We start from the raw sequence: 277,838 nt of genomic DNA, 5'->3' as shown, positions 1-277,838 counted from the left end.
GCCAGCCTGGTCTACAAAGTGAGTCTAGGACAGCCAAGGCTACACAGAGAAACCCTGTCTTGAAAAAAAACCAAAAAATACAAAATAAAAAACTAAACGAGAGAGAGGAGGGGGGCGGAATATGAGAATGAATCAAGCCAGGATCAATACCAATTCACTTAGGCCTTAATTTTGATCCAGAAAAGTGACTTCCAGTTTCATGGGTCTAGCTCGAAAAATGGGAATTCCAAGTGGTCCATACCACAAGATTTTTTTCTTGGGGCGCTAACTCCTGATAATATCTCATCTTAAAGTTGCACAGACAGAAGAAAATTCATGTCTTTCTTCACTAAGACCCACTCCTCAGCTACATCCATTATACAATTTTGAAGAGATACTCTGAAACTCTCCCTCTACACTGCTTTCCAAGTGTATACTCAGAAGCTTGCCCTCAGTGGTTGCTGTGAGGGGAAAAAGTAGACTTTCTCTCCCTGCTCCACACACCACCTTAAGCCCAACAAGAGAAGTTACTTTTGGTTGGTTGGTTGTTTGGTTGGGGTTTTTTGTTTTGTTTTATTTTGTTTCGTTTTGTTTTGTTTTTGAGACAGGGTTTCTCTGTGTAGCCTTGGCTGGCCTGGACTCACTTTATAGACCAGGCTGGCCTCGAACTCACAGTGACCCTCCTGCCTCTGCCTCCTGAGTGCTGGGATTAAAGGCGTGCGCCACCACACCTGGCTTTCCTTCTTTTTTCAGGACAGGATTTCTCTGTGTAATCCTGGCTGTCCCGAACTCCCTTTGTAGACATCAATCTACCTGCCTCTGCCTCCCAAGTGCTGGAATTAAAGGCATGCACAACCACTGCTGGGTACAGCCAGGGCTCTTAATTGCTGAGCTGCTCCTCCATTACCACCACCACCTCCTCCATCTTTTGATATAAAAATTTACTATTAAGTAAACAATATAGTTGGATAGCATTGCAATTATCAAAGTTGTTTTCCTGGCCTCTGCTGAATCAGTAACCCAAACAACACCAAAGATTGAGCCCACACATAAGGACTGAGTTGAGTCCAAAAAAAAACATACAGGTCAACAATTTTGTTTTGTTTTGGATTTCTGGTTTTTCAAGACAGGGTTTCTCTGTGTAGTCTTGGCTGTCCTGGACTTGCTTTGTAGACCAAGCTGGCCTCAACTCACAGTGACCTGCCTGCCTCTGCCTCCTGAGTGCTGGGATTAAAGGTGTGCGCCACCATGCCTGGCTAAGGTCAGCGATTTATATTACAACAATTTGTTTACCCATTTGTGCTAGCAGGTCCTGAACGGCCAACATTTTTACAATACAATTACATTTTCATGAGTCAAATGAGATATCCCATGAGTCATAACCCTTGAGCACACAGGTATTAACTCTCTGTAAAGGTATGGCTCCCTGCAAGAACCGCTTAAGCCTTTAAAACAAACCAGGATTTGTCTCATCTGCTTCTGTGGGTAGAGATTTGTTGGTTGTGTTAAATGGGTTCACGGGCTGTCTCCCAGGGTTTGTAGCGTCTGTCAAGGTGGCAATTAGCATGAACCATCACACTGCAGAAGCAAGGGAACGTCAGTGCAAGCCTCAGGAGCCCCAGAAACAAACCAGTAAAACAGCTGGGTGTGGTGGCGTGTGCTCACAAACCCAGCATCCTGAGCCTCACCTAGTTTCAAGCTCCAGGCCAGTGGGAGACCGTGCCTCAAAGACAAGGCGGGTAGCATCTAAGGAGCAGTGCCTGAAATGGTCCTCTGGCCTCCATATGTCCTTACATACATGTACATAAGCCTGCACACATATGTACACCCACATGGAAATGCCCACACATGAAGTTTCAAGTAATGGATGGAAATTTTCCCTAATGTTCCACAGAAGCTTTTCTCCAGTGCAGAGGAAATAGACCATAGCAACAGCCATCAAATAATTTCTGATAGAAGAAACAACAACAACAAAAAGGCTTTTATTTGCGCAAAGTAACCAGAACTAGGCTACAGAACAAAAATATAATAAATAAATCCCTCAATACTTTCAAAACCAGCATATCAAATTTCATTTTCTTTTCCTTCTTTCTTTCTTTTTTTCTTTCTTTCTTTCTTCCTTTCTTTCTTTTTGAAACAGGATTTCCCTGTGTAGCCTTGGCTGTCCTGGAACTCACTGTGTAGACAAGGTTGGCCTCAGAGATCTTCTTGCCTCTGCCTCCCACGTGCTGGGATTAAAGCTGTTCACCACCTCCACCTGGTTCATTAGAACATTTTTTATTCTAATAATTTAACCTAGTAATTTACAAATCAAGAACCACAGTCTTTCAGGATGGCTCAGTGGGCAATGACATTTGCAAGCAAGCTTAGGGATCTGAATTTGATACCCAAGATCCGTGGTGGAAAGAACCAGCCCCCACAAGCTGTCCTCTGATTTCCACAGTATGTCTGTTTCCCTACACACACATAATCTATGAATAAGTAAGTAAAGGTAGTAATTAAAAAATAAAAACATGGGCTGGAGAGATGGCTCAGAGGTTAAGAGCACGGCCACCTCTTCCAAAGATCTTGAGTTCAATTCCCAGCAACCGCATGGTGGCTGACAACCATCTATAATGAGATCTGGTGCCCTCTTCTGGCTTGCAGGTGTGCATGCAAGCAAAACACGGTATACTTAAATAAATAAATCTTTAAAAAATAAAAATATGATGGTGCTAGAGAGATGGCTCAGCAGTCAAGCATGCAGGAGATCCCAGTTTGGTCCCATCACCCATGTCAGGCAGCTTCCAACACCTGTAAATCCAGCTCTAGGATGATTCAACACCTCTGGCTTCTGAAGGCACCTACACTCCCATGCACATAGCCACATACACATCATTAAAAAATAAAATAATCGCTGGACATGGTGGCCCATGCCTTTAATCCCAGCACTCAGGAGGCAGAGGTAGGTGGATTGCTGTGAGTTCAAGGCCAGCCTGGCCTGGTCTACAAGGTGAGTCTAGGACAGCCAAGGCTACACACAGAAACCCTATCTCTGAAAACCAATAAATAAATAAAATAAATAAATGTAAAACAATCATTTTTAAGGTCAGGAACTAGGCTGCAAGGGTAGCCCACACCTACATTCTCAGTACTTGGGCGGAAGCAGGAGGATTAGGAGTTCAGGGTCAGCCTGGGCTACATGAGACCCAATTTCTTTTTGTTGTTGTTCTTATTGTTGTTTTTTGAGATAGGGTTTCTGTGTGTAGCCTTGGCTCTCCTAGACTCATTTTGTAGACCAGGCTGGCCTTGAGCTCACAGTGATCTGCCAACCTCTGCCTCCCGAGTGCTGGGACACTAAAGGCATGTGCCACCATGCCTGGCCTAGACCCAGTTTCAAAAACAAAAATCATTGGGCGTGGTAGCACATGTCTTTAATCTTGGCACCTGGGTGGCAGAGGCGGGTGGATCTCTATTGAGTTTGAGGCCATCCTGGTCTACGTAGTGAGCTCCAAGCCAGCCAGAGGTACATAGTGAGACCATATCTGTAAACAAACAAACAGCTCAGTGTGATGCACACTTGTAATCCCAGCACTTGTAGGCAGAGGCAGGAAAAGCACACGTTCCAGTCCAGCTAGGGCTATGTTTGGTGACAAAGTAAGGTCAGGAGGCACAGTTTATAAACTTGTGTAACCGTGAATCTTAGTGTCCGGGAAGGGCTTCCCAGTGGTTGCTCCACTAGCACAGTGTGGACTTTGCCCTAGAAAACACAAAACATACAACTCTAGTTAAATTTTCTCATCAGTGTGAACAAGGGTTATGTGGCTCTGGCATCAGACCAGGGAAGGTTTCCTCACATGGCTAAGCAAATTTGGTAGTTTCTTTCTTTCTTTGTTTTGTTTTGTTTTGTTTTTTGAGACAGGGTTTCTCTGTGTAGCCTTGGCTGTCCTAGACTCACTTTGTAGACCAGGCTGGCCTCGAACTCACAGCAATCCACCTGCCTCTGCCTCCCCGAGTGCCGGGATTAAAGGTGTGCACCACCACACCGGGCTCAAATTTGGTAGTTTCAGTCTGTCCTCTAAGGTGTGCTCTGCGTGTCAGAATGCCTGGACGATCGGGGTCACCACTCAGGAAGCCTGACCTGAGACGCTGGCTTCATCCAAAGCTCTTTGGTAGTTACACCTCAGAGAGGAACAGGCGGACCCCCTTGTAAGTGCTGTTCACACGGGGGGGGGGGGGGGAGGGGAGCTTGTAACTGGCTATGACAGTGAAGGCCTTTAACCCTAGCACTAGGGGCCTTGTGATCTCTGCGAGCTCTAGTTCAGTCTGGTCTACATAGTGAGTTCTAAGCCAGCCAGAGCTACATCGTGAGGCGACCCTGTCATAAAAATAAAAGGACCAAGGGACTCAGAGCTCAGTAGTGAAGAACACTTCCTATTTCCGGTTTCTAGCGCCTACATGATTCACAGCTACCCCTGACTCCCATTCCAGGGCCCCTGACGCCCCTCTTCTGACCTCTGTGGACACCAGGCTCACATAGAGTGCACATACATACACACACAGGCAGAACACCTGTGTGTTATATGTTATATGTGTGTGTTACCTGTTATATATGTGTGTGTGTGTTATATGTTACCTGTGTGTTATATGTTATATGTGTGTGTTACCTGTTATATATGTGTGTGTGTGTGTTATATGTTACCTGTGTGTTATATGTTATATGTGTGTGTTACCTGTTATATATATGTGTGTGTGTGTGTGTTATATGTTACCTGTGTGTTATATGTGTGTGTTACCTGTTATATATGTGTGTGTGTGTTATATGTTACCTGTGTGTTACCTGTTATATATATATGTGTGTGTGTTATATGTTACCTGTGTGTTATATGTTATATGTGTGTGTTACCTGTTATATATGTGTGTGTGTGTGTTATATGTTACCTGTGTGTTATATGTTATATGTGTGTGTTACCTGTTATATATATGTGTGTGTGTGTGTTATATGTTACCTGTGTGTTATATGTTACATGTGTGTGTTACCTGTTATATGTGTGTGTGTTATATGTTACCTGTGTGTTATATGTTATATGTGTGTGTTACCTGTTATATGTGTGTGTGTTATATGTTACCTGTGTGTTATATGTTATATGTGTGTGTTACCTGTTATATATGTGTGTGTGTTATATGTTACCTGTGTGTTATATGTTATATGTGTGTGTTACCTGTTATATATATGTGTGTGTGTGTTATATGTTACCTGTGTGTTATATGTTACCTGTGTGTGTTACCTGTTATATATGTGTATGTTACCTGTGTGTTATATGTTACATGTGTGTGTTACCTGTTATGTGTGTGTGTGTTATATGTTACCTGTGTGTTATATGTTATATGTGTGTGTTACCTGTTATATATGTGTGTGTGTTATATGTTACCTGTGTGTTATATGTTATATGTGTGTGTTACCTGTTATATGTGTGTGTGTGTTATATGTTACCTGTGTGTTATATGTTACATGTGTGTGTTACCTGTTATATGTGTGTGTGTTATGTTACCTGTGTGTTATATGTTACATGTGTGTGTTACCTGTTATATGTGTGTGTGTTATGTTACCTGTGTGTTATATGTTACATGTGTGTGTTACCTGTTATATATGTGTGTGTGTGTGTGTTATATGTTACCTGTGTGTTATATGTTATATGTGTGTGTTACCTGTTATATATATGTGTGTGTGTGTGTTATATGTTACCTGTGTGTTATATGTTATATGTGTGTGTTACCTGTTATATATATGTGTGTGTGTGTGTGTTATATGTTACCTGTGTGTTATATGTTATATGTGTGTGTTACCTGTTATATATATATGTGTGTGTGTGTTATATGTTACCTGTGTGTTATATGTTATATGTGTGTGTTACCTGTTATATATATGTGTGTGTGTGTGTGTTATATGTTACCTGTGTGTTATATGTTATATGTGTGTGTTACCTGTTATATATATATATGTGTGTGTGTGTTATATGTACCTGTGTGTTATATGTTATATGTGTGTGTTACCTGTATATATATGTGTGTGTGTATGTTATATGTTACCTGTGTGTTATATGTTATATGTGTGTGTTACCTGTTATATATATGTGTGTGTGTGTGTTATATGTACCTGTGTGTTATATGTTATATGTGTGTGTTACCTGTTATATATATGCGTGTGTGTGTTATATGTTACCTGTGTGTTATATGTTATATGTGTGTGTTACCTGTTATATGTGTGTGTGTGTGGTTATATGTTACCTGTGTGTTATATGTTATATGGGTGTTACCTGTTATATATATGTGTGTGTGTGTGTTATATGTTACCTGTGTGTTATATGTTATATGTGTGTGTTACCTGTTATATATATGTGTGTGTGTGTGTGTTATATGTTACCTGTGTGTTATATGTTATATGTGTGTGTTACCTGTTATATATATGTGTGTGTGTGTGTGTTATATGTTACCTGTGTGTTATATGTTATATGTGTGTGTTACCTGTTATATATATATATGTGTGTGTGTGTTATATGTTACCTGTGTGTTATATGTTATATGTGTGTGTTACCTGTTATATATATGTGTGTGTGTATGTTATATGTTACCTGTGTGTTATATGTTATATGTGTGTGTTACCTGTTATATATATGTGTGTGTGTGTGTTATATGTTACCTGTGTGTTATATGTTATATGTGTGTGTTACCTGTTATATATATGCGTGTGTGTGTTATATGTTACCTGTGTGTTATATGTTATATGTGTGTGTTACCTGTTATATGTGTGTGTGTGTGTTATATGTTACCTGTGTGTTATATGTTATATGTGTGTGTTACCTGTTATATATATGTGTGTGTGTGTGTTATATGTTACCTGTGTGTTATATGTTATATGTGTGTGTTACCTGTTATATATGTGTGTGTGTGTGTTATATGTTACCTGTGTGTTATATGCTATACACATATAACACCAATGGGTGTCATGTTTAAAATAACATCAGTGTTGGGTGCTGAACGTACCCACCATTCTTCAGGAACTGTTTAGCTGTTTGACAAAGCTGTGTGTTCCATTCAGTCTCCTATACTCCCTGATTGGATACTCACAGGTCGGGGCAGGTCCCTGCTCCAGGACGGCTGAGTAGCTGTGAGATGGAGCAGAGCGTGGGGTCTGCACAGAGAGGAATGCGGTCCCGGAGGCATGTTATGACTTCTCTGTCACTCGGCACTGCACAGACAACCTCTGGTCCCACCAGGTCGTCCTCTCAAGTTTTTGATTCTGACCCACAGGGCCATTTGCAACTTCTCCTGTGGTAAAAATGGATTTTCTAGCAGATTATGGGCAGGAAATATCATTGGTCACATTTTATCAACTCCCTGAAGCAAAGTACTTCTACATTACACCTGCTTTCGCTCTTTTCTAACAGGTTAATGATGCTTAAAAAGAGAGTCAAGTGCAGTTTCCCAGCTGAAATCATTTTAAGGAGCTGCTGAGTCCTTAGCTTGAGTTATTTATCTTCCGTGAGCTACACAGCTGAAGGGACATGGCTTCGTTCATCTTCTTCCTGCAAAAAAAAAATGAGTTTTTTTCTTTTATCTCCCAGCATTGTGAATATTGTGAGTTGCTGTGAAAAATATTGTATAGATTAGAGTCAGCAAATCACTCAATCCTAACCTTGAGTTTTATCAGATTAGAAAATGGGTAATGGTGTGTCGCCAAGCTTGACCACGGAGCTCAAACTGCAGAGCCCACACAGTGGAAGGAGGGAGCAAGTGTTGCCCTGAAAAGTGTGCTCTGGCTTCCACATCACACTATTGTGTGACACACACACACACACACACACACACACACACACACACACACACACACAATCATATGGTGATTCAGAAAGAGACATAGAAGAGAGTCCAAATCTTCTGGTTTAAAAACTGTATTGCTGGGGCTGGAGAGATGGCTCAGAGGTTAAGAGCACTGGCTGCCCTTCCAGAGGTCCTGAATTCAATTCCCAGCAACCACATGGCGGCTCATGACCATCTGTAATGAGATCCGATGCCCTCTTCTGGCCTGCAGGCACACATGAAGACAGAATATTGTATAGATAATGAATAAATCTTTTTTTTAATAAATAAATCTTTAAAAAACAAACAAACTGGGGGCTGGAGAGATGGCTCAGCAGTAAAAGCACTATCTGCTCTTCCAGAGGTCCTAAATTCAATTCCTAGCAACCACATGGTAGCTCACAACCATTTATAATGTGATCTGATGCCCTCTTCTGGCCTGCAGGTGTACATGCAGGCATAAATCTTAAAAACAAAAACCAACTGTATTGCTTGGAGCAAGTGAGATGGCTCAGTGCAAAAGGCACTTGCACCTGAGTTCAGTCCCTGGGACCCACATTGCAGAAGGTGAGAACTGTCTCCCAAAAGATGTGCTCTGGGGCTGGAGAGATGGCTCAGCGGTTAAGAGTACTGACTACTCTTCCAAACGGCCCGGGTTCAATTCCCAGCAACCACATGGCAGCTCATAACTGTAACACTGAGATTGGACACCCTCACATAGACACACATGCAGGCAAAATGCCAATGTACATAAAATAAAACTAAGTTATTAAAGAAAAAAGGTGTGCTCTGACCTCCATACATCCCACTGCATAGAAATATTGTTTTTAAATTTTACCCTCTCTTTCACCAGGAATTCTAGTGCTGTCTCTTAGAGAGGTAATGCAGTCTTACAGTTACTGTTGTTGTGATGAAACACCATGACCAAAGAAAAGTTGGGGAGGAAAGGGTTTATTTGGTTTCTGCTTCCACATTGTAGTCCACCATTGACGGAAGCCAGGACAGGAACCTGCCCAGAGGCAGGAGGTGAGACAGAGGCCATGGAGGAGTGCTGCTTGCTGCCTTGCTCCTCAGGCTTGCTCAGCCTGCTTTATTTTTGGGTTTTTTGTTTTGTTTTGTTTTTTTGGATATTTCGATACAGGGTCTCTCTGGGTAGCCGTGGCTGTCCTGGGCTTGCTTTGTAGAACAGGCTGGCCCTGGACTCAGAGATCCACCTGCCTCTGCCTCCCAGATGCTGGGATTAAAGGCATGCACCCACCATGCCCGGCTCAGCCTGCTTTATTATAGAACCCAGGACCATCAGCCCAGGGCTGGCCCCACCCACAATGAGCTAGTCTCTCTCCCAATCAATCATTAAGAAAATGCCCTACAGGCTTGCCTACAGCACAATATTATGGAGGCATTTTCTTGGTTTCCCCCCCTCTCAGAAGACTTTAGCTTGTGTCAAGCTGATATAAAACTGTTCAGCACACATGCTCACTGTTATCTTTTAAATAAGGACATTTTTAGTATGTGTGTATGGGGAGTATGTGTTGTGTATCACACACACACACACACACACACACACAGAGAGAGAGAGAGAGAGAGAGAGAGAGAGAGAGAGAGAGGCCAGAAGTAAATATTGCGTGTCTTTATTACTCTCCATATTCTCTTGAGATGGCCTCTGTCATTGAGCCTGGTAGCTAGGCTCATGGCCTATGGATCCTTCTGTCTCTAGCCTCCCCCATCTCCCAGCACTGGGGTTACAGGCACAGAAGCCACACCAGGTTTTTATATTAAACTGGTTATACTGAGCCATCTCCACAGAGCAAAATTGCTATCTAAGCGAACCTCCAGGTTCAATTAGAGCTCTTATCACAAAGAGTAAGGCGGGAGAGTGTGGAAGACATCTAAAATCAGCCTTTGGCCTTCACAAACACAACAGTGTGCACGGATGTATTCATGTGTTGGAACTTGTGAATACATATCATGCATATCTTGCCACTTGTGAACATATATACACAAAGATAAGGATTTGTACCTGCAGGTGATGTGAGCCACCATCATACACAACTTCACAATTCTAAAAACTTGTACAGCAGTTGAGATGTAATATGAATAAATTAATAAATATATTTTTAAAAACTTGTACAGCCAGGCGCAGTGGCACCTGCCTGTAATCATCAAAGCAGTTGGGAGACTGAAGTGGAAATACTGCCACCGCTTGGAAGCCAGCCTGGGCTACATACTGGGTTCAGGCTAGCCTGGGCTATCAGTGAGACTATGTCTTGGGAAAACAAGTGAGGGCTACAGAGGTAGCTCAGCAGTTAAAGCCGGCTGGCCAGACTAGCCCTATCAAAAAGCTCTGGGTTCAAAGAAGCAGCCCTGCCTCAATGAATAAAGCAAAAAGCAACTGTGGAAACCTCCTGATTTCAACTTGGGGTCTCTACATGTGTGTCTACACCTACATAAATACGCATACATAGGCATAACACAACACACACACATACACACACACAGAGAAATGTGTAAAAAGGAAGTGTTTTCACATCTATATTTTAATTTAATCCTCACAACAGTCTGGGAGGTGTTGCAACTGGCAGCTCTTGGGTTTACTTGACTGGCCCAAGCTAACTGAACCATGACTCAAACCTGAGTCTCCCATATGAATTCCCCATTCCTTCCCTATTTCCTCCTTCAAACGATAGAGAGGTTCTAGGGTTTGCAGGATCTCCACCCCTTACCCAGAATTACATCACTTCAGGGATTAAAACTCCACTGTTTCAGGTTGGAGAGATGGCTCAGAGGTTAAGAGCACTGTCTGCTCTTCCAGAGATCCTGAGTTCGATTCCCAGCAACCTCATGGTGGCTCACAACCATCTATAATGAGATCTGGTGCCCTCTTCTGGATGCAAGTGCAAATGCAGATAGAGCACTCATACATAAAATAAATAAAATATTTAAAAAAAAAAAAACTTTACTGCTTCACTAAGACAGTGACCTACCATTTTTTATTCTCAAAAAAAAAAAAAAAAAAAAAAATTACCCCTGTAGGGTTCTGCTCAAACTACTGCACCAACCAAGGACAATACATGCAGTAAACGTCGAACGCTTACTCAGATCTAGCCAATGGACAGGACATTCTCCACAGTTGAGTGGAGAGTGGGGACTGACCCTGACATGAACTCTGGTGCCCCATATTTGACCACTTCCCTTTGGTGGGGAGCCCTGGTGGCACTCAGAGAAAGGATAAGCAGGCTACCATGATGAGACTTGATAGGCTGTGACCATATAATGGGGGAGGAGATCCCCTTCTGTCACAGACATAGGTGAGAGGAATAGGGTGAAAGCGGGAGGGAGGGAGGAACAGTGAGGATACAAGGGATGAGATAACAATTGAGATGTAATCTGAATATTCCTGTGGGAATAATTCAGTGATTAATTCCTGTTATTTCAGAAGACCGGAGTTCAGTTCCCAGTACCCAGTCAGTCAGCTTGCAGCTGCCTATTATAAGTTCAGCTCAAGGGGGTCAGACACCCTCTTCTGACCTCTGAAGACACCTATACACATTTGGAATACAGTTACACACACACACACACACACACACACACACACACCTGTAATCCTGCCACGGGGTGGGGGTGGGGGCTGCGAGCATATAGGCAAAGGACTGAAAGTCCAAGGTCAGCCAAGATTACATAGCAAGACCCTCTGTCGAAGAGAAGTGTGAAGTGTTGGCTTAAATACACCTAAGTCTCTGCCCCAACGTGTGTTGATAAAATATTCTGGAACAAGACTCATGAATGATTTTGAGACAGGGTTCCAGGTAGCACAAACTGGTCTCAAATTCCCTGTAAAGTGGGGCATGGCCTTGAACTCTACCTGGCTTCACCTCCCAAGTGCTGAAATTACAGGCAGTGGCTACTGTGTCTGGTTCACTTGGTGATGGGAATCCAACCAAGGGCTTTATGCATGCCAGGCAAGCACACTACCAACTGAGCTACATTCCCAGCTCAGGAATCTATTGTCTAAGTTTTGGGGGTTTTGGTTGTTTGTTTTGTTTTGTTGGCTTTTTGAGACAGGGTTTTTTGGTGTAGCCCTAGCTGTCCTGGAACTCGCTCTGTAGGCCATGCTGGCCTCAACTCACAGAGATCCACCTGCCTCTGCCTTCCAAGTACTGGGAATAGAGGCAGGCACTCCCCCGCCCCTTTTTAGTTTATTTTTTATTAAATATTTTTTAGTTTTTACATATACATTTACATTATTATACATATATGCAATAAACTACCTACAGCAAGAACAACCATGAAACAAGAATTATATGTTACCTTCTTAGTGTGTTTATTTTTATTATATATACATTAGTGTTTTGCCTGCGTGTGTGTTGATATGATGGTGTCAGATCCCCTGGAACAGAAGTCCAGAAAGTTGTGAGCTGCCATATGGGTGCTAGGAATTGTACCTGGGTCCTCTAGAGGAGCAGTTAGTGCTCTTAACTGCTGAGCCATCGCTCCAGCCCCAAGAATCTATTTTCTATTGCCAGAATTGTAGGATGCTAAGACTTATTTGCAGTAAGGTGTGTCCCCATTTTGGTGATACAAGCTTGTTTCCCAAAGTCTCTCACGCCTTTTCCCATGAGGGTCGTTGTTCATCCTTTGTGTTGTGAGGACATGCGGGAGACCACGGGGAAGCATGCCCCATTCTGCAGTGTCAGTGCTTTGGGCTGCAGATAGAACATCAGAATGCAAGGCAAGGGCACCATCCATCATCCTGCTGTTTTTTAGAGACGGCCAGCAGATGGCACTAACGTACCACATTTCTCTTGGACTCTGAGCAAGGACGTGGTTCTGGAAGCTAACTCAGTGGAAGTCCAGGGTCACAAATCTTGAAGACTGTGCCAGGAAGCACTTGTTTGATTTGTTTGTTTTTTGAGTTTTTGAGACAGGGTCTCTCTGTGTAGCCTTGGCTGTCCTGGTCTCACTTTGTAAATCAGGCTGGCCTCGAACTCACAGCGATCCACCTGCCTCTGCCTCCCGAGTGCTGGGATTAAAGGCCTGCGCCACCACGCCTGGCTTTTTTGTTTGTTGTTATTGCATTTTGGTTTTCAAGACAGTTTTTCTCTGTGTATCTCTGGCTGTCCTGGAACTAGCTCTCTAGAGCAGGCTGGCCTCAAACTCACAAAGATCTGCCTGCCTCTGCCTTCAGAGTTATGGGATTAAAGGCCTATGGCACCACTGCCCAGCTTTGCTTGAAAATTTTTAAAGGGCACAGATATTAGGTGGACATATTTTCAAGCATGCAGACAAAAATGAAGCAGTCCAAATAACTGAAAATAAAGTTGGAGGATTCACACTTCCTGCTTTCAAAACTGCAGCCACAAAGGGGGAAGAAAAAAAAAAAAGCATCCACCAGGAAGGCCAGCAGTATTGCTGCAATAGACAGATAAAGCAAAGGAACAGACTGGTGATTCATAGATAAGGTCACTTACAGCCAACTGACTTTCATCAGGGCTCTCAGGACCGCTCAATGAAGTTTTTCACCAAATGGTGCTGGGTTAACAAGATAGCCACACGCAGAAGAATGGAATGGAATCTGTACCACAGATGAGAACTGAGTCAAAGTGGCTCAGAGACAAGGGCTGCGATGTAGCTCTGAAGGTTGGTGCCTAGCATGCAGGAAGCCCGGGGTCCGATCTCCAGCGCTGCACATTACCGGAGTGCTGCCTCCAACTTTGCTTAAGACTGGACAACTCAGGAGCCTTGCTCTAGCACCTCAGCTGCTGGGATCTCCAAACTTCCTGTTTGAGCAGAGCAGCAGGATTGGCCTCTCTAAAATAGCTTCCTGCCTGTGCCTTTTCCTATTGCTATGCCATATGTCTCCTGGTAAACATTGACTTTTCGGGACTGAGTGGTCAGCCGCACTGGCTGAGAATGAAAACTCAGGGCTTTCCTGAAATGAACATTTGAACTGGAAATGTTCTGGTTTTGGCTGCTCTGTGTTTGCTTGTTTGTTTTGTTGTGCTGGGGAAGGAATCCTGTGTATGCCAGAGACATTTCTAGTTTATTATAAACTGCACTCTCAGGAGCTAGGCAGATGCTGATCTGAGAGGGAGCATCCAACACAGCACAGTGGTGGCCAAAGGAGCTCAGACTGACCAGGGAACTGTGGGACGTTTTCTCTTGTTATTCTGATAATAGTCTCTTATCTTCCTCCATCCTTTCCTGACAGTTTTGGAGTAGAGAGAAAGAGCTAGGAAATTCATCCCATCCAAATTTTGCTGCGCCCCCTCCCCCCCACCTCCTGATGGGTTGGTTGATTGGTTTTGATTTTTTCCCAGCAGGTGCTTTTGTGGCCCATGCTAGCCTCGAACTTACATTTGAAGCTTCAGCTGTCCTTGAACTCCTGATTTTCAGGCCCCCACCTCCCAAATGCTGAGATACAATATAGGCTTGTGTGCCCCCCCCTCCTGTTCCTGCAAACTGTTAATGTTCCAGGATTGCTCTGGCCCCTGATTTACTTTTTTTTTTTTTTTTTTTTTTTTTTTTTTTTTTGAGACAGGGTTTCTCTGTGTAACAGCACTGGTTGCCCTGGACTCGCTTTGTAGACCAGGCTGGCCTCGAACTCACAGAGATTTACCTACTTCTGCCTCCCAAGTGTTGATTTGCAATTTTAAACCCTTTACACCAAAACGAAAGCCTGTTCCTGTAGACCAGTTGTTTCTCTCCAGGCATCACCCACACAGAGGCCTGCACTCTAGAAAAGCAGAGTATCTGTAGCAGAGCTTGAAAACAGAGAAAGCAAAAACTCATCATTTGGAGCGAGGCCAGCCAGACCAGCTGGAGGAGACAACAGACTTGGGAGAAGTCAAAGGACCAGCTGGCCAGAATGCTAGAGGCTAGGCCAGCTATTGTATAATCTTCATGCTGGAAGAAAGACACACAAATTGGGACATATTTTAAGTCTTGCTCAGGAGCCCAGAACAAGCTCACAACTCCAGGAATCTCTGCTCTTCTTTGAAAATGGAAAATATGAGCTAAGGGAACAAATGTGACTGTTGAAGGTGCCCAGCCCTGTATCTTAGGGACACTGGGTCTTGCACCACCTGTCCCTGCTTTCCAGAGGCCCTGTGCCCTGAGCATCTGGTGTCATGTAAAGGTTGAAGGACACCATGGTGACCTCGGAGTCAAAGCACAGAATGTGCATGTGGGGATAGCTGCCCTAGTTCTGCTCTGCTGCTAGCAACAACAAAAGCAAATAGACAGGAACGCACGCCCAGGACTGTGAAGGTAGCTCAGTTTGTAGAGGGCTTGCCCAGCATGAATTAGGTCCTGGGTTTGACCCCCCAGCACTGCACAGAACTTAGAGCAGTGGTGCACGTCCGTGATTCCAGCACGTGGGAGATGAAGGCAGAAATGCAAGGAGTTGAAGGTCACCTTAAGCTTTAGAGTAAGCTTGAGACCAAACTGCACTACCAGAAACCCTATCTCAAATGAGAAATAAACACAAGTAAGAACCCAATATAGGGGCTGGAGAGATGGCTCAGTGTTTAAGAGCACTGCCTACTCTTCCAAAGGACCCAGGTTCAATTCCCAGCACCCGCATGGCAGCTGACAACTGTCTTTGACTCCAAAATCTGACACCCTCACACCAGCACACATAAATTAAATAAAATATTTTTTAAAAAAGAACCCAATATAACTGTGGGTACTACGAAATAGTCTTCCCAGAGTTGGCAGAGAAACGATGATTACCCTCTATTCAATACCTTCGGAGGCTGGAGAGATGGCTCAGCAATTAAGAGTGTGTATTGCCCTTGCAGAGGAGCCTGGTTCTGCTCCCAGAACTCACATGAGGTGGCTTAACACTTCTAACTCTAGTCCCAGGGGATCTGATGCCGTCTGGCCTCCTTGAGCACCTGCAACGCATGTGGTGAAAATAAATTCACACACTGGGCTAGAGAGATGGAGAGCAGTTAAAAGCACTGGCAGCATTTCCAGAGGTCCTGAGTTCAATTCCCAGGAACCGCATGGTGGCTCACAACCATCCGTAATGGAATCTGAATCCTTCTTCTAGTGTGCATGAAGAAGAGCACTCATATACATAAAAAGAAAATAAATCTTTAAAATAAATTCACACACACACACACACACACACACACACACACACACACACACATACACACACACACACACACACACACATACACACACACTAAAAAACAAAGAGCCCAATGCAGTGGCCCACACCTGAAATCCCAGCACTCAGACACAGAGGCGAGAGGATATCTGTGAGTTCAAGCCTTCTCTATGGAGTGAGCTCTAGGACAGCCAGCCAGGACTAAAACTCTGTCTTGAAAAACCAAAAAAAAAAAAAAAGGGGGGGGGGGAGACTCTTCAGTCATCTATGTTTGCATGATTTACAAATTCCCCAAAGAAATAAATGTTAAGCCAGGTGTGGTGGCACATGCCTTTAATCCCAGCACTCAGGAGGCAGAGGCAGGTGGATCGCTGTGAGTTCGAGGCCAGCCTGGTCTACAAAGTGAGTCTAAGACAGCCAAGGCTACACAGAGAAACCCTGTCTTGGAAGAGAGAGAGAGAGAGAGAGAGAGAGAGAGAGAGAAATGTTAATCATACTTCAAGTAAAAATACTGTTTATTTCCTTATTCACCACCATTTATATGTATGAACCCCAACAGAGCCTTTGCTTACATTGTGTGGGACATGGCCAAGAAACATGCTTCCTATTTTTTGTTTGCTCCTCAGTGTTAGATTATCATTAGTGTAGAGGTTGGGCAAAACCGTGCAAAAAGAAGTGCATTTTCAGTCATAGCAAAATGAGCAGCCAAAGCTGCAGAAGTTAGCCAATTTTTAATTCCTTTTTGTTTCTTTTTAAAAGAGGATCTTTATTTTGTCATCTTGGGGGCCATGTGCCAATCAGTGTCACAAGACAGAGACAGCAATTAAAGGCACAAAGAAGCAAATTTCACCAAAACAGATGTGTTTAAATTAACAAGTGACAGTTTGTGCATCAGACTCACGTCAGCTGTCACATGAAGTGGACAGAGGGGACTATGAAGAACCACAAGACTTAGTTGTTCAGAGGTTGCTGAGCAACACCAGAAAATCTCAGGGAGGCCAGGCCTCCACGGCGCAGGCCGCCCCTGCTTGCCCGTTGTTGTCTCATGGAGGACGCTCTCCCTTGGACAGTGCCTGTGGCTGGGGCCCGGATTGGTGTGCTTTGAAGGTACTGGAAGGCACTCTGGCGGCCGACCTGTCTCTCAGCACAGTTAAAGGTCAGGGCAACTCCAACATTGCTCTTCATGATTCTGGAGGAGCCATCGGAAGTGCCGTCAAAGCACCGGCCAAGGGCGATCTCCTTAGCTGTACGAGGGTCCTGGTCAGTGACAGTGTAGATACCATAATTGTGGCCCAGAGGGTCCAAGGGTGCCAGCATGGTATACTCACTGGTGTCATTGTTGACCGCCAGTGGAAGGTGGTTGACCAGGTATTCATGCAGCATAGAGTTAACGCTAGCTCGACGGCAGCTGCCCTGGGGAACGACCTTTACTAACGTGCGGTCTACACGGTCTTGGTCATACAGCATTCCGCTGCACTTGAACTCCAGACAGGCAGATGAGACATTAGGCTGGTCTCTGTCCCGAGTGCTCTTCACATCCCGGATCCCATATAGCTTCCCCACGGTCTGCCGATGCGTGCCCCCCATGTTGCGGGACCGTACATTAACCTCCAGTGGCCCCACAATCTTTACCTTGATGTAGCAGGCCCTAAACTCCATTGGCTTGGGCCACCATGCAAGGTAGTCTTCAGTCCAGCTCATGGGGTCATCTTCATTGAAGGGAACTGTGTTGTAGTCATAGCGATCCCCCTCAATCTGATAGAACCGGAAGTGAGCCGCACTGGGCGGGGCCTCCTCGCATGCCCGAAGGTTCTCAAAGGCATAGATGGGACCATTGCTTTCCTCAGCTGAGTTGGGCCTCGGCTTGGCCATACTGATTTGGAAAGCCGTCTTTTTAACCCGTGGATCCTCATGGTCTGTCCGACGGTATTTGAGTTTGTTGAGGTAGGGCTGAGGGACGCCGATTGCATTTGGGTTGAATTTAGGAGAAGACTGGACTGCTTCTAGTTCTTCTCCAGAAAGGCTTGCCAAGACATAGACAGAGTAAGCATCAGGAGACTGGTCGTCACAGAAGGCAGGCAGGCAGGCCCCATTGGGACCTGTGATGACACTGTCAAATCGGCCCCAGGCCCTGGGGTTAGATGAGTAACCTGTTCTGGGTTCCAGATTGATCGCTGAGACTACAACCCCCTGGATTTGCTCACTGGGCAGGAACCTCTCACTCCGGTAAGTCCTGACCTTGATGAAGCACCTTCGGCTTTCAGGGACGTCCAGGTTAAAGAGCCTTCTCTCCCGGATCTCCATGTTACCCACTAGGAAGGTTCTCTCTTCCCTCTTGCTCCTCCTTTGGCTTTCAAATTTGAAGTCGCCTTCCTCTTCCCACAGTCCTGTGTCTGGGTTCAGCGACCAGAGTCTCATGGCTGGCACGTGCTCCGGCATCTTGACCTGGGATGAGTCAAGGTGGACCTTCACCTTGCCAGCATTAAGCGACTCAGAAGTGGCCTCGTCCCTGAAGTCCACCGAGAACATACCGTATGTCCGAAGGGGAAAGGTGTCTCCTTCGTCACTGATGAAATTCAGGTCACTCTGGGCAGCTGTGGCCGTAGACATATTCCGGGGATCCAGGAAGGTCACGCTGGCCTTCACCTTCCCTGTGAAGGGCTCCCCATTTTGCCGATAGAAACTTCGGGTTGGAATCTCGAGTTCAGCCACAGGATCCTCACCGACCACCTCCCCCAGGGGGATAACGTTGGTTTCCATGGCTTCCAACGTGATGGGCTCCTTCCGCCGGAGCACCTTGACCTCATGGAACACGGCGCTTCCCTTCCTGTTGAAGGGCAGCACTTTGGTGGTGTTGACAAATTTCTGCAGCCTGTCCACAAAGGTGAGCACTAGCCTCTCCATGTCCTGGGGGATGTGGAGGGTGAATGTACCCTTGTAGCCTGTCATGCTCACACGGCTGTTCCCCATGTACACGTGGCCAAAGCGCATGGGCTCGCCATTGTCAGCAGCACTGACTCGGCCGCGCACGATGCTTCGTGTCTCTGCGCACCGCTGGCAGCTGCACTCCACGGCCACCTTGGTGGGCAGCGTGTATCCACTGCACTGGATCTCCTTCTCTTCTGTTCTGGAAATGCCACAGCAGTTCTCCACAGCATCCCGGCACCGGATCCCACTGTCTTGTTGCCCTGCACAGGTCTTGATCGGGCAGCGGCCTACATCATAGTAGAAGGAGTTGGTGGCATTCTGGAAGCAATCGTGGGGCAGCCGGATAAGGTAGCTCTCTGGAGTTGGGTTGCAAGGAGCCTCATCATGTGCTAAAGAAGAAATGGTGTGGATGCTAAGTATAAGTCCATGCCTCACACAAAGTGCCTCAACTCAATGGACTCTCTCTTTTTCTTTCTCCCTCCCTCCCCGGCTCTCTCTATTTTGATTTTGTTTTATTGAGACAGGTCTCACATAGCCCAGGCTGACTTCAAACTCGTGTTAATAGCCTAGGATGACCTTGAATTCATGATCCTCTTGCATCAACCTCCCAAGTGCTAGGTTTATAAGTTTGTGCCTCCAAGCCATCTTGAGGTGTGTGTGTGTATGCTTATGTGTGTGTGTTTGTGTATTTGTGTGTGTGTGTGTGTGTGTGTAGTGCTGCTGCTATTGCTGCTGCTGGCTAAATCAGGTCCTTGTGTACGCGAGATAATTGTTCTATCACTGAGCCACATTTCCACCTCTCTATAGTTTTGTTTTTTGGGGGGGTTATTTTTGTTGTTGTTGTTGTTTTTGGTTTTTTTGAGACAAGGTTTCACTATGTAGCTTTGGCTGTCTTGGACTCACTTTGTAGACCAGGCTGGCCTCGAACTCACAGCGAGCCACCTGCCTCTGCCTCCCAAGTGCTGAGATTAAAGGCGTGCACTACCGTAGCCCGGCCTTCTACAGTTTTTAAAGGACTTCTATATCTGCAACCCTGAGTCTCACAGAACTTGAAGGGACAGAACAGTTATTACTAATCCTATTTTATATGTACAGAGCAAAGCAATAGTTGCTGAGGTCCATAGAGTAGCAGTTCTCAACGGATGGATCTTGAAAATGTGTGAGGGTCTTTTGAGATTATCAGCAAAACTGGAAGTGTTGTTGCATATACTAGAAAGGTGCTGTGTGTCCTTCAGAACCTGGCATTTCTCTGCATTCAGTGATCTGCACACATCCCAGGAAATGTAGATAGAAACTCCGTTTTTATTTTACATATACGGGTGTTTTGCCTATATGTATGTCTGTGTACCATGTGCGTGTCTGGTACCTACAGAGGCCGGAAGACTACCCACAGAGACCAGAGGATGGCATTGGATCCCCTGGAACTGGAGTTACATAGGCTGGGAGAATAGCCAGTACTCCTAACCACTGAGCCATCTCTCTAGCCCCAGAAAAACCCTATTTTAACAAGGCATGGTGACACACACGTATAATGCTTGTACTTGGGAGGTGGAGTCAGAAGGATCATACATTAAAGGTCATTCTTGGCCACATAGTGGTCTGAGGCCAGCCTGGGCTACAGAAAACAAAAAACAAAAACAAACGAACAAAAAACTTGTCTCAGAAGCAAACAAACAAACAAGCCTTCTTTAAGTAATGGGAGCCTGGCGTTCTCTCCATGGCCTCTGCCACACACTGTAGTTCTCAAGACTCCAACACCTTCATTAGTCAAAGACTCAGATTTGATGCTGAACTTGGAACAAAGCCCAGAATTGTTTCTCAGCTGAGAAGAACCATCTTTCCAGTAGCAGCATCCAGGGACTAAACCATTGGGATGTGCCTTCTGTACCTGCCAGCCCTTACGGGTCCCATTCATCGTCACTCTTGAAGAAGCACAGATGTCAGATCTTTCTATCTTCTTCGGTTACTATGCCAAAGCTTTTAGCTATTGACATAACTTTATTTTGTACTAACACTATTTCCTCTTTAGTTCTCCTTTATGTTAAACTTAAAGCAATGTACACATATATTTGGAAAGACTATACAGTTCTATCTATATAAACTGAACTTCCAAATAGGAAAGTGTCGTGAAAAGATTACTGTGCCAACAGAGCGTACTGGAGTGCCTGCCGGCCACTCCAGGCACCTGCTGGCCACTCCAGGCACCTGCCGGCCACTCCAGGCACCTGCCGGCCACTCCAGGCAGGCCTCTTCTGATAAGGCCCTTTGCCTTCTCTGATCTGAGGCCTGTTGTTCAATTTTCTTGGACTCTGTGAAATACTCCATAATTTGTCCAATGAATTTTCATAGGACACCCTCTTCCCTCACTGTCCAGGGACAGGTTTGAGAGGCCTTTGTGGCTTGAAGGCTTTTTCCTCCTCCAGTTTTCTTCTAGAAGCCAGCTTTAATCAGGTTACCCCTTTATATAACCCGTGGCACTTCTACCTCCACGTGCCCTACTCCTGCCCATCCTCTAGTGTCAGGGTTTCTCAACCTTCACTGCAAACGAAACAAGGAGCGTTGAAACCATGTGTGCCCCGGGCCACATCTCACTCAGAAAACCCTGAGAGTCACTGCAGAATATCAGTTTTTTTTTGGGAGGGGCTGGCTTTTTTGAGATTGGGTCTCATATAGTTAAGGCTAGCCTTGAACTCTCTATGTTAGAGAAGATGACCTTGAATTCCTGATCCTCTCTCTACCTCCCAAATGCTGGGATTACAGGCATGTGCTACCATGCCTTAGCCACCTGGGAGGTATCTATTTCTTGTCCATGGGGCTTTTCTGTCTTTGGAGACAAGGTCACATGATCTCATGTAGCCAAAACTAGTATCAATCAAACTTACTATATCGCTACTGCTAAGCTTGACCTTCTGACCCCTATACTTTCATCTTCTGAAGCTGGGTTTTTGCAGTGCTGGGGACTGAACTTAGGGCCTTCATTCATGCTAGACAAGTACTCTACCAACTGAGGCTTATCCAAAGGCCCTGCATGTTTCCATCTTGTTTGAACTTTATTTGCATTTCTACACACACACACACACACACACACACACACACACACACACACACACACACGCACGCACCTCATACAATGATGCTGTGACAGCAAGACTTAGCTCTGCACTGTATCCCAGAGCCTGGCACTATGAGCATCATAGAAAATATCAAACTCTTCCTGACCGGCGATGCAGCCAGCCCTGTTGCAGACCCAGGACCCAAACAGGCTTACCAATGACAGTGAGCTGGGCGACTTTGGACTTCACAGCCCCAGCATCACTCTGCGCCTTACAGAAGTACTCCCCTGCCTGGTCCTGCTGCAGGTTCCTCAGCACCAGCTTGCTCTCATGCTTGTAGAGGGAGGGATCCAGCAACGTGTTATTGTGGTACCTGTAATGATGCAGAGGTGAAGGCTAAGTGGGCCATGGAAGAGAAGGCAGACCTGAAGATATGCCTGGAAGCAAGGGATGGGGGGGCGGTGATGGTTCACTTACATTTGGCTTGCTCAAGAGCACCCAATGGCTGGGAGTTGGATATTTGCTTCTAAGTCCCAAGCCCAACTCTTAATTGATGGGGGATGTGGGGGTGGGGTGCAGGGTCATGGGTTGTTTTTAAAGAAATTCGCTCATGGGCTGGAGAGATGGCTCAATGGTTAAGAGCACTGTATGCCCTTCCAGAAGTCCTGAGTTCAGTTCCCAGCACCCACATGGTGGCTCACAACATCTATACTAGAATCTAATGTCCTCTTCTGGTGTGCAAGTTAGAGCACTCATACATAAAATAAATAAAAACATTTTAAAATTATTTTTTAAAAAGAAAAAGAAAATAAAGAAATCTGCTCACCTCTCTGAATTACAGCTTCCTGCTCTGTAAAACAAGAGCAATGCTCTCCAGCTGACTCCCAGAACTGTTGGCATTCTAAGCAAACCTAGTGGCCATAACTGCTTATTGAAGGGTAAAGAACTCACTCCTAGCATTAGGGATTCTGATCTTGCTGTGGGAAACAAGGCTGAGGAATCTTGGAACACGCATGTTAGGGCTCTCAAGTCAAGAGACTTTGGGGAGAAGGAGCTGAGCTTTGAGGTGTAAGAGGGCTGGTTGGTTGTCTAAGCAACCTCAGCCCTGCAGGCCCCTACTTGTAAACGTCACCATTCAGGCTTTGCACCAGTAGCCTGCATATGTCTTTATTCTATCAGCCAATGTTACTGTTTAGACAGGAGGCAAGCAAGCTCTGATTGCTAAGAGAACTAGGCAGGGTAGCTAGCAGAATACGTACCACAAGTATTTGTCTGGACTGGGTTTCCCTGTGGCCTTGCAGCACAGAGACACACTCTGCCCAGCCCGCCTTGCTTTCAGCTCCGGGTTCATTACAATGTATGGGGTCTCTGGGAGAGAAGATGAGAAACAGTGTTTGGTTTTCTTACTTTGTGACAGGCTCCAGAGAGCCCTGATTCCTCAGGGTCTTTGATGGTATTTAAATTGTATGACTTTATCCCATTGCCTGCCCATCTCCAGCAGCCCCCTAATATCCACTGGATTCCCCTCCTCCACCCTCTCCACCTGAGACCTGCTCCCATAAACTTCTCTGGTACCATCTGGATGGGACAATGGAGAACGCAGGGGACCTTGTGCCAGCCATACTCTAAGTGCTACAAAGGACAGAACGAATAGCCTCACTAGTGCATTAGTCATGACCTTCTGCCCCCGGCAGAATCTTTGTATAACTATTCTACACCATTTCTGAGCTTTCTAGGCTCCTCTACAACCGACAAACCTTTGTGATAATTGACTATTTTAGACAATAGGTCAGGGAAATCCTTATGCCGTAGGGTGCTGGGCCTACCAATATCTACAAGGGCACTTGCAACTGAATACATACATACATATATACATACACACACACACACACACACACACACACACACATATATATATATATATCTCAAGTGCAAAAGCCCTGAGGCAGGGATGTGTCTACACTGAGAAACAGACAAAGAAGCCATTGATTCTGCATAGAAGGACTAAGGAAGAGAAATTAGGGAAAGCCAGGGGATATAGGGCCTGTGGGTTATAGTAAAGATTTTGGTTTTACAATGGAGTTTTACACACTAGCCAGGAAAGGCTCTCTCAGTGCAACCCATCCTGCCACAGGGCGCTTAATCACCTGCCCTCACAAACTCTGCGTTGACGGTGGCTGACTTCAGGCTAGTCTTGGGCACTGTGAGCATAATTGGGGCAAACTTGGTCTTGGTGATTTTCAGGACGCTTTTGCCATTAGGACACACGCCAGGAACTTGGAACCTCCCGCTGCTGTCTGTCTGGGTGAGCATCTTCGGTGCCTTGGCCAGCAGGTAGACAATGGCTCCTGGAGCTGGGGCACCTCCAGGGAGGGAGATGGCCCCATGAAGCGTGAAGTCCTGGCACATGCAGGCATCACAGTCAGCATTCACCTGACCCATAGGGCAAGTCATGTCACAAGCTATGGAACAAAGAGCCACATCAGCAGGGCTTTCCGGGTTCCTACCCATCTCCACCCTACCCTAGCCTGGATGCTCTTACATGTTTCCTGTCCTCTGTCTTTCTTAAGCCTTCCTACGTGCCTACACAACTGACTCCTAGTCACCCTTCAGATTTAGCCCAGAAAACTTACTCTGAGCAGCCTCCTGATCTTTTTATTTCTTTTTTTTTGGGGGGGGGTTGTGCTTCAAGACAGGGTTTCCCTGTGTAGCCCTGGCTGTCCTGGAACTCACTCTGTAGACCAGGCCTTGAACTCAAGGAAACTCACCTGCCTCTGCCTCCCAGATTGCTGGGATTACAGGCATGAGCCACCGTGCCCAGCTGCCAACTGATTTCTCAAGCTGTGATAATTGACAGCGCACTGCGTTCCTAGCTGTCCTATATGTCTCCCATCCGAGCAAACGGCATGCTTAGTGGGGGCTCGGCAAACAACTCTGCCTCACACTCACCCTCTAGCCCATCCTTCAGGATGTTTCAATCTCACCTACCACAGAGACCCACGCCACAAGGGAGGTACCTGTGCATGCTGAGCTCACGCAGAGCTGGCCTTCCTCTGTGGCCTCACTGCACAGGGACACTGTCTGTGCCAAGCAGGTGCGGGTACGGATCTGGACCCCAGTGTGACCACAGGCGCCCGAGCACTTGCTCCAGGGAGACCAGGGACTCCAGATGTGCTGCTCTGTATCTCGTCGCAAGGACCCTATAAGAAGAGATCAGCAGAAGTCACTCTCTTCCCCAGGGGATGGGGTCAGGTTCTTCTCTTGTGAGGGAGACAAGGTCCCTATTGAAGTCATAAATCTCACTGATAATTTATATTCATTGCAATGAATTAAAGATAGTTTCCAAGATTGTTTCATTAACCGAGGCTGGCCTCCAATGTCTGATCCTCCTGCCTCTACCTTCTGAGTGCTCTAACTATACGGAGGCTTCCATGTGTCCATTTTAGGTGTTGCTGGAAATAAAACCTATTGCTTTGTGGATGCTAAGCTAGCACTTGACAAACTGAGCTTGCAAAGATTTTTTTTCCCTCACAAAGGAAGTCAAAAGTCTTTTTTTTTTTTTTTTTAAAGTCAAAAGTCTTGAGGACACAGTGGCTCTAACCTGCCCAGGGTGTTTTTTGGCCCAGCACTGCTGCCTTAGGACCTGTGTGTCAGCAGCCCATCATCTCCCACTAATGTGAAAACAACCACATGCTCCCTGCAGAGAGGCTTTCTGGTAATTCAAGGCCCGTAGTTTACAATGACATGTATAACCAGACACCTTCTGCCTACCTCTTCGCCTCACACCTGCACCCTGTGTATAAAAAGGAGGCTCAGCCCTTGTTGTAGAGTCCACCTGGGCACTGGGTCTGCAGCATCGGCCTGTGTGGACAGGTAGAGCCCCGGGGCACGGTGCCCACCAAGAGTGCAGGCTTGCAGCTGGTCTCTTAATACCTACACTATCCAGGGCACGGATGGAGCGGGATAAAAGAAACATAGATTCTGCAAACATGGACATGGTTCAAATCCCTGTGCAGCATTAGCTGTGTAGCTAGGGGACTAACTTGACTTCTCTAAGCCTCCAGTACCCTGTGAAGCAGGCAATGCCTCAAAGGTCAATTGTCAGGGCTGAATGATGAGGGGAGCCAGCATCCTGCACATAAATTGTAGCAGCCATTGGCATTTAGCCAACCTGGGCTCAACCGCTTCCTTCATTATCTCAAGGTATCTTCATCAAAACCCCTGTGATTGAGGGACACACTGTAATCCCAGCGCTTCCAGACCTGAGACAGAGGACTATAGGGAATAGCTTGAGCTACAGAGCAAGTTTGAGGCCAGCCTAAACCACACCATTGTGAGACTTTGTATCAAAAATTTGTAAACAAATAAAAAATAAAAGGCAGGCAGGATCCGGGTGTGGTGGCCCACGCCTTTAATCCCAGCACTCAGGAAGCAGAGGCAGGCGGATCGCTGTGAGTTCGAGGCCAGCCTGGTCTACAAAGTGAGTCCAGGATGGCCAAGGCTACACAGAGAAACCCTGTCTTGAAAAAAAAAAAAAAAAAAAAAAAAAAAAAAAAGACACACACACACACAACAACAACAACAACAAAAAAAATTAAGAGGTCTAGAAGTATAGCTCTAAGAGAAAGCACTTACCTAGTACGTGAGGGACCTACTCCAACTCCATAACACTGAAAAGCATGTGAACACATAAGACTAAGGAGCATCAAAAGTCTTCTTAAACAGTTGCTGGGCTGGAGAGATGGCTCATCGGTTAAGAGCACTGACTACTCTTCCAGAGGTCCTGAGTCCAGTTCCCAGCAACTACATGGTGGCTCACAACCATCTATAATAGAATCTGATACCCTCTTCTGGCCTGCAGGCATACATTCAAATAAAGCACTCATATAAACAAACAAACAATGCGGTTACAGCTGGGCGTGCAGGAGGCAGATGGCTGTAATCCCAGCATTCTAGAGAGAGGCAGGAGGGTTAGCAGTTCAAGAATAGCCTGAGCTACATAATGATTTCCAGCCCAGCCAGGGCTACATAGTAAAGTCCAAGGCTAGCCTGGGCTATGTGAGTACAGTTGCACCGAGTTTGGCTTCACATATTTCAATACTAGCTCCTTGGAGCAGAAGCAGGGAAATCACAAATTTAAGACCTTCTTGGCAACTTAGTAAAATAATAACTTAAAAATGGTAGAAGGTGGGTTGGAGAGATGGCTCAGTGGTTAAGAACACTGCCTGCTCTTCCACAAGTCCTCAGTTCAATTCCCAGCAACCACATGGTGGCGCATAGCCATCTATAAGGAGGTCTGGAGCCTCTTCTGATCTGCAGGCATACATGTATATGTAATAAATAATTTTTAAAAAAATGGTAGAAAGCTGGAGATGTAGCTCAGTGGTCGAGGACTTGCCTAGCATAAGGCTCTGGGTTCAATGCCCAGTACCACAATAATAATAATAATAATAATAATAATAATAATAATAATAATAATAATAACAACAACAACAACAACAACAACAACAACAATAATAATAATGAATAAATAAACAACACAGCTGCACAAGGTAAGCTAGAGATTCAAAGCCCAGACTCCAAGTGCTGTCTTCCCCAGTGAGTCACTGTGAACTCAGGTTGACTGGAGCAGCCCTGGGGATCTTATCACACTAAAGATACTTGGTGGCCGTTAAGAGACTAGCCATGTATTGTGCTGTTCAGATCCTGGCCTCTCCTGGGAGGCAAGGGCTGGGGGCCATTCAGACTCACCTGGTGGGCAGAGGAAGCGCACTGTATAATTGGAGCAGTTCTGGCCTGGTCTCTGCTCCCTGTTGAGGCACCAGAAGCCCTCACGGGGATTGCCATGGACTACCTGGCCAGTGCTGCCCGCAGGCATCCAGTCAGTGGTCCGAGCCTCTAGCCGCAGGGGACGAGCGCACACACGCTCCCCATAGTAGAAGCGAATGGCATCCAGACGCTCATAGTCACCCTGCCCACCTGGGTGGTCGATGTTAAACCAGGTTGTCCACTCACCGGGACCTGAGGGACAGAGGCGGGTTGAGGAGGAGCTGTCCCTGAATAGCAGGTGAGCTCCAGCTATGCTTCCTTGGGAGTCCCCCCTGCTGCTGTCTGGTCCCCACTTCCCACACCCACTCCACCCCCGATTTCTCCAGCAACTCTTCAGTCCCTCCTCTGCCTCACAATGCGGAGCCTTCCACTCCAGTGCTCATCAGCCTGAGGGACCAGGGACTTTCCAACTGATCTCTCCTCCCAAGACTCTCTTTCTTCCCACTCTAGCCCTTGCTAACACTGTGGTTGGGGTAAGTTGTTTCCATGTGGCTTGGTCCACCACACGCTCTGGCACGAAAAGCTCTTGGAAAGGCAATCCAGGTGTGGGCGAGACGCCCGCGTTACTCTTCAAACCTCGTGTTCCCCTTTCTTTCCCATCAGCTCTAGCACGTAAGCACCCCGTTTCTGGAACGCATCAGGCAGCTTCCTGATTCTGAGCTTTCTTACACCCCACCTGGAGAGAACGGCCTCGAGTCTTGATAAAGGGAAGTTTCCAGGAAATCCTAACATCCCATCCAGGCTTCCGAGACTCACCAAGCACGCTCAGTAAAGACCCCTTCCCAGCCTTCCCCGCTCCAATGGAGACTCACTGTCCTGGGAGTCAGCAGGCTTGGCAAAGGCCTTAGGGGTCCTCTTCACGGGCTGGACTCTTCTCATCGACTGACTAAGCATTGTCTGCCTCCCTGAAGGACAGAAAAAGAAAAGTTAGGGTTCACAGGGCTCGAAGATGCAGAGAGCTGTCAGGGGAAGCAGATACAGCACGGACCCTCAGCACGGGTTCAAATCCCCACTCTGCCATGCACTGCTGCGACACCCCTCAAAGGCTTTATTTCTCAGACTGCTTCCCATAAAATACACACTGAGGCTGGCATGGAGGGAACGCTTGACAAAAGGCAGTTCCCTTTTCAGTTTTGTTCTAGAAATGGATGAGCAGCTAGACTTGAGTGGTACATGCATATAATCTCAACACCTAGGAGATAGTGGCAGGAGGGTCAGAGGTTCAAGGACAGCCTTGGGTACATGTAAGTTCCAGACCAGCCTGAGCTACATGAGACCCTGTTTAAAAAAAGAAAGAACGAAAGAAAAAGAAAAAGAGCCAGGAGAGGTGGTGCACACCTGTAATCCCAGCACTCAGGAGGCAGAGGCAGGCAGATCAACTGTAAGAGGCCAGCCTGATCTACAAAGCAAGTCCAGGACATTCAAGGCTACACAGTGAAACCTTGTCTCAAAAGCCAAAGGCAGTTAAAAAAAAGAAAGAAGAAAGAGACAAAGACAAAGAGAGATCAGACATAGTGATACACGCCTTTAATCCCAACACTTGGGAGGCAGAGCAAGGTAAATCTCTCAAGGCTAGACTGGTCAACCAGACTATATAGTGAGATGCTGTCTCAAAAAAGAAGCCAGGCATGGTGGTGTACACCTTTAATCCCAGCACTCAGGAGGCAGAGACAGGCAAGTCGCTGTGAGTTTGAGGCCAGCCTGGTCTACAAAGTGAGTCCAGGACAGCCAAGGCTACATAGAGAAACCCAGTCTTGAAAAACCAAAAAAGAAGAAGGAGGAGGAAGAAGAGGAGGAGGAGGAACAAGAAGAAAAGAAGAAGAAGAAGAAGTAGAAGAAGAAGAAGAAGAAGAAGAAATGTAAATGCGGGGGGATCAGCAGGAGAAGAGGGACCAGAGAGGGCAATGGAAATTAATTTTATCAAAATACACCACACACATGTGTGAATATGACATAACAAACACTATTAAATACGTATTTTAAATTTTTAAATTTATTCATTTTTTTGTTTTTTCAAGACAGAGTTTTACTGTGTAGCATTGGCTGTCTTGGACTTGCTTTGTAGACCAGGCTGGCCTCGAACTCACAGTGATCCACCTGCCTCTGCCTCCCGAGTGCTGAGATTAAAGGCCTGTGCCACCAGGCCCGGTTTAAATACATAATTTTAAATGGGGTCATCAGACACTTCAGGCAGCTAGTAGGTTGAGATTCCTGCTAGAGAGTCTAGATCTGTCCTTGGCAAGATGGAGCCTTATTTTCCTTTCCTAAAAAGTGGAGACACTGATTTCCCTTTCATAGGGTGTTGCTGGCCTGAGGGTCGCATGAATGAGATGCCAACATCTCTGGAGACAGCTGCAGGCTGCCATTTTCTAACTAACCTTGGGCAGGTTGGTTAGCCCACCTGGCCCTGTCTCATTCAGTGAGGACAGGAAGAGTTCATTGATCAAAAAAAAAAAAACAAAACAAAACAAAACAAAACAAAACAAAAAACCCTTAGAACAGTAGTTCTCAAAACCCCTTGGGCTTTTGCATACCCAATATCCTGCATATCTGACATTTACCTTGTAATTCATAACAGCAAAATTACAGTTATGAGACAGTAATGAAAATACTTCTATGCTTTGGGGGTCACCATGAGGAACTTGTATTAAAGGGTCACAGCATTGGGGAGGCTGAGAACCACCGCCTCAGAATAATTTCTAGCATAAATCATATGCTGAGTAAATGTTAGCAGGCTATGCTAGCTCAGCACCTGGCCCAAGGGCTGGGAGCCCCTGTCCCTTGACTGGTGGGCAGCGAGCTTCACCATCCCATAAAGAACTCACTGAACTAACTGGGCACTGTCCTGAGGAGGAGCGGAGGGTCCTCAGGACAGTTACATAAAGCTGGGTTGAGGGTTCCTGATGGTTCCAGAAGCAATAGGAGAAAGAGCAAAGGCCCACAAAATCCTGGAAAGGCAATTAACGCCCAGGCAAGGAGCCAAGTCAGAATGTTCTGTGCTGCTTAATTGGGGTGATGGCAGCTCTTTTAATCAACCTAATCTCATTTCCCCTCAGATGGCTGAATGTCAATCATCATAACAAACAGCAGCTGCCAAGGTGGCGAGGGCGAGGCGGGAGGCAGGGACATGGGGACACACACACACACACACACACACACACACACACACACACACACACACACAAACGGTGGGGCGGGGGCGGCTGAAGCTGCTCAGGGGCAGCCTTTGTTCCTGCAGCTGCCATCATAGCCTGCCATGCAGGGCATGCAGCTTTAAAAGAGGGTTGCCTGCACTCTTTACATTAGTGAAGTCTGATTAGGAAGGGGGGGGGGGCGGGTGAGATGGGAGAGTGAGTTCTTTTCTCTGACCTTTGGGTCACCAGAGTATGGGAGCAGAGAACAAGAGCACAGTTTCTGGTACATCCACCAAACTTGGCTTCAGGGGTATAAAGGAAACAGTGTTTAGGGGCAGAAAATTTGTTACGCGACTGAAAGCAGACCAACCCCGAACCTGCTTCTGAGAGCTCATGGTTCCCCTGTGAATCCCTTTTGCTCTGGCTACCAGGATGCTCAGAGCTAAACGCAGCACACGGGGCAGGGCCTTCCCTATCTTTTTTCCTCCTCCCCCACGAGTGACTATTCACCCTGCTTGTTTGATTCCGCTCTGCGAATTTCAATACTAAGAACGACCTCAGAGCTGAAGTGGAAACAGGGTATGGAGCTACCGAACAGCCTCACGCCTGGTGGACGCATAAATGGGTCCCAGAACAGAAATGCCTTCACCGTGGCAAGCAGGAGCTATGGGAGCATGCAGAGACTTGGTGCATACCCAGCACAGTGGTGACCTCCAGGACCAGGAAAGAGAGTACCCAGGCCTTGGTTGCCGCCATCTCTCCCTCAGGCCTGCTGGAACTGTCACAGATAGGTGACAACGCTGCTTCACAAAGTTGGCCCTGTGGTTCCCCAAGAATGTTTCCTAGAGCCAATGATCTGCAAAGAAGCAAAGGGCATCGTATCCCACACTTCTGAATCCCTCCCCCTCCCCGCCTTTTTTTCCCCCCAGACATGGTCTTCTGTAGCCTAGGCTAGCCTCAGATTCACTGTGTACACAAGGATAACCTTGACCTTCTGATTCTCCGGCCTCCATCTTCTGAGTGTTGAAACTACAGGCTTGTACACGGGCTTTACATGGGTCCTAGGGATGGAGCCCAGGGTTTCCCTCAAGCTAGGCAAGCAGACTACCAACAGAGCTGCATCCCAAGCCCCAGCTATGTCTCCTAATGGCTCCAGCAGAAATAGCACTTGACCTGCCAGGATGACAGGAAGGTAGAATAGTCTCACAGAAGCGGCATCTGCTTGAAGTGCCAAACTGAGCCATTTGGGACTTGTCGAAAGTGAGGATCTGACTTCAAATAGCCGAGACCCAGGTTCTAGACTTGCCAGGTTCCACAGCAGACAGGCCACAGGGGAGGAAAGAAATAAGGAAGCTCCTTGACAGTAAGAGGTGCCTGACTTACTTCCAGCAGCTGCTGGGTAACCTTCTGATCACAAGCCTCAGGCTTTTTTTTCCCCCCAAACTTTGATGAGGCTCCCGGTTCTGTACAAATGACTGTGTATTAAGACCATGCAGTCCTGGCCCCAGTGACAATGGGCCCTCCTAGGGTGAGTAGGCAGGCTGAAAGCCACTGAGGCCTCAGTCGCACCACCACTTCCAACAATGCATTCCCAGATGTGCACGGGCCACAGCTGCAACCCATTCTGGCCTGTTTGTTTGCAACCTGGCTAGGAGCACCATAGCCGGGAGCCAGCTAAAGAGAACTAAAGAGGCGTGTAGTAAGAACCCAGGGTTCCCAGTAAGTGGGAATGTGGGGTTAGGGCTGCAGAGTAGGGATGGAGGAAGGCCCAGAAGTAATGTTAAGGGACCATGAGGTGGGTATGGGTGGCCCAAGCTCCTTCTCAGCTGAATTTTTTTTTTCTTCCCCAGAGTTAGGCCCAACCCAGAATCGGATCTAAAAAACTACTCCCTCCAGCTGAGCACAATGACTCATACCTACAACCCCAGCACTTGGGAGACTGAGGCTGTGAGCTGGAGGCCAGCCTGGGCTATTACAGTGAGTTCCAGGACAGCCTTGGATATGGAGCAAGAGTCTATCTTAAAAAAAAAAAAAAAAAAAAAAGTTACCTTCAATCACTAAGTCTGGTGTGCACTGGTATGCAAAGGGAAGAAGATGTCTCCTTTCTGGAAGAGAAAGATCCCTTGAATTTTCCGATGTCTCAGGAAACGAGCAAATCCACAGCGCAGACTGCCTAGCTCTGAAACCGCTGTACCAGTGGGTTCAGGCTGCTCCAAGCTCCTGGGCTCTGAGCAGACCTGCACAGCCAGAGGCAACTTCAGATCTGCGGAAGAGGCCAGGGTGGCCTGAGGCACCTTTTGGAAAAGCCATTTCCCATCTGGCAGCCAGCAGAGAGGCTCTCTACAGTCCACCATTTCCTCCGAGTAGGCCTGACACTCAGGCTCCACAGCGCACGTTCCCTGGAGCTCCCGGACAGTGCCCAGTGGGCACAGGAGGAAGGGTATAGAGACCAAGATGGGGCCATTTGCAGGGGTGGGGGGGGGGGCAGGGTACTGTGACCAGGTAGGCAGGGCTGAGGGAAGACTTTGGATAATGAGGTGCAAAGGAGAAGAGTGGAGCAAAAGGGCGCATCTTTTTTTGTGGGAGATGCAGTTAGACAGCTAAGGAAGAAAGGCAGCTAGGCAGCTAGGGATGGGGGTAGGAGCAGAGCCAGGCAATGAAACACAGGGATGGGGTGAGAGACTGGGGTTGGAGCTCACCGTGTTCTGAACAAGACTCTTAGCTGGGGGGGTCCAAGACGTCTTCACCTCTCCAGCGGTCCGGCTGTGGGCCTCTTATATAGCACAGCTGGTGGCTCAGCCCATGGCAGCGAGCCACGGGAAACAGCAGAAACCAGATCTGAGCATGAGGCTCCCTCCCTCCCTTCCCCACATCCCCAGCAGCTCACAGGGGCAAGAATTTAACATGAAGATCCTTAGGGGTGGGGGGTGGGGAATGCCACAGAGCAGGGATGACCCAGGTGGGCGCCACAGTCTGTATCATAGGGACAGGGGTTAGGAGGAAGGCTAGACACAGGGCTCGGTCCTGGGAAAGTGCCAAGGGGAATTCTCCATCTGGGAAGCATTTCAGAGCTTGGGATGGTGTGTGCTGGCCTAAGCTTTGCCTGCTGATCCCCCACGACATTCCCCATGCACAACAAGGTCTTAGCACTTACTCTGAAAAATCTCTTTGGCACACAGGTCACCTCGGCCTCTATGGATGGGTGTGCCTGGTCTCAGCCAGGCAATGACTCAGGCTCTCTGGCCTTTGAAGGAGCACTTAGGGACCCTCAGAAGGGATGAGGGACAGACTATGGGGTATGGGGTGTCATCTGGTAAGAACAGTTCATCCGTAACCCCCCAACACACACACTTTTACTTGTGTGGTTCCATGAAGCCACTGAGACCAGAAAGATTCAGATTGTGAACTGCTTTGAGACCTTGCCAGACATCCAGATGTGTATGTGTGTGTGTGTGTGTGTGTGTGTGTGTGTGTGTGTGTGTGTGTGTGTCTGCTTGGATGGATGTCTACCAGCAAGCCATACCGCCATACCCGCAGGTAACTAAGCAGCTGCCTGTACTTTAAGGCTTCTCCCAGCTCCCTCTTCTGGCACCAGCCTGAAGCTGCCAGTTACCTTGGGCTATGGCTATCTGACTTTAGCACCATCAGAACCAGCTCTGAAGGGAATGGGGACATTGTTCCATTGGTAAAGCATTTGCCTAACATGAGCAAAGCCCTGAGTTCCAACTGCATAAACCAGATGTGGTGGTACATACCTGAAATCACAGAACTTGGGAGATGGAGGAAAGAGACTCAAGAGTCCAAGATCCAGGCTGGAGAGATGGCTCAGAGGTTAAGAGCACTGGCTATTCATCCAGAGGTTCAGAGTTCAATTCCCAGCAACCACATGGGGCTCACAACCATCTATAATGTGATTGAATGCCTTCTTCTCGCCTGCAGGTGTACATTCAGACAGAGCACTGTATATATAATGATAAATATTAAAAAAAAAAAAAAGAGAGAGAGAGAGAGAGAGAGAGGCCAGGCGTGGTGGCACATGCCTTTAATCCCAGCACTTTGGAGGCAGAGGCAGGCAGATCGCTGTGAGTTCCAGGCCAATCTGGTCTACAAAGATAGTCCAGGACAGCCAAGGCCACACAGAGAAACCCTGTCTCAAAAAAATAATAAATAAATAAATCACACTCAGGAGCCTGGTGGTGATAGCAAACACCTTTAAATCCCACGACTCAAGAAACAAAGACAGATCTCTGTGAGTTCAAGACCAGCCTGGAGCACAAAGTGAGTCCAGGACAGCCAGGGCTCTGTTACACAGAGGGATCCTAGGGGGTGTGGGGGGGTGGAAAGGAAGTACTTACTGCTTTTCCAGTGGACCTATCAGTTCTCAGCATCCAAATTAGGCAGTTCCCAATCACCTGAAACTCAGTTCCAGGGAACCAACACCCTCTGGCTTCCATGAACAGCAGACACACACACAGTGCACATATACTCCTGCAGGTACATACACACACACACATGAAGAAGGAGAAGGGGGAGGAGGAGGTTTGTCTCCACCCCCAGACCATGTTTTGAGAATAATTGAATAATTGATTGAAAAGATAGAAACCCAGCTGGAAGTAGAAAATAAAAAGGGAGTCACCTGAACCATGCCTCATGTCAGAGCCTCATCCAACTGGCCTGGGCTTCCTGTCCCATGACAACACTTGGATGTGAACGCCTGTAGCGACAGCTCTCAAATCCTGTCTGAGCTCTTCTTCATAGGAGGTGGCTAGCTAGCCACACGAAGGATGTTTATTAGTTACATTTCTCATTGTTGGACCAATATAAGAACAACTTAAGAGAGTCCAGCATGTAGCACACAAGCACACACCTTTAATCCCAGTACTTGGGCGCCAGAGGCAGGTGGATCTCTGAGTTGGAGGCCGCCACTACCCAACTAGGCTTGTTTTTAATTTTGCTGTTGTTTTTTAAAAGGGTCTGTCTCATTATAACCCCAGACTGGCCTCAAACTTGATATGTGTAGCCCAGGATAACCTTGCATTGCTGATCTTCCTGCCTCACCTCCGAGTGCCACAATTATAGGTGTTTGCAGTGCTGGGTTTATGCAGCGCTAGGAATCAAAGCCAGCAGCTGGTGTTTCTTTGTCAAGCATTCAACCAACTGAGCCACATCCGCAGTCCTTTGATAGCAGGTTTATGAAATGAATGAATAGGCTGAGGGAAAGACAGATAGATGGAGACTCAACTAAAATTATTAGAATAAAAGGCAGGAGAAAAATAAGAACCAAGGATTCAGAAGTGTGACCTTGGACTTGCAGCATCCCAAGTAACCCTGGGCCTCTGTGTCTCCAACTGTGCAGTAAGAGTTTTAGGCTGAGTGAGTACCTGGCCCCACCAGCTCTAGGATAGCAAGGGTTGTTAAAAGATGGAGAGCAAACACAGCAGGCAGGAGAGAGGGGGAGAAATGGCTCTTCAAGGAACCATGCTGTGGAGCTGGAAGCTTGCCAGACAGCATGACTACTGAGGTTGGATTTTTAACAAGGTGAGATAAAGGCATAGAATCCCTGGGGTCGCCTTGCTCCTGCCCTACCCCTCTCCCATGCTCCCATCAGTTTTTTTCTCAAGTGAAACTGAACTGTGTACTATACAAAACTAGACTTGGGGATGGGGGGTCGGGGGCGGCTGGAGAGATGGCTCAGAGGTTAAGAGCACGGACTGCTTTTCTGAAGGTACTGAGTTCAATTCCCAGCAACCACACGGTGGCTCATAACCATCTATAATGAGATCTGGTGCCCTCTTCTGAGATGCAGGCCTATATGTAGGCAAAACATTGTATTCATAATAAACAGATCTTTCTTTAAAAAAACAAAACTAAACCAGGTGGTAGTGGTGCATGCCTTTAATCCCAGCACTCAGGAGGCAGAGGCAGGCAGATCTCTCTGAGTTTGAGGCCAGCAAGTCTAGGACAGCCAAGGCTACACAGGGAAACCCTGTCTCAAAAAACAAAAACAAAACAAAACAAAATCAAGTTTTAAAAAACTAGCTGGGTGTGTTCCTGTACACCTCCCATCCCAGCACTGGGAGGCAGAGGCAGGCAGGATCGCTGTGAGTTCCAGGCCAGCCTGGTCTACACAGGGAGTCCAGGACAGCCAAGGCTACACAGGGAAACCCTGTCTCGGGGAAAAAAAAAAAAAAAAAAAAAGCAAAAAAACACACAAAACTAGACTTGAGGAATCTGAGCCTTCCCAACACTTTCCTCCAACATCCCCTCCTAGGAAGAGGCTGCTGCTCTCTCAGCCAGGACCCCAGGACAGACAGGGCTTGGGAGGCAGCCATAGTCCTGTTACTATCCAAGGCCTGGCCGGGACGGGTCAGCCATCTGGGACTTCTGCAGGCCAAGGTTCTCTGAAATCCCCTGCTTGGAAGCTTGGAACACACTAGAAATTCATTCATCACCCTTACTCCTGAGCAGGCAGTAGAAGGGTTTGGGGCCCAGCTTAGCTGGCCCTCTGGGGCCAAAGCCTATGGTCAAGGATCTCTGCTCTGCTGTTGGGAAAGAAGCTTGGCAGGGAAGGTGGGGGTGAGCAGACCCTGATGATGCCAGAGGAAGGTGTCACTCTGTCTCTAACACTCTTTGATCCAACACCCCACCACCACCACCATGGTTGCCTTTCTGTGGCCTGGGGAGACTTTATGGACCTGGGCAGGCGATCATGTACGCCAAGGCTGGTTTCAAACTCACCGTACGACCAAAAGTGACCTTGAAGGCCTGTTCCTCCAGGTGCTGGGAGGACAGACATGCTCCACCACACCCCGTTTTGTCAGCTTCATGCACACAAAGCAAGCACTGTATGAACTGAAATGTCCCCAGCCCTTGCTTTATTGTTCAAGAGCTTCCTTTAACTCAGGGTGGCTTTGAACTGGTATCCCTTTCCTTGACTCTGTCTCCAAAGTGCTGGGACTGCAGACAGAAACCATGATGCTTGCATAACTAGATCCAGGTAGGTAGACAATGTCTTCAGAACTGTTTTCTCCCTGTGCCCTCCCCCAACCCACCTACCCACCGAGACAAGGTTTCTCTGTGTAGCCCTGGCTGTCCTGGAACTCATTCTGTAGTCCAGGCTAGCCTCAAACTCACAGCGATCCACCTGCCTCTGCTTCCCAAGGCTGGGATTAAAGGTGTGTCCACACCCACCCCCCTACCCTGGCTCTCTCTGTGTGTCCTAACTGCTTCTTTTTTGATGGCTTTGTGTTCAAGGAGGTGTCGGTCTACATTACCCGTTCTTTTTTATTTTCTTCCCCCATGACAGGGTTTCTCTGTGTAGCCCTGGCTGTCCTGGAACTCACTCTGTAGCACAGCCTGGCCTCAAACTCACAGAGATCCACCTGCCTCTGCCTCCAGAGTGCTAGGATTAAAGGCATGTGAGTGACTACACTGCTCTACATCAAGATGCAGGATTGAGTTCCTCACACTTTGAGTCTCAGGTGGCCTCATGACTTCCATGCCATACAGTGTCCACTGTTGGGTCATTTACTCTATGCAGTGGTCCTCAACCCTCCTAATACTGTGGTCCTTTAATACAGTTCTTCATGTTGTGGTGACCGCCCCCCCCAACCATAAAATTGTTGCAAAAAAATTATTTTGTTGCTACTTCATAATTGTAATTTTGCTACTGTTATAAATTTTAAATATGAATTGTTATTAATATAAATGTCTGTGTTTTCTGATGGTCGTAGGTAACCCCTGTGAAAGAGTTGTTTGACCCCCCAAAAAGGGTCTCAACCCACAGGTTGAGGACCACTGCTCTTGGGAGACCCAGCTGCTATGTAAGAAGTCAAGTCTAATTACCATGAGACCATTGTACTAAAGAAGCCTAGTTCCGGCTGGAGAAATGGCTCAGAGGTTAAGAGCACTGGCAGCTCTTCCAAAGGTCCTGAGTTCAATTCCCAGCAACCATATGGTGGCTGACAACTGTCTATAATGAGATCTTGTGCCCTCTTCTGGCCTGCAGCCATCACCACCCAGGCTGCAGACGTATGACTGATGTTGTCCTGGATCTTCTATACCAGCTCATCCACCAGCAGAGTATCATTAAGTGACCTTAGTTATTACCTCAATGAGCACAATTGGAACTGGTCCCAGTACCCATATTGAGCAGCTCTGCAAAAACCTGCACCCACGTGCACATAGTCACTTGAAGATATATATGCACATACATATAGTTACAAATAAAAATGAGTGTTTATACATTTAAAGGGCTGGAGAGCTGGCTCAGCAGTTAAGACCCAGTTTTGGGGGGGGGGGGGGAAGGAGGTCAGGCATGGTGGTGCACGCCTTCAATCCCAGGCAGAGGCAAGTGGATCACTGTGAGATCGAGGCCAGCCTGGCCTACAAAGTGAGCCCAGGACAGCCACGGCTACACAGAGAAACCCTGTCTCAAAAGACAAAAACAAAACAAAACAAGACCCAGTTTTGATTCACAGCTCCCAAATGGTGGCTTACAACCATCTGTAACTCCAGTCCCAGGGATCTGATGCCCCTTTTGTTCTCTGAGGGCAGCAAGAATGCATATGGCACACAAACATACATGCAGGCAAAACATTCATACATAAAATAAAAAATTTTAAAGTCTCAAAACTGTAAGAATACAATTGAATACAATTGGGGCTGGAGAGATGGCTCAGTGGCTCAGAGTGCTTGCTGCTCTTGCCGAGGTCCCAAGTTCAGTTCCCAGCACCCCATCACATGGTTCATAACTGCCTCTAACTCCAGCTCCAGGGAATCTAGTCCCCTCTTCTGGCCTCTGAGGGCACCTGTACACATATAGCATACACTCACATAGGCATATTAAATTAGTAATATATATACACACATATATATTCAAAACGGAGGAAGTAAAGAGAAAAGAGCACAGCAGCCAAGTCCCGCATGGAACCTTGAACTACTGAGTCTGTGGGACACAATAAAATGATTATCTTTTTTTTTTTTTTTTTTTTGCGACAGGGTTTCTCTGTGTAGCCTTGGCTGTCCTGTAGACCAGGCTGGCCTTGAACTCAGCGTTCCACCTGCCTCTGCCTCTGCTGGGATTAAAGGCGTGCGCCACCACCCACAGCCCTAAAACGGTTATCATTTAAGGCAGTGAAACTGGAGTCCTTTGTTCCCTAGTGACAGGGCCTGGAGCAGAGGGTGACTCCATGTTATCTCTCCCAGTAGTTTCAAGGCCTCTTTAGCATATCTCAGAACCCTTCAGCAATTGTTCCATTAAAACACCTGCGTCTGTCAGCAAATCCTTCCTCAGAGACACTTCTAAGAATATAGACTCAGACTCTAGATTCATGAGATTTCCCTCCATTTCTATTGATAATAAGGCTTGCCGGATACCCACTGTGCCTCTGGGAGCCCTTCCCTCACAGCCCCGGACTAAATCAATGGTCCCTCTTTTGCCCCACAATTCCTGAGTTGCTTGCCCCTCTGTGGAGAAAGGCTCTACAAAATAAAGCATCTCAGCATTCCAGTACCCAGAAAGCTCAGAATATGTGTGGAGTGGGCTAGCCTGGCCTCTCACACTCTGACTGAGAGAGCCCATGCTCTCTGCCCTCTCCAGAGTAAGGAATAAACCCTGACAGACCCACAGGTTTCCCTCAAGTCATCATGCCAGGGCCTTCCTCTGGCCCAAAAAAAGGCTTGTTCTAGAAGATCAAGACAGCCTGGGATACAATGGTTGACCCCCCTGCAGACCCCAGGGTCCTCACTAACAAGGATGTTCCCTCCTTTTCTCTGTACTTTCTGGCTCTGACATGGGCCTTGTTGGCGCCATTGGATTTTTAATATTTTCCATTCCTGGAAGTTAGACAGCACTTTACCTCAAAAATGCTTCCTCCCCCTCACCAAGGGTGTGCCTTTCCAGTGAGAGGAGCCCAGGACTGAACCCACACTCTAGGCCTTGGGAGCAGTCACAGCCTAGTCCTAGAACATGAGGTACCAGGAATGTCTTCCCAGCCAATGGAGTGAGTTCCCAGGCTGCCCGAGGCTTACGGCTCACAAGAAGCCTAGGTTATGTGACTCTGTTTCATCTGAGGCCCCAGCCGCCCCATCCTGTCGATTATCTTACCTTGACCCTGAGGTTCTGCCACTGTGCTTGTTTTCCCAGGCACTTGGGAGACCCTCAGACTTCAAGCTTGGGTCACCGAGGAGCTGGGACCAGACCTTGATTCCCAACACCCCCATGAAAAGTCGAGTGTAGTGCTGCGTGCTTATTTTTCCAGCCCTGCGGAAGACAGATCCTGGAGCTCCCTTGCCAGCCTTACTGGCAATAATAGGCCCCAAAGACCCTGCACAAAATATAAAGTGGATGGCTCCTACAGAACAATACCCAGGGTTGACCTCTGGTTACCACATGCATGCTCACATAGGTGTGTCTGCACACACACGTGTGCTCATGAACACACACACACACACACACACACACACACACACACACACACACACACACACACTAACCTAGTCCCAGGCTAGAAAAGCCCTTTTCCAAGATGACTCTCTACTTCTGCTTTGATGATCAAAGATACCATACTACCCAATTTACGCCCCACTGTAGTGAGGGAAGAGAAAGCACTTGAAAAAGAGAGAGGAAGCCAGGTGGTGGTGGCGCACACCTTTAATCCCAGCTGTTGGGAGGCAGAGGCAGGAGGATCTCTGTGAGTTGGAGGCCAGCCTGGTCTACAAAGTGAGTTTAGGACAGCCAAGGCTACACAGAGAAACTCTGTCTCAAAAAGCCAAAAAAGAAAAAAAAAAGGGAAGAAAAGAAAAGAAAAAGAGAGGACCTCTATGGGTAAGTCCAGAATTCCCAAACCAGCCTTACCCCAGCTGACACCTGGGAGCCACTAGCTCTGTTCCAGACCAGGACCCAACAAACCAGCCTGGAGATCTCCTTCACCCAGGTCCTCTCCAGATAGCACCCAGCCATCTGTGCAGCTGACCGATGGATTCTTTTCCCCAGGCACAGATGACAGTCAGCCATGAGCATGGGAACAGGCTGCATTCTCTGGAGGATTAAAGCTTGTTGCCTGGGCTGTGCGGGTAAGGATGACCCATGGCCCGGTAGGGAGAGTTGGCATCTGCTTTTTTTCCCCTGAGAAGGGGGGATTTGCAAGGGGCTTCGGGGGCCCAGAGGAAAGAATGGAGGAGAAGGACCAGCCTCTGCCTGGCCCTGGGAGAGACCGACCAGAGCCCTCAATCTCTTAGCCACTTTCTTCACTGATGGGAACCGAGCCTAGTGCTAGAGACCCGGCAAGAGGTTTGAGCCATAGGAAGACATTACTGTCTTCTTCAGAGGAGCTTGCAGGAAAGGCCCACACAGAGGGTTGCATGCAGCCTTCCTTCCCGAGCTCCTGGGCAATGATGGATGTTAGGTGGTTCTAAGTTTGGCCCACAGTACACAGACAGTCCTGGCTCAGCTCAGGCTAGACTCTGAGGGAGTAAAAAGGACTGCTGGTGGATAAGCAGAAGCTTACAGTCAGCATTTCCTCACAAACTTGTGAATTGGTTCTGTGGGGGCGGAAGAGCCACTGCCTCCCTCTTCTCCCACGATAGGCAAAGGGGCATCTAGTTCCCTGTTGCATTGAACACATACTAAAGTCTCCAGGCTAGCCCTCAGGCTCTTCGGGCCACAAACCTCCCTACCACTGTTCTTTTGTTTGTTTGTTTGTTTGTTTTTTGAGACAGGGTCTCTCAGTGTTAGCCTTGGCTGTCCTGGACTCACTTTGTAGACCAGGCTGGCCTTGAACTCATAGCGATCTGCTTGCCTCTGCCTCCCGAGTGCTGGGATTAAGAGTGTGTGCCACCTACCACTAGGCTGTCCCAGTTTACATACTCCCTCCCTAGAAGCACTTCCAGACTGGCAAGGCTTTCCCCATCTTTTGCTAGTCTCTCTGGCCCCCTTCCCTGAAGACATGTGGTACCTCCAGGTTTGCTTTTCCTACTGAGGACACATTGGCAGGACAGCCCATTGACAAGTGGGAGCACCAGGAAAGCTCCAGGCTTTAGAACTAGAAGTGTCAGCGGGTGGGGAGGAACAGCTCAGTTGGCAAAGTGCTGCCTCATAAGCCTGGGAACCTGAGTTTGACCCCCAGAACCCACATAAAAAGCCAGGCATGTCAGGGCATGCTTGTAAGCCCAGAGATGGAAAAATGGGAGGTGGAGACAGGCAGATGCCAGAAGCTTGCTGGCCAGCTAGCCTGGCCTACTTTGTGACATTCCAGGACAATGTGAGACCTTGTCTCAAATAAAAAGTGGAAGGCACTTAAGCCAGGTGTGGTGGCTCACACTTTTGATCCCAGTACTTGGGAGGCAGAAGCAGCTTGGTCTCTATGAGTTCAAGGCCAGGCTGATCTTCAAAGCGAATGCCCGTCTCAAAGAACTAAAGAAGCAAGAGAAGGAAGCAGAGGCTGCCGTGGTGGCCGCACTTGAGTGACAACTGAATCTGTCTTCTGACCTCCTCAGACACATGTGCACACACGTGCTCAAATGCACCTGCTCACATACATTCACCCACTGAAGACCACACACACAGAAGGAAAACAAAGATTGATGGGTTGATTAATAAATTAATTCCTTTACTGAGAAGGACCTTGAGCATGCTAGCCAAGGGCTCTACCACCAAGGTACATGCCTGGCCCTCAGCCTTTGACTTTAGAAACAGGGTCTCATACTCTCGATCCGGCTGGCCTTGAACTCACAATCTTCCTACCTCAGCTTCCCAGGCGCTGGGATTACAGGTGTGCATCACCACTTCCAACACTTAATTATTTCCTGTCTTTTTTGTAAATTAGATGTCTTTTAAAATTTTAATTTTAGTGTGTTTGTGTGAATTCCAGGACAGCCAGTGAGACCCTGTTTCAAAAAGCAAACAAAACATTGAAGATCTGGTAGCTTTTTTTTGGGGGGGGGATCTGTTTCTTTCTTTCTGTCTTGATTGATTGATTGATTCTATAGCTCAGGCTAAGCTGAAACTTGTGGGAATGTTCCTGCCTCAGCCTCCTAAGAGCTGTGGTTATGTGTATAACCACTACACCAGCAGATCTCATGGGAAGATTTGGTTTTGGTTTTGGTTTTGGTTTTTGAGACAGGGTTTCTCTGCGTAGCCCTGGCTGTCCTGGAACTCACTCTTTAGACTAGACCGGCCTCAAACTCACAGCGATCCACCTGCCTCTGCCTCCTTAGTGGTTAGATTAAAGGCATGCGCCACTACCACTCTCCCAGATTTCATGTTTTTTTTAACCATAGTAAAAAGTAAAATTATGGAAATAAACAAATATGTCCTTAAGGCAAAAGACAGTTTCATACTTGGATTGTCATGAGATTATAAATGGTTTTGGCCTGACTATTTCTTGCTTCCTCGCCAGTTCATAGGCCTATGTTTTAGTTTTTTTTCTTTTACCCAGAATTATTTCCAGAAGGAAGCAGGATCTGTTTCTTGACCTAAAAACTGAGATAATTGGACTAGAAAATAGTTCTTACAGGTCCTTTCGATAATCTAATAAAAGATGGAGCCTGGAAATGTCTCCTTGGAAAAGAGCACTTCGGACAAGTAGACGACTGCGGCTGTTCTCCTGGACTATCTGTGGGCCCAGCAGTACACGCACACATGAGGGACACAGAGAGGGAGCCTTGTCTGTTTTGAACGCCATGTATAGGTGAGGATGACCTTGAACTCCTGATCTTCCTGTTTCTACCTCCCTCAGGCTAGGATCACAGAGCAGCACCAGGTTTACACAGTGTTGGGGATCAAAACCAAGGGCTTCGAACTCAGAGCCTCATGCGGAAGGTTAGCATTTGTCCTGAGCCTCAGTGGCTTTTGATGACAACCATGACTTCTGTGTTTAGCAGAGTTCTTCCTGCCCCGCCCCCACCAAGGGTGGCTTTGAAGAACACTGACTGACCTTTCAGTTACTGAACTGGACTTCCCAAACCTCTGGGTCTCTTGGGGAAGGAAAAAAAAAAAAAAAAACAGAACCAACAGCTAAAACTACAGAGAGCTCAAACACGGTTCACCAGACTGTTTCACTTCTGTTCACTCCAAGCATTTACTGGAGCTAGGCATTGGAGTGTAGACCTGTCATGCCAGTTTTTGGGTGGCTAAGGCAAGAGGATTGGGAGTTCAAGGCCAACCTAGGTTAACTAGACCCTGTTTCAAACAAAACAACAAAGTAGTCACTAAACTCTATTCTCACTGTCTACCCCTACTGAACATATCGTCCCCAAACTTAGTGACTCACGATAATCATTTGCCTCTTGTGGTTCCAGGAGAAACTGGGCTCAGCGGGCAGCCCCTGCTCAGTCTCATATGGCTGTAATCATGTGATATCACGGTTTATAAGTGGTCTGATCATGCTTATGTGCTAGAAGCTTAGCGAACAGTGTGAAGATGTTTCTAATAGAGCTGTTAGAAGGCGGGGCCTAATCAGAAGGCATGGGATGGCTGGAAGGAAGCACTGTCCCTGAAGGGTTTAGCCTAGTTCCTGTAGAACTTGAAAAGTCTTAGATTATTAGGCCCCAAAACTGTGAGCTTAATAAACATCTTGTAGGAAGTGGCCTAAGACCCAGAAGGATAGTAAAGGCTCTGTAGTTCATGTCTAGCAGTCAGTGCTGACCTTAGGCCAAGTTCTCAGTGGAGTTTTCTTTCATGGGACCCTGTGACCCTGGTGTCCTTACAGCATTGGCAACTATCCTTTGATTTTGCCTTCTGGGGGAAAGTTAATCTTTTCTTTTCTTTTAAAGATGTATTTATTTATTGTGTGTTCAGTGCTCTGCAGGCATGTACACCTGCAGGACAGAAGAAAGCATCAGATTAGGTTGTAGATGGTTGTGAGTCACCTGTGGTTGCTGGGAATTGGACTCAGCACCTCTGGAAGAGCAGTCTGTTGCTCTTAACCTCTGAGCCATCTCTCCAGCCCAGTTGTTGATCTTTTCTGTTTGTTTGTTTTTGTTTTTGTGACAGTCTTGCTATGTAGTCCAGGCTGGCCCTGAATTTATGGCAAGTTTCCTTCCTGAGCCCTCTTAGTGCCACCAGACCCTACTGGCAATTGTTTTTTACTTTCTCTCTTGCTCTCGCTCTTTCTTTTTCTTGGTTTTTCTTTCCTCAAGACAGGGTTTCTATGTAGTCCTGGCTGTCCTAGACTTACTCTGTAGACCTGGCTGGCCTCGAACTCACAGAGATCCGCCTGCCTCTGCCTCACTTGCACTGGGATTAAAGGCGTGTACCACCACGCCCATACGGCAACTGTCTTTTGAACACCCACAAAGGAAGCCACCAGGAAGCCAAGGTGTCTCTCTGGCTTGCCTCAGGGGTTACACCTCACTGTTTCTGCCACATTTGGCTAAATAGATACAAATCATTAGACCATCTGAGACTGATAGCTAGACAGACAGAGAGACAGACAGACAGACAGACAGACAGACAGACAGACAGATGTGCAGCCCACGCAGACCTCAAACACCTAAAAGCAAGTATTCTCTGCTGTAGCCTCTTGGAAGCAAAACCATGACTCTTTAAATTTTGTTTTTCATTATTATTACGTGTGTATATCCATGATGTAGGGGACACACATGCCATGATGCATGTGTGGAAGTTACATGACAATTTTATGGAATGTGTTCTCGCTTCTGTTTTTGGTTGTGAGCCTAGCCTTTAACCGCTGAGCCATCTCTCCAGCCTGAGTGTGCTCTCTCATTCTATTATTGTAGGGTTCTTTTGGGACTCGAACTCAGGTCACCAAGTTTGTGCAACAAGTACTGAGCCACGTTACGGGCCTTTACTTAAATTTTTGAAAAATAATATAAATATGAACTTTTTGATAGTATTATGCAAGATGAGGCAAGAAGCCGTGAGAGTTTGCATCACACATCTGTATGGCCTGAAACGGAGGGAGAACTCCTACAGAAGAGAAATCTGAGTTGAGATCTGAGGCATCAAAGTGAAGGGCGTCAAAGAGCCTTCCAGAATGAGGGAACACCAGGCCAAGGCCCCCCAAGCCAGGAGGGACGCCAGCCTAAGAAGTGGTGAGTGTCTGGAGACAGCAGCTAAAAGACCACATAGGGGGGTGGGTGGGGGGGGCGGGAGGCAGGACACTGGGAAGCTTCGAGGGTCACATGGCTGAAGAGTGACGGGTACAGATTTACAATTTCAAGATCACTTTGGCTGCTGTGTGGATGGCCTGCCGCCAGACGTTGACTCAGGACTGGGAGGAATGAGAGACTCCTGTCTGCAGCTACCTCCTGGCCCCATGAGGCTCTCCCACACATCCTCAGGCCAGCTGCAGCCTCAGCCCTATATGTCTGGTCTGGCACACCAGGCCAGGCCCTGTCTTCTTTTTTAGACAAGGCCTTGAGTAATATAGGCTAGCCTCAAACTCTTGATGTAGCTGAGGATGTCCTTGAACTTCTGACTCTCTTGTCTCTCTGAGTGCTCTGATTACAGGTGTGCACTATCAAGCTCAGTTTTATGGGGTGCTGGGAATCGAACCCAAGGCCTCATACACACTAGACAAGTACTGTACTGACTGAGCTGCGTCCTCATCCCTCCCTCCTGGTTTGGAAGCAGCTTTTTATTTTATGGTGATATAGTTAGCATTAATTAATATTTCACATTGCACAGTCTGTTACGTGTTGACATATATATCCATTATGTCATCACCAATAGAACAAAGAAACAGCATGTATCAAGAGGTAAATAAGTGCTGGGTGGAGTGGTGTGAGTTCGAGGCCAGCCTGGTCTACAAAGTGAGTCTACAGGACAGCCAGGGCTACACAGAGAAACACTGTCTTGAAAAAAACCAAACAAAATAAAGAAGGAAGGAAGGAAGGACAGAAAGAAGAAAGGAGGAAAGAAGTAAACAGGTGGGGCAATGGATCAGTGGAAAAGTGTTCGCCATACCAGCCTGAGTTCAGGATGCAACTCCTACAGAAAAGCTGAGTGCAGCGGCACACACCTGTAATCCCAGCACTGAGGAGGCAGAGGCAGGTGGATCTCTGAGTTTAAGGCCAGCCTGGTCTACAGAGACAGTTCCAGAACAGCCAGGGCTACATAACAGAGAGACCTTGTCTCAAAGTATTAAATTAAATTAAAAAAAAAAAGTGACAAGCAATTGAGGAAGACACTTGATGTTGACATCTGCATATTCATACACACAAAAGAAGCAAACAACTCCTTAAAGTTTCCTCATGCTCATCTGTGCATGCGTGTGTGCATGCATGTGTGCATGCGTGTGTGCAGGAGTGTGTGCAGGAGTGTGTGCATGCGTGTGTGCAGGAATGGGTAACACTGACTTTACTGGAGTTACATACAGAAGACCTCGCGCTCTTACCCAACTCACTTCCTATCCCCAAGCATGTGATGATCCACTTTATGTCACTATAGATAGTTATAAACTTACTCATTTTTATGAGGCTTAATTGTTGAGAGACTTGGCCATGTTGTTCACTCTGCTCATGGCTCGTCCCTTTTTGTGCTGAGGGATGGACTTCAATTTTTTTTCTTTTTTCTTTTCTTTTTTTCTTGTTTTGTTTTGTTTTTCCAAGACAGGGTTTCTCTGTGTAGCCCTGGCTGTCCTGGACTCCCTTTTGTAGACCAGGCTAGCCTCAAACTCACAGAGATCCACCTGCCTCTGCCTCCCGAGTGCTGGGATTAAAAGCATGCGCCATTGAGTGGACCTTAATTTTTTTATGCACGTTTCTCATGATGCACATTTGGGGTTCTGGAAACACTCATGTACCCACAAGTCTTTGTGTGGGTTTTTGCCATCAGTCGGTGTGTGTTTAACTTTCTGAATGATTGTGTCAGGCTGTTTTCCACAACATTTACACTCCTTACACTTCTCCCACCAGTCTCATCACTGAGTTGCTCCAGGACCCAGGCAGCACTTGACGTGGTCCTGCTTTGGCTTCAGGAATAGCTGCACACTGACCACTCAAACATCAGACTCAGAATGATGGAAGTTTATTGAATGCTGAACAAAAACTGACCGGTCAGAGCCATAATCTGGGCTTGGGAGCCAGATCATGACGCTGGTCTGTTTCTAAGGCAAGTTTGTTTTTGTTGTTGTTGTTGTTTTAATATGAAAAACGGTAACCAGGTGTCAGAAGCAAGAAGAGGGCAGCATTACATCATTTTGACTAGCTAAACACAATTGATTTTGTTCCAAATGTTTTGTATCTAGATAGCTAGACAAAGCATTTTCAGCTGATTGGCTAGGTTTGGGGACTTTCCAGTTCCCCACTGTTCTGGGAGAAAGGAACATAGGATGACGTGGTCTTAGTTCTAATAGAACATACATTTTTTAAAAGAACATACATTTCTTTTTAGCCCAAGCAGACATGCATTTATTTATCTATTTTTTATTCTAAGCAGCAAGTATTGAACTATCCTGGTCTCGATCATGTAGGGCCTGAGAACTTGAACTTAATTTCACCTTATGATCAAAATGGAGATTTGGAGGCAAAATGGCTTCTGATATGCTAAAAGTGACAGCAGGCGTTAACAGAGGAGCTATGGTTATGCTAGGAACTAAAATGGGTCTCAATAGAGGGGCTATGGAGTTTAAGCAGGTTATAACAGCCCCACTGTTTGCTGTAGCTGTCCTAGTGACTGTTCAGCAGTACTCACTGAGGTTTATTCTACACTTTCCTAATAAACAAGGGCCATCTTTGTGTGTGTGTGGGGGGGGGTATGAGTGTGTAGCAAGAGGCCAACTTCAGCTGTCACTCTTTAGGAGCTATGATCTCACATACCCCAGGCTTGCCTCACATTTGCTATGTAGCTAAGGATAGCCTTGAACTCCGATCCCTCTGTCTCTACTCCATGCTCACCACACCCAGCTGCTTCTAAAAGACTGTTCCAAGCCTGACAAGATGGCTCAGCTGGAAAAAGCCCTCACTGCTCAAGCCTGATGGTCTGAGTTCAACCCCAAGAACCCACAGAAGTGTACAAAGAGAACTGGCTCCATAGAGTCAACCCAACATATATAATAAATAATAAATAAATGATTTTAAAAACCTGTGTTCTACATTGAAGTGTTTGTCAGTTATATTCTCTCTCTCCCTCCTTCTCTCTTTCTCCCGCCCTCTGTCTCTGAGACCAGTGTTCATACTGGGACTCACTACGTGGCCCTGGCTGGCCTAGAACTCTCAGCAATCCTCCTGCCTCAGCCTCTCAAGCGCTGGGCCATTGAGTCTGGCTGACCTGTGGTTTTTATTTTCTAGGGTATTTTTTTAATCTGATATCGGAATGATGCTGTTTTGTGGAATCGGTGGGGAAATATGGCCTCCTTGGTGTTCTCTCTTGCTCAGATGTTTGACGTGCACCCCGTTATCTCTGTGTTCTTGGATGTGACACACTTTTGCTGGAATCTCCAAGCTCTTCCCCTAACACCCAAGTCCTCCCCTGGGCTCATGAGGCAGCCCCCACCCTGCTTTCCCACTCACCTCTCCTGCTTTCCCCTCCTCCCGCCCCAGGCACACAGCTCTTTGTTCTAAGATCAGGCTGGGTCTTGTCTTGTTCTAACGTTAGGCGCTCCACATCTCAGCGTTGCTTTGTCCTCTATCTGGCATCTCTTCCACATGCTCCTTCCTGTGTGGTCCTTCCTGATTCTCCCATCCCACATTGTAATCAGGGTAGGGTCTATATAGAGAGCTGTCTTCCACGGACCCTCATCTGATCCCCTCAGGACCAAAAAAAAAAAACAAAAAACAAACAAACAAACAAAAATATAGCCTACATCCTTTGCTTCTCTTTCAGCTCCCACAAAGCAGGAATCTTGTCTGCCATCTTTCTGACTTTATCTTTTAAACTCAGCAAAGATTTGGCCCAAGGTAGGGGAGGCAGTGAGTGAGGATCTGTTCATTAGGTAGATGAACAGTTGACTGGCCATGCGGTGAGACACGCTGTACATCAAAAGCAGCTGTCAAGCCTGTCAGCCAACCCGAGGTCTTGGGTCAGGACCAGGTCAGGCAGCCCTTGAGTTGGGTGGGTTGCTCTGTGGGGTTGGGTCTGTTGACTGATGAGACCACATTAAGTCCTGGGGTGACAACAAAGCAAAAGACCCAGGCTTTCTTCCAAGAAGTTCCTGGCCCACTCTCTACTCGGTTTCACTGCTCAGGACTCTCCCGCCAGGAAGTGAAGTCTTGTGGTGCGGGGGAGTAGGGAGACTGGTAAACCTGTCCCCACCCCTGGCAGCTGCTGCTGAGAGTCTGCTGTAGGGCTATTGGACCCCATAAAAGCCTCACTTGGGGTGGCAGTACTCAGGAAGAGCCTATGGGACCACAGAGAGGGCTTTGTGGCATCCCTGCTCCCCACCCTAGTCCCCCTGCAGGCCTGGGATCTCTGCTCATGGAAACTCCCCAGCTGGACTTGGCTGCCTGGCCCCAGGAGACGAGCTGTGTTGCACGTTGCCACTCTCCAAGCTCTGGGGGGTTGCGGGGCAGAATGGGGGAACAGGACATGACCCTGTGCCTCTAAGGACCATGTTTTATATGTGAACCCACCCTTAGTGACCCCCCCTTAGGCCAAGGGAGGTCTTGCTCCTAGAAGAAGACAAAGTCTTGCATGGAAAGTAAGAGCTGGGACAGTTAATCCCAGGCATCCCCAAACACCTCTGCTCCAGAGCCATGGACGTGGCTCGAGTCCCATCCTAGAAGATGCGTAGGAGGGCATCCTAGCAGCTTCTACGGGAAGCGGCTGTCCCCAATGACCGATAGTGGCACCGGCCACCAGCACCAAGTAGCCTCCATCCTGCTCACTGACCAACTCCTTGACCAGAAGGCCATCCCCCCATGATAACATCATTCCCCAGCTCACACTGTTGAGGGAAATGAGCTCAGGGTGGCCATCGGAGGCGGGCTGTTTACTTACAGAGACCCTGGCCGTCACCGGCTCTTCGACCAGACATTCACCGCCCCTGGCCAGCATGAAGTAGAAATTTCCTTAAGCACATTATTTTGGCTAATCCAGTTGCTCCCTTCCTTTCAATATTTTTTTTTTCAGTAGGAAAATTCCAAGTTCTGATCCCAAACAGAGACGCCTAGATGTCACTATCACAAAGGCCCCACCCCCACCCCACCACCCCAGGGACTAGGTTTGGTGGTGTGTGCCTGTAATCCTAGCCTTCGGGAAGCTGAGGCAAGAGAATCCGGGCAAGGCTGAGGCCTGTCTGCACTACATGGTAAGGTTAAATCTAGCCCGGGCTACCTGAGACCTGATAGCAAATCGACCTGATAGCAAATCAAACCCGAGACTCCACAGGGTCTTTCGTAGCTTAGATCTCTCCAACCTGGGAAACGCTGAACTCTGGAGTTGTGAAACCACCAAACTGGCTTTCAGTCCCCATGGGGGAAGGTAAGGTGTCACATCATGGCGTCATGAGCTGCAGGGCAGACCCCGTCCTGCCTACCCTAGGCCCTGGGCCACCCTGGGCTCCATTTCAGAGCATTTCCCAGCCTGCAACCCTGGCCACACCTTAGGCCCCTCCTTCATTCTCTCCAGGTCAGGGATATTTCAGGAGAGCACAAGAGCCACCAGATTTAACAAGTTCCAGGGGATTCCCGAGATGGGCATCCCACCAGGCCGAGCTGCCTCCTGCCACACCCCACAATTCCTGTGTATTATCCCTCCTGGTACTCAGCCATTCTAGGAGGCCTTGGGGGGACAGGAGTCATGGAGGTCTCCTGTCTTTCCAATGTTCCAAGATCTCAAGGCCACCCACACCAGGAGCAGAGAGACCCCCACCTAGGAGTTATCACCCATGCGACAGCTGCCTGAGCTGAGCTGGGGCTGGGTGAGCAGGTGCAGACATGTCAAGGAGCTGAGGCCTGACTTGACCCAGCCCAGCCCTGTGCCTGATCCTGCTGAGCTCAGCATGCCGCACCCATGGGATAGGCTGGAGACAGTCCAGGAGGAAGAAGGCATTGAACTTCACAGTACCTGTGTGTACGTGAGACTGTGAGGTGTCAAAGCTCCACGTTAGCATAGGGTGGGAGGGTGAACGGGTGGAGGCAACTGCTTCTCCTGCGTCATCCCCAAATCACAAAAGACCAGAACTACCTTTGATACGTGGCTTAAATGAATTCAATTAGTCAGTACATCTGCTGGACCCAGGAGTGGTGGGGTATGACAGCCAAAAACTCCAGAGTATTTACTGATCACCTACTTACCAGATGCCATGATCCCTAACACTTCACATCCTGTGATTGGACAGCAGCCCTTGTGTGGCAGATCTGAGATTCAGACTCGGTTCTGTCTGAACCCAAAGATTCTAGATTTGAGCATCTCCTAATTTGACTTCTAAAACTACTTAAGACTACTTAACTCAGGGCTTGCCACCAAGCCTGATGACCCAAGTTCAAGCCCTGTGACTCACATGGTGGAAAGAGAACTGCCTCTCTCACAAGTGGTCCTCTGACCTTCACATGTTTCCTCTCTTCTCTCTCTCTCTCTCTCTCTCTCTCTCTCTCTCTCTCTCTCTCTCTCTCTCTCTCATCTCTCTCATCTCTCTCTCTCTCTCTCTCTCTCTCTCTCTCTCTCACACACACACACACACACACACACACTAGAGAAATGTAAAAAAAAAAAAAAAAGGATTAAACAAATTCCTTCTATAAACTAACCTTCACGCTATAGTTTTTTGGTAAAAACTATTCCACAGGTGAGATCCAAACTGGGTGTAAGAACAGGATCTTGAACACTTTGGTGCGTGCGGGGGGGGGGGTGTGCATGGGAGGGGGGGTGAGACAGGCTTTCTCTGTGTAACCTTGCCTATCCTGGACTCACTTTTATAGACCAGGCTGGCCTTGAACTCACAGAGATCCTCTTGCCTCTGCCTCCCCAAGTGTGCACCACCATGCCCGGCTGCAGATCTTGAACCCTTGACAAGTGATCTATCTTTCTAGGACCCCAGTGGCTCTCACGGTCCTACATCAACCCCCGCTGGGAAAAGCTGTGGGCTGTGCCCTCTAGGAAATCAGACGTACATGTAGCTAACATGGAGGCAGACACCCAGACCTGTCTCCGGGCAAAGGTATACACTAGGCATCTGGACTGATGTATGCAATTGCTCTTACCTCTCTTCCTGTCAGAGTTCCATCCCATAAGAAATAAATAGGCAAGAAGGGTCCCAGAAAGCCACGCCATGGCTCTACTTGGGTCACCAATCCTGTTCTAGGTTTTCAGTGCCGAGTACAGGACATCACCAAGCAAACACTTCAGAAATGTCTCCTAAGTAAATGAGCCTATAGCTTTATGAATGAATGCATCAACACTTCTGCATAAAAATAAAGAGGCACACAACTCAGTGACCTACTACAGGCAAACACACATGTTTCCACAGACATATGCCTAAGCTTAACATCCTCAAGGACAAGCTCACACTTACCCCAAAGTGAGTGGAGCAGCTCCACTCACTGCTGTGAAGACACAGAAGCTTGTGGTTTATCCTCCACGACACCCACGTGCAAATGCTTATTCAGAGTGTGCACACTTATACCCAGGCCTAAGTACACATAAGCACACTTTCTACCAAAGAAACTATGTCCCACCAGAAGCTCAGCTGCCCACACAGGCAAACCCAGAGGATCACACAAACCTACACAGATGTCCACAGCTGGACAACCGCACAGCCTGAGGCCCAAGACAGGCCAGGATTGAGACACCTGTCCACAGAGACCCCCTGAGCTACCCTAGCCCTCCCACGCTGTCTGCTTCCTACCCTCCTGTCTACAGCTGGACTGGGAAAGAAGAGGAATGAAAATCCTGAAGGAATTCCAGCTGCAGATGGATGAGGAAGCCACCCCCTCCCCCAGTAATCTAAGGCCAGGACCCTAGGGCACAGAAGCAGATGGGGTAGGTGTGTTGGGGGAGGGGGCTCCTTTTCCTGAGGACTCTGCCTTTAGTCCCTGGCTTCTCTCATGCCCTGGCCAAGCTTAGACAGGGCGCTGGACTCCTCGGACAGGCAGCAGAGACACTGCTACACCAGCTCCTGACAAGATGACAAATCAGAGCCTGGTGACCAGTGCTTTTCCAGGGGCTGTCATCCTTTTCAGGAAACAGCCCAGCCATGAGCTTGATCTCCAAAACAGGCCTAGGATGAGAACACCCCGCTCCCCTCATGGACAGCCCATCGTGTCATCACAGCCGTAACCACGGCGTTTCCAAGGCCGTAGGGATCCAATGCCAGGGTTCTTGTCCCATTCTGCCTCATCTCTCTTTCTACTTCTGTGAAACAAGCCAATGGGATGTGACGGCTGCAGGTCAAGCTAGGGAGACGGTGCATTTCAAGTACCTCAGGTACCCCATAGGCACCAGGTAAAAGGCCAAGCCCGGGACAGTGACCTAGTAGAGGTCTCTCTTTGAGCTGACAGAGTTGAAATACAGGTTGAGATTTACAACAGCTCAGTTGATAGCGTTTGCCCAGCATGCATGAAGCCCTGGGCTTTGTCCTCAACACCGCATATACCTCACCAAACTTGGTGGCACCTACTTGTGATCCCAGCACTCAGAAGGTGGAGGCAGGAAGATTAGCAGTTTACCGTCATCCTCAGAACAAGTTTGTAGCTGGGCGTGATGGCGCATGCCTTTAATCCCAGCACTCGGGAAGCAGAGGCAGGTGGATCGCTGTGAGTTCGAGGCCAGCCTGTTCTACAAAGCTAGCCTAGGACAGCCAAGGCTAACACAGAGAGACTCTGTCTCAAAAAACAAAAAAAACAAACAAAAAAAGAACAAGTTTGTGTGCAGCCTAGGTTATATGAAACCCTGTCACAAACAAAACCAAACAAAAACAAAAGCCAAAACCAGGACTTGAGGCTGACAGACTCAGAAAGAGTATCCTCTCTCACCTGCAGACAGACACACATAGGCCCCTCCCCTCATCCTCCTACCACTGCCAGGTCCCCCAGGCCTCAGCTGGAGGCAGACACAGAGCTGTAGCCCCACCAGCCAGAGGACAGAAATACTGCTCAGCACAGCTGGCTAGACAGTGGAGACTGTTTATTCTCTGATGTCCGGAACTGCTCAGACAATCAGAGAAGGATTTGGCTGCCAGCAGGCCCTGGATTTGTGGTCTCGAAGAAATCGTCAGGCTTGGAGGCTTGAGTTCTGAGCAGCAGCCAGGACAGGAGGGAAGGAGACCCCAGCTCTTCATTCAGTGTCCTGTGGGTCTCACAGGCCTGGCCCTGCAGGAGCACTGGGCTAGATGGGGGACAAGGGTTGAGTGCAGGGCTCTGGTTAAGGAAAGAACATTGGGGGAGACTCCATGGGATCTAATTCTTGCACCCCATGTCCCCCCCTTTAACTAGGCAGAACTAAGGAGAGAGTATTTTTGGCCCACTAGGACTCTAGTCCTAGCACCACAGCCTTCCTTCGCCATCCGCCTGGGTCTTTTTCACAGTTGGATCCTGCTTCTGTTATTATTCCACCTGAGTCCACACTTTCTGGGATCCGTCTCTCATTTTGTGTACATTTGAGTGCATTGTGGGATTACCCGTGGGTTGTAGCATTAATCAAACCTCAGTGGTCCAGACTCACCAGCTTAAAAGCCACACATTTCTCATAATTCACAGATTTATACCTAAAGAGAATCCAGGACAACTGAGGGCATCAGTTAAGAAACCCTTGCCAGAGCCAGGCACGGTGGTGTGCACCTATAATCCCACCACTCAGGGAGGCAGAGGCAGGTGGGTCTCTGTGAGTTCGAGGCCAGCCTGGTCTACAAAGTAAGTCCAGGACAGCCAAAGCTATACAAAGACGCCTCATCTTTAAATAAATAAATTAAAAAAATTTTAAAAACCCATAACCACCCTCCCCCTAAAAAACCCAAAACAAACAAAAAAGAACCTCTTTCCTTATACACACACCTTTATTTCTCACTAGACCCAATTTAACTTTGTTAAATCACAAAGAATATATCGATCACCAAGTGAAAACCCTGGTTTTAAGTACCTGTTTCATTGTCAACCGGCATCACAGGTTCTGTGCCTCCCACTGTGTTGGTACCAGCCTGAGGCATCACATGGAAACAAGGTAGCAATGGGTGGCAACAGGGCCCAGCAGGATAGCACATGCCTCTAACTCCAGTACCCAGGAGGCAGAGGCAGCAGGACTGAGTTCTGTGCTAAGCCAGGCTGCACAGGCAGATCCTGTCTCAAAAACGCAGAAAGGCCAGCCTTTCTCAGTCAGGACCAGAGGAAACACAAATCTCTTTCCCAGGAGCGTCCACAACTGGACTTCATCTTGAGATTTTATTATCCGGTTGGGTCTCGCACCCTCTTCTGAAGCCAACTACTGTTGTTTCGAGTGGTGGATGGAAAGCCTGTCGGCCGGCTTTACCAGGACCAAGGGAAGAGAGGAAATGAGCCTGATGCTCCAGAGGAGAAGTGCAGAACCAGCGGGTAAATGGACCCTGGATGACCCCATCAGAACCGGTGGCCTGATGCTGAGGAAATAAGAGAATCAAAGAGCTAAAAGAATAAGACTTTTTAAAAAACGATTTTTAAAATTTTTTATATAGTATTCTGCCCACGTGTGTGCCTGCCCACCACAAGAAGGCACCAGATCTCAGTATAGATGGTTATTAGCCATAAGTGGTTGTTGGGAATTGAACTAGAGACCTTTGGAAAAGCAGACTGTGCTCTTAACCTCTGAGCCATCTCTCCAGCCCCAAGAATGAGACTTTCTAAGCACCTCTTGCCAAACTACACTTGGTAGTGGGGGATTCAGCTCAGCTTTTAAGAACATGTACTTTGGGGGCTGGAGAGATGGCTCAGAGGTTAAGAGCACTAGCTGCTTTTCCAAAGGACTCAAGTTCAAATCCCAGCACCCATGTGGCAGTTAAAAATTGTCTATAATGACAGTTCCAGGGATTCTGGCACCCTCACACAGACATACATGGAGGAAGAATACATATGTAAATAAAATAATAACAAAGAGGGGCTGGAGAGATGGCTCAGTGGTTAAGAGCACTGACTGTTCTGACTGCTCTTCCAGAGGTCATGAGTTCAATTCCCAGCAACCACATGATGGCTTACAACCATCTATAATGTGATCTGATGCCCTCTTCTGGCATAAAGGTATACAAGCAGGAAGAGCACTGTATACATAATAATAAATAATTTAGAATTGTTTTTTTTAAATAAAAACAAAACAAAAAGTTGGGCATGGTGGTGTATGCCTTTAATCCCAGCACTTGGGAGGCAGAGGCAGGTGGATTACTGTGAGCTTGAGGCCACTGGTCTACAAAGACAGCCAAGGCTACACAGAGAAACCCTGTCTCGAAAAACCAAAACCAAACCAAAACAAAACAAAAAAAGCTGGGCGTGGTGGTACATGTATCCCACTACTCAGAGGCAGAAGCAGGTAGATCTCTGTGAGTTTGAAGCCAGCCTGGTCTACAGAGCGAGTCCAGGACAGCCAGGGCTATGCAGAGAAACCCTGTCTTCAAACAAACAAACAAACAGTATATACTGCAAGCAGAGTGGTGGCAATCTGTACTTTTAATCCCAGCACTTGAGAGGCAAAGGCAGGCAGATCTCTGAATTTGAGGCCAGCTTGGTCTACAGAGAAAGTTCCAGGACAGCCAAGGCTACACAGAGAAACTCTGACTCAAAAAACAAGGCGAAGAAAAAAAAAAGAGTACCTATGTACGGCTCTTCCAGAAGACCTGAGTATGGTTCCTAGTACTCATTGGGTGGGAAGACCCAGGTACTGCTCCCCCCAATCTCCTGCACTCAGCTTCAGAAGGATCAACTATTCCTGGCCTCCAAGGGCACCTACATACACACACACACACACACACACACACATACACACACACATTTAAAAACAAATAAGCAAATACTATAGTTGAAATCCAGCAGACTTCTAGAAACTGTACATATGGACATACTTGTGCCAGTGCTTGCCCAAGACCAGTGAAATCTTTAAGCTAGTTTGCAATCTACAAGTCCAGTCGTTCAGGTCAGTTTGACTGACCTGACCCATGTGACCAAGGCTGGCTGGAAAAGGCTTGGAAGAATAGATGCTGTTTTCAACGGGGTCCTCCTTTGGCCACAATTGACTCCGGTGTCCCCACTAATGACGCTCCTTTTGCTGGCGGGTCTCCAGCTATTTCTTTGCTCATCACCTCCCAACTCATCACTAAAGCCTATCCTTAGAAAAGCTTTGCTTTGAGTTTTGCTATCTTGAGTGTTTTGGGTTTTTGTTTTGAAATGGTCTCACACCATAGCCCAGGTTAGTCTGGAACTCACAAAATAATACAGGTGGCTAGATGGATATGAGATAATCTGTGGCGCAGGCTGGCCTCAAACTTATGACAATCCTCCTGCCTCAGCGTAGTGGGTACTTTTGTTTGTTTTGTTGGTTTCTCCGAGGCAAGGCTTCTCTGTGTAGCCCAGGCTATCCTGGACTTGCTCTATAGACCAGGTTGGATTAAGGTGAATGAATGCACAGTGCCCAGCTAAAATGGCTTTGAGATCAGTCATTAACCCATGTGTAAATAAGCTTCAAAATCAACAGTTTTCCACATTCCAGGACTATTTGCATTTTAACGTGAAACAGAAGGCTCCACGCTCCCCAACGCTGCCCACAGCACAGAGACTATGAGGTGCTTCTAGGGATACAGCAAGCAAGGATTCCTGAAGCCAAGCAACAGCCTCCTGAGGAGCCCTCATCCACCGCCCCCCAACTCTTTTTCCCCTTCTCCGAGGTGCAATTCCAACCCTCTTTAGTTGCTATTCAACCATCATTCTTTGCTTTGGGGTTGGGAGGTGTGGCATCGATTCCATAAACCTTTTCATCTCTTTACTCAACAGAGTGCTCTTGAGCACACTGATGGAGACAAACGTATACACATTTGTCCTGAGAACCCCGCCCTCAGGAAGCTTTCAGTAAAAAGTCTTTTTTTTTTTTTTTTTTTTTTGAGACAGGGTTTCTCTGTGTAGCCTTATTTGTCCTGGACTTGCTTTGTAGACTAGGCTGGCCTCGAACTCACAGCAATCCGCCTGCCTCTGCCCCCCAAGTGCTGGCATTAAAGGCGTGAGCCACCACCGTCCGGGAGTAAAAAGTCTTTAAAAGACTTATTTATTTTACGCGTATGAGTGCTCTGTCTTCATGAACACAAGAAAGCATTGGATCACATTACAGATGGTCATGAGCCACCACGTGGTTGCAAAGGACTTGAACTCAGGACCTCTGGAAGAGTAGCTAGTGCTCTTAACCGCTGAGCCATCTCTCCAGCCCCAGTAGAATCTTAATGTAGAAAACATCAACTTCACCCAAAGCTGCAGCTCACTGGGTCTAAAGTACTCAGTAGACACCGCTTTCCCTACAACACATGGACACTGCTGCGGAACACTGGAAACTTTCAAAAACCCCTTTCCAGGTGGACCAGGGCGCCAGCAGAGTGGGTGGGGATGGCGGTTTCTATCTCACTTTGGAATGTTGGGGATTTGTTTTGGATGTTCTGAACATCAGGTTGGAGATACACGCAAAGCGGAGGGGCTCCTAACCAGACTAGGGTTAGAGGCAGCCCAGGACACCGTCTCCATGGTGCGCAGCCCCAGACAGTTAAGAAACAAACAAAAAAACCCATGGTAGGGAGTGGACAAAGGCAAAAAACAAACAAAGGCCAAAAGACAGAAAACCCTGGGGAGCAGAGCCCGTGGAGAGAGGGGTAGCGGAGTGTTAAAGGGGCTTGGGAGGGTGTGGTCGCGTTCGTGTGTGTGTGTGTGTGTGTGTGTGTGTGTGTGTGTGTGTGTGTGTGTGTGTGTGTGTGTGTGTACTGAACCCAACCCCAGGGGGGGGGGGCCTCAGAATCACCATGGCAACGGGAAGGGTGAGCTGGCAGATTGCATGCCAACACAAACCTCCTGGGTTTACCAGTGGATGGGCGCAGATGTGATGCAGGATGTTATAAAGGAAAACACCTGAACTGAGCTCTTTAAATCAACTCCCCATCCCGGGCCTGGCTTGGGAAGCAATCACTATTTAATGGAATGAATTAATCATAACCAACCCCGAATCACATCTGCTTCTCTTTCATCTATTCAGGCATACACTAGTAGTTCACGGGACTCTGGGCCCTTCAAAGCCAGCTTCTTAACCTGCGAGAGGCCCACTTGACACCCGCCCCCCGAAAGCCCCCGAGAGCCAAAGACAATGACTTGTAATTGACAGAGTTGGGAGAAGTGTGCTTCTCACGAGGCCAAGGTAGCAGGGGCCTCAAAGTGAGGTGGTGGTGACAGGCTCCTCCTGAGCCTCGCCCGGGAGCTCTTAGCTTGCCTTCTCTGTAGTCACTGTTCTAACGGCATCTGCCTTGGGCTTAGGGAGGGGGCTGAGTGGAGCTGAGTCTTTTAGAGCTTGTGTCCTTCCTGCCTGATCATTCCCAGGTACCAAGAGGCCGCATACCACCTCCGATGACCCTCCAGCAGGGCTGGGGCGTTCACTGTACAGGATAAGCACAGCCAGGGCTTCAGAGCCATCGTTGGGAAACGGTTTAATTTCTTTTAAAGCCCGAAGAGGAGAGCTTCAGATAGAGCTCCATGGTAGATGCTTGCCTAGCACGAACAAGGACTTGGGTTCAAAACACATGGAAAAACTTAAAAACTGGCCAGGGCTGGAGAGGTGGCTCAGCGATGAAGAACACTGGCTGCTCTTCCAGAGCCTGAAATTCGATTCCCAGCAGCCACAGGGTGGCTTAAAAAGTCTGTAACTCCTGCCTCAGGGGATCGGGCGCCCTCTTCTGGTCTTCGTGAGTACTGCATATACATGATACAGACATACATGCTGGCAAAACACCCAGATGCATAACAATACAAGATTTAAAACAAACAAACAAACAAAAAACAAAACAAAAATAAAATGAAATAAAACCAGACCTGGTGTCCCGAGGCTGTTTTCTCAGCACTCAGGAGGTAGAGGCAGAAGCCCCGGAAATTCGAGGCCAAGCTAGAGTACATGAAACCCAATCCTCCTTTAGCTTTGCCCTGTCCACTTTCCAGCTCATCTCCTCATCTCCTTCCTCCTCTCTGCTCCTCTGAGAACTCTAGCTCTTCGCATGGTCCCGCTGTCTGAGACACTCCTCCTTCCCCTCACCTACACTGACTCTTCTCTTAGGCCTCAGCTGAGTGCAGCCTCTGTGATCTGTGGGGAGGGAAGGCAATGAAGCTGTCTTTAGCTATGAAATGTTCCCCACAGGCTTGTGCATTCAGTTCTTGGTCCCCAGGCAATAGTGCTGGAAAACCGTGGGGGGAGAGGGAAGCTGGGAATGTGGTATAGGCTTCTGTCTTGTCCCAGCCTCCCCTCACAACGTGTGTGGGGGGGTATATGTGTGTATGTGTGTGTGTGTGTAGTGTGTGGTGTGTGTGTATGTATGTGTATGTGTGTAGTGTGTGTGGTGTGTGTGTGGTGTGTGTAGTGTGTGTATGTGTGTGTGTGGTGCGGTATGTGTGTGTGGTGTGTGTGTGGGTGTGGTGTGTGTGTATGTGTGTGTGTGGTGTGGTGTGGTGTGTGTGTGTGGTGTGGTGTGTGTGTGTGGTGTGTGTGGTGGTGTGTGGTGTTGTGTGGTGTGTGGTGTGTGTGTGTGTGGTATGTGTGTGATGTGTGTGGTGTGTGTGTGTGTGTGGTGTGTGTGTGTGTGTGTGTGTGTGTGTGTGGTGTGTGTGTGTGGTGTGTGTGTGTGTGTGTGTGGTGTGTGTGTGATGTGTGTGTGTGTGGTATGTGTGTGATGTGTGTGGTATGTGTGTGGTGTGTGTGTGGTGTGGTGGTGGTGTGTGTGTGTGTGTGGTGTGGGTGTGTGTGTGGTGTGTGTGTGGTGTGTGTGTTGTGGTCTGTGGTGTGTGTGTGGTGGTGTGTGTGTGGTGTGTTGTGGTGTGTGGGGGTGTGTGTGTGTGTGTGTGTGTCGTGTGTGGGGTGGTGTGGGGTGTGTGGTGTGGTGGTGTGTGGTCTGTGGTGTGTGTGTGGTATGTGTGTGTGTGGTGTGTGTGTGGTGTGTGTGTATGTGTGTGTGGTGTAGTGTGTGTGGTGTGGGTGTGTGTGGTGTGGTGTGTGTGTTGTGGGTGTGTGTGGTGTGGTGTGTGTGTTGTGGGTGTGTGTTGTGGGTGTGTGTGGTGTGTGTGTGTGTGGTGTGTGTGTGTGGTGTGTGGTGTGTGTGTGTGGTGTGTGGTGTGGTGCCGTCCCTGTGTGGGGCCCCTGCCTGCACTCCCACTTCCTCGCTCCCCTGGTGGCCCTCACCGCTCCTCTCCACCATGCCGGACGGCCCCGGTGTTTCCCCCCGGCCAGCTGCCTTGCGCTGCGGCTGCAGCCCCAGCGACCCTGGGTCTTTAGGCATATCTTTATTGTTTTTTTCCCTGTCGCCCTCTTGATTTCCCTCATGGGCTTTTTCCCACTTTCAAATTGTGTGTGGATGCTTTTTTCCTTCTCTTTGGAAATCTCATTCCCAATAGACAGGGTTCTCTCCCGGTTGAAGCCTGGCAGGAAGGAGGGAGCGAACACCACAGCAAGGGGCTGGGGCTCTCGGCTCACAGCTAAAGCTCAGGCTCCTCAGCCCGCATAGAGGTGTGGCCCACTGAGGCAGGCCTCTGATTTGAAAGGCCACTGGGCCCCTAAAAGCCTAGAGTGTGGTCTATCAAGGCAGCTTTGTGGGAACGAGGACCCTAGTGAGCCCATGGCTTGAACCTCCCTTCTCTTGGCCAGGGAAGAGGCTCCAGATTTAGGCATCTCTCCTTTGACTCAGCTCATAGAGGCTAATTTGTCAAACAGCTAATTAAAAACAAACAACAATAAAAACAGAAAACAAGCGTTTGGTTCTGTTTCGGCTGTAATCAGCAGATGGCCATTTTTAGAAAAAGATGACAGAGTCGCTGGTTGTTAAGTCTGCACTTTGTTATCCTGCCCATGGCTCCTTCTCTACTGTGGTTAAGAAGGGAGGGAGGGTACAGAGAGCCGAGAGCGTTTGTTGATCTGAGAGAGCCGTTAAAATGTTTTGCACCCGCAGACTAAAGCTGACGGAATCCCCAGATGATCCCACTGATTTTTATGAGAAACACGACTGTCCCTCTTGGGTGTCTCGAGTCAAAACAAGGCAACCGCCTGATGATTTATCACTCCCATTGCACATGTTCTCTCTTCCAGAAGGGTTAGAGCGGGGGCCAGTCTCCACCGAGTGATTGTAAACACGCCGCCGCCGACAGCTTGGACACTTTGCTTTTAAATGCGGCAGGACTTTTTCCTTTGGCCCTGGCTGAAAAGCCACCTCCCTAAACTATTTAGGAAGAAGCAGATGGGAGGACACCCCTGAAATCAACATGTGAGGGGATGGGGGGCCTCACTGACTGGACTGTGACTGGGCACATCGACAAAGGCAATCAGTATGTTTATGGCATATAAGAACTGTCCTGTCACATCCCCCGCAACTGGTCCCCACACTCGACCTGGCTGGATGTGAGATGCGGGAGGCAGAGGGCAAGGTTCCATAAGGCACACGGTGAGTGGCCCCCATTCCAAGCACCTGGGATCATCTCTTCGCACGGTTCCAGAAGTGTTGGAAGGCAGAAGAGTTGGTGATGCTCACAACGAGCAGCAGCAGCAGATACAGGGCCATCATGACCATGAACCAGTGGCTGGACAACCAGGAGAGCTGGCTCGAGGCCCTGCCCAGAGGGAAAGAGTGTTGGCAACTCAGGAAAAACAGTTTTAAGTGTGTGCAAGAAGTTCTGGCTCAGAGAACACGACTTGATGGATTTCGTCCTCTGTGTGAGCCACTAAGTGAAGCTTCGTGCGGCTCTAGAGCTCTGGGGCTGTTTGCCCTGGCACCGCCAACACACCTTTCAACAGAACATTTTCTAAATGCACAAAGACAGCTATGCAATGAGCTCACCCCATTTTCCCCCTTTTAGCTCCTCTATTACCTTTTATAACTCATTTTTTTCCTTAAGCAAGACTTTGGGGGTCCAGGGGGCCCTGGAGAGATGACTCAGAGGTTTAGAGCACCAGTTGCTCTTCTAGAAGACCCTAGTTCAATTCCCAGCACTCACATGGCAGCTTACAACTGTTCCAGAGGATCTGGCACTTTCACACAGACACACATACATGCAGGCAAAACCTTAGTGCACATAAAAATAAATTAATCTTCAAATTAAAAAAAACAATTTTAGCATCTAAAAGGATGTCCCAGCTCAGAGTGTCTGCCCAGATGGTGCCAAGTTACTCAGCAAAGGTCTTTTACATAGGAACAGATACAAATCTGAGCTGAAGAAATCTTTGCTTTAAGTAATTTCTCTCTCTCTCTGTGTGTGTGTGTGTGTGTGTGTGTGTGTGTGTGTGTGTGTAGCCAGAGGACAGCTGTGGGAGTCAGTTCTCTTTCCACCATGTGGGTCACAAGGGATTGCACTCGGGTTGTCAGGTTTGAGGGCAAATGCTCTCGCCAGCCTGGGCAATCTTTTCGTTACACTGGGAGGTGTTCTAAGCCATCCAAACATGCACTGAAAATACTCACTAGGGAGAATTGGTTAAGAATAGAGTTTTCCAACTAAATAGCATGTAACTCTAGCTCCATGGGATCTGGCATGCACTTACACACACACACACACACACTTACACACACACACACACACACACACACACAAATAAACCTTTAAAAAAAAAAAGACAGAATATTCAATGCAACCCCTTTTCTGTGGGTTTGGCGGAAGCTACACCACAGACTCCAACAATGCAGTATAAAGGCACAATGACAGTCCACGCTAAGAGCCCTGAACATGCTCCCATCACCACACTACTAGAACGGAGGGCGCCTTCTCTACAGTCCTCCAGAGCCCAAGGCCCTCATCTGCTACCGGGATCAACATCCTTCTTCTATTCATTCATTTTGTTTATATCTTTCGCAGTGCTGGGGACTGAACCCAGGGCCCTTTTTGCGCATGCGAGGCAAGCACTCTACCACTGAGCGACATCCTTGACATCAACTCATTAGAGAGATGAAGATGCATCATCTGGGGCCCACAGAGGGTCTCTGTGGGGAGCGACTGAGCTGCACATTCTCAGGCACCGTCTGGGTCCCATCCTGCCTCTAGGCTCAATGTCTGGAACGGTGTTCAGGCAGAACACGGGCCCAGAGAGCCCCAGTCTGACTTCATGCAGCCCCTCAAATGGCCTGGTTTGGTCCCCTTGGAGTCAGAGCCACATAGATCTTCTCTGACTTCCCTAGGCCTTCCCTCACATGGCCAGCATTATGAGGAACCTGCTTCACATACATCGGAGGCCTGGGGCTGGGGGAAGGCAATGCTAAAGACTGCACAACGACACTCCGAACACAACCGCAAGCCATCTCCTACCCTTCATACAGGGACCATCTTCTTACCTCTTGGGCTGCTTCTGGGAATACACCAGTAGATACTTCACCCGCAGAAGCTGGTTATTGGTGACCACAAAGTACTTAGGGGGCACATCTCCCCCTTCACTGTGCTTGATTCTTGCTCTGCTGCGGTCAATTTCCTTGGAATCTGAAAAGGGAGGGTAGAGCACACTTTGTCAGGCAGGGCGAGGGGAGTGGGGACCACAACAACAAAAGCAGCAAGTCAGGAATAGAAATGAGTCAAGGCTCATGGTTCTGAGGCACAGGAGGGAAGGTCAGCAGGCTGAGAGCTGCATCTGTGTTCATATGTGAGTTGGCACAGAGACCAGGAGGCTCTGGCAGGTGGAAAGATAAAACAGGAAAATATGAGAGAAGAAAATAAGACTGCTGATTGGAGAAAACAGAAGGCAGAAGCAAACGAAGGCTGAAATAGCAGATCGCCATCACACACTCTGAGAACAGGGCGAGAGGACGCACCAGGGAGCAAAGCTAGAGTAGGGCTGCTACATGGTCTGTCTGTCTGTCTGTCTACTCACAAGTCTCATGTACCTGAACTCAATACCCAGCTAAGGCTGACCTTGAACTCTGACCCTCCCGTATGCACCTTGCAGGCCTGGACCATCACACCAGGCTAATGCTGTGCTAAGGATGGAACTCAGGGCCTCACCTGCCAGGCGAATACTCCACTGTCCGAGTTACATCCCCAGGGCCTAGGAGGCTCTCTGAACAACCCACACCAGGACTGAGCTCTCAGAACATTTACTTCCACTGGGCCTCATGGCACACACCTTTGATCCCAGCACTTTTAAACTCAGCCCTTCAGAGGGAGGCAGAAACTGACCTATTTCCTGTGAGTTCCAGGACAGCCAGTGCCACTCCGTAGTGAGAGTCTGTCTGGAAAACCATAAAAAACAAAAACACTTCCACCATATTTGTACCTGCTCTGTAACTGAGGATAACCTTTAACTCCTGTCCCTCCAGTGTCCCAAGAATTACAGGTGTTTATCACTATGCCAACCAAGGATTGCTGGTTTGGGTTTTTGTGTGTGAGGTTTTGTTACGGTTGTTGTTTTGGTTTTGTTTTGTTGTTGTTTGTGATCTAGAACAATGCATTTTTATTTATTTATTATTTATACTGTCTTCTGCCTGCATGTATGCCTGCAGGCCAGTAGAGGACATCAGATTGCATTACAGATGGTTGTAAGCCACCATGTGGTTGCTGGGAATTGAACTCAGGACCTTTGGAAGAGCAGACAGTGCTCTTAAACTCTGAGCCATCTCTCTAGCCCCTGTTTTTTTTGAGTTTTTTTGGGGGGTGGGGCTGGGGTTGTCTTGTTTTTGAGACAGGATCTCACTGTGTGGCTTCATCTAGCCTGGAACTATATAGACCAGGCTAGCCTTGTACGTACAGAGATCAGTCTGCCTCTGTCTCTCAAGTACTGAGATTAAAGGTGTACACTACCATGCCTGGCTTTATTATTTTATTTCTTTATTTCTTTCTTTACTTATTAATTTATTTATTTATTAGGATTTTGTTTGAGCCTGGGTATCATATAGCCAAGGCTGACCTCAAACTCACTATGTAGCTAAGGCTAGCCTCAAGCCTCTGATCCCCCTGACTCTAATTCCTACAAACTGAGATTACAGGCTCTCGCCACCACACCCAGGAAATTTTTGGTTTGTTTTGCTTCTTCGTTGTGGATTTTATGTGTATGAGTGTAATGCTGACCCCAGGGCCTTGTATGTGCTAAGCGAGTACTTTGTCTCTGCTCTGAGAGAGAGAAGGAAGAGCGACAGCACCCGAGCTTTTCTTTAACAACATGGAAAGCTTTACAAGACACGGGTTGGGACTCTGCAGCAGCAGTTTTGTTTTGATGTTTAATGTCACTGTATGAAAACTTCCTAAGAACTCAAATGAGCAATTGTTCGTGCTGTCTGGTTTGGGAGGATGGTGTCAGACCTGGGCCTGTTCCTCGGCATCCAGTTGTTTCACATTAGAGGCCAGAACAGTCCGTGTCTTGAATTCTCTTCTTAGTAAAGCCAGCAGCCCAGTTTGGAGACTGGAATGACCTATGAGTCTTCTGCCATGGAGGAGGGTCGCCCAGAGTAGCCCAGGGTAGCCCAGGGCATCTGAGGGACACCTCAGGGCAGCAGAACTGAAGTGGCTCCTAGTTATCGGCTCTTGGGCAGTCCACGGCCTCAGATGCCCCTGTGCTCACCTGGCGATTCCAGCACACTTCAGGGTAGCTCAGAGGCTCTGGATCCACTATCCTTAGCTTTTATTGAGAAACATTTACTAAATGTTAAGTATATATCAGGCTCTCTGCTGATACCACGTGCCCGGCAATAAAACAGAATTCTGACTCCCAAGGAGCCATGCCCTCTCCTTACATACCAGCTCCCATTTGTCAAATCCTTTTTTAATTGTTTTTTTTTTTTTTTCCAAGATAGAGTTCCTCAGTGTAGCCCTGGCTGTCCTGGAACTCTCTTTGCAGACCAGGCTGGCCACAAACTGACAGAGATCTACCTTCCTCTGCCTCCCAAGTGCTAAGACTAAAGGTGTGCACCACCATGCCCGGCTCTTTTCTTAATTTTTATTTTATATGTACATGTGTTTTACGTGAGTGAATGCATGCATGTGCAGCACATGAACACCTGGTACCCTTGAAGGCAAAAAAAAAAAAAAAAAGTGTTAGATTCCCCGAAATTAGAGTTACATGCGAATCCCACAATGTGGGTCTGGGAACTGAGCTCGGGTCCTCTGGAAAAGCAGCAAACACTCTCACAACCGATCCACCTCTCCAGCCTCCATCTGCCTCCCGAGTGCTGGGATTAGGGGACTATATGATCCTTTTTTGTTTTTTGATTTTGTTTTTCGAGACAGGGTTTCTCTGAGTAGCCTTGACTGTCCTGGACTCATTTTGTAGACCAGGCTGGCCTCAAACTCACAGCAATCCACCTGCCTCTGCCTCCCGAGTGCCACCATGCCCCGGCCAGCTATGATCCTTTCTCTATCATGGGTCCAGTCCCTGAGAAGACATGCCCCTCCTTGAAGGCCAGCCTCTGTCCTCTGCTGCTTGGGCCAACCCATCTCTAAGCATGCAATGGCTCCCCACTGCACACTTAGGCTAGTAGCAAGGGCCTGCAGCCAGGCCTGGGTCAAGTGCTCACTCACCTTTCTTCTTGGTTTGGCACTTGACATCTGGATGATCGATGACCTCACACACAGCTACACAGCTGAGGACTGGGCCAAGGAGGCTACGCTGCCACCCACGGCCATGAGGGCTGTAGATGAGGGCCAGACTCAAGTCACTTGTGAGGTAGGTCCCCTCTCCAAACAAAGATGTCTGGAATAGCAGAGGTGAGCAGAAAAGAAACACACAAGAGTGAGTGGAGAGTTGGCGTCACGAGATGACACATGTCCTTCTTCCACAGAGCTGCAGCCATAAAAATGGTCACGCTCCCCTGGCCCCTTTAAGACAACAATATCAAATAACCTCTGATGTCATCATAGGGTTCATTACTAAACACATTGCCATATGAGAATGGTTCAACCGACTGTGGATTTGGCCACCGAGCCTGGCAAACGAGCTGTACCTTGTGGTCAAGGTTGAATAGGAAAAACAACAGTGATACCAGAGTTCAAACAGACCTCAGCTTCAATGTCCCAACAATTACATAAATTCTGTGTCTCAGTTTCTACTTCTACAAATGGTGATAAAAGTTCCTCCTCCGAGCTGGCCATGTCGGTGCACGCCTTTAATCCCAACACCTGGGAGGCAGAGGCAGGTGGATCTCTTGTGAGTTCGAGGCCAGCCTGGGCTACAAAGTGAGTCCAGGACAGCCAAGGCTACACAGAGAAACCCTGTCTCCAAACAACAACAACAAAAAGTTCCTCCTCCATGAGCTTATGAGAATGATTTAAAGACATAAGCTAGGCCTGGGGGTGTAGCTCAGTGGTAGAGCTCTTGCCTAAGTATACACACACACACACACACACACACACACACACAAAGCCAGATATAATGTACAAAAAAACAATGTGCCTGGCTCAGGCTATCCGGCATATAAGATGGTGGCAGTCACGGGTGGGCACACCATCACGGTGCTGCTGTTAAAATGGACAGAGTAACTCCCACTGTATCAATGCATTCAACAAAGCGACACCTAGGAGTTAGCAACAACAGAGCCGCACCCTATTACTTGACCGGAAACGAGGACTGAATGCGGGACCTGGCAAGAAAGGCAGGGTGAGTTTCATTCTATGTTGGTGTGGGGCTTAGAAAACATCCAAAAATCTAGGATGCAGCTGCCTGACCAGGGCTGTTAGCTGGTTCCTCCATAAGGAAGAACGGCAGGTGTGTACTGGCAAGCAGCTACAGCAAGCACAGGGAGCCCAAGTCTTCCTCGGCCATGACGCGACTGCAGGCACAGCAACGTCATTCAAGGTGCCTAGTCACACTGACTCAGAACATTTGTCATCACATTCTAGTAGCTTCTATCGATGGGTGAACTTTGATACTCAAGTTGAGTTGACGTACAACTGCTGTCTGTGGACCCCAGTCCCAGCAGCTTAAGATGACTCAAGGCCTTGCGCCAGGCTGCTTTGAGCAGAGAGTCCTAGGACGTTTCCACCCAAACCCCAAGATAACTTCACAGTCCCCCCCCTCCCCACTCCTCCACCTCTGGTACATGAGCTACTAAAAGGAAGAGGCCAGAGATTGAGGCCATGTACCAAAGGCCTCCCAGATTCACCTAAGCGGCAGGCACACTGCCTGGGCACTCAAATGAAAGTTTAGTGGAATAGACTATCAACTTCAGGCACGCTCCAGGGTGAAAAACGGAGACCCCTGGATTCCAGTAGTCCGGCCAATAGTAGGTCCAGGGCCGGCATAAACAAGCTGGTCGTCCTCAGCACAACCCACCCACACTAATCAGACGCAGCAGGGTTGGAAGCGGTTTCTTCTCCAGCCTCAGGGCTACATCAGCTGCAGCTGAGCCCAGGCTCCCGGAGCCAGCCCATCAAGACAAGACAGACGCGCCTCTGCCTGGCGGGGGCAGGGGGGTGGGGGGGTCATGGCACCCACTACCTCAGATGCCCTCTCCATTAGCCTACAACAGCAGCTGCTGCTTCTCCTGGTACTTGGGGCACAAAGAAGCCGCTCCGGTCCTCTCATGTGCTTAAAAGGGTAGCGAGCACCAGTCCCACAGGAGAGGGAGCTGTCCCTTTGTCCAGGAGGCCTGCATGGCTGCCATGCCTCTTTAGCTACAGGCCCTAGACTGCCATCTCCCTCCTACTCCTTCCTAGGGGGTAGAATAAGTGTCATAAGAAAAGAGGATGGTGACACGGTGTTGACTCATAAAAATGAGTTCTGGAGAAGAACCTCCTGTTGGTGAATCTTGGCACACCCTGAAATGTCTCGGGGCTGACAGGAGCTTAGCAATACTCATGGTCACCTGGGGATCCTCTTAAAGTGTGGGTTCTCACTGTGTCATCTAAGGCGGGCCTGAGGCTCCACATTTCCAACAAGGTGCTCTTGGACAGTGCTTTTATGCTGCTCCTCCAGGGTCCACACTGTGGCCAGGGCCAGTCACACATGGAGACCACTGGCGGGTTGCTGCCCATCCCTACAGTATCTCGATTACTTGGTCTGGAATGCAGTTGGCACTGGATTTTCATTTGCTTTTGTGTGAAAAGGTCTCATGTAGCCCAGGCTAACACCAACTCCCTATGTAGGTCAGGATAACCCTGAATTTCAGATCCTCCTGCCTCTACTTCCCTAGTGGTAGGACCATATCCAGCTTACATAGATGCTGGGGACTGAATTTGGAACCAGGTGCATGCCAAGTAAACATTCTACCAACTGGGCTACATCCCAAGCTCCCCGGTACTGGTCTTTTTGTTTTCTTTATTTTTAAAAATTTTTATTTATTTATTTTGTGGTTTTTCAAGACAAGGTTTCTCTGTGTAGCCTTGGCTGTCCTGGACTCACATTGTAGACCAGGCTGGCCTTGAACTCACAGAGATCCACCTGCCTCTGCTGGGATTAAAGGTGTGTGCCACCACGCCTGGCTATTTTAAAATTTTTTATTTGTTTGTATGTTTGTGTGTCTGCTTGTCTGTATTGGCACCTTGTGTGTGCAGTGCCCAAGGAGGCCAGAAGAGGGCGCTGAATTCTCTGGAACTAGAGCTACAGGCAGCTGTGAGCCACTCAGTGTTGATTGATGCTGGGAGTTGAACCCAGATCCTGGGCCAGAGTAGCAAGCACTCTTAGCTCCTGATATGTCTCCACTGCAGCACTGAGATTTTAAAAGGCCTCCCAAGCGGTCTAATGCAGAGCTAAGGCCGGAAACCACTGATGCTTCCCAGAGATAATAAGCCTGGAATCTCCCAGAGATCCTGTCAAAATACAGGCGGCCCCAGGTTTCAGAAGTTCAGCTCTGGCTAGAGATACAACTGCATTTACCCAGGTGGCCTAGTGACCCCTGCTGCTGGTCCGCAGGTCACTTTGAGTACTGCAGCCTCTATAAACCGCCTGCCTACCTACTCTCCATCAAGCAATCCCCCAGTCCAGACCCAGCACACCCCTCCCATGCCCCTCAGCAGGGCGCCCCAGCCCGGACCCAGCACACCCCTCCCATGCCCCTCAGCAGGGCGCCCCAGGTGCACCTTGTTCAGGTGACAGTGCAGGCCGTTGTGGATGATGGAGTGAAAGTTCTCTAGGCGGCTGCCATGGAAGGCATAGATCAGGTCTCGTTCTCCTTTGGTCTCATAAAACCTGGCGTTGGCTGGGTCAAAGTACTCGATCTCAAACAGGAAGTCCGGGGTGGGAACAGGTGTGTGAGGGGAACCCGTCAGCTGCTGGATCTTTTCGAACTTGAAAACATGAACGTGAAACATATGTAAGGACCAGACAAACTCCATTTCGTGTTATTCCAAGCCAAGAGCTGAACGCAGGTGCCAGGAAAACCGCACACTAGTCTAAACAGAAAAATATTCCAGGGCTGGAGAGATGGCTCAGAGGTTAAGAGCACTGTTTGCTCTTCCAAAGGTGCTGAGTTCAATCCCCAGCAACCACATGGTGGCTCACAACCATCTATAATGTGATATGATGTCCTCTTTGGGCCTGCAGGTGTACATGTAAGCAGAACACTGTATACATAATCAATATAAATAAATAAATTTAAAAAAAAAAAAAAAAAAAAAAAAAAAAAAAAGAAAAATATTCCCTAGCAACACAATCGGCTCACCTTGACAAAGTCCAAATACGCTCTCTGCTGGTCAAGCTGACTCGCAGGTGGTCTGGCACATAGCAACAAGCAATTAGAAGAAGCCAGGCCAGAGTCCCTAATGTCACCGTGACTGTTTCAATGAATCTTTTCTATAGGTCACCTTGTCCCTACACTATTACTCAATCATGAAACTCCAAGGCTTATAACTCCCTGCTTGCAGCTTTTCTGCCCAAATGCCATCCAATCGTATACTGTAACACCCATTTCTTTGTCTAAAAACCTATAAAAACCCCTCTCAATTGAGACTCAAGGCCACTTCCCTGCATCTGCTGTGTCAGTGCATGGGAGGGGTGGCCCAGGTTCAAACCTGCAATAAAGACTTCCTCGCCAGTGCATTTGGACTCAGCTCTTGTGTGGTCTCTTTGGGGAGTCTCTCAAAATTTGGGCATAACACATAAAGGGAGTCACAGTTTTATTTGGGAGGGTAATGAGTTCAAGGTCGCCCACTATCACGTCTGTTCTAGGCTACATATCGAGATTGTTTCTCAAAAACCAAAAGCAGAGGGCTGGAGAGATGACTCAGAAGATAAAGGCACTTGCAGCTCTTGAAGAGGACTAGGGTTCAGTTTCCCGCCTCTGTAACTCCACAGTATCTGTAACTCCAGTTCCACGGAATCTGACGCCCTCTTCTGGCCAGATACCTCAAGTACTACGGAATCTGACGCCCTCTTCTGGCCAGATACCTTAAGTACTAGGCATGGACCTGGTGTACACACATTCATGCAGGTTTACAGAGAGAGCTTCAGGGTAGCCAGGGCTACGCAGAAAAAACCCCTGTCTCAAAAGAACAACAAAAAAGAGGAAGAAGGAAGGGAAGCAGCAGGAGAAGAGGAGCAGAGGCGGCGGCAGCAGCAGCAGGAAGAGCAGGAGGCAGAGATCCTGCAAGAATCCCCGATGATGATCCCAGATTGCGAGTGCCAGTTAAAGGCTCCATATATCGATTTTCAACAGATGTTAGAACGTGAGAAAAGACTTGGAGGAAGCTGAGGGTATAAAGAAACACATAGACTACTGGATCCAGTGAAGTTGGGAGCCTTAAACTTTTCTGTACAGGGTGGGGGGGGGGTTGTATTAAATCCTGGGGTCCATTCTACAATTCATTATTTTGGGCCAGTGCTGTGTTTAGTAATATGAAAATGTGACTTTTATGCAGTTTCATATTTTTTTCTTTGCATAACTTAATGTGTCAAATGAATGAATTCATCTAATTTTTTGTTTTTTGGGTTTAGGTTTTTGTTGTTGTTGTTGTGTGTGTGTGGTTTTTTTTTGTTTTGTTTGGTTTGGTTGGTTTTTTTTTTTTTTTTTTTTTTTGGGTTTTTTGTTTTTGTTTTGTTTTGTTTTGTTTTGGGTTTTTTTGAGACAGTGTTTCTCTGTGTAGCCTTGGCCGTCCTGGACTCACTTTGTAGACCAGGCTGGCCTCGAACTCACAGAGATCCACCTGCTTCTGCCTCCCAAATGCTGGGATTAAAGGCGTGCACCACCACCCCTGGCTTCATCTAATTTTTTAAAAGATTTATTTATTTATTATTTATACAGTATTCTGGCTGCGTGCATGCCTGCACACCAGAAGAGGGCATCGGATCTCATTATAGATGGTTATGAGGCACCACGTGGTTGCTAGGAATCGAACTCAGGACCTTTGGAAGAGCAGCCAGTGTTCTTAACCTCTGAGCCATCTCTCTGCCCCTCATCTAATTTTTTATTTTTATTTTTTTAATTTAAAATTGATGGCCAACAAGATGGCTCAGTGGGGAAAAGATACTTGCCAACAGGCCGTGAGAACTTGAGTTCAACCCCCAGGAACTACATGGTAAAAGGACAAGTTTCCCCTGACCTCTACACACATACCACCCCCAATGCAAAAACACCTAGTGTAAAATTAAACACTTATCTGAATACTTAATTGATTAGCTTGGTAACAGCACAGATAACCATCCTACTGTTGCCACTTAGAGGACACACAGCAGATCAGGAGCCACATGTCACATGATACACTCTGGGCCATGTTGTCCCAGCCGTTCGCTGCCCCCCAGCAGGCAAGGAAAACTAAATTACAGGACAATTGGCTTCTGGCAGAAACCGTGCTGGGGTGACATTCCTTCTGTCACTGATCCTCTGGGAGATGACTCGGGAATGGACTGAATTAGGATTTGAACGTAAAACTGAAGCATCCCACTAGTGTGGGATACTTTCCAATTTGACAGCTGGGCTAAGCCAACTCCTCCCCCCTTCTGTTCTCCCTCCCTCCCTCCCCTCCAGCGCTCAGGATAGAACTCAAGACCTTATGCATGCTAGGCCACTGAGAGACATCCCTGAGGCACAGACAGGGCATTCACTCATCAGAAATACTTTTCTGAGCCCTCTGGATTGCCCCCAGATACTGCCCCAAGTGTGAAAACTCATTCCCATGGCTGGAGCTCATTTGCCCGGCTGAAATACACCATGGCTATCCGAATTTCCATGCGAGGAGAACCATGCTCAACTGTGTAAGTCTCCAGACATACACCAAGAACCTCTGAATCTGCATTTTCCAACCAGCTGCCCAGCGGGGCACAGGGAGGTCTCAGAGCCACAGGACTGGCACTGTCCCACAGCAGCCAGCCTTAGGAACCTGTGACCCTACACACCAAAGTCTCACCTCTGCCTTCTCTGCACTGTGAATTGTCAGGATCTTGGAGGATAAAATCCAGCTCACCAGGTCCCAGGCCTGCTCGTCTGTGTCTCTGGAGGACTGGAGAAGTTCCTTCAAGTTGGGTAGCCTGCCAGCGTCTGCAAGCTGAAAGGAGAAAGAACCTCCATAAGCTGCTGATCCCGGATAAAATACTGATCCCGGATAAAATGGTGACTGATCACCCTCTAGTGGTGAGGTGTAAAACTTCACTCCTAACCCAAGGAATTTTCCAAGTTAAAGCCTTCCTAAATAATACCAACCCCCCCCCAAAAAAAAACCAAACCCTGAAAATTTTCAATTGTTTTTTTAATTTTGCTTTTTTTTTTTTTTTTTTTTTTTTTTTTGCTTCTCAAGACAGTGTTTCTCTGTGTAACCTTGGCTGTCCTGGACTCACTTTGTAGACCAGGCAGGCCTCAAAGTCAGAGATCCTCCTGCCTCTGCCTCCTGAGTGCAAGGATTAAAGGCGTGTGCCACCACACCCAACTAATTTTCAATTCTAAAAAGCTTTGCTTTGTTTTATTCACTTGGTTCAAAACATGACCTGAGCTGATGCAGGTTTCAGCACTCCTATTCACGAATCTCATCCTGTGAGCCATGGCCGTATCCACCACCCAGATCTGGGCTCACAGAGCCCAACAAAAGGGCAGTAGTTAGACCTCTTTGAGGGGCTTCGGGCAAATGGGGAAGTCCCTTACCAGCTCCAGTTTGGACCGAGGCCCTGCCCAAGCTCTCTGTCGGAACAGCTGACTTCCAGGCCCTCCCAGTGCCACCTGCCCTGAGAGGGCCCCCTGCTGTGTCCTGCCTTCCTGGCCCTCCATCTGCCCACGCTCTCTGGCCCTCTTTCATAGCCTACTTCACTTTTCTCATTACTCTGCTCTAATAAGCTAAGAGTCTTCCCTGTCTACACTGTAGGCCCTCTAGAGCGAAGACACACGAGTTGCCAGACAGAATACAATATGCCCCGTTAAATGGGAATTTCAGATCAACAACAACAACAAAGGAGCTGGGTGTGGTGGCACAGACCTGCACTCAGGAGACAGGAAGACCACAGAATCAGGGCCAGCCTGGTCTATATCGGGAGTTCCATGACAACCAATGCTACACGGCAAGAACTCATCCCACTGAATAAATAACCTAAATGATATCTGAGGCACAGTGTCTCACTATGTAGTTCAGGCTGGCCTGGAAGCCATCATGTAGAGCAGGCTAGCCTCAAGCTCCACACTCTCCAGTGCAAAGACTACAGGGTGTGCCACCATACTGGGTTTATGTGGTGCAGGGGTGGAGCCCAGGGCTTCATGAAAGCCAGGCAAGCACTTACCAAGTGAGCTATGTCCCTATCTCAATAATAACTCATTTTAGCTGGGTAGAAGTGGTCCCCACCTTTAATCCCAGCACTCGGGAGACAGAGGCAGGCGGGGTCTCTGTGAGTTCAAGGCCAGTGTGGTCTACAGAGTAAGTCCAGGATAGCCAGGGCTACACAGAGAAACCCCAGCTGGAGAAAACAAAACAAACAGAATAAAATGTATTTTAAAGGCAAGGAAACTGAAGTTTGGAGTCCTAAGTGCCTTGCCCAGGGTCATGAAGCTAGCCATTCCATGGTGGGACAGGAGTACATGAAGCCAGGAGGCCAGACTGCAGGCTTCCTAGCCTCAACATCGCACTACTGGATGAACCGCAATGTTTAGGGACAGCCTAGGCAAAGGAAGAATTGGGCCAGACTTCGCTGCCTGGAATACTAATCAATCATGTCGTAATCCATGAACTGCTACTCCTCCTCCCCCCACCGCCTCCCCTTCAATACAATCCAGACAGCCACCAGCTCTGCCTGAGGCCTGTCAAAGGCAGAGAGAAAAAAGTATATTATGTGTAGAGTGGGATGGAGCAGGAGACAGAAAGCTTCCATGTGGGCAAAAGATCTACACCACAGCTCCTGACTGGATGTGTTTACCAATGCCTGGGTGGCAGAGACTAAGTGTTCAGAAGGTAACGAGTGGGAAGGGAGCTCACTTTGCCGAGAGGGTGCGCGGAAGAAGAGTAGGGGAACACTGTGAAAGGCAGAGCAACTGGACACCCAGAGGAGTGAGTAGTCAGGCACCCAAAAGGTACATCCTGGGCCCAAACACCCCCTGGGACAGAAAGATAGAACATGTGCAAGGGGTGGTCTGGGGGGAGCCTTAGCGGCTGTTGCACAGGAAATCCCAGCCTCACAAAAGGCCCATCTTCCACCCACCAGCTCCAGGTGGTTACTGCGCAATGACAAAAGCCACAAAGTCTGAGACTTCTCTGGTGTACAAAGAAATTAAAGGGCCAGGGAGACAGTTCATCAGTTAAGAGCACTTCCTGCCTCAAGCAATCCAGCTATATCACTGCTGGGCATATACCTGAAAGACACTGGACAAGGACAAGGACATCTGCTCAACTATGCGCATAGCAGCTTTATTGTAATAGCCAGAATCTGGAAACAACCTAGATGTCCCTCACCCGGATAAAGAAACTATGGCACATCTACACAATGGAATACTACTCAGCTGTTAAAAACAAGGAAATCTTGACATTTGCATGCAAATGGATGAAACTAGAAATGATCATGCTGAGTGAGGTTACCCAGACCCAGAAAGACACACATGGTATACACTCATTTATAAGTGGATATTAGCTCAACATAGGTGATCTCTGAGAGACGCCCCCCGGCGGGGGATGGGGGGACACCCCCGGGGGCGGGGGGAGGCCTGCACAAACTAATGTACCAAGCAAGGACAATGCATGCCGAGAACCCAGACCCCCTGTTCAGATGTAGGTGATAGCTCATTCTCCAAGTGTGCGTGGCGGGGGACAGGAAGAGGGGATGGGGACGGGGGAGACAGGGACGGGACCTGCCTCTGAACTTTGACATGCACTCTGGTGCCCATGATTTGATCACTGTCCCTGTCAGACGTCTAGGGGAGGGGAGGAGGGAGAAGATAATGATTGGGATGTAATGTGTGACTAAATTATCCTAAATAAAGATAAAAAACAATCGCCGGGCGTGGTGGCGCACGCCTTTAATCCCAGCACTTGGGAGGCAGAGGCAGGCGGATCGCTGTGAGTTCCAGGCCAGCCTGGTCTACAAAGTGGGTCCAGGACAGCCAAGGCTACACAGAGAAACCCTGTCTCGAAAAACCAAAAAAATAAAAAAATAAAAGGACAGAAAATCAGAGGGAAAAAAGCACTTCCTGCTCTTGCAGAGGACCTAGGTTCAGCACCCACATCAGGTGGCTTGAACTGCCTATAAATCCAGCGACAGGGGACCTAACACCCTTTCATTTTGGCACCTGTAGGAACATGGCGTACACGCATATACACATAGACACACAGACACACAGATACACACATATACATACACACACACAAATAAAAATAAATCATTTTTTAAAACTGAAGACAGGCCAGGCAGTAATGATACACACCTTTAATCCCAGCACTTGGGAGGCAAAAGCAGGCAGATCTCTGAGTTCGAGACCAGCCAGGTCTACAGAATAAGTTGCAGGACACCCAAGGCTACACAGAGAAACCCTGTCTAAAAAAAAAAAGACAAACTCCTTATCTGCTAACAGTCTACATTTGTGTTTGTCCAAGACAGTCTCAGTCTTCAGCAGAGGTGGAGATCTCCAACTTCCTGCCTCAGGCTCCTGCAAGCTAAGATTGCAGGTCCACCTCCACACACGCAAAAGGTGAGCGAAGCTGAGAGCTTGTGACCTGGAGACAGGAAGTGACTAGCAAAGAGCCAGAAGGAGGCAGCCCAGCCTCCTGGATCTCAAGGAAGCAACAAGGCAGCACAGGGAACGTTTATAAGCCCACAGATCGACAGCTCCTCAATCAGAGGCCCAGCAATCTGTCTGCCCACATGATCACAGGCGATGCTCATCGCTGGCAAAACTGGAGCTACCCAGAAACAGATGGCTGCTGCTGCTGCTGCCGCCGCTCCCCCTCCCCCCCCTCGAAAAAAGGTGCAGCAGACAAGAAAACACCTGGAAAAAGTAACTGTCTAGGAAAGTGCCAGAGGGGATGAGGGAATGTGGGGGACAGTGCTGAGAAAAGGATGAACCAAGGGGCATTGGCCTCTGGGACCAAACAATGACACAATGACGTCTGCATACTATGAGAGGCGGGACATGGAGGGCTGCCAGGTGAAGGCTGAGAGGTAAATGCTGCCAACTCCACACAGGTGTGCCAGGCCTAACGCACACCTAAACCATGAAAATCTAGATTTACTTAAAATGGGTTGTGGTAGAAAGCAAGTAGATGGGTGGGTGTGGTCGTGAGTGCCTGTCACCCCAGTATTTGGGAGGCTGAGGCAGGAAAACTGCCATGAATTTGAGGTCAGCCTTGCTTACAGAGTGAAATCCTGCCTCAAAGACAGTAAAATACAACAGAGTCTGGGGATGTAGTCCAGTTGGTAGCATTTCTGCCTAGCAAACTCTGGAGTTAACCCCCAGTACCAAATAAGGCATGCATGTGTACCACATGTGTACATGTAGTCCAAACACGCATAAGTAAAAAACAAAACCAAACCTCTCAGCCTCTGGGTTCAGATCGAGGGCCCATGGTATCCCTACTTAATCCCGCCATTCCTTCTAGCCCGTCTCTATTCATTGTGACTGCAAAAAAGCTCTCTACCAGAGACTCACAGCTACCACACTTGGCTAGGACTCACAGCAGTGCATCAGTCAGCTCTCATCAGAAAAGCTTCTTCTTGGCCTGGAGAGATGGCTCAGAGGTTAAGGGCACTGTCTCCTCTTCCTAAAGGTCCTGAGTTCAATTCCCAGCAAGCACATGGTGGCTCACAACCATCTATAATGAGATCGATGCCTTCTTCCAGCTGGCAGGCACACATGCAGGTAGAACATTGCATACTAAATAAGTAAATAAATTTTTTTTTTTAAAGAAAGAAAGAAAAGCTGCTTCTTGTAGGAGGCATGAGGTTTTGTGCGCACAGATAAACACTAGGGAAACCAGGGATGTTAAATACACAGGTTGTCTCTTCAAAGCAAGAGATGTGTTTAACCTGTTTTTCAGCTGGAAGTCTGGGACTTCGGGGGTGGTTTAACAGCCTGGTGACCTCTGCTCCACCTGTATGACCCAGACCACATCAGATCCTCCCCCACACCCTTAAGATGTCACATGTAGTCAATCTACAGAACCCATCTTTATGGAAGATATCACATGTACTTTACAATGAATTTTGATCTGTCTTAAGTTTTGTTTTACGGGGCTGGAGAGATGGCTCAGTGGTTAAGAGCATTGTCTGCTCTTCCAGAGGTCCTGAGTTCAATTCCCAGCACCCACATGGTGGCTCACAACCATCAATACTGGCATCTGATGCCCTCTTCTGTCATGCAGATAGAGCACTCATATATATAAAATAAATAAATATTAAAAAAGAAAAAACAAACAAAAAGATAAAAAAAAAAAAAAGTTTTGTTTTACACACAGGATTGAGTTAACATCGGGAAACTTTTCTCAATTGTGTTATGATTAAATATGCCTAAAATAAAACGCCCAGCATCAGACTTCGCGAAGTCTGAACCAACACCTGCTATTGAGTTGTATTGAACTAGACTTCTGTCTTGCCGCAGATGGATCAGATGGACACTCTCCTGGCCATGGTGTTTGCAGAGACCCCACCCAGTACATAGTAATTGGTACGGAGACACGCATCTGTACAATGTGAGGAAAGTGAGATTCTTTGAAGCACTCAGCCCTAAATGGAATGGGGTTTTGTTTTGTTCAATTTCATGTGCATTGGTGCTTTTCCTATATGCATGTCTATGAAGGTGTCAGATCCCCTGGAACTAGAGTTACAGGCAGCTGTGAGCTGCATTGGGAATGCTGGGAATGCTGGGGATTCTCAGAAAGAGCAGCCAGTGTTCTTGACCACTGAGCCCTCTCTCCAGGCCCTGGATGGAAGGTTTTCATAAAGCTTCTCCCCACAAGGCCCAGGGATCTAGGTGACGAAGCAGAAAGATTGTTAAAAATCAGAGGATGAGGACTCCAAGGAGCATCACCCACCCACAACAGGGCTGATGCACACGTCAACTGAGAGACTGTGACAAGACCCTGCATGGATTTAAACCAGGCAGAGTCTCAACACTGAAAGGAGGTGGACACCAAGGTCCCCTAACCAAGAAGCCTACCTGCTGGGAAAGGGAACCTCAGTTTCCCCCAGTGGAGCGTCACTGGGTAGGCTACACACCCCAGAGCTGGCCCCGTGCTTAGGTGCAGCTGGCCAGCACAAGATGAGCCCCATGTTTTTTGTCTGAATTTTTCCATTTTGTTTGGCTGTGGTATCTTTTTTTTTTTCTTACTTTGTTTTGAAAGTAAGAAAAAACATGAAGTAAGTTGGGAAGTAAGGGGAAGAGTATGATCAAACTATATTGTATGTAAAGAAATCCATGGGCTGGAGAGATGGCTCAGTGGTTAAGAGCACTGTCTGCTCTTCCAGAGGTCTTGAGTTCAATTCCCAACAACCACATGATGGCTCACAACTATCCATAATGTGATCTGGTGCCCTCTTCTGGCCTGCAGGTGTACATACAGGCGTAACACTATACATAATAATAAATGAATTTATTTAAAAACATCACCTTCATCACCAAGCAGTCTAGTGCACACCAGTGAACTTACTAGGATGGATGGGAGGAGGTGGTTGATACTGGAGCAGAGACCCCACCCCCACCCCTCCATTTCTCCACACTCCCTCCCACAGCTGAGGCATCTTTCCCAGCACTTATCCTCCAGCAGGTACCACCCAAGCCTTTTGGAACTGTGCCATTTTATTCTCCCTGCTTTTGATACACCGTCTTTGAGTGGAGCTGTTAAATATGGTGGTAATCAACGGTAGAACACTTGCCCGGCAAGCTGAATGCCCTCACTTTGGTCCCCAACACTGAAAGGTACAGTTAATCTGAAAGACTAAGAACCACATTTAAAAAACTACGTATTGATGGGCAGTGGTATAGGACACCTTTAATGCCAGCACTCGGGAGGCAGAGGCAGGAGGACCTCTACAAGTTCGAGGCCAGCCTGGTCTACAGAGTGAGTTCCAGGACAACCACAGCTACACAGAGAAACCTTGTGTTGCAGAAAATTGAAAAACAAGTCTATTAATGTTTATTATTAAAACCTATTATTATTATGGCGGTATTATCTAACCAGCTATCATAATCAATAAAGACAGAGACGCCTGTTGTATTTTAGAATACCCTCATTTTACCAGGGGCTGGGCAGATATTAACCTCCTAAACTACCTCCCATTATCTCCCAGCCCCCACCCCAGGCCATCTGCTTTAATTGCTTCTGTCTGGGCTACTTTCCATCCATAATCCCAAAATACTTGCTAATGTTGCTCATCCGGGATGCTGCTTCCCATGCGGAACTTCAGAGCTCCTCCTGCCCACCTGGTTCTTGCTTTCCCAACATCCTTCTGTCCCCAACGCCCTCGAGCCTTAGCCCATGCCTACCTCTTGTCCGCGCTGCCCAGCTGTAGGCCTTTTCATTAACCAAACAACTGTAAATAGGTAGAGCAAGGTTTCCAAGAACAGGTGTATTTGTGAATGTCCCCATCCGAGCAACAACTAGATCTTGGGGGCCAGTAATCACATACTCCAGACCAACCTCCAACACCCTGTCTCAAAAACCCAAAACAAACAAACCCATATATTTTCCTAAAGCATTCATTTTGGGTTTTTTTTTTTTTTTTTTTTGGGGGGGGGGTTGTTGTTGTTTGTTTGCTTTGTTTTGGGTTTTTTGTTTTGTTTTGTTTTGTTTTGTTTTTCAAGACAGGGTTTCTCTGTGTAGCCTTGGCTGTCCTGGACTCCCTCCGTAGACCAGGCTGGCCTCAAGCTCACAGCGATACACCTGCCTCTGCCTCCCCCTAAAGCATTCTTATTAGACAAGACCAAACCTAAGTGCTATAATTTCCTCCCTACCCAGCACCTACCTACTTGTGGAATCCCTCAAGGCAGTTCATAGGAAAATTAAAATGCTACAGATGACCTACACACAATAAGAAGAATCCCAGTGCTAGGGCTCTAGGGATTAATTAAACATATGCTGTACGGACGATACCCAGACATCAGGGGGTTCTGCTTGTTTTATAGCTTCCTGGGTGACTTCAATGTCAGACAAGGTTGAGAGCCTCTTAAGAGTGATCTATCCCTGTAAATGTCAATATCCAGGTTTGTTTGTTTGTTTTTTGTTTTCCTGGTTTTTCAAGACAGAGTTTCTCTGTGTAGCCTTGGCTGCCTAGACTCACTTTATAGACCAGGCTGACCTCGAACTCACAGGGATCCACCTGCCTCTGCCTCCCAAGTGCTGGGATTAAAGGCCTGCGCCATCACCGCCCGGCCAATATCCAGTTTTTAATCTGAGAATAATCAAAGGCCTTCCTCACAAAGCTTCATTAGAATTTGAACCAGCAACATCATGTCTCAAGAGTTTGTTTCAAGAAGACAATGAGAAATATGAACAACCGTTTACATAGAATATGGCTTTATTGTGGCATTATTTGTGAAAGCAGTTTTTATTTATTTTTATTTTTGAGACAGGGTTTCTCTGTGTAGCCTTGGCTGTCCTGGACTCACTTTGTAGACCAGGCTGGCCTCGAACTCACAGAGGTCCATCTGCCTCTGCCTCATGAGTGCTGGGATTAAATGTGCGTGCCTCTGTGCCCAGCTGTGAGAACCATTTTTTTTTAAGTTATGAAAGAAGCATAGTAGTGCACACCTGTGATCCCAGTAGTGTGTGTGTGTCTGTCTGTCTGTCTGCCTGTGTATTGTTGTGTGTGTGTCCATATGTGTGCCACAGTGACTATGGAGGTCACAGGACAACGTTTAGGAGTCAGTTCTCTCCTACCACTGTGAATTCCAGGGACAAACCCAAGCCCTTGGCCTGTGCAACAAACAAGTCCACCAGCTCCATTCTGCTATTCTAACAAGCCCCAAGGTATGCTGGCTGGGATGTGGATATTGATTTAGGTCCCCACAGGGAGCCATCACCGGCCACCTCCTGCCCCTAAAAAGGGTCTGCGGTCTAACAGAACACCAGGCCATAGGATGTTCTAAAGGAAAACAAGCAAGCAAAAGTCAACAGTTGTCACAGCCAGTGACAATGTGTTAAATGACAACATAGTTAAGTTTGGAGAAAAAAGGCAAAGGGCTGCAGATTCTCTGGCCGGATAAGGGCTTATGCAACCCTTGTGCCAGGAACAAGGTCAGAGGCTGCAGCCGGGGCAATCAGCACATACTCAGATGCCTCAAACCTGGGTAAGCACCTCCCGGGGGCAGGCCCAGAGAGCACAAAGAATTTTCAGCAGGGGGGAGGGGGGGCACAATCAAAGAACTGAGGGCTTTGGGGACAGTTGCAGGGTAAGGCCAGACTCTGCCTAAGGCCAGGGACTTGACTCATCAAAGGTGTTCTCTAGCAGGCAACAGTCAATAAAGTCATTCAAACCAGGGCACTAACTGTTCAAAGCTACAACACCTAGGAGTGTGGAGAAAGTAATTGTAACTGGCCTAAAGTGACAAATCCGCCCAGATGCTTTCAGTAAGAAAATGAGGGATGTTTTCAAAAAGCAGCTTCCTACGTTTCCTTTTTCGGCCACAAAATGATCCAGAAAGTGAAATCCAGACTGGGTTTGCTTTCTTTGAAAATTAGCCTTTGGGACGGGGCATGGTGGTGCATGCCTGTGATCCCAGCACTCAGGGAGGCACAGGCAGGTGGATCTCTGTGACTTTGAGTCCAGCCTGGTCTACAAAGTGAGTCCAGGACAGCCAAGGCTACACAGAGAAACCCTGTCTCGAAAAGCAAAAAAAAAAAAAAAAAATTAAAATTTAAAAATTTTAATTAGCTTTTGGAGTCACTTGACCTAAGAATAAATCTCTGTTGTCAAACTTACACATGTTTTGTGCTTGGTCCCTTACACCACAAACTCAGAAGAGTGAACACCAGAGCTCTACAGAACAAACCATGGTGGAAGTCAACTTGCCTGTTTCTTTGATTTCCCACCTCCTGTTCCCCGACCTGCCTCAGCAGTGTGGTCAAGACTTGGGGTAATCTCAAGCCACAGTGAGGACTCCAAGGGCCAGGTAGAGCCAGAAGGCTCGGCCTTTGTTGCAAAGAGGGAACCCAGTGCTCATGAACTCCATCAGTGATGGCAGGAGATTCAACTTAGTGTCCGTTCTGAGCAACTCCACGGTTTCCACGGTTCATTACATCAGTTGACTTCCTAACCCTGAAAGGCCTCCACCTGGTGGGTGATAAATTCTCTTTTTCTTTCTTTTTTTCAGTTTTTTGTTTTTGTTTTTCAAGACAGGGTTGTGGTTTGGAGAGATGGCTCAGAGGTTAAGAGCACTGACTACTCTTCCAGAGGCCCTGAGTTCAATTCCCAGCAACCACACAGTGGCTCACAACCATCTATAATGAGATCTGGTGCCCTCTTCTGGCCTGCAGGTGTACATGCAGGCAGAGTACTCGTGTACATAAAAATAGATATTTTTCTCTGTGTAGCCTTGGCTGTCCTGGAACTCACTCTGTAGACCAGGCTGGCCTCAAAGATCCGCCTGCCTCTACCTCCTGAGTGCTGAGATTAAAGGCGTGCACCACCACTACCTAGCTGAATTACCTTTTTTTACACATTGTGTTGGGGCCCTAATATTTTGTGGAGGACATTTGTATTTTTTACAAATTCATTTTTAATGAATGTGGGTGTTTTGGCTGGATGTATGTCTGTGTACAGTATGCATTCCTGGTGCTGGCAGAGGACGGAAGAGAGTCCGAGACCCCCTGGAAGTGGCATTAGATGGTTGTGAACCATGATGTTTGTGCCAGGAATTGAACCAGAGCCCTCCGGAAGGGCAGTCAGTGCTCCTAACGTCTATCTCTGCATTTCTATGAAACTGCAATTATTTATTAACTCTGTATGTGAGGCAGAACTCATCAATGAAGCTGTTAGGCTCAAAGATTTGTTTCCTTTTTTCTTTTTGTAGCCCAGGCTAGCCTCATCCTTCTCAGTGCCTAGATTGCGGGTGTACACTACCAGAGACCTTCTATTTTCTTCACTGAGTCGAGTTTGGCAAGTTATATCTTTCCAGATAATTCCAAATATTTGGATTACTGACTCTAACTCATCAAGAAAGTATATGCCGGGCCGGGCGTGGTGGCGCACGCCTTTAATCCCAGCACTCGGGAGGCAGAGGCAGGCGGATCGCTGTGAGTTCGAAGCCAGCCTGGTCTACAAAGTGAGTCCAGGACAGCCAAGGCTACACAGAGAAACCCTGTCTCGAAAAACAAACAAGAAAAAAAAGAAAGAAAGAAAGAAAAGAAAGTATATGCCTTACAGGCCATGCGCGGTACTGAAGCTTGTAATCCCAGCACTCAGAATTATAAATAATCAGAAAGTAACAACACACGTGCACCGCGTGTGACATTTTACACCAGAACTCTTTATGCGCAACTTCCTCTAAAGGGCCAAGTCTAGCTACTTGCACGGGGAGAGACAACTTCCTAGCAAGGCAGAGCAGCTGGCTCAGATCAACGCCCCTCAGGGGCCACAGCTGAGCGTTTTGTGGAGGACTAATTAAGCTATTCCTCCCGTCATCCCTCCTGACACGAGGAAGCGGCCACCAAATGACTTGGCAATGTGTCTGTCCACACGAGGGTGTTCAGGGAGTGTTCTTGCTGACAGGAACCTTCCCCAAGACCAGGCTGCGAATGGGGGAAGTCCAAAGGCGTGTTTTCTAACACGGGTGGAGCCGCCTCCTTTGCCTAACCATTCCACGGGGCCACTTGGCCCGGGATGCAGCGAAGAACGCTGGGTCAGGGCGCACTCACCAGGGCCTCGAAGTCCTTACAGTCGTGGCGGGCGTAGGAGGCGGGGAAGGGCCGCAGCACCGAGTCCCGCTTGTAGCTCTGCAGCGCCGAGGCGAAGAGGCTGCAGCGGAGGTCAGCGGCCAGCACGTCGCGGCTCGCCGCCTCCCTGGCTGCCGCCCTGTTGGAGAGCTGCATCCCGGGCTCGTGGCGCGTGGCCGGGGAGGAGACAACGCGGGCCAGCGCGGGACCTGGGCCCGGGGCACCGAGGACAGTCAACGGCCGGGTTCCCCAGCCCGGAGGGTGGAGCTAAGCAAAGGGGTGACAAGATGACAGTGGTGAGAATGCGCCGACGAGCGTCCTCTGCAGGACACTGGGCTCGATCGCCTCTCGGGCCTCGCCAGCCCGGGTGTCCCCGACCCGGAGGAGCGGCTATTGCACCCGGTGCCGGGCGGCACCGCGGGGACCTGGGCCGACCCGGCCTGACCGCCACACTGCCTGCAGCCACGGCCTACCTCCCCGCCCGCCGCTCTCACGCCGCTCCGCCCACCCGGCCCAGGCCCGCCCCTTCCCGCGCCCTAGCTCAGCTCGCTCCAGCCCACCGGTTCGGGAGGATCCCTGCTGCCCGGGGAGAAGGGTAAAGGTGCCCCAGCCGCTGCCAGTCATCCTCGCCACAGCCACAGGTGGAAACCGATTCCGGACCCGCCCCGGGGCGTTAGCCTTTGTCCTGGCTCTGCGGGTTGAGCCAGCCTCTCTCACCTTGGGAATGGGCACCTGTTGAATGGCTCGGTTCCCTCCGGAGCTGACTCGCTGCACAGAAGGAGGCACTGGGCGGACACTCAGGGAAACTGAGGCTCGGAGTGATGCAACACTTTTTTCAAGACACAGTAGCCGACCCAATGCCCTTCCTCTCTACCTTACAGCCTCCGGAATTCTCTGAGTAGCTCAAATGTTTGACCTCAGATTTCCCAAGATCCTCCTCCTTTGAAGGCTTTAACAGGAAGCCCGGGATAACAAGCACTTGAAGGCAGAGGGAACAATGACCTAACTAACCCTGAGGAAGGGAAAAGACCGACTCCAAGATGACTCAGCAACTAGACAGATAAAGGCATTTTCCGTCAGTACTGATGACCTGGGTTCGATTCCCGGATCCCACATGTTAGGAGGGCACTGACTCCAACAATTTGTCCCGTGACTTCCACACATGCCCCAAGGCTCGAGAATGCCCACACATGAACATATATACAAAATAAATAAATATAAGAACAGCCTCCCAACACCTTCCGTACTCAAGACTTCACAGGAAAACAAAACTGTTTGGCTTCCTGATCACATAGAAATCTAAGCATAAGCCAGAACCGAATTATTAGACTAAAACATCCCTTTAAAACCCCATACGTTATGGGTGGCAGTAGCACACGCCTTTTTTTCTTTTTTTTTGGGGGGGGAGGTGGGGGCCGTGGGTTGAGGCAGGGTTTCTCTGTGTATCCCCGGCTGTCCTGGACTCGATTTGTAGACTAGCCCTGGTCTCGAACTCACAGAGATCCGCCTGCCTCTGGCACATGCCTTTAATCCCGGCATTCAGGAGGCAAAGGAAAATGGATCTCTCGAATTCAAGGCCAGTCTACTCTACATATCGAATTACAGGACGGCCAGGGCTCTACAAAGAAACCCTGTCTCAAAAAAAAAAAAAAAAAAAAAAAAAAAAAATCAACAATAAAACTTAACCAAACATATTAATTAGATAAATAAACATACATATATACTCACCCTGCTTTCTCTGAGAGGTAAACCTCCTCCTTGGCCAGGCAGGAGGGGCGGGGGCCCTATGCTCTTTAGACTTTGAGAGGATGGCAGGCAGAGCTGCATCCCCACACCCGGGAGAGGTTCCCAGACCAGGCAATGGTGCAGGCTACCCCCAGGAGTCCTCATGTTAATGGTTGTTGTAAGATCTGGGCTGATCTGGAATCACCAAAGTGTCTGAAAGCCTCATGGCCTCAAATAAAACCCCTTAGGCCCCCAAAGTTCTGGGGCCCATGGGGCACCCATACCACTAAGGTAGCTGCTGCATAGCTGAAGGGATGGGCCTCCCCCTGGGAAGACCCTCTGACCGTCTCTCCTGCCAGGTAAGTATAATAAACGTAATTTTTACAAAATACAAATGAATGGCCAGAGAGATGACTCAGCGATTAAAAGAGCTTCCTGCTCTTGCAGAGGACCTGAATTCCGTTCCCAGCACCCACATCAGGAGGCTTGCAGCAGCTGGTAACTCCATTTCCAGAGGACCTAACACTTCCGTCCTCCATGGGCACTGCACTCACATGTAGCATGCACACGTTACTTATGTGGAGACACACATTATTAAAAACAAAGGGGCTGAGCCGGGCGTGGTGGCATATGCCTTTAATCCCAGCACTCGGGAGGCAGAGGCAGGTGGATCACTTTGAGTTTGGTCTACAAAGTGAGTCCAGGATGGCCAAGGCTACACAGAGAAACCCTGTCTCGAAAAACCAAAAAAAACAAAACAAAACAACAACAAAGGGGCTGGAGAGATAGATACCTGGGTGGTTAAGAGTGCTGGCTGCTCTCCCAGAGGCTGCAGGTTCAATTCCCAGCACCCACACAACAGCTCACAACCCTCTGTGACTACAGTCCCTGGCGATCTAATGCTGTTTTCTGGTCTCTTCGGGTACCAGGCATGTATGTGGCACACATACATACAGGCAAAGCACCCATACACATAAACAAATAAAAAAATCTTCACAATCTTAGCCGGGCGTGGTGGTGCACGCCTTTAATCCCAGCACTCGGGAGGCAGAGGCAGGCAGATCGCTGTGAGTTCAAGGCCAGCCTGGTCTACAAAGTGAGTCCAGGACGGCCAAGGCTAACACAGAGAGACCCTGTCTCGGGGAAAAAAAAAATCTTCACAATTCTTTTTATTTTTTTTTTTAAATAATTTATCTACTTTTATTGTATGTGCATTGGTGTTTTGCCTGCATGTATGTCTGTGTGAAGGTATCAGATCTTGCAGTTACAGACAGTTGTGAGCCGCCATGTGGGTGCTGGGAATAGAACCCGGGTCCTTTGAAAGAGCAGGTAGTGCTCTTAACCGCTGAGCCATCTCTCCAGCCCCCACAATTCTTTTTAAAAGAAAAGATACTAACGAATCAGAACAACAGTGACTATATACTTAGAGTTTTGTTATATCGATCTTACCATTTCTGGTTCCAATTTTTTTTTTTTTTTTGGTTTTTCGAGACAGGGTTTCTCTGTGAAGCCTTGGCCATCCTGGACTCTGCCTCTGCCTCACGAGTGCTGGGATTAAAGGCATGTGCCACCACGCCCGGCTCAATTTTTTTTTTTTTTTTTTTTTAAATGAACGTGAGCTTACCACCTGGAGACATTTCTGAGGCCCAGCGCAGAATTGCCCCGCACCATACCTTCGTGCTCGTGCTGCTGACGGCATTTCTACACTTCAGAGCTCAACACTGCTTTATTCATGCGCCCTGGGGATTGAGCCAGGGGCTCCTGCATCTGAAGTCTACCTCTAAGCCACATCCCAGCCCACTTAGGATTTCGTGGAAAGTGTACTGAGCTGTTGATCGTTTGGAAAGGCTTCCCCGTGTGCAGCTCCAGTAGCTGATTTCTTAGAGCTGTGCTTCACTGCTTCTGCTGAAAGGTCAGCAGTAAATTTTATTTGAGTTGCCTTGTGACAAGTTTGTTTTGCTCCTGTTTCACAGAGTTTCATCTTTGTGCTGGAGTGACAGCTCAGGTGGTTACAGGCGCTGGATGCTCTTACAGAGGCTCCAGGCCTCTCTAGCATAAGGTGGCGCTAACGACCTGTAACCACAAGTCCAGGGTATATGGCGCCCTCTTCTGGCCTCCAAGGGCTCCTGCACCACATGTGACCACATTAACACCCTCCCTCCCCATCCTCTGTCAGAGAAAAGTTATCTCTGAGTTTGAGGCCAGCCTGGACTACAGAGCAAATTCCAGGACAGCTAGGGCTACCCTGTCTTTAAAAAAAAAGAAAAGAAAAACAACAACAAAAGAAAAAGGGGCTGGAGAGATGGTCAGAAGAGGCTCTGCTCTTCCAGAGGTCCTGAGTTCAATTTCCAGCAACCACATGGTGACTCACAACCATCTAGAATGAGATCTGGTGCCCTCTTCTGGTGTACATGCAGGCAAAACACTGTGTATATAATAAATAAATCTTTTTTTAAAAACGAAAAAGAAAATTTAAAATATACTCCCTCCTTGTCTTTGGCTCTCAGTATTTTGCCATGTGTCTCTTTATAGATGTTTTACATTTATTCTACTTGAAGTTCATTGGGCTTCCTGGAAGGCTGCAGATTTTTGTTGTTGTTATTGTAGGTTTTTTGTTTGTTGCTTTTGTGCTGGGATTCAAGGCATGTGCCACCAAGCCCAGCAACAACAAAAATCTACACAATCTTGTTATTTTCTTTTTCTTCTTACTGTGTAACACAGGCTGGCGGAGAGCTTTATGGTCCATGCTGACCTCGGACCAGACAAAACTATCTCTCTATACAGTGATATACTCTAGCTGATGTGGCACTGTCCTTTGACATTGTCCTTCTTTCTTTCTTTTTTCTTTTTTCTTTTTTCTTTTCTTTCTTTCTTTCTTTTTTTGTTGTTTTTTTTTTGTTGTTGTTGTTGTTTTGTTTTGTTTTGGTTTTTCAAGACAGGGTTTCTCTGTGTAGCCCTGGCTGTCCTGAACTCACATTGTCCACCAGGCTGGCCTTGAACTCACAGAGCTCTGCCTGCCTCTGCTCCCTAAGTGCTGGGATTACAGGCGTGCGCCACCATGCCTGGCTCGTCCTTTCCTTCTTTAATCATCATTATTTGGCTCCTTGTTTATTTATTTCCTATTTACTTATTTATTTTAGTTTCTCTTTCTTTTTTTGTTTTTGTTTTATTTGGATTTGGTTTGTTTTTTGTTTTGTTTTGTTTTGTTTTTCAAGACAGGGTTTCTCTATGTTATCTTGGCCATCCTGGACTCACTTTGTAGACCAGGCTGGCCTCGAACTCACAGCGATCCACCTGCCTCTGCCTCCCAAGTACTGGGATTAAAGGCGTGCACCACCATACTCGGCCTTTTTTATTTTGTTTTTCGAGACAGGGTTTCTCTGTGTAGCCTTGGCTGTCCTGGAACTCTCTTTGTAGACCAGGCTAGCCTCGAGCTCACAGAGATCCACCTGCCTCGACCTCCTGAGTGCTGGGGTTACAGACATGAGCCACCATGCCTGGCTGGCTCCTTGTTTATAATAGTGACTTTGAAGGCTATGTCTGTCAAATATGACCTCTGCCCACTTATGCAACTTGTCCTGCTGCCTGTTTTTGTGCTGTTTGAGTCATATTTTCCAATTTCTTTGCATGCCTTGTGCTTTCTGTTGCTCTGGAGGAAGGGTGTTTTGGAGAATATGCTGTTTCTTGTTCTATTTCTGGAGCATGTGGTTATTGTCCGCTTGGTTATCTATTTAGTGATGTCAGTAGAGGGAAGCCAGTCCATCTCCCCCGTCAGCGCCTCTGAAGTTGCCACTCATAGCACACTCATGCCCTCGGTACAGTGGGTGTGCCCACAGCGACTGCAGCGGGTGTGTGGGTGTGCCCCCAGCGACTGCAGCGGGTGTGTGGGTGTGCCCACAGCGACTGCAGCGGGTGTGTGGGTGTGCTCCCAGCAACTGCAGCGGGTGTGTGGGTGTGCCCACAGCGACTGCAGCGGGTGTGTGGGTGTGCCCACAGCAACTGCAGTGGGTGTGTGGGTGTGCCCACAGCGACTGCAGTGGGTGTGTGGGTGTGCTCCCAGTGACTGCAGTGGGTGTGCCCACAGCGACTGCAGTGGGTGTGTGGGTGTGCTCCCAGCGACTGCAGTGGGTGTGCCCACAGCAACTGCAGTGGGTGTGTGGGTGTGCCCACAGCGACTGCAGTGGGTGTGTGGGTGTGCTCCCAGTGACTGCAGTGGGTGTGCCCACAGCGACTGCAGCGGGTGTGTGGGTGTGCTCCCAGCGACTGCAGCGGGTGTGTGGGTGTGCTCACAGCGACTGCAGTGGGTGTGTGGGTGTGCTCCTAGCGACTGCAGTGGGTGTGCCCACAGCGACTGCAGTGGGTGTGTGGGTGTGCTCCCAGCGACTGCAGCGGGTGTGTGGGTGTGCTCCCAGCGACTGCAGTGGGCGTGTGGGTGTGCTCACAGCGACTGCAGTGGGTGTGTGGGTGTGCTCCTAGCGACTGTAGTGGGTGTGCCCACAGTGACTGCAGTGTGTATGCTTTCAGCAACTTTGGCACAACACTGAGAGTTTTTGAAGGATTTTTGTTTGTTTGTTTGTTTGTTCACTTGGTTGGTTGGCTGTTTTTTGTTTTTCATTTATTTTATGTGTAAGTGCTCTGATGCATGTAGACCTGCAGGCCAGAAGAGGGCACTGGATCCCTTTATAGGTCATGAGCCACCATGTGGGTGCTGAGAATTGAACTCAGGACCTCTGAAAGAGCAGCCAGTGTCTTAACAGCTGAACCATCTCTCCAGCCCCACTTGATTGGTGTTATTTTGTTGTTGTTTAGACAAGTTTTCACTATATAGCTCTGACTGGGCTAGAACTTAACATGTAGACCAGGCTATCCTCAAACTCACATGGCTCTTCCTGCTAGCTGAGTACTGGGATTAAAAGCATATGACACCACACCTGGCTTGACTTTTGTTACATTGATTTGGTTCTATGGGTCTCATTCTACATAGGCTGGCCTGGAACTCTATGTTTAGCCAAGGCTGGCCTCAAATACACAGCAATCCCCTGCCTCTGCCTTGCAAGTGCTGAGAGGTTTTTTTTTTTTTTTTTTTTTTTTCAGTACTTTGGTCTTTGTCCCTGACCACGTCCAGCTGTGTCCAGCTGTTGAAATCCACTCAATACTGTATGATTGCTCAGTTGTCTGGACTCTTTGGAAGGAATGGTCCCCTGAGTTGATGTTGACATGTTGTTATACCAACTGTTTATTTTCCTAGAAACTCGTCCATTTTATAGATTAGCCCATAAAACCAGTGAGATTGTTAATCTCTCAATTACCCTTCAGCACAGCCCCCAGGGCTGCTCCACTTCCTTTCTCTATTTATTATCATCACTACTGTCACTGTTGTTTTATCATCATCGTATTTGCCGTGCTAAGGATTAAGCCCAGAGCCTCTCCCATGCTGGGAAAGTTCCCTACTACTGAGCCACACAACACCCCAATCTGTCTGCAGAAGGTTTCTCCGTGTTTTATTACAAATGAAGTTCATAGGCCAGGTGGCGGTGCACGCCTTTAATCCCAGCACTCGGGAGGCAGAGGTAGGCAGATCTCTGTCAGTTCCAGGCCAGCCTGGCCTACAGATGGAGTTCCGGGACAGCTAGGGCTAAACAGAGAAACCTTGTCTCGAAAACCCAACCAACCAACCAAACAAACAAGATGAAATTCATTCCTTTGTGAAACCATTAGTCTTTCTGTAGGTAAAGTCCCTGGCCTAGGACTACAGAGATGGGGTTGGGACAATAACCAGCTTCTGAGTGGCACTCTTGCTCTGTAAGAAATTTGCTAGTAGCAGAGTTGGAGGGATTGCCTAGTGGTTAGAGCACCTGATGTGTAATCATGAAGACAAGAATTCAGATCCCAGGGCTGGAGAGATGGCTCAGCGGTTAAGAGCACCGCCTTCTCTTCCAAAGGTCCTGAGTTCAATTCCCAGCAACCACATGGTGGCTCACAATCATCTAGGATGAGATCTTGTGCCCTCTTCTGGCCTGCAGGCACACATTCGAGCAGAACACACTGTATAAACTTAAATCTGGCTGGTGTTGGTGGCAGCACAAGCCTGTGGCAGAGGCAGGTGGATCGCTGTGAGTTCGAGGCCAGCCTGGTCTACAGAGCAAGTGCAAGACAGCCAAGGCTGCACAGAGAAACCATGCCTCGAAAAACCAAACCAAACGAACAAACAGAAACTCCTTTAATCTGGACATAAGTGCACCACCTGCAGGACCCAACAATGGAGACATGGAAGCCTGAGGACCAGGAAGAGTTTAATGTCATCCTTGTTCCCAGAAACAACAACTAAATAGTGCTAGATGCACATCTGTAATCCCAGCACATGGGAGGCAGAGGCAGGTGGATCTCTATGCACTCAAGGCCAGCCTGGTCTACATGGAGAATTCCAGGCCAGGAAGCTCCTGACTTTTAAAAAAAAAAAAAAAAAGTAAAAATAGAAAACCCTCAATCATCTTCAGATCCAGAAAATTAGAAATGTATGTATGTATACATATGTGTGTGTGTGTGTGTGTGTGTTTGTAGATATATATTATTTAATGTGTATGACTTGTTTCGCCTGTGTGATGACTGTTCTCGGTGATCAGCCTGACAACACCTGAAATGAACTCCACTCCAGAGGGCACCCCTGGGATCTGGATCTTGAGGACAGCGGGCATTTGACCCAGACAGACACTCACCTTTAACCTTGGCCACACCTCCTGCTGGAGGCCTATATACAGACAGTGGATGCAGGAAGGAAGGGTCGGCCTGCTCACACTCCGCCAGCACATCCCTTGGAGGCTACTTCTTCAGGATTCCAGCTTATACAGAAGAGCAGCTGAGATACTCAGCCTTGTGGGACTGAGCGGCCACTAGATTCTTGGACTTCCCATCCACAGCTGGCCATTGTTGGATTAGCTGGACTGCAGCCTGTAAGTCATTTCAGTAAATTCCATATGCATATACATATATGGAGAGAGAAAGAATGGAATTTGTTTAATTTCTGTGATTCTAGAGAACCCTGAATCATACATCCTGCTTGCATTCATGCATGCATACAACCACATGCATGCACACACACCACATGCATGCACACATACCGCACGCATGCACACATACCACATGCATGCACACACACCGTATGCATGCACACATAACCGCATGCATGCACACATACCACATGCGTGCACACACACCGCATGCGTGCACACATACCACATGCGTGCACACATCCTGCATGCATGCACACACACCGCATGCATGCACACATACCACATGCATGCACACACACCGCATGCATGCACACATGCCGCACGCATGCACACACACCACATGCATGCACACACACCGCACGCATGCACACATACCACATGCATGCACACACACCGTATGCATGCACACATAACCGCATGCATGCACACATACCACATGCGTGCACACACACCGCATGCATACCTTATGCCTTCTGAGGTCAGAAGAGAATGTTGGATGCCCTGGAACTGGAGTTACAAATGGTTGTGAGCCACCATGTGGGTGTGGGGAATCAAACCCAAGTCCTCTGCAAGAGCGACAAGTGCTCTTAAAACCACTGGGCCAACTCTTCAGTCCACAAGACAATGGGTCTTACAATATAATTATAAAACTACATTAAAAGAGATTTTATGGTAAGGTGTACGTTAGTTTAAACCACACACACACACACACACAGACCGAGAGAGACAGAGAGAGACAGAGACACAGACAGACAGAGACAGAGGGACAGAGACAGAGAGGAAGAAAAATGTAGAGTATTAAGTACTTAACAGAAATATGGTTTCCAGGACTTTATTTTTGACTTTGTGTTTTAACAGAACGTGCTGGATGTGTCTCTACAGTTTTGCTCACGCCTGCAGAACCCTGAAAAGCTGCTGTGGTTACTGATGCTGAGAGTGCTGGAATTATTGATCTTCTTCTACAAATAAAAAAAGTATGAAGAAAAAAAAAAGTATGGCGGGGCGCAGGAGTGCGCAACTGCAAACTCAGTACTCGGGGACACAAAGGCAGGCGGATCGTTGTGAGTTCTAGGCCAGCCTGCTCTACAAAGCGAGTCCAGGACAGCGAGGGCTACCCAGAGAAACCCTGTCTCGAAAAACAAAACAAAAACAACAAAAAAGTACACACACACACACACACACACACACACACACACACACACACACGTATACACGCACGCGCGCTACATATATCCACAGTGGAAAAAAATACCTCTGCTTACCACGTTGAATTAGCTCGGTACAGAAATGATTAGCCACATTAGTTTAGAAATGCTAGACTTCATTTTTCCCCCTTTTGTACAGAGGTAACTCACTGCATTGAATATATTGAATATGCAAGGTCTTATCTACGGTGGTTTCACTACAGGAACTACTGTTCTCAGTAAAAACAGAAAACACGTTGCCAACGCCTTTGAAACCCTCTGTGCTCCTGTCCCAATCCCACCCCTCAGATCCTGCTTCACAATTCCTCGCTGCCTAAACCATCGGGAAAATCCTTCATTTAAAAGAAACCAGGTTCAAATTCCAGAGTAAGGAAGTACAAACCCGCCGCTCCGTGGAACAGGAGGTGGAACCCTCCGCCCCGCCCTCTGTAGGAGGCCCCTGGGCCAGTCTCTGGGGCGATTACGCGGTCTCGTTTACATACCCATAACACACCGCGGCTAAAACAGATTTTTTTTTTTTTTAAAAGATGCTTTTTATTACTCAAAGTTTTTAAATGAACACTAAAATATCCTTTAAAAAGATCAGAAAGAAATTTCTGCAGATAATGGCGCTTTAGGTAAAAACTCACCATCATTACAGTAGGAGTTTGTGTTACTGTAGAAATGTGTTAAGTAGGTCTTCAGCATACTCTGGTTTCTCTTCAGATCGTATAAATCTTTCGCCTTTTACTAAAGATTTCCGTGGAGAGGAACAACTCTGAGTCTTAGACCAATTTTTTGAGGCCTTGTTCTTAACAAGGCTCCATTTCTTGGTTGAATAACAGAAGTGTTAGTAAGTCATTTTTCCTGGCAGCTCCGACTGGACTTCAAACAGAGTTATTTTCGCTTAAGAACGCTGTGTAGCACCTGGAGAAAAGGCTCGGACATTAAAAGTCTGGGGCTCAATAAACAGCAACCTCACGGTGGCTCACAACCATCTAGAATGAGGTCTGGCGCCCTCTTCTGGTGTGCAGGCGCACATGCAGCCAGAGCATTGTATACACAATAGGTAAATAAACTTTCAAAAAACAAGAAAATTACTGCCTTGGGGCTGAAGAAATGGCTCAGAGAACTCTGCTCCTACGGAAATCCTTGAGTTCAATTCCCAGCAACCACATGGTGCCTCACGACCATATATAATGTGATCCTAGTGCCTTTAATCCCAGCACTCAGGACGCAGAGGCAGGCATATCTCTGTGAGTTCAAGGTCAGCCTGGTCTACAAAATGAGTTCCAGGACAACCAGGGCTACACAGAGGAATCCTGTTTCAAAAAAACAAAACAAAACATACCATTACATGTACATATGGCATGCTGTCTGTATCAGGGTGTCAGATCCCTTAGAACTGGAGTTAGAAACCACTGTGAACTGCTATGTGGGTACTGGGAATTAAACCAAGGTCCTTCGGAAGAGCAACCAGCGCTCTTAACCGCTGACCCATACCTCCAGCCCCAGGAAGTTGTGTCTTAACAATACTATCAGGAGCTGCAAAATGACTCAGCAGGTAACGGTGCTGATGACCCGGGTTTGACCCCTTGATGGAAGGAAAGAAGGGTTCCCCCAAGCTGTCCTCTGACCTGTACATTCACCATGGTGCTTGAGCTGGCTTGCACATTCATGCACACTGTGAAACACAAACACACTAAGGGACTCCTCTCAGGGTTAACTGGCTTAGAAAGACCCCAACCTGAGAGTGGGTGTACTGGCTGGTTTTGTGTTAACCTGACAGAGTCATGAGAGAGGAAGGAGCCTCAGTTGAGGAAATACCTTCATGAGATCCAACTGTAAGGCATTGTCTCAATCCGTGATCAGTGGATGGGGCCATGCCTGGGCTGGTGGTCCTGGGTTCTATAAGAAAGCAGGCTGAGAAAGCCAGTGACAGCAACGGCCCCCCCCCCCGCACCCCTCCCTCCCCGCACCAGCTCCTTCCTCCAGGATCTTTCTCTGTCTCAGTTCCTGTCCTGATTTCCTTCAATAATGAATGGCAATATCAAAGCATAAGCCAAATAAACCATTTTTCTCCCCAACTTACTTTTTGGTCATGGCATTTCGTCACAGCAATAGAACCCCTAAGTAAGACAAGTGGGCAACACCTTTCCATGGGCTGGGTCTCAGACACAATGAAGGGGGGGGGACAAACCTCAGCAGCAGTATTTGTCTCTCTCCTCTTCCTTGGATTGCAATGTGACAGCTGTATCTCACTGCCGTTGCCATGACTACTGTACGTGATGGGCTGCACCATCTTGTAAGCCCATGTTTGCCTTCCCTCCCTCCCTCCCTCCCTCCCTCCCTCCCTCCCTCCCTTCCTTGTCAGGTATGACCTTACTGGCTGCTATTCACAGGCTGGTACGTATTGTGGCCTCCCATGTCTGTTTCCCAGCAGTACCTACACTGATCTGGTGGGGTGTATAATTTGACAGATGTCACCAGGGGCACCACCTGCCCCTCTGTTTCATACTTACAAACTGCGGAAAGCCACTCTGCTCTTGTCATCATGACCTGGAGCCTTCTGAATTGTAAAACAAACAAACAAACAAACAAAAAACCCAAAACCAAGCCAAACCAAACCAAACATCTGTAGGGGGAGGCCACAGCACTTGGGAGGCAGGAAGATCTCTGTGAGTTGAAGGCCAGCTTAGTCTACATAATGAGTTTAATAGTAAGCTTAAGTACAGCCAGGGCTAGGTAGAGAACATCCCATGCCACTCCCAAAAAGAAAAGGAGACCTATAAGGAGACTTGGGGGTGGGAAGTTGGTTTGGTTTTTCATCTTGGCACAGCCAGTGTTATCCAGAAAGAGGAACCTCACCTGAGGAAAAGCCTCCGTGAGACCAGTCTACATGGCAAGTCTGTGGGACATGTTCCTTGATCTGTGATGCCTGTGGGGTGCAGTTCACTGTGGGTGGTACCACTTCTGGGCAGGGAGTCCTGATTTGTATAACAAAGTAGACTGAGCAAGCCAGTGAGCAGCACCCCTCCATGGCGTCTGTCAGTCTCTGTTTCCAGGTTCCTGCCCTGAATTTCTTCCCTGACTTCCCTTCAAAGTGGACTGTGATGGGGGCTAGAGAGATGGCTTAGAGGTTAAGAGCACTGTCTGCTCTTCCTGAGGTCCTGAGTTCAATTCCCAGCAACCACATGGTGGCTCACAACCATCTAGAATGAGATCTGGTGCCCTCTTCTGACATGCAGGTGAAACACTGTATACAAAATAAATAAATAAATAAATAAATAAATAAATAAATAAATAAATAAATCTTTAAAAATAATCAACCAATCAGCCAGGCGTAGTGGCCCAATGCCTTTAATCCCAGCACTCAGGAGGCAGAGGCAGGTGGATCGCTGTGAGTTCGAGGCTAGCCTGGTCTACAAAGCGTACACAGAGAAATCCTGTCTCAAAAGCAAAAACAAAAACAAAAAAACCCACTCAATCAAAATATTTTAAAAAAATAATCCAGGAGCTGAGTGTGCACGAGGTGCCAACAACATCCAGTTCCCAGATGCACTAATGTTTAAAGAGCCCAGCAGTCACAGAATGACAGCGGCTGTAACTTTGTGCGTATCTTTTCTGTCGCAGCTATTCCAAACCCAGAGCTCCAATACCTTCCTTCCGCCCCAGACGGAGAACTGCTGGTCACCTCACTGCCAGTGAGGCTGGACTCACTCTCACTGTAAAGGAGAGGTGGTCAGCGCTGGCTGTGGTGGTGCATGCCTGTGTCCCAGCATTTGAGAGGATGAGGGGGTCACATTGCGAGACTGTCTCCAAATACATGAAAAGAGAGCTGGTTTCTATTCAGGACAAGGGGTCAAAGGTCCCGGGTGCCCCTGAACGCCACCTGGGAAAGGACAGGGAATCTTAAAAGTTTAGAGCTAGAGACCCACAAGATCTTATCTATAGCAGTATCGTGGCCTACTGCTATATTGGGTTTTTGTTGTTTTGTTTTTGTTTTTTTCAAGACAGGCTCTAAGTAGCTCTGGCTATCCTAGAACCCACTATGTAGACCAGACTGGCCTCGAACTCATAGAGATCTGCCTCCGGAGTGCTGGGAGTGCGTTACTACCAGGCTGCAAGCTCCAATTTTAAGGCAAGAGCCCTCAGAGATTCTCAGTGACAAACAAGAAAGCAGAGTATTACAAGTGAAGGGCCGAGTGCACGGCTCAATCAGCTACCACCACAAGCCACTCAGACGCCCGCCGTACATGGCAAGAAAAAGGAAAGTGGCACACTGTTTAAACCACCTCTCGCTCTCGCTAAAGCAGCGTTCTGAATTTAGCGTCCCCACAGTTGGTTGCTATTTTCTTGTTGGAATTTATTGCAGTCATTAGGGTTGGGAATATAGCTCGTTGGTAGAGCGCTTGCCTGATATGTGTGAGGCTCTACGTCCAACCCCCAGAACCACAAAATTTAAAAATAAAACAAGTACAGTGTAGGGTTTTTTGTTTGCTTGTTTGTTTGTTCGAGTCAGGGTTTCCTGTGCTATCTTGGCAGTCCTGGACTCACTTTGTAGACCAGGCTGGCCTTGAACTCACAGAGATCCACTCTGCCTCCCGAATTCTAGGATCAAAGGCGTGCGCCACCACCGCCCGGCTTCTAAAAACAGTTTTTTAAGTCAATAAAGTAGAAACATAAAACCTGAACTGAAAGCCTATCCGCTCCCAGCCGAGCCTCGGCGTCGCCCTCTGGTGGCCCGGCTCGGCACAGCGCGGAGTCGCCGCTTCCACTCTCGTCCACAGGGCGGGGCCCCCGCCACATATTTGCATACCCAAGGAACACTGCGCACAATACAACCATAAAACGAAAAATTAACGTGTGGATCTGAGAATGTCTTTATGAAGCTCAGTTTTAACTTATAAAACAAAAATAGTGGTTCTTTTTCGCTAGAGTAGTCTTGAATTAAGTAGATACCGTCACTGTGCTAGGAGCTGTTTTTACTCCAGCTGTGACTGACAGCTGCAGTAGGTATACTCTGGTTTCTCTTCAGATCGTATAAATCTTTCGCCTTTTACTAAAGATTTCCGTGGAGAGGAACAACTCTGAGTCTTAGACCAATTTTTTGAGGCCTTGCTTTAGCAAGGCTACATTTAAGTTGTCCAAAATCAGATCTCTATTGGGTTCTAGATCTCTATTGGGTTCTCTTAGATTTTTATGTTGTATGGCATATATTTGGAGATAATCCTCCTCGTACGTTCCGTCTGCCTTGGGTTCCTAAGTGCAGGCTTTACAGCCATGACCCCAGTTCCAGAAAGAAAGAATACTGTTTCTTTGCTAAAGCCCCATGGCACTGGTGCAAAACACAACTTGCGTTCTGGCTCCTGGGGACAGTATCTTTCCTGAGCCTTGGCCTCCCCACCTAGCTGTTCGGAAAGCCTGTCTTGCTCAGTTCTGAATTTCTCCATGGGATTGTAGGTTCCAAGCAATCAGCATAAACCTAAGAGGAGCCGATCTTCTGTGACAAAGAGATGGCTGCTGAGTGCAGGGAAGACACACACACACCACACACCTTGTGTGATGATGGAGAAAAGCCAGCCTTGGTCAGATTGCAATGGCTCCCACGGTGGAACCCCTTTTCCAGTCTAAAAACTAGAGCTGGAGGTCCCAAGAGAAGTCAGTTTGGCAGACTGCAGATTTTGTGGCTGACAAAAGACTCAAGGTTGTTTGTTGTGACAGGAGAGAGAAGAGACTGGGGAGATGCGGTTCTCAGCTGGCTTAGGGGAAATGTTGTGTAATCTCTCTGTAGTCCTGACTCAGGGACCTGTCTAGGGCCTGGTCTTCCCTTTATTTTTTTGTTTTATTTTTTATTGTTTTGTTTTGTTTTTGTTTCTCGAGAGAGGGTTTCTCTGTATAGCCTTGGCTGTCCTAGACTCACTTTGTAACCAGGCTGGCCTCGAACTCACAGAGATCCACCTGCCTCTGCCTCCCAAGTGCTGGGATTAAAGGCGTGCGCCACCACGAACGGCATCAACAAGTGCTCTTAACCATTGATCCATCTCTCCAAGCCAACATTTATTTTTCAATGCTTTTTATAAACTGACCATAAAAAAGACTTGGGCTGGAGAGATGGCTCAGAGGTTAAGAGCGTCGCCTGCTCTTCCAAAGATCCTGAGTTCAATTCCCAGCAACCACATGGTGGCTCACAACCATCTATAATGTGATCTGATGCTGTCTTCTGGTGTGCAGGTGTACATGCAGGCAGAACACTGTATACATAATAATAAACAAATCTTTAAAAAAAGAAAGAAAGAAAAAGACTTAATTCAATCATGACAAAAGACTATCAAACACATCTACACAGCAGGGCGTAATCCCAACATTCAGGAAGGCAGAGGCATGGTGGCGCACGCCTTTAATCCCAGCACTTAGGAGGCAGAGGCAGGTAGATCGCTATGAGTTCGAGGCCAGCCTGGTCTACAAAGTGAGTCCAGGATGGCCAAGGCTACACAGAGAAACCCTGTCTCGAAAAACCAAAAAAAAACAAAAACAAAAACAAAAACAAAAACAAAACAAACCAAAAAAACAAAAAACAAAAAACAGGAAGGCAGAGGCAGGTGGATCTCTGTAACTTTGAAGCCAGCCTGATCTACAAAACAAGTCGAAGACAGCCAAGGCTACACTGGGAAACCCTGTCTCAAAAAAGGCACAAACAAACAAACAAGATTTAAAAACTTCTTCAGTGTGAAACAGGGGTGGTAGGAAGTACTGTGGTGCACGCCTTTAATCTCAGCACTGGGAGGCAGAGGCAGACAGCTCTCTGTGAATTCAAGGCCAGCCTGGTTTACATAGTGACCTCCAGGGCAGCCTGGAGGACCTACAATATGAGAACCTGTCTACAAAATACAAAATTACACTGGCACCAGGAATCATACATTTTGGAAAAACAAGGAGGGCAGAGGAATTTCCCCCCTTGGAGGTCTTTAAAACGGGCTTCCGTGAGTTTCACTTAAAAATAGGCAAGTAGTTTATGATAACTTATAGCAACTTTTTTTGTTTTTGAGAGTTTTTCTCTGTGTAGCCTTGGCTGTCCTGGATTTGCTTTGTAGACTAGGCTGGCCTCGAACTCAGTGATCCACCTACCTCTGCCTCCTGAGTGCTGGGATTACAGGCATGTGCCACCATACCCGGCTCACCTACAGCAACTTTTAGGTGAACAGCTTTAGACTTTCCTTTCTTTTGAGAGTTGGTCTTACTATGTATTAAGTCTGACCTGGATTCAGGCTCCGGTCTTCAGTTCCTCTAATAAGGAAGCTTTCTTTTTGCCATGAGATTCTTCACACTGCTGCTCCTCCCCGCCACCCCACCCCAGGATGCCAGCAGTGAGGACGGTCTTCAAGTTCTTCCCCGCCCCCACCCACCCCCATCCAGGAAAGGGTCCCCTTATTCATCCTCGAAGACACTGTTAATGGTCCCATGTATCTGGACTTTTTGCACCTGACTCAGTTTCCCAAGGAAGCCACGGAGGAGACAGACAGCACAGTATGTCTGTGGCAGGGTGGCCTGGGATGAGTGGACAATCTGCCACCATCTCCTGGAATCTGTATCCCTTACCCAGAACCCACCTGGGCCTCCATCCCCAGGGGCTGACACCTTGGCCACGGTAGATGTGGCCTTGGTGATGCAGGCCACTGCAGGGCTTAGTGGGGCTCCAGAGGGGCCATGTAAGGTGCTATGCAGTGGGAAATCTCCACAGAGTTGGGGCTTTGGGAGGGATGCTGGTTCCTGAGTGGGCCCAACCAGTCACACACTCCATCCCTACATCCTTGATCAGTTAGAGGGGAGAGCTTCGGGCTCTTCTCTGGGCTGGACACCTTGGAGAGAGATGTATTTATCTGTGAGACAAGACCTCACTGTGTAGCCTTGGCTGGCCTGGAACTTGCTATGTAGATTAGCTGCCTTTAAACTCATAGAGATCTACCTGCCGCTGCCTCCAGAGTTCTGAGACTAAAGGTATGCACCAACATGCCCAACATTTATTTTATTTCACCGTTTATTTCTTTGTTTATCTAGAGACAGATTCTCTCGCTGGCCTGGAACTCACCAAATAGCCTGGGCTGGCTGGCAGGTGAGCTGCAGCCACCAGTTTCTACCAGTTTCTAGCAATATCCACCAATGTTCCACACTGGGATTATAAACATGTGCCAACCAACCATGGGCGGCTTTGTAGCAGTTTTTATGTGGACTCTGGTGAATGAACTTAGATCTGTCTACACTTTTATAAACAAATTCCCCAGACCCAGAAGACTCTAAATTTATAAGGAGGAATATACACAAGAAAAGAAAAACCTTACCTAGGTCTTGTGACACTTGCTGTTGGTGCCATGACTCTCTATAGGGAAAACAAGCACTGCCATGTTGCCCATCTCAGTGGTCAGTGAGCATGCGTGGTGTGAGGAGCCCCTGGCCAGTTAGCTCGGCATCATGTCAGCCTTAGTAGAATCTTGGCTGTGGTAATGGCACCAGCAGGATCCCTCTTCATAGCAGATAGACAGACAGACGACAGACTCAGTGGGCTAAAACCCTTGGCTCCCCACCTACCTCTCTGCCAGCTCTAGCACGGGGAGCCCAGCAAGACTTTCTAGCTGAAGGAGACAGTGTGAACACATGGCTCATATCCCTTTGTTGGTTTTCAGCAAATTAAAATCTATCTCTCAGGGAGGAAATGAGAGGTCAGGATTTTTTTTTTTTTTTTTTTTAACCTCTTCTTCATAATGGGCTCTGATGAAGGAAATGAATTGAGGGGAAGGAATCAGAAATTTGATCCACCTCTTCTGGCTCAGAAAGGGAGTGGGGGCTCCCTGCGCCCTCAGAAGGGCAGCTGAGCACAGTGTGTTTTATTATATAATTAACCTTGACCCTTCTGGGTTCAAAGAAAGAGGTTAGTTGGAAATAAATCAATAGTCTGGTCTGGTCACTTCAAAGGCTACAGAACCCGCTGGAAAATCCCATGTTTGTTCAGTGTGTAAATTGGAATAGGTATGCACTTCTTCTTGAAAGGGAGAAGGAGGACTTTAGGTCTAAAATTGAAATTAATTGTATATCCGCTTCCTCTAATCAGGCAATCAGGGGCCTTTATTGTGTGTCGTGCAGGAAAGGGGGAGGTGGGGGGGTGGAAGACAAGAGGAAAGCCTTGTGACCTTTGTGTGACTACTGGGCTGGATTCAAGGACAACCACGCCTGGAGAGCCGTAGCAGGGTGCAGTCCTTTGTCACACATCCGAAATAATCTTTTTTCTGCCTTACTCCCTGGGGCTGGGAGTCGAACCCGGGGCCTCTTGCATGCTAGGCCAGTCCCTTTCCCCCTCAACTATATTCCAACTGGAATCCTCAGACTCACCAAACAATCAGCGCGGTAGCACAGACCGTTTACTGAGTGCCAACACTGCCCCAGGCGCCAAGACGTGTCCACTTGGCTCCTCATTCCTTTGCCTCACAAAGCAGCTATTTAAGTCTGGCTGTGATTGCCCGCTGGGTTGAGGAAATACTCAGAAGGTCAAAGGTCAAGCCTGGAGCTGCTCGGAGATTCTCAAGGTCTGTTTTCATGCCCTGGAGATATGAAAAGGAAGCTGGGGTAGGTGGGTGGTGCTGGTGGTGGCATGAGAGTGTAGTGATATTTTAAACTGCCAATGTCTCCAGGCTCTTTGATCACGTCCCTCAAGGAGTTAGACGGGAGCTAGGCCTGGAACCCAAAGCTTCACTCATGCCAAGTGTTTGTTCTTACCTGCACTACACCTTTAGTAGCTGAAGCAAGCTTATTTGTTTGTTTTTACTTTTAAGAATTTGCTTATGTGTGCCAATGCCTCAGTGTACGTACACGGTGTGTATGCAGCTTTGTGGGACGCTGGCTCGTTACCTGACATTGGGGGGTCTGTACTCTCTGGTCCTCAGGACCGCACAGCAAGCACTCTTACCCACGGAGCCATCTCTCCAGTCCTGTTACTATTATAATTATTATCAGTTTTGGAAATATGGTCTTGCTATGTAGCCTAGGGCTGAAATTACAGGGTGAGCACCAACATTTCAGCTCAGGTTTATCTTGTGTTTTGTTTTGAGAGACAGGAGCTCACTGTGTAGTCCTGGCTGGCCTGGGACTTAGCGAGATCCGCCAGCCGATTCTCCCAAATGCTGGAGCTAAAGGCATCAGGGTCTCGAGCCTCTAGCTCATCTTCTGATTTTTTTTTCCCCTCTCTTTTCCTTGTGCCACAAGATTTCACTTGGCGTCTACCACTACCACCCCAGCAGGTCGTAATGTGACAAAGGCCCTCTGTCTTTGGGAAATTGAAGGCTAAGTTTTCCAAGCAGCTGAAAACGAGCCATGTGGGCTATCGCAGTTCAGGGGAAAGGGCTCAGAACGAGAGAGTTGAGCAAGATACAGGCGGCAGACACAGAACGCTTCTAGCTGGAGAGAGAGCATGGGAAAAAGATCTCCCCGGACCAAGGTGATGGTTGCTCCAGACTGAAGGCAGAGCCTGCGGAAAGGCCCAGAGATCTCACTACAAAGCAGGCCCAGGAGAAGCCAGGGCTTGGCGATGGAATAGAACATTAGCCTTGCTCCTCATTAATAATAATGTATGCTCAGCCCTGAGGGCTTCCTGCACCCAGCAACCTATGAGGGAGGAAATGAGGACAGAGGCCAGGGTGTGCCTACCAGTCACTCAGCTGGATAGTGACAGAGCTGTGATTATAAACCTTAGCCCTCGGCTGCGGCAGCCATCTTGCCAAAATGACAGACACAAAGGGAAAGAGGAGGGGCACTCGTTATGTGTTCTCCAGGCCTTTTAGGAAGCATGGAGCTGTTCCTCTGGCCACATACGTGCGAATTTACAAGAAGGATGATATTGTAGACATCAAGGGAATGCCCCATAAGTGTTACCATGGCGAAACCACAAGAGTCCTCAACGTCACCCAGCGTGCTGTGGGCATCGTTGTGAACAAGCAGGTTAAGGGCAAGAGTCTCACCAAGAGCATCAATGTGCACGCTGAGCACATAAAGCGCTCTGAGAGCAGGACGGCTTCCTGAAGCACGTGAAGGAGACCGACCAGAAGAAGAAGGAAGCCAAGGAGAAGGGCACCTGGGGTCAGCTGACGCGCCAGCCTGCGCCACACAGAGAAGCACACTTCGTGAGGGCTAACGGGAAGGAGCCTGAGCTGCTGGAGCCCGTTCTGTACGAACTCATGGCTTGACGTACAAAAAGGAACAAAGGACTTGGACTGTAAAGTATAAAAAATAAAATAAACCTCAGCAACTCTCTTAACCACCCCTGCCTCTTGTGAGGAGACGATGAATGATGGTCATGAGTCACTGGCCCTCGGCCTGTTATGAAGCCTGTTGTGAGGTCTGTTGTGAGGCCTGTTGTGAGGTCTGTTGTGAGGTCTGTTGTGAGGCCTGTTGTGAGGTCTGTTGTGAGGTCTGTTGTGAGGTCTGTTGTGAGGCCTGTTGTGAGGCCTGTTGTGAGGCCTGTTGTGAGGTCTGTTGTGAGGCCTGTTGTGAGGCCTGTTGTGAGGCCTGTTGTGAGGTCTGTTGTGAGGCCTGTTGTGAGGCCTGTTGTGAGGTCTGTTGTGAGGTCTGTTGTGAGGCCTGTTGTGAGGCCTGTTGTGAGGTCTGTTGTGAGGTCTGTTGTGAGGCCTGTTGTGAGGTCTGTTGTGAGGCCTGTTGTGAGGCCTGTTGTGAGGTCTGTTGTGAGGTCTGTTGTGAGGCCTGTTGTGAGGCCTGTTGTGAGGTCTGTTGTGAGGTCTGTTGTGAGGCCTGTTGTGAGGTCTGTTGTGAGGTGAGGTCTGTTGTGAGGTCTGTTGTGGGGTCTGTTGTGAGGTCTGTTGTGAGGTGAGGTCTGTTGTGAGGTCTGTTGTGAGGTCTGTTGTGGGGTCTGTTGTGAGGTCTGTTGTGGGGTCTGTTGTGAGGTCTGTTGTGGGGTCTGTTGTGAGGTCTGTTGTGGGGCCTGTTGTGAGGTCTGTTGTGGGGTCTGTTGTGAGGTCTGTTGTGAGGTCTGTTGTGAGGTCTGTTGTGGGGTCTGTTGTGAGGTCTGTTGTGGGGTCTGTTGTGAGGCCTGTTGTGAGGTCTGTTGTGGGGTCTGTTGTGAGGTCTGTTGTGAGGTCTGTTGTGAGGTCTGTTGTGAGGTCTGTTGTGAGGTCTGTTGTGAGGCCTGTTGTGAGGCCTGTTGTTGTGATATGGTGCCCTTGCCACCGCGGTACTGAGTCGAGGGCGAGGGACTGCGGATTTAACTCATACACACACACACAGTAACACAGCGGGTCCTTCATGCTAAGAGAGCAGCAGCCGCGGCAGTGGTTTATTATTCTCCTTCCCCTTCAGAGTTCCAAAGAGCCTTCTTATAGGCAGCAAAACAGGAATCCTCCTCCCAGGTGAAATCCCTCAAGAGGTGATTGCACACAGGAGGACAAGTCTCGAGGAAGGGAGGGGCGCGTTCTCGGAGCAGTAAATGTGACTAGCTAACCAAGATAAACACAGACACGGAAGCTGCTAGAAACAGGACATGAAACAGCAAGACAGGCAGACAGCCTAGCCAGGCCTGGTTCCTACACTGTGAGGCCTGTTGTGAGGCCTGTTGTGAGTTTACGGCAGGTTCCCTGTCCACTTTATGATATATTAACACTCCTTTGGACAGAAGGCATGTCTGACAGTCCAGGATCTCCTCATTCTTAAAACAAACAGCACACAAGTAACGTTATACAGACTGAGAGGGTTGTTTTTATATATTTAGAAATGCAACACACACACACACACACACACACACACACACACACACACACCAAAAATTAAAGAAAAAGTGGCCATGAATTTGAGAGAGAGAGCAAGGGAAATACACGGCAAGGTTAGAAGGAGGAAAGGAAAAGAGGGTAAATAATATAATTATATTATAAACTCAAAAATTATAATAAGCAAAACCAAAACAACTATGTTTCGGTTCGTTTATATTTCATGCCCCAATTTTCTTCTGGAAACACATAACAGGTCAGTGCCTGCTTAGGGCAAGGAAGGAATGTAAGAGTCGGCCCCCGGATCCACCCTTCACTTCTCGGGGACTTCTTCATCTGGTAAACGCACCTGCTTTAAGTCTGACGCTCTGAGTTCAGCCCTTGGGATCCTGTAAGTAGTCCGTGTGACCTTCACAGGTGCACGGTGATACACCTGATGTCCTCTTCCACAGTCAAGGAGCAAATGTCATACACAGATTTAATGCAAAATAAAAAGAAAGCTCAGGTGTTACGGTTGTCACTGGGACATAAGACTTCACTGAGCCCCTTTCTTCCCTGAGGAGATTCCCGGCAACACACAACCATGCAGAGAGCATGCGCTTGGGAACCCAGTGGTCATTCCATTTAAGTTTTCTACTCGGGTATCTAAGTGCCACGCCCCACACAGCAAATGACAACCTCTTGGCTGCCAGGCTACTTGCTGGTGCACTTCCCTGGATGGCTTCCCTGCCCTTTCTTTTTTTCTTTTTTGTTTGTTTGTTTGTTTTTGAGGCAGGGTTTCTCTGGGTAGCCCTGGCTGACCTGGGCTCGCTTTGTAGACCAGGCTGGCCTCGAACTCACAGAGATCTGCCTGCCTCTGCCTCCCAAGTGCTGGGATTAAAGGCGTGCGCCACCACCGCCCCGGCCTCCCTGCCTTTTCTACTCCTCTTCAAAGCCTTTCTTAATTTACTACTTAAAGATCCCATGCCTTTTCTTTCAACACAGTATGCTTTGCGTACGAAACAAGCTTTTTTTTTTTTTGAGACAGGGTTTCTCTGTATCCCTGGCTGTCCTGGACTCGCTTCGTAGACCAGGCTGGCCTCGAACTCACAATGATCCGCCTGCCTCTACCTCCCAAGTGCTGGGATTAAAGGCGTGCGCCACCATGCCCGGCTACGAGACAGGCTTTTGATACTTGAGTTATTTGTTCATAGAGGCTGGCTCTCTCTTGCAGGAAGCGATAGGCGTCTTGATTGCTAAGGCACACCCGTCCCACTGACTGTAGTCTCATTGGTTCCACTAGGTGGCAGCCTCGCTCTTTAAGTGCTAGGCTACCAAGCTGCCAGGCTGGGACCAGGGTCTGCAGGGAAGCCAGGCCAAGTGGAGGCAGTTCCTGTGCTTTGCTGCTCCCCTGGCCAATCTTAAGCCTTGTTTGCTTGCTTCTATGTGTTATCTGTGTGACTGTGCCTGCGGAGGAGAACTTGCAAGAATCAGCTCTCTCCTTCCACCACATGGAATCCAAGGGCATCAGGTTGATAGCAAACGCCCTTACCTGAGGAACCATTTCACCTGCCATCCTCTGTTTGTTTTTGACAGGGTCTCTAGCCCAAGTTGCCTCAAATTCTCTATATAGTTGAAGACCACCCAGAACATCTGATCCTCCTGCCTCTACCACCCAGGTGTTGGGATATGTACCAGCACACCTGGTTTATGCAATGCTGGGGACTGAACCCAGAATTTCATGACAAACTACCAACAGAGCCTCATGGCCAGCCTCTGATTGTGTGTGTTGCACACCAGAATGTGCAGGGGTGTGTGTGTGTGTAGCCAGAGGTGGTTATCAGGGAGTGCCCGACTTGTCTTCTGTATGTTTTTATTTATTTATTTATTTTTGGTTTTTCAAGACAGGGTTTCTCTGTGTAGCCTTGGCTGTCCTGGACTCGCTTTGTAGACCAGGCTGGCCTCGAACTCACAGTGATCTGCCTGCCTCTGCCTCCCGAGTGCTGGGATTAAAGGCGTGTGCCACCACGCCCGGCTTTCTTTGTTTACTTTTGATATATCATCTCTCCCTGAGCCTGACACTCATAGTTCGGACCAGGGCAGGCTGGCTGGCCAGTGAGTCCCTAGGATCTGTCTCCAGGTCCCCAGCACTGGGATTGCAGAGGGACGCCACTGCACTTGCCTCCTCTGTGATTGTTTTTTAGAATATGTCCACATGTTCCCTGACCCTCTTCCCATTGGCTGTAATGGAATCCCCTAAATATGACCAGCCTTCATGACTTGCTTTAATAAACAACACAGCAGTAGTATTGTGTCACTGGGACCAGGTTAGAAACAATCACACATCTGTTACTTAGCTTGTGCCTCTGACACAATGTATCAAGCACTGAGTGAGGCATGGGAGAAGCCTCAGCCCCTAGCCCCCAGCTGCCCAGCTGCCCAGAGCCGAGCAGAACAGAGACAGCTGCCCACTCCTATCCCTGTCCAAACTATAGCTCGTGAGCAGAGTCAACGCTATGTTAAAACACGTTGCATGGCAGCAGTCAATCAGAAGGGGTTTCCAGGCCTGGCTACGACCATCTCAAGTCTTGAGATGGCGGATGGGGGGGGCGATGAGAGGGGAGGGGTACCAACATAACTGAGGATAACCCCGAACTCTTATCCTCCTGCATTCTGGGGTTACAGCTGACCACTACTATGCCCAGTAGATGCAGTGCCGGGGCAGGAACCCAGGGCTCTGTGCATGCTGGGTAAGCATTCTGCCAACTGAGCCACAGCCTACCTCCTCCCCTTTTTTGAGTTACGTATCTAATAACAGAACTGATGGTCACCAGCGGAGCTACTTCACAAGGCCACATCGAGCCCACTTGTTAGGTGCCTCACACAATTCAGATGGTTTGGTCATCATTATGTCCTGACCTTGTGAGGGGTCCTTCCCCCTAAAGTCTGCACCCTGCCACCCTCTGCCCTCTATGGCCCAGAACCTGACACAGTATGAAAAACTCAGTGTTCACTTTGGCAACAGTACCTTTATTCAGTTAAAATGAATAGACTGTGACAATCCCAAGTCAGGCCAAGGAGGCTGCCAGTCCCCTCTCTCCAAAGAGAATGGAACGCTACAGAGAAGCAACAGGGACAGAGGGTACTGCCTCAGGATGCGAAAAGCCCAGGAATCCACCTACCATTTGGGAGGAGGGACAAACTGCCCCTTCCCAAGTCCACTTGGACAAGACTCTAGTTTTCTAACAAAATGCCACAAATTCTACCTTTTCCAGCTAATTACCTAGAGTTCAGGGTGGGCTGTCCCTAGAGGATCTGGGGTCAGGGACTTTTGTGTTCTAACCTCATTCTAAAGGAATACACTTTCTCTCTCTCTCTCTTTTTTTTTCTTTAAAAAAAGTTTTCCTTCTGCTATTTAAAAAATGTTTCTGAGTGTAACCAAAAATAGGTATTTTGTCTTTTTTTTTTTTTCTTTCTTTCTTTTTTTTTCCTTCTTTTTAACCTAAGTAGTTCAAAGAACAGTAAAACAGAAAAGCGAAATAAAATGTAAACACACCTCGTACAAAAATAACGCCTGGCCACCCCTGATGACTGGGTAGGTCAGGTTACCTGGGTCCCATAATACAGAAAGCTGGGGTGCCTCCGTGGGGGAGCAGCCACCTCCACACAATGCAGTACATTCCAGAGACTGGGCTCTGTGTCTGGGCAGGACAGGAGACATGTCCCACCTTCCCCAGGCCCAGGCAGGGAGGACTCTAGGGATGCGGATGGCCAGTGGGTTGTCTGAGGAGGTCAGAACAGGGCGAACAGACGGAGGAGGTGGAATACAGGTGGTGTGCAGCAGGGAGGTGGCCAGTTTGGGACAACAACTTATATACTTCAAGGAACAACTTTCCTCTTGCTTTTTTGGCTTGTTTCACATCTTCTCATCTCTATTTCTGTAAGCCCCCATAGTCACTTAGCTATAGCCTCCCCTGTTGGGGAGGGTAGGCAAGGCTAGGGGAGGAGAGGGCCCAGGAGGGTCCAGTGACAGCAGAGGCCCACACACAGGGAGGGCCTTGAGGCTTGAGGTAGACGGTTTCTTTCACACTTGGAGTTGGGACAGTGGTGTTTTTCTTTCTTTCTTTTTTTCTTTTTTCTCCTTTTTCTTTTACTCTGGACAACAATATAGGGTGGGAAGGGTACCCATAAAGGGGCTTGAGGTAGAGTGCATTCGGGCTCTGTGGGGCAGGGGGCTGAGGCTACTGCCCCGCTATTCCCCCACGGACATTCATTCCGGCTGAGGTAGGTGCTGAAGAGCCAAAACAGCTAAATAAAAAAAGCGTCCTGAGAAAACAAGGTCAGAGCAGGGTGACAGCATCAGGGACAAGCCACAGCAGGGACACATTTCTGGAGTATAATTCACTTCCTCTCTCTTTTTTGACTTTTAAATTTAGATTCTTAAAGAAAAATTTTTGTTTCATTAGAAGTCCTGTGGGTGGCAGGCATTGGTAAGGGGACGTTAGCTCTAGCAGAGAAATGCCTTGCTGTAGGACCCACCAGCTCCTATGATTTGAGAACCCTGTCCTTCGGTGACAAGCTCCTAGAACCATCCAAATCCCATGGAACAGGAGAAACCTTGCCTTTGACCTGAGAATGGGGCACCACCCCTCGGGAACACATCAACGGTGGCTCTTGTCCCAAGTAAGCTCACTGGGAAGCTGGGACTGCTGGAGGCTGGCTGGTCTGCCCTTCGCCGAGGAGGCCAGAGCCTCCATCCTGGGGTGCTGGGACAGGCCCAGGCCCCGTGCAGGGGGATTTGGCCTCTGTTGTCCTCCCCTCCACAAGGCTGAAGCCTTGAAGCTGCACCACAGAGAGCTGGGTCTCCTCACACAGAGCAGGGGTTGCGGGATCCTGAGGGAGGAAGGGTCAGGTATCAGAGCCAGTTTCAGGGAGTGGACTCCATGCTACCCCAGGGTGTAGGTCCAGCGCATGTGGCCAAACTTTTCACAGTGCAGCACATTGTCATCAGAAGGATTGTGCTGGAGAACATTCAGTCAAGTCACGTAAAAAAACCTTTCCTGTTTTTTCTTTGAGGGTTTCACTGCGTGGCCTTGGATAGCCTGGAACTTGCTATGTAGACCAGGCTGGCCTAGAACTCATAGGGCTCCTTCTGCCTTCTGCCTCCTGAGTGCTAGGACTAAAGGTACGGACCACCAGGACAGGAATCAATCATTCATATATATATGTATATATATATATATATATTTTTTTTTTTTTTTTTTTAAACGAAAGTATCTTGTAGCTCAGGCTTGCTCTCTATATAGCTGAGGATAACCCTGAAACTCCTATTCCATGCCTTCGCCTCCTCAGCACTGAGATTACAAGTATACATCAGGGCACCGAGTTCATCCTGTTTTAAATAAATTTATAGTTTTGTGTTGGACCATACCAAGTGTGTTACCCACCAAATGCATGTGGCCTGTGGGCTGCAGGATGGAAATGCCTAGCCATCCTCAGACCTCCCAGCCTGACTCAGGATCCAAGGAATTAGATATCCCAGGAAGATCTTGCCTTGTGGCCAAGATGAAGGGGGAGGGGGACCAGAGACTGGAGGCCATGGGTTAGAGGCACGGGCACTCACAGTGGGTCTGGAGCCTGGCTGCCCAGCTGACCCAGTTGCGGGGAACAGGTGCTCCAACTCCTTGACGTCCACACGCTTTTCGTCTCGGCCTAGCTGGCCCCCCTCTCCTCGGCTCACTCCATTCAGGGACAGAATTCCAGGGTCCCTCTGGCTCCGGGGACCCTGGGGAGGGGAGAGCTGGTTTTCCACATCTTTACACAGGAGGACCCTAAGATGTGAGCCAAGTGTTAGGGGAGCACCATCGAGGATAGAGACAGACAGAGGAACTGAGGTGCCGCCAGCCGCCCCGTTCCCTAGCTGCAGTTTTTCCCCTCCTCAACCAGCAACCGGGCCCCTCCCTGCCCCCCCCCCTGCAGCTCCGCCCCCACTCAGGACCCACCTGCCCCTTTGGCCAAACAGGAGGAAGAGAACACAGAAGATGATGCAGGTGACTCCGATGTGGATGCCAATCACAATGCCTGTGGTGGATGTATGGTTGGTGACATCTTCCTTCCGGCAGTCACATGGGGGACTCAAGGCTAGAGGGCAGGGCAGGTTGGGGCACGGCTTGCCTGGCCTGAAGTGAGGGTCCCCAGTCCTCTCCCTCTGCTTGACCCTTTTAACTTTTCCTTTGGGACCCCATCTTGTGTAGCCCAGGCTAGCCTCAGACTTGCTATATAGCTGAGGATGGCCTTGAACTTCTGATCCTCCAGCTCTGCCATCCTGAGTGCTGTGATTAGAGATGCTATGCCTGGTTTCTGTGGCCTTGGGAATGGAACCCAGGCTTTGCAGATTCGAGGCAAGTGCTCTATCAGCTGCTGTATTTCCAGCCTGGACCAGCTGCAGCTCATTTTGTTTTTATGGACTGTCTCATCCTCGCCATAGTTTATTAAGCAAGTATTATTAACCCTGTTTCACAGTGGATGAAATACTAGAGTCGAGAGAAATTAAACAACGTGTCCAAGGCCACGTGGCTGGAGAGCTGCACACACAGTTAAGCTTTATGCTTCTGTCTAAGCTGTGTGCCCAAGGGTTACAAACACTGTCCTCCCCCCACCCCCAGCCTTCTTACCACCCATCTGGCCCCCCCCCCCCCCGCAGGCCGGGCGCAGCCCATGTCCTGTCCTCAGCCCTCACCTGTCCTCTCCGAGGCTCCCTTCAAAGACACCAACCGGACCGTGGCGTTGCCGTCTCCGTGCTGGTTGTAGGCGAGGAGCTTTACCTCATACACAGTGCTGGGGTCTGCAGGAAGCAAGCTACTGAGTAACCTCCCTTCTGTGCCAGGCATCTTTGTCCTGGAAGGACACCACCCCTGGTCCCCAGTACCACACCTTACACCCACGCCCCACAGGTCTCACCGAGCTGGCTGAGGTTGTAAGAGGAGACGGTCCCAGGGAGCAAGATGGGGCCGGTGAAGGAGGCTGCGCTGGCTGGGCGGTAAAACAACTTGAAGCCACCATTGTGTTGGGCCAGCCGTGGCCAGGCCTTCCACAGCAGTTGCAGAGAGGAGCTGTCCAGTAACCTCACTGATAATGGGGGTGGGACAGGGGCTAGAGGGCCAAGATGTGAGCAGTCAGTCAGTGCGCTAGCTTTCCACATGTGGCGTAAACCCCAAGAACCTGACGGCCCTGTGGCTTCCAGCATAAGGCCCTTGCTCAGCCGGCACTCATCCATGAATCAGAAAAAACCCGCCCCTTCCTCCCAGCACAGCCAGTCCCTACCCAGCCTCAGGGCCAGGCGGTATACAGTGTGAACAGGTGTACGTGATGGTTCTGCTCAATGGCCTGGGCATCTTCCGCTTTGGTTTTTTGTTGTTGTTGGGTTTTTTTTTTTTTTTTTTTTTTTTTTTTTTTTTTGTTTTTTGAGACAGGGTTTCTCTGTGTAGCCTTGGCTGTCCTGGTCTCACATTGTAGACCAGGCTGGCCTTGAACTCACAGCGATCCGCCTGCCTCTGCCTCTCGAGGGCTGGGATTAAAGGAGTGCGCCAGCACGCCGGCTGCATCTTCCGCTTTGTATCCCACACTTCTTACCTTCACCGAGGGTGCTGGCCAGGGTGGGGACAGATGCTAAACTGGCCCCCCGTGGTGTGTAGGCTTTGATGTAGAAGCTGTAGGCTGTGGAGGGTTCGAGGTCTCTCACGAGGTGCTGAAAGGTGCTCTTGCTGACGGCTTCCTGATACTCCAGCTTGGGGGAGTCTGGGAGGCAGAGGGCCAGGGCGTGTTAAGGGATACGGAGGGCGTCTTGAAAGCTTTGGTGAAATGAAATGGCCAAGGAGCGGGGTGCTGACAGAAAGGGCAGTGTTAGGATGCGTGTGAGGGACAGAGGGTGAGCAACAGTGAGAGCGGGTGACAGAGCTTTCCTTGATGGTCACTACCCACCGGCAGCCTTCCTGATGTGCAAGACATAGCCAATGATCTCCTTGGTGTGGGCCAGGGGCTCACTCCAAGACACTCGAACCTCAGTGGAGGACACAGAGACAGCCCGGACATTGCGTGGGGGGCCTGGCAACCCCTCAGCCCACAGAACGGTCAGTCTGGCGCTGGCTTGTGATGAGCCAGCAATGTTTTCAGCCACACATTGGTAGATGGCCTCATCTTCAGGACCGACTCCAGAAATGCTCAACGTGCTGCAGGGAGAGAGGGAGAGCCTCAGAGGTCAGCCACACCTCCCACCTGAGAGATAAAGAGACCGAGCAAGACTTGTCTGCATAAGGGGGGTAGCCGGGCCTAAGATTTAAGAAGCCCCAAGCCCCTAGACTCCCCTCTCGGCACTCTCCCCTAGCTAGAGATACATAGTATATTTGGGCCACTTATTTCAGACGTGTCTCTTCCCAGGATAGCATTCCAAAACACACACACACACACAGTCGAAGGCACACACCTGTTATTGTTCTTGAGCCTGACGTGGCCTCCTGGGCCCAGCACTTGTCCGTTCTTCAGCCATGTGACATGAGGGGGTGGCTCCCCCTGAGCTTGGCAGGTGAACATGGCTGTGGTCCCAGCCGGCCTAGAGATGGACTGAGGGTGCTGAACAAACTCTGCAGGGGCTAAGTGGACACAAAGAAGCGTGGAGAGTCACGGGGGTCATGTAGACAGGAAAAGGAACATCCGTGAGTGAGGACAGCACGTCAGAGAATACTACTCCCGGGTAGGTAGGCCAGGAGAGGCTCCCAGCTTTTTCCTTCACTCCAGCATGTAGGAAGAGGACCCCATCCTAAGGACTACCCAAGACTGACATCTGTATCCAAAAGCAATCAAGTTGAGCCCCTGCTCAGGAAATTGTTAAATAAATAAATGTGCTAATAGGGCTGGCTGCACCTCCGAGGCTGTAATGACAGGAGATGGATGAGCCCCCCCTTCCCTCTTCACCACCCAATTTTACTTCCCTCCAATCCCTGGCCGCAAGCAAGCCTCTATTAACACTCAAGAACGGAATACTCCATCACTTTCATGTGGACAGATTAACGGCACATAGCATGCTAAACAAACGGCATTTAAGTTCCCAATGCCCTCCCCCCCACTTCCCCATTCCCATGCCACAGGAGGAGACAGCAGCCCAGCCAGCGGCCCGGGAAACCCTGAAAATGGAAATCGAGCCTGGCTGTGGGCCCCACAATCGCATGAGCAAGGTAGGAGCTGGCTTGTGAGAGGGAGATGACAGGCACGCTGGAGCACACGGGAGGCAGGTGTGAGCGTGTAAGTGCCACATGTGTGAATGAAACGGCTCCATGGGGAAGGGACGCACGTGAGCCAGGGGAGTGACCTGCTGAGATCAGAAAGTGACAGTGCCTTCCAGGGTGGAGGGGTGGCACTGACATCTGTAGGGCAAGTGGGTTGCAAGGCTGAGAATGCCACACCCCTCTGGTGCTAGTTCGCATATTCTGGGGCACACATGCAGTCTCTGACCTGGCCAGGGACTTATGAGGGATGAACAGCAGGTCTAGAGTGAGGACAGACAGCTGGAGTGGCAGAAGGTACTGGTCTCCCACACAGATCCCGAGGGGGCCTGGGAAGAATTTGGCTGCTCTGTACCTTGCACCACCAGCCGGCCCTGGGCTGTCCTCCTCACCCGGGTGCCAGGTCTGTTGGCGGCACAGACATAGACACCTGAGTGCTGGACGGTCACATCTGAGATGATGAGGTTTCCTGTGCCTAACACCTGGATGCCCTCCACCCCGATGGGGCGGCCATCTGCAACGGAAGCAGAGGGGGGAAGGCGCAGGATCAGGAATGTGGAAGATAAGAAGGATAAGAAGATTCCAGAAGGCTCACCGCTCTACCAGTCCTCCAGAAAGCCCTGGCCTATGGCTTTGGCAACACCCCTGCCCAGATTCCAGGAGTGGCAGAGAAACGCATAGCACTGGAGCCTGGCTGCCAGGGTCAGCATCCTGATTCTAATGTGATGGTTGCTGGCTGGTTTTGTCGTTGTTAGTTTTGTTTTTAAGACAGCATCTCGCTGCACAGCTCGGGGTGAGAGCCTCCTGCGTTAGCCTCTCAAGTGCTGGGATTACAGACCTTATAGACCAGTGGTTCTCAACTTCTGGGTTGTGACCCCTTTGCAGAGGTCTAATGACCTTTTCACACGGGCCGCCTAAGACCATTGGAAAACACAGACATTTTTATGATTCATAACAGAAGCAAAATTACAGTTATGAGTAGCAATGAAAATAACTTCATGGTCAGGCGGGGTCACCACACCAGAAGCGACGGTGTTAAAGGGTTGCAGCATCAGGAAGGTTGAGGTTAAGGCTGCCTTAATTCCACAGAGGATTTGAATTTGACTGGCAGTTATAAGTTACATGGCTGAATATCTGTTCTCCAGGATGCTGAGGCACATCCCACAAGCATAAAGACTCTGAGAAGTCCCTCAGTGAAGGACCTTGGTTAACTTTGTTCCTCCACACTTATCAGGCCCCTGGGCTGTTTTTCCTCTCCTGCTACAGATGGCCCCTTGGAGTACCTAGTGGCTCCTAATAGTAGCCTACTCTTCCTAGCCTCTCCCTGGGACCCAGGCCCTCCCCCCATCCCAAGGATCAGATTAGCACAGCCAGAACACAAGGAGACAGCTCCCCATTCAGGCCCTGAAGTGGTGAAATCTATTCCATTATCCCCGCCGGGCCCCTCCTCCCCCCCATCACTCAGCTGCTAGTGTGGTGTGCTCTCCCTGTGAATGTGACCTCAGCCCACCCCTCCAGAGGCTCCTTCCCCCAGTGACCTTTTCGGCTCAGACTAGTGGCCCATCTGTACCCTTTCACTGCTTTTCTTTGGCTGCCTGGAGATTCTGGCTGGGGCAGATTTGGGGGCCAGGCAAGCCTGGGAAGTGGGAGAGCTGAGCCAGGGTTAAGGTGCTAGCTGGGATTTTAAAGGCTGAGGGTTGCGCAGCAGCTGAGGGTGTGGCCAGGCACAGAGGATGGATGGGGTGGGAGGGGCTGGGTGCTGAGGGCTGAAGAGAATTCTGGGGGCCAGGGAGACACTGCCTGTATGGTAACCCAGGGAACTAAGCCAGCCCTGCAGGGAGAGAGAGAATGCAGCAGTAGGCTGACCTCCAGAGAAACTCAGCTCCCCACCCGCCCCACACCGGCCACAGGGAGGGGATTGAACTGACCCTTGTGGGGAACAAACACAATTTAACTCGCCCCCAACCACCCAGCCCCCCAGCTGGGTGATGGGACCATGAGGCCAGCCCTCCCAAGGGGGTAGGCTGCGCCCAGAGAGCTGAGCCTATGGATAAGGCTCACCCAGGCGGCTCCAGGACACAATGGGGCGCGGGTTGCCCGTGGCGACACACTCCAGCACTGCAGTCTGGTGTACTGTCAGGGTGAGGTTCTCAGGCCCCACAAGGATGGTGGGCTCCTTGTAGGCCCCAGAGCCTGAGCCTGGGAAGAGAAGTCCATGTTTCCTTTATTTCAGTTGGAAGCTTCTCCACTTCCTCACTCCCACTCATGACACAGCAACCCCAAGCCACTCCCACTCATACACAGCAACCCCAAGCCAAGTTCCGAAGACAAGGAGATGGTGGGGAACCTGTGGGTTCTGGAAACTGTTCCTCCTCGCCCAGCCAGGCGTCCAGCACTGGGAGAGCCCAGGAAGAGAGGGCTAGAAACCAGCCTCAGGTACCTTCGGCTTGTGCTCATAGGGCCTTTAGATACTTTTGAACACCTGGGGGAATTGGGTCTGTCTGGGAGGAGACCAACTGGGCTGGCTGAGAGAACTGGGCAGGCTGAAGGAGCTCACCTGACACAGTAAGCCTGGCCCCGTGGCTGACCCGCACGTTGGCAATGTTTGAGGCCACGCAGTGGAAGATGCCGCTGTCCTCGGCCTGAAGTCCTGTTATCTGCAGGACCCCCTTCGGCAATAATGTGTACCTGTTAGGGGACGGCATAGTTAACGACCACCACAGCCGCTGCAACCTCAAGCCACAGGGACATAAAAGGAGACATGGGCACTCAGTCAACCTTACTGTCGTGATCGCGGATGCTCTCCGGGACCCTCCCAGGTGGACATACACACCATCCTTCTAATCATCTAACAGTCACATAGTCTTCTCACACACTTTCATGAGCCTAGAATCTGGGCCCAGTAAGCCACATGGACCCACGATTCTGACTGCAGCTTGTATAAATAGCAGTGTCCCAGGCTATCGGCGTGGGTGGTAGACACAAGGCTGCCATAGGCTCTACCCAAAGCTAGCACCCAATCATCCTCTGCCCTTCCCCCAAGGGGCTCACCTCTCATCATCCGTGTCAATGGGGACTCTGTTCTTCTCCCATGTAATCAGGGGCTTGGGGAGCCCATGGATTTGGCACTGGAAGCGGGCCACACCACCCTCCTCACCCATGATGGCTTGGGGGTGCACATGGAAGTCTGACATGGCTGGGGAAACAGATAAAGGAGGGGTACAGATAAGGTGGGGTGCAGAGGGAGAGCTGAGGGGTCACCCCCTGAAGGGCGGACAGTAGCTTAGGAGGCATACTAGCCCTCCCTCAGCCCTCCCCACCTTGGGGAGGCACACTCCAACCCCAGAGATGACATAGTCTTTAAGATAACTGAGAAGGAGAGATATGGAGACAAGACGCTGTCATCCACAAAGTTCACAGCTGAGAACCATACAATCAAGTTATCAAAAGAAAGTAGAAAGAAAAAGACAATCATGGTTCAAATACATTTACAACATTGGACTGGACTGTGCTCATGGCTTCCCTTGGCTGTAGGACAGAGTTGGCAGACCAACTCCTGACTGAAGCCGCTCTGACAAGGCCTGTGCAGGCGGTGGGAAGCTTCCCCAGGAGAGGAGGGTCCCTCAGACCTCACTCGTGAAGGCTCCCTAGAGAAAGGCACTTCTTCCAAGTTGGCTAGCGTATTTTTATTCTGCTGTGACCTGAGCAGTATGCGGCCACATTCTACTGAGCTGGAAATTGAGGCCCAGAGAGGGAACTGGTTCATCCACTGTTACCTAGTATGGACACTGTCAATAGTAGCTTTGCCAGATTCTCCTTACCAGGGCCCAGTGGCCTTTTATCTTTTTCTTCCTTGTGTTCTCCCAGGACAGGCTGCTGTGCAGTTTCCACAAGCACCCCAAGAGGGTAGTGTATCCACGCAGGGTGACAGGCCCTCTCAGAAGACTGTCAAACCTACCAATCTACATCTCAATGTGTCATAAATATTCAGGACCCCCTCCCCACCTTTTGGGGGGGGGGAAATCACACTCACACTTAAACTCTGATCTACAGAGGGGGCCATGGTGCCCCCCTCACCATATCCCCAGCTGGTTAAGTGATCTTCCCACCCTGTTCCCACCCTGGCTCAGGCCCCATACTGCAAACCTGGGGAAAGGCCCCTCCCACGTGAGCTCCCAGCCTCAGCACCCGGACTGAGATTTCATTAAAATCCACTTTGCTTCAAGTGCAGGAAGGCGGTACACCATCTGTCCAGGCTGCGGCCCCTCCCCTCTGGCACTCCATCAATTGGGACAGTGGCTCCCTCCCTCCCTCCCTCTCTCCCAGAAGGATCCCCCCTCCCCCGCCACCACAGCAGCAGGGACCCCAGAGCTTGTTGCTGGCTGTTCTTGCTCTGGACTCCCCTGGCATGTCTAGTCGGCCCTCCTCACGGCCTCAGCGTTCCCTCTCAGGGTCCCTGAATCCACAGCCCTGTTCTGGACTCCTGAGGCAGCTCAGCAGCATGAAAGGATAAGGAGGAGCCTTTGTGCCTTCCCTCAAGAGTCTCTGGGGGCTGGCTCCTTTGTGGCCATTCTCCAGCTCATTTGCATGTGGTTCATTAAATATAAACATGCATAAAAATCCCCTGCCCAGCCTCCTCCTCTCTGCTGGCCTCCTGGGAGTATGGTAGATGGGTGTGTGTGCATGGCTCCTGGTACATGTGTTCCCGGGCTGGGTGTTTGCTGGGAAGCCTGGCTCTGTCTCCTATATGTGGCCTGGCTGTCCCCATCTGGACAACAGTAGGGGTCTGGATCTGCCAGCTATCCACGACGGGTGTTGTGTCTGCCTGTGGGAAAAGCTCTTGTGGACAGGATCTGGGCGTGCCCCCACCCCCATCAGGCTTGTGAGAGGATCCTCAGGGATCATCTAGAGATTGGCCTGCCCTGCCTCAGGCCAAAGTCTATGCTTGACCAAAGGCCTTGTGGGTTAACCCGGGGCTCAGGAGTTGGGGGAAAGCGGGGTGAAGTTAGAAAAATCTCTGGGGCCCTGCCCATATTTCAGCCTCCAGGAAGGTAGAGCTGGAGACAGATCTTGGGGGTTAGGGAGAGAGCACCCAGGCTCCTGAGTCTGCTACCTTGCCTCCTTACCTAGACCCTGCCTATGTAGGAACTACAGTTCCCTCCTCACTCCGGCTGGAGCAGCACTGTAGCTCCACACCACTGCCACCCCATCGCCTCTGACCTGGGGCTAATGGTTCTGCTGACAGCAGATGCCTCCTCATTAAAGAAATAAGCCTTTCTTTCGTGCCTCTGGCCCTCAGGCTGGCCTCCCTGGAGGCCCTAAACTGGCTGAGGAAAGACACAGAAGAGGCTCCTGCTTTTTCTTTCTTTTTTTTTTTTTGGGCTGGGTGCTAGGCTGGGGCGATCTGGCCTTTACCCCCAGCCTTACAAGGAAACTGTCACACAGGAGGGTTGAACATGGAGATGCTGAAAAGAAATACCTGTGCTGGAATGGGTTGAACAAAAAGTCAGTCCTCACACCGGTAGGGTCACTGGGCTCATAAAGGTCCCCTGGGACCTGCCTGGCCCTCACTGCCTGCATCAGAGTGGCCCTTTCGGTCCCTATGTGCTGTGCTGACTGGCACACTCATTCTGGTTTTTTGTTTTGTTTTGTTTTGAGACAGGGTTTCTCTGTGTAGCCTTGACTATCCTGGACTCACTTTGTAGACCAGGCTGGCCTCGAATGCACAGAGATCCACCTGCCTCTGCCTCCCAAACGCTGGGATTGCAGGCGTGCGCCACCATGCCCAGCAGGCTCTTCTCTTAAGATATTATTTATTTATTTTTAACAGGCCAATGGTGGCACAAACCTTTAGTCCCAGCACTTGGGAGGCAGAGGCAGGCAGATCTCTGTGAGTTCAAGGCCAGCCAGGGCTACACAGAGAAACCCTGTGCCAAGCAAACAAACAAGACATTGTTTACTTTATTTTATATTATGTTTATGGGTATTTTCCCTGCATCTCTTTGTATGCACCATGTGTGTGCTTGTTGCACAAATAGGCCAGAAAAGGAAGTCTGATCTCCTGGAACTAGAGTTACAGACAATTGTGAGCTACCCGGCTTTGTTCTATTTTTTGTTTTTGTTTTTTAGACAGACTTCTGCTATGTAGCTGAGGCTGGTCTCAAACATAACATAGTCCTCCTTCTGTAGCCTTCCCTGTGTTGAGATTCTAGGCATAAACTACCACACCCCAAGCGGCTGTGGTGGCACACGCCTATAATCCCAGCACTCGGGAGGCAGAGGCAGGCCAGCCTGGTCTACAAAGCAAGTCTAGGACAGCCAAGGCTACACAGAGAAACCCTGTCTCGAGAAACCAAAACCAACCAACCAAACAATCCCCTTGCAAAACAAAACAAAACAAAACAAAACAGGAAAACAAGGTCTCTTCATGTGTGGGCCTGCAATAGCAGTGCTGGGTTCCTGGGCTTACGTCGAGCATCGGCTGCCATGGGGGCCTCTGAGTTCCCTAAACAAGTCATCACAGAGGCCACCACGTGGTTGAAGACTGTGGAGGCTGTTGAGGCTGTGGCCAGTATTAGCTCCTGAACATTAAAGAAGTGCTGTGACCTGGCTGTTGGCGCTTTCCACTTCTTGTGGGTCCTCTAAAGTCAGTTCGGGTTCCTTACTTCGAACTGTATGACCAGAGAGGTAATGAAGCAGGGGAGAGTCCTGCCAGGAGCCCTGAGAGCCAAAAGGAAGCAACAGGGGAAAGCGGACGTGCTGTCACCATGCACTTCCGGAAAGGGGCTTCCAGCTTCCCTTTGATGCACGATGGGTACAGCAGGTTGTGGCAGAGACGAGAGGGGCCTAGAGTGAGACCAACAACCCTTAGTTGGAAGGAAATAGGAACGACAGGAAATGGTCCTGGACACCCTTATAAATCACCCAGAGGGAGGGGTCTCCCGAGAGCCGGGTGTACAGCACCTCCAGAAGGGAAACTTACTGCCTGGTCCAGAGCCTCTGCAGAGGTCAGGCCTGGATTTGATTAGACAGGCTCCAGGGGAACACAGGGGGCAGCGAAGGGTTGAGGCAGAGCACTGGGAAGGAGGCGCAGGTCGCCCCCATTTTGACTACCTATCTGGTAGGTGATAATTTAAAAAAAAATCCATGTATATTTGGAAAACTTAGACTTTGCCAAAGTTAGCAGCCCCATGGGGTTGGAGAAAGGGTTCTGAGAGCTGGCTCCCCCTTTTTATACAATCGCTCTAGAGGAGACCCTTGTGAAAACTTACCCAAAGATCCTGGAAGCTTAAAAACACACACACACACACACACACACACACACACACACACACACACACACACAAAGAGTACAGAAGAGAGTGTCAGAATCCTCAGAGCTGAAGTTAAAGGCAACTGAAGCTGCCTGACCTGCTGGTAACTGAGCTCTGGTCCTCTGGAAGTGTAGCAAGTGCTCTTAATGCCTAAGATCTCTTCAGTCCCTAAATTAGTTGGTTTTTTGTTTTGTTTTGTTTTTTTAAGATTTATTTATTATGTGTACAATGTTCTGCCTGCATGTACACCTGCAGGCCAGAAGAGGGCATCAGATCACATTATAGATGGTTGTGAGCCACCATATGCTTGCTGGAAATTGAACTCAGGACCTCTGGAAGAGCAGGCAGTGCTCTTAACCTCTGAGCCATCTCTCCAGCCCCCTAAGTTAGTTCTTATGATAACTAATAAAATATAAATGCTAGCCGTGTTAAACTGTTTTGTTTAGGTCCTAGACTTTAGGGAATAATGACAAGAAAAACATCTGTACATGCTCAGTCCAGATGCAATTCTTTTTGAAAAATATCTTTTCAAAATAAGACTGTGTAATCGTGTGTGTACACATACACTTATGTATATCCAATCTATAATTTATAGTCGATCCGAATTTGAGGACTCAGCCCACTGCTACAGGACTGATGGTATGGTGGCAAGCTGTGAGGCACTTGACATATACCCAGGTAAAATTGAGATGTCCTGTAAACATAATATACATACTAGACTTTGAAAATTAAGCAACTAAAAAAAGTAGAAGACACTGATCATTCAGGAGTTGCAAACCAATAACTATAAACAAGACATCATCACACACTCATTAAGATGAGTGGAGTGGGGCTGGAGAGATGGCTCAGAGGTTAAGAGCACTGACTCTGCTCTTCCAGAGGTCCTGAGTTCAATTCCCAGCAACCGCATGGTGGCTCACAACCACCTATAATGTGAGCTAATGCCCTCTTCTGGCCTGTAGGGGTATAAGCAGGCAGAGCACTGTATACATAATAATAATTTTTAAAAATCATTAAAAAAAAAAAAGCAGCTAGGCATGGTGGCGCACACTTTTAATCCCAGCACTCGGGAAGCAGAGGCAGGTGAATCGCTGTGAGTTCAAGGCCAGCATGAGCTACAAAGCAAGTCCAGGACAGTTAAGTCTACACAGAGAAATCCTGCCTCGAAAAGCAAAAAAAAAAAAATTCAGGGTAGAGGCAGGAAGATCAGGGGCTCAATGTCATCCTCTACTATACAAGTTCAAAGCCAACCTGGCTATGTGTGTCCCTGTCTGGGGGGGGAGGGGCACTATTAGAAAAACAAGGAAAGGAAAAAGTTGGGAACGGTGATGGTGGATGTCTATAGGCTAAAGCTGCAAAGTCATTTGAGTCTATGAGTTAAAGTAGGAGTTAAAGACTAGCTTGGCAGGCGGAGATGCCTCAGTGGTTAACAGCATGTGTGACTCTTCTAGAAGACCTGAGTTTGATTTCCAGGACCCACTTAGGGCAGCTCACAACTGCCCAGGGTATCTGATACCTACATCTAGATTCTGTGGGCATCTGCACACATACACACAACACCTCTAACACATACAAAATTAAAATAAAATAAATGCTTATGAAAGAAAAAGACCAGTTCAAACAATGTATAAGCCCTCCTATGTCAGAAAAACAAAACAAAATAAAAACAATAAATGGCAACCAGGTGTGGTGGAACATGCCTTTAATCCCAGCACTCAGGAGGCAGAGGCAGGTAGATCGCTGTGAGTTCGAGGACAGCCAGGGCTACACAGAGAAACCCTGTCTCAAAAATCAAAACAAAACACAAAAACAAACAAAAAAAAAAAACCCACAATAAACGAGACTTGATGGAATGGTTCAATAGGTTTCCCCCCTAAAAGACCCAGTCTCAAAATAACAACAATATAAATATGCTACAATATATATTATCCAATAATATAATAATAATAATCTGGAGCTAGAGGGTGGTGATGTTTGAACAATAATACAAATGTACTTTATATCACTGAGCTACATACTTAAAACGATAAAATTTTCATTTTATGTAGATTTTTGTTTTGTTTTGTTTGAGACAGGTTCTCACATAGCTTAGGCTGGTCTAAAACACTCTCCAAAAAAATAAAATAAAATAAAATAAAAAGAGCACCTTGAACTCCTGATCCTCCTGCCTCTACCTCCCGAGTGCTAGTGTTACAGGCCTGTGCGACCATGGGCTCTGTTTTGTGTATCGTTTTTTTGTTTTTCAAGACAAGGTTTCTCTGTGTAGTCTTGGCTGACCTGGACTCACTTTGTAGACCAGGCTGGCCTTGAACTCACAGCAATCCACCTGCTACTGCCTCTCGAGTGCTGGGATTAAAGGTGTGCGTCGGCTCCATGTTATGTGAATATTTTAAAACATTTTAAAATTAATTGGTCCCTTTTGGTATACGTATGTTGTGGTGCCGTGTATATCTCATCAGTGAGGTGTGTGTAAGTGTGTGCGTGTGTGTGTGTAAGTGTGTAAGGTCACTAGCTGGTGGCAAGTGTCTTCTCTCAGTTACTGGCCACCTTTATCTTTTGAATCGGATTCTCTCCATGACGCTGAGCCTCGTGACTCTGGTTGAGGTATCTGGCCAAGAGCCTGAGTGGGCACCTGTCTCTGCACCACTGGCCCTGAAGTGAAGGCACCAACCACTACACATCAGAATCGGATGTGGGTCTGGGGATCTGGACTGAGGCGCTCATGCTTTCAGAGCAGACATTTTACCAACTGAGCCCCTCGGCCTCTGTTATGTGTATAACATATAATAATTGTTAGTTAGAATGATTTTTAAAATATTCATTATAAGTTGAGATGGTAACGGTCTGACCTTCAAAGAGTCCACAAAAGAACATAAAAATCGCATTAATAACTTAAAAATACTGATAATGTTGAAATGACATGTCAGAAATATCAGGTAAAATAGAATGTATTAAAATTAACTCAGGAGACAGAGGCAGACAGATCTCTGAGTTTGAGGCTAGCCTGGTCTACATAGCAAGTTCCAGGACAGCCAGGGCTACAAAGTGAGATCCTGTCTCAAAAACACAGACAGACAGATAATAGATAGATAGATAGATAGATAGATAGACAGACAGACAGACAGACAGACAGTCTGGAGAGATGGCTCAGTAGTTAAGAGCACTGACTGCTCTTTCAAAGGCCCTGGGTTCAATTCCCAGCACCCACATGGCAGTTCACAACTGTCTGTAACTCCAAGATCTGACATTTTCACACAGACAAAACACCATGCCTCCTGCAGGCAAAGCACCAGTGCAGATAAAATTTTTTTTTTAATTATAAAAAAAAAAAAAAAACCCAAGCTAGCCGGGTGTGGTGGCGCATGCCTTTAATCCCAGCACACGGGAGGCAGAGGCAGGCAGATTGCTGTGAGTTCGAGGCCAGCCTGGTCTACAAAGTGAGTCCAGGACAGCCAAGGCTACACAGAGAAACCCTGTCTCGAAAAAAAAAAACAAAACAAAACAAAAAACAAACAAACAAAAAACAAACAAAACCAAGCTAGCTAGCTACTATTTGTGATTCATTCTTACTTTTTTTCTAAATGTGACTAAAGGAATTTAATTGCCTATGGCACTAAAATACTTTCACTAGCTAATGAGGCTCCAAAAATCACAAACAACTTTGTGCACACACAACAATCCTCCCAACATCTGAGGTTGGGGTCGTCCTATCTTCTAAAGGACCTCCCAGTCTTCCACTGTCCACACAGTGAATTAGAACCAGGCCTGGCAAGATGGCTTAGCACATGAGGGTGCTTGCCACTAAGCCTGACAACCTAACTCCCATCACTGGCACTTTTCAAATGTTCAGCGGCCAAACCTTGGCTATTGGCAGCATCACAGGGCAGGCCCACCAGAATCTGAGTCACCACAAACTTCTGTCCATAAAGCTTATCTAGAGGCAAGGCCTCGAAGCCCTAGCCGCTTCTCTCTTCCTCTTCCTCACAGCTGCCCATTCAGAGAGGAGCCCCTCCTTGCCATCCTCACTCCTGTCCATCCCCCTGCCTCTCTGGCTTGCCCTCCTCTTGGTCATACGAGCACAGAAACAGGACGAGGTCCACACTTGATCTGATGACCTGTGAGCCAGGTGGCTTCACAGGGCAAGATTCTGTCGTGTCCCGTGTCAGGAAATATTTGCTGAGAACTTTTTGGGAATAGCGTGCAGACAATGCTAAAGACTGTGGAATCACCCAGAAGGGAGTTCAAGGCTCAACACTACAATTGCACTCACCCCAACTTTGGCTCACTATTTGTTTTTTGTTTTGGTTTCTCGAGACAGGGTTTCTCTGTGTAGCCTTGGCTGTCCTGGACTCACTTTGTAGACCAGGCTGGCCTTGAACTCACAGCGATCTGCCTGCCTCTGCCTCCCGTGTGCTGGGATTAAAGGCACGCGCCACCACCGCCTGGCTGGCTCACTATTATGAACCCTGGGAACTTGGGCAAATATACAATCTCTAAGAACTTCTTTTGTTTTTTTTTTTGTTGTTGTTTGTTTTGTTGTGTTGTGTTGTGTTGTGAGACAGGGTCTCACTCTGTAGCTCTGATTGTCCTGGGACTCACTCTGTAGACCAGGCTGGCCTCGAACTCACAGAGATCGACCTGCCTCTGCCTCCCAAGTGCTAGGATTAGGGTTACTGCCACTACACTTGGCTCTCAGAACTTTTTTTTTTTTTTTTCACTTATAAAATGGCTGTGCTCCCCTGAGCAGGCTTGCTGCTACCTGCTGTTGGAGGGGATCAGGAAAACTCTGAGCTAAAAGAGCAAGGCTGGGGGTGAATGACTCAATTCAGGGTCAAGCCATCTTACCCTGGAGAGGACAAAGCAGAAGCAGGCACCCCAAGTCCTCAGGACATGGAACTGAAGAGAATTTGCAGAAGATTGGTGGATGGGGAGGGGGGGAAAATCACTGGGGGTGGGGACAACAGGGTATTGACCAGAATGTGGTGTCTTCTATCTGACTCCCACTTGGAGGTTTCAGAGGCAAGCTGTCAGTTGGAAGAGGCCGCTGGGTAACGGAGGCCTTGATTTCTCTAGTAAAATGTTTATGAAGCTCATAAAGTCATGCCTTTATTGGCCAGGCTCATTCTGGGCGTTGGATGTGGCTCTCCGAGGTGCCGTTAAAACACCTGCTGAACTAGGTCCCAGCAGCGACTCTGGCCCCTGTCCAGAGCCATTCACCAGAACCAGCAGTGGGGGCCTAGTGAGATTTGGCCTCAGGAGGGCGAGGAGCCTCACTTGTTCTTTAAACCCATGGACACTTACGTAAATACCCCATCCCCAAAAGACCAGGGGGATGAGGCAAGAGAGGGTGAGGAACCCCGGGGTCCTGGGGCAGCTGGTGGTTGGCTCTTGCTGCCCTTATGCCAGGGGTGGGAAGTACTGGCCTTCTAACACAGTCCTCTGGTCCCGCTCACCCCTTCTAACACGGCTCTCATTCTCCCACCATCCAGATCCCCCTTAGCCCTCGACTCTGGCTCCGTTAAGGAGCAACAACACGCCCTGCCCAGCTGTGGTCCGCAGGTGGTATAAAGGACAACTCAGTGGGCCGATGTAACTTCCCTGTGGGTGTTAACTGTGGTTCTGAATCAAAAGAGTGCACTGGGTAGCGGGAAGGCTGTGTGGACGCTGGAGCAGCAGAGGTGGGTGGATGGACCTGAAACAGCTTCATTACACTGTGCTGGCTCAGAAGTCGGCTGGGCTTTGCCCGCCGGCCCTCGCCAGGTGACCCTGCTGTGAAGTCTCTGCATCCTTTAGTTTGCCTGCTCCAGCTCCTGACCCCTTCGTGGGCCCCTCAACTGCAGGCCTTCTCTCCCACCCTCTGGCTCCACCACCAGCTCACCAATCCCCCCTACTCTGGCCCCAATTCTAACACAGAAGGCAACTTTGTCTTTCAAGTCCCCAGCCATAAATCCACAGCTCACCCCCTCTACAGCCACCTCTGACAAATGGGGTCCTGGAAGGGAGAGTGGTACAGGATGCTGTTGGGGTGGGGGGGTGGAGTGAGGTGTTGCATTCTCCTTAGGAAAGTCTGTGCTCTTACAAGACTAGGGGACCTCCAAATTTTGATACCACATTAGGTCAAAGGCAGGATGGCAGGGGAGACCAAAGGCTGGGGGGAGGGGAGAGGGACTACCCACAGAGCCCCCTGGAAGCTCTACTTTGAATCACTTAGCCCAGGAGTTTAGAGGCTCCAGCTCTTCCCTGAACTCCACCTCCTCCTCCAGCCTCCTGTGGGGAGTGTGAAGTGTGCCTGGAGAGGGTGTGCTTGCCTATTAAGTGTGTGTGCCTAAGGGTGGATGTGACACATTGTGGTGGTCTCTGGGGCATTGGGGGTGGGGTGGAGGGTGAAGGGGACACAGAAAGTGTTAGGAAGGCCCCACTCTCACCCCCACCCCGGCTCCATGTCCTCTTCCTACCACGGCTGGGGTTTCAAAAGCCGTCCCAGTTTGAGGTATTTTGTCGTGTTTTCATGCCACATTTCAGGTGAACATACGTCCTGGGGTTTTGTTTGGAAAGCACAGTCACCTGTCCCAGCCCACAACCAACCCGCTGAGCTCAGACTGAACGGGAGTGCCAGGGTCAGACTCTCAGGCACCCCAGGAGCAAAGCTGCCCCACGCCTGGGCACCGTCCTTAGCTGCTCCCATTATACTCCGAAAAAAGAACCTGGTTCTTAGGTGCTGTGGCCTTAACATGGTTGTGAGGGCTGGAGAGGGTGGCTCGGTATTAAGAGCACTGGCTGCTCTTCCAGAGAACCCAGGTTTGATATCCAGCACCCATTTTGTGGCTCACAATAGTTTATAATTCCAGAGCACCCAATGCCCTCTTCTGGCCTCTGAGGATACCAGACACAAACACGGTACATAGACATACATGCTGGCAAAATACCCATACACATAAAACAAAACAAAAGGTTAAAAAATAGGGCTCTAAAAACAGGTCTATTGAGCTGGGCAGAGGCGGTACATGCCTTTAATCTCAGCACTGGAGAGGCAGAGGCAGGCTGGATCTTCTGAGTTCAAGGCCAGCCTAGTCTATGAAGCAAATTCCAGGACAGTCAAGGCTACACAGAAAAACCATGCTTTGAAAAGCCAAAAAAGAAAAAAGAAAAATACCATGGTAAAAAAAAAAAAAAAAAAAAAAAAAAAAAGAAAGGAAGGAAGAAAAAGCAAGCAGGTTCATTGGAGTGGAAGTTTAGATACTACTTACACTGGCAATGAGAGGTAGGAATTGCCAACTTTTCTAGGGCTCAGAGAGTTAAGAATTTGAGCACGCCTGTAATCCCACCAGGGAGGCAGAGGCAAGCAGATCTTCATGAGTTCGAGGCCAGCCTGGTCTACAAAAGCGAATCCAGGATAACCAAGTCTACACAGTGAAACTCTGTCTCGGAAAAACAAAAAACCAAAACCAAACAAGAGACTTCGCTAAAGGTCACCCAGACAATCAATGGAATTAATGTTTGAACTCATCCCCACAGCATCCCTCAGTAAGAAAACACACATTCCCAAAACTGCTCAAATATGACTGACACGCCCACAGGAGAACACATGATCACTTTTAGAGACAGCCCCACACACAGCCAAGTTCGTGTTGGTTTGATTGCCCTCCCCCCCCCAAGAGTTTGGCGGTTTTATAGGGTGAAACTAATTCAGGAGAGCATACATGATAAGATGGTGTTATCACCCCTAAATTCTATTAACACAGGTAAATAAACAGCCATGATGTGCTTGTCTTAGATGGGTCTTAGCAAGTACAGACTCGGGAGGGGTGTGGCAGGGGCTCAGGAAGGGAGAAATAATTTGTCCTCAGGCTGGGAGGGCCAAGAATAGTGAATTAAAAATAAAATAAAATAAAATGGTGAATCGCCAGTAGCTTTCATGGGGCAAGGGGGAGGGCCATCAGCTTGACCCAGCTCTAAACAACCGGTTACGTAATCATGGTACTCTCAAAGTCCATCTCTGGGCCTCAGGTTTTTTGCCCCCCCCCCCCCCCCCCCCCCGTGCAACAGGGAGTTGTGGCTGTTGAGTTCAAAGTGTTGCCCAGATGTAACCGGCAAGGCACTGAGTGCAGCGCAGGTCACGGTGTGGACCTAGGAATGAATCTCTGCCTTGGGTTTGAAACCGCCCAGGTTCAGTGGAGCCTCTGAGTGCAGACTGTGTGTCTCTGTTAGTGTCAGGGTCACCAGTCTTCCTTATGTAAACCTGCTGGGTCCCACCATATTCTTGACTTCCGTTGTTCTGGTCCGGACACCGGATCTCTCTCACCTCCCGGAAGGGCATCTGGTTAGGGGGCCCAGGCTGGAGCTATTAAGTAAATTGCTTTCACATGACCACTAGGACAACTCAACAAAAACAGACACTTCCCCCAAATTTCCAGAGCCATATATTAGGATTTGTAGGGACTGATGGAGTAGGGGTGAGGGAATAGAGAGGCGAGTTGGATCGGGCAGGACTCCGTCACAGGCTATGTATCTTTTCAATTCTAACCTTGCTTTTACTCATCTGTGAAATGGAAGTGGGGAAGGATAGAAAAGGCAATACCTAAGAGCTGGACCTAAAATTGGAAAAGAGAATATTTAAGGTTCTAAAACTGGGCTGGGCTGTAGCTCTATTAGTAGAGTGCTTGCCTAGCACGCACAAGGTCCTGGGTTTTATCCTCAGCACAGCATACTTGGACTCCCAGCACAGAGGAGGAGGAGGAGGAGGAGGAGGAAGAGGCATGAGGATTCGAAGTTCAAGGCCACTCTTAGCTACATATCAAGCTGAGACCAGATTGGGCTACATGAGACCTTGGGTTTGGGTTTGTTTGTTTGGTTGGTTGGTTTTTTGTTTTTTGTTTTTCTTAAAGACTAGAGAGGTGGCTTTGCTGTTAAGGGTGAGTGCTGGTCTTGCAGAGGACCTGAGTTCGTTTCCCGGCTTCAACACTGGGGAACTCACAACCACAGCGCAAGGGGGACCTGATGTGTCTGACCTCCAAGAGCATCTGCATTCTTGTCCACACACAATTAAAAATTTTAGCCCAGGCGGTGGTGGCACATGCCTTTAGTCCCAGCACTTGGGAGGCAGAGGCAGGCAGATCTCCATGAGTTTGAGGCCAGCCTGGACTACAGAGTGAGTTCTAGGATATAGCCAGAGCTGTTATAGAGAAACCCTGTCTCGAAAAATCAAAAAATAAATATTAAAAAATAAAATAAAATTTAATTTAATTTAAAAAATTAAAACATTCTAGGACAACACTAGGCAGTGCCCCTCCCCATCCAGGAAATCACGCTGTTGCTTCCTGGAGTATCTGGTACCTGTGGGTCCTCAGTCCCAATAACTCTCTACAGCAAGCCTTACCTATTTTTCAGAGGCAGGAGGTACATGTCCCTGAGAGGCCCATGGAGTTTCTTGACTAGAATGGACAGTGCGTGAAGGAGGGCTGGCTCCTATGGCCAGTGCTTGGAGGGTGGGCACAGGAATCACCAGACCTACTCAAATGGAGATTCTCTTCCTCCTGTACACTTCATCCTAGCCTCATCATGCGCCAGGAGGCTGGGTTACATACAAAGGAGTCACTGACCCACCTTTCCCCTCCCATGGCTAACTGGTCCTGATTTATCCTGCTGCCAACTGTTGCTGTAACAGCACATCCACCTCTACCCTTCTCCCTTTCAGTCTTCCGTCCCTCCTCCCAAGAATCCCAAAGCCATGATGCTCTTAAGGCTTGGTTAGTGTCTCCCCATTGTGGTTTGTCAGGAGACTCTATTTAGATTGGCATATTAGGGCAGTCCTCTCTCCATGCTCAAAAGACAGCAATTCTGTAGTCACATGATTTGTACTCAATCACATGAGATCAGTTTTCCTTCCCTGAATATGGCACGGTTGTCATGACTTTTGTTTTGTTTTTTGAGACAAGGTTTCTCCGTGTAGCCTTGGCTGTGCTGGAACTTGCTCTGTAGACCAGGCTGGCCTCGAACTCACAGAGATCCACATTGTCTCTGCCTCCCAAGTGCTGGGATTAAAGGCATTCGCCTCCACCTCCCAGCTTTGTTTTGATTTTTAAAAAATATTTATTTTTATGTGCATATTTATTTTATGTGCATGAGTGCTTTTCCTGCATGAATAGGTCACCTCAGAGGTCAAGAGGGCACCAGATGCCCTGGAACTGGAGTTAAGGATGGTTATAAGGTACTGGGAACCCAATGCAAGTCCTCTGCACAAAGAACAAGTGTTTTTTTTTTTTTAAGATTTATTTGTTTATTATTATGTATACAATGCTGCCTGCATGTACATTTGCAAGCCAGAAGAATGCATTAGATCACATTATAGATGGTTGTGAGCCACCATGTGGTTGCTGGGAATTGAACTCAGGACCTCCGGCAGAACAGTCAGTGTCCTTAACCTCTGAGCCATCTCTCCAGCCCCCCCCCTTTTTTTTTGATTTATTTATTTATCATATACCCAGTGTTTTGCCTGCACGTACACAAGAAGAGGGCACCAGACCTCATTATAAATGGTTGTGAGCCACCATGTGGTTGCTGGGAATTGAACTCAGGACCTTTGGAAGAGAGCAGCCAGTGCTCTTAACCTCTGAGCCATCCCTCCAGCCCCAAAGCAAGTGTTCTTAGCACTGAGCCATCTCCCTAGCAAAAAGCCCTCTTCACCTGCACCGCACCCAAACACACACTTAAAAAAGATATGGTTCTCTATGTAGACCAGGTTGGCCTCAGCCTCACAGAGATCCATCCACCTGCCTCTGCCTCCTGAGTGCCACTGAGGGCTCCAGGCTATCCTAGATGATTACACTCACAGTTCTTTGCTTCTCCTCTTCATTGAGCTTGGAACTCTTCTGTACCTTCCCCTGGTAAACATATCCGTTTTCCACGTCTCCTAAAAGCATTGCTTACAGCTCCCAGGCAGCCCTTATCAAACTGTATTAGAGTCAAGTGCCCACATAGCTTTCTGCCTATTCACCTATGTGGGCTATGAGGCCCATAAGAACAGACTAACTTGCCTTCCTATTTCTAGTACCAAGAACAGACACAAGGTAAATACTAAGATCTCATAAACGGTAGTCTGCTGGAATGGTCCAGGAGGCCAGTTGTTCCTCATCGTCTTATTCTGAGACAGGGTCGCCTGCAACACAGTGTAGCAGAGGTCGATCTTGAACTTTTGATCCTTCTGCCTCCACCTCCCAAGTGCTCGGATTATAGATATGGGCTTTGACACTCAGTTGACGAAGTACTAGTGGTCAAACCCAGGGCTTCATGCATGCTAAGCACACACTCTACCAACTGAGATACGTGCCCGTGCCGTCATCTTATCTTCCACCCAAGTGCCCACTTTTGTACAATTTCCTCTCCTTTAGTCCAGGCTTCTTCAGTAAAAATTTACAAGTTGGACAGGTGGCGGTTCTCAAACTTGTTTACGGATCCGAGCAACTCAGAGTTCTACCTAACAATGCAAATAGTAGTATCCCACTGTCAGAGATTCCTTGGTCTGGGTGGATGAAGGGGACAAAATTCCGTTTCGATTAAAGGCTCAGGAGACGACTCACATACTTAGCTGGTTCGGGGCACCTCTTGCCCCTGTGCAGGTTCTTGAGAACAGCGTCAAAGGCAGATAGATTCTCAGCCGGCTCCCCACCTCTTCCTGGAGAGCCCGTTGGTCCTAGTATATCGACTCCAGCGCCCTAGGCAACGCGAGGCGCAGAGGGCAGCAGGAGGTGGGGGAACCTTCGGAGCGCAGCCCCCGCGGGGGCCCCGTGGAAGCATTGGGGGGGGGCGGGCAGGCGAGGTCAGGGCCTGAGCCGGGGGCCCTGAGAGCCTCGCTCGCTCAGCGACAGGAGTAAGTGGGACCATCTGCTCCACTCCTCCGAGGTCATTGCTTTGTGTCAAGCTCCCCATCCCCCCTCCCTCCCTTCCCTCCTTCCTCCCCCTTTGCCCTTTGACTCCTGGGACTCAAAGGGAGAAAAACACTTGAGGTCCTGATGAAAGTGGCAGTGTGATGGGGAGCGACACCAGCAGCCGCGGCACCGCACAGCCGCCGCCGGGTATCTCTGCAGCTAGAGCGCAAGACGCGCGATGCGCGATCTTGGAGAGCTGTGCAGGCGCAGGCGGCGGGCGCTCCCGCAAGAGACGGCCCCGGTTCCCACAGCCCGCCCGGCCCGCGGGGCCCCTTTGAAGTGGCCGCAGCTGCACACCCCGCCCCGCGGCTAATCCGGGCCGACGCGGGCGTCCTCGTCCCCCCCGCATAGCAATAGTGTCCGCGCTGAATGGCACTGGCTAATTACCTCGCTCGCACCACCGCGGGTGAATGAGAGAATCCGACATTGTGCGCGGCGAATGGAGAAAATAAGACAGCCATTGTCCTCGCACGCCAAACGAGGGTTTGATGTCGCTGGGGCGAGCGAAGCACCATTTCCCGCCACCCCCTCCCTCCCCAGCAGTTCGAATTCCCGAGCAAGGCCTGGCCCCCTGTTTCGGTATGGTGAAACTGAGGCAGCAGTTCCTGTCCCTCAAAAAGAAGATGGATGAGCCAGGCGGCACCCCTCCTGGCTCCTCAACTAGCCTGTTCTTTCTCAGTCATCTCTTCTGGTCCTCTGCTTCCGTGCTTGACTCTGAAAGCCAGGAAAGGCCTGCATTCACCAGGGCCTAACTAGATTTCGTGAGAACACATAAAACCATTGGCTGGAGAGTGGGGTAAATTGTCCACCTTGGTGCCCACCTGTGGGTTACCAACTGCAAGCAGCAGAGAAGTTTAAAGAAAGCATGGTTGGGAGAGATTAAGGAATGAGAAGGAAGGGCAGAGTGACTCAGAAAAACCTAGAAGGGATAGAAAAAACGGAAGGGTGAAAAGTCTGGGTCAGGAGGCAGTATTTGTTTTCATTAGGAGCACTGAAGCCGCAGCTTTGAGGCAAAAGGTGATCTTTGCCAGCAGGGTGGTGGGCTGGCAGGCACCAGCCACAGACAGGTGAAAACAGGCTCCCCATCAGCAACCAGCCGAGCCTGAAGCATTCTGTCATCTATTAGGATAGTCAGCTCGGCTAAGAAATCAATCAGAACGGAAGGGAACTGATCCAGATGGGCAAGCTGATGTCCTGCTGTGTAAGATGCTCCATGCGGCACTGGGGGCTGCTGTCTTTTCTTCATCTCTACCAAATAAGACAAGGGTCTTCTGGGTAAAACAGACAGCACACCCTTGCATGTCGGGAGTGCCTTCCCTCTGCCCTCTGTTCTGCCTCAGGGTTATAGGTGTGTGCCACCATGCCTGGTTTTAATGAGCATCATCTTTCTGGCACATTCCAAAGAATTCTCCCTGCATGTCATCGCAACATCGAAAGCCTTTTGCAGGCAGCCACAGCCAACTCCTTAATCGGGGGTTAGCCATCTACTCTGGGAAATAGCACGTAAGACTAGAGCGAGGGGTGTGGCTCGGAGAGCAGTGGTTGCTCGAACAAAGCCCTGAGTTCAGCCCCCAGCACTGCTAGCACCCAGGGCGCAGGAGGACCAGAGGCTCAAGGCTATTCTCCGCTACATACTGAGTTCCAGGCCAGCCTGGGCTGTATGGGGCCCTGTCTCAGAGAGAATGGAATAACACTGGAGGGAATGAATGGGCAGCCACCAAGCAGTCCCTGGATGTAAAAGCAAGTGTGTTTAATATTACCAAGTACTAGCTGTAATCACACGTGAAAAACACAACTTCAAATTTTAAGCGCAGCTCACTATTGTTTTCCTCATCCAATTCTGAAGCAGCAGTTAGTGGAACCCTGGCCCCAGCCCCAGATGTGATCACAATGTTTTCCTTCATAACTCTAAGTAAATCTTTGTCATGGACTCTTATTTCTTTTGCCTAAGGCTGTACGGGACCTTTTCAGCCTGCTTGGCTTCACAACACCTGCTGCTGTGAACGGCTTATGTTTGAAAGATCTGCCTAGTTAGAAAACAGCAGAACAAAACAAAGAGATAAAGGCAGAGCTGTTGTGTAGAGGGTAAAGGCAGGAGGTCTGACGCGGCCCCCACCCCAGACACGCCCCCCACCCCAGACACGCCCCCCCAACACTCCCTTCCTCTCCCACGGTTAGTTCTTGAGCCCTTTTGTAGAACCACGAGACTCTAAGAAATGATGTTCAGTGTTTGTTTTTCTATAGAGAAAAGATGCTTATTCAAGGAAACAGCTATTAGTAGCAGATCAGAGATCATTTTTAATTTGATAGAGGCCACTACCTTCACTTTGTGTGTGTATGCGCACAGGTATGTTTGTTTGTAAATGTGTTCATGTGTGCAGATGCACATAAAGGCTAGAGGTTGGATGTCAGGTGTCTTCTTTAAGTTTTAGATTTTGATTTGTGTGTGTGTGTGTGTATGTGTGTGCACCCTCATGTGCACCATGTGTATGCACATGCCATTGGAGGCCAGAAGAGTGTGTCGGATCCCCGGGATCTGGAGTTACAGGCAGTTGTGAGCAACCTAGGCACTGGAAGCGGGTGCTACAAACTGAACTAGGGTCCTCTGGAAGAGCACCAAGTACTCCTAATGGCTGAGCTGTCTCTCTAGACCTTCATTTTCGCGACAGGCTCCCTGGCTTACCTAGAGCTCACCAATTTGGCTAACTGAATGCTTCCCCAGAAATCTCCATGGCTGTCCTGCCTCTGCTTACCCAGCACAGGACTGTAGGCACGCACTGTGCAGCAGGATTTTTATGTAGGTGCTGGAGATCAGAACTCTGACCCTTATGTTTGTATGGCAGTCATACTAGCATCTCCTCGGGCCGGGCGGTGGTGGCGCGCACCTGTAATCCCAGCACGCGGGAGGCAGAGGCAGGAGGGTCGCTGTGAGTTCAAGGCCAGCCTAGTCTATAAAGCGAGTCCAGGACAGCCAAGGCTACACATAGAAACCCTGTCTTGAAAAAAAAAAAAAAAAAAAGTTCAGGCGGATCGTGGTGGTGCACACCTTACGTGTGTGCCTTTGTAGTTTGACCAGATTTCACCGACGGTGCTGAAAGCTTGATCCTCAAATACAAGATGATTTGGAAGATGGTCCACCCACCCACTATTCAAAAGCGACAGGAGCCACCAACTAGACTCTCTCTCTCTCTCTCTCTTTTTTTTTTTTTTTTTGAGACAGGGTCTCTGTGTATCCTTGCCTGTCCTGGACTCACTTTGTACACCAGGCTGGCTTCGAACTCACAGCGATCTGCCTGCCTCTGCCTCCCGAGTGCTGGGATTACAGGCCTGCGCCACCACGCCTGACGACTCTCTCTACTTTTAACTGAAGGCTGTTTCACCTCAAATCTTCCTGACCCAGCTAAGTGACTTGTGAGAAAACGCTCCACAGTTAAGAGCTCTGGGAGAAAGAGGAAAAGGATAGTGACAGGTGGGTTTTTCCTTCCCTTTCCACCCACAGGACGCTTCCTGTGGCTCTGTTTGTGATGTTTACAAGTGACAGGAAGAGGGCCATATTTACGCACAGTCCTTCCGAAGAGCTTCTCCAGAACCTGGAGAAAAGGAGAGTCTGGCCTATTACTGCTTTTCAAGTTGAGGTCAGTACCTGAGATCCCGGAAACACCTCTCTCTTTCCTAGGAGATAGCCCCACAGTGGCTATGAGTGGGTGCTAGCTAAGACTATAAGTGACTAGAACAGGGGCTAAGGATACAGTCGGATGGATAAAACTCTCTGGTCATCACTGAGCTAAGAGTAGCCAGATGTAGAGACTGGGACGCTCACTGAGATTGGTCCAGGGTAAACCACTGGTGAAACCCTTGGAAATAAACTCAGCTTCATTTGTCTTCCCCATCCTGGCTGTGGAGCCCCAGAAGGCAGGCAAACTATAGCAGACAAGGTTCCTATTTTCTCACATCTGACGACTCCCAATTCCATCCTCAAGCACCAACTCTAAGGCCATGCACTAAGGCTGCAGGAAGGAAGGCTGCTCTCCTGTAAGTGTCTGCAGACGAGAGAGAGAGAGAGAGAGAGAGAGAGAGAGAGAGAGAGAGAGAGAGAGAGAGCGCTGAGTCATATGCCCCTGTCCCAGAAAGATTGAGCCTTCTTAAGCCTCCAAAGAACAAATCTGTAGACGCAACCCAATGGGTGCTCCTCATAGCGATGCAGTGCTTGGTGGCACATGCTTGTAACTCAGCACCAGCACTATATGAACCAGGCCTGGTGGCACACGGCTATAATCCCAGCACTCTGAGATCAGGAGTTCATCATGATCATTAACTGCACAGTGAGGACAGGGCCAGCCTGGGAGACGCAAGATCCTCTCTTAATAAAGGAATTTAAATTAATACATTAAAATTTTAAAAAGCTGCATCACTTTGTCTCATAAAAGTCTTTTTCTTTTCTTTTCTTTTCTTTTTTTGGTTTTTTAAGACAGGGTGTAGCCTTGGCTGTCCTGGACTCATTTTGTAGACCAAGCTGGCCTCGAACTCACAGCAATTCACCTGCCTCTGCCTCCCGAGTGCTGGGATTAAAGGCGTGTGTCACACAAGGTTGCTTGTTGTGATCTTAATTTTAACACAGTTTGGTGGGGAAATGATTGACTCAGGAAGCCAAGTCAGAAACACAGGAGGGAACAGGAATAGCAAACAGGTGCAACGCCAGGCTAATTCTATTTAATACCATTACTTGTGATCTGAAGCAACCAAAACCGGATATCCTAATGCAACCTGCAGGTATATTACATTAGAAAGGGCTTCTCTGGGACACTAGAGGATTGTGACAAGATTATCAGGGCTCTCAAGAAAATCAGAGTGGAGCACTGCCTGCTCTTCCAAAGGACCCGGGTTCAATTCCCACCACCCACATGGCAGCTCACAACTGTCTGTAACTCCAAGATCTGACACACCAATGCACATAAATTAAAATAAAATAAAATATTTTTTTTAAAGAAGAAAATCAAGGTGAAGAGGGCTATTGCCGTGAGAGCGTGACATTCCATATAAACTGGGATGTAAGAGACATGATGAAAATGCCCCAAAAGGGCCAGGCGTGGTGGCGCACACCTTTAATCCAAGCACTCGGGAGGCAAAAGCAGGTGGATCACTGTGAGTTCAAGGCCAGCCAGGTCTGCGAAGTGAGTCTGGAACAGCCAAGGCTACACAGAGAGACCCTGTCTTGAAAAAAAAAAAAAATCCCCTTAAAGGGCAGCCAAATGTGATGGCACACCTTTAATTCCAGCTTGCAGAGGCAGGCGGATCACTGTGAGTTCAAGGCCAGCCTGGTCTACAAAGTGAGTCCAGGACAGCCAAGGCTACACAGAGAAACCGTGTCTCGAAAACGCAAAAACAAAAACAAAAACAAAAAAAAAAAAAAAACCCAAAAAATTAATAAAAAACTAAAAAAGAGAGAGAGAGAGAGAGAGAGAGAGAGAAAAGAAAAGAAAAAATCCCCCAAAAAGGAAAGGGAAAAAAAGGCAAATTTAAAGGAGGCAGAAAAAGATCCAGGAATTGTTTATCACTAGGTTCCAACTCTCTCAGGACCTATTCAACTCTGGCTCTGAAATTAAAACCCAAATCCCATTTGACCAATCAGCGCATGGGAAAGGGCATCTGGTCCCTTGCTAGCTTTGTCACAGTCCTACATTCAGGACTTGGGACAAGGTTCTCAGTTTCCAGGGCAGTGGTATGAGAAATAGACTAGTCAGGAGGCTGGGAAGAGAGGAGGGCAGAGGCGGTGTGAGCCAGCAACACCGGCGGCGGATGCACTCTGGGCAGAGGCCCTGCCAGGAAGTCGGGCCCTGCCCCCCACACTCGGCTGCTCTCCTGCAGCCTCTGAGACCTTCTGCTTCTTCCCTCCCAACTTCAAATTACAAATAGATTGTCTAGTCCACCCCCTTGGTCAGAAATCCTTGGCCGAGCCCAAGGCCTCATTTCTCTTCCGCATTTCCCTACTGTTCCAGATTCCCGGACTGAGTGGCGGTCAACTTTTCAGAGTTAACCAGGTAAAGACGTCCCTGTTCAAAATGCCCGCAGCAGACTACAGGAGTAGGCGCCCTGAGACGCCGGGACCTGGATATCCAGAGCCAAGGACGTAAGGCAACACACCCCGTGGCCCAGACCTACATTCTTATACTTGCACAGATGCTTGTGGCTGCATTGAGTCGGCAGCAAGGGGCTAGTAAGCTACAGACGTGGGAGGGGCACGGAGAGCTGCGCATGGCCAACAGAGAGTCCCAAGTGCTGGGCCAATGCAGTCATGAAATTCCAAACTCAAGTGACTTCAGGCTGAGCACCGGGCAGGGCAGAATCAGAAGTAATGTGCAAGACTGGACCCCTGAGCATCACAGCTGTCAGCTGAGTCCCAAGAGGGTCTTGGAAGCCATGGTCCTCCACTTGCATTTCTAACCCAAGAGATACAGAGACTGATCCATCTATTTTGGGGCCTCTCAGCCACAGCTACCCCCTCACTTATAAAGATCTCTACTCTGCACTCTTCTAGCAGATACCTACAATTGGCCCTTTCCTCTTGAGCAGGCTGCCAAGACGGCAGGGGGGACCACTATAGACTTCTCTGGATTAGTGGGAGGAGGCGTTCATGTGGCCTCCACGCTAACCTTGGGTACACTTAGGCAGGTAACTCCCGGAAGCACTGGGCCATCAAAGGCCCTGGAGCTGTTAGGCACTGCCTAGGCCAGGGGACAGCACAAGGACAATCAGCAGCCAGGAGCTGCTTCCTCCAAGCTGATTGCGGGGCCCCTTTCCTGACACCCTCCCTCCCCTCCCCCTCCCGCCAGGACCCCCTGGGGAGAAGGAGCCGTCACAAACCAAGCCAGTTCCTCTCCTGTGATTTGTTCTGAATTTTCAAACAAAGAGTAATTATGACAGATGCGGGGCAATCAGCATCATTATGCGCTAGGAACAAGAAAGTGAAAGGGAGCCTAGGGACCCTGTGTGTGTGTGTGGGGGGGGTTGTCTTTCCCCTTCAGGAACAGGCAACTCCCACCTCTACCTCCTGCAGCCCCAGCAAAACCCCCAACTTCCTTCCCTGGAGACCCTCCAGGAAGGAAAGCAGTGTTCAAACCTACCTGGGAGCCGAACCCCGCCCCCGCCGCCCCCCCCCCCCCCCCCCCCCCCCGCAGTGTCTCAGAGTAGTAGGGGAAGAGGACCCTCCTTGACAGGCTTTCTAAGCTATTTTCTCTTCCCCTGTCCCTGTCCCCATGGCATGCATATCTGGGTTGTTCCAGCGATCATAGCAGCAGGCTAACCTGGCTTGGAATCTCAGCTTCCCTACTTCCTGTGTTCCCCGGAGCAAGTTAATCATTCTGAACCCCCATTTTCTCATCTGTAAAACTGCACTAGAAGTACAGTAACGGGACTCTTGTGGGAATTAAGTCAGTGAGCTCAGAGAGGGTTTATCACAGACCAGCCACGCCCCATGACCACGACTACTACTACTACTACTACTTATTATTATTATTATTATTATTATTATTATTATTATTATTATTATTATTATTATTAATGTGCCAACTCATGGCCAGTTCCCTGTATCCAGTGTGCTTTGGGAATTCATTAAGTCCTCTGCAATTGGCCATGGGTGTCAGCAGTCCTCCTCAGAACTGCAACCATGACAAAAGCAAAATAGAAACATGTGCCAGTTTGTCCTAGGGGAGGGGCATAAGGGACCTCCCATCCTCTTTCTGAAGTAGGGAGAACTAAGGTTCTAGGAGAAAGCCAGAAATCAGAGGGGTGACAAACTGGAAGGTTTCTTTTCTTTTACTTTCTATTTATTTTATTTATTTATTATGTATACAGTGTTTTGCCTGTATTTACTCATGCAGGCCAGAAGAGGACACCAGATCTCATTACAGGCTGTTGTGAGCCACCATGCGGTTGCTGGGATTTGAACTCAGGACTTTTAGAAGAGCAGCCAGTGTTCTTAACCTCTGAGCCATCTCTCCAGCCCTGGAAGGTTTCTTAAATAGCTGACACGGATGTGGCTGGGAAAAATTCCTGAAGAATGGAGTGGAGAAACAGGGTTGGGGGAACTAGGTACAGGCTGCCCTGGTTCACGAAGGAAGAGCAGCTTGCTGCCCAGGCTGGATGAGCAGGTCTTGCCCTTGAAAACTTAGGTTTGTTTTGTTTGTTAATGTGTTGCTGTTGTTGTTGTTGTTTTAAAGGCTTTTTTTTTTTTTTTTTTTTTTTTTTTAGGCAGGGTTTCTCTGTGCAGCCCTATACTCGCTTGCAGAGACCCACCTGCCTCTGCTGGGATTAAAGGCATGGGCCACCTCGCCCAGCGTGTTGTTGTTTTCACTGTGTCTGCATGTGCAACTGTATGAGTGTATGTCACATGTGTCCAGGTGGCCCGCTAAGGCCAGGTGAGAGTACTGGATCTCCTGGATCTAGGATTACAGATGCTGTGAGCAGCTGGATGTGTGTGCTAGGAACCAAGCTAAGGTCCCTTGCAAGAGCAGCCTGTGCTCGCATCTTTTTTACATCTATAAACCCAAGTGCTCATGCCTGTTATCCTAGCAGTACAATGACAAGGAAGACTACCATGAGTTCAAGGTCAACTTGGGCTACATAGGAAGATACCTGTACAAAAACAAAAAGAGCAAAATGGGGCCAGATTCACTCTCCAGTTTCTTCTGGTTTTTCTTGGAGACTGGGAAGGCCATTCACATCCCTGTGGGCTGAGCATTTCAGGATCCCTTTCTTTCTTTCTTTTTCTTTTTTAAAAATATTTTATTCAAATTTCAATTTATGTGCATTGGTGTGAGGGTGTCAGATCTTGAAGTTACAGACAGTTGTGAGCTGCCATGTGGGTGCTAGGAATTGAACCCGGGTCCTTTGGAAGAGCAGGCAGTGCTCTTAACCACTGAGCCATCTCTCCTGCCCCCTCAGGATCCCTTTCTGCGGCTTGCCGTCCAGTGAGAGAGCTTCAACTTGGTTCTCTCTCATGGTGGTCTGCCCCTCACCTGCCCCTCCTCTTCGTTTAGGTGGTCTGGTCTCCATCTGCCCACCCCAAGTCCCCAGGGCCTCTTGATAGTCTCTACTCCCTCACATTCCAGTGGCCTTGGGGGCAGCAGCCAGACCAGAAAGTCCAGTTTCTGCCCATTATCAATCGCTAGCATCTCTGTGCAACCCAACACCAGCATTCCAGAGAGCAGAGGGCTGCCCCATCTCACTGCCAGGGTCAGTGTCCAGCTGGGAGGTAGCCAGTTTCTCAAATTCCTCCCCGTGAAGACTGGCCTCCAGGGAGGCCCTTACTTGTGGGGGGAGCCTGGGGGAGCCCTCCTTTTTGGGTCCTCTTTGAAGGTCTCTCTCTCTCTCTTTGGCTCTCTGCAGAGGCCATCTGTTCCCGTGGAGGAGGTTCCCTGGGAACACAGGTTTAGAGAGATCACTATGGAGGAAGGAGGAGAAACGACAGACCAGTAAAAGGGGAAAGAAGGATGGAGTTTAGAAACTAGAGAAAATTGCAGATGAAACTGGTCCTGGGGGTTATTAACTGCAAACACATTGAAAAGTTGCCTCAGCGGATGGCAGAGGTGGGTAGCGTATGGAAGACGTCGTGAGCAGCAAAGAGACGGAAGTGATGGCGGGAAGAGGCGGATGCAAGTCCCTGACCAGACCCTCTCCTCTGTCTGAGCCAGGCCGGCCTGTGCCTAGGCTCAATCCTCTCCAGGCCTTTCCCCACTTTCTTAGCATTGTACTTGAGGAGTCCAAGAGCCCCCCTCTTTGGGATGTGCACAGGCATTCCCTTTCATTTGAGAGTAGCAAATACCGGAGTTTTATTAGCAAGTCTCAGGACAGGGCAGCAAGAGGGAGAGGTTCCATGGGATGAGTTAGCACACATCCATAGGCTCACTTGGGATGGCAGACAGATTTGGGGACCATAGGCTCACTTGGTATGGCAGACAGATTTGGGGACCACAGGCTCACTTGGGATGGCAGACAGATTTGGGGACCCACCTAATGAATGGAGAGTAGGAGCTTGATGACTGGGGAGTTATGGCCATGCTTACAGTCTAAGGCCTCGCCAGTCAACGACCCATGGCTCACCTGCCTTCTTTTCCCCTCAGTCCATTTAGGACAGGAAACTATCAAACCCTTTACAGGACCTAAGCCACCTCCAGCTCCACAGCTGGGCTTTGCTGCTCATCCTGGCGGGGGTGGGGGGTTGAGGGGTAGGGGTGGGGGAGGCTCTCCCACAGGAGAGCCCTTTGAAGATAGATAAACCTAGCCCAGGTGTCTCTCTCTCTCTCTCTCTCTCTCTCTCTCTCTCTCTCTCTCTCTCTCTCTCTCTTTCTCTCTCCTCTCAATTTAGGGTGGAATTACTCAGTCCAGTTTAAACAAAGACAGGAGGGAGCTGTCTGGCTCGCCATTCTGGGTACCATTCTGCTCCATTCCACTTTTATTAAGGGAGTGTAAAATAGCCTTCAAGCTACTGTGCAGAAGTCTCTCTTCAACACACACACACACACACACACACACACACACACACACACACACACACACACACACACACACACACACACACACACACACACCAGCCTGCAGGGGCTCTGGAGAGGAGAGAGAAAGGCGATATAAGTAGGCCAGGAGTGAAAAAGTCCTTTCTCCCTAGGGGTGGGAAGGGGGCAGAGGGTTAAGGGGGGCTGGGGGCCTGTTTCATTTGCAGGCTGCAAATGCCTCTCCTATTCACGGCCCACATTCCCAGCCCAGGCGCCTGGCCACTGACAATGCGGGGACAGGAACAGAGAAGATTTGCACATTGTGTTTAAGGGGCCAGCTGGCTGCCTGCGACAGTGGAGCCAAGGTGTGGGAACCAGAAGCACTCAACTTCCACAGTCCTGCGGGTGGAGGGGGGTGTGTGCCCTGAGCCCTGCTCAGAGCTGTGCTCCCCTCCCATCAGGCCAAAGTGCCCGGGGCTGCAGGACCCATCCAGCCTGAGAAGAGAGTCCAAGGCAGGAGATCCAAGACCCCAATGCAGAGGAGAGTCAGGCAATTGAGTGTGAGTCACACCCCATCTGGTGGGGCCCACAAAGGTTCAGTTTCCTCAAGAGCAGAGCAGCCACCCCATGATCCTGCCCTGTGTGAACACACTATACTTTCAGACCCATTCTCCATGCTCATGGCCTTGTTCCTTGGAACTGGGCATCAGCCTATCAATTTAAGAAATGAAGGTGCGGGGGGGGGGTGTGTGGGGGGGAGGAGCAGGGAAGGAGGGGGGGCGGAGAGAATAGGAGAACACACACTTTGGGCCCAGAAGGCCACATGTTCATTTAGTTTTTACCAAGCTCCTCAGGCAGGGGATATGAGGAAAAAAAAAAAAGCCCCCCCCCCCCCCGGAGCTTAAAAATCTAGCTGAAGAGACAGATGGGGTGTGCAGCTATAAAGCAGGTAGTTAACAATGCAAGCTGCCATTCCCAACGGGAAGGGCTCTGACCTGAATGCCACAGACCACAATTGCTCCCACCATAGAGGAAGAGATGACTGAAAGTTAAAGGACTAGGGAGGGACTGGGTACAGGGAAAAGGGCAAGCATGGACGGGAAAGTCACAGCACAAGCAGGTCCTTGCTGAGAACCTTACAGCAGACAGGCCTGGGCCACATTCTTTGTGACCTTTTCACGCACACGGGGCTCCTGGGGTCCCAGGAAGGCCCTCCACTTTCCTCTTTCTACCACCCCAAAAGCTTCGCAAGAGTGCCAAACAGTGGCTTCCATGTGGACTTGGGAGACAGCCTAGTCAGTAAAGTGTTTGTCTTATAAGCAATGAGGACCTGGGTTCAATCCCCAGCATCTGCTTGGAGCAGAGAGATCAGTCCTAGTGCTCGGAGGTGGATATGGGCAGATCCTTGGAGCTCTCTAGCCAGCCAGCGTACTCTACTTTTAGAAGCCCAGGCCAGTGAGAGACTCAGGTGGCCGGGGTGTGGTGAGCCATGACGTTTCTTTCTTTCTTTCTTTCTTTTTTTGGTTTTTCAAGACAGGGTTTCTCTGTGTTAGCCTTGGCTGTCCTGGACTCGCTTTGTAGACCAGGCTGGCCTCGAACTCACAGTGATCCGCCTATTTCTGCCTCCCAGAGTGCTGGAACTAAAGGCGTGTGCCACCATGCTCGGCCACCACTAGGGAGGTAGAGGCAGATGGATCTCAATGAGTTAGAGGCCAATCTGTTTACACAGTGAGTTCCAGTCAAGGAGACATTGTGAGACAAAACAACAATTAGAGTGGATGGCACCTACAGAGTGACACCAAGACTGTCCTTTGGCTTCTACACTCAAACACATACACATCAACACACACATACATACACACACACACACACACACACACACACTCATGAACACACACACACACACACAAATATGTAGCGTGTGAGGGATGACTGGCAGGTAGAAGGACTGACCCTTACCCATTTGTCTCATCCTGATAGAAGTGAACTCCCATAGAAAATATGTCCACACATGGACGCTCACCCACCAGCAGACACTTCAGCTGTAGTGCCTGCTTCCTGCCCTGACAGTAAACAGGTAAGTCTTTGAAAAGCAGTGAGGGACATTTCCCCCGGTCCCTTCAGCTTGGTTACCCTTCAAGGACAGTAGGAAAGCTCTAGTTGAATCCTGAGCCTGGCCAATCATCAGGTGATAAAGGCCTTCACACTTACCAGCCACGGTGCCAGGACCCACTTCCCCCATGACCCACCACTTTACTCAGGGCCTTGCAAATGCACCGCAGTCTTTCACCAAGTGCAGCCTCCAGCAGCAGCATCCTGCCCACATTTCCCCTGGCCCCAACCAGACCTAGTCCCAGATCTACACAGCCACCAACCATGTGGAAAGCGGATCCAGAGTTGGCTGACCTGCTCTCTCTTCGTGCACGCTGAACACGATTCAGTTCTTGCAAGTTCCTGTGAATGTCCCTTCCTAGGAATCACACCACAGCCAGGACTAGAGTCACAGCTCAGGACAAGAACAGTTCTTTATCAACAGTCAAGAGCACTGCCTATGGCCTGTGCTAGGCTTGTCATACACATAATTCTAGGGGAATCTGGGGCTTCGAGAGGTTAGGTAACTTGCTCAAGGTCCCAAAGCCAGTGGGTAGTCTGGGGGGTGGGGGTGGTCCAAGGCCCAAATCCATCAACCCCAGGTCTGTTTGCTGCATCGGCCCACATCTGAAGTCACTGGCAGGCCTCCCCAGCTTCTTAAGTATGCACTTGGCATGAGTGGACTACCACTATCTAGAATGCTCACCAGCTTTTCCTAGGTACCCAGCCCACTCCACTGCCTCACAGAACTTTCCCACAGGCCAGATCCGCTAAGGGGAGGGATTACAGCCTTTGTCCAAATGGAGATGCAATGGCTCAAGAGGATTAAGTTGACACTTGCTCAGGACCTCTGATCAGTGGTGAGTGGAGTGGCAGAGCTGATTCAAAGCGCACCCTTCCACCCCACCCCCGCCCCGCTCCCTGCTGCCTCCCCCAAGCCCTTGCTCTATGGACCTCACTAGGCCACCTGCAGTTCCCCAAACTAGAGATTATGTTGTGGGCCAGCAGCATTGACAGTACCTGGGCTCTCATTAGAAGCAGAAACTCCTGGACTTGTTCAGATGTTTATATTGAAAATGGTATCTTATCACGATCTCCCCTCCCACCCCCGACACACACACCCTAGGTGGTTGTCAAGAAGGTTCAATTTGGGGAATCCTGCCCTTGATCACAACGGGTTTCTCTTCTGTTCCCCCAGGGCACTGGGACCAAGAATCAAGAGGCAGGATCTGCTGGAGGGCAGAGGGCTAGGAATGGGTCCCGTACTTATTTCTCGCTCTTGAGACTAGCTCACCTCCCGCCTTTTAAATTTTTTTATTTTGCATGTATGGATGTTTTACCTGCATGTATGTCCCACATCCATGCTCGAGGAGGCCAAAAGAAAGCATTATATTCTCTGGGACTAGAGTTACAGACAGCTGTAAGCCGCTACATGGTGGTGGGAATTGAACCTAGGTCCTTTGGAAGAGCAACAGGTGCTCTTAATCACTGAGCCATCTCTCTAGACCTCTAACTTTTTGGAGTAAATCAGGCACAAAAATCTCACTCAGCAAGAGGGAGCCAATGTATGCACCCAAGAGACTGGGCTAAGGAAACAGGAGCTCCACATCGTCAAGTCTCAGTTTTCAGGCCTCACACTGTTAGCCTGTGAGAGAGCAAGGCCGAGTCCAAAACTCCTGAGATCGTGTACTTGAGGAATTAGACCCCTGAGCTGCTGATCCCACACTGAAGTTCTAAGGCTAAATCCGCCTGCAGCACAGCCAACCTCTGGGAAGAATGTGGTTCCAGGATGACTGGGGTGGACAGAGTGCCCTCTGGCCCCAGCAGACCTGCCCAAGAGCAGTGCCAAGCGTGCCCCTCTACCTGGCCAGCACCTATGGAGCTCAGGGAGAATCAGGGGCCCTGGAGGCTCCTCACACCTTTTCATAGACACCGTCCCATGTCATACAACATGTGCACTGCCAGCCGGCAAGGCCAGGGGATGACTAACCAAGGAGGAAACCAAGGCTGATAATCAGCTTTGAGGCTTCCCAGGGACATTAGCATGGGAAGTAAAAAAGATGGAATCATGGGCGTGGTGGCGCACGCCTTTAATCCCAGCACTCGGGAGGCAAAGGCAGGCGGATCGCTGTGAGTTCGAGGCCAGCCTGGTCCAAATCGAGTCCAGGACAGCCAAGGCTGCACAGAGAAACCCTGTCTTGAAAACCTCGACCCCTGCCCCCCAAAAATGGAATCACACAGGTGCTTGTGAGCCACAGCAAGTGCCCACAAGGCACAGACTTAAGAGGGGAGGGGAAGACTGTATCAGACCAAAATGCTCAGAAACAACTCTCTTAGCTATTAGCTAGTCCAACTCTAAGCACGGCTCAATTCCTTATGTTGCTAGAATTGAAAGAAACAAACTTTTTTTTTTTTCTTTTTTAGACAGGGTCTCTCTATTTAGCCCCGGCTGTCCTGGAATTCACTCTGTAGACCAGGCTGGCCCTGAACTCACAGAGGTCTGTCTGAAAGATGTGAAACACCATTCCCAGTTCAAAACAAGCTATTATCACATATGGGAAAACACATTTAGTAGCTGGGGAGATGGCTCGATCAGTAACATGCTTGCTGCACACTGGTGAGGGAGGGCCTGAGTTCAGAGCTTCAGAACCAAGGTGAAAAGCTAGACAGGGCTAGGGAGGCGGAGACAGCAGGATCGCTGAGGCTTGCTGGGCAGATGGTACAGCTACTAAGTCAGCGAGCTCTGAGTTCAATGAGAGACACTATTTTAAAAAGTAAGGCTGGGGGCTGGAGAGATGGCTCAGAGGTTAAGAGCACTGTTTGCCCTTCCAAAGGTCCCAAGTTCGATTCCCAGCAACCACATGGTGGCTCATGATCATCTGTAATGAGATCTGGCGGGCAGGCACACATGTGGGCAGAATACTGTATAAATAATAAGTACATTGTAGTAATAATTAATAAATAAACATTATTTTAAAAAATAAATAAAAAGTAGGGCTGACAGTTACTAAGGAGGACACCTGACATCTCCTCATGTGTGTGCATACATGAACCTGTATACACATACAGTACACGTACTATGACGCTGAGAGATAGAATGCTAATTTAGTGTGTTTAAGTCCCTGGGTTTGAATCTCAGCATGAAAAGGAGGAGGAAGAGGAGGAGGAGGAAGAGGAAGGAGACGAGGAGGAAACCTACCTTTTCCTTCCTCACAGCTCTTCTCTCTTCTTCTGAGTCTTCACCTCCCAGGATCCTTTGCGGTGATGCTAAGATCCAACAGCCCTCTATCTTTCTGCACTAAAAGAACCCATGGAATTGTGGAAGGACTCATGATCACACAGAGTCCGTGCCATCACTGCCACCCAGATGACTGGATGGTACCTCTGGAAAGCTGTGGCATATGATGGCCATGGGGCTGCCCGGAACATCACTCCTGCACCCACTGCCTGTGGGCAAGGTCACCCTAGAGCTGAATGGAATGCTCCTGGCATGGCTTTCCATGGTCCTACCCCCCAGTGTGTCTGTCACGGATCTGACAAGCCGCCTGGAGAAAGCCACCAAGAATGAGGACATCAAGAAGGTGGCGAAGCAGGCTTCAGACGGCCCAATAAAGGGTATCCCGGGCTCCACCAAGGGCCAGGTTGTCCTCTAAGCCTTTAACAGTGCCACCCACCCTTCCGCCTTTGATGCTGGGGCTGGCATTTGTTTTTCAGTGACAACTTTGTAAAGCTCATTTCCTGGTATGACGATGAGTATGGCTCACTGCAACAGAGCGGTGGGCCTCATGGCCTGCACTCGCCCTCCAAGAAGCCTTAAGACTACACAGCCTGGGGCTGGAGAGATGGCTCAGAGGTTAAGAGCACTGTCTGCTCTTCCAAAGGTCCTGAGTTCAATTCTCAGCAACCACATGGTGGCTCACAACCATCTATTATGAAATCTGGTGCCTTCTTCTGGTGTGAAGATATATATGCAGGCAGAACACTATATATATGTAATAAATAAATCTTAAAAAAAAAAAAACTACACAACCTTGCAAGAACAGAGAGGAAGGGAGAGGCCCTTGGCTGCTGAGGAGTCCCCGTCTCAACTCAGTCCCCCAAAACTGAGCATCTTCCCTCACAGTTTCCATTCCACAGAAGAAGGGAAGATGTAGGGAGCCCTAACTCTCTTGAATACCATCAGTAAAGTTTGCTGTACCCACAAAGACATACAAACAAACAATGGAGTAAAAAACGCCATGAGGTAAGGCAGCATTTTCCTGGGAGGTCTCACTCCTGCTATCCCCAGACTCCAAGACTTCCTCTGGTTCTCAGCCTCCACCCACACACAGGCCATCTGCTCAGAGGCTGTATCAGTCTCCCTCGCCTGGAGAGGGCCAGGGCCAGGGGTGGCTGAGCCAGAAGTGATTCCCTTCTCCAAGTCCAGGGCTGCTCCCCAGCAAGCTCCATATGGGGGCCTGGACCGGCCTTCCTCAGAACAAAGGGGGCATCATCCGCCCGGCAAGAGGACTCCTGCCTGGAACAATTCATCACCCACCAGCCTGTTCAAAGTAGCAGTGTGGAGTCCTCTGAGCCAGGAAGGAACTTGTCAGTGTTCACAGGGAAGGAGGCTGCATGCCACGGGTTAGGCGGGAGGGTATAGAGCTCATGTTGCCCAGGCTGCAGCCTGGCTCTTCTGCCTCCCAGAATGTTAGCACTGAATCCCACCCTCCTCCAGGCCCAGATTCCTTATCTCTAAAAGGGGAGTGTCAGCTCATGTCTCCCTTAGCCATTGTGAAGATTCAACAAAATAAGTCACAGAACGCATTCTGGGTGCCCAGCATGCAGCAAATACTAAATAAATGCTGGCTAGCATTACTACCAAAACCAAAGCAGCTTTTTAAGGGACAGCTGTTTCCCTAAGAACACTGTTCACTGACCTCAACTCTTGTCATTTCTCAAGAGAAGTGTCCTTCCTTCCTTTCTTCTTCCATTTTTCTTTCTCTTCCTCCTCCTCTTTTTAACATCTATGTGTTTATTTATTTATCTTTTGGTTTTTGGAGACAGGGTTTCTCTGTAGTCTTGGCTGTCCTGGACTCATTTTGTAGACCAGGCTGGCCTCAAACTAATGTCGATCCGCCTGCCTCTGCCTCTGGAGTGCTGGGATTAAAGGCGTGCACCATCACACCTAGCTTCTATGTGTTTATTTGCTGTGTGTGTGTGTGTGTATGTTCAAGCGATGCGTGTGTGTGTGTGTGTGTGTGTGTGTGTGTGTGTGTGTGTGTGTGTGTGTAGGTAGGTCAGCTTCAGGTGTCTTCCTCACGAATACTGTCCACCTTGGTTTTTTTGAAACAAGGTCTCTCTTTGGCAGCTGCGGCTTGCCAACTCAACTAGGCTGGCTGGACTGTTGAGCTAGCTTCAGGGATGCTCCTGTCTCCGTCTCCTCACTACTAGGACTGCAGGCTGCTGCTACCACACCCAGCTGTTCACAGGAGTTCTGGGGATCTGAACTCAGGTCCTCCTGCTTGCACATTGAGTACTTTGCCAGCTAAGCTGTTTCCCCGGCACCTCCCACCACTATGATTTTGTTGCTTTTAAAGAAAATTGTTGAACCAGTTTGAGGCTCCACTACTGGCACAGTGAAGTCTTATTTTACTCACAATGTTTCAAAGTTCACCTATAATTAAGATTTTCATGTTTTTACAATGGCCCTTCAAAAATCTAAGTGCCCCCACAAATCTTTCTGTGCCTAAACACCAGAACCATATTCAATGGACCAGGATGTATGTCATGGTATGACACACTCATGAAAGCCTTGATAAGCTGAACAAAAACATGGATGAGGCTCTGCCTCCAGCCCACATGAGCTACATTTTTGTCCATTTACATCCCAGCCACTAACAGAGCACAGGACATAATTGTGCCATCCAAAGTCACCACTGTGCCACCTGTCAACTGATCAAAGCTAGGCCATTTGTTCTTCTGAGCCTCACAAACGGGCCTCCTCCCTTCCATTCATGATAGGCTAACCCTGGTCACCAGTCTGGTTTATATAAGGGGACATCTACTTACTTGCAGCCTGGATGCGAGCCTTCCGACTGACCAGCAGCCCAAAGCGGTTCTGAGCCACACACTCATAGTCACCCTCATCTGAAGGGCCGCCTCCTTGGTCGAGCCTAAAGTGGTGGATCAGCAAGGAGCCGTTGGCCAGCAGAGTTGAGTGGGTGCCCTCAGGCAGCTCTGCTCCGTTCTTCCTCCAGGAGACTTGCACTGGAGGGGTCCCCTCCACTTTGCAGCCCAGCACTGTGGGCTGTCCAGGGACTGCAATAGCATCGTTTGGCTCCACAGCAAATGCCAGCTCGGTAGAGTGGCCCAGACCTGAACCAGAGAAACGGAAGGAAAGGGGATGTTAGCTTGGAATGAATATGCAGCGAGGAAGAATTCCATACACAAGAGATTTCAGGTTCCATGGTCCTGTGCGCCCACCGCATCCCTGTGAGGTATCTGTCGGCTTAATAGGGATCCCTATTAGACACAGAACTTTTATCTACTACAGAATGACATCCCGTGCAGTAGTTTACTTAAATCCAACCACTGCGGAAGAACGAACGCCACCCGTATCACTCCATCTTTCACAAATAAGAAAACTAAAACCTGGAGATGTTAGGTGACCTGGCCAAGGCCTCATACTTAGTCATTGCAAATCAGAGTCTGGGAGGGCTGGAAAGATGAGCTGATGCTTAAAAACACTGGCTGCTCTTCCAGAGGACTCAGGCTCAATTTTCAACACCCACAAGGGGACACAGCAACCATCTGTCTCCAGTCTTGGTGATGGTAAGCCCTCTACTGGCCTCCACGGGAATCAGGCACAAAGACACATGGACATGCAGGTAAGAAAAACACCCACACACATTAAAATGAACTAAAAGAATTTTAAAAATTTAGATCAAAAGCAAGACTGAGCCCAACACTTTGCTGCCTCTTTTGTAGTTGCCCTGCACAGACAAGGAAGCCTCACAGGCTTTCAGGATGTAACCTTAAAAAATTCAGTGTATCCTGCCTTCCCCCTCATCAACTATTTAAATCAAGGAAAAGCAATGAGGCTTGTGTCTTAGGGTTCTTTGACATGATTAACAAGAGAGCACTGTAGGAAATTAAAATTGCTAAAGCAAGCAAAGGGCTGGGATGTAGCTTGCCTGGAGAGGTTAGGGACTTGCATGCATACTGGTTCTGGTCCCCAGCACTGAAACTCAATATAGTTGCCTTCATCCCAGCACTGGGTGTGTGGGTGTGGAGGTGTGGAGGATCAAGAATTAAGCCAGGAAAAAAAAAATCATTAAGCCAGGCCGGGTGTGATAGCACACACAGCACTTGGGAGGCAGAGACAGGTGGATTGTTGTGAGTTTGAGGCCAGCTTGGTCTATAAAATCGAGTCCAGGATAGCCAAGGCTACACAGAGAAACCCTGTCTCGAAAACCAAAACAAAACAAAAAATAATTAAGCCGGAAGGCATTCTGGCCGTCCACATACAAGGGAGATATAGATGCCCCCTCACTGTGAATAAAAAAGAAGCCTTTCCTGGTGGCGATGGCCTTTAATCCTAGCACTTGGGAGGCAGAGGCAGGCGGATCGACATTAGTTTGAGGCCAGCCTGGTCTACAAAATGAGTCCAGGACAGCCAAGACTACAGAGTCCCAGACCAGCCTGATCTACAAAGCAAGTTCCAGGACAGCCAGTTCTACACAAAGAAACCCTGCCCAGAGAAACAAAAACACAACCCTAAAAAGTGGAGCGAGACAGTATAAGTCAGGTTTCCATTTGAGGGCCAAACTATCAAAGACTTGTTCCAACTCCTGGTAGAGAGCAGCAGGTCTGGGCCCAGTACTCAGACACTAGCTGTCTGAGTGGCCTGCCCCCTTTACCCCAGGTGTTGGTCCTTTGGGCTTTGTTATGAGGAGAGTTGGGGAATAGCAAACATTCCCTAAAGTTATCAAAGAGAGAGAGAAAGAGAGAGAGAGGATAAAAATGAGCGGGAGAGGTGTGTGTAGGAACGATAAAGATGCCAAGGAGTGAATCAGGGCCCGGGCAGGAAGAATAAGCACTCATAGCCCAGAGGTGACAGCAAGTTTCTCCAGTAAGCAACTTACCAGATCAGTTATGACCTTACTCCTGGTCTAAAGGGGCGGGCACAGAGCCCCCTCCTCACATTTCCAGGGAACTAATGATCCCGGACCTGGTCCCTCCCTCGCAGACTCAAGCCCTTCCCTACTGAGAAACCTAGTTTGGGGGGCGGGGAGCTGGGTCTAGGCATTGCCTCCACTCTAGGGTAAGGGCAGTTTAAGACATCTGAGGCTCACACTCTTTCAAATCCCTCACATCCTCCACTCATCCTAAGTTTGAGCCGCCTCTGTCCCCAATTCAACCCCGCTGTCGCCACAGAGGATAAAGTTTCTCCTGGTGCAGCTGCAATATTTTGCTTTTGGGGAGGGAAGGAAAGGAAAGAGAATAGTTCAACTGTGTGTCTGCGGAGGACTCGAGAAGGAGGAGGGCCTAGATCCACACCCTTCTTGGGTGAGATGAAGCTTTCAAGGCCACAGAGGAAGCGACCGGTGGCCCGGCGGACGAACGCAGGGCAGGGACTCCTAGAGACCTCCCTCGGGGAAGGGCGGGGCCCAGGGCAGCACCGCTAGCAGGCTTGCCTGGACGACAGCACCTCTCCTCCGGCTCTCCAAGCTTTTGGCAGGTTCGCCAGCTCCGCCCACCGGGAATCTTTCCTTCCTTCTTCGTCGGATGCCCCGGGACCCACTCCTAGCTTTAAACCCTAGGGAATGCCTCAGCCCAAAGCAGGCGCGCCCGGATCCCCAGACCTTGACCTGCCGCTTCCGGCTTCGGCCGCCTAGGGCTACTCAGGGTCTTTAGCCAGGCTCTGCGCATCCTGGCTCGCCCTCTTCGTAGGGGACTAGTCCGCTCTTTCTCCTGGAGCTTGTTTCCTTCAATCCCAACGGCAGCCTGCCTCCTGCCTTCCAACTCCCGCTTTGCCGCGCTCCCAGCTTCTCCATCTAGAATCGGGGTCCTGCCCTGGACCTATCCTGAGTCACCGGAGGCGCAGAGAACAGAGCCCCGGCCCTCTCCCAGGGTTCAGTCCCCCACCCCTCCGCCCCGCAATCCTTCAAACTACGGACAGCCCTGACCCAGTGGCTCTCCCCACGCCCGCAGCGCGGTGTCCCGCCAGGTCCCTCCAGCACGCGCTCCTAGCGCAGGTCCGCGCGCTGTCCCTGGGTCCGCCCCTTTCGCCTGAGTCCTGAGCCCCGGCTCACCCTGGCACAGCGCGGGCAGCAGCAGCAGCGGCAGCAACAGCGGCAGGAGCCCGGGCCGGCGTATCGCGGGCGGGCGGCGCGGGGACGCGGTGCGCGGCGCAGCCATGGGGCTCTCGGTCCGCTGGGCTCGGCGACGCGCGGCACTGCCCGGGGGGGGGGGGCTCTCCCGGGCTCACAGCGTCCCGCGGGGCCGGCTCCGGGGCCGGGGCCGGGGCTCAGGCCGGGGCCGAGCCCGGGCGGCGGGAGGCTGGGGCCGCATGCCGGTCTTAGCGGGGAGTAGGTATCAAGAAGAGCGCCGCTTGCGCCATCTTGCACCCACCGCGGCGATCTGTCAGCCGCGCCCGGGGTGCGCGCTCCGCACTCCGCCCGCGCCCGCACCGCCCTCCTCCTCTGCCCGCCGCCCCCCTCCCTTCCCCTCCCCCAGCCCCTTCTCCCCGGAGGCCGGGTCTGGGGAACAAAAGAGCCGGCGAGCGCTTTAAGCGGCCGGACATTCCCGGCTGCGCAGCGGACGCGCCCCCTGCGCTTTGAACTGCAGCGGGAGCAGCCGGCGCCGACCTGGGCTGCGGCCGGGTATCCGCTCCTCGTGGCCGGTCCGGACTTGAGGATCTGGGAAAGTGAAGACTGCTAGAGAGGGTCCCGGCTGCGAGAAAACACGCAAAGCCGAGGGGTTTGCTTTCCCCCACTTTCTCTGCGGTGCCCTCTTTCACAATATCCAACTCTCTGTTTTAAAGACAATTCCCTTAAAACTGCTCAAACTTATTAGAGATTCGGCATTCTCTAAGTTCCTTGTCCTTCTTTTCAAGGGATGGGTTATGTAGCTGCAAGACTGGCCTCTCTAGACTGAGGTAAGTTAGGGCACTCCGGTAGATGATGTGGCAAGAGCAACCCCCGCATGATAGTAAGAGCCCATAGAAACCCGAGACCCCACCGGGTTCTCACAGAGTGGTCTGAAACCTGAAGACCACACTATCTCCCGTTAACTTTGCAGATCTATAAGAGCTGACCTGGTAAGCACACTGGAAGTTATGGTCGCCAGCATCTTCTCTTTGCCATGTCTGATGTTTCACATACGGGAAGACTGCTGATGAGAGAGACATTTATATGTTGCCCCATAGTGATCTTGAATCTTGGCCTTTCACTGCTCTGTGCAGCCATATGTTGGGTCCAACTTGATGGGTGAGTCCATCCAAATTATGGAGCACCCACTTAACTTCTGGAAGCGAGAGACTTATAGGTGGCCGTATCTGTCTCACAAAGGTCCTCTCTGGCAGGATTGGACGGTAGGAGTGTACTAGTCTCTCTCACCTCTCATAGCACAGCCTGGCCTTGAATTCACTTTGTAGTAAAGGCTGGGCTTGGATGACTTGCTCCTCTTGCCTCCATCTCCCAAATGTTAGGGTTATAAGTATGTGTCACCATGCCTTGGTACAGGTGAGTAAAGAACTGCAGGTGTGGGACCAGTAGGGAAAGGCACTTGCCACCAAGCCTGACCCACTGAATTCTGTCCTTGGGACCTACATCGTTGAGGGAGAAAGTGAAACCCACAGCAAATTGTCTTCTGCTAGACAGGCAATCGCCAGTAATCCCAGCACTCAGGGAGGCAGAGGCAAGCAGGTCTCTCTGAGTTCGGGGCCAGCCTGGTCTACAAAGAGAGTCCAGGACAGCCAGGGCTACACAGAGAAACCTGACATGAAAAAACAAGCAAACAGGAAGAAGAAGAAAGAAAGAAAAACCAACCCCCTCCCCCGCAAACAAAACAAAACAACAAAAACAAAAAACAAACAATCAGAAGAGCCAAACATAGTAGTCTACGTCTTTAGTTCCAGCACTCAGGAATAAGAGGCAGAAGGATTTCTGTGAATTTGAGACTGGCCTGGTCTACAGAGCTAGTTCCAGGACAGCTAGGGCTACACAGAGAAACCCTGTCTCAAAATTAAGAAAATAAATAAAATTTAAAAACAAAAACAAACAAACAGAGCTGGTCAGTGGTGGTGAACACCTTTAATTTCAGCACTTGGAAGGCAGAGACAGGCAGATCTTTTTGTGAGTTGGAGGCCAGCCTGGTCTACAGAGTGAGTTCCAAGACAGCTAGAGCTGTGACACAGAGAAAACCCTGTCCTGAAAAACCGAAAAGAAGCCAGGCGGTGGTGGTGCATGCCTTTAACCTCAGCACTCCGGAGGCAGAGGCAGGCGGATCTCTGTGAGTTAAAGTGAGTCCAGGACAGCCAAGGCTACACAGAGAAACCCTGTCTTGAAAAAAAAGAAAAAACAACAAACAAAAAAAACCCAGAAAACCTTTAGGCCTCTAGAAATCAGATGCAGATGTCTGCACATAGCCAGGTCTGCATTAAACATGAGCTGAGAAGATAGCGTGGAGCTGCGTGTGCAATGGAAGGGTCAGGAGCAGACACTACAGTCTGCCATTGCCACAAAGGGAAGGGTGGGAGTGAGGCCCCCACAGACGACAGGGAAGGTATAGTAATGGCCTCCTGCAGGCCTTGAATTATCAGCCACCCCTTCTTGGCATGTTCTGGACTCCAGAAAGGTCAAACCGGTGTCCTGAGTTGCTGTCATTTTAAATTCATCTTGACAAGTGTTTAATTCTTCTTTATCACAACCATTGGTCTGAGAGTGATATGCAAATAATGGCTATTCTGACACGTGCAAAATGTGCAGTGTCTCTCCATACGATCTGTCAATCAACTCTGAGCCTGGCCCACCAGCCACTTTGGGGGTGGTCCTGGGCATGGCAGCCTCTGTTGGCTCATAATTCCTTCCAGTGAAAACGCACTTTCTAGGCTCCTTAAAGATATCAGCAAAGGATCCCGGGCATGGTGGCGTATGCCTTTAATCCTAGCACTTGGGAGGCAGAGGCAGGCAAATCGCTGAGTTCGAGGCCAGCCTGGTCTACAAAGCAAGTCCAGGACAGAGAGACCCTGCCTTGAAACACCAAAAGGAAAAAAAAAAATTTTTTTTTTTCCAGCAAAGGGCAGCTGTCAGTTGTGATCCTGAGAAGTGTGGAGTTCGGGTCTAAGCCGGGAGATTCATGAGACTGTGTACACACTAAGAGGAAGCAGGGTAAGCCTAAGAATGCATTGATAGCAGGTGCACCCAGGTCAGCTATGAATGCGGCTCAGCACATCTGTGGACAGCAGTGCATGTGACAATTTCAAAAGGATGGCAGGGGGCCTGGTACACTCTTCCAACCTCTTCCTGCCCAGTCATGCATGTGACACACATGTCTACATGCAGGCAAACACCCATTACACACTCTAGGTAAGTTCTCAATCACACAATGAGGTTTTCATCCCTCTTTCTTTGTTTTTGCTTTTGTTTGGTTTGGTTTTGATTTTGGTTTTTCCAGTTTTCAAGACATGGTTTCTCTGTGTATCCTTGGCTGTCCTGGACTCACTTTGTAGACCAGGCTGGCCTCAAGCTCACAGCGATCCACCTGCCTCTGCCTAAGTGTTGGGGTTACAGGTGTGTACCACTGTGCCCAGCTCTACTTCCCCCTCTTCTTAACTTGATGCTTTTGTTTTTGTTTTATGTATGTGTCTGCATGAGGCAGTGTCTAGGTGTGTATGCTTGTGTGTTTCTTGTTTTCTTTTTCTTTTTTTTTTTTTTTCTTCCCCCTGGTTTTTTGAGATAGGGTCTCGCTGTGTAGCCTTGGCTGTCCTGGACTTGCTTTGTAGACCAGGCTGGCCTCCAACTCACAGCAATCCCCCTGCCTCTGCCTCCTGAGTGCTGGGATTAAAGGTGTGCCGCCACCACCTGGTTGAGGCTTTAGTTGTTTTTTTGTTTTGTTTTGTTTTTGAGACAGGGTCTGTGTAGCCTTGGCTGTCCTGGACTCGCTTTGTAGACCAGGCTGGCCTTGAACTCACAGAGATCCACCTGCTTCTGCCTCTGGAGTGCTAGGATTAAAGGCACATGCCACCACGCCTGGCCCTGGTTTTGTTTGTTTGTTTTTTCTTTGGGCCCATGTCCTCTTTGCTCTCAAAATTTACTGTTTCCCATCTTGGCAGGGCCAGGTAGACTGCAGAAATGCTGGTCACTTGGCTCCCTAAAGGACGCAACGTGAGGGAGGGATAGCTCAGCTGTTGCCACTGTTTACTGCTCTTGCAGAGGACCCTGATTGGGTTCTCAGTGCTCACATTGTATGGCTCACAATGACTGGAAACTCTCGTTCCAGGGTATCTGAAGCACTCTAGCCTCTGTGAGCACCTACATGAACACATAAACACACACACACACACACACACACACACACACACACACACACACCTATTTAAAGAAAAGTTTAAAAAAAGAGAGCAATATGTCTGGAAAATAGTTTATTAATTCATTATAGGAACAGATACATAATCAATGCCTTAGTATAACACTAAAGAATATCATATTTGTAAGGAAGAAACATGATGCTGGAAAATGCAATTAAATAATACAACATAAACTAAGTACAGGTGAATAAGTGAGCACATTAAGTATTGAGTACACTTGTCATGCTTCGAGAAAAGCACGATTTTTAAATGAGACTCAAAAGAACTTAAGGCATCCATGGCAAGCGACAAAGGGATTAATACCCTGTAGTCTTTTCTAATGAAACCTGCTGCTACAAAGAAACAACCCTAACACTCCGCAGTTACTCAGAACCCAAACCATAGAGAGCACTAGTGAGTAACGGCTACTTTCTTATCAACTGTGAGTTATAGGCAGATACTAGATTTATTACTTATTTGCTTTTGAGAAACAATTTTCCATCCAACCTAATGGGTTATAAATTGTCTCATTTGCAGCTATTTAATTTAAACCAGAACCTCAGTGCTTGTTAAACAAGAACATGAGAAATGACTATGTGAAACCTACTGTTAAAACCGGCTATTTCATTTGAGTCAAGGACAGGAAAATATAACCAGCAAAATAAAATGAGGCTTTTGACCTTCAGAGCAATGAAGAAACACACAGTGGTGTTGGCTGTGCCCACTCTGAATGCTATAGAAGTAGAGTTCAAGTGACAATCCTGTCTTTAACGAGATACAAAGCCAACATTAATAATCTTTAGTGTTATAGGCTGGCTGAAGAAGGGGGGAGGAGGACATGTAGGTGAGGTGTCAAACGTGAGTGACACACGAGGGTAATAAACACAGATGCTTTCAGGGGCTGAGGAGGCTGCAACTCTGCTGAAAGACATTAATCCCCCCTCCCCAAAAAAAAGACTGGTTATTTCTAATTGGCCCAGAAGCCAGAGTTAACACTTGATGTACTGGCCAGTTAAAAAAAAAAAGATCTGCAGTGCACTCTGCATGGTTGAGGTGAGTAATCAAATAGATGGCATTGCTTTCATGACCCAGCAACTAAAAGTCAGGGTTGTCCCCAGGTGGTAAGATGATTTGGGGATTTGACTTAAAGAAAACCAAACCAAAACGAACCAGCCACCCTTTTCCTGTGCGAAGACTTCCCTTCCAGCATCATGGAGGAAACTCTTTGTCACTCTGAATCCAGCCAGGTTCAAGTCTCGAGGGTCAGGATGCTGAGTGGCAGCAGCTCATGAGCCTCCCTTCCCCTCCCCCGCTTCAGCCTCAGCTTCAGCCAGGACTGGAGGGCAAAAGCTCGCACTCACTTCTCTGTGCAGATGGGGGGCAGTTGTTTCATCCAGCCTCCCTGTTTCCCCTCCCTGCCCCTTCTCAAGGCGTCCCTGGCGCGGCCTGGAATCATCTCTTCCGTAGAAGACCTTCTCATCTCCATACCAAGGATGTAGCAGCTGGGGATGCCGGGTCTTCTCCAGATCTGCCTGGAGTGGGTCATCTGCTCAGGAAGGCGGTTGCCAGGGGGAGCCGTGGGGACCCAGGGGTCACGCTATGGTCTGAAGCAGACATGAGGTAGTCCTGTTGTTAGGGAAGGGTGCATAGGTTGAATTCGGGGACCGAACACATGACACAAAGACAAGCATGGGAGACAGAACAAGAAACAACAGTGAGGAAATAAGAGGCATCGAAAGAAAGGGAAGGGCCCCAGGCTGAGGGAGAGAGGTGACAGGAAACAGATCCATGGAACAAAGGAAGGGGCGCAGAAGAGGCGACAGGGAGAAAAGATTTCCCAAACCAGGCACTTCCCAAATTACAAAATTAGGTACAGAGTTGTTCAAAGGAGCTGAGCTGGGCTCACCCAGCCATCTGGGCCTTAGAAGGCCGGAGGGATGACAGAGGGCCGTGCTGCTGTGGGTGTAGGCCTGCGGAGTTGACTGGCACTCCATTCGCCCCAGCTGACAGCAGAGGGGCTGGGGCTGTCTTTGTAGACACGGCACTGGAGACACTCTCAGAGTGTAATAAAAGGCTGGGTGACAGGGCTATGGCTCAAAGCGCTGCCACCAATCACTGTTATGCCATCCTGCCACGGAGGATCAATTAGGCCACAGTGACTGCTACATAGGATGAGATTTCCCAGCTCAACCAGCACACACATGTGACTTCTCACATGTCCATCACATGGAGCCGTGTCTCAAGTCCTTCCAGTATCACAGATGTGGTGCTGAATACGGGGGAGCAAGTAAAGTTCTCCCCCACCCCAGCCAAAGCATCCTAAGAGGTTCCAAAAGGCTTGTTGAATCTCGTGCACACACGTGTGGCCGTGCATGCCAGTCCCTGTGCCAGATCAGCCTCTTGCTCAGGAGAGCTGAGCAGAGGAGTCTGGGGCCCTGGGGAGGCTTGGGCTCACTGCTAGAGGGCACAAGGCTTTGGGCTGGCAGCTTTTCCCAGGGCATCCTCTATGGCAGTGCTAGGCTGGAGGTCTGGGCAGGAGCAGAAGGCACTGGCTGCCTCTGGCAAGCAGGTGAGCCTCTCCCGCCCAGTGGTTGCCTGTTCACACCCTTCCAGCTCCCTGCCCAGACAGTCTGCTCCTTCAGACAGATCCACAATGCCGGAGGTGGAAGGCAGAGCCTCTGCAGGCGGGGGTTCCTCGGCCTCCAGGTCTTGGAGGTGGAGGTCAGGACATCCTTTGGACGCACCAAAGTCGGAGTGGACAATGACCTCAGCCTCCACCTGATTCCTACAGGCTGAGGGCGGCTTCTTCCTCTCGTTGTTCTGGCAGAGCAGAGCACAAAAAGTTAGGCGAGCAGTGCTGAAAATGGTCTTCAGAAAAACATTCAACGTATGTGAGGTGGACACAAGCACTGTCCCAACCAAGACGATGCTCAGGCCCTGGCAAAGGCGTGAAATACAGAACTGCACCGGTTTGCTCTTATTCGGGGTACCAGAAAGTACTAGACACAGGACCCCCATGAAGAGCGGGAAGGGCTGAACACATCTGAGGGGTTAGGCCACCTTGAGGTACTCTATAACTCTATTGCTGGCCACTTAGGTCCAGGTAAAGAACGAACTGTTCCCAAACTGGCTGTCCTGACACTTCACTCTCCTTTGGAAGCTAAAAGGTCTTCTGAAGGAATACAGTTCTGTCCCTGGAAAGGCTTAGGGGCCCATCTCTCCTGCCTCCGTTCCTCTTGTGACACAACACTGACCTTGATGGCGTCATACACCAGAGCTTGAAGCAACAGTGTCTGCCCAGTTCCGGCTGGAGGTAGCAGGGCACGGGTCAGAGCTGGCCTAGGACCACCACCCTGGGGCAGCTCACAGCCTGCCCAGGAGCCTGGCCAACTCGGCCCCGCTGGCTGAGCCCAGGAGATCTGCAGAGAAGGAAGAAGACACTAGGGACATGCAAGGCCCAGACCTGTGGACCCCTGTTATCCCCAGACAGGTTCCACGCTAAAGCCCCTCCCTGAGACAGGGGTAGGAACTGAGGTCAGGAACATAGAAAGGACAGACAACACTTGATGTGCAAACCCTGAAGCTCCCGAGACTCTTTTTTCCCCCCTTTTTTTAAAGATTTATTTATTTATTTATTTGATATAGACGAATGGTCTATCTGTGTGTACCCCTGAGTGCCAGCAGAGGGCATCAGATCCCATTATAGATAACTGTGAGCCACCATGAGGTTGCCAGGAATTGAACTCAGGACCTCTGGAAAAGCAGACAGTGTTCTTAACCTCTGAGCCATCTCTCCAGCTGTCTCCCCTGCCCCCGCAGAGTCTTATCACAGAAGTGGGAGGAGAAAAGGGAGAACAACTGCCCACTTGATCAGGGGTGTGCCACCACTGCAGCTACCAAGGGACCTGGCTTACCAGGCCTCACGTATCCTGGGCCCAGCCCTACTAGGCCACAGCCAAAGTAACCAGCCTCTTTCCCCCCATATTAGCTTAGGGAGGAGAGACCTGAGCTCTCTGAGCAAAGACAGCTCTGAGGCCCTCCCAGGAGGGATGGACGGCTTTCTCTAGCTGATTCAGAGCCTGATGTGTATCTCACAGCCAGAAGCTGTGCTCTGGCGCCACCTGGTGTTTGGTTTGGGAATGGGTCCGTGTGAGACGACCTACAGAGATTCCAGTCTCACCTTTCTCTTGGAGTGACCCCGGCAATCTGAACTGCTGCCACCCATAAGGCTGTGCACTTCAGCCTTGTCTTCCACATCCGAGGGAGGTGGAGACCAATCCTGAGGGCGGGGATGCACGAGGGACTCCAACTCATGGGCAGCAGGGAGACTGGGGGGCCCAAGCCGAGCTCTTGAGTACAGTGCTGGGTTCCCAGGGGAGGCCGTGGAGGACAGTCCCGGGAGGGCTTCCCTGCAAGCAACAGGAAAAAGCTATGGGTCAGACAAAAGTGGATTTGGTTTCCTGGAGTGATGTGTGCAACCAGAAAGGAAGGAGTACAGCCCATCCAGCCTGACCCCTCAAATGGCAAGCCGCTGGAATCTATGACGGAAACATACAGGTAGCTCTGGCCTCTTCTTGCTGAGGTGGGACTCCCCTAAGTTTATCCCACATTCTCACGAGAACAGCGCCCCAATCCTTCATCTCAAAATCCTAATAAATGAATTATTGACTTGTTTTAGTGCTACTGAGGGCAGCACACATCCTCAGACACGCTGGGCAAACTCCACCCCATCTCCATAGTCCTAACTTTAATGAGGATCGAGGAGCAGCAGGGATGCCTACACGCCTTTGTCCACTCTGCAACCCTCTCTGGTAGCCCTCTTAGTCTCGATGGTTCCCTGGTTCACCTGCGGGAGCTTCGTCGTAGGCCGGCACACATGCAGGCCAAGAGGCAGAGAAGACCCAGGCAGACTCCCACAACGATGCCTGTGACAGAGTGCACATCCAAGGAGTCTGGTGGGGAGGAGAACACAGCAATTCAAGAGCAGAAGGGCACAGTGCTTGGGACTTCTGCAGACAGCCGGCTAGCTTCAGTCTCGCCCTTTAGGATGCTCACTTCCCTCCCCCACCACTTCCCCGACCCCATACACGTCCTGTTTGAGACATTGTTTCTCTGTGTAGCCCTGGCTGTATGGAACTCACTCCCTAGACCAGACTGGCCTTGAACTCAGATTTGCCTGTCTCTGCCACCCAAGTGCTGGTATCAAAGGTGCGTACTACCACACCTGGCTTGGAAGCTCACTCCCTTCTGACTGGAGAGTAGAAAGCCACAGGGCCTCACTGGGCCTCCATACAGAGCCCACCGTGGTCTTCCCTGATCCACACCACTTGCCTCACCTCGCAAAAGCGGACTTTACAGAATCAGCTTTTTGGTGAAGCAGTCTCCCACCTGCCAACGAGGGCTTTTGTGGTGTATATATGTACAGCCTAGAAGGGCTCGGCATGTGGTGTGTACACACACGTGTGGGGAGGTCCGTGTATGCTGTGTGGCAGAGGTCCACATCCAGTGGCTGCTTCCCTCTCAGCCCCAGAGATGTTCTCTCAGCTTCCTCAGCTGGGATACAGCACAAGCAGCCACATGCAGCTTTTACACAGATGCTTAGAATTGGAACTCAGATCCCTGTGTTTGGATGGCAGCATCTTACTAAGTGGGCATCTCTTTGGTCCTGTGTGTGGTTAATGCCCTGTTGGCCCCATCTTCATATCATATGTAATTACATACAAAATCATGTGCAATGATTCTCAATAAGGAGCCCTGGTTCTTATTTTGTATATATTTTTTTGTTTTTGTTTTTTGTTTTGTTTTGTTTTCCGAGACAGGGTCTCTCTGTGTTAAGCTTTGGCTGTTCTGGACTTGCTTTGTAGATCAGGCTGGCCTCGAACTCACAGGGATCCACTTGCCTCTGCCTCTGGAGTGCTGGGATTAAAGGCGTGCGCCACCACGCCTGGCTTGTATCTTGATTGAACCGGTGAGTTTCTATCTATCCTGCAGTCTACTCTGCTTCACAAACTTCCTGAGCTCACCAAGCCAATCCTCCAAGCAAAGCAAGATCCCCCAAGAAACCATCTCTCTGATGTCCTCCGACCTTCATATGTGCACTGTGCTCCCCCCCCAATTATAAATAAAAGACCTCTCAAAGCTATGACAGTTCCTCTAGCAAGCTGTCACTGCCCCACCTCCACCCTACTTCCCTAGGCTCCAAATTCAAGAAAATGCAGTTTCCAGAAGGAAAGGCCTTGGCAGCCAATGCAGGGCCTTGGGCCCCGGGTTGCCCCAAGGGCCTCCTCCCTCCTGCCTGGTACCTACCTGAGAATGTCTCCTGGAGAGTGATCACATCCTGCAATCTGGAAAAGGGCCCAGGCCCCACCTCTGTGCGGGCCCCCATCTTGAAGAAGTACCGGGTGTCACTCTCCAGGCCATGTACCTCTGCACTGAAGATGTTTCCTGTGGGGGAGGGGGGGAGCGGAGGGAGAGCACAGTGGCAGGGAGAACGGAGTGAGGCGGGAGGCCAAAGCGGCACTGGCGAGCCAACTTTGCACCGGGACCCGCAGCTTCTGCCTCCAATCCCAGAAGGCCTCAGAACATTCTCAAGACTAACGAAGTCACCTGAGAGGGGGCAAGGGCAAGGAGGCCGGGGCGGGCATCCTTACCCTCTGTGGTGAGCAGCGTCCACTGGTGCTCTGGCTGGGTGTGGTTATTGCTGTAAAGAATGAGATACTGCAGGATCTCACCGTTGGGCTCCGTCGGGGGACACCAGTGTAGCCTAACGGTGGATGGTGTCAGGGGACTCAGGCGCAGGTCAGAAGGTGGGGTTGAAGGCCCTGCAGCACAGGGGAGGCGGGCGAAGAGTCAAGAGACGCAGTCCCCCAGCTAAGGGGTAGAGAATGCGGGTACGGCCTCCCCTTCTTCCTCCTTACTGGGCTCAGCAGACTGTGGCACGCGTGCGGAGAGGGCTGTGGATACTCACGGTCAGGCAGGGTGGAGCGCTCTACGACGGAGCCAAAAGGCCCATCTATATCCACACCGTGGGACTGTACAGCAAACTCATACTTGGTGAACGGCTTCAGCCCGCCAATGAGGATGTCTTCTCCGGAGCTTCCCGAGGGAAGGGATAGAGACAGGATTCAAGCCAGGTAGAAGGCCAGGCTAAGCCCTGCCTCCAGCCAGGCCCCACCCTGGAGGAAGCAGGCCCTTGGGGCCACAGACCTCCCGTCCTACACACACCCAGGCAAGCTACGCACGGATATACGCTACTCTGTGTCTAACCTTCAAAGCAGACACTTCTCTTCTTCAGGAAGCCTTCCCGAATTAATCTAAGTTATCCTGTGTCTGGGGGACCAATCACTTTTTTTTAAAATTTTTTTATTATTAATTTACTCTTGTTACATCTCAATGGTTATCCCATCCCTTGTGTCCTCCATGACCAATCACTTTTTAAGCATCTTTCTTTGGCTTCTATCTGTGCAGCCTTTGACGGGGGTTTTTTTCCCTCAGTCACACCAGCAGCTCCTTAAGCTATCTTCTGCATGGAAGGAGCTCAGGCTCCCAGCAGATGATGGAACTCTCTCGTGCTGCGCCTCACACTCACCAAAAAGTGACCACTCACTCTGTCACAAGGGGCTGGGACCAGACAACTCTCCATTCTTATTGTCACACTCTGGCCAGCAGTCAGGTGAAAGACTTCTGTGTAGATCCTGAGTGTGCCCTTGCTTCCGCAGAGCCTGGTAGTCTATCCCACTCCAACTGCCTCCCCCTTGTCCGTACCTGGTATAGTAGGTGACCAGGGAGGCGTTCCTGAGCCCCCAGGGGCCGAAGCGCACAGTGTAGTTGACAATCTTGACGGTGGTAAAGTCTGGCTTCTTCCACCGGAGCCAGATGGAGGTGGAGCTGTTTGACTCTGCATGGACGTGGGCGGGAGGCAGGGGTGGACCCCTTTGGATAGGCAGGTCTAAAAGGGAAAAATCCAAGTGTGGAGAGAGGGGACGGACACTCACAGTCTCAACAGGCTTCATCTGACTGCCCCCCCCCACCCCGCCCTGCCCACTCCCGCAGGGACTCACTACACAGTAGCCTAGGCTGGCCTGTAAGTAAGTCTCTATCCTCCTGCCTCTGCCTCTCTAGTGCAGGGGTTGTAGCAGTGTGACACCACAAGTGGCATTAGGCCTCTCTTTTCATCCTGAGAGTTGGGTGCATTATTTCCGCTGCAACTGAGGCTCCAAAGAATTGAAGTGATTTTTTTGCTAAGGTCACACATAGAGCGACTGAGAAGGATTGCTGGTGAGACCTGACAGGGAAAGCATGCCATGGCTCCAGAGCCAGGCTACCTTGATTGAAATTACATCTCTGCCACTTGGTAGCTGTGTGACTTTAGAGAAGTTGCAAAACCTCTCTGTGCCTCCATTTCCTGTTCTTATAGGACCTGATGACAGTACCTATGCCTTCAGGGTTTTTTCCTATACATTTATTTATTTAAAATATTTTAAACTCCTTTTTTAAATTTATTTTTTACTTTTTTGGTTTTTCAAAACAGGGTCTTTCTGTGTAGCCTTGGCTGTCCTGGACTCACTTTGTAGACCAGGCTGGCCTTGAACTCACAGCAATCCACCTGCCTCTGCCTCCTGAGTGCTGGGATTACAGTCGTGCACCACCATGCTTGGCTTTCATGGGAGTTCTTATGAGGTTAAATTAGTTATGCTTACAAAGCAGGTAGAAAAGTATCTAGTATAGTGTATACTATTTGGTGACAAATGTTTATTAGATAAGCATAAAATAAACTTCAAGAGAGCAGATACTTTATTTGTGTTCCTCATCCTAATTTTCCAGAACAGAGCTGGCACATTGTCGATATTTAGTAAAATATTTGCTGAATTAAAAAAAAAAAAAAAAAAAAAAAAAAAAAGGCCAAACATCATAGAAAAAAAAAAAAAGAAAGAAAGAGAGAGAGAGAAAAAAAAAAAAACTAACTGGAATTAGAACCCAGGTTTCACCCCATGTGGTGGCACAAGCCTTTAATTCCAGCACTCAGGAAGCAGAAGCAAGCGTATCTCTGTGAGTTTGAGGCCAACCTTGTCTACAAAGAAAGTCCAGGACAGTCAGGGCTACACAGAGAAACCCTGTCTCAAAAAACAAACAAATACACGAACAAACAAACCTGAACATGAGGATGGATCTCAAGGTGACAAAGCAGGGTCACAGGGCAGCACACACATCACCAAACCCTTCCCTGGGAGCCAGGGCTCCTGGCCCTAGCTAGTCTGGGTTTTATGAGGCCTTAGATGAGTCCCTTTGTTTCTTTGGCCCTTGTGACACTGTGACAGGATATTTTCACCTATAGAGTTTGCTTTCAAGAACTGTGAAATTAGCCCAGTGGGGCACAAGCCTTTAATCCCAGGACTCTGGAGGAAGAGGCAGGTATATCTCTGAACTCGAGGCCAGCCTGGTCTACAGAGCAAGTTCCAGGACAGCCAAAGCTACACAGAGAAATCCTGCCTCTAAAAGCAACAAGAGCTGGGAAATTGCTGGGCGTAGCGGCACACAGCTTTAGTCCCAGTGCTAGGGAGGTAGAGGCAGGTGGGTCTCTTTGAGTTCAAGACCAGCCTGATCTACAGAGGGAATTCCTAGGCAGTCAGAGATGAATAGTGAGACTCTGTCTCAAGAAAAAAACAAAACAAAACAAAATCAACAAACAACCTCCCCAACAAACACTGAGCAGTGAGATGGCTCAGTTTGTAAAAAGGTGCCTGTCACCAAGCCTGAGGCCCTAAATTTCACTCTAGGACCCATGTGGTTGGAGAGAAACAGATTCCTCTCACCCCCAAAGAAATACGATGTAAAGAAAATTAAAAATAAATAAATTTTCAACTGACTATTACCCTCAAACAAACCAACCAACCTTAAAATAGTTTTGACCTTAGCAGAGGGTTGGGCAGAAGCAAAACCCCAGGAGCCTGGGAGGCGGCTCGGCAGTGAAGAGCACTTGCTACTCTTCCAAAGAATCTGGATTTGCCAGGCGTGGTGGCCCACCCACTCAGGAGGCAGAGGCAGTCTATCTCTGTGAGTTCGAGGCCAGCCTGGTCTACAAAGCGAGTCCAGCACAGGCAAGGCTACACAGAGAAACCCTATCTTGAAAAACCAACTCTGAGCTTGATTCCCAGTACACACATGGCAGCTCCCAACTGACTGTCACTCCAGTCCCAGGTGATTTGGAGCCCTTCGTTGGCCTGGAGGAAGACCAAGAACACATGTGGAGCACAGATATACACGCAGGCAAAAGCACTCATACACATAAAAATATTTTTTTAGATAAACCATAAAAATATTCTCCCTGCTTAAGAATTAAGGGATAGTGCTGGAGAGATGGCTCAGAGATTAAAAGCACTGGCTGCTCTCCCAAAGGTCCTGAGTTAAATTCCAGGAACTATATGGTGGCTCACAACCATCTATAATGAGATCTGGTGCCCTCTTCTGGCATTCAGTGTATATGCAGGCAGAATGTTATATACATAATAAATAAATCTTTCCTCCCCCCCCCCCCGCCCCCCGCCCCCAGAGTATCTCTGTGTAGCCTTGGCTGTCCTAGACTTGCTTTGTAGATTAGGCTGGCCTCAAACTCACAGCGATCCGCCTGCCTCTGCCTCCCCAGTGCTGGGATTACAAGCATGAGCCACCACCCCTGGCTAAATAAGTAAATCTTAAAAAAAAAAAAAATATGGCATAATCTGATGGATCCTGTGGTATAGATGGGTGTGATTTTTAAAACTGTCTACAGGTTTAACATTGGAACCAGAAATCACTCATCAGACAAGGTGTTCCTCATTTGCTCTGCTTTGCTTGAGAATAAAGGGTGCCTTCTGACAGCAGAAGGGCTCCTACCCAGGAGGGTGGGCTGGGTGGCTGTGGCACACACTGTCTGAGGGCTGGTAAGGAAAAAGGAAGCTCTGAGCCAAGCCCCCCCCCCCCCCCCCCCCCCCGCCTCCCCCTCACCTGGCGTGGGCGCCTTCTCCGTCTTGCCCTTCCACACAGCAGCGTAGCCGTCCTCGTGTTTGTTGAAAGCTACCAGCTTGACCTCGTACAGCCTGCCAGGGACTGGAGAAGGCCAAGAGGGTCACTCTCCCCGCACCCCGCTTGCCTGGAGCACGTGACCCTCCCAAGCCCCGGCCCGCTCACCTAGCTGGGTCAGCTCATATTGCTTTACTTTCTTCTTGAGCCGCACGGGTCCCACGTCCCAAGCCTGGTCTCCACGGCCCCCCGGGGAGCGGTCACCGTCTGTCTCCTCATCTGTCCCCACCTCACGCCAGTAGAGTTTGTATCCAGAGATCTGGGTTGGCTGAGGGGGCGGCTGCCATGACACCACCAGGGACTCCATCTTTGCCCTCACTTTCAATTCTGCAGGGGCAAAGGGGACTGGGGGCAGAGGAAGGTGATGGGGACAGGAGGAGGAGAACGAGGTGTGAGGTTGTCAGGAAGGGGGGGCCAGTGCTGGCCAGGAGCGAGGCACAGCGTAGCTTTGTGCCCACTGTTCCACTCTGTCACCACCCGGTGGGTCTGAGCTTGCATCTTAGCTGTACGGGAGCATGTTGCGTGCACACAGAACAGGGGCGCTTCTATGCAGGCCAGCTGTTGGGGAACAGGGGCTCCTGCAGGTCTCTTGCAAGAGTAAATACAGGCAAAGGGCTATTGAGGCCATGAAGGTCTGGGACCATTAGCGTGGGAAGCCATACTTGGAGCTTAAGATTAGAGGGCTGGCTATAATGTCAGACAGCTTCTTTTTCTTTTCTTTTCTTTCTTTCTTTCTTTCTTTTTTCCTGAGACAGAGTTTCTCTGTGTAGCCTTAGCTGTCCTGGACTCGCTTTGTAGACCAGGCTGGCCTTGAACTCACAGTGACCCACCTGCCTCTGCCTCCCGAGTGCTGGGATTACAGGCGTGCGCCACCACACCTGGCTTGTCAGACACTTTCAAACACTGTATATATATCTTAATTTCTTAAAGTATTTAATTTATTTATTTAGTCAGAGTTGTGGGCTCATTTCTTTCCTTCCAGTATACAAACTCTGAACTCCTGAAAAGGAGCAAGCCCTTTACTAGGCTGCCCTTGCATATTTTTACTTCATTCTTATAATTCTATAATCCAGGTTTATATATGTATATGTTATTTATTTTATGTGCATTGGTGTTTTGTCTGCAGTATATCTATGTGAGGGTGTCAGATTCCCTCAGGCTGGACAGACAATTATGAGCGGCCATGTGGGTGCTGGGAGTTGAACCCTGGTCCTCTGGAAGACCAGCCAGTGCTCTTAACTGCAATGCCATCTCTCCAGCCCCAATACAGGTTTGTTTGTTTGGTTGGTTGGTTTTAAATAATTTATTCAGATTACATCCCGACTGTTATCCCCTCACTTGTATCTTCCCGTCCCCACCTTTTGTTTGTTTGTTTAAAGCTATTATCTTCATTTTACAGATAGAAACTGAGCTCATAAAGTCAACTAACTTGCCCAGTGTCTGAATATGGTAGCCAAATCGTAGACATTTAATCACTCTATTCTTAGGGTTCTTGGCAAAGCCAGCTACTATTTAATGGGTTCCTTCCGTTCTTTGAAACAGAGTTCCATGCATCCTCGGCTGGCCCCAGGCTCACTATGTAGGTGAGGCAGACCTTGAACATCTGGTCCTTCGCTAAGTTTACGCAGTTCTGGGGGTCAAACCTAGGTCTTTGTGTGTGCTAGGCAAACTCTCTACCATATGAGCCATGCACTCAACCCAGGGAGCTCCTATTCTGTGCATTAATACATTACTAAGCCTGCTGCCACCCGTTGGTAGGGAAGACGTTTTAGAGTCATGAGTGGATTGTCAAAGTCACAGAGTAAACAGGGAGCTATCTGAGCCCAGTCCTTCACTCCCACACCCAGGCCTCCCTGGTGCATCAGGTGTGTGTGTGTGTGTGCAGGGGTTGGGGGACAGAGGGTGGCAATAACTGGTCTGTGCTGGGGGGTGGCCCAGGTTCCAAGGGCACAGAACCCCTGTACCCACTGTCCAGTCTGCCCCTGTAGCTCCGTACCATGGGTCTGGTTGTGCACACCGGGTGTCCTGTGCTGCACCCACTGGGAAGGGACTCCATAGCCGGCCCCAGTGCCGGCTGAAATCCGGACTCGGTACACCTTGTTTGGCTGAAGCGAGTTTAACGTAAGTTGTGTCTCATTTCCGGGCACTTCAGTGGAGAAAACCTGATCTTCTGGGACAAAAAAAGGATAGGCTACTGGGTGTCCTTCATTGGGGACCATGATCTTTAAACTTATCACACTGACTCTTCCGTGTCAGGTGTCTGAGGTACTCTGGGCACTCATGCCCCAGCATGGAAGCAGGCCCCATGCCTCCAAGGGAAGCCCACTGGCCTTGGTTCAACAGAGAAAGTCCAAAGCACAATCTTCTTTCTTCTCCCCAACGACAGATAGTACCCACCCCTTGTCCAAGCCTGAGGACTGGCCCAGTGAGCCCCAGAGGGTCCTCTGTCTCCATCTCCCCTGTGCTGGGATGACAAGCAGGCGTCACCACCATGCCAGGCTTTTTTTTTTTTTAAACACATGAGGTCTGGGATTGAACTCAGGTCCTTAGGCTTGCACGAATACTTTCCACATTGAACTACCTCTCTAGTCTCCCCTTTCCCGATGCTCCTCCTGGACCCCGCATCTGGTGGAGAACCCCCGCCCCCCGACAACTCCACACTGCCCCAGCTCCACTCACCTTCCTTTCCCAAACCGTACTCTATCCTGTACTTCGCCACCCGCCCGTTGCTCAGGCTGGAGGGCAGGGGCAGCCATGCCACCCTGATGTCCGAGGGGTTGGGGCTGGCCAGGGTAAGCTGGGGTGCTGCGCTGGGGACTGAGACAGAACAACATTGACATGAGCTACGCTCCGCCGGCGGCGGCAGTGGCGGCGGCGGGGAAGGGGAGGTCAGGGACGGTCAGAGACTTGCCCACGTCACACAGCAAGTCAGAAGCAGGCCCAGGATCTGAGGGAGGAAAGGGAGCCTCTCAGGGGAGCCCCAAGCTGGCGAATGAGGAGACATCCTTCCTACCCCAAGGCTGGCAGACAGTGTGGCCCAGAAGCTTTTATAGCCAAGGGTTGGATGGTACATGGGTGTTAGGACAAAGAGCTGCACGATACAGGGACTTACAAGAGGTGGGCTCTAGTCCCAGCTGTCCTACTGACCTTGGGCAAGTCACTTTCATTTTCTGAGCCTCAGTTTCCCCATTTTACACTGGGAAGAAGAACCTCTGCCTACTCCTTTACAGGGCACAGCAGATTATCACAAGGCAGGGAAGAGGGCCTTAGGGCACACTGTCACTGTGTGGGAGCATCTCTGTGTCCCAGGCCACTGCAGGTTCGCCTGTCCTACCGTCATCCAGTGTATGCACCAGGGCTGGGCTGGAGGTGCGGCTGGCCCCTAGCTGGGAGTAGGCCACCACGTAGAATTCATAATCCGTGTTGGGTTCCAGGTCCCGAACCTGCAGCTCTGTGGTGTCATTGTTTACTGCAAACTGGTACTCCACGTTGTCCACTCCTGAAGTGGTGGCATGGGGGACAAAGGAACTGTCACAGCCCACACCTTGTCTAACTAGCTCCAGTCTGTCTGGGGATCCTACTGGGCTATGTGTAGCAAAATCATTGCAGATGATCTAGGGTGAAGGAGATAAACGTCTTTGCCGTCTAGTCTACCCGTTGTATTAATTCCAGAAAAGGTCAGGAAGTTCCCTGCGCTGTCTAATTGAAATAGCTCTTACTGCAGATAGATACTTGGGATGAAAGATGATGACATCATTAGCCTTGTAAAGAGAAGCATCTTCTGGGGGTGTGGTGGGGGAAGAGTGTGTGTGCACCAAGAACTCTACGGCTAGACCGCCTAGCAGGATGGCCTCCCATCCTTTCCCGCCACCTGCAGAAGTCACCACTAAGGCAATCCTTCAGTCATCTAACCCGGGCTCGCCCTAATTGGGGTCCCTTGGTCATGAGTAGACATACCCCTTGCCTTTTGGTAGTGAAGGGAGAAGCCAATGATTTGCTCGCTGTGCAGCTCAGGCCGCTCCCAGGCCACCAGTACAACCGAGCTGCTCAGAGGTGTGGCCGTGACCCGAGTTGGGGCGCTGGGCAGCCCCTCGCGCACCACCACCGCCAGGGGCGCAGCCGCACACGCGGTTCCCGCACTGTTTTCAGCTACGCACTGGTAGTAGCCGGCGTCTTGCAGGCCGATCTGAGTGATGACCAAGCTGCCGCCACCGCCCTGCACCTTGACGCGCCCGTTGGGTCGCAACGGGGCCCCGTCGTGCAGCCAGCGCAGAGCCGGCTGTGGCTCCCCGGACGCTCGACACACGAAGCGCGCGGTGCTGGCCCGTGTCCGCGACAGTGCCTCCGGCGCCTGCGAGATGGCAGGGGCCGCTGGGGGCAGGAGAGAGACTCTGAAAAGAGGATCCATTCCTCCCCAAATGTTCCATCACCGCGCCCCTAGCCTCTTTCTGAGGTCATCACCCGGGCCCAGCCCGGGTCCACTTGCCTACCCGCTCGCCCTGGGCTAGTCGCCTCTTCCTGTGCTCAGCAGATTTCCAGTTCTTGAGTCCTAGGCTCTAACTTCCCTCCCTCCTCCCCAGTGCCTCGTTTACCCAGCAGATACTCAAGGTTGTTGTTTGTTGTTGTTGTTGTTTCTCGAAACAGGGTTTCTCTGTTTATGGCTGTCCTGGAACTCTTTGTAGAACTCACATCGATCTGCCTGCCTCTGCCTCCCGAGTGCACGACAAAGTCTTTTGTAGCCCACACTGGCCTTGAATGTCTGATCCCCCTGCCTGACCATCACCCCAGCTGCTCTTGTTTGTTTGATTGGTTGATTAATAAATTTGTTTTGAAATAGGCTTTTTACCCTCTAGCTGGCCTTAACTCTTTTGCTGGGGCTGGCATCGAACTCATATTCCTGACACAGCTTTCCAAACGCTACCACGATACCACGTATAGATTCTGGCCCCAAGGCTTCACACCCCTCAGACCGTTCCAGTACCTCCTTCCATAACTCCATCCCACTCCTGCTCCCCCACTCTCTCATTCCCCATCACCCAAGTCAGGCCTTACACACCCCTTTCTCCTCCATCCTGTAGCCACCAAGTCCAGTACTCCAACAGTGACCATTAGTAAATAAATTCTTCCCTCACGTCATCCCTCTCCGCGTTTCATCTTCTAGGATCGCCTACCCCCCCCCCCAACACCCACCCGTCCTTAGTGTCCCACAGTTCCAGCACTCACCCAACACTCGGAGCTCGGCGGCAGCAGTGGCGAAGTCGCGGGTGCGGGGCTTGTTGGCCCGGCAGACATAGACACCAGAGTGCTGGGGCTGTGCGCTGGCAATGAGTAGATTGGTCCGGCCCAGAACGATGACATCCGTGGAGATTGGCTTCCCATCTGGTGACAGAAAAGGAGCAGGCTGAAGGGGGATGCTGTACGCCTGCCCTCTTTTCCTGCGAGGATCCCACTATGCTTTGCCCCACCCCCCTGCAAAGCAGCACCACAGTCACTGGATTGAATGCTAGTTCCTTCTGGTCCTAGTCCTGTAACTCTCATCCCTAGATAGAAAGGCAGATGGGCCGGGCGTGGTAGCACATGCCTTTAATCCCAGCACTTGAAAGGCAGAAGCAGGCGGATCACTGTGAGTTCGAGGCCAGCTTGGTCTATAAAGCGAGTCCAGGAAAGGCAAGGCTACACAGAGAAACCCTGTCTCAAAACAAACAAACAACAAACCCAACAACAAAAAAGGCAGATGAGAAGTGGGTGAACAGTGATTAAATGGCCTCTGTCTCTCCTTGTATTTTTAAAAGATAGATTATTTATTATGAATACAGTGCTCTGCCTGTATGTACACCTGCAGGCCATAAGAGGGCACCAGATCACACTACAGATGGTTGTGAGCCACCATGTGGTTGCTAGAAATTGAACTCAGGACCATCTGGAGGAACAGTCAGTACTCTTAACCTCTGAGCCATCTTTCCAGCCCTCGCTCTCATTTTTCAAGACAGGGTTTCTCTGGGTAGCTCTGGCTGTAAACCAAGGTGGCCTGGAAGTCAAAGATCCTGCCCCACCTCTCTAGTGCTAGGATTAAAGGCATGCGTGACTACACCCGGCTCTCCTTCAGAGGACAGCTTTGTGGAGTCAATGCTCTCCTTTCATCTTTAGGTAGAAGCTCCTGAGTTGGAGCCTGTGAGATACTGAACTTCCCCTCCCAGCCCCCCTCCCACCCACCCCCCTCCAGTCTCCTCCTTCTCTTTCCTCTGTACTCACCCTGTCGGACCCAGGACACAAAAGGCGTGGGGTCAGCAGAGGCCACGCACTCCATCACTACACTCTGTCCAGACACCACCGTGGTGTTCTCCGGGGCTGCCACAATGATCACATCCTGGCCCCTGGGAGCCTCCAAGGACCCTGTCGAGAAGATAAGAGGACAGAGTCAGCCTGCCACCTGCTGCTCCTGAAATGCCTGAGGCAGGTGAACAGGGGCATCATGGTTCCTTCTGTCAGAAGAGGAAAAAGGCTGCCAAGCTCAGCAGAGCTGTGCGGGTGTGTGTGCGGGTGTGTGTGTGTGTGTGTGTGTGTGTGTGTGTGTGTGTGTGTGTGCGTGTGCTTAGAGCTCTTTCTCTTGGAGCCAGAAGGATGCTCTCCGACACAAAAGAAACCCCAGAATTACTGGGCAGATCACACACCCACACCCATACTTCCCTTCCAAATCCAGCCCACCAGCATCTGCCTTGGATGCAGCACTCAGTCCTAGATCACACACAGCCTATAAGGCGTTGTGTGAGCTAGGCAGATCCCTTCCCCACGGGCCTCGGGGTTCTACGTGTAAAAGCAAAAGCTGGGCTCCAGTTTTTAGCTAGGAAGCTTCGAGCTGTGTTTCTGTGCCAGATACTCTCTCTCCCCCTGCGGCAGAACGGTGAACACCTTGTTTGTCCAGCAGGGGGAGGCAGAGATCCAGTCCCCGAGAGAGCTCAAAGACCGCCCTGAGAGGCCCTGGGACCAGAGGATGCGAGGAGCGGAGAGGAGGGACGGCCCAAGTGAGTACGACCTTGGGGAAAGCTTGCTGTGAGATCTGTTGAGCAGAAGCTGAGTGCCAAACACATTTCATTCCCATCTCAGGGTCACACAGATGGTGAGGAGAGCCAGGATTCAAAACAGGTCTTCGTGACCCGGAAACTGGTGCCCTTGTTACTACCCTGGCAGGAGCTTTTCAAAGATAGGCAGAAAACGGACTCAACAGGTAAAAATGCTTGTGGCCAAGTCGGGTCCCAGGAACCCACCTAGTGGAAGGAAACAACTGGCTTCCACAAATCGTTCTCTGTTCATGAATGCCATGGCACTTGGGAGCAAACACACAAAATGAATATTAAAAAAAAAAAAAAAAAGCTGGGTGCACGCCTTTAATCCCAGCACTTGAGAGGCAGAGGCAAGTGGATTGCTGTGAGCTCGAGGCCAGCCTGGTCTACAAAGCAAGTCCAGGACAGCCAAGGCTACACAGAGAGACCCTGTCTTGAAAAACCAAACCAAAACAAGACAGAAAAGGACCAGAGTACAGGTGGCAAGGAGCCAGACTGGCAGTACATTAGAAGGAGATGGGGGTGAGTCCCCCCACCTGCCCAGAGTCCTTAGGGCACCTGGAGGGGCAGAAGGGACCAGAGACTGCAGGGCACGGACACCCCTCTTTTGATGCCTGCTCACCAGTCCCTGTCCAACCCTAGGAAACACAGGTACGCCATAAGGAGGAAAGAAGCCCTGACTGAAAAGTTGGAGTCTTGGGTCGCAAACTCCAGTTCTATCCCATGTAGAGCTACTACCCAATCAGCTTTCTGAATACCAGGGCTGGGCCCTTACCTCTGAGGGCCACACTGAGTGAGGCCCCACGGCTGAAGCGTCGGCGGGCTGAATTGGTGGCTACACAGCGGTAGGAACCCGTGTCACTGTCCTGGACATCCAGGATCTGGAGGACGCCGTTGGGAAGAGTGACAAGCCTTGGGAAGAAGCAGAGGGAGCCTGTGAGCTGGGGGAAGGTGACACAGAAGGTGGTCTGAGGTGGGGGAAGGTGACACAGAAGGTGGTCTGAGGTGAGGGAAGGTGACACAGAAGGTGGCCTGAGGTGAGGGAAGGTGACACAGAAGGTGGTCTGAGCTGGGGGAAGGTGACACAGAAGGTGGCCTGAGGTAAGGGAAGGTGACACAGAAGGTGGCCTGTGAGCTGGGAGAAGGTGACACAGAAGGCGGCCTGAGCTGGGGGAAGGTGACACAGAAGGCGGCCTGAGCTGGGGGAAGGTGACACAGAAGGCGGCCTGAGCTGGGGGAAGGTGACACAGAAGGCGGCCTGAGCTGGGGGAAGGTGACACAGAAGGTGGCCTGAGGTAAGGGAAGGTGACACAGAAGGTGGTCTGAGCTGGGGGAAGGTGACACAGAAGGCGGCCTGAGCTGGGGGAGGGTGACACAGAAGGCGGCCTGAGCTGGGGGAAGGTGACACAGAAGGCGGCCTGAGCTGGGGGAAGGTGACACAGAAGGCGGCCTGAGCTGGGGGAAGGTGACACAGAAGGCGGCCTGAGCTGGGGGAAGGTGACACAGAAGGCGGCCTGAGCTGGGGGAAGGTGACACAGAAGGCGGCCTGAGCTGGGGGAAGGTGACACAGAAGGTGGCCTGAGGTGAGGGAAGGTGACACAGAAGGTGGCCTGAGCTGGGGGAAGGTGACACAGAAGGTGGCCTGAGGTAAGGGAAGGTGACACAGAAGGTGGCCTGTGAGCTGGGGGAAGGTGACACAGAAGGTGGCCTGAGGTGGGGGAAGGTGACACAGAAGGTGGCCTGAGGTGGGGAAGGGTGACACAGAAGGTGGCCTGAGGTGGGGAAGGGTGACACAGAAGGTGGTCTGAGGTGAGGGAAGGTGACACAGAAGGCGGCCTGAGCTGGGGGAAGGTGACACAGGAGGCGGCCTGAGCTGGGGGAAGGTGACACAGAAGGTGGCCTGAGGTGGGGAAGGTGACACAGGAGGCAGCCTGAGGTGGGGGAAGGTGACACAGAAGGTGGCCTGAGGTGGGGGAAGGTGATACAGAAGGTGGCCTGAGGTGGGGGAAGGTGACACAGAAGGTGGCCTGAGGTGAGGGAAGGTGACACAGAAGGTGGCCTGAGGTGGGGGAAGGTGACACAGAAGGCGGCCTGAGCTGGGGGAAGGTGACACAGAAGGCGGCCTGAGCTGGGGGAAGCTGACACAGAAGGCGGCCTGAGCTGGGGGAAGGTGACACAGAAGGCGGCCTGAGCTGGGGGAAGGTGACACAGAAGGCGGCCTGAGGTGGGGGAAGGTGACACAGAAGGTGGCCTGAGGTGAGGGAAGGTGACACACAAGGTGGCCCGTAGTCACAGGAATGCAAAGCCAAACTTTATGATACAACCTCACCTAACAGACTGACCAAAGGATTCAAAAGCAACTCAATCTTCTCACTGGAAAGCTACTAACCTGCACTCCCAGCACACTCAGGTAACCAAGTTTATTCCTTCTCAAGTCTCTGAAGAAGTTGAAGACCAGGTAGCTTAGTTTTACATTGAAGCTTAGTTGTACAGGGGTTAAGATGCTTTTAGGTCTAGATAGATGTTTTAAGTTGATAATGACGAGATGTGATGGAAATTGATCTACATTCAGAATTTTAGACTCACCAAGATAGGAAAGCTGTTCTCTTCAAGGCTGTCAATACAAATAGCCAAAATACTAAGAATGTAACACTTATATAATTCCTGATTGTATCACGGTTGTTCTTGCCATAGGTAGTTTATTGTATATATGTGTAATAATATAAATGTATATGTAAAAGAATAAAAAAATGTTTAATTAATAAAAACAAAAACAACTCAAATGGGTGAGGAAATCTGGGAAAGCACACTTGTCTTGCAAGCATCACCTAATGCACTCACTCTCTTTCCTGGGCAAGCTGGTGATAAGATTTGATAACAAGGGGGTTCTAATCTAGCCCTGGCAATTCCAGGACTCTCTATCACAGTCAGTCTCAGCCATGTTTACTGCAGCCCTGGCCACAAAGCCAGAGGCTGGGAACTGTTGGGTATCTCCTGGCTTCACAAGTTTGGCGACTTCCTGTGATGGAATGCTGCAGGGCCAAGAGCCATCTCCACAGTGTGCTTTGTGCCACAGGATAACATGAGTGGAGATTCAAATCCTTACTAGTTTGGATATGTACTAAGTGTCCCTATAAAAGGATGTTATCTCTGGGAAGGGGACCTGCTGGCCTGGAAGCTGAAGGCATGAGAAACTTACTTTTTTATGGTTTATTTGGGTTTTTTTGTTGTTGTTTTTGGGTTGGGTTGTTTTGGTTTGGTTTGGTTTGGTTTTTCGAGACAGGGTTTCTCTGTGTAGCCTTGGCTGTCCTGGACTCACTTTGTAGGCCACGCTAGCCTTGAACTCACAGCAATCCACCTGCCTCTGCCCCCCAAGTGCTGGGATTAAAGGCATGTGCCACCACGCCCAGACACCTTAGATTTCTTTAAACCTCTTTTTTTCTTCTTCTGAAGATTAAAAAACAAACAAACAAACTATGTATCTGTAGATCTGTGCATGTGTTAGTGTATGTGTAGATCTGTGCACGTGTTAGTGTATGTGTAGCTCTGTGCACGTGTTAGTGCATGTGTAGATGTGTGCACGTGTTAGTGCATGTGTAGCTCTGTGCACGTGTTAGTGCATGTGTAGATGTGTGCACGTGTTAGTGTATGTGTAGATCTGTGCACGTGTTAGTGTATGTGTAGATGTGTGCACATGTTAGTGTATGTGTAGATGTGTGCACGTGTTAGCGTATGTGTAGATCTGTGCACGTGTTAGTGTATGTGTAGATCTGTGCACGTGTTAGTGTATGTGTAGATGTGTGCACGTGTTAGTGTATGTGTAGATGTGTGCACGTGTTAGTGTATGTGTAGATGTGTGCACGTGTTAGTGTATGTGTAGATGTGTGCACGTGTTAGTGTATGTGTAGATGTGTGCACGTGTTAGTGTATGTGTAGCTGTGTGTACGTGTTAGTGTATCTGTAGATGTGTGCACGTGTTAGTGTATGTGTAGCTCTGTGCACGTGTTAGTGTATCTGTAGATGTGTGCACGTGTTAGTGTATGTGTAGATGTGTGCACGTGTTAGTGTATGTGTAGCTCTGTGCACGTGTTAGTGTATGTGTAGATGTGTGCACGTGTTAGTGTATGTGTAGCTCTGTGCACGTGTTAGTGTATGTGTAGATGTGTGCACGTGTTAGCGTATGTGTAGATGTGTGCACGTGTTAGTGTATGTGTAGATGTGTGCACGTGTTAGTGTATGTGTAGATGTGTGCACGTGTTAGCGTATGTGTAGATCTGTGCACGTGTTAGCGTATGTGTAGATCTGTGCACGTGTTAGCGTATGTGTAGATCTGTGCACGTGTTAGTGTATGTGTAGATGTGTGCACGTGTTAGTGTATGTGTAGCTCTGTGCACGTGTTAGTGTATGTGTAGCTCTGTGCACGTGTTAGTGTATGTGTAGATGTGTGCACGTGTTAGCGTATGTGTAGATGTGTGCACGTGTTAGCGTATGTGTAGATGTGTGCACGTGTTAGTGTATGTGTAGATGTGTGCACGTGTTAGCGTATGTGTAGATCTGTGCACGTGTTAGCGTATGTGTAGATCTGTGCACGTGTTAGCGTATGTGTAGATCTGTGCACGTGTTAGTGTATGTGTAGATGTGTGCACGTGTTAGTGTATGTGTAGATGTGTGCACGTGTTAGTGTATGTGTAGATGTGTGCACGTGTTAGTGTATGTGTAGCTCTGTGCACGTGTTAGTGTATGTGTAGATGTGTGCACGTGTTAGTGTATGTGTAGCTCTGTGCACGTGTTAGTGTATGTGTAGATGTGTGCACGTGTTAGCGTATGTGTAGATCTGTGCACGTGTTAGCGTATGTGTAGATGTGTGCACGTGTTAGTGTATGTGTAGATGTGTGCACGTGTTAGCGTATGTGTAGATCTGTGCACGTGTTAGCGTATGTGTAGATCTGTGCACGTGTTAGTGTATCTGTAGATGTGTGCACGTGTTAGCGTATGTGTAGATGTGTGCACGTGTTAGCGTATGTGTAGATCTGTGCACGTGTTAGCGTATGTGTAGATCTGTGCACGTGTTAGTGTATGTGTAGATCTGTGCACGTGTTAGTGCATGTGTAGATGTGTGCACGTGTTAGCGTATGTGTAGATGTGTGCACGTGTTAGTGTATGTGTAGATGTGTGCACGTGTTAGCGTATGTGTAGATCTGTGCACGTGTTAGCGTATGTGTAGATCTGTGCACGTGTTAGTGTATGTGTAGATGTGTGCACGTGTTAGTGTATGTGTAGATGTGTGCACGTGTTAGTGTATGTGTAGATGTGTGCACGTGTTAGTGTATGTGTAGATGTGTGCACGTGTTAGTGTATGTGTAGCTCTGTGCACGTGTTAGTGCATGTGTAGATGTGTGCACGTGTTAGTGTATCTGTAGATGTGTGCACGTGTTAGTGTATGTGTAGCTCTGTGCACGTGTTAGTGCATGTGTAGATCTGTGCCGTGTTAGTGTAGTGTAATGTGTGCACGTGTTAGTGTATGTGTAGATGTGTGCACGTGTTAGTGTATGTGTAGCTCTGTGCACGTGTTAGTGTATGTGTAGATCTGTGCACGTGTTAGTGTATGTGTAGATGTGTGCACATGTTAGTGTATGTGTAGATGTGTGCACGTGTTAGCGTATGTGTAGATCTGTGCACGTGTTAGTGTATGTGTAGCTCTGTGCACGTGTTAGTGTATGTGTAGATGTGTGCACGTGTTAGTGTATGTGTAGATGTGTGCACGTGTTAGTGTATGTGTAGATCTGTGCACGTGTTAGCGTATGTGTAGATCTGTGCACGTGTTAGCGTATGTGTAGATCTGTGCACGTGTTAGCGTATGTGTAGATGTGTGCACGTGTTAGCGTATGTGTAGATGTGTGCACGTGTTAGTGTATGTGTAGCTCTGTGCACGTGTTAGTGTATGTGTAGATGTGTGCACGTGTTAGTGTATGTGTAGATGTGTGCACGTGTTAGTGTATGTGTAGATGTGTGCACGTGTTAGTGTATGTGTAGATGTGTGCACATGTTAGTGTATGTGTAGATGTGTGCACGTGTTAGCGTATGTGTAGATCTGTGCACGTGTTAGTGTATGTGTAGATGTGTGCACGTGTTAGTGTATGTGTAGATCTGTGCACGTGTTAGCGTATGTGTAGATCTGTGCACGTGTTAGCGTATGTGTAGATCTGTGCACGTGTTAGCGTATGTGTAGATCTGTGCACGTGTTAGCGTATGTGTAGATGTGTGCACGTGTTAGCGTATTTGTAGCTCTGTGCACGTGTTAGTGTATGTGTAGATGTGTGCACGTGTTAGTGTATGTGTAGATGTGTGCACGTGTTAGTGTATGTGTAGATGTGTGCACGTGTTAGTGTATGTGTAGATGTGTGCACGTGTTAGCGTATGTGTAGATGTGTGCACGTGTTAGTGTATGTGTAGATGTGTGCACGTGTGTAGTGTATGTGTAGATCTGTGCACGTGTTAGTGTATGTGTAGATGTGTGCACGTGTTAGTGTATGTGTACTCTGTGCACGTGTTAGTGTATGTGTAGATGTGTGCACGTGTTAGCGTATGTGTAGATGTGTGCACATGTTAGTGTATGTGTAGATGTGTGCACGTGTTAGCGTATGTGTAGATGTGTGCACGTGTTAGCGTATGTGTAGATGTGTGCACGTGTTAGTGTATGTGTAGATGTGTGCACATGTTAGTGTATGTGTAGATCTGTGCACGTGTTAGTGTATGTGTAGCTCTGTGCACATGTTAGTGTATGTGTAGATGTGTGCATGTGTTAGTGTATGTGTAGATGTGTGCACGTGTTAGTGTATGTGTAGATGTGTGCACGTGTTAGCGTATGTGTAGATCTGTGCACGTGTTAGCGTATGTGTAGATCTGTGCACGTGTTAGCGTATGTGTAGATGTGTGCACGTGTTAGTGTATGTGTAGATGTGTGCACGTGTTAGCGTATGTGTAGATCTGTGCACGTGTTAGCGTATGTGTAGATGTGTGCACGTGTTAGTGTATGTGTAGATGTGTGCACATGTTAGTGTATGTGTAGATCTGTGCACGTGTTAGTGTATGTGTAGATGTGTGCACGTGTTAGCGTATGTGTAGATCTGTGCACGTGTTAGCGTATGTGTAGATCTGTGCACGTGTTAGCGTATGTGTAGATGTGTGCACGTGTTAGCGTATGTGTAGATGTGTGCACGTGTTAGCGTATGTGTAGATGTGTGCACGTGTTAGTGTATGTGTAGATGTGTGCACGTGTTAGCGTATGTGTAGATCTGTGCACGTGTTAGCGTATGTGTAGATCTGTGCACGTGTTAGCGTATGTGTAGATGTGTGCACGTGTTAGTGTATGTGTAGATGTGTGCACGTGTTAGTGTATGTGTAGCTCTGTGCACGTGTTAGTGTATGTGTAGATGTGTGCACGTGTTAGTGTATGTGTAGATGTGTGCACGTGTTAGTGTATGTGTAGATGTGTGCACGTGTTAGTGTATGTGTAGATGTGTGCACGTGTTAGTGTATGTGTAGATCTGTGCACGTGTTAGTGTATGTGTAGATGTGTGCACGTGTTAGTGTATGTGTAGATCTGTGCACATGTTAGTGTATGTGTAGATGTGTGCACGTGTTAGTGTATGTGTAGATGTGTGCACGTGTTAGTGTATGTGTAGATGTGTGCACGTGTTAGTGTATGTGTAGATCTGTGCACGTGTTAGTGCATGTGTAGATCTGTGCACGTGTTAGTGTATGTGTAGATGTGTGCACGTGTTAGCGTATGTGTAGATGTGTGCACGTGTTAGCGTATGTGTAGATCTGTGCACGTGTTAGTGTATGTGTAGATCTGTGCACGTGTTAGTGTATGTGTAGATCTGTGCACGTGTTAGTGTATGTATAGATCTGTGCATGTATTAGTGTATGTGTAGATGTGCACATGTTAGTGTTATGTATAGATCTGTGCACATCTGTAGTGCCTGCAGAGTCCAGAAGAGGGCTGGAATTACAGATGGAGCTGGAGTCACCTGCAGTTGTGAGCAGCCTGGTGTGGATACTGGGAACTAAACCCCGGTCCTCTGGAGCAGCAGTACACACCTTTAACTGCTGAGCTATCTCTCTGGTCCCCCACCCCCACCCCTTTATTAACCTATTATCTCTGTTTCCTTTTCCTCTCCCTAATAAAAATGTCCTTATTCCCTTATCATATTTAGCCTTCAAAAGAATCCCAAGTGAAAGGAGAATCACAATCTCCATTTTATGGTAACAAGACTGAATCTCAGAGTAGGATGTTCACCCAGGGTCTTCACCCTAGAGCAATTAAAGCCGGGAACCGGTGGCTGGGGTACGGCTCAGTTAGTGGGGCATTTATCTAGTATCCACAAAGCCCTGGCTTCCACTTTCAGCATTGTATAAACCAGCAATGGTCCATGCCTGTAGTTACAGCAGCAGGGAGATGGAGGCAGGAGGATCACAAGTCCGAGGTCACCCTGTGCTACACAGTGAGCTTGAGGACAGTGTAGCTGACCTGGTGTCATTCCACAAAACGTCTTAAACCCAGGCCTCCCGGTCCTAGAGGCCATATTCAGCCCCTCCTCATAGTTAGGGATGCCTGTGGGAGGGAACGGATGTGGTTCCCTGTGGGTTCCACACAGCAGTTTAGAGGTCCAGGAGGGCAGAGGCCATTGTTACCCCCAGCCTCCTGCAAAGAGGGTTGAGGCAGCTAGGAGACCTTGCTTGAGAAATTTGAGGCAGGGAGGTTGGAGGTGGCGGGTTCTGAGTAGGCTCAACCAAGCGGGAGGTGATGAAGCCTTCCACAGTAGTGTCAACCCCAGGTGGTGAAAGTCTCAGGTGTATGGACTGGGTGCAGTCAGATGGGGACAGGGCAGTGTCGTGCTGGAGGAAGACCTGTTGCTCCCCCACCACACACACACACAACTGCCCCCTGCCCAGAGAAGCAGGGGCTGAGAAAACCTAACTGTGGGAGCCGCGAGTGGCCAAGGGACTGAAGAAGAGTATTGAAAGACATTCTAGAGTGGTGCTTGGAAAGCTTCCATGGCTGTTATCAGTCCTCACCCCCACCCCCACCCCCAGGTGATCCTCCAACCCACACCCAACCTCCCACCTCTGCTCCAGATCCACTCACAGATGTGCTAAGGTAGAGAGGTGGGGACAGTGAAGCGGGGGGGGGGGGGGGGGGGCATGCAGGCAGATACCTGGACCTACTGTTGTGAGAAATCAGATGAGAAAGAACAAGCAGGACCCCACCCCCACCCCATCCTTCAGAGCCTTTCCTTTTCCCTCTATCCTCCAGCCAGTCTGTGCCTCTGGGAATCCCCTGCCGCCGCCCTCGCCCCCACTTTCTAACCCCAATGGTCTCTGGTTGTGTCAGGGAAACGGTGCACCAAGTGCCAAGAGGAAGCCAGGGCATTGAGCAATACCTACTTTCTTAGCTTTGGGTGCACAAATCGGCAAGTCGGAGGCCAGGTGCTGCGCTGCCTGACCAGGATTGGCTAACCCTTTTCTGGTTTGGTTACAATGTGGTTTTGGAAGCTCTGGCTTCTGGTATGTTTAGTAGGGGAGGAGTCACAGAATCCTGCTTAGGCACTTCTGGTTTTGGAAAGCAGATAAATGATGGGTTGGGGTGCCCGGGGGAAGAGCTACGGTTGGCACAGCTTGGGTAGTGCACTGGGTTTCCTCTGTGAGGAGGATTATTGGTGACTCTTATTCGTTGTGCTTTACAAAATGAAAACGTTTTTGTGATAGGTTATCACAGGCTGGTGATGGAGCACAGTGTGTGTGACTAGGGTGAGCTTGACCTTCCAATCCTCCTGCCTCTACCTTCCGAATGTTGATAGGAAATGTTCTTTCTTTCTTTTTTTTTTTTTTTTTTTTTTCTGAGACAGTGTTTCTCTATGTAATATCTCTGGCTGTCCTGGAACTCTCTTTATAGACCAGGCTGACCTTGAACTCACAGAGATCCTCCTGCCTCTACCTCCCAAGTGCTGGGATTAAAGGTGTGAGCTGTCTCCACCACCACCTGGCAGGAAATTTCCAAATTTGAAAATGATGTGCGTTTCCACACTTTTTGCTTGTTTGTTTGTTTTAGGTTTTTGTCTTGGTTTGGCTTTGGTTTTTCGAGACAGGGTTTCGCTGTGTTAGCCTTGGCTGTCCTGGACTCGCTTTGTAGACCAGGCTGGCCTCGAACTCACAGCGATCTGCCTGCCTCTGCCTCTGTCTCCCCTCAAGAGGCACACTCGAGGCTCCACACTTCCTTTTGTAACTGTGGGCTTCGACACAGACACAGCAGTGGCCAGGAGTGAGAGAACCAGTTCTAATGTGTGTGACTGTGGTCAGCGACATGACAGGTCTGGGCAACAATCTTCTCATCCGAAAAAAGTGTCCAGTGATTCCTGTCCTGCTTACTTCACCACCCTAGCCCTCTGTCCACGAGCTCACGTTCCCTAAAGGTCAGAGATACTGTAAGTTACAAACTCCAAACACATTTACACAGGTGGGACCCACACGTGTATTTCAAAGGACCTGGATGGAACACTCAAAATGAGAACTGTTTAGTCAGTAGGCGACTTCCTCTTTTTATTCTATCAGGCTGTGTATTTTTGCATTTTTATATAAATTCAATTTTTTAGACTCACTCATTACTGGCTCCCATGGAAGGAAAAGGATCCTCTATTATTAGAAACTGGTGCCAGGGGGGCTGGGGTGTGGGTCAGTTGGTAGAGTGACTGTCTATTGTACACAAAGCCCTGGGCTCTATCACCACCTCATGGTGTATGCCTGCAACCCCAGCACTTGGGAAGCAGAAGCAGGAGAAGTGGGAGTTCAAAGCTACATGAAACTCTGCTTGAAATGAATAAATAAATAAAATACTAACTACCAGGGAGCTGCCTCAGTATTTAGACTTCATCATTAGTTTTTTTTTTTTTTAAGTCCCTTTTCCCTGACAGAGTGTATTTGTGCTACAAATGCCCAGGGCCAACTCTAAGGCGTGCGATCTCTAACTACTGGGCTGTTTGTGACCAGCATATCTGTATAGCTGGGCACATGCAAAAATACATACCTTGGCTACAATCGGGTTGCTGTTTTAGACATTTCTTTATTCCCTGACACAATGTGCTGGGACATGTGAGCCTGGCCTATTTATAGGCCAGGATCAATTTTCAGAGGGTTTGGTGGCAAGCACTGCTGGCCGGGGAGCTGGCAGCCACACCTCATGGGTGAGGTCTGTGGCTCCATGGGATGATGTCTGAATTAGATGCTGGGAGGAGAAGTCTGATCCCCACTATTTTGATGAGGACAACCTGATCTACATGGGGAGGTCTAGACAAGCCTGGGATACACAAGGAGGTCCTGTTTAAAACAAAACAGAAACCTCACAATGAGAGAAAAACAAAAATGCAATTAATAAATGGGGCCAGGTATGGTGGCCCAGATCTATAACCCAGAGGCTAGCAAAACCTGTGTCAAAAAGCAAACAATTGAAACCCCCTCAAAATAACAGTGGCTGGGAAAGGAGATAATTTTTCTTTCTTTTTTGTTTATATGTATCTTTTCTTTTTTTCTTTTTTCCAAGACAGGGTTTCTCTGTGTAGCCTTGGCTGTCCTGAACTCGATTGGTAGACCAGGCTGGACTCGAACTCGCAGTTTATAAAGAGAGAATGAAGCAAGATAGACCTGCTGATCGAAGGCCGGGGCCTGGTGGAGTAAAATGGAGACCAGAAGGAAGTAGGAGTCTAGGGAGAAACTCCAGACGAACCTTGGAAAGAACAGTGTGAACAGAAGCCAGCCTTCTGCCAGCGGCTCCTGGTGTAGTGTAGATAAAGCGAGGGGCGCAGGGGAGGTCTGTAGACTGTCCCCCAGTTCTATGCACCCCAGCCTGACATGTGGCTTCCCTTCTAGCACGTGAAAACTTTCTCACTGGGCTAGAAGTCAGGGTAGTGGTTAGCTTTGGGGTGAGTTTAGGTGAATGGGGCCACCTTGGCGGTAAGAATCCCAGTTCTAAGCATGTCCCAGAACCCTCTGCCCTGCACACTGGGGCAGACCCTGTGGGACACTCACCGAGGCTCTTCCGGCACCGGAACCTGGTCCTTTTCCCAGGTAATGATGGGAGCTGGCAGCCCCTCAGCGTGGCATTCAAACCGTGCTGTCCCATTCTCCTCCACCGTCTGGGACTCCGGGTGCAGAGAGAAGTCTGCAAGTGCTAGGGATGAGCAGAGCGAGGAGGAAGAGGGAGAGCATGAGAGAGCAAACGCAGTAAGCTCAGCGACACAGAACACCGAGTCATGGAAACACACAGCCAAGCAAACCCAGAACACGGGAGACACAGTTGGGGAGCAGAGTAAGGTGGCCAAGGGAGAAAAAAGTAATTACTGGGGGCTGGAGAGATGCCTCAGAGGTTAAGAACACTGACTGCTCTTCCTAGAGGTCCTGAGTTCAATTCCCAGCAACCACATGGTGGCTCACAACTATCTATAATGAGATCTGGTGCCCTCTTCTGGCCTGCAGGTGTACATGCAGACAGAGCACTGTATACATAACAAGAAATAAATCTTTAAAAGAAAGACAGAATTACTGGTCAGATGGGGCTGGCAGCATGAATTCTAAGGTACCCATGCCCAATGTTACCATCATGGTCATACCATAGGATTCCTGGTAGCCTGTGCCTCTAGAGAGCCCTGAGGGGCCAGTGCTAGGAGGATAGGATGTGGCTCCACCCCTGTACACTGTGCACCTGACCTCTTCCTGGCAGACAAGCCAACCCTCCACACTAGAACTCAGGGGTAGGGAAAGGGTGACGGAGGGAAGACACACCTGGACAGTTACAGGCAGATAACAGCAGGAGGGGACCCACTGAGTGGGACGGGACAGGAGGCAGAGGACCTGGCCAGGGCTCCTGGCTTTGGTGCAGATAGCTAAATTTAGATCCTTCTCCCCACCCCATCCCTTCCCTTTGGTCTCCAAATCTCAGCCCTCAGCCCACATGCAAGCACTTACTGGCAAGCCTGACCACAGCAACCTGGCTGGCCACCACTCCCAGCGGGCCGTGGGCCAGACAGGAATAGCTGCCCTGGATGACCTTCCAGGTCTTAAGGGCTTCTTCGTCTTCATCACTGTCTTCCGGGTCTAGAGGTGAGGACAGACACAGGGAGCCGTTGGGTAGCAGGTGCAGGTTGTCCTGCTCCAGCACAGTGTCCCCATCCTTGTACCATGTCACCCCTGGTCAGTGGTCCAGCAGCAGTAGCCCCCGAACTACAGTCCAGCACCACAGTCTGCTCGGGGCCCAGGACCACTTGCAAAGGCCCCACATCACAGCTCAGCTTGACAGTTGTCTCTGGAGGCAACAGCAGCTCCCCTGTGAGGAGGAAGAGGCACCAGGGCTGTGGATGTGTGACCTCCTGGTCCCTGATTTACCACCCAGTGCCATCACTTATGGAAAGACCCCGTAGCTATCTGAACCTTTGTCAGCAGTCCCTTACTTCTTGTGTCCCATATTCCCTTAGCTTCACTTCTTCACCCACAAAAAACCCCCCAGCTCACAACAATCTATTACAACAGCCAGAAAGGAGCCTCGACCCAAATGTTTGCTCTTCACTTGATAAGTGACTAATATTTTACTCAGGCAACCAAAGGAATGACACGCTCCGCATGCTGGTGCACAGAGGCATCCTGGAGACTTCATGCCAAGGGAAAGACACCCATCACCAGATGCCACAAACTTCGTGATCTTACTTCTGTGAAATGTCCATAAGTCACCAGGGATCTTGAGCAGAGAGGAATGAGAAGTGACTGCTAAGGAGCATGAGATTTCTTTTTTGATGGAAATGTTCTAGAAGCCAGGTGGTGGTGGTTCACTCCTTTAATCCTCAGGAGGCAGAGGCAGGCAGATCTCTGTGAGTTCGAGGCCAGCCTGGTCTACAAAGCTAGTTACAGGACAGCCAAGGCTACACAGAGAAACCCTGTCTCAAAAACAAAACAAACAAACAAAAACACCCAAAAAGGTTCTAGAATTTGACAGTGGCCAAGGCAACACAACTTTATTAGTATGTTCAAAATCACAGGGTAGGATGTAGCTCAGAGGGCAGGGGAGTGCCATCTGTATAACCAGCACTGTATAAACTGAGTGAGGTGCACACCTGTAATCTCAACACTGCAGGGATGCAGACAGGAGGATCAATAGTTCATGGCCATCCTCATGCTCAGCTATGTAGGAATTTGGAATCTAGCCTGGGCTATATGAAGCTCTGTCTCAAAAAAAAAAAAAAAAAAAAAAAGCCTATTTGTACACAACGTAAATTTTATGTAAATTGTCAGCCCTATCTTGGTTTAAAAAATACATAGTAACTCTTTGCTTTTAGGGCTGTCATGAGCATCCACTGGGATGATGTGTAGAAGATGTAGTGTTGCCTGGCACTATGTGGTGGCTTCAATGGTTTTGTTCCCTAGGGATTCAATGGATGATCTCCACCATGATTACCGGAGCAAATACACACACCACAAGCTAGAAAAATGCTGTAGTTGGAAAACTCTGAGAAATGTACTATGAGTGTAAGGCAAGTATGTGTGTGTGTGTGTGTGTGTGTGTGTGTGTGTGTGTGTGCCCGCGCACGCGTGTACATGCATGTGTACTTACATGCTGTCTATAAACCCTAACACTGCCCCTGCCACAAGGGGAAGAGGAGTATCAGAGTAGAATGCACACTATGCTGTATCAAGGCAAAATCACCAAGGGAAATATTTCCTATCACAATCAATGCTTCAGCAGGGCCATTGTCACTATGGAGCAATGGTTCACCATTGGCTGCTTCAACACGTGTGTGGAAAACACTTTCCCAGCTGGGTCATCTCCCTAGCCCCTGGTACCTTGACTGTATGCCCGCATGAGAGGGGGACTGCCTTTCTCAAACATTAAGGCGGGGACTGGATAGAAGGCTTGTTCGTTAAAGAGTTATCTGTTACTCTTGCGGAGTACTGGGGTTCAATTCCCAGCACCCACATGGTGGCTCATAATCATCTGTAACTCTAGTTCTTTATTTTTGTTGTTTTGTTTTCGAGACAGGGTCTCTCTGTGTTAGCCTTGACTGTCCTGGACTTGCTTTGTAGACCAGGCTGGCCTTGAACTCACAGTGATCCGCCTGCCTCTGCCTCCCAAGTGCTGGGAGTAAAGGTGTGCGCCACCACCACCTGGCTTTATAACTCTAGTTCTAAGGGCTCTTAGGCCCATGCACCTGCACACACATATCCACAAGCAAAGCACTCCCATTGTACATTACACACACACACACACACACACACACACACATATATATGTTATCACTATGACATTGCTTTAATGGTGGCTATGTCAGGACAATGCTTTAGCTTTAGCTTCTGAGACAGCTGGCAGCCATCTCCTCCCTCAAAATCTCCCTTCTCCGCTATAGCATCCTAGGTCTGCTTGTACACAGGACACCAGATGTTTCATGTTGTGTTAGCCTCAGCGAACCCTATCTCATCCATCCCCTCAGTTAAAAAAAAAAAAAGTCGATGACCTCTGACCTTCTCATGCCCACCTGCACACTAATGTGTACATAAGTCATATGTGCCAGCACACGAGTACACACATACGCACAGATCAGGGTGCCAGTCTTGTCTCACCTGCCAGCTGTGACAGTCAGGTTTCCTCTCTGAGGCTCAGTTTCCACGTATTTAAGATGCAGAGACTACTGAGCCGCCGTGAGGATCAACCAAGTGCTGTCTGTCAGGGGTTCAGTGCAGAGCCTAAGGGGCATCGCTCAAGAAGTAGAGGCGCCCATTCTTTTTTGGTGGGGTGCTGGGCATAGAACCAAAGGTTTTGTGTTCAGGTCAGGCAAAAGCTCACCACACAGCTACGCCTGAAGTCCCATTCTTTGAGACCCTGAGCACTTGGGAAGGAGCTACACAGGCGCTCTTTGCTGCCCTTAGCATCCAGCCCTTTCTCTTGTAAAGCCCCAGATTCCATGATTCAAATTCAGAGTTGTGGAAGGCGCCTGGGCTCTCCGCCCGGCAGCTTCAAATGCTCTGGTCCAGAGGCAGAACTGTAGGCTTGGATTTCAGGCGAGAAAAGCCCCACATAACACGAATCCTCAAGCCCTCTGGCAGCCTCCCCACCCCCTAAAGCATGTCCGGGGCTTGGAAAATCCCCTGCCGCGCTGAACAAACAATGTGAACAGTTGGGGCCCGAGCAGCTGCTGGGTATGTCAGCAGCCTGGGCTCTGGCGGGCAGGACAGCCGCCAGAGGGGCTGGTGGCTGGCAGGGGGGCCCCAGGAGCTCCAGTTCCCTTCCTGAATATTCATGGATCAGCAGATGTCTGGCTTCACCACCTCAGAGGAGCTCAGCAAAGCGGAATCAAGGAAAGCCGCAGGGACGAAGACACAGAAAGACTAGGGATCCGCCTCAGAGAGAGGCAGGACTGCGCCACAAGCCCTAGCAGACCCATTTTAATGGCAGTTTCCCGAAGTTTAAGGTCCACTCTGCGGATGAGGAAACTAGGGACCAAAGAGAGAGAGAGAGAGAGCACAGGGTGGGGAGAGCTGAGCAAACTGTCCTTTGACTTTCAGGAGATGAACCCGCAACTGGGGTCAGGGTGAGCCGACTGTCTCTGCTGAAAAAGAGGTTTTCCAGGAAACCTTTCCCAGATGCCAGCCTCTGTACAGGGGACTTCTCTGCCTTCACTCCAGAAAAGGTTTTGCAAGTCTCTTAAGCATTCTTCCTAAAGGTGAAACAACCTTTGTGCCACACACCCATCCCTTCCTGGAACCTTCCTGGAAGTCTAGGTTCAGTCAGTCTTGGGTTGGGGGTGGGTTAGGGGGCGGGGCCCACTGTCTCAGTTTCCCCGACCTTAAACAAGAGAAGCAAATATTTGCATCAAATTTGTTTAGCTGGGGATGTAGCTTGCTCAGGCCCAGCAGGCTGCAGGCCCTGGGTTTGATCCCTAGCTCGGAAAAATCGGGGCTTAGAGGGTACACATCTGAGAAAGCTGGAGGCAGGAGAACCAGAAGTTCAGGAGCAGGCTAGGAACATAGCTCAGTGCTAAGAGTGCTTGCCTACCATGTTTGCACCCCTGTGTTCAACTTCCAGCACCACACACACACAAAGTTCAAGGTCATCTACCTCAATATAGGGAGTTCAAGTCTAGCCAGGACTACATGAAACCCTATTTCAAGAAAACCAGACCAGACCAGACCAAACCAAAATTCTTTCAGCAATAAGAGAATTTATGTTGGAAGCTCACCGACAGCCTGAAATGTCATTTAATTTTTGTTTTGTTTTTTGTTTTTTCGAGACAGGGTTTCTCTTGTAGTCCTGACTGTCCTGGACTCCTTTGTAGACCAGGCTGGCCTGGAACTCACAGAGATCCTCCTGCCTCTGCCTGCTGAGTGCTGGGCTTAAAGGCCTGCGCCACCACGCCCCAGCTATGTCATTGAAACTTTTGCTTGTTTTGTTTTTCCAAACAGGGTTTCTCTGTGTAACAGCTCTAGCTGTCCTGGAACTCATTCTGTAGACCAGGCTGACCTTGAACACACAGTGATCCACCTGCCTCTGCCTCCTGGCTCATTTAATTTTTAAGAAGATTTATTTTTATGTGTTGAAGTGTTTTTCCTGATGTATGCATGTGCATCACATGCATGCATGGTTCCTGTGGAGGTCAGAAAAAGGCTTCAGATGCCCTGGAACTTGAACTTCCATGTGGATGCTGGGAACCACACTGGCGTCCTCTACAAAGGCAACACCCGCTCTTAGCCACTGAGCTGTCTCCCTAGCCTCTATTTATATCTTTAAACTTCATTGTACTCTGTTCCCATAAAATAGCAACGTTGACTTTACTATGTGTATGACTTCTCCACCACCAAGCCCATAAGAGTTATATCTAAAAGCGGGGAGACCTTACTTGTCCAAGGACTTCTGCTGCCCTGACCCATAGAATGGTTGACTGATTGCCAAGGTCCTTCACACAAGCATTTCCATTCTTCTGTAGACTGGTGTGGAGGGGGCACACAGTAGGTACCAGGAGAGGCTGGTCACCAGTCCTTTGCCTGGGTGGGGTGGGGTGGGGTGGGGTGGGGGGGTCCCTCAATTCACTCCCATCTTTTTGGTGAGACCCTATCAGAGGCACAGAACTTCTATTTTGGGAATCTCTCAGCTATTTCTCAATCTTATTCTTTTCTTTTTGAGACAAAGTCTTTCTACATAGCACTGTCTTGTCCTGGAACTCACAGAGATCTCCCTACCTCCGCCTCCTGAGTGCTGGTACTAAAGACTTGTCCCACCATGCCTGGTCCTCAACGTTGGGGTTTTTGTTTGATTGTTTTGAGCTCTGGTCTCACTATGTAGCCAGGGGTGTCCATGATCCTCCTCCCCCTCCCCCTCCTCTTCTTCTCCCTCCTCCCCCTTCTCCTCCTCCCCCTCCTCCTCCTCCCCCCCCCCCCACTCCTTTTACAGGTTCAGGCCACCATGCTGGGCTGTGAGAATCCTTTTGCTCACCTAAGAGGATAAATTAGCTGCTATGAACTGTATGAGACCCTAGTTAGAAAGGCAATTTGCGTGGAGCTATTTGGTGAGGTTACCAGGAGTGTGAGTGGGGTTCCATCCTCCAGGGAATGTTCAAGAAGGAGAGGACATGCAGGTGGGGGAGGGGAGCAAAGCGATGAACAGCGCGGTGCTTCCTCGCTGCTCTGCACAGATTTACAACTTGTTTTCAGTTGAGGGCAATCCTCCCTGACACCATAGGCCGCTCTTTATTCCCAAGAGACACAAGTCAGTTTCTCTCAGAACCTTGGCCACCTTCCTTACCACACACTAAGTCCCTCCCTCCAACAGCTGGAAGGAGAATCTGAGTGGGTGCCAAGGACACAAGGAGGGCCTCAGCCCTCTCTCTACGATCCTAAGAGGAAGGCCCAGTGTCATCTAGGGTGACAGCAAAGCCACGTGACACATGGCCTGCCTTCCCCTGGTCCCCCTGATATCCTTGCCCAGCCCACCATATGTAACAAGCCACTCCTAAGCCTAAGCCTCTGGAAGGGCCTTGTGTGGCCCCTCGCTACCTCTTCCTAGAGAGGCTTTGAACCGGCCTGATTTAGACATTTGTTGCCCCCTCTTCTTCCTGCCCCTAGGAAACTGGGTACCCAGACTGCAGCAGAGACAACTCTAGGCTGTTTTTTTGTTTTGTTTTGTTTGTTTTTGTTTTTGAGACAAAATCCCATGTAGCCCAGGCTGGTCTTGAACTCTACATGCAGATGAGAACAACCTTGAACTCTTGATTTCCTTGCCTCTACCTCCCACGTGTTGGGATGACAGGCTGAGCCATAGGGTCACCTGCATGCTTGGCAAAGTGAGTTACAACCCTGGCCTTGTTTCGAATCTGCCCTTAACAATCTCTTACGATTATATCCTGGTTGGCCTTTAGGCTTTAGCATCTAAAACAGTGTGTTGTGCAGAATACATACTCAATACATGTTCCTCAGTGGCTGTGTGGGCCTGCAGACCCTCTCACATAATATCATAGAACAATCATCCCTATGCCTTTCCAAGCCTTGGCTTTGCTTTCTGCGAAAATACAGTAACTTCCTCTAGGGCTAAGAGTGATCCGAATAAAACAGACAGAAACCGCATGGCACATTATGTGGGCTCTACTAGACAGCTAATAAAATGCTGTAATCACACCGAGACTGGGAGCAGGGACATGCTCAGTAGGTAGTGTGCTTGCCAACCCTGGGTTCAGTTCCCAGTACTGTGTAAACTGTGTGTGGCGGAGAATCCTGTGATCCCAACTCTCAGAGAGCAGAGGCAGAAGAATCAGAAGTTCAAGGCTCTACAGAGAGCTCAAGGCCAGCCTGAGCTACATTGGACCTGTCTGAAACAATCAAACAAAAACAGCAAGTTTAGAGCTGGGCAGTGGTGGCACACGCTTTTAATCCCAGCACTCGGGAGGTAGAGGCAGGCGGATTGCTGTGAGTTCGAGGCCAGCCTGATCTACAAAGTGAGTCCAGGACAGCCAAGGCTACACAGAGAAACTCTGTCTTAAAAAAAACAAAAAAAAAAACCAAAACAACAACAACAACAACAAAAACCCACACACACAAACAAAAACAAACAACAACAACAAAAACAGCAAATTTATACATAACTTTGTCTATACATCATTGAGGCAGGGAGCCCTTTCATCTTTTGGGATCTGCTATACAGCTCATATGCTTAAAAGTATCTTTCCTCTGAGTCCACTTGTGCCTCCTCAGATGTGTCAGAGCTGTGTCTTCAAAACTACATAACAAGGTCATGATAAAGTAAGACATTTCCTATCAAGTGAGGATAGAGGAGAAAGCTCATTGGACCTTGGCTTCCTTGACGCGAGGGACCCATGGTCCCTCCACAGCCACAGAATGGAGGCCTTGCCAGGAGATAGTAGGAGCTACAGCTGGCCTGGCTCAGGAGAGCATGCTGGACTTCAGAACATCCCTTCTGGTTTTCCTTCACTGAACCCCATTTTCCATTTCCTTGACTGAGCTAGGATCTTCTCCACAGAGCCTCTTATTCCTCCTCCTGCCCCGCTGGGAGCCCCAGGGACGCCTGGCAGGGACATCTGTTCTGCATCTGGAATTCTGAGTCTAGTTGCTATTACCTCAGAGATTGGAGTGAGTAGGAGGTGTGCAAAAGAAGACTCCATATCCTTGGACCAATCAGAGAGAAGACTCAGGCCTAAAGCTGCTAATATGTCTGATGGGAGGAAGTGCAGAAACTATGAACTTGTTATGTGTGCACCAAATCACCAGGAAGAGTGGCCGGTTTGCCTTACAAAAAGAGCCAGGAGACTGGTCTGACCCCAGATCAGTTTCTAATGGCAAAACTTCAGGGAGTTGCTCAGGTTTCTCATCTGTAAAATGGACTCATGACAAAACTCTCCTGTAGGCAGATCTCTGAGTTTGAAGCCAGCTTGGTTTACACAGAAAAGCCTTGTCTTGGGCTGGGCCTGGTAGCACACGCCTTTAATCCCAGCACTGGGAGGCAGAGGCAGGCGGATCTCTGTGAGTTTGAGGCCAGCCTGGTCTACAAAGTGAGTCCAGGACAGCCAAAGCTACAAGTAGAGAAAGAAGAAGAAGGAGGAGGAGGAGGAGGAGGAGGAAGAGGAAAGAAAGAAAGAAAAAACAAACAGAAGGACTGGAGAGGTGGCTCAGAGGTTAAGAGCCCTGGCTGCTCTTCCAAAGGTCCTGAGTTCAATTCCCAGCAACCACATGGTGGCTCACAAGCATCTAGAAAGAGATATGGTGCCTTCTTCTGGCCTGTAGGTGTATGGGCAGGCAGAACACTGTGTACACAATAAATAAGATAAAAAACAAACAAACAAAAGCTGGGAATGGTGGTGTACGTCTTTAATCCCATCACTTGGGAGGTAGAAGCAGGTGGATCCCTGTGAGTTCGAGGCCAGCCTGGTCTACAAAGCGAGTCCAGGACAGCCAGGGATGTTACACAGAGGAACCCTGTCTTGAAAAACCAAACTAACAAACAACAAAAAACCCTTTCTCTTTTTTGAAGGGAGTAAGTGTAGTCCAGGTTGGCACTGAACTCACAACAATGCTCCTGCCTCATTCTTTCAAGCACTGGGGTTACAGATAGGCACCATGATGCCTCATTTTCTGTTTTTTTAAGTGCTGACATTACATGATGCTATGATCATACAATTCCTTTATTTGGTGGAGGTACCTTCAGGAAAAAAAATCATATATAAATATGTAATTAATGAGGCCATGGAAATACACATAGGCTCACCTGAAGGTCTAGATAAATTACCACAAGAGTCACTATTACAGCTGGGTACTGCACGCCTTTAATCCTAGTACTCAGGAGGCAAAGGCAGGTGGATCTCTGAGTTCGAGGACAACCTGGTAAACAGAATAGGTTCCAGGACAGCCAGGGCAACACAAAGAAACTGTGTCTTTTTTAATTTTTTTTTTTTTAGGGTCGGGCCTAGGGGTGCAGGCCTTTTTTTTTTTTTTTTTAAGATTTTATTTATTTTATGTATGAGTGTTCCATCTGCATATACACCTGCAGGCCAGAAGAGGGCATCAGATTCCAGTATCTGGTTGTGGGCCACCATGTGGTTGCTGGGGATTGACCTCAGGACCCCTGGAAGGGCAGCCAGAGCTCTTAACCTCTGAGCCCTGAGAAACCGTATCTTGAAAAACATAAACAAAAATAACAAACAAAAAGAGTCACTATTAAAGGAAGGTCCTGGGGCTGGAGAGATGGCTCGGTGGTTAACAGCCATGACTAGACTATTCTTTTTTTGTTTGTTAGGCTGGTTGGTTGGTTTTGGTTTTTCCGAGACAGGGTTTCTCTGTGTAGCTTTGGCTGTCCTGAACTCACTTTGCAGACCAGGTGGGCCTTGAACTCACAGTGATCTGACTGCTTCTGCCTCCCGAGTGCTGGGATTACAAGCATGTGCTCTCTGTCTGCTTTTCAGAGGACCGGAGATCAATTCCTAGTACCCTCATCCCTGTAACTCTAGGTCCAGGGATCTGGCACCTTCACCCAGATATCCCAGATATACATGCAGGCAAAACACCAATGTACATGGAAACACACACACACACACACACACACACACACACACACACACACCCTTCTAGTGGTGGACTAGGTAGCAAGCCTCTAAGATGGGCCGCTGAGTGTCAGGGATGAGGAAGGGATGGCAGGGAGGGGGCTTTCCAGGTACAGAAAAGGCTCCTATGTTCTCAGAGCTCTCTGTGTTCCCAAGTCCCCAAGTGGAGAACACAACTCCTTCATATGTGAAAAAGCTTATTTTCCTACCATTACCCTCAGATGAAAGTTTCATTCCTCTGAGCTCACAGCCGCAATCTCTGGCCCAAGGGCAACAGCAGGGGACTAGCCAGGCACTGGCATGGTCCTACCCCAGCACCAGCCCTCCATTCTGGCCCATGTTGACTTTGCTGGGAAGACTATTATATGTGACTTTCTTTTCCCTCACCCTTTATAAACCCCATCTAGCAGAGCAGTGGTGGCGCATGCCTTTAATCCCAGCACCTGGGAGGCAGAGGCAGGCAGATCGCTGTGAGTTCGAGGCCAGCCTGGTCTATAAAGTGAGTCCAGGACAGCCAAGGCTACATAGAGAAACCCTGTCTTGAAAAACCAAAAACAAACAAAACATCTGTAGGAATGAGCCGGAAGATGGCTCAGTGGTTAAAAAAAATGGCTACTCTTCCAGACCCGGGGTTCAGTTCCAGGTACCCATGTGGTGGGTCACAACCAACTGTAACTCCAGTTCCCAGGGATCTGACTTTTTCAGCTGGCTTCCACAGGCACTGGACACAAACTCAGTGCACAGACATATTTGTAGGCGAAACGCCCATACACATAATAAAATTGAAAACAAACAACAACCCACTGATCTATGCTCACACCCTACTGATTCCACTTTTTGTTGTTTTGTTTTGGTTTTTGGTTTTTTTTTTTTTGAGCCAGGGTTTCTTGGTATAACAGGCCTGGCTGTCCCAGACTTGTTTTGTAGACCAGGCTGGCCTCGAACTCACAGAGATTCACCGGCCTCTGCCTCTGGAGTGCTGGGATTAAAGGTGTGCGCCACCACACCTGGCTGATTGCACTTCTTTACTATTTCTAGAATCCAGGCACGCTGGCCACCCAAGCTACAATTGCACTAGCTCCGCCACTCTGTATTACCACCTCTACCCTAGGAGTGGAGCTTCCTGCACAGGCCTGCACCGTGGATTCTTCACACTGGCTGCAGAGATCTGACACAGAGCTAGTCTGAAAGGCTGCCCACAGTAGGGCAGGAGGGTTTCAGGCCAGATACCTTGGCGGGGGGGGGGGGGGGGGGGGGGGGGACTTGCTTCCTCAGCCTCCTCTCTTGACATGCTAGTGGCCCACCCATCCCCCACCTGCCCAACTCCCACCCCTGTATTCTAAACTCCAGCCATATTTAGCTTGATGCAATGATGTGAACTAAATCGCCTCCCGGTGTTGGCACCCCCTACTTGATCTGACAGACTCCCTCCCTCTGCAAGGCTGGCTCTTCAGAACTTGCCAGTGGGGCTGAGGAGCCTCTCTTTGGCAGTACCTTGCCGGGTCCTGGCCTCCGACCCTGGACCCCCGACCTTAGGACTGACAGCCTCGGGCTAGGACCTTATTCGAAACGTTCTGGGCATCGGGCACATCTTAACCCAAGTAGAGTGCTCAGCAAATACTGTGGAACAATGCTCATCTCCACTCTACAGAGAAGTCCGCAGATGGCAGAGGCTTACACTCTCAAAGGTGGTTAAACCAGAGCAAGAAGAGTAGTTCCTGTCACTATTCTGGTGGCTGCCAAGAAGAATCCCCGATGCCTGCTCCTCACAGGCTCTGCACTGAGGAGCAGGGAGAGTTCAGTCTCCCAACTCTTTCTCCGGTGCCCCGGCCCCGAGGCCTCAGAAGTATTTAATAAAGCGCGGGTGCGGTTGCCAGCCAGGATCCCGCGTTCCTGGAGCTTTGGGAAGAACAGGAGAAGGGGAGGCGCAAATATTCCTTAGTCCACGAAGGCAGACACCTCTCTGACATTTCCCTCACGTCGCATTCACCTGACAACTCCACCCGCCACCCCCTCGCGGCTCAGCCCCACGCACCACCAAGCATCTACCGGCTTCCAGCCGGGTCCACACTCTCGGAGGGAAAGGGGCGTGTCTTGCGGGGCGAGCTAGGGTCCGAGTTGTTTCCAATACTCTCCCACCCGCTGTTTTCCTGGAGGTGGGCCTGGGATTGGCCAGGCTGAGGCTCCTTCTCGCCCCCCCCAACTCCCGCCGCCCTCCCTGCCTCCCTCCCACGTGGCCTGGCCCAGTCTCTCTGGAAAGCCGCAGCAGCTGGAGAGAAATCCCCCTCCCCACCCCCACTGCCAAGTCCCTCCCCGACTCGCCCCGGACACATCCTCAACTCCCCTCTCCGCAGGGAAGGCAAGAAGTAATCGAACAAAGCGGGCAGCCCATCCCCCCCCTCCCGGCCCTACCACCTAACCTTCCTTAGGCTGCCCACCAAACGCATACCCCACTGAGAGTGAGAGAGGCCGGGGGTGATAGAAGAAGCTCTGACACACACACACTTGGAAGCTTCGTCACCCCCCTCAGCCGTTTCTCCCGTGTGGACAATTGTGATCTTTACCCCTGACCCTACCCGACGCTAGGACTCAAGGGATTGGAGGGGGCCTTGCTGACCCCGTCCACGCTTTCCTGGTCCGCCCTTGGGGGTGGGGCAGGAGTGACACGCGTCCCATCCAGAGAGCGAGTGTTGGACGCGTTCACCAAAGCAACTGGTTTCCTGCCCTTCCCCCAGCTTCCCCCGAACCCCGGGTTTGGGTCCACAACACCCCCATATTCCCCCACCGACCTAGCTGGCTCCAGGGGCCACACCCACTGGGCAAAGTTGAGTGTGGTTTTTCTCACCGCCGCCCCCACCACGAGCAAGGACACTCCCCAAAAGCCAAGGCCAAATATTAGCTCAGCCCCATCTAGTTACACACGCACCGGACACAAATGGAGGTGTAAGAACACACTCCTGCCCCGCCTGCTCTCTCAGGCACACTCGCGACCGCGAGACGCGTAAGGGCACTGCAGAAGCATACCCGGCTTGGAGCCACCCGCACCGCAGCCACCCGGGCCACAGCCACCCGCGCATTGGCGGTGCCACCCGGCACCTTAGGCGCGCGCCGTGGACACATTCTCCCTTAGGACACCCCCACTCGGACACACACATGCACACCTCACACGCAAAAGGACCACGCGCAGGGGGGACACGCGCGGTTCCAGGCTGTGCACTGCAAGGACACACACCCCCTGCGGGCAAGTCTCCGCAGCCCCCCGTCGCGCAAGCATCTTGGGCGCCGGGGACGCCCACTCGCGACTGCGGCCACCCGGGCCCTTACCGCGCGCGGACAGCAGACAGAAGGTCAGCGCCAGGAGCCCGCGGCCCGTGTCCGCCCGCGCCATAGGGCCGGCTCGGGCCGCCGCTGCTGCGTCCGGGAGCCTGGGCCGCCGCCGGGGGAGGGCGCGCCGGGCGTCAGTGGCTCCGGGAGGCGCGGCGCCGCGGGCGGGGGCGCGGCCTCCGGGGCCCGGGCCCGAGTGGGGGCCGGCGCGGGGGCCAAGGCCGCGGCCAGCTCGCCCGCCCCTCCATCGCCATCTTGGGCAAGCGGCCCACGCGGGGGCGCCCCGCCCGTGTGGCCACCCTGTACCAGAGGACCCCGTGCCCGCGCGCCACCAGTCTACTCGTGTGCCCCATTCTGGATGCGGGAGCCTCCTGCTCTGCCAGTCACCTCGAGCTCCTTTCTGTTCATCTTCTCACTTGAGCCTCTGGGTCTGTTTCTTGCCCTTGCCTTGACCCTACCTCAGGGTCTCCTCCATCTCTGTTCTAGGCTCAGTGGAGCCCAGTTCCCTGAGCCTTGTCCTTTTCCAGCTCACGCCCTGATCCGACCCGAATCCTGCTTAGCTTCTCCACAGACAGCACCAACAGACCCATTGAGGACACCACAGTCCCTGCTACCTCTGCCATGCCAAGCTGAGGGACTCTTTTGGCTCCCTTCCTTTCTCATCAGTAGCCAACCCATTCGGTACTGTGTTCTGCCTCTGTGAGGGACAACTAACGCTTGCTTGCTCCCATTTTACATACCTGCATACTGGGAACACTGGGGCTTGGAAGAGGGCTTTCTAAGAACAGGAGGTTTGGGGCAGCAGGTGCAGGGCCAGACCATGATGCTGTGTCCTTCACCCTTCCGTTCCAACTGTGTTGTTCTCATTTTCAGGGCTGCTTCTTCGCTACAGCTAGCCAGGTTAGTTGCTTCAGTGTCTAAAGCTGGGAAACCAATGGTCAGGCTGGAATGGGGAGAGGAATGCACCCAGAATGGTTGTTTAAAACACCATGTTTGGAGCAGGGCGGTGGCCAGCCCACGCTTTAATCCCAGCACTCAGGAGACGGAGGTAGGCAGATCACTGTGAATCCGAGGCCAGCCTGGTCTACAAAGCGAGTCTAGGACAGCCAAGGATACACAGAGGAACCCTGTCTCGGAAAACAAAAACAAAAAACCAACCAAACAAAAAGCCATGCTTGGGATCGGAGAGATGGCTCAGGAGCTAGCGTGCTTACTGCATTTGCAGAGGACCTAGGTTTGGGTTCCCGCACCCACTCAGGCCATTCACAACTCTCTATAACTAGCTGGGGGAGGTCTGAGACCTCTGGTCTATGGCACCTGCACCTTCAAGCAGGCACACAGTACATAGAATTTAAAATGAATTTTTATTTTTTTTGGTCCTCCTCGTTTGGTTTTTTGAGACAGGGTTTCTCTTGTAGTCCTGGCTGTCTTGGACTCGTTTTGTAGACCAGGGTGGCCTCGAACTCACAGAGATCTGCCTGCCCCTGCCTCCCGAGTGCTGGGATTAAAGGTATGAGCCACCACCACACCCGGCATAAAAATGAATCTTTAAAAACAAAACAACAACAAAAGCCAAACCACCACATTTGAGGCAGGAGAGATGGTTCTAGAGTTCTTACTGCTCTTACAGAGGACCTGGGTTCTGGTCCCAGCACCCACATGGCAGCCACAACCATCTCTAACTCCAGTTCCAATGGGTCTGATGCCCTCTTCTGGCTTTCATAGGCGCTTTCATGCACATGGTGCATATAAACTCATGCAAGTACATATATACACATAAAGAAATTTTTAAAGAAAAATGCTACATTCTTCCATTTCATGTATCTATTGGTTTTCTCGTGACTTAGAACCATTTAGATTCTGGCTCATATGCTCCAGGTAGCCCTTACTATGATTGTACTTTTTGGGGGGACAGAGAGGTTAAGATAGGGGTTCCCTTGGGAGGAAGAGGCAGGCAGATCTCTGTGAGTTCGAGGCCAGCCTGGTCTACAAAGAGAGTCCAAGACAGCCAGGCTACACAGAGAAACCCTGTCTCCAAAAACAAAAACAAAAGGGGTTCCTTGTACCCTCAAAAATGTAGTCAAAAGTGACCTTGGACCTCTGATCATCCTGCTTCCACGTCTAGGGTGCTGGGATACCAGGTGTGCACCACATTGCCCCATTGATTAGTGCTGGGACCTGAGCCCAGGGCTTCACAGATGTTAAGCAAGCACTCAGCCAGCTGAGCCACAGCCCCACTAAGTCTGTACTTTGCAGATCTGATGGAACCTGGCAGTGCCCCTTTTCCTTTCAGCCTCATCTTATTCCAGCGTTATCGTTAGCATTTGACGTGGTGGATGCTCCTTCCTTGAAACTGAGTGATCTCCTGGTCCTCAGGCTTTGATGGGCTCTTATATTTGTACCAGTGATGCTAAACGGATGCCTCCAGCCAGAACCAGCTCCCTAGACTTGTGTTCCCAGCCAGCTACCTGCTCAGCAGTTTACATCCTGGTCTTCTCATCCCTCCTGCTCTTCCAGGCTTTGCTGTCTCAGTTCCTAGCACTAATATCCTTCCTGTAGCTCAGATCTAATTTTTAAAAATCATTAACTAATTAATATTATACGTACGAATGGTGTGTGTGTGTGATTTGTGTGGGGGTCAGGCATGGAGGTCAGAGGACAGCTTTGGAATTTCCTTTCACCTTTCACCTGCCACCTGGAAACCTTGGCACCAGCAGCTCATCAGGTTTTGCACACCAGGCACCTTTACCAGCTGAGCTGCTGCCATGGCCTTGCAGCTCAAATCTAAATCAAAGCATACATTCACCTTTGACCCTTCTCCACCTGACTTTCCTTCCTGCCTTGCTCACCCTCCTCACCTCTCACCTGGAGCCTCCTGAGCCCCTCACTTGTTTCCTCCCTTTTGGGGCTACTCCATACAGCGGCCAGTGGGCTCCCCTGAGACCCTGCCCAGTTCTGCTTAGCTCTCACCAGTGGCTTCCACTTCAGAGAAACAAAACAAAGTCCTGTCTCCTCCGACTCCCGTCCCCGGTTGACACTATCCTGTCTGCTTACCCCATCCCCAGCAGCACTAAATCCTTCCTTTCCAGCCTCAAGACCTTTGCCCAGGACTAGGGCTGTTACTTAGAAACTTGCCTAAGGTACACAAGGCCCTAAATTCAAGCCTCATCACTGAGAAGAAGAAAAGGAAGAGGAGGGGGGAGGAGGAGGAGAGGGAGGAGGGGAGGAGGAGGAGAGGGAGGAGAGGAGGAGGAGGAGAGGGAGGAGGGGAGGAGGAGGAGAAGGAGGAGGGGAGGAGGAGGAGAGGGAGGAGGGGAGGAGGAGGAGAGGGAGGAGGGGAGGAGGAGGAGAGGGAGGAGGGGAGGAGAGGGCAGATGATGATGACCTTTGTCTAGCCAACACAAGTTAAGGTCTACCCTTCCATATTACCTGTTGTCAAGAAGTCTCCCAGGAGCTGGGGGTGTAGCTCAGCTGTTGAAGAAACCCTGGGTCCAGCCCTAGCACTGCATGGTCACACATGCCTGTAATCCCAGCACTTGGAAAGCAGAGCCCACGCTTTAATCCCAGCACTCAGGAGGCGGAGGCAGGTGGATCACTGTGAGTTTGAGGCCAGCCTGGTCTACAAAGCAAGTCCAGGACAGTCAGAGCTACACAGAGAAACCCTGTCTCAAAAAACAAAACAAAGAAAAAAACAAACAAAAATTATGTATCATGTGTGTATGTGTGTGTGTGTGTGTGTTGTTGTTGTTGTTGTTGTTGTTGTTGAAGCATGCGACAGTCAGGGGACAAGTTTCAAGAATCAGTTTTTTCCTTCCATCTTGTGGATCCCAACATCACCACAGGCTTGGTGGTATCATCTTAACTCACTGACCTATCTCACTGGCCCCTACTTCGTTCTTGTCCTCACACTTAATGCTTTCTCACATGCTCTACGTTTTATTTGTCTTATTTAGTCTGAGCTCCCACACCCTGCTGTTCATTCAGAAGGACAGAATTTCTCTCTGTAGCCTTGTCTATCCTAAACTTTGTAGACCAGGCTGGCTTCGAACTCACAGAGATCCACCTGCCTTTGCCTCCCAAGTGCTGGGGTTAAAGGTGTGCACCACTATGCCCGGCCTGGGAAAGGAATTTTTGCTTGCTAGGTTCATTGTGGACCTCTCAGCATGAGTTCCAGAGCTTTGAAGTGTTGGGTAAAAGGTATTCACCACTCAGGGACCAGGCCTAGTAGCACATGCCTTTAATCCCAGCACTCAGGAGGCAGAGGCTGAAGGATCTCTGTGAGTTCGAGGCCAGCCTGGTCTACAAAAGAGTCCAGGACATCCAAGGCTACACAGAGAAACCCTGTTTCAAAAAAACCAAACAACAAAACAAAAACAAAAACAAAAAAAGAGGAAGGATGAAGTGCCTGTGGTGGGGGACTGCGAGCTGTGGGAGAAGACTTCAGAGCTGTTGTTGCTTGCTCTGGATGTCCATCGTCCTGGGTCTTGACAACACAAGGAGGGTGGAGCTGACAGGAGAAGCCCAGTACAGACCTCTGGAGACCGCTGCACTGCAGAGCACAGGAAGCATGGCAGCAGTGGCAGTTGGGGCCTAGAAAGTGACCAAGAGCTTAAGAGCACCTGCTGCTGTTCCAGAAACCCTGCCTTCAGTTCCCAGCACAAGTAGTCAAGCAGCTCGCAACCCATCTGCAATTTCAGCTCCAAATGCAGACACACAGACACACATAGACACACACACAGAGATTTACACACACACACAGACACACAGACATGCACAGACACACACACACACACACAGAGAGACATGCACAGACACACACACACAGATACACATACACAGACACACAGACATGCACAGACACACACACACACACACACACACACACACACACACTGTTGCCTGCACGTGTACCACAGCTCTAGGTGGGAGCGCAGAGCTGAAGAAGGCCCCTGTCTGCCCCGTGTGGTGCTTAAACTCTTGATTGCAATTATAATGCGCCCCTTTCGATTGGAAACAGGTAGTAAGGACAGACTTGGTGAGACAGGGAGGGTTTACTACACAAATCCAGTAAAGCAGAACCCAGGAAGTGTGAAGTTAGCAGAGCATCAGGCATAGGAGAGGCAGCCAACAGAGAGGCTGGGCTGGACAGGAGGCCTTGCATCTTCCCAAAGCAGCCCAAGCGGTGGCTTTGGCATGAAAGTGTAAACAACCCAGCATTGTCTAAACAGGTAAGTTCCACAAGCCACCAGCAGGGTCAGCTAACTTTTCTCTAGTCAGATCTCAGCGTTGGGGGTGAGCACGGGCAAACCCCAGGTTCAACACAGCGCCAGAAAGTAACAAGGGAAAATAAAAATGTATCAGACTCTAGATCAGTGGTTCCCAACCTTCCTAAAGCTGTGACCTTTAGTTACAGTTCCTTATGTTGTGAATTTATGTTCCTCATAATTGTAATTTTGCTTCTGTTGTGAATTGTAATATAAATATCTGTTTTCTGATGGTCTTAGGTGACCTCTGTGAAAATCATTGGTATCCTAAAGGGGTCTTGACCCACAGGTTGAGAACCACCTCTCTAGAGTAAGAGGAAAGGAAGGAGGAGCAAGAGCAACCGGACAAGGAAGTAGAATGTGGTTCTTTTCTTCTTCTTCTTCTTCTTCTTCTTCTTCTTCTTCTTCTTCTTCTTCTTCTTCTTCTTCTTCTTCTTCTTCTTCTTTTTCTTCTTCTTCTTCTTCTTCTTCTTTTTCTCCTTCTTCTTCTTCTTCTTCTTCTTCTTTTTTTTTTTTTTTCCAGAGCTGAGGACCGAACCCAGGGCCTTGCGCTTGCTAGGCAAGCGCTCTACCACTGAGCTAAATCCCCAACCCCCTTCTTCTTCTCTTCTTCTTCTTCTTCTTCTTCTTCTTCTTCTTCTTCTTCTTCTTCTTCTTCTTTTTCTCTTCTTCTTCTTCTTCTTCTTCTTCTTCTTCTTCTTCTTCTTCTTCTTTTTTTTTTTTTTTTCCAGAGCTGAGGACCGAACCCAGGGCCTTGCGCTTGCTAGGCAAGCGCTCTACCACTGAGCTAAATCCCCAACCCCCTTCTTCTTCTTCTTCTTCTTCTTCTTCTTCTTCTTCTTCTTCTTCTTCTTCTTCTTCTTCTTTTGGTTTGTTTATCAAAACAGGGTTTCTCTATGTAGCCTTTAGCTGTCTGAACTCACTTTGTAGACCAGGCCGGCCTCGAACTCACAGATGTCTGCCTGCCTCTGCCTCCCTGAGTGCTGATGACCTTTTTTTTTTTTTTTTTTTTTTTAATACATATGCTCTATCTGCATGCACACCTGCATCCAGAAGAGGGCATCAGACCACATTATAGATGGTTGTGAGCCACCATGTGGTTTTTGGGAATTGAACTCAGGACCTGAGGAAGAACAGACAGTGCTCTTAACCACTGAGCCATCTCTCCATGCCTTGGGTGACTGCTATCCTCTCTCTGGCCTTTGGTTTCACCATTGAGACTCTAAGGTTTAGTATGAGTTGGACATTTCTAGCCTGGGAGTACAAAGAGTTTGCATGATTAAAAGTGAACCTGACACCTGCTTTATTATTGTTTTCATTATCATCATCATTATTATTATTATTATTATTTAATGGGTTTCTTTGGGCTGGAGAGATGCCTCAGCCATTAAGAGCACTGACTGCTTTCCCACAGGACCTGAGTTCAACCCCCAGCACCTACATGACAGTTCATAACTAATTCAGCTTCAAGTGCCTTGATACCTTCACACAGACATGCATGCAGGCGAAACACCAATCCCCATAAAATAAAAATAATGAATTCATTAAAATAAAAATAATTGCATGGGTGTACAGGTCATGGCTTGCAGATAGAGCTCTCTCCTTCCACTGGTTCAGGGGATTGAACTCAGGTCATCAGGCTTGGTGGCAAGTACTTTACCCACTGAGCCATCTCTGTGCCCCCCCCATTTTTGTTTATTTATTCTTTTAAATACTGAAATTTTTCTCTATTATTTTCTCTTTTTCTTTAACAGTCTAGGAAGTTTGCAGCCATCAGCTATTTCTGTGGAATTTCAGGTGCAGTTTGGAAATTGGGGTCTGTCTGGAAGAGTCAGTGCTCTTAACCTCTGAACCAACTCTCCAGCCTTGAGATCTGATTCTCTTGACAGTGTCCAGCTCCATCCACATGAGCTAGGCCTAGAACAGTTCATCTCCTGTTGTTTCTGGATGAGCCAGTCAGCTCAGGATTAGCATCCCAGTTTTGCATTGTGGCCTCTGGAAAAAATAAAACCCAGGAGAATAATGTACCTACCAATATCCTTTTTTTTTATTTTTTTTTTAATTTTTTAAAAAAACTTTCTCTGTAGACCAGGTTGGCCTAGAACTCACAGAGATCCACCTGAGTGCTGGGATTAAAGGTGTGCGCCACCAATCCGGCTCCAATATCCTTATTATACTGTGAAGATAAAATTGAACATGTTGGGGCTGGGGCATCGGCTAAGTGTGAGGACCCAGAACCAGACACATCGAAATGGGAAGCTGAGACTGGAGCTAACCTGGCTTGTGCTTTGGTGAACAAAAAGGGCCCCTGTGTCAAACAAAGTTGAAAGTACGGCTGACAGCCGGGTATGGTGGCGTATGCCTTTAATCCCAGCACTCTGGAGGCTGAGGCAGGCAGATCTTTGTTCAAGGCCAGCCTAGTCTACAAAGCCAAGTCCAGGACAACCAGAGTGACACAGAGAAACCCTGTCTTAAAAAAAAAAAGAAAAAAGAAAAAAGAAAAAGAAAAGGAAAGGAAAGAGGAAAAAGTAAGGAAGTGTGACTGACTCCTGAGTTTGTCCTCTGACCTCCACATGGCTACATGGCACCTTCTGGGAACTCAACACACACATACCAGCAGCTACTAACAAATGGATGGTATGGGGCTTGCTCACTTGGTAAAATGTGTCATTCTTATCATTGGCCTTACAGTTAGAGATGCTTGACTCAATGCAATGCACTATACTAAAAGATCGGCTGGCATGTGGGTCACCAAGATCGAAGCTTCTGGAACCCTGTCTTGCTCATGGCCCAGAACCTGCCTCTCTCTCAAGATCCCAGAGGCTGAGTCACAGTCCTTCCCCCACCCAGCATCTGTCATCTCCCAGTGGCTGGGCCTTACTTACATCCAGGTCCTGGATAGCAGACAGCTCCCACTGGCAGCTGTGAAGGGGTGGGGTCAGACCAATGGCAGACAGCCAACTTCGGCTTCACAAATCGCCAAGCACCACCTCCTGCACTCCAGTTTGGCCTCACAGCAGCTCGCAGAACAAGTCTGAAAAACCCATGTTAAATCCGGACCGCCCCAGCGAGGGAAGCGAAGGGGTCACCCAGAATCACAGCTGCTGGGTGTGAGCCGAGCACCACCAGAGTTGCCTTCTGTTTCCCATGCTCCCCATCGCTCCCTTGGGCACAAAGATTCATCACCAAGACCTATCCGAAGCCTGCTTTTTGCACTAAGAAGGAACTCAAGCAAATATTACACTTCCGTGAGTTTTAAAGATACACTTCAGCTGACTGGTGTCAGCACACGCCTTTAAGGCCAGCACTTGGGAGGCAGGTGGATCTCTGAGTTTGAGGCCAGCCTGTTCTACAGAGTGAGTTTTTCCAGGATAGCCAAGACTACACAGAGAAACCCTGGGTGTTTGTGGGGTGGGGGTGGGGCGGGGCAGGAGGAGATATATCTCCCTTACAAGGTCCTCTTAATGCTGGGGACTGAATCTTGGGCTTTGTGTGACAGGCAAGCTCGCTATCACTGAGGCACACCCACAGACTATGTTCACAGGTTGAAAGAAAATGAAGGGCCTGTGATATGCGTACCTCATGTCAAGCCAGAGGCCCTGAGTTTGATCCCAGGACCCATATGATGTAAGGAGTGAACTGTCTCCTGCAAGTTGTCCTCTGACCTCCACATGCTAGCCACTGCATGTGTATGCAGACACACATACTCAAAATAGCTAAACATACATACATACATAAATGTAAAAATAGAAGAATAGTTCACATAAACTGGCCACGGTGGTCCTGCTTATAACTCTGACAGGGAAGTGAAGTCAGGAGAATTGGAAGTTCAAGGTCATCCTCGGCAATGTAAAAAAAAAAAGGGGGGGGGAGCTGGGTGTGGTGGTGCACGCCTAGCCAAGGCTACCCTGAGAGACCCTGTCTCCAAAAACAAAAACAAAAAGGTTGAAATGTTCATACATCTAAAATGATTTAGAAATTCAACACAATTCCTGTCAAAATACAAATGTCAGAGCTAGAGAGATGGCTCAGCAGTTAAGAAACCTAGCAGGAGGGCTGGAGAGATGGTTCAGTGGTTAAGAGTGCTGCCTGCTCTTCCAAAGGGCCTGAGTTCAATTCCCAGCAACCACATGGTGGCTCACAACCATCTATAATGTGATCTGATGCCCTCTTCTGGTGTACATGCAGGCAGCGCACTGTATACATAATAATAAATAAGTCTTAAAAAAAAAAAAAAAGGAAAGAAACGTAGCAGGGCAGTGGTGGCGTACTTCTTTAATCCCAGCACTCAGGAGGCAGAGGCAGGCGAATCTCTGAGTTTGAGGCCAGCATGGTCTTCAGAGAGAGAGTTCTAGGACAGCCAAGGCTGCACAGAGAAACCCCATCTCCTGTCTTGAAAAAGAAAGAAAGAAACCAACCATGTTGCTTTTCCAACATGGGTTCAATGCCCAGCACCCACATGGTGGTTCACAACCATTTGTTACTCATCCCAATGCCCCCTTCTGACCTCAGAAGGCACCATGCACGCATATGATGCACAGATATACATGCAAGTAAATTACTCAAATACACAAAATAATTAAATAAACACATCTTTTAAAATGTCATTCTGGGGGGCTGGAGAGATGGCTCAGTGGTTAAGAGCACCACCTGCTCTTCCAAAGGTCCTCAGTTCAATTCCCAGCAACCCCATGGTGGCTCACAACCATCTATAATGTAACCTGGTGCCCTCGTCTGGCCTGCAGGTAAACAAACAGATAACACTGTATATATAATAATAAATCTTTTTTTTTAAATGTCATTCTGGCTGGGCGGTGGTGGTGCACACCTTTAATCCCAGCACTCGGGAGGCAGAGCCAGGCGGATCTCTGTGAGTTCGAGGCCAGCCTGGTCTACAAAGCAAGTCCAGGATAGTCAAGGCTACACAGAGAAAACCTGTCTCAAACAAACAAACAAACAAACAAACAAGTCATTCTATGGGGCTGGAGAGATGGCTCAGTGGTTAAGAGCACTAACTGTTCTTCCAGAAGTCTGAGTTCAATTCCCAGCAGCCATATGGTGGCTCACAACCATCTGCAATGGAATCTGAGTCCCTCTTCTTGTGTGCATGAAAACAGAGCATTCATAAATGTTTTTTTTTTAATGTCATTCTAAAACAATACTAAAATTTATAGGGAAAGCTGAGTGTGGTGACACATGTCTTTAATCCCAGCACTAGGGAGGCAGAGGCAGGTGGATCTCTGTGAGTTTGAGGCCAGCCTGGTCTACAAAGTAAGTCCAGGACAGCCAAGGCTACACAGAGAAACTCTGTCTCGAAAAACCAAAAAACCCTCAAAGAACCACAGCAGCCATGAGCAAAAAGGACACATCTGGAGGCATGGAAGCTGCTGATCCTAAGACAGCACGGGGCCATAGTAGTTATTTTCTTCCTTCCTTCTTCCTTTCTTTCTTTTTTAAAGATTTTATGTATATGACTGTTCAGTCGTGCCAGAAGGTGGTTGTGAGTCACCATGTGGTTGCTGGGACTTGAACTGAGGACCTCTGAAAAGCAGACAGTACTCTTAACCCCTGAGCCATCTCTCCAGCACCACCCCTTCTGTGTTTTTTTGTTGTTGTTGTTGTTTTGAGACATAGTTTCTCTGTGTAGCCTTGGCTGTCTTGGAACTCACTCTATAGACTTGAACTCACAGAGATCCACCTGCCTCTGTCTCCTGAGTGCTGGGGTTTAAGGCGTGTGCTGCCGGTGCCACCATCCAGTTTGCTCTTTTCTTCCTTCCTTCCTTCCTTTCTTTCTCTCTTTTTATTTTATTTTTTTTTTGTTTTTTGAGACAGGGTCTCTCTGTGTAGCCTTGGCTGTCCTGGACTCGCTCTGTAGACCAGGCTGGCCTCGAACTCACAGCGATTTGTTTGCCTCTGCCTCCCGAGTACTGGGATTAAGGCATGCGCCACCATACCCAGCTCGTTATTTTCTTAAGAGTATTTTTGTTTTTTTTTTGTTTTTTTGTTTTTGTTTTTCGAGACAGGGTTTCTCTGTGTAGCCTTGGCGTCCTGGACTCACTTTGTAGACCAGGCTGGCCTCGAACTCACAGCGATCCGCCTGCCTCTGCCTCCCGAGTGCTGGGATTAAAGGCGTGCGCCACCACGCCCGGCTCTCTTAAGAGTATTTTGATTTATTCTTGTTTGTTTGTTTTTTTGAGACAGGGTTTCTCTGTGTAGCCTTGGCTATGTTGGAATTAAAGGCATTTATCACCATTGCCTGACTACAAAGCATTTTTCAAAAGATTTTATTTGTTACTTATACAATATTCTGCTGACATGTTCATCTGCCCACAAGAAGGTACTAGATCTCATTACAGATGGCTGTGATTCACCATGTGGTTGCTGGGAATTGAACTCAAGACCTTTGGAAGAGCAGATGGTGCTCTTAACCTCAGAGCCATCTCTCCAGCCCTACGATGTATTTTTTTAATTAAAATTTATTTATTTATGTTTATGTGTTTTGTGTGTATGGATGTCTGTGTATCATGTGTGTACCTGGTGCCCTTGGACGCCATAGAGGACACTGGACTCCTGGAACTGGAGTTATAGACAGTTGTGAGCTGCCATATGGGTGCTGGGAATTGAACTCAGGACCTCTGGAAGAACAGCCAGTGCTCTTAACCACTGAGCCATCTCTGCAGTCCTGTACAACGCATTTTGATCATACCCACTTCCACCCTCCTCAGTGTCCTTGAACACAGTCTTCTCTTTAATTTTTATTTATTTATTTAGTTTTTCTTTTCTTTCTTTCTTTCTTTCTTTTTTTTGGGGGGGGGGGTTCGAGACAGGGTTTCTCTGTGTACCCTTGACTATCCTGGACTCTCTTTGTGGACAAGGCTGACCTCGAACTCACAGTGATCTACCTGCCTCTGCCTCCCAAGTGCTGGGATTACAGGTGTGCGCCACCACTGCCCGGCTATTTATTTGGCGTTTTGAGGCAGAGTTTCTCCATGTACCTTGGCTGTCCTGGACTCACTTTGTAGACCAAGCTGGCCTCAACTTCACAGAGATCCACCTGCCTCTGTCTCCCAAGGGCTGGGATTACAGGCGCGCTGCACTGTTCCCAGCATCCTTTTTTTTTTTTTTTTTTTTTAAACCCTCCTTCTATGTTGACCGTATCAGGATGAGTGTGGAGCCATGCATTGGAGAATGGGTGATCTGCTGTGGGCCACTGATTTTCCATTACCCAGCAACTTCCCCAATCTATGCTGGGTTTGAACTTCTTTTTTGTTGTTTTGTTGTTGTTGTTGTTGTTGTTTTTTGTTCTTCTTTTCTTTTCTTTCTTTCTTTTTTTTTCCCGAGGCAAGGTTTCTCTGTGTAGTCCCTAGCTGTCCTGGTCTCATTTTGTAGACCAGGCTGTTCTAGAACTCAGAGATCCGCCTGCCTCTGCCTCCCAAGTGCTGAGATTACAGGTGTGAGCCAGCATCACCCAGTTTAAGAATTTCTTAAATGTATATGGCTGTTTTGCTTGTATGTAAGTCTGTGTGCCACATGTATGCTTGGTGCCTATGAGGGTCAGAAGAACGTGTCAGATCCCCTGGAGCTGGAGTTACAGTGTTTTGTTTGTTTTGTTTTTGTTTTTGTTTTTTAAAGATTTATTTATTTTTAAGTACATGAGTACACTGTCTTTGTGTACACCAGAAGAGGGCATTGAATCATATTACAGATGGTTGTGAGCCACCATGTGGTTGCTGGGAATTGAACTCAGGACCTCTGGAAGAACAAGTGCTCTTAGCCTCTGAACCATCTCTCCAGAGCCCCGTTTTTGTTTTTGAGACAGGTTTTCTCTGTGTAGTCCTGGCTTTCCTGGAACTCTGCATACCAGGTTGGCCTCAAACTCAAGATGTCTGCCTGCTTCTGCCTCCCTAGTGCTGGGATTAAAAGTGTGTGACAGCACTGCCTGGCTGAGTTACAGACAGCTATTAACCACCATGTGGGTGCTAGGAATCAAGCCTGTGCTTTTTGGAAGAGCAGAAGTGCTCTTAATCCCCGAGTCTTCTCTCTAACCTCCATCCTGGGATTTTTAAATTTTTGTTTGTTTGTTCACTTGTTTTTGTTTTTCGAGACAGAGTTTCTCTGTGTGGTCTTGGTTGGCTGTCCTGGACTTGCTTTGTAAACCAGGCTGGCCTCGAATTCACAGGGATCTACCTGCCTCTGCCTCCCGAGTGCTGGGATTACAGGTGTGTGTCACCACGCCCTGCTCCATCCTTGGATTTTTATTTATTTATTTATTTATTTTATTTATTTATTATTTTTTTGGTTTTTCAAGACAGGGTTTCTCTCTGTAGCCTTGGCCATCCTGGACTCACTTTGTAGACCAGGCTGGCCTCGAACTCACAGCGATCCGCCTGCCTCTGCCTCCCGAGTGCTGGGATTAAAGGCGTGCGCCACCATGCCCGGCTCATCCTTGGATTTTTAACCGGCTTGAGCTTGTGCATATAAGGATAGCTGTGTGAGTTCATGAGTGCAACCATATGCCACGTCCAGAAGACAGCATTTCACAGCTCTTACATTCTTTCTGTCTCTCTTCCAAAATGTTCCCTGAACCATGGAGAGAGGGGGTTTGCTACAGAAGCTATACATAGGGCTGGGTACCCAGCCACTTAGTTTCAGCACTCTGACCAGTGATGAGTCTCTGCTCTAACCACTTCCCATTGCAAAGAGAAGTTTCTCTGGCTAATGCTGAGAGCAGGCAAATCTTGGGGTACATATGAGATATTTAGAAGACAGTTCGAAAACATTGCAATTTGGTAAAGTAACAATAGTAGATCTCTCTCTCTCTCTCTCTCTCTCTCTCTCTCTCTCTCTCTCTCTCTCTCTCTCTGTGTGTATGTGTGTGTAGGGTGCTTGTCAGTGGGTAGGTGCACATATGTATGTGTGTACAATATGTGTAGGCACTCATGTCACAGGGAATGTGTAAAGGTCAGAGGACAGCCCTATGGAGTCTGTTCTGCCCTTACATCTTTATGTGGGTTCTACAGCTTGATGCCGGCTTCCCAGGCTTGTGCAGCAGGCAGCTTTAGCAGCTGACCCATTTTAAACGTTTCCCCACCTTATATTTTGAACTGCCTGGTTTCTGGTGTGGGTGCTGAGGATTTGAACCCAGGTCTTTGTGCTCCTTTGAAGCCTCTCTCCAGCTCAGTTTTTGGCTTTTTTCCATTTACCATACTACCCCCAGTCACCCATGGGAGAAAGCCCGGCTGCTCAGGATGGAGGACTGGAGACCCAGAGCCCTTCCTGCACTTTGGCAAATGGCTCTGCAGAGAGATGGCTTTGTAGACCAATGCTCCCAACAGCGGAGGCAGACCTAGAAGACCTGGGCAGGGTTTCCCTCTTTTAAAGGCTTCATTTACTTGTGTGTGTTTGTGTGTGTGTTTGTCTGCATGTATGTTTGTGCAGTATGTGCATGTCTTGTGTGTGTGGAAGCTAGGAGAGGACATCCTTATCCTGGAGGTGGAGTTACAGACAATTGTAAGCTGCTACATGGTTGTTGGGAATTGAACCCAGATCCTCTGGAATAGCAGCCAGTGCTCTTAAGCACTGAACCATCTCTCCAGTTCCACAGATCTCATTCCTCTCCTCCCCTCCCCCCTCCTGGCATGGCTGAAGTGTAATCACTTCCCAGAACAGCTTCAGCTCCCCTGTGAGGCAGCAGATTGGCCCATTTGGAAGAATCCAAGCAAGCTGGGGTTCTGAGAAGGCCATCTTCAGCGGCCCACCTCAGAGGCTCTTTACTCTGGCCGCATACTGCGATCACTTGGGGAGTTTATAGAAATTAAATGATGGCAGGACCCTCCTCTTGGTTTTGATGTAATCGATCCCAGAAATAGCTCAGACATCCATGGTTTTAAAAGCTCCCCAGGCAACTGTAACAGCAAGCAGGCGGAGGAGAGCAGTCCGCTTGGCTTAAGGCCTCAGTGGGACGTCATGAGAAAGGACCCCGGTGCTCTGTTCTGTTCTGCTGATCTCAGTGTCTCTTCTGCTACCCTGCGCTATTCTGGTTACTATGGCTATGCTGCGGTTAAGATCATTTAGTATATGGATATTATAATGCCTCCAGCTTTGTTCTTTTTGTCCAATGTCTTTGATTATTTGTGTCTGTGTGTGCAGGTGCGTCTGTGCTTGAGGAGGCTAGAGGTCAACCTTAGGTCTTCCTCAGGAGAGATCCATCTTGTATGTGTGTTGCATGCATGGGATGCGGCCATACATACCTATGTGTGTGTTCACAGAGGTCGGAGATAAACTCTGGGATTCTTCCTCTCTCATTTTTTGCCTCTTTGAGTCCAGACTTTGACTCACTGAACCAGAATCTCATTATTTCATCCAGGCAGGCCAGCCAGAGAGCTCTCAAGGTCTGCCTACTTCTATTCCCAGTGCCCTGTCTCTATCCAGTGCACGTGTGCACTGGCATACCTAGCTTTTTATGTGGGCTTTAGGGATTTGAACTCAGGTCCTCATGCTCTACAAATTCTCTTAGCTACTAAGTCACCTCAGGATTTTAGCGACAAGGTCTTTTAAGAGCCTGAAGCTACACTGGCTACCCTGGCTGCCATTGAGGCCCAGGGACCCATGTGGCTCTGCCTCCCTGATGCTGGGATGACAAGTGTCTCCCCCAGGAGACTCTCCAGCTGCAGAGCAGATAGCTCAAGGTGGTGCCTCCCCAAATGTGCAGAGCAGAGCATTGCTCGTAATCTCAGTTTATATTGTCCGGTGGACATCATGGGGTTCTAGTCATGGTCTGGTTATCTTGAGTGAGTGATGTCACTGAGTTCTGGCTATCAGGTGCAGCCTTGGGTATAGTAGGGATCCTGAGTTTTTATTTGTTTGTTTGTTTTTTAAGACAGGGTTTCTCTGTGTAATAAGCCCTGGCTGTCCTGGACTTGCCTTGTAGAGCAGGCTGGCATTGAACTCACAGAGATCTGTTGCTTCTACTTCCCAAATGCTGGGATTAAATGTGTGCACCAACATGCCTGGCCCAAAATACTAAGCTATTTTTACATGTCTAAATGGCATTTTTAAAAATTATGCTTATTACCACCTCTTATACCACTGAGCTGTATTTCATAAAGTCCTGATTAAAAAAAATTTTTTGCAAGTATTTTTCAGAGTGTGGTGGTGCATGCCTTTAATCCCAGCACTGGAGGGTGGAGTGGAGGGGTGGGGGTGGCGGCAACAGAAGCAAGTGGATTGCTGTGAGTTCAAGACCGGGCCAGCCTGGTCTACAAAGTGAGTCCAGGACAGCCAAGGTTACATGGAGAAACCCTGTCTCAAAAAACAAAAACAAAACAAAATTTTGCAAGTATTTTTCAAATATGTCAAAAAATATGGAACCCTTAACATAATTTGCGTGTCATCCTTGTGCAGGGGCCATGCTAATCTTGTCTGTATTGTTCCAATTTTAGTATAGGTGCTGCTGAAGCCAGCAGGTCCTGAATTTTTTTACTCTTCCTCCTGTTGAATATCGGGCATACATGGAGCCACCCTTTCAGTTCTTGGATGAATTTAGCTTGACTGCAGTAAACACACTTGCTGATACACTGTTGGGTACAAGTTGCTAGAACTTTATTGCTTTTGTATATATTTTTGTTCTGTGTTTCTTAGGTATCGGTCAAGAGTTTTCCTAGCCGGGCTTGGTGGCGCACACCTTGCCTTTAATCCCAGCACTCGGGAGGCAGAGGCAGGCAGATTGCTGAGTTCAAGGCCAGCCTGGTCTACAAAGCGAGTCTAGGACAGCCAAGGCTACACAGAGAAACCCTGTCTCAAACAAACAACAACAACAACAACAAAAAAAACCAAAAGAAAAAAAAAAGAGTTTTCTGTAGAGACCCCAGAAATAAAACCATATCTCTATAGCCAGCTGGTGACAAAGGCATAAAGAAACACATCAAGGAACAGCATTTCTAACAAATCAAAACAGATTAAATGGTGAAGCTTCTCTCATACTTAGCTGAAAAACCAACTCAAAATACATCGAAGTTCTAAATGTAAAACTGTGAAACCAGGCATAGTGACACACACCCGTAATCTCAGCACATGGGAGGCTGAGGCAAGAGAAATGTGAATTGGAGACCAGCCTGGGGTATACAGTGAGATCCTGCCTGAAAAACAAAGCAACAAAACAAAAACAAAAACAAAAGCAAAACAAAAAAATCCTCACCTCTTTCCTAAAAAACAAAACCCAGGGCTAGGAGATGGCTCAGCCGTTAAAAGCACTTGTTGCTTTTGCAGAGGATGAGAGTTCAGTTCTCAGCACCCATATGTAGTGGCTAACCACCACTCAGGGCAACTCCAGCTCCAGGAGATCTGACACCCCCTTCTAAACTTCCTGGCACCAGCCATGCACACAGTACACATACTTACATACGCTCCCATTGCTGTTACAGAACACCATGACCAAAGCGACTTGCAGGTGAGTTTCCTTGGGGCATATAGTTCCAGGATCCATCACCATCACAGCGGGGAGCGTGCAGCAGGCAGGCAGACATGGTGGCTAGGGCAGCAGCTGCCAGCCCATATCTTCACCCACAGGCAGGAAGCAGAAAGAGTGCGCTCAAACAGCACATGGGTTTTGAAACCTCAAAGACTCCCCTCACCCCACTGACATATTTCCTCCATAAGACCATACCTCATAAAACTACCCAAAAGTGTCGCCAACTAGAGACAAAGTACTCAGATATCTCAGAATATGGGGAACATCTCATTCAAACCAACATACTCATATACAGTGAAACAAAAGAAAAAGAAAAAAAGAAAAAACTGACACTCTCCCCTCCCCCCAAAAAAACCAAGCAAATAAACCAACAAAAACAAATGGCTAATAAATTCATGAAAAGCACTCGGTATAATTAGCTACCAGAACAGGCAAAAATATTTCATTACCCCAGGCAAATGGTTATCACAACAAAACAAAGGGAAATGGCTATGTGGGGAAGAAATGCAGGGGTGTAGCCTGGGGCCAAGCTAAGCCCTCTACCAAGTGAACCACATCCCAAGCCCTCAGTGTGTGTGTGTGTGTAACTCAGAGGACAACCTTCTGGAGTTGGCTTTCTCCTTCCACCATATTAGTTCCCAGTGTGAGCTCAGGTCACTAGGCTTGGAGACAAGCACCTTTACCTGCTGAGCCATCTCAGTGGCCCGTGTATTTACTATCTGGAAACCTTGGAAAACCCTGGCAGTGAGTATCTAGCAAGTGATTCCTACTTGTCTGTCTCCACAGGAGTTTGAGGAGAAGCCAGCTAGCCCACTGGCCCCTCCAGTGTCTGTAATCTAAGCCAGTAAGGAAGAGTGGGACATAAAATGACGTGCTGAGTCAGCTGACCTTCCCTGAGCTCTCCAGGCAGCCGGTGCTTCCCGGGACGGGTCTGTTGAGGAAGGTCTTGCTACTGCCATCTCACATCTAGGAACACAGAGGGGCAGGATATCATAGAAACGTCCCAAGGCCCTAAATTGAGCAGGGACCAAAGGTGCAGCCAGGCTCACAAGCTAATGTGGGTGTTATTTTGTTCCTCCATCTTTCTTGGGCAACAACCCCAAATTGCCACACAGGCAAAAGTTCTGAGGAGCTGGTTCTGATGGAGACCCATGCTATACTGACTCTAAGTGGAAAGCCTCAAGAGCCTCCACCTGTGCTGAGGAGAGCCCTCTCCCACTGCCTCCGACAAGGTCTTGCTGTACTCAGTGCCCAGGCTTTCCTCTAATTCCGCTACTCCTGTGGCCCCATGCATTGGCGTCCCAAGCGTGGCCATGGTGTATACCACCACACTAGCAGGTTCTTGATGTGTGTTATTGCTGCTGTGGAGACAGGTCTTGCTGTGTAGCCTACAGTGAGCGGTCTCCAATTTATGACCTACCTGCTTCCATCTCCCCAGTGTCAGAGATAAAGGTACGCACCATCGTGCTCAGAAGTTTTTTGCTTTTTTATTTTCTTTCAGGACTTTTGCTTTGAGGCAGGGTTTCTTTGTGTAGCCCTGGCTGTCCTGGAACTCACTCTGTAGACCATGACTTCTGCCATCCACTTGGCTTCAGGATTTATTTTTAATTAATTAACTAACTAATTTATTTATTCTGAGACAGGGTTTCTCTGTGTAACCTTGGCTATCCTGGAACTCACTCTGTAGACCATACTGGCCTTGAAATCAAAGATCCACTTGCCTCTGCGTCTTGAGTGCCGGCATTAAAGGCATATGCTACCTCGGCCCAGCTAGAATTCTTCTATCTCTCCCACCCCTCTGCCGCCCCCCATCCCACCCCAGGCTTTTCAAGACAGGGTTTCTGTGTGGCTCTGGCCATCCTGGAACTCCCTCTGTAGGCCAGACTGGCTTTGAACTGAGATCTGCCTGCCACTGCCTCTTGAGTGCTGGGATTAAAGGCATGTGCCACCACTGCCTGGCTTACTTAATTTTTATTTTATTATGCATTATGCATAATGTACACTATGTGTATGAGTGTTTTGCCTGCATTATGTATACCATGAATATGCTTTGTGCACTTAATGTGAGAAGATGTGAGAAAAGGGCCCCATATCCCCTGGAACTGAAGTTACAAATGGTTATTAATTGCTATGTCAAGTGCTGGGATTTAAACCCAGGTTCTCTGGAAGAGCAGCCAGTGCTCTCCTGATCTGTCTCTCCAGCCCCAAAATTACCTTATTTAAATATGATTTTAATTCCTAATTTTTATATATATAAGAGACAGTCATGGTTGGCTTAACCTGTTTGCTCACACAGTGTTTTAAACCTAACTACAGAGAGCCACAGAATCCAGACAAAGTCTCTGTTCTGGGGCATCAACAAACTCAAAGCTGCTGTGAAAAATCAGAATTGTCCGGTTGGACACTGAGCTCGTAGGCTGAGTACATTCCTGGCATGCCAAAGGCCCTGGGTCTGTACCACAACTGGGAAAATACTGAGGGCAAAACCTTCAGAATTGTCAAAGAAAGAACACTACGCCCGGCCAGAAGGATGGCACAGCAGTTAAAGGTGTTTGCTGCCAAGCCTGATATCTGAGTGCAGTGCCTGGCGTGCACATGGTGGGAACAGCACTGATTTCTATAGGTTGTCCTCTGACCTCCACACTTGTGCACAGCATAAGTAATTACAATTACAGATTAAAGCAATACACTGAACCCTCTGAAAAACGTTCCGAACCTGTACAACCCCCTACCAACTGTCAGTGATGTATGCCAGAGCCCCCAGCTGCTCAGGGGGTATCTGTTAGTCCCTGGCTCCAAGCACCCTCTGCTCTGGCATCTGGGAACCTCCAGCAGGTACCAAGAAGCACTCCACACACCTCCCACCCAAGTGTTTGTACTGTAACTCCCACACAACCCTGCAACCTAACCACAACACCTCCCGTCATGGCAAGCACATGACCTTGTGTATCGGTCCCTCCACAGTTGTGAATCATCAGAGCAAGGCTGTACAGATGGGGTAACGGGGAAGAGCAGAGGGGCAAGGAACACTGAAGTCAATTAATTTCAGCAGCATCTTTATTGCAACCAAGAACCTGTAATAAAATGCAGCAAAACTAATGCTTCACATCACATGATTAAAAGCCATGGGACTGAAAATGAGGAGACCCATATGCTTACTGGAGAGAGACATGCAGGTCAGTGCTGAAACAGCAGGCACTTTAATGCGCTAAACTTAAAGACCTCCAATTCCAATTTTGCTGAAAACAACATAAATTTGTATTATGGTTACTTAAAAACCAAACATACAAAGATAGCATCTGTGTTTGCAGGGGACCTCCAGAACAACTGTCTAGAGCTGAGCATCTTGCTTGTGCTAATGGTTGGTTGAGAGGGTGGGGGGCGGGGAGGCCGCAGTGTGGGGTGTTTTCAGTTCCCTTCCATCTGCAGGGAAAGGACGCTCTTGCATTACATAGTCTAGACCTGGCTGAGGCTCTGGTCTCACATCAAGTAAGCTGTACGACGGGCTCCTGTGTCCCCACCTCCCACGACCCCAGGGAAGACATCTAGTGTGATGATTCCAATTAACTCCAGAACGTCACACACTTGTCAGTGCTGCTTCATTAATAAGCATGCTTAGCATTTACTTAGAAAGAAAAATGAACCATTTTATGTGGTTTCCTTTAAAATGTTTTATAGAAACATATAAATACTTTTTTAAAAGCCCTACCTTTCTTAAATATCACATAACTACCACGAGGCAGGCCTTGGATGGAGCCTGGCTCTGAGTACTAGCCAACTGTGGGGTCCTGGGTGTGCTTCTTTCTCTCTAGAACACAGGCTTTTCCACTAGCAAATGAGAACACTGGGCTAAGTTAAAGGTTGGTTCCAGCTGGAAAATGTGTAATTCTGTAACAACAGAGCTCTGACTAGACTCATCCCACCTGCAGAGAGAACTGTGTGGTAAAGGCAGAAAACACCTGAACAAAAGCATACCCTGCCCCTCCCAACCATGGCTCAGGGGTTTAAAGGGACAAAATTGCATCGTGACTGCGTCTTCCTGTGTGAGGCTTTGGAAGAAGCGGGACAAAGTCATTATCCCCAAATACAGTTTCAGACCAAGGGCATGAAGAATACTCGTTCCTGCTTCTTCAAGAGGAGGTGAGCAGTCATCCAAGGTGAGTGGGTCTGTGGTCTGTTTTGGGTTCGTAACAACCATCTACTGTATAAGTCAACTGTTCTCTGACTGCAACTGCGTTCTTTACAGAAAGTTTACAAAAGCAGCCTGCAGACATGACTGAAAGCGCCCAGGAAGCTCACTGTGCTAAAAGCACGTGCTCCTGGGCTCCACCCAAACTGATGAGCTCAGGCTTCCGAGAGCAGGCTCAAGACTCCATTTCTTGTGCTCGGTGCCCTGGTGCTCTGAATGTTGAGAACCGTTACCCGCTGCTCAAGCGTGCGTGTCACTAAACTGTGAAAACCCCACTTTGTGTGCGTGTCACTAAGCCTGTGAAAACCCCACTTTGGTAGGTGAAACTTGTACTTTCACGGACTCTTGCCGCTTTCACCGACATGCAGAGTTTTAGAATGGTTTCTGATTGCTCCCACTGACTTATGCCTTTCACACTGGTGTTGACAAGCAAACCCGGTCATGGCACCTTTCTGCCTGTGAGTCAAGCACTTTCCCCTTAGAGAAGCAGGACAGCATTTAATGACAGTTGTAAATGTATTCCCGGGACAGTAGGAGAGAAGGCGGGAAGAATCTAGGATAAGTGAGGTTTTCTAAGGCTTGTTTGTGTAAAATAAGGGATGTCTCATTACAAAGCAAGCATAAAGGGGAAAGACTTCGATGGGGCTGGGTGAGGGTGGGGGCAATGGGAGGTTGTGTCACTCCTACCAGGAATGTGAGGAGCTGCCCTTGGAGGCTCCAGCAAATGCCACCCTCAATGTCAAAATAGATACTTAAATCATAAGGGAAATATTTGTTGGGGAAGGAAAGTTATCCAAATCAGTTTAATTTAACTTGAAAAATATAAACAAATTTTGGCACGAGAAAATGTCATAAGCATGAAAGTCAAAATAGACAATAAGAAAAAGCGTGGAATCTATCATACAGCATAAATACACAGCTGGCAAGGCCCAGCCCTCCCTTCCCAGGACAGAAGGCCACGGTCACCAAGCCACCCACCTCTCAGCTGACAGTCTTCATCCTCCCTGGCCTCTCTTGGAAAGGGATCTGATGTGGCAGTGAGAAAGAAGCAGAGCAAGTTTTCTTGGATTTTTATGGTGACTGCCTACAAACACTGGAGTTTGTGATTTAAAAGAGTCAAACCCACAGGTGCCTGGCTCCAAAGGGACCCATTTAATACTGGAAGGCCCGAAGGGAAGATACCGACCAGCACATGAAAGCTCATGTGTTCTCTTTGTAGTTAAGCAGGGAGGCTAAACCAGGAGACTGTTATGGCCTAGTTACAAAACTATTGATAGGCTTTCAAAACAGAGAGGGCCATGGTTTGTCAGGGATTAGCTCACAGCAAAGAAGTGATCTGGAAACCTTTTTATTTTAAGCTAGTGATATCTAAATTACATTCAAATAAAAAAGTTAAAAGTTTAGATTTGTAAGGTTTCTAAAGTTGAAAGGAAAGATAACCAAAACCTGGAATTATAAAACACCTGCCCCTGGGGCTGTGCTGGCGGAGCCTGGCTCCCAGCCACAGGGGAGGTTCCATTTACTCCGGCTTTTCTCAAGAGTATTTCTGCTGGACTATTCTGCTCAGGTCTTAGGCCGAGCCCTGCTGCCTCCTTTGTCCATCACTCCCTGCACCAGGGTCTCCCCCTTCCCTCTGTAGTCCTTCTACCTCTTGGAAACTGTGGAACACTTTAATTAAGGAAAGGTCAAATGGAAACAGGCACCATTATAGTTTCAGAGTACAGGCAAATGTGTACATTTTCTGTTCCTAAAAGGAGAAAAAAACTTGTCTGCTAATTTTCAAGCTCTCAAATAATTCGATTAAAAACATTTTTTTTTTTTTTTGCCTGTAATTGTCAACATCTGTTTTGTTTGTTTTTGTTTTTGTTTTTGTTTTTTTCTTTTTCTTTCTTTCTTTGAGATAGGGTTTCTCTGTGTAGCCCTGGCTGTCCTGGACTTGCTTTGTAGACCAGGCTGGCCTTGAACTCAAGGCACTCCACCTGCCTCTGCCTCCCTGAGTGCTGGGATTACAGGTGTGTACCACCACGCCTGGCTTGTGTAATTGTCAACATCTTGAGACTTGTGATTACACTCACACTACAGTTACTTGCCTTTATGTGAAAGAAAACTCCACTCCATCATACCATTGAAGAAAAAAGAGGATTATGCTAGATGCTGTTTAAATGGTTAAAAAAAACTGGTCAGAGCTTAAGTAAATATCTTTAGGAGGCCACTAAATTATCCTTGAAAAATCATTAATGACTGGGAAAGTCATAAGCTTAATAGTAATTAGTTCATGACATGCTGGGTACACCCCAAGTGACGAAGCATAAGCTATTCAGTTAGACATAAGTGCTATCGAACCCATAACTAGTCAGAGATCCTGGAATTGAGCCAAATCAATCTCTACTATCATCATATTTTAACAAATTCAGAAGTATACTGTAAAATCCATTAATTAAGTCCGAGAGGCTTATACTGCTAGTAAAAGTGAAAACAGGCTAGTTTGAATATGTGGCGCTGATGCCTTGCTTCTTTTAGTATCCTCAAGGTACTGATGAATCTCTTGGGAACACTCAGTTCTGTGTGCATGGTTAAGGTATTAGATTACTATCCACGAACTGCAGATTTCTGCATGGCACCAAATTTACTTTCAGAAGTAGATTTTATGTGTCGGGTACCAAAGCAGGATCAACTCCGGCTTCTCTAATGACTAACCCTCCTTGTTTGGTTAGACAATGTACAGCAAGTTCTATACAGGTCAGGGCTATATCACTTTCAGGGCAGCAATACGTGAGCCAAGGTTCTCCTGAAGGTAGTGCAGCAGGTGCAGCTCATAATGCTCTCCAGACTCAGGCACTCGGATGCTGTGCCTCTCCTGAGGGTAGATCTGCACAACAGAGAGCAGAGGCAAGGAGGCAAAGTTCAGTGATGCTCTTCTTTCCAAAACGTTCTCAACATATCCAGGCTTACCATGCAGCCAAGGATACCCTCAAACTCCAGACTCTCCTCTCTCTGGCTCCCATGTGCTAGGATGCTTTCCAGAGGTTTCTAACTGGATTGTCAGAATGGAACAGCGCCTCTCTGTAGTATCACATTAATACACATTATCCCAAGGCTTAGGAGTCTTTACCCTCCGTAAAGCTTCAGGAAGGCTCTTCAGTGGTTCGATGCCCGAGTGTGGTCGCTAGGCTTCCAAGAGGCCTTGGAAACCAAAGGCCGTATGAGGTCTAAACTATCTCCCAGCCAGCACATGGAAGGTAGAGACAGGAGGATCATGACTTTAAGGCTGGCCTGACCTACATAGTGAAATCTTGCTAACAAAACAAAACAACACAAACAACTACTTTAAGAAAACTGTAGGCTGGTCTACAAAGTGAGTCCAGGACAGTCAAGGCTACACAAAGAAATCCTGTCTCTGAAAAAAAAAAAAAAAACAGAAAAGAAAAGAAAAGAAAAGACATCTGTAGGTAGCCTGGTGTGGTGGCGCATACCTCAGGAGGCAGAGGCAGGCAGATCACTGTAATTCGAGGGCAGCCTGGTCTATAATGCAAGTCCAGGACAGTCAAGGCTACACAGAGAAACCCTGTCTCGAAAAATCAAAAAACAACCGAACCAAACCAAACAAAACAAAACCCCAAACTTGTAGGCAACTCATCTTGAATGTGCTTTATTCACTGGATTTACTATGCTGCTCCAACAATATAAAATTAATGAATTCACAAGTGGTAGTGTCCTGGCTTGGTGTGAGATAAGGCATTATATTACCCTGGGACATCTATGCCTGGCTTGGTAGATGTCTTTTTAATCCTTAAGCTACATGATGCTTTAACCAGCAGTTCACTTCACCTCAGTTGTATACTATTGTAGGTAGGACTATAAAAATACAGGCATGTGGTGGCTGAAGGGATGGCTCAGTGGTTAAGAGCACTGACTGCTCTTCCAGAGGTCCTGAGTTCAATTCCCAGCAACCACATGGTGGCTCACAGCCATCTGCAACATGATCCCATGCCCTTCAGGCCTGCAGATGTACATACAGGCAGAGCACTGGATGGGCATATGGGCATGGAAAAAAAAAAAAAAGGGCTAGAGAGATGGCTCAGCAGTTAATAGTACTGTCTGTGCTTCCAGACGTCCTGAATTCCATGACCATCTAAAATGAGATCTGGTGCCCTTTTCTGGTGTGCAGGCATCCATGCAAGCAGAACACTGTATATGTAATAAATAAATCTTTAAAAAAAGAAAAAAAGAAAACATTAGCTGGGTGGTGGGGGTACACGCCTTGGTGGGGGTACACGCCTTTAATCCCAGAACTCAGGAGGCAGAGGCAGGTGGATTGCTGTGAGTTCAAGGCCAGCCTGGTCTACAAAAAAAAAAAAGAGAGAGAGAGAGAGAGAGAGAGAGAGAGAGAGAGAGAGAGAGAGAGAGAGAGAGAGAAAGAAACTATGGGCCTGGGGCACATGTCTATAATCCTAGCTAACAAAAGGAACATCACCAAAAGGAAAAGAACAACAGTTTTCTCAGGAAGTTATTTTGGAACATTTTTCAACCAAGCTAATGTGATTTGTGCTAACATATAGTTATTTATTACTGTTTCTTTAAAATAAACATTCACCTCAGTTTTAATATCCTATGGGGCTTGGGGTGTTTTTGAGTCATGGTCTCACTATGTATCTCCCCCTTTCTGGAACTATGTAGCCCAGGTGGGCCGTCAATTCTTGATTCACCTGCCTCATCCTGCATGTGTCAGTGTGCTCAGTGTGAAATACTGACAGACATAACCCACACAAACAAGACTCTGGGGTATGTAAAGGACTTCTGCAATCAAAAGGCTTGAAACTGCTACTATAGACAAATATCTCAGTTTAACCGGGCAGAAATGTCAACTGACATATCAAAAGGTAAGGTATAGTTTCTCATGGACATATAATCTTAAGGAACAAAAGGGACTAGTGGCTCGCGCACATGCGTGTGTGTGTGTGTGTGTGTGTGTGTGTGTGTGTGTGTGTGTGTGTGTGTGTGTGTGTGTGTGTGTGTGTAGAGCTGCACCTCATGTGGCCTAGCCTCTAACGTGTTATGCAGCACTGTGCTCCTGATATTCCTGTTTCTACTGCCCAAGAGCTGGGATTACAGGTATGTAACACTCCACCTGGCTAAAAGCAATTTGTCTTAAAACCTTCTTCAACATCTTTATTTATTTTTCATAAGGGAGCTATGAAGAAGGGTAACCCATTAGTTTTATTTGCATAACAATGTGAACGAAGAGTAAAAGATTTGTAATCAGGTCTTTTAAAACAAGACTTAGCCAGGCATGGTGGCACATACCTGTAATCCCAGCATTCAGGGAGGCAGAGGCAGGTGATCTCTGTGAGTTTGAGGCCAATTTGGTCTACAAGTCTAGGATAGCCAAGGTTACACAGAGAAACCCTGTCTCAAACAAACCAACCAAACCAAAAAAGGACTTATTTATCTTTTCGTGTGTGTGTGTGTGTGTGTGTGTGTGTGTGTGTGTGTGTGTGTGTGTGTGTGTGTGCGCGCGCGCGCGTGTGTCTGAGCACCCTTTGTATGCAAGAGTTCATGGAGACCAGAAAAGATGTCAGATCTCCTGGAGCTGAAGTTCTAGGTGTTAGTTAAGTCACCTCTCCAGGTGACTTAAAACCCTCTTACAACAATGAAATTGTATACTATTTCCTCATCCATTGAAAGAGGGAGTGGAAACAAAATAAGACAGTGAGTGGGTTCAGCCGCCATTTCCAGGCCTACAGGCTGAAAAAACAGACACCTAAGGCATGCAACTGAACAGGCCTGAGTTTCTTCTGCCTTCAGTTGATAGATTTTTGTTTTTGCTTTTTTGGGTTTTTGAGACAGGGTCTCTCGGTGTAGCCTTGGCTGTCCTAGACTCACTTTGTAGACCAGGCTGGGCTCGAACTCACAGCGATCCACCTGTCTTTGCCTCCTGAGTGCTGGAATTAAAGGCGTGCACCACCACGCCCGGCTGGTTTTTGTTTTTTAATTTTATGTGCATTGGTGTTTTGCCTGCATGTCTGTGTGAGGGTGTCTGATCTTGGAGTTACAGACAGTTGTGAGGTGCCATGTGGGTGCTGGGATTTGAACCCAGGTCCTTTGAAAGAGCAGTCAGCACTCATTTTGTTAGGTTTTAGAGTAATCTTTAACTGTTTACTACCACCTCGAGTTTGTAGAACAACCCACCTGTAAGTCGTACGGCTTTCCAGCCCTCACTAAGAAGCTCAGCAGGATGCTGGTGTGTGCAAAGTGAACATTCTCATCCAAGAACCCGTGTAGGAGCAGCAAGCGGTTTGGTCTAGAGGAGTGAGAACAGTGGAGGATTAGGCACACAGAAGGCGAGCGTGAGGCCTGACCGCTCAGCTCCTTCAACTGCGGGCAACTAGTGCTACCACGCTGCTGGGAGGAGGACCTGTTTTTCTCAGTATTAAATCTGTAGCATCAGATGCCACATGCAAAGACGAATGAAAGAAAAGCAAGTTCCGCTTCTGGTTAATACTCACTGCATATTCCTAGAGTACATCTGTGGAAACACCAAAGCTGACAGCCTTTCTTCCACTCTGACACAATTATGGACTTAATTTTTTTCAGTGTAAGCAACTGCTTCAAATATAATTTATAAAGATAAATAAATAAACCTAATTATATATATAAAAAAAAAAGTCTCCTCCCAATACTGTATCTGAACTATTTTTTAATTTTGCTGAGTGACATCCATGTCACTCTAGCAGTTTAGCAGCTAATGACAGAACACCTGTCTATGCAATGGTTTGGGCTCAACTCGCAGACTGAGGAAGGAAAAAAATGAACTTTTTAATATTTCTAAAACAATTTAAATTTTCAGTATTTAGTTTTTATCATCATTTAAAACTGATAGCCTTAATTTTAAAGCATGAACTTACTCTGAAGGGAACTTCTCCGCTTGCATGGCCACAGATCCTAAGTAATAGCCTTGTTCGTTCTGGTCAGGGTGACCCATATAGCGCTCCGTGTATCCTGTATCATAGAAGATCCACAGAGTGACTGGGGCCCCAGCAATAGCAACCTGCATGACAACATGGGCAGTCAGCTGTGTCCCAGGAAAGAGTGCTAGCAAAAATAACTTACAACTGCAAATGTATAAGCTAAAATTATCCTTTCAAGGCTTGAGTCCCAACAACTGGGCACAGAAACCTGAAGTCAGGTGCCAAGGTCACAAATCTGATAGTCTGTGAGTCAGTAAGCTTCATGTCCCACAGGCACACCCCACCCCAAGCCCTGAAACTGGGACAGTTGAAAGACAAACTGAGTTCCTTTTTTCAAAGCAGATACTGAATAGAGTGAGTGAGGACATCTGTGAAAACCCATTCCCTACTGGGAAACAGGCGTGAGAACTGCCAGCTCCATAGACAAAAAGCAGCCATGGTTTCACGTTTCCCCCTCTTTAGCTTTTTTTTTTTTTTAAAAGCAATTGGACTATATGTAAATAAAACTTGCCTCATTTTAAGGCTTCTATAAAGTTTTATATTTAGATACTCTAATTTATTTTGTTTTAAAGATAGTGTTTCATTATGTAGCTCAGGCTGGCTTCAAGGTGGCAACCCTTCTGTTTCTTTGTGCCAGGTTGCAGGATTGCAGGTGCGTGCTACCATGCCTGGCTCTTTAGTTCCTAAAGATTACTTCTCATAAAGGTCCAGGGTGGTGCACACTTGTAATCCCAGCACTTGTAAATTAAAACCATCTTCAGCCACACATGAATTAGAGGCCCAGCTTTAGGGCACAAGAGACCTTGTATCAAAATGAACCTCCCAAAACAAAAAATTAAAAAATTTTGGGTTGGGCGTGGTGGTGCACGCCTTTAATCCCATCACTAGGGAGGCAGAGGCAGCTGGATTGCTGTGAGTTTGAGGCCTGTCTGGTCTACAAAGCAAGTCTAGGACAGCCAGGGGTTACAGAGAAACCCTGTCTCAAAAGAAAAAAGCAAAACAACCCCCCCCCAAAAAAACCAAAACCAAAAAAACCCCAACTCACTGTAAAATAGAACCATATTACTGACATATAAAAATTACTGCTCTTTTAAAAAAATTTACATTTATTTTTTTTTTAATTTATTTACATTGGTGTTTTGCCAGCATGTTTGTGTGAGGGTGTCAGGTTCCCTGGAACTGGAGTTACAGACAGTTGTAAGCTGCCATGTGGGTGCTGGGAATTGAACCTGGGTCCTTTGGAAGAGCAGTCAGTGCTCTTAACCACTGAGCCATCTCTCCAACCCCAAAATTACTGCTCTTAATTCATAGTTTTGCTATTTTTAAAAAACACTTAACTAGCTAGCTATCTGTCTGTGAGTGTGGTCATGCTCATGAATGTCAGCTGTTCTCCCTCCACTGTGGGGCACTGGCCCAATTGGTCAGGCTTGGAGGCATCTCACTATACTCTTTTTTTTTTTTTAAACTAATCTAATTATTTTTTTAATTACATTTTATGCTGGGTATGGTGGCACATGCCTTTAATCCTAGCACTTAGGAGGCAGAGGCAGGTGGATTGCTGTGAGTTCGAGGCCAGCCTGGTCTACAAAGCGAGTCTAGGACAGCCAAGGCTACACAGAGAAACCCTGTCTCAAACAAACAAACAAACAATCCCCCCCAAATGTATTTATATTGAATGTGCACAAGCATGTGTGTATTTGTGTAGGTGCACACATGAGATGACATGGCTGTGGAGGTCAGAGTTCAGAGGAGTTGGCTCTTTCCTTCCAACACTTGAGGCCTGGGGATCAGATTCAGGTGGTCAGGATTGGTATCGATTTACCTGCAGAGAGATCTCATCTCCCCACTCATCCCTAGTTTCTTAGTAATTAATATCTTTAAAAAATATTTATTTATTATTATGTGTACAATGTTCTATTTGCATGTACACCAGAGAGGGCACCAGATCACATTATAGATGGTTGTGAGCCACCATGTGGTTGCTGGGAATTGAACTCAGGACCTTTGGAAGAGCAGGTAGTGCTCTTAACCTCTGAGCTACCTCCCCAGCCCCTTAAAATCTTTATATATTTTCTCTACTATAAAGTTCTAAGAATTTCAAGAATGACAAGCATGTAAATATTCACTTAATTCAAAATGCTTTTTAGGGCCTGTACTGGACCCAGAGGAATCACTGTGTTAAGCACTGCTAGCTGTAGAGGACACACAGGGCCGAGGGCAGAGATGCAGCCCAGTAATTAAACAAATAGTTTCAACCTAGTAAGTCTGTGTGTGTTTTATTAATCACGACTATCAGTCTTTGACATATATACGTAGTTATGAACTGATGCTTAGGCTGACAAGTGTTTTAAAAAAGCAACATTACAAAAGATACATTTTCCATGTTATAAAACACATAAACCCGGGGCTGGGGAGAAGGCTCAGCAGTTGGGAGCACTGGCTGCTCTTCCAGAGGTTCTGAGCTCAATTCCCAGCAACCACATGGTGTTTCACAACCATCTGTAATGGTTATGCATGAAGACAGAGCACTCACATACATAAATACATCTTAAAAAAAAAAAAAAAAGCACATAAGCCCAACATTCTACAATACCGACAACATCATGAACTTAAAAAAAAAAATTATTATTTTCACGTGTCTACAATTAACAAAGAATTATGAAAAAAAACAAACAAACAGAATTCTGTCCAAATACAAAAACAAATACAGAGCTAGGTGGTGGTGGCCCACACGTTTGATCCCAGCACTTGGGAGGCAGAGGCAGGCAAATCTCTGAATTCAAGGCCAGCCTGGTCTATGATTTGAGTTCCAAGGCAGCAGGGCTACACAGAGAAACTTTGTCTTAAAAAAACAAAAAGCTAAAAAGTGAACAAAAACAAAACAAACAGAGAACCCGATACAGCAGAAGCCACATACCCTGAAGATATCCGACCTCTGCAGTAATGCCATCAGGGAGAGGTAGCCTCCATAGGACCAGCCGTGGATGCCCACACGATCCAAGTCAATGAAGTCATACTGAGATGCCAGGTACTGGAGCCCTTCCACCTGATCATCAATTTCTATTTGACCCTGTCAAAAAAGGGGGAAGAGCTCACTAGTCTTAGAAAATTTTTACTAAAAATTCCTGGAGTTTTTTCCCCTGATTAGAGTTTACTAATTACTGACATTCTATTTTCCCTCAAGAAATTTAAAACAAAAGTGCATCTATAGGAACAGGCCCACTACTTCTGTTGCTACCCTGTTGGGAGTTCAGGTCCCATGCAGTCATCAGTTCTTTCCTGTCACTGCCCACACTGTGCCCACAGCTTCAGGGTGTCTCCCACTCCATTTGTTCTGTTGTCTGCTAAGAGGCCAGCAACTTCCTTGTAACAAGCCTTCCTCTATCCAAAGACAAAAATTCAGCCCTTTTAAGAGATTCGTTTTATTCTCCTTTTAGCAGCTAGTGCAGTAAAACAGAGGGCACTACTCCTAAGGCTCTGACGTCCTCTTTCCCAGCATGTTACCTCTAGCAAAGCTCTGGATGTCTTAATTCCTACCAGCACCACCCGGGTATCACTTGGCCTGCCAGTGCACACAGTCTCACTTCACGGAGCCAAAACCAAAAAATAAAACAACAAAAAAACTTACATGAGAATACAACATAAGATCAAAGAACTGGCTGTGGGAGACCATCTCATGTCTTACTCAGCATGCCCAACACGCTGGCAACCACAGGGACTGCCTTATTGTGCAAAAGGAACATCGGACTGTCATCATTCCCAAAGCAGCAGAAAGGACCTGGGGCATCTCTAAAAGGTAGCATTTAAAGCTTCCTGCAGAGAGAAAGAGGCTTGTCACAAGGAAGGAACTAACCAGTCGGTTTCCCTCTTCACAGAGGACAGAACAAATCTCAATTATGCCTCAGTAGTATACAGGACTCTGCACGCTAAAAGGGGCTGCCTTGTGGTACGGTGAAAGCATGAACTGGAGGGAATTTTTACGCAGAAGTGGTTGTTTCAGCTCCTGGGAGTTACATCTAGGTAGCCAGGAGTGAGCCTGAGGTAAACCCAACTGGACCTTTCTTCCCACTGCTCAATTCTAACACTCTCTCCTTTACTCTGTCTCTCAGGTACTCCTCCCAACTCAAATGATGTGTAAGAAAATGAAAACAAAGTGTTCTACGGTCACACACCATTTTATATTTAAAGGCGCCTTCAAATTTAAGTCCTCGGTGACAGGATCCCCTGTTGTCTATCACCACAACCACATAACCCAGGGAGGCCAGGGTGTTCAGGCGGAAATACTTGACCCCTTTAAACCGATTGTTCACCAGCTGCACCTGGGAAAGAAACACATCTTTAGTGAAATTACATGGCAGCAGGCCAACCATGAGATGCAAGACACTGCATTTTTTGGTTTTTCAAGACAGGGTTTCTCTGTGTAGTCCTGGCTGCCCTGGATCTACCCTCGTATACCAGGCTGGCCTCGAGCTCACAGAGATCCACCTGCTTCTTCCTCCCAAGTGCTGCTGTGCCCTGTGGAGAAGGCTGAATGTTTACTTACTATTATTTTGCCTTTAAAATTTAAGTGTGAAGAGATACATTTTAAAATTTACTCAGGTCTTTCTTTGCATGTTTATGTTACTTTGTGCTTAGTTTCATTCTCAAACCTTTTCAGCAAATACCAAACGACTGCAGGCTTCATTCTAGGTCAGACAATTAAGATTTAAGTAAGGTTAGTTAATCTACTCCACAGAGAAAGTTGATGAATTATCTGCTCCAAAGACTATCCAATTCAAGTTACTGCGACAGGGACGATTAAGAACATCGTCCCTCCCCACTTGTCTTCTGGAGTTGTTGCTGAGTGACAGTGGAAAAATGCAGCATTTTAATGAACACCATGATCAGTTACCTTTTCCTGGTAGACAAATTAGTGTAAAAGTATCATAATTTTTAAATCACTCTATCACCCCAGAGACTACACTTCAGAGTGGCCAGGAATGTAAACGCATCTGGTGGTTTGTTAGAAACGGAGCTGTAGCTAGTAAAAAGATGTGTAGGTCACGCCCAGCATGCTCATGTTTCAGCCAACTCAGGGCACTCATGAAACCTGGTCCACGGGATCACGCGCAACAGTACAGCTGGCACGGCATGGTGCATTAGTCCTGCGTTTAGGGTAATGCTGATATAAACAAGCTACTGCCCTGCAGTGTTATGGGAGAGCACATGTGACGATGCACTGGACAGTGGCTGGTAACGGTGACTAGGTTACTGGTGTGTGTGTTTGGTAGTTGTGGGGACTGAACCTATGGCCCTGCACATGCTGGGCAACACTTAGCACTGAGCTACAGCCTCAGGTCCACCCTCTCCACATTGTTTTGTTGTTGTTGTTTTGTTTTTAGAGACAAGGCTTCCCTGTGTAGCCTTGGCTGTGCTGGAACTCACTCTGAAGACCAAGCTGGCCTCGAACTCACATAGATCTGCCTGCCTCTGCCTCCTGAGTGCTGGGATTAAAGGCGTGCGCCACTACCATCATCACCCAGCCCTCAGGTCCCTTTTTACTTGTATTTTTAGAAAGAGTCTCACTAAGTTGCCAAGCCTGGACATGAACTCATTCAATAGATGAATCAGGTTTTAAACTTGCAATCCTCCTGCCTCTGACTCCACCAGGCTCAGCTTATAAAATATTTAAAAAAAAATTTTTTTTTTTTGGAGTGTCCTCCTGCTAACGATAATGGAAAGTTTAGATTTACTTGTGTAGCCAAGTCATGGACTGAATAATTAGTATGCAAGAAGTCCTGGGTTCAATGCCCAGTGTCATACATAAAAAAAAGGTTCATGTATAAAAAAATGTGGTTCTGCCGGACATGGTGGCACACACCTTTAATCCCAGCACTTGGGAGGTAGAGGCAGGCCGTAGTGTCACTATGCATGCCAGGCTATCCTGGAACTTGCTCTGTAGAGCTGACTGGCCTTGAACTCAGAAATCTGCCAGCCTGTCTCTCTAATGCTGGGATTAAAGGTGTGTGCCATCACAACCCACTAAATCTCATGTCTTAACAGAGGCCTGACTGGCATGTTTCTGCTGTGTACCAATAGCTATAATGTAGGCTATCACCATTTTGCTTATGAAACATACTTATTGATGGCAATGATTTAACATAGTATATGACATGATTATGCTCATTATCCAAGAGTTAATGGCTTCATTAGTTTACTTTTACCTTGTTTTCTGTACAATATGTTTAGATGTACCAGAGAGTAAATAATTGAATGTAATTATAAGATATTGCTGAGTCCAAGAATGGCATTATAAAAATGCTATAATTATATTCTAATTTACTTAAGAAATCAATGGAAAAATTTATACAACTAGGTATAAATATCTTATTTAAAATTTTAATTTATTTTTGTGGTGCTGGAATTTGAACATGAGGCAAAAACACCAAAAGCCTGAGGAGCAGCTCCCCATGCACAGCGCTCTGCTTAACAGCGGCGTTCCTCAGCCGTCACATGCTAGGACTCCGAACTCACTGTGCAGAGGGCAGAGAAGGCTGCTTCTGGTGTCCTGGTCTGCCATTCTTTTGCCTTATTCCTTTCAAACAGGGTCTGTCATTGAGCCTGGAGCTGCACGAACCTAGTAATCCTCCTGTCTTCACCCCTACAGGTGTACAGGCGTGCACCAGCGTTTTACATGAGTGGTGGGACTAGAACTCATGCTTGCAAAGCTAATGCTATTATCCACTTGCTGGCAGCAATCTTCCTGCTTCTGCCTCCTGAGTGCTAGGATTATAAATGTGTATCAGCATTTCCACCCTTCAAATTCTATCTGAACTGTCTAGACATTAAAAAAAAAAAAAAAGGCTGGGTGTGGTGGTGCACATTTTTAATTCTAGCTAGCACTTGGGAGGCAGAGGAAGGCCGCTTTGTGAGTTCAAGGCCAGCCTGGTGTACAAAGTGCATCCAAGACAGCCAAGGCTACAGAGAGGAACCCTGTCTGGGGGGCGGGGGGGGGAGCAAACCCAAAAAACCGTAGCTGGAGAGATGGTTTCATAGTTAAGAGCACTGGCTGCTCTTCCAGAGGCTTCAGGTTTGAGTCCCAACCCCCAAATGGTGGCTCACAAAAGTCTGTAACTCCAGTTCTAAGGGATCTGACACTCTCTTCTGAACTCTGTAGGCATTAGGCATGCACATGGTGCACAGACATACGTGCAGACAAAAATGCTCATACATATAAAATAAAAATCACGTAAAAATATAAATGTGTGTGTTTATTTGAGCTTATGTACTCATATAAATTCATGTGCATGTGTAACTGTGTGCTCATATGAGCGTATATACCCACCTGCGGACCACCGTATATGAAGAGCACAGTGGGGTATTTCTTTCCAGGTTGTAGGTCATGAGGCTTATATAACATTCCATACAGCGTAAATCCAGTAGTACTTTCAAAAGAAAAAATTTCTGGAGGGGTGTAATCAGGAAGAGGACCTGTGGGTAGCAGCAGAGCAGTAAACAAGTTCTCAGAGGAGCCCTGCAACCAGAGTCAAAGAAGGAAGCACTGACACTCAGCTCCCTCCCCAACTTCTCTCTCTCTGCTAAAATAAGCAATAAACAGGCATTTTTAAACAAAATGACTGGCTATCAAATTGTCATTTTAAGACGCAAACATCGAGTTTTGACTAGCCCTTGGAGCATGAAGGTGCTTAGGTGCAGAGCTACATGGTGTCTAGTGCTGAGCTCAGTCCTTGCCTATTGGTGGTTAAAGCACACATCTGAGGAGCAGCTGTGGGAAGGGCACAAGGGCCTTGTATTTAACTGAGTCTCAGCAAAGCTCTATGGTCCTCTCCTCAGTGCTGTCATGTCAAGCAGAGGTTATTATCATATTACCAGCTGTGCTCCTGTTGTTTTTGTTTTTTTCCTGAGACAGAGTTTCTCTATGTAGCCTTGGCAATCCTGGACTCACTTTGTAGACCACGCTGGCCTGGGGTTCAGAGATCTGCCTGCCTCTGCCTCCCAGAGTGCTGGGATCACAGGTATGTGCCATCATGCCCAGCTAACAAGTCTATTCTTTGCCTTTTTTTTTTTTTTTTTTCCTCTCTCAAGACTGGGTTTCTCTGTGTAGCCTTGGCTATCCTGGACTCACTTTGTAGACCAGGCTGGCCTCGAACTCACAGCGATCTGCCAATCTCTGCCTCCTGAGCAATAAGTCTATTCTTAAATAAATCTTTAAAAGAAAAGAAACAGTCTATTCTCTACATTTAAGAAATTCTAGGCCGAGTGTGGTGGCGCACACCTTTAACCCCAGCACTCGGGAGGCAGAGGCAGGTGGATTGCGGGCAGCCTGGTCTACAAAGCAAGTCCAGGACAGCCAAGGCTACACAGCGAAACCCTATCTCAAAAAACCAAAAAGAAAAAAAAAAAGAAAAAAAATTCTAGGGGCTGTTAAGGAGTTGGTGGCACACACATTTACACATTTAATCCCAGCAGTAGGGAGGAGACAGAGGCAGGAAGATATCTGAGTTAGAGGCCAGACTGGTCTAGCCTTTATGGGTGTAAGCACACATGCACGCACTGGCACATACATGCACAGGCACACAAACACTGTGATAAGGGATCTTTTCAGTTGTGAATGAACCTCTGGGCATGCCTATGAGGGAGTTTCTAGGCTAGGCTAATTCTAGGCTAGGCTAGGCTGGGGCCCCTAACAGGATAAAAAGGAGAAAAGAAGTTGAGCAGCTGAGTCTATCTCTCTTTGCTTTCTGACTATGGGTGTCATGTGACCAGTCACCTGACGCTCCTGCTACCTCAACCCCCTTCATTTTGGATTCTACCTTGTACGGTGAGTCACAATAAACCTTTCTATAAATTGCTTCCGCCATAGCGACCTGTAAAGTAACTAATATAGAAAGTCAGCATTTGCCGGGTGGTGGTGGTGGTACACGCCTTTAATCCCAGCACTTGGGAGGCAGAGGCAGGCGGATCACTGTGAGTTCCAGGCCAGCCTGGTCTACAAAGCGAGTCCAGGACGGCCAAAATAACAGAGAGACCGTCTTGAAAAACAAAACAAACAAACAAAAACAAACAGAAAGAAAGAAAGAAGAAAGCCAGCATTTGAGAAACAGATCACAAAAGTAAATCAGCTCATGCCTGAAATAACAGCACTTAGGAGGCCAAGGCAGGAGGACTTCTAAGGTCAAGGTTAGCCTGGGTTCCATAGTAAGGTCAAGCTTGGGCTACAGAATGAAAGCCTATATTTCTACAGTGCTCTCTGCTCCCACAGTGACCAACGGTGCTGGCTATTATTAAGATGGCCACTGTAAGGACTTGAAAGTTCCAGAAAGCAGCCAACCGATGATGCCCTAAAGCGTCACCTCTGCTCAAAAGGTCAAAAGGTCTTACTAGTTTAGGTTCTCTAAATCTGCCTTTCAGAAAGGCTTTCCAGACATGCTTCTGCCTGGACAAGAGGCAGCCCGGCTCATTCAACAGTGGACAGAAAGAGGAAGTGAGGTCCACCTGAAGCCCAGCAGGTCCGGGGCAGGCAGGACCGAGCAATGGGAAGACAGCTCAAGAGACATGGACACAGGACAGTGGCACAGTACACTGTGATACCAATCCTAGTTAAGCCCGGGTTCAAGGGAAGGGGTACCTGCTGAATCCAAAATGGTGGCCCAAAACTCCTTTGTTTTATGAACTGGGTCATCTTCAGGACTTGAGAGTTTGTAGAGGGACACACAGTGCGGATTCTTCTGGTTGCTGTACTTACTTATAAAGAAGTCACAATGCTAAAGAAAAGACAGACAACAACTGCTTTCAGGCAAAGCAAGGAAGGCTACCTGTAGTTACACACTCCAATGCTGGGGCAAGAGGACAGTGAGACTTTGACAACTGATGCACACACACATGCTTCTCCTAGACAAGGCTTCTGTGGGCCAATGCCACCAATCCACACATTACTCAAAAGGAATGTTATGTGAACACAGGCTTTGCTATGACAGGGTCCCTCCCAGTTGGGACACAGTACCCGGCTGAGGCAGCAGGAGTGCGAGTAGCCGCGGTCAGTCAGCCTCACCACTTCGCCAGGGTTTGTGTAACTGGTCACATACAGGTGGTGCTCCAAAGGAGAGTCTTTGGTGCCTTCAAAGTACACCAGCTTTCTGGCTTCATCAACCCAGATCTGCAAAAATCACAGCACAAATCAATACTGGCACAATTCTGACGAGGCCAGTGACACAGATCTTGTACACAATCTCCTTTTGTCTTTATTTTGCTACTAATGATAATGTGAGCCAGTTTTACTTATGGCTAAAACCAGGTCTTATGCAGAAAGTAAAAGGCTGAGTTACATATTTTGGGATAATGTCCTGATCAACTGCACTGTGTATTTTCCTTACAATAAGACAATTATTTCCTTATAGGCTGTCCCTCGGGGACACCCTACATTATACCCATTGCCACTTGGAAGGGATTAACTTTATTTCTCTCTGAAGTCAGTGCAAGGTTAGTTTAGTACTTTTTTAGATCTTTCCTACACATTTGCAAAAGCATTTTATCTATCGGGTTGAAAAATAACTGGAACCAAGCAGCTTGAGCAACACTGTAGTTTATAAGTAGGTAAGGGCAAGATTTATTGTAAGTACCGACACTGGATAAGATCTAGACAATCTGGAACTGAATCCACTAAAAACTTCCCCAAACTACCAATCTAAATTAAGGGTTTTCTTTCATTTTTCTATTAGCCTACTGATAATCTATTAGAATTCAAAACATTTTATAGAGATATAGGAGATTTCTAAAAGCATTTTAAATGCCCTTCTCTCATACATACTCCCACACACCCTTCATTATTAGCTTTGTAAAGTAGATGCATCCATTCCTAAATAAATACAGTTGCCATAGGAAACCAACATACAAGAATCCACCCCCCCCCCCCAAAAAAAAAAAAAGAATCCCCACAGGCATGTGTTAGCTCTCCAGAAGGTCAGGCTGGTTTTACCACAGAAGCGGTCGGGACTCAGGCCTTCCTACTCTGCCCTCACGTCCATCTGCAAGGATCTTTTCTGTTTCATGTAAGCACTTATATTCAGTAGGGTTAGACTTTCTAGGGATGTTGGACAGGTTGATTGCTGGGTCCTACAACCAGTTTCCTGGAAGGACTGGGTTGAGCTAAATCTGCACTTCTAACATGGTCCCAAGCGATCTGCATGCTCCACTCTTGGTCTGGGACCACACTCTGAGTATCACTGAAACAGAAAGAGTGACTCGAGCTCAGGCCTGAAGGCTTTACTCAGTTGTTGCTGTGAGAAGGCTGAGTGGAACAGTGACTCGTAAAAGCTGAGGAGGTAAAAGGCAACATAAAGACAAAAAAGCAGAGCAAACATATAGAAAAAAAGAGGAAGGATTTGAGAAGAACAAACAGGTCACAAAAATTAGAGTGACATGAACAATTGGTGCACACAGGGCGAACAGGAGAGTCATTTAGGTTGCCCAAATAATTCTTCTGCTCATACAAATTTGGGTTTTATGTCAGTATCATCTAGTAGCTCTTAACTCCAACTACTACAATTCATGGAATTAAAAAAAAAAAAAAAAAAAGTGGGGCTGGAGAAATAGGTCAGAGGTTAAGAGCACTGACTGCTCTTCCAAAGGCTCTGAGTTCAATTCCCAGCAACCACATCTACAACAATCACAACAATCTATAATGAGATATGGTGCCCTCTTCTGGCAGGCAGAATACTGTATAAATAATAAATACATCTTTGAAAAAAATGTGTTTTGTGTATGTGTCTGCCTGTGTGTATGTATGCAAAGAAGTATGCCACAGCATGTATGTGGCAAATAGACGGCAAAATGAGGGAGTCACATCTCTCCTCCTACCACACGGGTTCCAGGGATCCACCTCTGGCTGTGCAAGTTATGTTACCTACTGAGACATCTCCATGGCTCAGGAAATGCACCTAAGCATAATTTTTGTTATTAGAACCTAGAATTCCACAATGAGATTCAAGGCCTACCTGCTCTACGGAGTGAAGTTCAAGGCCAACCTGGTCAACTTAGCAAGAAAGATCCAGCAGAAAATAAAAAATACAAAAATAGCTGGGATGCAGCCTAACACTAGAGCACATGCCCTGCATTCTTAGGCAGAGTCCAATCCCTAGCACTGACCGAAAAACTTACCAACAAATGCTCTCATTGAAGTGTTATAAAAAGCCACAGGCTCAGAGCCAAGCTCTTCCCTATTAATAAGCTTAAGAAGGTTAAATCTGGCTGGAGAGATGGCTCAGTGGTTAAGAGCGCCACCTGCTCTTCCAGAGGTCCTGAGTTCAATTTCCAGCAACCACATGGTGGCTCACAACCATATATAATGTGATCTGATGCCCTCTTCTGCAGATAAAGCACTCCTATACAATAAATAAATAAATAAATATTTTTTAAAAAGGTTAAATCTGTGAGATAAGATAAACAGGTGGATGAAACAAAATTTCTATCTCAGAAATGCTAAATACAATTTCCAATGTAAAAATATGAAACAGTCTATCATGTCTAAAAGTATTTTTCAGGTTATTTGCTAACTCACAACTTTGTTAAGCCCTAAACATACAAACTGTTTCCTTACTAAATGGCAACAATATATTTGAAAATGGTAATCTTGGGCTGGAATGATGGCTCAGTGCTTAAACACAAGAAGAGCATGGAGCTCGGAACTGTTTGTGCCTCTAGTTCTAGGGGACCTGATGCCTTCTTCTGGCCTCCCCAGGCACCCGGCACACATGTGGTACAGACATACATGTAGTCAAAACACCCACACACAAAAAACATAATAAAATAATTGAAAACGGCAGTCTTTAGTAACTACAATATATCTTATGACTACAGCCATCAAACAGGTGAGCTTTATAATTTAAAATTTAAAAATGTAAAGACAGGGTCTTACTAGATAGCTCTGGGTGTCCAGAAACTTGCTATGCAGACCAGGCTGCCCTCAACCTCAGAGATTCCCCTGCATCTGCCTCCCAAATACTGGAAGTAAAGGTGTGCATCACCACCCTTTGATTAAACTAAAACTTTCCTTTGTGACAACTTGCATTCTTCGAGGCCCTAAGGGAATATTATAAAACACTGCACTATTCATTTTTTCCTGCACTGTATACACAGAGAAGAGGCTGAGCAAACATATAGTAAAATAAAAAAACGTACGTTAGATCCGTGCCGGCCAAGGACTTCCCATTCACCACTGGTGACTGCTATTTCCTCTTTGACAGGACACTTGAAGTCACCTAAAGATGAAGACAATCAAAATTCAGTGCTTTATTCCAGATCATAAGCAAATGAAACAACGTAGAAAAGATTTCTAAACTGTCTTTCCCAAAAAGCTGCAATAAAACAAAACCAAAACCAAAACCATCACCGCTAGGTTTGCGCTAATGCAACTGTTTTGGAACTAGAGAAGCACAATGGCTGACAATGTTGCACTAAATTGAGCCGTTTCAAATGGTTACTAAAAATTACAGCTAAAAACCTGAGCTAGGCATGGGCGCAGACACCTTTACTCCTGGCGCTTGAGAGGCAGGGGAAGGGGGATCTCTGAGTTTGAGGCCATCCTGGTCTTCATAGTGAGATCCAGGACAGCGAGGGATACACAGTAAGACCCTGTCTCAAACAAACAAACAAACAAAAAACCCAACGACAAACTCAAGTTAGGAGTTTTAAAAATATTCATGAATAATGAAAAAAAAAACAAACCCCAAAAAACTAGCAAACAGACAAACAAACAAACAACTCATGCAGAAATCATGAAACCAGAACAATAGATCCTTTTCATTTCTTTGGTTTTCAAGACAGGGTTTCTCTGTGGAATCTTGTCTGTCCTGGAACTCACAGAGTCTGCCTGCCTCTGCCTCCAGAGAGCAAAACACAGATTCTTTGAGAAAGGGTTTTACTACGTACCCCTGGATGGCCTGGAATTGGCTACATAGACCTACAACTGTTCTTGAACTCAAAGCAATGCACCTGCTCCTGCCTCCTGAGTTCTGGAATCAAAGAAGCGTGTCACCACATCAGATCCAAATAGACTCTTATGGTAAAGCCAGAGAGGAAGGCCCGGCCTTCTTGGATAGTGATCCAACATGGCGGTTTACTAAGCTGACAAGGCATTAGTTCAATAAATTTAACAAACCACTTTAAAAGCAAAGAAGAAAAATTGTAATGCAATTCTTTTTCATTTGCCAAAAAATAAGTTGGCTGTTTTTAAGCACACTAATATCAAATGCGGCACGTGCTGCATGGAAGCCTGTCTGGATGGGGTCTTCTCAGGGGAAGAGACCTAAGACGAAAGCTCATTGCTCTCCTCCAGCTGCTTGGATCTCTAGCTGTACAGCGTCACGGCTAAGGATGGTGAGTTAAGGAACCAGCTTAATTTCTTTCTGAGATAAAGACTGCAGCTTGCTATTTGATGAACAGGAAATGAAGCGTATGTAACATGTCTCTACAGAGCAACCAGAGTTTCACATAGCCATGAAAGGGAGAAGACAAAAGAAAAATCAAGTGAACAGCACCTGGGAGGCAGAGGCAGGGGGATCTCTGTAAGTTAGAGGCCAGCATGGTCTACAAAGCGAGTCAAAGTCGGCCATGGCTACACAGAGAAACCCTGTCTCAAAAAACCAACAAAACAAAAACAAACAAACAAGCCCCCTCAAAAACCCAAGTGAACATAATTTCAAAGTATAAAAACTGAGATGGAGCAAGCAAAAAAAAGAATATTATGTATATATGATATATATGTAATGTATCCAAGCAACATGGAAGACAGGTGCTGACGGGAGCAGGGACCGCGTTCTGATGTTCATATTGACTGAGTAATAACACATTTTAGGATACCTTATTGCTTTAAAAGTATTGTTCTTTATTTGTTGGCTCTGTTTTTTAACAATTAAACTTTATTATCCAACCCAACTAGCTTGCACAAGAAGGAAAAAAGGTTAAAGGGAAAAAGAGTGAACCTTCCGGTATCCGTTCCACGGGACGGGTCCTTAGGTGTCTCTCTGGCCCGCGTGCTGGTCCAGCCTGTCCCCTGCTCCATACGCGCTCAAGCCTGGTCTCTCTGTTTTTTGTCCTTTATCGCTCCCAATTACCAAAAATTCTATCCGCTTTTTCATCCCTTCATTTTTTTTTCAACCTTTTTATCTGTCTAGTTAAATCTGTAATCTTTTTTAAAAGGATAGAACTTACTGACCCTTCTGGCTTTTTTATGTCATTAGCCTTTTTAAAAATCTTTTTAAGCATGAAATATTGTAATAAAAAGACAATGAAAAAACAGAGAATTCTAAGTATAAGGCAGGAAAGAGTTTTGCAACAGCAGTTGCGACTTTGTTGATACCCTGAAACAGCATTTTTGTACCTTTGAATACTGAATCTTCCCTCATACCATTAGGGACTGTGGAACCCATTGGGCCCCACATCGTGGGCCAGATTTATTCATTCTTTATCTTGAGTGAACCTGCTCCTGAGCAACAGAGGAACTAGTAAGGCAATTTTAAGTCCACAGCTAAGCTAAACTGATGCTCATGGAAAGAAATTCCCTGTTTGGAATATATAAGACCTTGTCTAGCTTTAAAGGAAAGTGCATAGTTATATACAGTATTTACTTGGTTGGTTTCAAGCTCACTGCTCCCCAAATGCCAGTTACTAAAAGATTGTTCAGAAAAACCAAAGAATCCGAAGAGCATGAATAGGTATTTCTCTCAACCAGATATATAAATGGCCAATATGTACCTGGACAGTACTCAATACTCCTCATCATTAGGGAGCCTGTATCAGAACTACAATGACATGCCTCTTCAGGCTGAGCTCGGTGCCACGTGTTATGCTAGCTACTCAGTCTTCTCCTTAGCCTGTCTCAAACTAAAACCCAAGACAAGGCAGGGATGTAACTCAGTGACAAAGTCTTATGTTCAACCTCCAGTACAGTACACATGTGTATAAAAGAAAGAACCCAAATGGAAGATACCACTTTACATCTATTGGAGTGGCTATTAAAAAATAAACCCACTCTGGGCAGCGGTGGTGCACGCCTTTAAATCCAGTACTTGGGAGGCAGAGGCAGGCAGGCAGATCTCTGTGAGTTCGAGGCCAGTGCTACTGGTCTACAAAGTGAGTTCAGGACAGCCAGTGCTACATAGAGAAACACTGTCTCAAAAAACAAATAAACAAACAACAGAAAACAAACCCCCAAAATGCACACAACCCCCCTCCCCAAACTCAAAAACCTAAAAACAAAAACTAAAATAAAATAAACTCACAGTGTAATAACGCACACCTTTAATCCCAGAACTCGGGAGGCAGAAGCAGGTGCATCTCAGTGAGTTCAAGGTCAGCCTGGTCTAGAGAGTGAGTTCCAGGACAGCCAGGGCTACATAGTGAGACCCTGTCTTTAGAAAACTAAGAAAGATAGATAAATAAATAAATAAATAAATAAATAAACAAACTAAACTCACAACAACAAAACCCAATAAAACATACACACACGAAAGCAAGAAAACAGAAAATAACAAGTATTGCCAAGGATATAAAGAAATACAACCTGAGCTAGGTGTAGTGGCCTGTAATCTCAGCACATGGGAGGCTGAGACAGGATTGTAAAGAATTGGAAGGAAGTCTGAACTACAGAGTAAGAAAGAGAAAATCCTGTCTTTTATTTTATTTTATTTTTTTGGTTTCTCGAGACAGAGTTTCTCTGTGTATATAGCCTTGGCTGTCCTGGAATCACTTTGTAGACCAGGCTGGCCTCGAACCCACAGAGACACACCTGCCTCTGCCTCCCAAGTCTGGGAATAAAGGCGTTTGCCACCATACCCTGGTATGAAAATCCTGTCTTAAAAAAAAAAAAAAATCTGGGGACTGGAGAGAGCTCGGCAGTGAGCAGTGAGGAGTGTCCTTGCAGAGGCCCAGGTTTGGTCCCCAGAACCTATGTGGCAGCTCACAATCATCTGAACCTTCAGCTCCAGAGTATCTAAGCCCTCTTCTGCGTTTTATAGGCGCCAGGCACGCATGTAGAACACAGGCATACATAGAGGCAAAACATTCATATATGTAGAAATTAAATAAATTAAGCATATCCCCTAAACATAAATAAACAAACAAACAAAGACCCCTTGCATATTGCTCTTAGGATATAAAAAAGTGTAACCCTTACCATTAGTTTGCTAATAATAAAAAATAAAATAGAATATGTGAGTCACTCATTGCATGCATTGCACTTCTAGTAGCTATACCCTAAAGAAAAAATCGCCAGAGAGGAACATACATGGTCACAGCAGTGCCACTCCACCACAAGGATGGAAGCCTCCCAGGTTTCCATCAGGAAACACTGGATATGTGGTGGTGCACGCCTATAATCCCAGCAGAGGCGGAGGCAAGCGGATCGCTGTGAGTTTTGAGGCCAGCTTGGTTTACAAAGTGAGTCTAGGACAAACAGGGCTACACAGAGAAACCTGGTCTCAAACAAACAAACAAAACAACAAAGAACTCTAATAAAGGCAAAAATATCTTAAAAACAGGTATTCCAGCTAGGCGTGGTGGCACACTCTTTTAATCCCAGCACTCGGGAGGCAGAGGCAGGTGGATCACTTTGAGTTCGAGGCCAGCCTGGCCTACAAAGCGAATCCAGGACAGCTAAGACTTCAAAGAGAAACCCTGTCTCAAAAAATCAAAAAGATTGTGTCATTAAAAAAAAAAAACAAAAAAACAAAAAAAACAGGAATTCCAATAACTCACCGATTACCTGTTATTAATAGCTTATTGTGTATTCATTGAAAATTCGCTCTGCTTTTCATGTGCCGAGACTTGTGCTTCAGCTAATATATTTATTAAGTTTTACTGACATAAGTCCTGATGCTTATAAAGATTACAAAAAAGACATTATGGTCCTGAGACAGCTCTGACACTAGGTCTGATGCCCTGAGTTTGACCCTGGAAATCATACAGTGGAGGAACAGAACTGACGACACAAGCTGTCCTCTGACCTGCACATGCTTGCTCTGGGATGCAATATGTAAAACAGATGAACTCTAAAGGCATGAAATGCATACACAGTAAGCGAGGCTTCTTACTTGGGGCAGGCAGTCCACCACTGGATCGCTTGTATTTGCTCTCCTTCAAAGTGGATGTGATTTTATACAAATGCCGAAAACCTGTTTTGCATTCAGAGGCAAAAATAAACTCAATTTCATCTTCATGAGTTTGAGGAAAAACATGAAAAATATCGTGGATCTGCAAAATGAATAGCTTAATTTACTATATGCATTAATAAACATACTACATAGATAACCAAATGAGAGAAGAAAGGGTTACTTTAAATATAGGCAGGGGTTAGTGTGGAATATACGGCACACTTAACAACAACAGGTTTTGCCTGGGCTTTTCCATTTGTTTTACTGTAGACAATGATTTCACACACTGAGAAGTCAACATTTCCCAATGGAAGAAAGCAAAGAGAACAACATGCCCGAGGCTGCTGCTTTCCATCTCCTTAGTCTCTGAAGCACATAAAGTTTATGTAACAGTATAAATCTTACTATCCGAGCAAGGAGAATAACATGCTTTTCTTTGGTTTTCCAAAGAGAAGTATCCTAACACTTGAAGGGAAACAGATGTTCATCTGTTCTGGGTGAATCACAGGAAGCTTACTCTCAACTTCAGACAGACACACAGAGAATGCTTTCATTTTATATGTAATTTTTATGTTAAAATGGAAAATTTAAACTCAGATAAAACTAGTATATTTGGTATGGTTTGCTAACTTAAAAGGGAGTTTCCAGATACAGCTCTTGACAGTCCTCTCAGAAGCCCAGGAGCTGGGGCTGGGGCTGTGGGCCCACTACCTGCTGTGTGCAGAGCCACATCTGTGGTCATTACTGAGCTGTCACTTCTGCTACGTAGGCTGCACACGACTCCATTCTAGAACCATCATGGCAGCTCAGATGTCCACGGTTCCTCTGAACTTAAGGATGCATCCCGCTAGCTATGCAACATCGTCTGCCTGAGTGCACTGAGAAAGCTAAAGTTCAGCAAACAGCCATGCGTACGTTTATCCAGATGTCTGTTGTTTCTTCATAGATGATCAGTGGTGTCACAGAGTCAGGAACTGACTCGATGAGTCTCTGTCTGTCCATGGCATCGTCTTCTACTGGGATGAATAACTCAGGGGAAATCAGAACGATCTGTAGGTGAGTCTGGGAACGATCTAGAAGGATGGACCAGGCACTGTTCAAAGGAATGAGAAATCAGGAATAAAACAAGCTCTCGGAAAATGAATAATCTTCTGATCTCCCCTTAGTACCTATCAGTTTGTTTATTATTATTATTATTATTATTAGTTTTGTTTTTCAAGACAGGGTTTCTCTGTGTAGCCTTGGCTGTCCTGGACTCACTTTGTAGACCAGGCTGGCCTTGAACTCACAGTGATCTGCCTGCCTCTGCCTCCCAAGTGCTGGGATTAAAGGTGTGTGCCACCACGGCCAGTTTTTTTTTTTTTTTTTTTAAAGATAGGATCTCACTATGTGTCCCCTGGCTGGCCTGGAACTCACCATGGAGATCAGGCTGGCCTTAAACTCACAGAGATCTGCTTGCTGAGAGCTATGATTAAAGGTGTGGGCCACCACATACAACAATTATCTCTATAATCACAATATATGTGTTTTATGCTTACAGGACTGCAAGCCTGCAAGTTCACAGGGTTCAGGGAAAGGTCTGAGCGGAAATAACAATGCCAATTTACATGGGAAGGTAAAGCCTACAGCACTGACACTCTGAAGCTCTGGGTCCTAAATTGGTTGTAATGAAGTGACAATTTAACATACGCACTATTTTCCCTCTGGAGTCCATCCAGCTCTGGCAATGTATTCAACTCCTTCAAACAGAATCTCAAAAGGTTGAACCAGTTCTTTATCTATGACATCTATAATCTAGTGAGAAGAAAATGGAAAACAGTTATAGAAGACAGAGAAAATAATGTGCTCACTCGTCTACTTCTATCAGCATCTTTTCAGACAGGGCACTTAAAAGGGCATGAAGTGGGCAGTAAAACCAGCAGTCAGTTGGAGGTTTCCTGAGCTGGTGCTTTCTATACCCAGAAAAATCTCAGGATGAGCACTGACATGGTTTCAAAGTTTTCCATAGGGTTTATGCTAACAAAGCCTTGATAATAAATGACAGGTTCAAGTTTTCACTCACTTTAGGTCTAGAATCTAGAAGTAACAGTCCTTACATCCCTGCCGTAGCTTAAAATATATTTGTGTAATATATGAATAAAATGGACTTGGTGGCAAACATTTTTTTCCTTTAGAAGTTTTATAAGTACAGCTCAAAAAATAAGTCAATTGAAAAAAATAGTCAAAGGGTCTGAATAGACAGTCCTTCAAAGACAAGTGGTCACAGGGAGATGTAAATTGAATCACAGTGAGCTATGGCTTCTAAATGGATGGCTGGGACAAACAGCATGGACAACTACAAGTGTAAAGATGATGTGGAGAAACTGAAACCCTCATATACTGCTGGTGGAATACAATTTTCAAAGCAGCTTGGCAGCTCCACAAAGGATTAAATAGAGCATTATCACATGGCCAACCACTGTCCCAGGTATATCCCAGAGAAACAAAACCATAAGCTTTCAAAAATACTTGCACACGGGTGCACACACATACTCACAGCAGTCTCTCTCTAATCCCTCCTTTTTACGCTGTTTCAAGAGACACAGTCCCACTATAAAGCCCAAGCTAGCCCCAAACTTTTGATGTTCCTGCCTCAGCCTCCTGCATATAGGCACTGCTGAGGTTACAGGCATGTGTCACTGTCTATCTTTGTGACAGCTTTCCTTTTTGTTGTCTTTGTTTTTGTTTGTTTGTTTTTCTGGACAGGGTTTCCCTGTGTATCCCTGGCTGTCCTGGACTCACTTTGTAGACCAGGATGGCCTCGAACTCATAGCGATCCGCCTGCCTCTGCCTCCTGAGTGCTGGGATTAAAGGCATACACCACCACGCCCGGCTTGACAGCTTTCATTTTAAGAGCAAAAAGAATGAACAACCCAAATACCCATCACTGTTGAATAGATAAATAAAATGTGGTATACCACACAAAGAAATAATACTCAGCAATAAAAAGATTCAGAGATAAAGGGGGATGGAGAGATGGTTCAGTCACTTTGTCTGTGCCTGACAAGCATGAAGCCCTGAGTTTGGCCCTCAAGTCCCCATGTGAATAGCAGGCAGAGTGGCACTGTGTGTCTCTGCGTGGGGGGAAACAGAACAGGAGGAACCTGTAGCTTGCTGGCTGGTCATCTAGTCTAGCCAATCAATGAGTTTCAGGCGCAGTGAGAGACTATCTCAAAAACTAAACTGAAGGCTGGAGAGAGGGCTTAGTGGTTCAGAAAACTGGCTGCTCTCCCAGAGGATCTGGGTTCAATTCCCAGCACCATGTGGTTCTTACCCTCTGTAACTCCACGGGACCTAACACCCTCTTCTAGCCACCAGGCAGACATGTGGTGCACAGGCAAGGATTCAATCAAAACATCCATACACAAAAAACATTTTAAAAATAAACAACAACAAAACAAAGTGAAAGCCAGGCATGGTGGCACACGCCTTTAATTCCAGCACTCTGGAGGCAGAGGCAGGCTGATCTCTGTGAGAGGCCAGCCTGTTCTACATAGAGAATTCCAGGACAGCCAAGACTACATAGAAAGATCCTGTCTCAAAACAAGTGAACAACAAAACTCAACCACAAATTTTGTTTTTTTGTTTTTTTGTTTTCTTTGTGTAACAGCTCTAGCTGTCCTGAAACTCTCTCTCTCAACCAGGCTGGCCTCAAACTCACAGAAATTCTCCTACCTCTGCCTCCATAATAATTTTTAAAAAGGTCTTGATGGGCTGGAGAGATGGCTTAGAGGTTAAGAGCACCGTCTGCTCTTCCGAAGGTCCCAAGTTCAATTCCCAGCAACCACATGGTGGCTCACAACCACCTGTAATGAGATCTGGTGCCTTCTTGTGGGGGAGAGGCACATGTGTGGGCAGAATACTGTGTAAATAATAAATAAATCTTTTAAAAAAAAAAAAAAAAAAAAAAAAAAAAAGGTCTTGAAAGAGAAAAAAATTTTTGTTTTGTTTTGCTTTGTATACTTTTACATTTATTTTTAGGTATGTGCATGTCTATATGTGGGTATATGCACATGAGTGCAGGTACTCAAGGAAATCAAAAGACGACATCAGATCCTCTGGAGATGGTGTTATAGATGGTGGCAAGCCTTCTGACATGGGTGCTGGGAATGGAATTTGGGTCTTGCACAAGAACAGCATATGCTCTTAACCACTGAGATATCCCTCCAGCCCCACTAAAATCTGCATTTTAACTGATCTTGTGATCATGTCCAAATGGAAAGCAGCAGTACAAGAGAAATATGGGTTATTCAATCCACCACAAATGTGAGGTCCACCCATCACGGAAGGTAAAGCACTGTTTTACACTGATTGAAAAATTAATAGAAGCAAAGAACAAAACCCATTTGCAAGGAACAAAGATGTGGTTGTGTGGGGCCTGCATGTGTGCAGAGGCAGAAGACTGTTCACGCCTCAGATTTATTTTTCTGAGACGCTGTTTCTCATTGGCCTGGAGTTCAATAAGCAGCCTAAGCTGGCTGGCCAGAGAGCCTGGGGCCTGCCTGTCTCCACTGCCTCAGTGCTGGGATTACAAACACACTACAACAGCCAGCTTTTTAATGGGGGTTCCAGGACTGAACACAGGTCCTTATCTATCCCTCTCCTCAGGCCTACCATGAGTGCTTTCAAGGGAGAAAATAAGGTCAACTATCAATCATGACCCACAAATGTCTCAGCAAGTTCAACAAGCAAACGAATAAAGTGCATCACAGCAGAGTGTTCGTGCCTCACACTTACCGCTCCTTCAGCATCAACAAGTATCTCTGACATCTTGAAAGTGACCTTTGGGTTTGCTGTGCCTTTAGAAAGAACATAAATAATAATAATGCCCAGAATTACTCCAGCCAAGTGCTTCAGATCAATGACCTTCCGACTGTAGTTAAGTTAGGGATACTGTATACAGCTGGGGCTTTACTGTGCAAAAATCTTAGAACCGATCTCAGATTCACATGGGGAGCAAATAGCAAAAAGGCTAAGAAAGCTAGAATCAGTATGAAAGCACAGGGGAGTTGTCTACCATTTATGTAGTTGAAATGCTTGCAAGCAGTAAAATGGACAAAGCCTCACCTACTTATTAAGAACAAAATCACGTAAAAGTCAGACATGGAAGGACACCTTCTTGCCGAGCCCCTAAGCCTGAGTTACTTACTAGTTTTACGGGCACACCCACCTCTGAAAGCAAGTAAGGATGCCAAGGCTGTGCTCAGTGAGCAAACAACCTTGTCAAAAGCTGTAGCTGGCCAAGCGGCCTACACATGTGAACGACTGCAATTTTGGTTTTGAGACAAGGGCTCATCTTGTCGTCTAGGCTGACCTGGAGCCCCAGACAACCCCCCTGCTGCCACAGGCTTCCAAGCACAGGACAGCAAGCCTGAGCCACCACACTCAGAGCAGGAAGTGAATAAATAAGAACAGTGACTACGATACCTGTTTTAGGGTAACGGAATGAGTCTGCCCTCCTTGTTTCCAACATGGGGGACGTAACATGAATGATCTCCACCTCAGATTCATCATTTTCTTCATAGAGAATTCTAAGAATTTTACCTCCACTAGGAGCTTGAAAGGAATTTAGGTATTAGAAATTTAGAATAATTATTGTAGAATACTCTTCACTCACAATTCCTTCTAAAACTGGGCTTTTCAGTAGGAGAAATAATTAATGCATTAGACCGCCATTAGGTATTAGTGGTGACAGGGGCTGAATCCGGGTCCGTGAACAGGCTGGGCTAGCACTCTGCATGGGGCTGCACTCCCAGCCTGTGCTGCCTTCAAAACAAAAATTTTCAGTTACACTTCCTTATTCATTGTGGTGTGTGTGTCTCTGTGTGTCTGTATGTGAGTGTGTGTGTGTCTGTGTGTGTATACATAGGCCTTATTACTGGTTTACAGCTAAAAGTCTGAACACTCTAATAGAACATGAAAATTTTTATTTAAATGTATCTGAGAGATTGGGACATTTTATTTTATTTTTAGTATTTATTTATTTATGTATACAGTGCTCTGCCTGCCTGTATACCTGCGGGCCAGAAGAGGGCATCAGATCACATTATAGACGGTGGTTGTGAGCCACCATGTGGTTGCTGGGAATTGAACTCAGGACCTCCAGAGGAGCAGTCAGTGCCCTTAACCTCTGGGCCATCTCTCCAGCCCAGACATTTTATTTTAAAATGTAAATGTTTTGACACAGTTACATAGAACAAGACTAAAGTCTTTAGCATCTTCTAGTGACCTCCAAGTTTCTTCTACTAGGACTTAAAGATTATTTTGGGGGGGAGGGAAAAATGTAAGTGTGTGTGCTAACATATTCACACACCTATATACATATATACAGGGGAAACATTTTTAAGAATTTTGACATTATATACCTTAAAATATATTTTGTTGCAGAGGCAGGCGGATCGTGGTGAGTTCGAGGCCAGCCTGATCTACAAAGTGAGTCTAAGATAGTCAAGGCTACACAGAGAAACCCTGTCCCAAAACAAACAAACAAACATATATATATATATATATATATATATATATATATATATATATATATAGTTTTGTTGAAGGAGATTTAATAAAACATATTTCCTATAAAATGCTAATAGTCTAGTTGTTTTAAATGGTTTATGTGAAAATCTTGTTCTGAATAATTATGGAAAAACATCTACATTTTAAAATAAAAGTCCAAACCTAAGACATGGATTAAAATATGTATTTTTCATTGTCCTCTAAAGAAACGGTCAGACTGCTAGCTGTAAACCAATAGTGATGTCAAAAAATTTATTAATGGGTCCTGGCCAGCACTTAAGAGCACCAGCTGCTCTTCCAGAGGACTCAGCTAGATCCCGTGCACCCATGTAGCTGCTTACAACCATCTGTAACTTCAGTTCCTAGGATCTGATCCCTTCTGGCCTTTGCAGGCCCCAGGCACACACATGGCACATGAATACACATGCAGGCAAACACTCACACACATAAAATTAGGAGTAAGCCGAGCGTGGTGGCGCACGCCTTTAATCCTAGCACTCGGGAGGCAGAGGCAGGTGGATCGCTGTGAGTTCGAGGCCAGCCTGGTCTACAAAGTGAGTCCAGGATGGCCAAGGCTACACAGAGAAACCCTGTCTCGAAAAACCAAAAAAAAAAAAAAAAAAAAAAAAAAAAAAAAATAAAATTAGGAGTAAATAAATCTTAAAAAATAAAAAATGAAGCAGAGAAAAAAGTATTAAAGTAAATAACACCTAAGAAATACTGCTTCAGCTGGGCGTGGTGGTGCACGTCTTTAATCCCAGCACTCAGGAGGCAGAGGCAGGTGGATTGCTGTGAGTTCGAGGCCAGCCTGGTCTACAAAGTGAGTCTAGGGCAGCCAAGGCTACACAGAGAAACCTGGCCTCGGGGGGGGGGGGGGGGGGAAAGAAAGAAAGAAAGAAAGAAAGAAAGGAAAAGAAAAAAAAAAAAGAAGAAATACTGCTTCATGAATTGTTTCCAACTTTGCCCACAAAACATATGCATACTTTACTTTAGGCCACACCTGACTGTAATTGACTTTCTCGCTGAACTGTGGTTAGACAGTGTGTGGGCCACTGCTTTAAGCACCTCACACATTCACACACACTCATCTGTTTGCCCAGATGCTCCTCAATCTTTTTTTTTTTTTTTTTTTTTTTTTTTTTTTTGAGACAGGGTTTCTCTGTGTAGCCTTGGCTGTCCTGGACTCACTTTGTAGACCAGGCTGGCCTCGAACTCACAGAGATCTGCCGGCCTCTGCCTCCCGAGTGCTGGGATTAAAGGCATGAGCCATCACCGCCCAGCGCTACTCAATGTCTGCCAGCACATCACTAGTGTGGACCTTGCTATAATACTGCTTTTTAGCTGAAAAACCAGCAAGAAGCATCCAAGGTACCAAGGCAGAGTGTAATTATCTCTGCTAGAATTCATGTGGGGGGATATGGCCTGTATTTTCCAAATAATTACTAGTAGGATTTAGTCTTCATCACATTTTTATTTACTGCTCCAGCTCTAAGCTCTCTGCACTCACCCGATTCCCAGTCAAGCCCTTTAATACTTAAAGTGACCCATAACATAATACTTTGAACTTACTTCTTTCAGCTTGTGGACACCACCAATAGCCAGAATATCTATCAAATTCTTCTTGAAGAACAAAGGTAGCAACTCCAGCTGATCTGGGATCCTCCTCCATGTTGGCTAGCTCTGGACAAACATAAAAGGCAAAATTATCCCTAAACTCTTTTTTTTTTACAATAGGACAAAGCAAAATGATTCCATCACTTCTAAAGACAGGAAGCTGATTGTAGTGGTCAACTGTGAAGCCAAACAGAATGAATTCAAATCTAAGCCTTATTGGAGGAGGTGTATCACTGGGGGTGAACTTTGAGGTTTTAAAAGTCCACACCAGGCCCAGTCTTTCTCTGCTTGCAACTTGTGGATCAGATGTGAGCTCTCAACTATTGCTCCAGCTGCATGCCCACCATGATGGTCATGGATTAACCCTTTGAAACTGTAAGCAAGCTCCCAATTAAATGCTCCTTTTATAACCTGCCTTGGTCATGGTGTTCCATCACAGTAATAGAACAGCAATTAAGACAGACAGGGTCTTGCTATCTGAGAGGCGCCTGCCTCAGCCTCCTGAGTCCTGAGTTATAAAGGCGTGGACCACAATGTTGGGTGATGCTGTGGGCCACCATGTTGGTGATGCTGTGGACCTTTTTCATCCATTCTGCTGTTGACATGTGAGCTGCTTTTGGTTACTGTGAATAAAGATGACGTGACATTTATCCTTGCACAATAATTTCCATAGACATGTGCTTTCATTTCTTCTGAGCAGACATCTAGGAGTGGAGCGTCTGGTTAGTGGAGTATGTTAATTCTGTGGGGATGAGTTTCTATTGTTTTACACTTTTGCTAACTGTGTGGAAGTTCTAACAGTTGGTGTTCTCAATCTTTCTCACTTTTGCTTGTTTATTTGGTGTGCAGTGAAATATCATTATGATTTTATTTTCTTTTTAAAAGACAGCATCTTACTATGTTGCCCAGGCTAGTCTTGAATTCCAAGAAATTCTCCTGCCTCAGCCTCCTGAGTGATGGGACTACAGGATTATTCTACTGTGCCTAGCACAGGTAAGATTTAATTTCCCTCCCTTCCTTCCTTTCTTTTTATTTTTTTCTTTCTCTTTTCTTATTTTTTGTTTGTTTGGTTGATTGGTTAGTTGTTTTGTTTTTTTGTTTTTGTTTTTTAAGACAGGGCTTCTCTGCGTAGCCCTGGTTGCTCTGAACTCACTTTGTAGACCAGGCGGTCCTTGAACCCAAAGAGCTGCCTGCCTCTGCCTCCCAGAGTACTGGGATTAAAGGTGTGCACCACCACACCAGCTTTAATTTACCATTTGTCATCATCTATCTTCTACATTGTGTGAAAAGACTGTGCAATAAGAACCAACACTCCCTTATCCAAAACTGAGTCGGGATTTGGAATGCAGACCCTTCCTACAGTACACATCTATGACGTATTATGTGACACAGCCAGCAGCACAGCCAGATAAGCTGTAATCCTACACCCCAACATTCCAGCAGCGAGCTGCAGGGAAGGCACACTGAGCAGGGCAAACTTTATAAATACTCTCAAGCCAGTTCAGGTCAGGGTTTGCTACCAAATGAATTTTAGCACCAAGCTAATGACAACAATGTATTCAGAACTTTCTGAAATGTGGAATTAGTAAAAGAGCCAAGGTTAATGCTAGGTTTCTTGGCTCCCTAAAGTACTGTAAACTATACCTCCAACTTTGTTTTCTATTTTGCTCTCCTTTAGATGTGAGGACAGGTACCATTGGTTTGTATATCTACTACTTACTACAAATTTCTTACTAACTGGATAGTTGCTATCACCTCATCTTTCTAGCAGAGGGTAATTGGAGTCAGGAACCAGTACTTTTAAAATTCTCCATCATATTGACTAGAGAATAGACACACACGCACCCTGAATGTTTGACCTACTGTGACAAACACACTGGCTGACCGTGCTCCCTTCCTCCATCTCCTTATATATAAACAGACAATTCAGCCACTCTTCTCTAAACACTACCCAAAAGTTAACCCTTAGGCCTCCCGATAGTCCTGTGATGATGCTCAGTTGGTTCAAATTTCTACAAATGTAGAAATGATGAGGTAAGTTAACTAATTTGATGAGGTCAGAATTAATGAACGGTAGGTCTAACATTCAAACTCAGATAGCCTGGTTCTATATTCTGTATTTTCTGTCTGTGCTCTTAACAACTACACTAATACTAGAAATAATAAATATACCACATACCTACAAGTATAGTGAAAAAAAGAACTATAACATGACCCAGAATTCCAGCACTTTATACTTTTAATTCTGCTAATCTTCACAAAATTCTCTGTGGAAAACAATTTTACAAAAGAAAGGCAGGCATAGTGGTGTACACCTTTTGTTTTGTTTTGATTTTCAAGACAGGGTTTCTCTGTGTAGCCTTGGCTGTCCCGGACTCGCTTTGTAGACCAGGCTGGCCTCGAACTCACGGCGATCCTCCTGCCTCTGCCTCCCGAGGTAGCGCACACCTTTAATATCAGCATGCTTGGGAGGCAGAGGCAGGAGGATCGCTGTGAGTTCAAAGTGGCATTTAAAGGGGTGCAGACCGTGTCTTCCGGCCTTCTCTACACCTTGAAAAATGTAACGCCTGCACTTTAAAATGATCACCCAGCTTGCTTTAATTTCAAAATGGAAGTACAAGCAAATTTAGCTTTCCAAATATACGTCGGCAGAGTCCGCCTTACCGCTGTGCACATAGGTGACCCTCCGCTCTTCCCTGGTTACGAGGTTCGATACCCAGATGTCGTTGCTGTGAATGAAAGCTATCCAGTCTGGGTCAGCCGGGCACAATTTTGGATCCATCCGGATATTGGGACAACTAGTTTCCACTAAATTGGGCCGTAAAGGTTGTTGCTAGAAAAGTAAACATTTTAAAGTAAGTTATCAGGTTGACAAATACAGATTTGTTTTCCAGCATTCTTCCTATAAGATAAAGGCATGTCTAACTAAAATATACATTGTGACAACCACATCCCAGAAAAAATATACTTTCAATTGGTTTAACTAATTAAGGACTTAAAAAAAAAAAAAAAAGGATCTATTTATTATATATACAGTGTTCTGCCTGCAGGCCAGAAGAGGGCGCCAGATCTCATTATAGATGGTTGTGAGCTACCATGTGGTTGCTGGGAATTCAACTCAGGGCCTTTGGAAAAACAGACAGTTCTCTTCACCTCTGAGCCATCTCTCCACCCCTATTAAAGACTCTTTTAAACAATGAATGGAAAAGCTACAGGTAATAGATAATAAATACTGTATTATACACCAAGATGACATAATAGCATTTCAAAAAGTTTGCTGCCCAGACTGTTTAATGGAACAATTATTATCTGTTGACTTTTTTTTTTTTTTTTTGAGACAGGGTCTCACTATAGGTCTTGGATAGTCTGGAATTCACTAAGTAGTAGATCAGGCTGACCTTGAAATCACAGAGATCACCTGGCCTCTGCCTCTTTGGTGCTGGCACAAAGGGCTTGGCTTGTTGAATTTTTGTAAACACAATTTTGAATATATCATTAAACATTTAAAAATTAATTTTACCAATAAAAGTAAGCTTGCTTATAAAACATGTAATGAGGAATGGTAAGATGGCTTAGCAGGTAAAGAAAGGCTCCTGCTGCTAAGCCCAACAACGCAAGTGTAATGCCTGGGTCCTACCTACATGGTGGAATAAGACAGCAAAGTAAAGCAAGTTGTTCTCTGACCTCCACACATACCCTGAGGCATGTACACATACACACTAAATAAACAAATAAATGGAAAAATGTTTAACTTTTTAAAAATTCATTTATTTTCATTTTATGTATATGGCACATTGTCTGAATGCTTGTCTGTGTACCACATATGTCTGGTGCTTAATGAGGCCAGCAAAGGGCACTGTATGCCCTGGAACTAAGGTTACAGACAACTGTGAGCTGCCATGTGGGTTCTGGGAATTGAACCTGAGTCCTCTGGAAGATCATCCAGTGCTCTTAACCACTGAGCCACCTCTCTAGCTCTTCCCAAATTATTATTTTTTTCTTTTGGCTTTTTTTTTTTTTTTTTTTTAAAGATTTATTTATTTATTATTATGTATACAGAGCTCTGCCTACATGCACACCTGCAGGCCAGAGGAGGGCATCAGATCACATTATAGATGGTTGTGAGCCACTATGTGGTTGCTGGGAATTGAACTCATGACCTCTGGAAGAGCAGTCGGTGCTCTTAGCCGCTGAGCCATCTCTCCAGCCCCTCTTTTGGCTTTTTGAGACAGGGCTTCTCTGTGTAGCCTTGATTGTCCGGACTCACTTTGTAGATAAGGCTGGCCTCGAACTCAGATATCCACCTGCTTCTGCCTCCCTAAGTGTTGGGATTACAAATATATGTGTGCCACCATGCTCGGCTTCCAAATTATTTTGTTTATTTGTTTATTTTAGGTTTTTGAGACAGGGTTTCTCTGCGTGGCCCTAGTGTCCTAGAACTCACTCTGTAGACCAAGCTGGCCTTGAACTCAATCAAGGCCCCTGTCTCTGCCTCCAGCGTTCTGGGATTAAAGTCACTGGCTACCACCACCTGCTTCTCAAAAATTTTAATGTAATGATAGTTAAGACCAATACAATTCTATAAAAAGAATAGCTCCAATTATTCATAAAGAATTACTTAAAAAAAAAAAAAAGAATTACTTGAGGGGCTGGAGATCATGAGTTAAGAGCATTGCCACTCTTCTAGAGGTCCTGAGTTCAATTCCCAGCACCCATACCATCTATACTGAGATCTGATGTCCTCTTCTGGCGTGGAGGTGACCTGCAGATAGTTCTATGTACTCACATGTAAATAAATAAATAAATCTTAAAAAAAAAAAAAAAAAAAAAGAATTACTTGGAGTAAAACCAAATATAAATTCATTCATTTATTAAGGTAATTAGTTTTTCAGGGTAATCAAAGAAATAAATCATATGTTATAATATCTTTCAAAATTCCCCCTCAGCACTTGGAGAAAATGGAAATTAGCCATTTTCTGTGTCTTCTAGCACAGAAAGGATTTTGAGCATTTTAAAAATCGTGGCTGGGCGTGGTGGCGCAGACCTTGGAGTTACAGGTGGTTGTGAGCACCCTGATGTGGGTGCTGGGAACTGAACTGCCATTTCTCCAGTGCCAATCTGTTCTTTGTTTGTTTTAACTTAAGATTTTATTTTTATCTTTATTTTACGTGTATGAGTGTTTTGCCTTCGTGCATGTATGTATCACTTGCATGTCTGATGCCTATGGAGCCCAGAGAGGGTGTTGGATCCCCTGGGACTGCAATCCACAATGTGAGTGCTGAGAATTGAACCTGGATCCTCTAAAAAAACAGCTAGCATTTTTAACTGCCCAGACATTCTCCCTGCTCCTAAACTATCGACTCTTAAAAATAAAAATGAACATTAATTTCTTTAGCAGTTGGTAAACTCATCCTTTGGTTAATTTGTTAATTTCCTTTTGGGGGGGCTGGGGAGATGGCTCAGAGGTTAAGAGCACTGTCTGATCTTCTAGAGGTCCTGAGTTCAACTCTTAGCAACTACATGGTGGCTCACAACCATCTGTAATTTGATCTGATGCCCTCTTCTGGCATGTAACATGCAGATAGAGCACTCATATATGTAAAATAAATAAATAAACCTTAAAAAAAATTTTTTTAAATTTTTATTTTTTGGCTTTTCGAGGCAGGGTTTCTCTGTATAGCATTGACTGTCCTAGGCTCACTTTGTAGACCAGGCTGGCCTCGAACTCACAGCGATCCGCCTGCCTCTGCCTCCCGAGTGCTGGGATTAAAGGCATGCGCCACCACGCCCGGCAATAAATCTTTTTTAAAAATCCTTTCTGATGTAGGTACAAATTATCTTGTTTTGGGGGGGTTATTTTTATTTTTTTTAATTTATTTAATTTTAGTTTATGTGTATTGGTGTGAGGGTGTCAGATCACCTGGAACTGGCGTTACAGACAGTTGTGAGCTGCCATGTGGGTGCTGGGAATTGAACCTCGGTCCTTTGGAAGAGCAGTGCTCTTAACCACTGAGCCATCTCTCCAGCCCTGGTACAAATTCTCTTTAGGACCCCAAACAGTTAACACACAGTAGCTGCAACTCACTGTAAATCCATGTGGCCCTCCATCTTTGATATGGTAAATTCCACTACCAGCTTGAAACAGGAACGTTCCACTTCCAGGGTGATAGTCGTAAGCTGCGATTCCCACCGTTCCGATGCGCTTTCTTTCTCTGAGTAGCTCTTCCTCTCGAGAATACATCCCATAGTCTAGTGTCGCCTAAGACAAAAGAAAGTCACCCATCCCAGTCTTCTGAGAACTGGTCTTTGCAATTCATTGAGATCCTAGTCTCTACTGTGCTCAAGTCAGCATTCTTGTTGACTCAAAAGTTGTCAGCAAGTCTAGCCAGGTTCATTTCAGAACGTCTCCTGAGCTGAGCGTGGTGGCGCACACCTTTAATCCCAGCACTCAGGAGGCAGAGGCAGGCAGATTGCTGTGAGTTCAAGGCCAGCCTAGTCTACTAAGCGAGTCCAGGACAACCAAGGCTACACAAAGAACCTTGTCTTGAAAAACAAAGACATAAACAAAACCAGGACGTCTACTGAAATTTTGAGTAAAGAACCATTTAATCACTTTGCATACATTAGAGAACAAGAGTAAACTGGGCGTGGTGTGCACGCCTTTAGTCCTAGCATTTAGGAGGCAGAGGAAGGTGGGTCTCTGAGTTTGAGGCCAGCCTGGTCTACACAGCAAGTTCCTGGATAGGCAGGGCTACACAGAGAAACCTTGTCTCAAAAAAGAAAAAACAAAAACAAAAGCCCCAAAACAGGAAGCAAGCCCATCATCTTAGTAGCCAAGGCCTTCTATAACTAACCATAAATCAGTAGTTTTGTGTAGTTAGTTGTAGAGCAGAGATCTCCCCAGCTACATTAGTAGGGATTGAACATAGTAGCGTAGCTTATTCTAGGAAAGCCAAGAGAATAGACTGGTGTGTACGTGTGTGTGTGTTTGTGTGTTGGGCGGCGGAAAGCACTAGCTAGCCTCAAACGTTTGACTGACCTTCCTGCCTCCACACCTCCAGAGTACTGGGTTTACAGGTATATATCAAGTTCCAGGAGGTAGAGGTAGGAGGATCACCAGAAGTATGTGGGGCCAGCCTGGTCTACATAGTGAGCTTCAGGACAGCCAGGGGCACATAGTCAGATTTTATCTCAAAAAACAAACGAAATAAGGCTGGAAAGATGAATCAGTGGTTAAGAATATTCATTCTTCCAGAGGAACTAAGTGTGGTTTGCCAGTACCCACATCAGATGGCCCACAGGTCCAGAGGCTCCAGTGACTTCTCTGACACCTACAGACACCAGACATGCACACAGTGCACAAACACACATGCCAGCAAAACATTCATATACACAAACGAAAACATTTAAAACAAACGAAACAACACCAAAAAAAAAAAAAAAAAAAAAAAATTGAATTATAACATTCTATGGTTTTAGATACAGGGAATTAGTACTTTAAAGGTTACATATGTAAAAGCAATGAAATATTTTAATTCCTTTCCATTCACATCTACTTAAAATATAAAACCCTAGATGAACTTTTGCCCTGAAAGAAATAAAGAACTATGTACCAAATCACAGAAATAAGAATATGTGTTCTTACCTGAAAAAGATCCAAAAGAGGCTTCCAAGAAAGCATTAAGACTGCTGCTTTGTTGATGGTTTTAGGGATTTCAGAATAAAATAGTGTATTTTCTCTGTTCTCACCAGACATGGCTATAAGGAGGAAAAAACTCACATTATTATTTTGTAATACTGTCCTTATTACAACAACATTTACAAATACACAATGTCTTCTACATATTATAATGGTTTCCATCCCACTGGAACCAACATGCCTTGGAAATTTCCTTGAATAAAAACAATGTTTCAGGGCTGAAGAGATGGCTTAGTGAGCAACAGCTCTGTCTGCTCTTCCAGAGGTCCTGAGTTCAATTCCCAACAACCACGTCTTGGCTGACAACCATCTATAATGTGATCTGATGCCCTCTTCTGATCTGCAGGTGTGCATGCAGATAGAGCACTCATATACATAAAATAAATAAATAAATAAATAAATAAATTTTTAAAGAACAAAAACAATGTTTCCTTGGTCATGGTGACACACCTTTAGTTAGTCTCAGCACTTGGGAGGCAGAGGTGGGCAATTTCTGTGAGTTTGAGACCAGCCTGGTCTACCAAGCATGCTCCAGGACAGAATCTACACAGAGAAACAAAAGGAAAGAAAAGAAAAGAAAAAAGACAACAAAGCAATGTTTCAAACTAGGTACTTGCAGCAAATACATGTAATCCTAGAGCTCAGGAGAAATAGCAGTTTGAGGTCAGCCTGAGCTAACTGAAACCTTGTCTCAAAAAACTAAGTAAGGAAAACAGCAACAAGACTGCCAAGCTCCTGTGGTATCACGGCACATGTCTATAATCTCAGCTCTCAGGAATGGCAGCACTGTGAGCTGGAGGACAGTTTGGGCAGATGGAGAGGCTGTGTCCCAAAAAACTAAGCAGGAGGTGAGCATTAAAACAGAAGTATAAAGCCAGGCGTGGTGGCGCATGCTTTTAATCCCAGCACTAAGGAGGCAGAGACAGGCCAGCCTGATCTACAAAGAGTTCCAGGACAACCAGGGCTATTATACAGAGAAACTCTGTCTCGAAAAACCAACCAACCAACGAAACAAACAAAACCCAGAAATGTAGGGCGATCTGTCTGCATGTACAACTACACGCCAGAAGAGGGAATAAGATCCCTTTACAGGTTTTGAGCCACCATGTGGTTGCTGGGAATTGAACTTAGGACCTCTGGAAGAGCAACCAGTGTTCTTAATGGCTAAGCCATCTCACCAGCCCAAATGTGTGTGTGTGTGTGTGTGTGTGTGTGTGTGTGTCTTTGTGTGTGTTTTGCGGGGGGGGGGGGGGGGGGTGTTGAGACAGGGTGTCTCTGTGTAGCCTTGGCTGTCCTGGACTCACTTTGTAGACCAGGCTGGCCTTGATTGAACTCACAGCAATCCACCTGCCTCTGACTCCGGAGTGCTGGGGTTAAAGGTATGTGCCACCACGCCCGGCCCAAATTGTGTGTGTTCTTAACATGCGCTGGGCCTTAGGTTCAATCCCCAGCACAAAAAGGAAGAACTTTAAATGCACTAACATAGTTAATTTAGACAGATCTTAAGTGTAGAATAAATGGACTCAGGAAGAAGAGACCAAGACTTAGTTTAAAACAGTGAGAGCTTCAGCTGCTGAGGACAGGAGCGCACTAAAGGTTCAGTCTGCTCTAATCTGACTATACTCAAGAAGGGCATTTCAAAACAGCTTTAATCAATTCTTAGTTTAACTTTAACTTTGTCAAAAATATCATGGTCAACTACCTGGTGCCTGCAGGTAAAAATGTGGCTAATGGAATGAATCAAAACTAATACAGCCACTGAACAGAAGCTCTTCAAATTAAAGCCTGATGTGACGGCCTGCTTTTATTTTATTTTTTGTGACAGGGTTTTTTTTCTGTGTAGCCTTGGCTGTCCTGGACTCGCTCTGTATACCAGGCTGGCCTCAAACTCACAGAGATCCACCTGCCTCCGCTTTCCTGAGTGCTGGGACTAAAGGTGTGTGCCAGTATTGTCCAGCTGGTGGTGTGCTTTTAATCCCAGCACTCAGGGAGGCAGAGGCAGGCAGATCTCTGTGAGCTCGAGGCCAACCTGGTCTACAAAGAGAATCCAGGACAGCTAAGGCTACACAGAGAAAAAAAAAGAAAAGAGAAGTTCTTCAAATTGAAAGTGATTTTTTAGTCGGGCTTGGTGGCGTACGCCTTTACCCCCAGAACTCAGGGAAGCAGAGGCAGGTGGATCTCTGTGAGTTCAAGGCCAGCCTGGTCTACAGAGCAAGTCCAGGACAGCCGACGCTACACAAAGAAACTCTGTCTAAAAAAAAAAAAAAAGTGATTATTACTACCAAAATCAAATCTGAATTACAGTTAGTACTAAGACTTGAGGAAACGTGTCCTCTCTGAAAGTGCAACCTCATACTCACCAAGATAATAGACCCTGTCTGAGTGAGGTCCATCTGGATCCGTCCTCTTCACAAACATAAAATCATGTGGCGCCTTAGCCATCATGTAGCCATGATATTTTCTGGTATCAGCAAGCAGCTTTTTCAACTGACTCCAAGAATATCGTTCCACATAAAATGGCTCCAGTTTAGGTCGATTCTGTGATTCAATAGTTCCCTCCTCGCACTCTGCAGTTTCAAATATCTCAACACCCAGCTGTTCTGTTTCCATTGCTGCAGCCATGTTGCATTTTCCTGGAGAAATAAGGCACAAGAAGCTGCTCCCAGGGCTGTCTTCTATTATACTACCACAATGGTGGGGCCAAATAAATAAATACTTATAAGCCTTTCAGCACAGCTGCAATGAAACCTAATAAGAAAAGCAACAGTGGTGTCCCCTACCCCCATTTCTGTGCTCAGTTCCAAAACCATTTTTTTAAAAAATTGAGGTCATGTCAATTTCACAGTGACTATAAATCCCTTCGGGAACTTTTTATAAAAGGCTCTCCTTGGGTATCTCCTGCCAAAATTCCTTTTCCTTTCCCACACTGGAAGGAAACAGGCCATGTGCCAGCTGGCTGCTACATTCCTCCCCAGAGCACGTCAATAGTGAAGCTAGGTGCCAAGGGAGGTGAGTGTTTTTGCATTTTAAAAAGTAACACATCTAACAAATGCTGATTGCTCTGTTTCTGAAATATAACAAATTAGGATAGTTAACAACATTGTTACAATAAACTTACAATAACTTAAGGCAGTAACCTAAGAAAATACATTGTTTTCTCTTACAGGAGGACTCCTAACAAATAAACACCTACAGTTTGATACAGTCTGAAACTTCTGCTCCCCTCTAGACACTGCCAAGTATTTGTGGTACTTAGTGTTTTACTGATGGTTATACGAGTAGTCATCCTAATTATGAAATTTCTATACTGTTCAAAAAAGGAAAACGCTATCTTTAAGTGGCTTCAATTAGTCAAAGGAGTCAATCACGAAAGCATATGGTGTTTACATCAGCATTTTATAAGTGTGAACCCAATTTGCCAGTTCAACACCATACCTATTTAATAGCCTTGAGAACTAATTATACTTATTCTAAAACCCAGAAGATACACTTTCCCCCTCGATATTTTCTGATATTCAAACGTAACATGCACAAACTATCAGAGAAAAATAATCACAACAAAAAAGCTATCATCAAATCATGCAGAGATGTAGCTCAGTGGTGAGTTCAATCCCAGTTCCACAAGTTAAAACAAACTACACTTATATAACCACATTTCACATAACCATTAACGACTTCTCCGACAACCAATAATTAAAGTTTAGGTTCGCAGTTAACATCAATTCATGTTAAGATATTATCTACAATCTAGCAAATTACTGGAAGGTGTGGGCTGTGAGTTAGTCCACCTAACTTGCATTACTGGTATACATAAGTGCTGAACTGCATACAGGGGACATTGTATCATTTTCTGTGCACGATACTATTACTTCTAAAGTATCGATGACAAAGTAGTCTAAACCCTGTTACCTCAGGTGTAACTGTAACATTGCCATCCCTGAGCATCCATGGCTCCACTGACTGAAATCCCACAGGGAATTGAGTTTTTAGAGCAACTGGGGACTTAACAGTATCAAGTGACAGTATGTGAGTGGTGGCTGCTGGACCACCTAAAAGCTGGTGGGGGCCTACTTTCAAACAAGCATGTCAAAGGACCTAATTTTCTGCTGGAGCAAGGGACTAAAATGCAACGAATCTATACCAATCTGACTCAATTCTCTTACAGTGTGAAATCCCATATCTACTCCACCCCTTGCAAGTACAAGGCCAAGGAACAGAAAAGAGTAGCTCAGTATGGACTTCTAGAACTCTCTAATGCCAGATGGAGTCATCACCAACTTAAGAATCCTATGTAAAAACTCACAGCAGCTTCTTAAAAACAGAATTCCTAAATGGACTGTGCTGTTTGTCCCCACACATACATGGACACACACACTGCAGAGTTCAAATGACGTTCTTCCACTCTGTTGATAGTAAATATTTACTCTGCCCAACAGATATTATACAATTTATGAAAAAGTTTAACTAATTTCCAGGATTCCCTGACATTCTATATACAAATACGTTTTCAAAACATGTGGCCTGCATTTCCTAACACAGGGTGCTATCTGTTCTCAGCACAGTGTACACACCTCATGGTTCCACCCCCTCTCCACTCAGGGACCTTCCCTGGTGCCTACCTGATTGTATTTTCATCTGCTCAGATCTCTTCTACTTTCAAAGAGACCATTTTCACCTGGCCCAACTTTAAGCACAGATCTCTCCGTTCATCCTGATCTCTTCTTACAGGAATTTTTCCTTTTCTCACCATCCAATCCTGCTCACCAGATAAGAGATTGTTGATCATTAAATTGGACCATATACGGTAAAAAAAAATTAGCCTAAAAATCCCAAAATGATATTTAGCAGATAGATTTCCTTTTAGTGTAATATGTAATACCTGAATTATTTTGGAGCTCCAATTTATTAAAGCTTTGTGATATATAAATGCTTTTTTGATAGGTCTTAAAAATCCTTGGCAGGATTTGATAGGTCTAACAAATTCAAGGCAGGTCTTGAATTCTTAGTCCTCCTGAGTGCTAAAATTTCAGGCCTATGCTAATAAGCCCAGAACTAAAGTTATTTTTCCAGAAACATATAGCTCAAATTGAGTAGTCAAATTGAGTAAGTATATTGATGTCCAGATGCATTAAAGGGAAAACTATAAAAGAGCTTTAAAAATTACAAAAGTGGGCTGGAGGTGGTTCAGCGGTTAAGAGCTAATAATGCTATTGCAGAGGTCACAATTTTGGTTCTCAGCAGCCACTTCTCAAAACCACCCTAAGACCAGTTGAGGGGGGTAGGGGTGTGGTGGAATCCAGCACCTCTGGTCTCTACAGGAACTGCATTCACACGCACAGGACCTCACACATACATTTTTTGGAAAGATTAAAAAAAGCATATACATGTGAGGTATCAATTGTAAAGCCTTGAAACTGGCAGATTTAATTTACTTC

The 277,838-nt window shown here is 48.0% G+C and overlaps 5 protein-coding genes, 1 long non-coding RNA gene, 3 other non-coding genes and 1 pseudogene across 9 annotated transcripts; 4 read left to right on the top strand and 6 right to left on the bottom strand.

Moving 5' to 3' along the window:
* Positions 1-16,495: 16,495 nt before the first annotated feature.
* On the bottom strand, positions 16,496-33,687 carry Cilp (cartilage intermediate layer protein). The gene is given in 11 exon segments (XM_051156686.1): positions 16,496-16,936; positions 16,939-19,251; positions 22,131-22,288; positions 23,175-23,283; positions 24,063-24,377; positions 24,933-25,115; positions 27,667-27,936; positions 28,557-28,649; positions 31,574-31,734; positions 32,927-32,983; positions 33,578-33,687. Coding segments are annotated over 9 exon segments (3,738 nt in total). The 5' UTR covers positions 31,635-31,734; positions 32,927-32,983; positions 33,578-33,687; the 3' UTR covers positions 16,496-16,700.
* Positions 33,688-64,222: 30,535 nt separating this feature from the next.
* On the bottom strand, positions 64,223-88,594 carry Parp16 (poly(ADP-ribose) polymerase family member 16). The gene is made up of 6 exons (XM_051156670.1): positions 88,098-88,594; positions 76,194-76,331; positions 72,933-73,139; positions 69,438-69,609; positions 66,269-66,410; positions 64,223-64,559 (listed from the first exon to the last, which is right to left on the bottom strand). The coding sequence occupies exons 1-6, from the start codon at positions 88,269-88,271 to the stop codon at positions 64,424-64,426; spliced, it is 969 nt and encodes a 322-aa protein (XP_051012627.1). The 5' UTR covers positions 88,272-88,594; the 3' UTR covers positions 64,223-64,423.
* A 10,146-nt stretch (positions 88,595-98,740) lies between these two features.
* Positions 98,741-98,857, top strand: LOC127198837 (U5 spliceosomal RNA). Its single transcript, XR_007831875.1, has one exon. It is a non-coding gene; the product is annotated as a U5 spliceosomal RNA (small nuclear RNA).
* A 4,195-nt stretch (positions 98,858-103,052) lies between these two features.
* Positions 103,053-103,168, top strand: LOC127198836 (U5 spliceosomal RNA). Its single transcript, XR_007831874.1, has one exon. It is a non-coding gene; the product is annotated as a U5 spliceosomal RNA (small nuclear RNA).
* Positions 103,169-108,804: 5,636 nt separating this feature from the next.
* On the top strand, positions 108,805-109,265 carry LOC127198635 (60S ribosomal protein L21-like; annotated as a pseudogene).
* Positions 109,266-115,442: 6,177 nt separating this feature from the next.
* Igdcc3 (immunoglobulin superfamily DCC subclass member 3) lies at positions 115,443-161,425 on the bottom strand. Its single transcript, XM_051155745.1, has 15 exons — positions 161,343-161,425; positions 161,167-161,309; positions 157,922-158,227; positions 123,104-123,248; positions 122,610-122,740; positions 122,114-122,251; positions 120,408-120,566; positions 119,257-119,422; positions 118,755-119,002; positions 118,407-118,571; positions 117,735-117,926; positions 117,514-117,618; positions 116,777-116,915; positions 116,398-116,605; positions 115,443-115,667 (listed from the first exon to the last, which is right to left on the bottom strand). Exons 1-15 carry the CDS (start codon positions 161,423-161,425, stop codon positions 115,464-115,466), a joined length of 2,532 nt encoding a protein of 843 aa, XP_051011702.1. The 3' UTR covers positions 115,443-115,463.
* A 5,828-nt stretch (positions 161,426-167,253) lies between these two features.
* Igdcc4 (immunoglobulin superfamily DCC subclass member 4) lies at positions 167,254-209,604 on the bottom strand. The gene is given in 22 exon segments (XM_051156685.1): positions 167,254-167,921; positions 167,924-168,242; positions 168,677-168,841; positions 169,603-169,831; positions 170,269-170,374; positions 171,729-171,866; positions 172,073-172,243; positions 172,390-172,517; positions 173,187-173,370; positions 176,406-176,507; positions 176,589-176,825; positions 178,477-178,650; positions 179,160-179,297; positions 179,815-179,979; positions 180,438-180,851; positions 181,704-181,859; positions 182,733-182,873; positions 184,317-184,453; positions 195,626-195,767; positions 196,562-196,781; positions 196,783-196,919; positions 209,503-209,604. Coding segments are annotated over 22 exon segments (3,762 nt in total). The 5' UTR covers positions 209,567-209,604; the 3' UTR covers positions 167,254-167,826.
* LOC127198654 (uncharacterized) lies at positions 184,555-185,864 on the top strand. Its single transcript, XR_007831829.1, has 4 exons — positions 184,555-184,600; positions 185,245-185,286; positions 185,478-185,615; positions 185,776-185,864. It is a non-coding gene; the product is annotated as an uncharacterized LOC127198654 (long non-coding RNA).
* Positions 209,605-226,123: 16,519 nt separating the features above from the next.
* On the bottom strand, positions 226,124-226,230 carry LOC127198854 (U6 spliceosomal RNA). The gene has a single exon (XR_007831890.1). It is a non-coding gene; the product is annotated as a U6 spliceosomal RNA (small nuclear RNA).
* A 7,364-nt stretch (positions 226,231-233,594) lies between these two features.
* Positions 233,595-277,047, bottom strand: Dpp8 (dipeptidyl peptidase 8). The gene is made up of 20 exons (XM_051156687.1): positions 277,023-277,047; positions 274,764-275,036; positions 272,350-272,462; positions 270,790-270,963; positions 267,369-267,537; positions 264,660-264,770; positions 262,005-262,133; positions 261,315-261,376; positions 258,232-258,332; positions 257,454-257,631; positions 256,479-256,638; positions 251,569-251,648; positions 248,396-248,548; positions 248,021-248,156; positions 245,717-245,862; positions 242,565-242,711; positions 241,310-241,462; positions 238,330-238,472; positions 237,614-237,725; positions 233,595-234,293 (listed from the first exon to the last, which is right to left on the bottom strand). The coding sequence occupies exons 1-20, from the start codon at positions 277,036-277,038 to the stop codon at positions 234,171-234,173; spliced, it is 2,679 nt and encodes an 892-aa protein (XP_051012644.1). The 5' UTR covers positions 277,039-277,047; the 3' UTR covers positions 233,595-234,170.
* Between the last annotated feature and the right edge of the window lie 791 nt (positions 277,048-277,838).

The sequence above is a fragment of the Acomys russatus genome, chromosome 14 (assembly GCF_903995435.1).
Source record: "Acomys russatus chromosome 14, mAcoRus1.1, whole genome shotgun sequence".
NCBI classification, from domain to species: Eukaryota; Metazoa; Chordata; class Mammalia; order Rodentia; family Muridae; genus Acomys; species Acomys russatus.
The sequence above is the reverse complement of the archived record's forward strand: the minus strand, read 5'-3'. Positions and strand labels throughout refer to the sequence as shown.

What these genes read in the sequence shown, in the direction of transcription:
- Parp16 (XM_051156670.1), bottom strand. Translation starts at nt 88,271, where the DNA reads ATGCAGCTCTCCAACAGGGCGGCAGCCAGGGAGGCGGCGAGCCGCGAC. An exon ending in TGCACTGTCACCTGAACAAG is followed by an intron (nt 69,610 to 72,932) that starts GTGCACCTGGGG and finishes CTGCTATTCCAG; the next exon opens with ACATCTTTGTTTGGAGAGGG. An exon ending in TCCCAGAAGCAGCCCAAGAG is followed by an intron (nt 64,560 to 66,268) that starts GTAAGAAGATGG and finishes CCCTCTGGGCAG; the next exon opens with GGCCTCGAGCCAGCTCTCCT.
- Igdcc3 (XM_051155745.1), bottom strand. Translation starts at nt 161,425, where the DNA reads ATGCGGCCCCAGCCTCCCGCCGCCCGGGCTCGGCCCCGGCCTGAGCCC. An exon ending in CTGTTTGGCCAAAGGGGCAG is followed by an intron (nt 116,606 to 116,776) that starts GTGGGTCCTGAG and finishes CTCACATCTTAG; the next exon opens with GGTCCTCCTGTGTAAAGATG. An exon ending in AGCCAGGCTCCAGACCCACT is followed by an intron (nt 115,668 to 116,397) that starts GTGAGTGCCCGT and finishes TTCCTCCCTCAG; the next exon opens with GATCCCGCAACCCCTGCTCT.
- Dpp8 (XM_051156687.1), bottom strand. An exon ending in ATTCCGTTACCCTAAAACAG is followed by an intron (nt 261,377 to 262,004) that starts GTATCGTAGTCA and finishes TTCTTTCTAAAG; the next exon opens with GCACAGCAAACCCAAAGGTC. An exon ending in TTGGCCGGCACGGATCTAAC is followed by an intron (nt 248,549 to 251,568) that starts GTACGTTTTTTT and finishes TGATTTTTGCAG; the next exon opens with ATCTGGGTTGATGAAGCCAG.